The sequence below is a fragment of the Dipodomys spectabilis genome, unplaced genomic scaffold (assembly GCF_019054845.1).
Source record: "Dipodomys spectabilis isolate Male_0828 unplaced genomic scaffold, ASM1905484v1 ptg000373l, whole genome shotgun sequence".
Taxonomy (NCBI): Eukaryota; Metazoa; Chordata; class Mammalia; order Rodentia; family Heteromyidae; genus Dipodomys; species Dipodomys spectabilis.
In genome coordinates, this window is record NW_024871050.1 from 2180579 (window position 1) to 2460199 (window position 279621).

General features: G+C 40.0%; 2 protein-coding genes, 4 non-coding genes and 1 pseudogene across 10 annotated transcripts; all 7 read left to right on the forward strand.

The window, feature by feature from the left end:
- Positions 1 to 504: 504 nt before the first annotated feature.
- On the forward strand, positions 505 to 1230 carry LOC122096434 (annotated as a pseudogene).
- Positions 1231 to 2502: 1272 nt separating this feature from the next.
- Positions 2503 to 28367, forward strand: Nop58 (NOP58 ribonucleoprotein). 4 transcript variants are annotated; one of them, XM_042666986.1, is made up of 15 exons: positions 2503 to 2726; positions 4873 to 4949; positions 6718 to 6770; positions 14179 to 14300; positions 17179 to 17315; positions 18809 to 18873; positions 20042 to 20176; positions 20700 to 20845; positions 21691 to 21817; positions 22327 to 22490; positions 24772 to 24906; positions 25142 to 25203; positions 26817 to 26950; positions 27466 to 27596; positions 28109 to 28367. In XM_042666986.1, exons 1-15 carry the CDS (start codon positions 2682 to 2684, stop codon positions 28157 to 28159), a joined length of 1584 nt encoding a protein of 527 aa, XP_042522920.1. In that variant the 5' UTR covers positions 2503 to 2681; the 3' UTR covers positions 28160 to 28367. The 4 variants fall into 4 exon arrangements, with proteins under 4 accessions (XP_042522920.1, XP_042522919.1, XP_042522921.1 ...); XM_042666985.1 differs by having other exon boundaries at positions 2504 to 2726; positions 27460 to 27596; XM_042666987.1 differs by lacking the exon at positions 6718 to 6770 and having other exon boundaries at positions 2504 to 2726; positions 27460 to 27596.
- Positions 6074 to 6162, forward strand: LOC122096475. The gene has a single exon (XR_006145310.1). It is a non-coding gene; the product is annotated as a small nucleolar RNA SNORD70 (small nucleolar RNA).
- Positions 6873 to 6958, forward strand: LOC122096476. The gene has a single exon (XR_006145311.1). It is a non-coding gene; the product is annotated as a small nucleolar RNA SNORD70 (small nucleolar RNA).
- LOC122096472 lies at positions 20899 to 20981 on the forward strand. Its single transcript, XR_006145307.1, has one exon. It is a non-coding gene; the product is annotated as a small nucleolar RNA SNORD11B (small nucleolar RNA).
- LOC122096471 lies at positions 21905 to 21988 on the forward strand. Its single transcript, XR_006145306.1, has one exon. It is a non-coding gene; the product is annotated as a small nucleolar RNA SNORD11 (small nucleolar RNA).
- A 53575-nt stretch (positions 28368 to 81942) lies between the features above and the next one.
- On the forward strand, positions 81943 to 234128 carry Bmpr2 (bone morphogenetic protein receptor type 2). Of its 2 annotated transcripts, none has more exons than XM_042666941.1 (14): positions 81943 to 82589; positions 82620 to 82737; positions 151558 to 151728; positions 153306 to 153476; positions 197480 to 197590; positions 198211 to 198302; positions 200374 to 200604; positions 201802 to 201916; positions 208155 to 208315; positions 209381 to 209528; positions 215826 to 215962; positions 226847 to 227019; positions 227876 to 229155; positions 231311 to 234128. In XM_042666941.1, the coding sequence occupies exons 2-14, from the start codon at positions 82662 to 82664 to the stop codon at positions 231556 to 231558; spliced, it is 3114 nt and encodes a 1037-aa protein (XP_042522875.1). In that variant the 5' UTR covers positions 81943 to 82589; positions 82620 to 82661; the 3' UTR covers positions 231559 to 234128. The 2 variants fall into 2 exon arrangements, with proteins under 2 accessions (XP_042522875.1, XP_042522874.1); XM_042666940.1 differs by having other exon boundaries at positions 81945 to 82589; positions 231308 to 234128.
- Positions 234129 to 279621: the final 45493 nt, after the last annotated feature.

A 279621-nucleotide genomic window follows, 5' to 3' on the forward strand; every position in this document is an offset into this window, starting at 1 on the left:
CAATTTCATTTTGGGAAAACAATGCTAAACAACATGTAGGAAAATAATTTTACTTTCTGTAAGCATTCATTCACTTAAAGAATAACCAATGAGGTCTTCTTCCATAACCAGCATAACAGTGGCCTATATAAACACAAGTAAGTATATGATAAGATTTCACTCTAGCAAATGGCACTGTTATTGAGACTAGACAGAACAGTATTGGATTCATATACTAGTATATTTATAGTTCCTTCATCTCATTTTTCCATTCATGTCCCTCACCCAATCTGGTCTTTTTTTTGTTTGTTTTTGTTTCTGAGACTGTGATGGATTATGGATACAGCCAAACTGAAGCATGCTTCTAGATTCCCTTATCCCTTTTGCCAGTCCTGGGGCTTGAGTTTAGGGCCTACTATCCCTTAGCTCTTTTTGCTCAAGGCTAGTGGTCCACTTTTGATTTTGGAGCAGTTAATTGGAGATAAGAATCTCATGGGGGGCATCGAGCCAGAAGCAGCCACCAGGATGGATGTGTTCCTCATGATCCGGCGCCACAAGACCATCATCTTCACAGACGCCAAGGAGCGGCACCACAAGACCACCATCTTAACAGACGCCAAGGAGTAGAGCACCGTGTTCGAACTGAAGCGCATTGTCGAGGGCATCCTTCAAGCGGCCACCGGACGAGCAGCGGCTCTACAAGGACGACCAGCTTCTAGATTATGGGAAAACGCTGGGCGAGTGTGGCTTCACCTGCCAGACAGCACGGCCACAGGCCCCAGCCACAGTGGGCTTAGCCTTCCAGGCAGCTCAGGACAACCAGTACTGCATTAGTTTTCATTTCGAAGATGATGATGCTGAGGCAGTCCCATGGGCCTGGCTAGGCTTTGAAGTAGCTTCTGGAGCCAGACTGCATGGCTGTACAGTGCATTTCTGAGACCTGTACTGCGCCCATTTTTAGATAAGTTAAAGAATCTGAAGTGGTCTGGTTACTAGCTGGGACATTAACTCCGGAGTCATATCAACAAAGCTTGTGATCTAATCCATCCTGCCTCAGCCCTGCCCAAATCTTAGAAATTTGAAAGATGAAGCCTTTGAGGCCCTGCGCATCGAGCCCTTCTCCAGCCCACCAGAGCTTCCAGATGTGGTGAAGCCTCAGGATTCCGGAGGCAGTGCCAATGAACAAGCTGTGCAGTGAGGGCCCCAGGCATGCCCCCAGAGGCTCATTTCCCTCCTACCCCCAATAAAAGAAATTTGGGTGTATTAAAAAAAAAAAAAAGGATCTCATGGGGATTTTTCTGCCCAGGCTGACTTTTAACCTCGATCCTCTGATCTCAGTCTCCTGAGTAGCTAGGATTACAGGTGTGAGCCTCCAGTACCTAGCCAACTTCTGTCATTTTGGGCAGGTAATTAAGGTAAGAGTCTCATAGACTTTCCTACCTGGGCTGGCCTCAAACTTCAATCCTCAGATCTCAGCCTTCAGGGTGGCTAGGATTACAGGCTTGAACCAACAGTACAATCCCTAACCTTATCCCTTTCATCTTTTCTGTTACTCAACCCAGAATTTTCTTACCTCTTTATTCCAGGTTGTGTAGCAGCTGGAGAAAGTGAAATTCCATCATTTTTATGAGTTTGCAAATTAGTGTTTACAGGCAATTTGCAATAGAATAGGGGAAGTGAGGAAGACAAATTTTACTCCTAATGTAAATCCAACTAGTGAAATAATGGGAATATTTAAACCCAGTCACTAGCCGGCTCACTGGTGTCTCATGCCTGCCATCCTAGCTCTAGAAGTGGAGCAGTGGCTCCAAGTGGTAGAGCACCAGCTTTTTAGTGAAAAAAATATGAGCACACACAAAAGAAGAAACAGAAAGTTTGCAGAAAAGCACATTACCCTGGGCCAAAAGAGAAATTCACACTCTGAAGCCAATTTTAACAAATGCTGCAAAAACAGGAGAGGATTATATATAGGAGAAAGATGTGCTAATCAGTTTGGCCATGGAGAATTGAACTTTAAGGGTAGTCATGGTGTCATTCTGAGGTTTGAAAAGGAGGCAAGCTTTAGGAGCACTGATTAGCCGAAGCAGACAGGCACCGAGGTAGCCTTGAACTTCAAGATAAATGTATCTCGCAGGTAGCTCAGGCCTGTAATCCTAGCTACTCAGGAGGCAGCCAGGCTGGGCAGCACAGTCCGTGAGGCTCATCTCCCGTAAACTAATTATAAAAAGCCGGAAGTGGCGCTGTGCGTGTGTGTGTGTGTGTGTGTGTGTGTGTGTGTGTGTGTGTGTGTGTGTGTTCGTAGATGAAAGACAGCAAGCCGACCCTTTAGGGTTCTGGTCCAGGACCCACGCTCGCGCCAAAGTTCGGGCAGTCCCTCGTATATCTCGCGATATTTCCGCACCGCTCCAGACCCTCCTCCTCCCTCCACTTCTGGGCGGGCGGGAACACTCTTGGAAGTGACTGGCGCGCTCCGCGGTATTCGCCTGTCGGAAGTGACGTCAACACCCAGAATCCTCGCGGAGAGGCGCGCACTTGCGCTTCCTGCGCAGCCCAGTGTGGAACGCGTGGTATCGCACAGCGGTTGTCGGCGGGCCGGACAGCGTCGCTGCTCCCCGCGGGGGCCTGGCGGCGTTTTGCGGCTGGACGGTTGTGTTTTGAAAGGCCTCTGGTCGGGCCGCGCGGGGCCCTCGCCGACCCTCACCATGTTGGTGCTGTTTGAGACGTCCGTTGGCTACGCCATCTTTAAGGTAGGTGGGCTGTTGAGCCGCATTTGGAAGAACTCTGGTGCTGAGCAGGCGACGGGAGGTAAAGACACTGAGGAAGGGGCTCAAACGACTCTGGATCTTGTGGGTAGTTTTTAAAGCCTCCAAGGCTCGGAAAAGGAGTGAAAAGCCCGAGAGCTCGGTGAACACGTGGTCCCGCCATTTGGGGGGCCTACCCGTCCTGTTCCGAAGGCTTGATCGGGTTGAAGAGATGGGCAGGAGTCGTATTAAAGCGTTCCGCAGATGACGGTGTGGAGTGGGGGTTTTAGTTTGGCTTTTACGGTGCTGGTGCTGGAGCCCAGGCCCTGGCACGTGCTTGGCTTGTGCTGTCACTGAACGCCCCACGTGCCTAGGCGCAGATTTTAAATGTGAGTGTGCTTGGGAGTGAGCGGAAGCTGATATAATTTGTGCTCGTTACTGCACGGAGACTAGATTGCGAGAAGGCAAGAAAAGGATGTATTTGGCATGATGAGGTTGCTTGGATTCAAGTCGTGGAGGGAAACATGTTGAAAGTAGAAATGACTTGACTGCTGAAGGGTTAAATGAGCCTTTTTTTTTTTTTTTAGTTTTAAGGAACATGCTTAATGACGAAGGGTTTTGGGCACTCAGGGTTTCCAGTTTCTGCTGTGAGGCATGCTTCTAATGGTGTAGTGATGAAATTGAGTAAATCGGGTAGTTCATCGTTTTTAAGTTTTTGGGGGAAAGCTGCTGGTGTTAGGAAATTGGGGCAGGGTTTCTTTTTTTGTTGTTTATTTTAAAAAATTGTTATGGCCAGGCGCCGGTGCCTCACGCCTATAAACGTAGCTACTCAGGAGGCTGAGATCTGAGGATCCGGTTCAAAGCCAGCCCGGGCAGGAAAGTCTGAGACTCTTCAATTAACCACCAGAAAACCGGAAGTGGCGCTGTGGCTCAAGTGGTAGAGCGCTAGCCTTGAGCCGAAGAGCTCAGGACTGTGCCCAGAACCGAGTACAAGCCCCATAACAGACAAAAAAAAAAAACCCCAAACCTTTCTTTACCATGGGAATAAGGCTTAATGGTAGAGTGCTTGCCTACCATGTAGAAGCCCTGGGTTCCTTTTCCCCAGCGCCAAAAAGCTGAAAGTGGCGCAAGGGTTCAAGTGGTAAGCCTTGAGCAAAAGAAGCTCAGGGATAGTGCCCAGACTCTGAGTTCAAATCCCAGGCCTGGGAAAGAAAAATGTTAACAAAGGTGATATTCAGAGGGGTTGGGTAATAAGTACACTTATTTTTTCATGTCACCCCTTCCCTTGCACTCTCCCAGTTTGGGTTTTTTTGTTTGTTTTTGGTGGTGGTTGTGGGGCTTGAACTCTGGGCCTGGTCACTGTTTCAAGGCAAGTGCTCTACCACTTAAGCCAACAACACCACTTCCGGTTTTCTGGTGGTTTATTGGTGATAAGTCTCACAGACTTTCTTGCCCGGCCTGGCTTTGAACCAGGATCTTCAGTTTTCAGCCTCCTGCGTAGCTACCTTTACAGGCATGAGCCACCAGCACCAGGCTTCTCCCAGATTTTCCCTCCCATCCCCACACGAAAGTTGTTTAGTTCATTTCAGCATAATGCCTAGTGGGCACCACTGCTACAACTGTTCACCCATTTTTGTGCCCCCATTTAGGCTCCCAAAGACAGATAATTGTTTTTTTTTTGTTTTGTTTTGTCCATCATGGGACTTGAACTCTGGGCCTAGGTGCTGTCCCTCAGTTCTTCAGCTCAAGGCAAGCACTCTACCACTTGAGCCACAGCGCCACTTCTGGCTTTTTGGTGGTTAATTGGAGAAGCTAACAGATTTAACTGCTTGGGCTGGCTTCAAACCTCTATAGAGCTTAGCCTTCTGAGTAGCTAGGATTGACTATACTATTATGTGTCCAGTCAGGCGCTGGTGGCTCACACCTGTAACCCTTGCTACTCAGCAGGCTGAGATCTAAGGGCCTTGGTTCAAAGCCAGGCAGGAAAGTCTACTAGAAAACTGGAAGTGGTGCTGTAGCTGAGATTGTGGAAGAGCTTAGGTACAGTGCCCAGGCCTGGAGTTCAAGCCCCATGACTGACAAAAAAAAAAATGTAACCATGTATACCTAAAATATGTTTAGGGGGAAAAAAACTTAAAATATTTTCTTGTAGGTTCTGAATGAGAAGAAACTTCAGGAGGTTGATAGCTTGTGGAAAGAATTTGAAACTCCAGAGAAAGCAAATAAAATGTAAGTAATTTTCAAACTTAAGTTGTTTTTTTACTTTCCCCTCTGATTTGTGTATGCTATATTCTGGTTTTTGTTTTGAAATGTTTTGTTTTGAAACTTTTTTCTTTTTTTTTTTTCTTCAAGTAACATGGGCCATCTGAACTAACTTGTATTAGCGCAAACTAGAGAGGGCAGCTCCTTAAAATATTTTATAGAATATTTGAAATCACAATTGTGAATTAAGTATAAACTTAATGCAAACCATGGAAGTGTAATTGATTTATTGTTTAAATTATTTTATCGCATATTTTTGATACTCTACCTTCAGAGGTGGGTTTTGTGTGTGTGTGTGTGTGTGTTTAATATTGGTTGTGGGGCTTGAACTGCAGGCCTAAGCACTGTCCCTGAGCTTTTTACTCAGGGTTAACACTCTACCACTTTGAGCCACAGTACTGCTTGCAGATTTGTGATAGATAATTGGAGATGAGAGTGTCATGGACTTTCCTGCCTGCATTTGTTTTGTTTGGGGTTTTTTTTTTTAACTGTATGTTTTTGTCTTTTCTTTTTTGGTACTGGGGATCGAACCCAGGACGTTGCACTTTGCTAGGCAAGCGCTTTGCCACTGAGCTATATCCCAGCCCCCTGCATTTGTTTTGAACTTAGATCCTCAGATATAAGTCTCCTGAGTCAATAGGATTACAGGCATGAGCCACCAGCACCCAGCTTCACAGTACCTTTTTTTTTTTTGTCAGTCGTGGGGCTTGAACTCGGCTTGGGTGTTATCCCTGAGCTCTTCACCTCAAGGCTAGTGCTCTACTACTTGAGCCACAGCACCAGCTTTTTCTGTTTTATGTGGTGCTGAGGGATAGAACCTAGGGCCTCATGCACGCAAGGCAAGCACTCTACCACTTATTTTGGTGTCTGTGTTTATATGAATATTGGGAGACATAAGTAAATGTGACTTTAGAAATGTTGGCAGGGTAGGAAAGAACAAGATGAAATTGTTACTTTTTTCCTTAAATCTTTGGCAACTATACAGCATGTTTCCTTGCCCAGTGAAAGAATCTAGTTTAGACAACACTAGTTTAGGCAAATAGAGGACTACTGTTTCTTAAAGAGTTAAATGGTTTTCTGGATTAATCTGGTTAATTGTTGTCAATGATGTATTCCTGTTGGAACTGAATTTAAGTGATCTGACTCAAAAATTCGTCACTACCACTGAGACAACAATAAATTAACTATTTCTGCATTTCTTTTTTGGGGGGAGAGGGGTCTGGCCGTGGAGCCTGAACTCTGGGCCTGGGCACTGTCCCTCAGCTCTTCAGCTCAAGGCTAGTGCTCTACTACTTGAGCCACATCACCACTTCTGGCTTTTTTCTTTTTGCTTATGTGGTGCTGAGGAATCCAACCCAGGGCCTCATGCATGCAAGGCAAGCGCTCAACCACTGAGCCACCTTCCCAGGGGCACTGTCCTTCAGCTCAAGGCTAGCACTCTATCACTTGAGCTACAGTGCCACTTCCAGTTTTCTGGTGGTTTATTGGAGATAAGAGTTTCACAGACTTTCTTGCCTGGGCTGGCTTTGAACTGTGATCCTCAGATCTCAGCCTCCTGAGTAGCTAGGATTACAGGCATGAGCCACCAGCACCCAGCATGCACCCTGATTTTCAATTGCAGGCAGGTTTCTTTTATTAATATATAGTAGAAACACTCAACATTTCTTTACCAGCTGTGTAACTTTTGGAAGATCATTGTGCCATGCATAACAACTTTTCTTTTTTTACATTTTAGAGTAAAGCTAAAACATTTTGAGAAATTTCAGGATACAGCAGAAGCATTAGCAGGTAAAGTAACAGATTAGATGTGATGCTTTTTTTTTCTCTATTTTAAAATCTTGCTGATTTCTTTTCCTTATTTACAAACATAGTTGCCTGAGTTAACCTTACTCAATGTTGTCAATGATGCATTCTCATTAAAAACTGAATTTAAGTGATAACAACTCATTCGTCACTACCACTGAGACAACATTTGAGTTAGCTTTTTTCACCATAGGGCTGGTTCCCCCCACAATGTGATGAGAGGTGAGAAGTGATTAAGTTGATCTCCCTGTGGATACCAACAGCATAATGCTGAAGCACAGTTCAGTAAAAGCTGTCCTACAGAGGACCAAGGTAATGTGGTCAAGTACACAGCTCTGATAATTTTAGTCGAAGGGTAAGGTTGAGAATAGCCAGGATTCACAGTTGAAGAAATAATAACTAATATAAAGCTCTCTGGGAGTATAGTATACATTTTTAGTTCAGAAAAGCACATTAATATTACCAAAATGGAGGGCTGGGAAGGTGGCTCAGTGGTAGAGCGCTTGCCTTGCATGCCCGAGGCCCTGGGTTGGATTCCTCAGCACCACATAAGCAAAAAGAAAAAAGCCGGAAGTGGTGCTGTGGCTCAAGTAGTAGAGCACTAGCCTTGAGCTGAAGAGCTGAGGCACAGCGCCCAGGCCCAGAGTTCAGGCCCCATGACCGGACCCAAAAAAATAAATTACCAAAATGGTAGGAAAGCTAGTAGAAGAGTTTGGATTTTTTTTTTAAACACACAAACTAAGGGAGGGGCATAGGAGTTTTGTTTATATAAAGGAGCATCATCTTCACACACTTCAGTGATTTAGAGGAATAGATGATTTAAATATCCTTCAACTAGACTTCATGATAGGCCAACATAAAATTATAGGGTTTGCCAACAAGAAGTGACTTGAATATGCTTGATTATGTGTATATCAAAATGGGATGGGGAGATAAATTCTGTGTCACAAATCAGCCAGTCAGTTACGCAGGGCACTGGTGGCTCATGCCTGTAATCCTAGCTACTTAGGAGATTGAGAGCTGAGGATCACAGTTCAAAGCCAACCAGGGCAGGAAAGTCTTTGAGACACTTTTTTTGGGGGGGGGGGGGTCAGTCGTGGGGCTTGAAATCTGTGTGTCAGCGCTGTCCCTGTGCTTCAGCTCAAGACGAACACTCTACCACTTGAGCCACAGTGCCACTTCCAGCTTTTTTTTTTCTGCTTAGGTGGTGCTGGGGAGTCAAATCCAGGGCCTCATGCATGCAAGGCAAGCACTCTACCACTGAGCCACCTTCCCAGCCCTACAAATGATTTTTTTTGGGGGGGGGGTCAGTGGTGGGGCTTGAACTCGGGGCTTGGGCACTGTCCCTGCATTCTTCAGACCAAGGCAAACACTACCACTTGAGCCACAGTGCCACTTCCGGTTTTCTAGTGGTTTATTGGAGATAAGAGTCTCATGGACTCTCCTGCCAGGACTGGCTTTGAACCGAGATCCTCAGATCTCAGCCTCCTGAGTAGCTAGGTGCCTGGCTAACAAATGATTTTTGTTAATAAACTGTAGGGAGAATGTGCATGATGCTCAGTATGAAAACTGGGGATCCATTTAACTATGTTAGACTGGTATCCTTGCAGAGGATTAAGCAATGGGGCCAGCTTGTTTTTTTTTTTATTATAATTTTTTATTGAGATTAAGTGACTACATAAATTTCACAAGTTTCACAGTATTGTAGGATTGTGATACTTAAAGTCAGAAACACATTTTAACCTTCACAGGGCAAATTGTTATCTTGGTCTATAAAGTCTGTGAATTCTAGAAGCTTTGATAATACAACTATTTAGTCCATGTTGGGTGATACATACATTTCTTTCCTTTTGTGTAGTGTTTGCTGTTCCCTCCTTCCCTGTCTTCGCTTATTTTTTATTTTATTACTAAGTAGTTGTGCAAAATTTAGCATTCCCTAAGTTGGGTTATGAGTACAGTGCTTTTTAAAAATTATTTTATTGTTGTAAAGGTGAGGTACAGAGGGATTATAATTAATGCGTCAGGTGATGAGCACATTTTCTTTGTGCAGTATCTTTTGTTTCCTCACAATGCTTCTTGATCATTCTTGATCATTCTCCCATTTTTTTACCTCCCATCCCTACCCTCAAGTTACATACTTCAGTTTATACATAGTGTACTTGAATATAATGAATGTATTTGTACTCCTCCCCGTCCCAAATGTGTTTGATTTTTGGTATTTATTAGTTGCTTAGAGGAGTTACAGAGTATAACATTCTTTTGGGGGGCGGGGGTGTAGATCTTGAACTCTGGGCCTGGATGCTGTCCCTGAGCTCTTCAGTTCAAGGCTAGTGCTCTACCACTTGAGCTACAGTGCCATTTCAGTTTTCTGTGGTTAATTGGAAATGAGTCTTAGGGACTTTCCTACCCGGGATGGTCTTGAAGGGTGATCCTCAGATCTCAGCCTCCTGAGTAGCTAAGATTACAGGTGTGAGCCACACACACCCGGAAAATATATCATTCTTTAGTTTTGTGTATATTTGCGTAAAACTCTGTACATAATGTTCATAATTTAGAATCCAGCTTCCATATAGGAGAGAAAACATGTTCTGTATGTCTTTGTGGCTGACTTCATTTAACATAATTTTTCTAGGCCTACCCATTTTCCTGCAAATGACAGTATTATTCTTTTAATCAATGAGTAAAAGTCTGTTGTGTATATGTACCACTTTGATTGACCCACTCATACATTGTAGAGCTTCTGGCTGTTTCCTTCACTTGGCTCTTGTGAATAGTGAAGCAATGAACATGGATGTGCATGTATCTTTACCATATCCTAATTAGTAATGTTCTAGATAAATGTCCAAGAGTGAGTATTCCTGGATCAGAGGGTAGTTCTATATTGAGTTTATTTTATTTTATGTTGAGTTTTTTGAGGAATCTCCAACCTACCTTCCAAAGTAGCTGCACTAGTTTATATTCCCACCAACAGTGTAATAGGGTTCCCTCTTCCAGCTCCTCCAGCATTTGATGGCTAATCTTACTGGGGTGACATGGAATCACAATGTTTTGATTTGCATTTCCTCATGTGGAGTCTATTTAGCTCTTTTTCCATTTATTGGGGTATTAATTGGAGTAATTTCTTGGCTCCTTGAATATTCTGGATATTAGGCCCCTCTCATTTTGATATACATAATTATTTTCAAGGCTCTTGTTGGTAGAGCTAAAGATCTCTCATTCTGTAGGCTGCCTTTTTTAGCTTAGTAACTATCCTTTGCTATGCAGAAACTTGGGTTGAGTCTCATATTTGCCAAGCCCCTGGAACTATCCTCAGAAAGTTCCTGCCTATGACAATAAGTTTGAATGTTTTTCCTACTCTATAATAGTTTCAAGGTTTCAGGTCTGTTGTTGAGGTCTATGATCCATTTTTAATTGATCTTAGTACAAGGTGGCAGGGATCAGTTTGTCTTTTTTTTTTTTTTTTGGGTCCGGTTGTAGGGCCTGAACTCTGGGCCTGGGTGCTGTCCCTCAGCTCTTCAGCTCAAGACTAGCACTTTTACCTCTTGAGCCACAGCGCCACTTCCGGCTTTTTTCTTTTTGCTTATGTGGTGCTGGGGAATCAAACCCAGGGCCTCATGCATTGCAAGGCAAGCGCTCTACCACTGAGCTACCTTCCCAGCCCTCAGTTTCAGTCTTTACATATATGGATGTCCAGTTTTCCAACACTTATTTGTTGAAGAGGCTGTCTCATTTCCAACATGTATTTTTTTGCCAGTTTATTTTTATATAAATGGTAGGGCTCCTTCATCAACACATCCGTAAACAGCCTCTTAACTGCTATAAGCATAACTATAGTAATGTACAGGAGAATTATTTTGGATAAACTTGGTAAAATCTCATGCAAGACTGAATTAGCTCTCTTCCAACTCTAGGGGGCATTGTTGCCATAGATAGTGGTATAGCCAACTCCTGGATTTGTGAAGCATTGCTGCATTCCTTGCTCCAAGTAGCCTCTTCTGGACTGACTTTGTGCCAAAAAAAATGTGTCAGTAAATACTTGAGAAAAATCAACTTTAAAGAGGAAAGACATTTTGCGTCAAAATTTTGAAGATTCTATTTGTGTGGCTGCTCAACTTGGTTGGTTTTGGGACCTGTGGTAAAGCTAAACCTCATTGTAGAAAGTATGTGATAGAACCAGGGTGCTCAACTCATGCAGGAGAAGAAAAAGGTCAAGGGCCTAGTGTGCCCTTCAAGGTCACACTTCAGTGACTAAACTTCCCTCTACCAGGTCCATCTCCTGACAGTGTAACAGCTTTGGATGGAACTGTTCACAAATGAGGCTTTGGGGGATATTATGCTCCAAACTTTGATCAGTTCTTATTAAACATTAAATAGATAAGCCTGTTTGCCTGTGCACAAACCACATTTACTTATTTATTGCACATCCTTTATTGTGACTAAGTAATTACATAATTTCACAAATTTCACAGTATTGTGGGATAGTGATGCTTAAAGTCACAAACACATTCTAACTTTCATGGGGCAAATTGTCTAAGTTTATGAGTTCTATGAGCTTTGACAATACAGTTATTTCTCCCACATTTGGTAATATGTACATTTCTTTACTTTTGCATAGCATCAACTGTTTCCTCTTTCCCTCCCTCCCATCGCTGCCATTGAGTTGCTTAGTTCATTTTGATCAATGTCCAGTACAGCTGATGGGTCCCACTGTTATATGTTTTTCCCTGATTCCTTTTAGTTTTGTGCCCTCCTCCTAGTTTCCCTTTGGTGTGCACATATATACCATATATGTGATCAGCTGCATGGGGTTATTTAGTAGTGAATCGACCAGATGAGTAGGGGTCCTTTGTTTCTCAAGTCTTGTTAACTGTCGTATCACCTTATGTTTTTGGATTTAACATCCACTTATCAGGGAGACCATGCGTCATCTGTCTCCTTGCTCTTGCCTTACTTCATTCAACATGATTTTTTCTAGTTCCATGTATTTTCCTGCAAATGCCATTATTTTGTCCTTTCTAATGGCTGCATAATATTCCATTGAAAACACATTTATTTTTAATTTTTGTTGGTTGTAGTTCTTGAATTCAGGGCCTGGGCTCTGTTCCTGAGCTCTTTTGCTCAAGTCTAGCACTTTCCTACACAGTGCCACTTCTGGTTTTTGGTGATTAATTAGAGATAAGAGTCTCACAGCCTTTTCTGTCTGGGCTGGCTTTGAACCAGTATCTGGCTACAAAACACATTTTTAATATTAATAGCTGATGGATCGATCACACAGTGGTACTCAGAATTATTCTTTTTAAAAATGGTTACTTAATCTTTTGATACAGTTATGAGGTAGGTTTTTATTTTTATTCCTTTTTTTTTTTTTCTGTTTATCTGGTATTCGGTCTTGAACTCAGCTTCAATTCTTGCTTTGCTTTTTCTATGAAAGCTGGTGTAAGACGGGCCTTAGTGGCTCACACCCAGGAGGCTGAGATCTGAGGATAGTGGTTCATGGCCAGCCCAGACAGAAATTAAAACCACCTGCGTGAGTGCCTTGAGCAAAAAGCCCAGAGGGGTGGCGTAGCGTAGCTAGTGCTCTACTATTTAAGCTATGCCTCCAGTCCAGCATTTTATTAGTTACTTGGAGATGATATGCCTAAGCTGGCTTCAGATCTCAGCCTCCGTCTCCAGATTTCAGCTAACTTTCAGTGCTGCTACAAGCATGAGCTATCTGTTTTTGGTGCCAGTCCTGGTGCTTGAACTAGGGCCTGGAGTCAGCGCTTTATCTTTTTCACTCAAGGCTAGAGCTACTGCTCCACTTCTAGATTTTTGGTGCTTAATTAGAGATAAGAGTCACAGACATTCCTGCCTGGACTGTCTTCAAACTGTGATCCTCAGATTTTCAGCTTCCTGAGTAGCTAGAATTATAGTGTGAGCTCCCAGTGCCTGGGTAGGCAATTGTTTGTAATGGAGGAATTTTTTTGTTTTTTGTTTAAATTAATTTTATTTTATTTGAGAACATACTGTACAGAGGAGTTACAATTACATGGGCAGGATAATGCATACATTTCTTACCAAGCATTGCAGCCTCCTCCTTTGTTTACCCTTCACCTCCCTTCCCAGCCTCCCCCCTCCCCCTCACCCAATCCTTCCCCCCCCCCCCCCCCCCACCGACATTGTAAAGCTCGTTTTTGACAATGACATTTTGTGCTTCTCATTGTTGCAACAGGTCCACCTGAATCCTTAAACGACTTGTTTGTCCCCATCTCCTCCACAAGTTATACTGACATCAAATATAGTGAAAGCGGGGGTTACACTGTGGGGGAGAATTTTTTTGTTTTTATTTTTATTTCTTTTGGTGCTAGAGATCAGACTCCGAACTTAGCATATTGTAGGCAAACCTACCATTGAGTTAGGTTTCTTAGCCTAGAGCTTTAAAACTCTGAAAAGGGAGCTGGGAAGGTGGCTCAGTGGTAGAGTGCTTGCCTTGCATGCATGAAACCCTGGGTTTGATTCCTCAGCACCACATAAGCAAAAAGAAAAAAGAAGTGGTGCTGTGGCTCAAGTGGTAGAGCACTAGCCTTGAGCTGAAGAGCTGAGGGACAGCGCCCAGGCCCAGAGTTCAGGCCCCATGACTGGACCCCCCCCTCCCCCCCCCCCCCCCCCCAAAAAAAAAAAGGAAGACTGTTGTAAGGAATCAATATATTAAATGTTAAGAGTTTAGAACTGAATATCTGGGCATAGTGATACACCTATAATTTCAGCAAAGAGGATTGCAAATTCCAGGTCAGCAAGACCCTCTGCTAGGAAGGAAGAAACAACATAGCAAAAGTAACATGAATCCTAGCAGCTTATATATGTAGATACTTGCAAGAGTTGTGTTATAGCCAGATGCCTCTGCCCTCACGTTTAATGTTCCCAGGTAACATAGAGTAAACTTGTAATTCAAGTGGCTAGAACTGGGATTAGGAGCCAGAGTCAGTACCTGGATCATATTGCAACGTGTTTTAATATAGAATAGTGACAAACCTCCTGCCATGGATATTTAACCTCATGCAAGTGCAGGGAGGCATTAGTTCTATTTGAGTTTTGAAAACAAGCAAGTTTTTCATTGCAAAGTGTTTATATCAAAGGCTGGTGGATTCAATATTAGTAGAGAAAATGTCATATATTGTAGCCGTCTTCAGATCTCAGCTTCCTTAGTAGCTAGGACTCTTTAATTGAGTGCCCAGTTGTGCTATCAGTTTTGATGTGATTGTTACATACACTGAGCATTTTGTTTCAGAAGAGATGTTCAATTGAAGCCTTTGAAAGGAAATACTTGTCTTACTGTAAATTTTAAATAAGATAAGCTCTTAGTTAAAATTAAGTTGGTGAGTAAATCTTTTATCTTTTCCTTCTTCCTAAAAAGCATTCACAGCCCTCATGGAGGGCAAAATGAATAAGCAGCTGAAGAAAGTTTTGAAGAAAATTGTAAAAGAAGCCCATGAACCTCTGGCAGTGGCTGATGCTAAACTGGGAGGGGTTATAAAGGTAAAATCTGGGGCTGTGGAAATTCAGTGGTAAAAGTTAATTCATTTATTATTATATGCTTATTAGTAAGATCTCATACAGCAAAGTAACTACAAATCTCAACCTTTACAATTTGTCTAAAGTCCTCACTTATACTTGGTCTTTGTTCGACTAAGCCATTAATAATCAATTCACACCAGAATTGGCAGAACCAAGCACATACAGATGTGTGTAGAAAATACAGATGAACAAAGACATAAACATTATTACCTTTAACCCTGTTCCTTATATAATCTGCTAATACTGTGTATTTTCTGCCATAATTTTAGCCATATTTTTCTTTTAGTAAAGATGTATTTATAGAGTGTATAATATTACATATATATTTGGGACTATTTAAGGAATACTAATATTTTTTTCTTTTGTTTTTGTTTTTTTGTTTTTTTGGGTCCGGTCATGGGGCTTGAACTCTGGGCCTGGGCACTGTCCCTCAGCTCTTCAGCTTAAGGCTAGCGCTCTACCACTTGAGGCACAGCGCCACTTCTGGCTTTTTTCTTTTTGCTTATGTGGTGCTGAGGAATCGAACCCAGGGCCTCAGGCATGCAAGGCAAGCGCTCTATCACTGAGCCACCTTCCCAGCTCCGGAATACTAATATTTATGGCCTCATGGATTGGGACTTTTTTGGGGGGGGGGGGTCCGGTCGTGGGGCCTGAACTCTGGGCCTGGGCGCTGTCCCTCAGCTCTTCAGCTCAAGGCTAGCGCTCTACCACTTGAGCCACAGTGCCACTTCCGGCTTTTTTCTTTTTGCTTATGTGGTGCTGAGGAATTGAACCCAGGGCCTCAGGCATGCAAGGCAAGCGCTCTACCACTGAGCCACCTTCCCAGCCCCTGGATTGGGACTTTTGAGTAAGTCTTTTAGTGTGTTAAATTACCCTTAGTTACAATATTATATAATGTGACGTAGCAGAAGCCCCTCTCAGTCCAGCTCACAGAAGTAAAACTAGGTGAAATTTGGTATTCATGTTGTTTTTTGCTTCTAGGAAGGTTTCAGATTTGACTTACAGCAACAATGTACCTAAATTTTTTTTGTTTTTTGTTGTTGTTGTTTTTCTATTGATTCTTTTGTGTGTGTGCTGGTGTTAGGACTTGAATTCAGGATCTGGACACTGCCCTTGAGCTTCTTTTTTGTTCGAGGCTAGCACTCTACCACTTGAGCTACAATGCCACTTCCAGCCTTTTCTGTTTATGTAGTACTAAGGAATCGAACCCAGGGCTTCATGTGTGCCAGGCAAGCACTCAACCACTAAACCACATTCCCATCCCCTGAGCTTCTTTTGCTCAAGGCTAGCACTCTAACACTTGAGCCATAGCTCTACTTCTGGATTTTTTGTGCTATTAACTGGAGATATGACTCACAGACTTTTCCTGCCTGGCCTGGCTTTGACCTGAGATTTTAAGATCTCAGCTTCCACCTGGTGCTTGTGGCTCACCCTCTATAATCCTAGCTACTCAGAAGACTTGAGATCTGAGGATCACAGTTCAAAGCCAGCCCGGGCAGGAAAGTCCGTGAGACTCTTATCCAATAAACGACTAGCAAACTGGAAGTAGCATTGTGACTCAAGTGGTAGAACACTTGCCTTATCTGAAAAACTGAGGGAGAGCTCCCAGGCCCAGAAGTTCATGCCCCACTACCATCAACAACAAAAAAAATCTCAACCTCTTGAGTAGCTAGGATTATAGGCATGCCAGACTTATTTAAGTTTTATTTTATTTTATTTTTTATTTTTTTAAAAACGTGTGCAGCTCCACAGGAGCTTCATTCAAACTTGCCGCCAAGGCTCCGCCCCTGGCGCGGAGCTACGCATGGGGACATCCCCAGCAAGGCCTCTAAGTTTTATTTTTTACTTTCGTTTATTTACTTATTTTTTTGTTGGTCATTTTTCGTTTATTGGAGACTTTTATCTCCAATAAACCACTAGAAAACCAGAAGTGGTGCTGTGGCTCAAGTGGTAGAGTACTCTTCCTTGAGCTGAAGATTACATGGACAGCGCCCAAGCCGAGTTCAAGCCCACGACCGCGCCCCCCTTCCCCCCCCCCCCCCAAAAAAAAAAAAAAAAGTCTTATAGACTCCTGCCGGGGCTGGCTTTAAACCATGATCCTCAGCTTTCAGTCTCCTGAGTTGCTAGGATTACAGGCGTGAGCCACTGGCACGGGCCTCTTAAGTTTTTTGTTTTTTTTTAATTCACATTTAAGTAGTTGTACAAAGAAGTTTCACATGTCAGGTTATGAGTACAGTGCAGCTTGATCAGTGGCACTCATTCTATCATTCTTCCCCGTATTCCTCTCCTATCCCTATCCTTGTTGCATAGTTCAGTTTCTAAGTGTTCTTTATTTTATTTTATTTTTTTTGTGGGGGGGGGACCCGGTCGTGGGGCCTGAACTCTGGGCCTGTGTGCTATCCCTCAGCTGTTCAGCTCAAGGCTAGTGCTCTACCACTTGAGCCACAGCGCCACTTCCAGGGCCTCAGGCATGCAAGGCAAGCGCTCTACCACTGATCCATCTTCCCAGCCCTCTAAGTGTTCTTTAAAAGACAGTAGAGGGCTGAGTAGGTGGCTTAGTGGCCGAGCGCTTGTCTTGCATGCCTGAGGCCCTGGGTTTGATTCCTTAGCACCACATAAGCAGAAAAGGCCAAAAGTGGCTCTGTAGCTCAAGTGGTAGAACGCTAGCCTTGAGCTGAAGACCTGAGAGACAGTGCCTACTGAGGCCCAGAGTTCAGGCCCCACGACTAACAAAAAAAAAATAAGATAATAGAAATTTATAGTTTGAGAAGTATCAATATTTTAATATGCAAAATAATTTTAAGAAAACCATTTTTCATTTAATAAAAATGTTTTGTAGGAAAAGCTGAATCTGAGTTGTATCCATAGTCCTGTTGTTAATGAACTTATGAGAGGAATCCGATCACAAATGGATGGATTAATCCCAGGGGTAGAGCCACGAGAAATGTCAGCCATGTGTCTTGGATTGGCCCACAGGTGAGAAAATCAAGTTTTTTTTAATAGCTTGTATAATAATGCTATGAAGATGATCATATTGTTATGCAGAAACTGGTGCTGAAGATGAATTGTTTCACTCTGGTTTTTAGTAAACATTTAGAATTAGGCTAAAATTGTCTGGCACTAGTGGCTCACACTTACAGTCCTAGCTACTCACAAGGCTGAGATCAGAGGTTTGAGGTTTGAGCCAGCTGTGGCAAGAAAGTCTTAGGGCACACACTCCTCTTCCAATTAGTCATCAGACTTGCCATATTGAAAGTGTGGCTCAAAGGGATAGTGCGCCAGCCATTAGTAGAAAAATCTAAATGAGTACTAGCAAGAAAGAGGAGTGCAAAATGAAGTATATTAAACCTAATGTGTTTATCAAGAGTTTCCTTAAACGTGCTATGCTATGGGCAGAGGACTGACATTCTGTGGAATTACACTAAAAATTGCATTTTGTAAAGACAGTAGAAGTATTATGGTTAGACTACTTAGTACCCTAAGCAACTCTGTAACCAAGAGCACTATTAAAAATAACAAAAAATGGTTCTAATTAACACAGTTTGAGCTAGGTATGCCTCTAATCTAGCAATCAGGAAGCCAATGCAAGATTTCCTAGTTTCTTAAACTAGGGTAAAAGTGCCATTGTTTCCTAAAATTAAAGAGCAAGCATACATTGGTTAACTACAGTAAACAAAAGTCTGCATGTCTAAAGGTGAGTACAAGGTAATTAAATACTGACACTGTTGAGTGACAGAAAAGAAAGCAAAATATTCTAGGTTAATAAGAAGTCTTTTTTTTTTTTTTTTTTTTTGCACAGTTGTACGGCTTGAAACCATGGCCTAGATACTGCTCTGAGCATTTTTTAAACCACAGCTCTACTTCTGATTTTTAGGTGATGAATTAGAGATAAAGAGCCTCAGGTACTTTTCCTGCCTGGACTAGCTTTGAACTTGAGTCCTCAGATCTCACCCCCCCAGAATAGCTAGGATTACAGGTGTGAGCCACCATCACCTGGCTGTCAGAGTTTTGTTGTTTTTGCCAGTCCTAGGGCCTGAATGAACTCAGGATTGCCCTTGTCCCTTTGTGCTCAAGGCTACTGTTGCACCACTTGAGCCACTGCTCTACTTCCTGTGGGTATGTGTGGATGTGGCGGGGGGTGACTTAAGTCTCACAGACTTTCCTGCGTGGGTTGGGCTCAAACCACAAGGCTTGGGGCTACCACTTATGGTTTTTTCTTATTGGAGATGAGAGTCATGGATTTTCCTGCCTGGGCTGGCTTCAAACCATGATGTGATCCTCATCTAGCCTCCTGAGTAGCTAGAATTAAAGGCTGGCTTAAGAGTCATATTTTAGCTGTCAGAACAGGGAGGGATAAATTTAATATCAATTAGATAGGCCCAGAGTTCAAGCCCCAGAACCAACCAAAAAAAGAAACCTTTTGTTTTGGATGCTATGGTGCTAATTTTATTCTACCTTTTTCTCTCCAGCCTGTCTCGATACCGACTGAAATTTAGTGCTGATAAAGTAGACACGATGATTGTTCAAGCAATTTGTAAGTATAGTATATGACAAAATCTGATGTTTCTTGTTTTTTGATTTGCTACTATTGAGACTTGTTATTCTTCTTAATAAAAGAGAAAGATGAACTAGAACTTTAATAAGTGTAGAAGAGGGCTGGGAAAGTGCCTCAGTGGTAGAGTGCTTGCCTTGCATGCATGAGGCCCTGGAAGTGTAGAAGAAAACAGGGAAACTACCCATAAGTTGACTTGTTGGAATAATGTGAATCACATTATTAGTAATTTGGCTTTTTAATTTTTTTCTTTTTTGGTTGGTTGTGGGGCTTGAACTCTGGGCCAGAACACTGTCCCTCAGCTCTTCAGCTCAAGGCTAGTGCTCTAGTACTTGAGCCCCAGTGCGATTTCCAGTTTTCTAGTGGTTTATTGGAGATAAAAGTCTTACCGACTTTCCTGCCTGGGCTGGCTTTGAACCGTGATCCTCAGATCTCAGTCTCCTGAGCAGCTAGGATTACAGGCGTGAGCCACTGATGCCCCGTGGCTTTTTAATTTTTATCCCATGTCAAAGCATCACACTTTCACCATTATAATGTACTCAAAAGACTTGAAACTAGCATTCAGTCTCTTGTGCTACTATAGCCACACTCATAACAGTATCATGTACAGTAGCCAAAGATGGCAGAAAAAGTAATATTCATCAGTGTATGAATATATAAGCAAAAGCTTTGATTGTATCATAATAAAGTTTGCTAGGCAGACATTCATTGAAATGAAATTCTCATGCATACTACAATGTGGATAAACTTTGAAACAAACCAAACTGGGCCAGGCACAGCAGCTCTTTCCTATAATCTTATCTACTTAGGAAGCTGAGATCTGAGGAGTTAGGTCTGAAGTCAGCCCAGGCAGGAAAGTCTGTGAGACTCTTAGGTCCACTTAAAGCACCAAAAAAGCTGGAAGACCAGTGACTTCAAGTGCTAACCTTGAGCACTAAAGCTCAGGGACAGTGTCCGGGCCTGGAGTTCAGTCCCCAGAACTGGCAACAGAAAACCCAAGCTTATAACAAATGAAATATTCCTCTTCTGTGAGGAGGTACATAGATAGAATATGCAAATCTACATAGAGTAAAGGCAAATCTGTTAAATCTTAAATAATAAAACACATTTTCTTAATATACTTTTATTTCTGTTTTTTAATCTACTCTAGCCTTATTGGATGACTTGGATAAAGAACTGAACAACTACATTATGCGATGTAGAGAGTGGTATGGTTGGCATTTCCCTGAATTAGGAAAAATTATTTCAGATAATTTGACATACTGCAAGTGTTTACAAAAAGTTGGTAAGTATTTATTCTTCATAATTGGTTATAGCCCAAAACATGAATAATAGTAATTATTTCTCTGAGATTCTCAGGCACTCTGCCAATTGAAATACACCTCTAGTACAGCTAGTTAACTGAAGATAGAAAGTTTATATAGGTTTGGGAAATAAATCCATGTATGTCAAATGCATTTTAATTTTGGTTTTGATGACCTATCCAATAGGGAGCAAAGTTACCTAGTTTTCTTTTTCTTGCTTGGTTGGCTTTTGCTCATGGCTAGTTGCCATGGCTTGAGCCATCTTCCACATCCAACTTTTTGTTGATTTATTAGAATTAAGAATCTCATGGGTTTGTCTGTTGGATTTGTCTTATCTAATATACAACCTTCACATAAGGAAAACTAGTGGATTTATCTTGTTCACTTTGTTTTGTTTAGGCATCTTTTCATTGGCTCATGCTTCTTTTTCTTTTGACTATTTGATGGGTTTTATATTATTTGTTGAAGAATGATTCTCCCTCATCCTCTGCAAACATTGCATAGGTGATAGGAGGAACTATGCTTCTGCCACACTTTCTGAATTACTGCCGGAGGAAGTAGAAGCTGAAGTGAAAGCTGCTGCAGAGATATCTATGGGAACGGAGGTTTCTGAAGAAGATATTTGCAACATTCTGCATCTTTGCACACAGGTAAACTACACCTGTATAGAATTTGTTGTCTTTCCAGCTCTGTTATAATTGTCTGATGGCAATGATGATTTTTATGCTCTGTTCACCTGAAAGCAAATATGAGGGTATTCAGTCACTACCTCATCTGATGCCATCTTATGTGTCTGTGTAGTTGTGGGGGAATACAAAAGTTGAGTAATTTGTATGATTAGCATTATTGTCTGAATAGTGACCTAATAAAATTTACAGAACTATAAAAGCTAGCTATTCAAGGAGGCTGAGATTGGAGAATCCATCTTCAAAGCCAACCTCAGCAGACAAATCAGACTCCTCCATTTAACTACCAAAAAACAGAAGTGTGGCTCACGGTAGGGCCCCAAGCTTGAGCAGAGAAGCTTGGGAAACCATATGGCCCAGAGTTGAAGCCCCAGTAACGGCACCAAAAGGTAACATTTAAAAGTGTGACACGTTTGAATTTTATATTTATAGGCCATGATCTTTTATCTCAAAATTTAAAGATGTAGTTATCTAGTAATCCTAGAGAAGAGGAAAAAATAGAATTGTATGACTAACATACTATCTGTAGAAAATACTGTAAATGATTGTATACACTATCCTAATAAAATCCTCAGGATATTTTATAGGAAACAAACACCAAACAACTGTTTTCAAGTTGTTTTTATTGAAATAGGATCTCACTGTGTGCCTAGGCTGGCTTGAACATCTTAAGTTTAAATGATCCTCTGTCTGAGCCTTCTGAATAACTGGGACTGTAAGTTATGGCACCTAGTTGAGCTATTAGAATAATCCAGTGTTTTATTAGAGTTGAATTCTACACTGATTTTTAATTTTATTCCTTATATTAGGTGATTGAAATCTCTGAATATAGAACCCAGCTGTATGAATATTTGCAAAATCGAATGATGGCCATTGCACCTAATGTTACAGTTATGGTTGGAGAATTAGTTGGAGCACGACTTATTGCTCATGCAGGTAACAGTTTTGATGTAATATACAAGTGAATATTTGAAGTTTGGTGTTTTTAATCTTTCACTGTCCTTACTAAAGACTAAGGACCAAGTGTTCAATGATGATGTTTATTTGTTTGCCTGATTTCCCTTTGGATAATGAAGGCATCTTTAGTCACTACCTCTTCTGAGACACTTGTGCTCCACTGTCAAAATGGTAAAATTAGCTTTTTTTTTTTTTTTGGCTTGGATTGACTTCAAACCACAATTCTCAGTTCTCAGCCTCTTGAGTAGCTAGGATTAATATAATCAGCTTAACTTTTATTTTGTCATAGACATCTACCACACATACCTTTTGTTGTGTGAAGAGCCCCAAAGCACTTGGATTTTCAGGGTATTCAATACAAGATTCCTGTTATTGAGGCTATAGTATTATACTATATCTAATATTTATATGTTATCTAATATTTATACACAGCATTTTGAAATTAGGTAACCTGGACGTGTAATCTTTGTAACTGTTTTCTTTTGTAGGTTCTCTTTTGAATTTAGCTAAACATGCAGCTTCTACAGTTCAGATTCTTGGAGCAGAAAAGGCACTGTTTAGGGCCCTCAAGTCTAGGCGAGATACCCCTAAATATGGTCTCATCTATCATGCCTCACTAGTAGGCCAGACAAGTCCCAAAAACAAAGGAAAGGTGAGTTTTTCTGAAGTTGGGCTTCTTCTTTTTATATTAAAAAACCTTCACTTTGTTTTTATTCTGTAGTTAATTGAATATCTTACCTTTTTGTTGTCTGTTTTGGATTAGAAGATGAAAAAGGTTTTTTTTTTTTGCACCCTCAAATTTAGAAGAAATGGTTTGTCTTTCTACAAGCATGTGTCTGTGTTGTGTGTGTACATACCAGTATTGGGGCTTGAATGCAGGATCTAGGCACTCTCCTTTAGCATTTTCGCTCAAGGCTGGTGCTCTTTCACAGTAGTCACAGCTCCATTTCCAGCTTTTGCCTGAGCTGGCTTCCAACTGCAATCCTTAGATCTCAGCCTCTTGAGTGGCTACGGTTATACAAATGAGCCACCAGCACCATTTTCTTTTTCTTTTTTCTTTTTTTTTAATTTAATTTAATTTTATTTGAGAACATACTGTACAGAGGGGTTACAATTACATGGGCAGGATATTGCATACATTTCTTACCAAGCATTGCAGCCTCCTCCTTTGTTTACCCTTCACCTCCCTTCCCACCCTCCCCCCTCCACCCCACCCAATCATACCCCCCTCCCCTCCCACTCTGACATTGTAAAGCTGGTTTTGACATGACATTTTGTACTTCTCATTGTTGCAACAGGTCCACCTGAATCTTTAAACGACTTGTTTGTCCCCGTCTCCTCCACATGTTATACTGACATCAAATATAGTGAAAGCGGGGGTTACACTGTGGGGGAGGGACATACAAAGCAACAAAGAAATAATCTTATGAATTCGTTAGAAACACATGCATGAAAGAAACAAAAACATTAACCAGCACCATTTTCATAGTAGTTTATGGATGGTAAATGGTGTGTGTGTTTGAACTAAGGACCTACTAGACATACATTCTCAATTATTGGAATTGAATTACTTTCTAGTACTTAACCTGTGGCTGGTACACCTAATATTATATATAATAAAGATAATCTACTAACCACTTACCAGTTATCAAATAATAGCATCTACACTGGGCCAAATGCATAAGTAGACTTCACTGAATCCTTTAATAACTAGATGTAGAGATCTATTTTGTTAGTGGCAAAAGTGAGGTTTAGACAAATACAGATTCTGAAATTAAATAGATTTTAGTTCTTTCGTTTTCTTTGCTGGTCCCAGGGCTTGAAGTCAGGGCCTGGGTGCTATCTGCTAGCCTCGTTTTGTTCTAGGCTAGTGTTCTGCTACTTGAGCCCCAGGGCTACTTCTGGTTTTCTGGTTGTTAATTGGAGATAAGATTTTCAGACTTTTCTGCCCAAGCTGTCTTCAAACCATGATCCTCAAGTCAGCTTTCTGAGTAGCTAGGATTATAGGTTTGTGGCATTGGTGCCGAGCTTGGATTTCAGTTTTGTAAGATACATAAACTAATGGTTAAACAAAATTCATGGCATAGTACTGGAAATAAAATGAAACCAAAAGGGGCTGGATAGGTGGCTCAGTGGTAGAGTGCTTGCCTTGCATGCACTTGATTCCTCAGCACCACATAAGCAGAAAAAGCGCTAACCTTGAGCTGCTGAAGGGCTGGGGGACAGTGCCAGGCTTTGGGCACTGAAACCAAAAATATTTTAAGACTTACACTTAAACTCTGGACAACCTTGAGATAGAAAAATGAATACTAAGCCAGGCGCTGGTGGCTCACGCCTGTAATCCTAGCTACTCAGGAGGCTGAGATCTGAGGATCTTGGTTCAAAGCCAGCCTGGGCAGGAGAGACCGTGAGACTCCTATCTCCAATAAACCACCAGAAAACCGGAAGTGGCGCTGTAAGCTCAAGTGGTAGAGCGCTTGCCTTCAGCTGAAGAGCTGAGGGACAGCGCCCAGGCCGAGAGTTCAAGCCCCACGACCGACAAAAAGAAAGAAAGAAAGAAAATAAAAATGAATACTAAAACATGCTGGGCGCCGGTGGCTCACTCCTGTAAGCCTAATTACTCAGGAGGCTGAGATTTGAGGATTGCGGTTCAAAGCCAGCCCAGGCAAGAAAGTCTGTGAGACTCTTATTTCCAATAAACTACTAGAAAACAGGAAGTGACACTGTGGCTCAAGTGGTAGAGTGCTTGCCTTGAGTTTAAGAGTATAGGAATAGCACCCAGGCCCAGAGTTCAAGCTCCAGGACCAACCAAAAAAAAAAATCCTGATTTTAATGTCCTCAATAAGTCTTGATATGGTGATTATAGCTGCTGTATTGAGAGACTTTTCCAAATATAAAGGTTTGACTGCCTCGGAATTGATGCTTCCTGTTAGATTTCTCGGATGCTGGCAGCCAAAACCGCTTTGGCTATTCGTTATGATGCTTTTGGTGAAGATTCCAGTTCTGCTATGGGAGTTGAGAACAGAGCCAAATTAGAGGCCAGATTGAGAAGTTTGGAGGACAGAGGGGTAAGACCACATCCTGCTTATTACAGATTACTTGTCAAAAGGTCTTAAATGTGAGTAGTTTCATGAAGGTAGTAGCATAGTTTATTACTTTGTGGAAAACATTTTGTTATGTGTAATACATATTTTTGTACATTGTTAACAGCTTCTCTCATATTTAAAGTATGTTAAAATGTTTTGACATTAAGATATAACTATAGAGTAACAATTAAGTATTAGTAATTGTCATTCTTTTTAGATAAGAAAAATAAGTGGATCAGGAAAGGCGTTAGCAAGAGCAGAAAAATATGAACACAAAAGGTAAGTAAGTACATTTTAGAGAGCATGAACAGGTTTTCATTTGAATATTAATTACTGAGAGATTTTTATCAAAAAATACACAACTCTGTCTCATACTGGTAGTGGTAGCTCATGCCTATAATCCTGGCTACCAAGAAGGGCAAGATATAAAGCCAGATTCAAAGACAGCCTGGGTAGGAAAGTCTGTGAGACTCTTCTTTTTTTGGTCGGTCATGGAGCCTGAACGATGGGCTTGGGTGCTATCTCTCAGCTCTTTAGCTCAAGGCTAGCACCCTACCACTTGAGTCACAGATCCACTTCTGGCTTTTCCTATGATTGATTGAGATACATGGCTAGGATTATATGTGTGAGCCATCACCTCCTGGCTTATGACACTCATGCCCAATTAAACAGCAGAAAACCAGAATTAGCAATATGGCTCAACACTGTAGAGCACTAGCCTTGAGCAAAAAAGGCTCAGGGACAGCACCCAGGGCTTGAGTTCAGGTCCTACAACCAACCATAAAAAGCCAGAATTACAAATATGGTCCAGATGGAAGTGTGCCAGGCATAAACATAACAAAATTCTGAAACATTGAGTTCGTTTCAGTACTATCACACATAAAGACATATCCTTTACTGTCACAAAAGATTTGTGTGTATTAAAGTGCTGTGGTTTTAGTTTAGTAATGCTTGATTAATACTAGTGAAGGTTTAGGAGATGGAAATAGAGTGATTTGATTATAACTTGGGCTTTATCTCTACTGAGGCTTGCCTTCTGCGTGGGATATATCTGATCTGCATATTTTAGGTTTCCTATTGTAGCTAGTGACAGGAATCAAAACATGCCCAGTTTCCATTTGCATAAAGGAATTCCATGGTCTTTCAACCTAGGCTGACTTGGAATGATGATCCTCCCAAATTCAGTTTGCTAAGCAGCTTAACTTTTTATTCTGGTTACCTGGGTCTGATTCAGGGCCCCAAGTGGCACCCCTTCCATTTGAGTCTTGTGTGTTTCCTCTTCTGCTGTGTCCGGCTCTGAATGACCATCTTTCTGGAGTAATAAGGATTAGAGGCTTGAGTCCCTGACCTTCAACTAACTTTTGTTTGATTTTTTTATTTTTAATTTTATTTTTTATTTTTGTCAATTATGGGGCTTGAACTCTTACTCTGTCCCTCAGCTCTTCAGCTCAAGGCTAGCACTCTACCACTTGAGCCACAGCTCCACTTCTGGTTTTCTGGTGGTTCATTGGAGATAGAGTTTCACAAAGGCTTTTCCTGCCTCGGATGGCTTTCAACCACGATCCTCAGATTTCAACCTCTTGAGTAGATAGGATTATAGACATGAGCCACTGGCGCCTTTTACTTTTTATATTTTACATATTTTCAAGTTTCACCATAGACAAATATTACATTTTTCTTTTTGTATATTTATTTGACAAATGTGGATCTATCTTTGTTCTTTAAGTCAAATGATGGTAGCCTGTAAATGTTATAGGGTATAGACTGAAGTTACTTACAGGTCTGCTTAGAAAACATGGCTTACCTTTATTTGTATGTATGAAACAACAATTTTTGAGTTTTTTCAGTTACAGATGATTTTAGGGATTTTCTATGATCTTTGGCTCTTTCAGTGAAGTGAAGACTTATGATCCTTCTGGTGATTCTACGCTTCCAACCTGTTCTAAAAAACGCAAAATAGAAGAGGTAGATAAAGAAGATGAAGTAATTGAGAGGAAAGCAAAAAAATCTAAGATTAAAGTTAAAGGTTAGTATGCATTAAGAACTGAGGTTTTGGGGGGGTTTTTTGTTTGTTTGTTTTTTTGTCGGTCGTGGGGCCCGAACTCTGGGCCTGAGCTCTGTCCCTCAGCTCTTCAGCTGTAGGCTAGCGCTCTACCACTTGAGCCTCAGCCCCACTTCCGGCTTTTTCTGCTTATGTGGTGCTGAGGAATCAAACCGAGGGCCTCATGTACTTGCAAGGCAAGTACTTTACCACTGAGCCACCTTCCGAGCCCCGAACTTAGTATTTTTTGAGACATATCCTCCATTGCATTCCATTGCATTCGTGCAGAGTTAATGAGCTAATGGTATAAGTATGTACAGTCAAACATTTCAGTACGAGTACAGAGATTGCAATTTCTAATATGTGAGCTGTTTGGTAGTTAGACAAAAAGGAGTGAGAGTGATGGTTCACACCTAAATTCCCAGTTAAACTAGGGCTTGGGAGGAGGTCTGATAAAATCTGATCGTTGTATCTTTACATTTTTCTCTACTTAGCTGAAGAAGAGGAAGAAAATGTACTCATAGTAGAGGAGGAAACACCTGTAAAGAAGAAGAAGAAGAAAGATAAAAAGAAACACATTAAGGAAGAACCACTCTCTGAGGAGGAACCTTGCACCAGCACAGCAATTTCTGTATGGTTTTTGTTTGTTTGTTTTGGGGTCCATCATGGGAGCCTGAACTCTGGGCCTGGGCGCTGTCCCTCAGCTCTTTAGCTGAAAGCTAGCATTCTCTACCACTTGAGGCACAGCACCACTTCTGGCTTTTTTCTGCTTATATGGTGTTGAGGAATCGAACCCAGGGCCTCATACATGCAAGGCAAGCACTCTACCACTGAGCCACCTTCCCAGCCCCCCATATGTTGTTTTTAATATGAGTATTATGTGTTTGGTCAGGGTCTCAGTGGTTTACTCCACCAGAAATGAGCAGATCTTTGAATAAAGGGCTTTCTTTCATAGAGAAGTAAAATATAAAACTATGAATTATAAGGGCAATTTCCAAATTTTTCTACCTGAAAATGTGTTTGGTTTGAGGAAGAAAATATGATCTGTTAAAGCTCACTATCTTGGCATTGTTTTCTGCATTTTATTAGGGAAAGTTACACAATTACAGTTTTTTTCAAAAGCGTTCTTCTGATTGTTTACAGACTCCAGAGAAAAAGAAGAAAAAGAAAAAAAAGAGAGACACTGAGGACTAATGAAGGGAACCATAAATCTGTCACCTGGACACTACATGTTCATGACTCACTGAGAATATACCAGAAGTGCTCTCCAAATACAGGAGTAGGCTGAATGAAAGTGATTAATCACCCATAGATTTTCAGACCTTTACATCTTGACATCAACTCAGTTAACTTTACCATGTCATTAATTCTTAGATGTGAAAATAAAAGTATATTCTTTGTATATAAAGCAGTTCTGTGATCTCTTTACATTTTAGGTAGAGAATCTTGAGCCTGTAAATTTTGTTTGGCATTTGACGATTGTTTTCTGATCATCATTGCTAAAATGTGACTTCTTAGTGTTTAGTTTGAAGCTTCTCTTTGGAAGGTGGTGATCCGTGGGACCAAGTTGAGGACATTGTTGTTGTGTTTTTACTGCCTTTTTTTGACTTTCCTTTCTTTCTGTTTAATCTTTCTGCTTATTTAAATAAAAATATGATTTTTGTTCAAATTTTAAAAGAAGATGTGCAGAAATTTTGGTATCCTTTCACAAAGAAAGAAAATACTGTCCTGTAACTTTAGTGCTCACTGTTCTTAAAAACTTGGCAAAATCTTGGCAGGGATACTATTTTTGTTTTCATGAAAGGCCTTAAAGTTGGTTGACAGGTATTCTACCCTGGAGTTCTGTTCTCATTCCAAGTAAAATCTTGTGATTTTGATTAGGCCACACTGAACCACTGTCCTGTGCAAGCATCCATGCCCAGCTTTTTATTAGTTGAAATGATCTCTTAAGTTTTCATGTGAACTGTCCTTGAACCACAATCTTCCTGGTCTTCTTAAATAGCTGAGAATGTAGACATAAGCCTTTGTAACTGCCTGCAACAGAATAATTCTTAATTTATGTCTTTATTATTTGGAGGGGGAGGGTTCGCTCATGGGCTTGAACTGTGGGCTTAGGCACTCTCCTTGAGCCCTTCAGTTCACGGCAAGCACTCTTGAGCCACAATGTACCGTGGTTAGTTGGAGATAAGAGTCTCAGGAGTTTTCCTTCCTTGGCTGGCTTTGAACCATAATCCTCAGATCTCAGCCTCCTAAGTAGCTAGGATTATAGGCTGAGCCTCCGGCGCCTGGCTTTTATTCTTTTAACTTAGAATTTGTGGTGCTGAGACTCAAACTCACTGCCTTGTATTGTGCCCCTAACTCAAATCACTTTATTTGTTTGTTTATTTGCCAGACCTGGGGCTTGAACGGCTCAAGGCTAGCACTCTACCACTTGAGACACAGCCACAGTGCCACTTCCAGCTTTTTCTGCTTATGTGGTACAGAGGAGTAGAACCCAGGGCTTCATGCATGCTAGGCAAGCCACATTCTCAGTGTGCAGCACTCTCCTCCCCCCCCCCCCTTTTAATTGTGAAAGTATGGTACAGAGGGGTTACAAATACATGGGCAAGGTAATGAGTACATTTCTTATCAAGCATTGTTGCCTTCTCCTTTGTTCCCCCCACCCCTTGTACATCTCATTGTTGCAATGGGTCCACCTGTATCCCTATTTAATAATTTGTTTTTTTCCTTCCCTTCCACAAATTATACCAACATTAAATACAATAACGGGTTATACCCTGGGGGAGGGACATACAAAGCAACAAAAATAATCTTATGTTAGAAACAATCACAAGAAAGAAAAAGAGACATTTGAATCCTTAACTTGGGGTTCATTTTGCTTAACATCAACTTATCTGACAATTTCTGCTTGTCTCAGACATAGTCACTGCAAATAAGGAAAACCATGGGACCTGTGTTTCTTTGGGCCTGGCTTACTTAATATAATTTTTTCCAAGTCTTTCTGTTTTCCTGACAAATGGGGCAATGTCATTTTTCTGTTGGAGGCATAAGATTACACTGTATACCACATTTTCTTGATCTATTCATCTACTGAGGGCATTTGGGTTGGTTCCATATCTTAGCTATGGTAAATAATGCTGCAATAAACATAGTTGTGCTGGCAGCTTGTATGGCCTTGTTTGTGATCATTTGGGTAAATGCTCAAAAGTGGGATTGCTGGGTCATAGGGGAGCTCTATGGAGTATTTTGAGGAACCTCCATACTTTCCAAAGTGGTTGAACAAGTTTATACTCCCACCAACAATGTAGTAAGGTTCCCTTCTATACATCCCCTCCAGCATCTGTTGTGTTAGAGTTCTTGATTATAGCCACCCCCTCCTGTTTTTATTGGTTTATTTTTGGTGGCAGTACTGGGACTTGAGCCCAGGTTCTAGTGTTTTTGCTCAAGACTGGCGTTCTACTACTTAAACCACAGCTCTACTTACAGGCTTTTGGTGGTTAAATGGAGATAAATTTTCTGCCCAGGGAAACTTTGAATTTTGCTCCTCAGATCTCAGCTTCCTGAGTAGCTATGATTATATCAGCATGAGGCACCAGTATCTGGGTCCTGACTTTTTTTTTGGGGGGGGGGGGTTCCGGTCATGGGGTTTGAACTCTGGGCCTGGGCACTGTCCCTCAGCTCTTCAGCTTAAGGCTAGAACTCTACCACTTGAGCCACAGCACCACTTCCGGCTTTTTTTTTTCTGCTTATGTGGCGCTGAGGAATCGAACCCAGGGCCTCATGCATGTAAGGCAAGCGCTCTACCACTGAGCCACCTTCCCAACCCCCTGGGTCCTGATTATTTTTAAATTATAAAGTAGCCTTCTCAAGGGAATGCAGAATGCATTTGAGGCAATCTGGGATTAAACCTAAATCTTTGAGCATTGTATTCTAAGCTTTATTCCTAGTCCACTTAACGTTTTTAAGGTAGACAATGCCACCTGGTTAAAAGGAAAAGAAGAGCAAAAACTGTCAGTAGGAATTTGGTATGAGTTGAAACAATAAATTACCAGATTGGTTATATGATTGGTTTTGAAAAGCAGTGCTTAACATGCAAAGAGAAACCTTTCTGACTACTCTTGCTTACATCTGTAAGCATTGTCATGGTCATTCTGCTGATGGCTAATTTGGCAAATGAATTTGTTCAGTGGAAGAGGCTAAAAAGTAACTCCAGTTTCACTTCATTTACATGACCCCGGCAAGTTAACATTCCCAACTTGTTTACCCCCTTTTGCAAATCACACTAGTAATTAGCTTTAATATCTTGCTTAGCTTGAGTAAATTTTTAAAAATTTTTCTAGGGTTACCATTAAGATAATAGTTATACAAGTAAGGTAGAGTACATTTACTTTTGAAAAATGTCACCCCTTCTATTGCTCTCTCCTAGAGGCTTAAATTTTGGTTGCATTTGGTGTATATATGTTCTGGTTCTGGTGCTTGAAGTGCAGGCCTGGGTGCTGTCCCAGAGCTGCATTTGCTCAAGGCTAGATCTCTACCACTTAAGTCACAGCTCTAATTCCGGCCTTCGGGGGAGTCATTTATTGAAAAGTAAGAGTCTTAGAGAGTTTCCTACTCAGATGGCTTCAAACAGTGATCCTCAGAGCTCACTCAACCTCCTAAATAGCTAGCATTCATTATAGGTGTAAGTTACTGGTGCCTGGCAAGTGTGTGTGTATACACATGCTGATACTAGAGATTGAACTTGGACTTCCTTGACTTTTTCTCTCAAGGCTGGTGCTCTGCCACTTCTAGGAGTCCAGGCATGAGCCGTGGGCACCTTACTCTAACATTTGCAGATAGTAGGAGGGCCAAGGGGATGATGTAGTCAATAGCTTTACATCTACCAGGCACAGTTCAAAGCCAGCCTAAGCAGCAGAAAAGGCCAGGAGATGTTTACCTTCAATTAACTACCAAAAAGCCAGAAGTGAAGCTGTGGCTCAAGTGTTAAGAACGTTCACCTTGAATGCAAAAAACTGGTGGAGAGTGCCCAGGCCCCTAAGTTCAATCCCTGAGATCTACATACTCACACCCATAATCTACTTTCTCAGGAGGCTGAGATCTCTGGATTGCAGTTGAAAGCCATCCCCTGCAGGAAACTGAGACTTAAATATTTATAAGGCCTTGACATAATTGGGGTCTTGTGAACTCTTGCTCGGCTTTTTCATTCATGATTGACAATACTTGAGCCACACTTACTTTCTGTCAGTTGAGCTCTGAGCCTGGGCGCTGCTCCGAGCTCTTGCTAAAGGATAGCTCTCAACCACTTTGAGCCATAGTGCCACTCCCCATTTTTGAATAGTTAAATTAGAGATAAGTCTCACATACTTTTGATCTTCAACCCACTATCTCAGCCTCCTGAGTATCTAGGATTACAGACATGAGCCACTGGCCCCAGCATTGAGCCAGACTTCTAATTTGGCATTTTGCTGGTTAATTGGAGATGGAGTCTGTAGACTTCTACCTGGACTTGCTTCAAACCACAATCCACTAGTTCTCTGCCTCCTGATTAGGTAGGATTACAAGCCTAAACCATCCAGCAAGACCAAGCTTGTACTTTGTCCCAAGTGTCCTACTTTGAATTAGGACTATTGCCAAGTCTTAAGGGGGTTTTGTTTGTTTGTTTTTGTTCATACGTAGGAATCACCTAAAAATGTTTATAAAATGTAAATAGGTTTCTTGTCCAGATTGAGTGAGACCAGTGATTCCACATTTTTTAGCATGCTTCAGGTAGCATGAGATGATCAGGGCAGCAAGAGCCGGAAGTGGCGCTGTGGCTCAAGTGGTAGAGCGCTAGCCTTGAGCTGAAGAGCTGAGGGATAGCACCTAGGCCCACAGTTCAGGCCCCACAACCGACAAAAAAAATAACTAAATAAATTACATTCAGAATCTGCTTATCCCTAAGTCGGTTGTTCTGAACGCTAATACTCCTGAAGAGGTTTCTTTTGAGGTTTTTGCTGTTTTCCCTGATATGTTCATTCCTGAATAGTGAACCTATGCTCTCTTTCTCTCTCTCTCTTTTTTTTGTCAGTAATTGTTCCCTGCATATAATAGGCCTTAATATTCAGTGGTGAGTATTAAAAGTCAACATTGATTTATTTTTAAATACAAGTAATGTCAGACTCATTTTCAGTAGTTTTTGTTCGTTTTGTTTTTACAGTGCTGGTGATTGGAGCCAGGACTTTGTGTATGCTGAGATGCATTCTACCTCTTATCCCCTTTCAGTAATCTTGTGTTATTCCAATCATTTCATTTAGCAAATGGTTGATTTTTCTGGGCTTACTACAATTTTGTTGATTGGTTTTGATTTAAAGAGAAACTGGAAATAATATCTAAGAATGGGGTGATGCACCAGTGGTCACAACAGCAGTTTGAAATGAACCTGGGCAGAAAAGTTCAAAAAGCTATCTGCACTTAAACTACCAAAAAATACCAGACTTGAAGCATGTTCAAGTGGTAAAACACCAACCATGAGCAACAAATTGAGAATTAGAGGCAGAGTTCAAGCCCCATAACAGCCAAAAGAAAAAGAATCATTTTCAAAACTGTAGTATGAATCAGCAGTTCCTGCAGGTGTGCATGCATGCACACCAGGGATTGAACCCAGGCTTTACACGTGTTAAACATAAACCTTAACCATGGAGCTGGAGCTACATCCCCAGCCCTGGGAGGCCGTATAAAAAGGTAAGCTTCTAATTTACTAAGTCTAGGTTAGGACCCAAGAATGTATTGTTTGGCAGATTGTCATTTTTTTTTTATGGTGGTTAGGGGTGACCAACTTGACAGTTTACCAGGATTCCTTTCTGTTGTTTTAGCCACAGGAGTTTTTCAACTAGAACTTAATTGGCCAAGATATCAGGAGGCCTGTGCATTTTGGTAAAAGGAGCACCAGAATACCAGCTGGTTACAACTGTGCTATTTGGCCAAAGGTAATTGAGCCCCTCGGAGGTATCTATACCTACGGAGATAAGGAAAAATTGAGGTTATCATTGTTTACTGTATATAAGAACTTGCTTTTAGGCTGGGCACCTGTGGCTTAGCCTGTTCTAGCTACTCAGGAGGCTAAGATCTGAAAATGGTGGTTCAAAGCCAGCCTGGGCAGAAAAGAAAGATGCTCATCTGCAGTTAACTACCGAAAAACCAGAAGTGGAACTGTGGCTCAAGTTGTAGAGCACTAGCTTTGAGTAAAAGAAGCTCAGAGACAGCACTCAGGTCCTGATTCAAGCACCAGGATCAGGAAAAAAAAAAATTGAGGAATGAATTTGTTGATTCTGCATGTATGTTTATTTAGTATAAAAAGGGAAAACAGTTATGTTTACAGTACTAAGTTTGTGAGAACATTTAAAGCAGCACATAAATTCATGAAAAACATATGAGCAGTGTTGAGACATCTAAAAGAAACTGATGAGATGATACATTTATGGATGTGCCCCAGACAGTGTGCAAATGGCTAAGCATTTCCTGGTCATACCATGATTGGCTATAAACTTAATGATGGGAGCTAAATGATTGTTTATACCGGCCTCAACTTTCATAACCAAATAGCCTCTCTATTTATTTTTCAACCCCGAAGCACAGCAAATGCCAATCTATTTACCTTCATCTACTGGATTTATTTATTTATTTTTTGGGTCCGGTTGTGGGGCCTGAACTCTGGGCCTGGGCGCTGTCCCTCAGCTCTTCAGCTCAAAGCTAGCGCTCTATTACTTGAGCCACAGCGCCACTTCCGGCTTTTTTCTTTTTGCTTATGTGGTGCTGAGGAATCGAACCTAGGGCCTCATGCATGCAAGGCAAGCACTCTACCACTGAGCCACCTTCTCAGCCCTATCTACTGGATTTAAGTGGAATATATTTCTACATGCAGAATTACCATGGTGGAGGACATAGGTTTAAAATAGTGCCATATGCTGGTGGCTCACGCCTATACTCCTACCTACTCAGGAGGCTAGGATCTGAGGATCTTTGTTTGAAGTGTGCCAGGGCAGAAAAGTCTGTGAGACTCTGATCTCCAGTTAACTACCAGAAAACAGGAAGCAGTGCTGTGGCTCAAAGTGGTAGAGTGCTAGTCTTGAGCAAAAGAGATCAAGGGCGGGGCTGGGAAGGTGGCTCAGTGGTAGAGCGCTTGCTCAGTGGTAAAGTGCTTGCCTTGCATTCATGAGGCCCTGGGTTCAATTCCTCAACACCGCATAAGCAGAAAAAGCCGGAAGTGGCGCTGTGGCTCAAGTGGTAAATTCTAGCCTTGAGCTGAAGAGCTGAGGGACAGTGCCCAGGCCCCACAACCAACCAAAAAAAAGTATCACAGGGACTTTTCTGCCCTGGCTGGCATTGACTTCCTTGAGTAGCTAAGATTACAGATGTGAGCCACAGGTGCCCAGCCTAAGGATTTTTCTTAATTCACAACTATCTCTAACAAGTACTGTTAATTTATCTGCTTTATACATGCGGAAACATGCATTGAAAGGTTAATAACATGATCAATATCATTTAAATAATCGCAGGATTTGAAATGAGGCAGAATACCTCTAACACTAATGCTCTATGATACTGGGAAGGGCAAATTACTCTATGTGGAAACATTTGCTTAGTAGCCATAAGACAATAGGAATCTTTTCATTTAAAAATATATATATGTGGCAGGGCTGGGGAGGTAGTTCAGTGGTAGAGTGCTTGCCTTGCATGCATGAGGCCCTGGGTTCGATTCCTCAGCACCACATAAACAAAAAAAGCCAGAAGTGGCATTGTGGCTCAAGTGGTAGACCACTAGCCTTGAGCTGAAGATCTGAGGGACAGTGCCCAGGCCCAGAGTTCAAGCTTCACAACCAACAGAAATAAAAACAAAAAAACATAGCCCCTATTGAGTCCCGGTAGCTCCACCTGTAATCTCCTAGCTACTGAGGAGGCTGAGATTTGAGGATTGCGGCTCAAAGCCAGCCCAGGCAAGAAAGTCTATGAGATTCTTTTCCAATTAACCATCAGAAAACTGGAAGTGGTGCTGTGGCTCAAGTGGTAGACTGCTCTGCCTTGAGCTGAAGAGCTTTTAAAAGTCTTTTTTTTTTTTCCAGTCCTGGGGCTTGAACTCAGGGCCTGGCACTGAGCTTCTTTTGCTTAGGTTTCTTTACCACTTGAGCCACTGGCCTTTTCTGTTTATATGGTATGGAGGAATTGAAGTCTGGGCATGCTAAGCAAGCACTCTACCACTAAGCCACATTCCCAGCCCAAGTCTTTTTTTTTTTTTTTTTTCAAGAATATAAACATGTGCCAGGTGCCAGTAGCTCACGCTTGTAATCCTAGCTACTCAGGAGGCTGAGATATGAGGATTGCAGTTCAAAGCCAGCCTGGGCAGGAAAGTCCATGAGACTCTTATCTACAATAAACTACTAGAAAACCAGAAGTGATTCTGTGGCTCAAATGGTAGAGTGCACACCTTGAGCTGAAGAGCTGAGGGACAGCACTCAGGCCCGGAGTTCAAGTTCCAGGACCAACAAAAATAAACAAACAAACAAATAAAATATATAAACATATGGCCAGGTGCTGATGGCTCACACCTGTAATCCTAGCTACTCAGGAGCCTAACATCTGAGGATCATGGTTTGAAGTCAGGAAAGTCCATGAAACTCTTTTTTTTTTTTTGGGTCCGGTCGTGGGGCCTAAACTCTGGGCCTGGGCGCTGTCCCTCAGCTCTTCAGCTCAAGGCTAGCACTCTACCACTTGAGCCACAGCACCACTTCCGGCTTTTTTCTTTTTGTTTATGTGGTGCTGAGGAATCGAACCCAGGGCCTCATGCATGCAAAGCAAGCACTCTACCACTGAGCCACCTTCCCAGCCCCTCCATGAAACTCTTATCTCCAATAAACTACTCAGAAAAAGCCAGAAGTGGGACTGTGGCTCAAGTAGTAGAGCAAAAGGAAGCTCAGGGATAGCACCTAAACCCTGAGTTCAAGTCCAGGATCAAGCCAAAATAAATAACTTTGTTATTTATTTGTTATTTATTTGCTTTAATTCCGAGTTGGTTAGATAAATTTTACATGATCTTTAAGAGATCCTTTAATTAATAGGTATTTGGGACACCCACTATGGACCAGGCATTTGCTGAATGGAAGGGAGAGTTCATGGAGTAGGAAATGTGGCAGCTGCTACCTTCAGAGTTAAGAAAATGAGCCTCAGATGTCAAAACTTCCTGATAAGCCAGCTGCCAGTAGCTCACACCTGTAATCATGGCTACTCAGGAGGCTGAGATAAGGATTGGAAGCCAGCCCAGGCAGGAAAATCGATGCGACTCTTACCTCTAATTAAACACCCAAAAGCCAGAAGTGGAGCTGTGACTTAAGTGGTAGAGCTCTAGCATTGAGCAAAAAAAGCTGTGAGGGCAGGGAAGATGGCTCAGTGGTAGAGCGCTTGCCTTGCATGCATGAGGCCCTGGGTTCAATTCCTCAGCATCACATAAGAAGAAAAAGCCAGAAGTGGTGCTGTGGTTCAAGGGGTAGAGCACTAGCCTTGAGCTGAAGAGCTCAGGAACAGCACCCAGGCCCAGAGTTCAGGCCCCACGACCGACAAAAAAAGCTATGAGTTCAGGCCTCAGGACTTGCACAGAAACCAATAAAACAGAACCCACAAGAAACACTTCTTTTTTTTTTTTTCATAGTGCTTGAACTCAGGGCCTGGGCACTGTCCCTGAGCTTTTTTGCTCAAGGGCAGCCCTCTACCACTTTAAGCCACAGCTCTACCTCCAGCTTTTTGGTGGTTAATTGAAGATAAGAGTCTCATAGGCTTTCCTGCCTGGGCTGGCTTTGAACTGCAATCCTGAGATCTCAGCCTCCTGAGCCAGCAGCCCTGGCTAGCACCCTTCTTGAGAAAGGCAGATTGCACTTATGTAGCTGATAGGGATCACAGGTGAAGATGAGAATTCCGGAAATTAGTAAGACAAAGCTGGGAAATGGAAATGAACAATCCTTTCTCCACTAGCCATAAGCTACTGGCTCATTTGAAGAAATTAGAAAGCAGAAGTAGCAGCAGAGACCCCACTCCTTGGCAGCTAATGGACTTGGAAGTCTAGCTGCATCCCAGTATAGTCTCAATACTCCAAAGCCTCCCTCCTTTGAAGAGTTACTCACCAAGAAAGCTGGTCTATCATAGAAGTGAAGGGAGCCAGGCACCTATAATCCTAACTAGAAAGCTGAGGATCAGCCGGGAGCCGGTGGCTCGCGCCTGTAATCCTAGCTACTCAGGAGGCTGAGATCTGAGGATTGCGGTTCAAAGCCAGCCCGGGCAGGAGAGACCGTGAGACTCCTATCTCCAATAAACCACCAGAAAACCAGAAGTGGCGCTGTAGCTCAAGTGGTATAGCGCTCGCCTTAAGCTGAAGAGCTGAGGGACAGCGCCCAGGCCCAGAGTTCAGGCCCCACGACCGACAAAAAAAAAAAAAAAAGGAAGAAAGGAAGGAAGGAAGGAAGGAAGAAAGAAAGAAAGGAAGGAAAAATGAGGATCCTGTTTTGAAGCCTGCCGAGGCAGAAAATAAACCACTCAAAAAAGCTAAAAGTGGTGCTGTGGTTCAAATACAAAGATGCTCAGGGGCCGCACCTAGGCCCTGAGTTCAAGTTCCAGGAGCCTGGGGGTGGGGGGTGGAGGAGGGGGAGGCAGGGGAGTGAACCAATCCTATGCATTCTTGGAACCTCATGACGCTGCCTTCTTAACCTGAGCCAAGCCAAAGGAAGGCTTTGGTTCCCAGCATTGGTAAAAATGTGCCTGACTCCAGGAAAAGAATCAGCCAGACAACAAATGCATCTATTTATATCCTCAAATATGCTAGGCTAGCAGCATGCTAATAACCAGCTAGGCATGATGAAGAGGCCACAGACCAGCTGTCAGAAAGGGAAAAAGCCCAGAAGCAGTGGTCAGAGAATATATGTAAAAGTGCTTCAGAGCTAAAAGGCACTATATGAAATATCCTTGCTGATTTTACCACCTCATAGGCTGTATCCTTAAACAAGCCAACTATTGTCTTTTTTTCTTTTTCTTTTTTTTGGTGGGGGGCAGTCCTAGGGCTCAAACTCAGGCCCTGGGCACTGTCCCTGAGCTTCTTTTTTCAAAACTAGTACTCTACCACTTGAGCCACAGCACCACTTCCAGCTTTTTCTGTTTATGTGGTACTGGGGAATTGAAGCTAGAGCTTCATGCATGCTAGGCAAGCACTCTACCACCAAGTCACATTCCCAGCGCATTAACCTATTTAAGAGTAGCTACTCAGAAATCCCAGGTACTGGGATTCCAAGCCTATGCCCCCTGGTAATGAGGCTTATATTCAAGGTCTTGTACTTGCTCAGCTTTCTTGCTTGACTGGTAATCTACTACTTAAACCACGCCATGCCTCTTACCTAGCTTTTCGCCAGTGGAATCTTGAGGATATTTCTGCCTAGTCTGGCTTTGAATCTCAACCTTCCAGATCCTCCAGATCTCACTCTTGAGTAGCTAGGACTATAGTTGTGAGGTATTGCTTCATATATATGGATCTACATGTATATATACATGTAAATACATTCATATTCATAATAAATGAACTGATAGCCAAAGACTGATAGCTATCAGGCGCCTATAATCCTAACTATTTAGAAAGCTGAGGATCAGGGCTGGGAAGGTGGCTCAGTGGTAGAGTGCTTGCCTTGCATGCCTGAGGCCCTGGGTTCGATTCCTCAGCACCACATAAGCAAAAAGAAAAAATCCGGAAGTGGCGCTGTGGCTCAAGTGGTAGAGTGCTAGCCTTGAGCTGAAGAGCTGAGGGACAGCGCCCAGGCCCAGAGTTCAGCCCCCACGACCAACCCCCCCCAAAAAAAAAAGAAAGAAAAAAGAAAGCTGAGGATCAGCCGGGAGCCGGTGGCTCACACCTATAATCCTAGCTACTCAGGAGGCAGAGATCTGAGGATCATGGTTCAAAATCAGCCCAGGCAGAAAAGTCCATGAGACTCTGATCTCCAATAAACCACTTGAAAACCGGAAGTGGCACAGGGACAGTGCCCAAGCCCAGAGTATATATATATATAGCCAAAGGTATATTTGATATAGCCAAAGGTATATTTGATATAAAACTGTGTCACTGGCTACTTGTTTCGTTGAGTAAAACCTCAACAAATAATTGTTGGTTGGTTGGTTGGTTGGTTTCTGATAGAGATTATGAGGCCTAAGCTGTTTTTGGATGCCTGGGATCAAGTACTTCTGCGTTAGCCTCTTAAATAGCTGGGACTACAGGTGTATACCACCACACCCAGCTATGAGGCATATGTTTGATATTAGTTTTGTAGTTTCTACATTATCATCAGCATGGCTTTTCCAAGAAGGAATGAAGTGGGAAGCATAAAGTATGATGAATAGATTGAGACTTTGTTTCCTGCGCATGGCTCTCCCAAAGTCCCCTGTGATTACATTTCAGGCTGAGAAATTGCCCCATGGTTTTGAAGTTAGTCAGATCTCATCCTCATTCGGTACTAGAAGAACTAGAATCGCAGAAGAGTTATGATGACAGAATTAGAAGCTTCTACCGGTTTAATACATTGTGAAAATGCTACATAATGAAATTATCCCATTTGGTCTTAAATGATCTATAGTGAGTGATGGGAAAGAAAGCCAGATTGGTTTTAATGAATTTGCTACTCCTTCTCTACTTCCAGATGTGTTTTTCTCTTTCTCATCGTCTCCCTTAGAGTTTGTCTTAATCTCTCATCAGTTCTTGGGATTGAGTTTTCTTTCCTCTTCCCAAATCACAGATGTTTTCCCACCCTGTGGAACCTAGGGACTGGCTGGCCAGAGCATTACTGTAATTGTGTTCTGGAGGAAATCCTTTCTTTTACTGCCAGGAATTTCAGGCTCCAAACTTGGGGGGAAGGCGGGAGACTTGGGCATACTGCCAGGTAATGGCCTTCTTCTTTTTTCCTTTGGCCATCTGTAGGCTACTGGCTGGAGCCCCAGGGCAAACCACGGTGTCCAGGCCTGCAGAGACAGACTTTGCAGGATCCTTGCATCAAGCCCAGTCATTCCTCTACCGTACAAACACTATCTGTTCAAAATCACAACCAAACCAGACTCTAATGTCTTCCAAAAGGGAACTCGTAGAAACTCTGCTAATTGAGGATGTCCAGTGTCAAAAAATCCCCCCATGAAACATTCTCCTTCATCTGAACTAAAAGGACTAGAGATATCTCTTATGGTAGAGCACTGGCCTAGCATGGCCCCAAACCCTGGGTTTTGTCCCGAGCACTATAAAAACAAACAAACAAACTATAACACAAGCCAAGAATTGGTGAACTTTTTACGAAGGAGCAGTAAACATTTTTGGCTTCACATCTGTTGATTTAGATTAAGACATGAGACATTATGCCCTGCTAAATTATGATTAAAAAAAATGTTTTTGTGCTTATGCTGGAACATGAACTCAGGACCTAGGGACTGCTGAAGGCCAGCACTCTACCACTGTAGAGCTATAGCTCCACTTCCAGCTTTTTGTTTTGTTTTGTTTTGTTTTTGTTGGTAGTCAATTGGAGATAAAAGTCTCATGGACTTGGACTTTTTTTTTTTTTTTTTTTTGGGGTCCAGTCATGGGGCCTGAGCTCTGGGCCTGGGCGCTGTCCCTCAGCTCTTCAGCTCAAGGCTAGCGCTCTACCACTTGAGCCACAGCACCACTTCTGGCTTTTCTCTTTTTGCTTATGTGGTGCTGAGGAATCAAACGCAGGGCCTCATGCATGCAAGGCAAGCGCTCTACCACTGAGCCACCTTCCCAGCCCCTGACTGTTTGTTTGTTTGTTTGCCAGTCCTACAGCTTTGAACTCAGGGCCTGGGCACTATCCTTAAGCTTCTTTGGCTCAAAGCTAGCACTCTACCACTTGAGCCACAGTGCCACTTCTGGCTTTTTCTGTTTATGTGGTACTGAGGAATTGAACTCAGGGCTTCATGCATGATAGCAAGCACTTTACCACTAAGCCATATTCCTAACCAAGAATGATTATTTTCTTTTGTCGGGTGTGGGGCCTGAACTCTGGGCTTGAACGCTGTCCCTCAGCTCTTCAGCTCAAGACTAGTGCTCTACCCCTGGAGCCACAGCGCCACTTTTTTTCTTCTTATGTGGTGCTGAGGAATTGAACACAGGGCCTCGTGCATACAAGGCAAACACTCTACCACTGAGCAACCTTCCCAGCCCCATGATTTTTTTTAATGCCCAAGATTAGATCTTGAACTTGGTACCTGATGCTTTCAATAATTGGTTAGTGCTCTACTAATTGAGCCATACCTCTTCCAATTCCTAAAATATATTTTTGTTGTTGTATGTGGTGGTGGTCATGGGGTTTGAACTCAGCCTGGTCATAGTCCCTAAGGTCTTCTGCTCAAGACAAGCACTCTACCACATTGAGCTACAGTTCTACTTCTGGTGGTTTATTGGAGATAAGAGTCTCACGGACTTTTCTGCCCCGGCTGGCTTTGAACCATTATCCTCATATCTCAGCCTCCTGAGTAGCTAAGGTTACAGGCGTGAGCCATCAGCGCCTGGTGCAAGTATTCATAAGTGACCATAAAATATGTATTTTAAAAGAGGGTCTTCTAAGAAATAGTCCTTAATATTTACAAAGCTAAATGCCCCTAAAGAAGAGAGCCCAATGTCTTTGCCAGCCACTTGCTGGACACATGGAAGTTGTCATCAAGACCAGCTTTTATTTGTTCTTTGGAAGTCAGATGTCTACCCAGAGGCCTCTAGATGGGCTTCACTCCAAATGAGCTAGTTACAGAGGTGTCAAAATATAATGATACTGAATAAGCTTGGTAATTCAAAACCTAAGGTATATTGTCAAAGCTCACAGAATTCACAAACTTTATAGACCCTGATAATGACAATTTGCCTTGTGAAGGTTAAAATGTGTTTGTGACTTTAACTAAGAATCACTATTCCACAATACTGTGAAATGTGTGAAATTTATGTAATCACCTAATCTCAATTAAAACAACAACTAAGGGAAGAGTATTTGGAGGTGGGCAATTAGTGTCAAATAACCTTTGCCATGTTCCTTTTTAGAGTTTGAGGAGACAGGAGGCCTTCAGAGGGTAGGCACATTGCACTCTGCTATGTGTATTAACGCGACCTTTGTTGAGCACTTACTGAGTTCTTTTATGCTTCACATTACCATTGTAAATGAAACATGGAAAAGAAGGGGAAAAAATGCAGATCAATTGGGCCTCACCAATACTTTTTTGCTTTGAGAGATACTGTGAAACCAGCGTTGTGGCACATGTCTATAATCTTAGCACTTAGAAGCAAGAAGCAGAGGCCTAAAAGTTTGAGTACCGCCTGAGCTACACTGAGACCTTGTGTCAAACATCCAAGAGACTTGGATGCCCATGGCTCATCTGTGAATCCTAGCTCTTCAGGAGGTTGAGATCTGAGGATACAGTTGTTTGTTTCTTCTCGTACCCCATTCACACACATTTCTTATTCGCATCAATTAGACACACAAAGAAGTTACATTTTAACATGTCCAAATTGTATGTAACATACCTTGATCAGATTTGCCCACTCCATCACTTTCCCTGATCAGCCCCTACCCCAGGATTGTCTTGAACTAGTGATTCTCCCCCCTCAGACTTTGAGTGATGGGATTACAGGTGTGGACTACACTTGTGTCCTACCACTTGCTCCTATGTACCAATAAAGAGAGATGGTGAGAAAGAAGATTTAATTATATGGCAGCACTTCAGTACATCCTTAGTCATTTCCGGTACAGATGTGAGAGCTATAGGCTAAATAGACAAAGAACTGGGGAAAGGGAGAGAGAGCTAAGCATAAAGGGTTCAGTCACAGACGTATGTTCCAATGGATAGAGGTGTCTGCAGGTGGTGTATGGCTCATTGTCTCTGGGTTGGTCATGGAGGGCCTTTTTACAGAAAGAGTCTTTGACAAGTGGCATTTGGTCAGCTCATTGCTAGATTCCACAATGGCTACAAAGTGAATGCTGAAGAAAATAGCTCAGGGCAAAGCACATAGATACAACACAGAGACAGGGATGGCTAGTATTTATCCTGCCTTTAGTTCATTAATGGGCCCAAGTAGAGAGTTCTTTTTGCTCTCCAGCAAAAGCAGTTTAAGCACATTTTCCAGCAGCAGGTCCTTGAAGGATCAATGAAGAAAGTAAAAATGAAGCATGGGACCATGTGCTGCATAGGAGAAAGAGACTTCTTTCTATTGCTTCCTTATTTTCCTCCCTTCTTAGGAAGCTAGAAAAGAATCTGCCAGGAATTCTGCTCATCTTGGAAACAATTAAAATTGCATCAAATTCCTTGTGGCTTTCCTAGAATATAAAGCTGGGAAACAGCCCAGGGGACTAAAAAAAACCTGCCTGAGTCATAAATGTGTTTGAAGGAAAGAAAGGAGGGAAAGAAAAGAAAGAAATTGTTTTTATGGCCTAGCCATAGTCAGAAATCTTTTTGACTTCCATTGATTTGGTATTATGAAGGCTTTTATCTCTTGAACTTTGTACTCATGCTGCCAATGGGAGGACAGGAAAATCAGACAGAAAGCTCTGTGCATAATCAGACAAAGCTCTGTGTGTCTGTAGGCCCTCCCGGAACCTAGAGCTCAGGGCCTGGTCCTGATAAGCCCCAGGCTAGCAGAAGTCAGTGGGAAAATGTTCTTTTATGTCAAATTCCAGTATGTATCAGGAAACAAGGACAGACGAATAAAGCCACAGGCAAGGACAGGCAGGCCCTTCTAGTACCTATGTGAACATTTAGATCATTCTTTTGTTGTTGTTGTTGTGGGTTGTGGGACTAGGACTCCGGGCCTGGGCACTGTTCCTAAGCTCCTTTGCTCAAGGCTAGTTCTCTACTCTGTAGAGTCACGATGGTACTTCCTGTTTTCTGGAGGCTAATTGGAGATAAGAATCTCACATAATTTCTTATCAGGGCTGGCTTTGAACCATGATCCTCAGATCTTAGCTCCCTGAGTAGCTAGGATCACAGGCGCCCAGCACATGCCCCCATTTTTATAATTCTACATAGGACTGGCAGAGTGGCTCAAGTGGTAGAGTATCTGCCTACTGAGAGTCACTGAGTTCAAATCCAAGGACCACCACTAATAATAATGTTAATCAAAAAATAAAATTCCTGGGGATGGGAAGGTGGCTCAGTGATAAAGTGCTTGCCTTGCATGCATGAGGCCCTGGGTTCGATTCCTCAGCACCACATAAGCAAAAATAAAAAAGCCGGAAGTGGTGCTGTGGCTCAAGTGGTAGAGAGCTAGCCTTGAGCTGAAGAGCTGAGGGACAGCACCCAGGCCCAGAGTTCAGGCCCCACGACCGGATCCCCCCCCCCAAAATAAATAAAATAAAAATAAAATTCCTAAAATATATAAATGAAAAATAATCACTCAACTTCAGAGGCACTTTTAGTGTTACTCTTATTCTCACTCTCTGTCTTAGAAAGAGTCTTGCTATGTAGTTCATGCTGGCCATAGCATTTTATTCTTAGCATTACATATTTGCACTATGCAATCCCTCAATGACTATGAAGGAGATGATGCCAATTTAAAAGGGAATGTTTTTCTTTTTTCTTTTCTTTCTTTTTTTTTTTTTGTCAGTCGTGAACTCTGGGCCTGGGCACCGTCCCTCAGCTCTTCAGCTAAAGGCTAGCACTCTACCACTTGAGCCACAGAGCCACTTCTGGTTTTCTGGTGGTTAATTGGAGATAAGAGTCTCACAGACTTCCCTGCCTGGGTTGGCTTTGAACCATGATCCTCATATCTCAGCCTCCTGAGTAGCTAGGATTACAGGCATGAGCCACCGGTGCCCGGCTTAAAAGGTAATGTTTTTCTAATTGATCTTATAATAATTTATGGCTTGCCTGTAACAAATTTATAAATTTAATTAGTTTTCTATCCCCTCCTCTTCTTTCTCCTCCTCCTTTTTTTTTTTTTTTTTGTGGTAGTCTTGGTGCCTGGATGCAAGGCCTGGGCAGTGTCCCTAAACTCTTTTGTTCAAAGCTAGTGTTCTACCACTTGAGCCACAACACCACTTCCGGTTTTTGAGTGGTTAATTGGAGATAGAGTCTCAACGGGAGCTTTCTGCTAGGGCTGGCTTCAAACTATATAATTAAGTATAACAGAGTATAGTATATAATGTATAAAGGCTGAAAAATTCCGAAGGAAAAAGATATTATCTGACTTAACTAATATTTGTGTTATATGATTTATTTTATTTTTGTGCCACTATTGGTGTTGGGGCTGTTCTTGAGCTTTTTCACACAAGGCTAGCACTCTACCGCTTCAGCCACAGCTCCACTTTCATCTTTTTGGTGGTTAATTGGACATAAGAGTCTTACAGACTTCTGCCTGGCTGGCTTCAAACATGAACCTAGACCTCAGGCTCCTGAGTAGCTAGGATTACAGATTGGAGACTGGTACCAGGCTTACAAGTCTGTTAGCGTTCATGAATGATTGTGTTTTTCTTTTTCTCTCTCTCTCTTTTCTGGTGCACAACGAGTCCATTTTCCAGCCTCCAAAGCAGTTAGGTGTAGCCATATGACTGCTGTGGTCACAGAATATGAGCAGGAATGTGTGAGTGTTCATATAAACCTCTCAAACACAATTGTCAATTTTTGCCTTCTTTTCTTCTATTGAACGGAGAGGATAAAGGAAAGGGAAGACACAGATGAGAAGCCTGGGCCCTCAGTGATTATGTGGCGCAGAGCTCCTTTGACCACTTCTTTCTTCTGTCTTTTCCTCTCTTACTTCTTTCCTTCACTCTTCTTCCTCTCTTTCTACCCTTTCTCTTACCCACATTGAACTTGAACCATAGAAATAAACTTTATTATGTTAAAGTACTGAAATTTCAGGACTTATTTATTTATCTTTATCTTTTGACCGTCCTGAGGCTTGAACTAGGCCTGGGTGCTGTCCCTGAGCTGCTTTTTGCTCAGGGTTAGTGCTCTACTACCTGAGCTATAGCGCCATTTCTGCCTCTTTCTGAGTAGGTTAGTGGAGCTAAGAGGCTGATGAACTTCCCTGCCTGGACTGGCTTCAAGCCATGATTCTCAGCTACTCAGATCTCCTGAGTAGCTAGGATTATAGGCTTGAGCCACCTGTACCCAGCTCAGGGCCTATTTATTACTGAGTCACTTACCCACATAACAAGCAATGGAATATACTTTTGGAGCAGTTTATTTCCTTCACTGAGATGTTCTTCTCCTTTGAGGACATTTTGTCTTCTTCACAAAAGGAAGTGAGTAAGCCGGGCGCTGGTGGCTCACGCCTGTAATCCTAGCTACTCAGGAGGCTGAGATCTGAGGATCGCGGTTCAAAGCCAGCCCAGGCAGGAGAGACTGTGAGACTCCTATCTCCAATAAACCACCAGAAAACCGGAAGTGGCGCTGTAGCTCAAGTGGTAGAGCGCACGCCTTGAGCTGAAGAGCTGAGAGACAGCGCCCAGGCCCAGAGTTCAAGCCCCATGGCCGACCAAAAAATAAACAAAACAAAAGGAAGTGAGGAAGCTGAGATCTGAAGATTGTGGTTTAAAATCCACCTTGGGTAAATAATTTTGCCCAGCAAAAAGTTAGACACGGAGTTGTGGCTCAAGTGGTAGAGCAAGGATTTAAGGCCCTGAGTTCAAGACCCAGAAACAGCATTAAAAAAAATTAACTGTCTGGGAAGGTGGCTCAGTGGTAGAGCACTTGCCTTGCATGCATGAGGCCCTGGGTTTGATTCCTCAGCACCACATAAGCAAAAACAAAAAAAAAAAGCCTGAAGTGGCGCTGTGGCTCAAGAGGTAGAGCACTAGCCTTGAGCTGAAGAGCTGAGGGACAGCGCCCAGGCCCAGAGTTCAGGCCCCACCACTGGACCCCCCCCCAAAAAAAAATTAGCTTACCTTAGGCTGGGGTTGTAGTTCAAGTCAAAGAGTGCTTGCTTAACAAGCATGAGGGCCTGAGTTCAATGGCCAGTACCACAAAAAGGCAAAACAGAAAGATAACTTTACTTAAAAGGAAGTCGGTGTCCCTCTGTTCTCAGCAAATGGGAGGGCCAGTGCCCTGACTGGGAGAGGAGTGTTTTTCTATCTAAGGCTTTGTCCACTGGACAGTCCAACAATATGATTTAGAACAAAAGGCCATACCACTTCTAGTCTCTGGAAGGCTAATGGTTGGCCTGACCTCTAGGAGATGGAGAGACTGAATGTCAGTCACAAAGCAGTATATTATCAAGCCCCAGTAAAGACTTTGGATGCCAAGACTCCATAAGCGTGCCTGTGTGGCAATAAATATATTGTGAATCTTATCACGTGGTGACCAGGATGAGTAATGGCATCCATGACTGCACAGGGAAAAAGAAGGTAACCAGATCCCAGGCTCTCCCCTAGGGGCCTCTTCCTCTGCTTAATTTTAATTTCCATCCTTCCCTGTAATAAACAGAAACTGTGAATATAAAAGTTCTGTGTGATTTCGGTGACTCTGTTGGCAGAATGATCAACTGTGGGGTATTTTGGGGAACCCCTCAAAGTTATAATTGATGTCAAAATTGAGAGCAGTCTGACCTAATCCTGAGTAGAGACCTCCATTGATTCATTCAGTGTTACCCTCTGCCTTGGTGGCCATAGCTAATTGGATCAGATATGAGTAAACACCTGACCCAAGATGAACCAGTCAGATTTCTTCTTCTGAAAATGTAGACAAAGATCTACTTTGTTTCTGTTAGGTGCTTAAACCAGAATATCAGGTAACGAAAATGGATCTGGTGGTCCTTTCTCATTAAGAACACAGAAAGGCTGGGGATGTGGCTTAGTAGACTGCTTGCCTTAGCATGCATGAAGCTTGGGGTTTGATTCCTCAGTAGTACATAAACAGAAAAAGCAGGAAGTGGCACTGTGGCTTAAGTGGTAGAGTGCTAGAATTGAGCAAAAGTAGCTCAGGGACAGGCCCAGGGCCTGAGTTCAAGCCCCAGGACTGGCAAAAAAGAAAAAAAGAAGAAGAAAAAAACAACACAGAGAGGCTGGTGCCTGTGGCTCACATCTGTAATCCTAGCTACTCAGGAGGTTGAGATCTGAGGATCCTGGTTCAAAGCTGGACTCTTATCTCCAATCAACTACTCAGAAAAAGCCAGAAGTGGCACTGTGGTTCACATGGTAGAGCACTAGTCTTGAGCATAAAGAGGATCAGGGGCAGCACCCAGGCCTTGAGTTTAAGTCCCCTACATGAAAAAGAAAAAGAAAAAAGAATACAGAGAGGCAGAGGAAGCGACAGGAACAGAGAAATTAAACAGATTCAAGACCACATGGCTCCAGAGATACAGAGAGACTTTGATGGATGAAATAGCTGTGTCATTCCGGTTCCCTCCTGAGGCCTGACTACATCTTGACATTGCATCTTGATAATAAATTACCTGCTGGAATGCTTTCTCCTGCTTGCAATAAAAAGAGCCTTAATAAAGGTGCCCTGCATCTTTGAAATACTTTGTATATAATATGAGGCAATGGAATATAGAGAGGGAACGCACCGAGCTGCCAGGCCTGGCTTCTGTCTCTCCATGGCTACTTCCATGTCCGCAAGCTTTCAGCCTCAGTGTCATCATCTGTAAAATGCAATGTGGGGTATCTAAAGGGCCTTGGAAATTCGAACATTCTTGTCTTTCATGTTATGTATTCACCCTTGAACCATGTAAAGTAGGCAGAGCCAAGTATCATTTCTCTCTTTTATATATCTTTTAACTGAGTTCTCAGAGACTGATTTGTTCCCATGGGAATAAGACCTAATAGAATGTTGGAGGTGAGGGGTGCATGGTGGAACAGTATAGGAAATGTCATGCTGTTCCTGTGAGTGTGAGTGTGTGTGTGTGTGAGTGTGTGTGTGTGCCCCTCCTGAAGTGTGAATTCAGGGCCTAAGCACCGTCTCTGAGCTTTTTGTTCAAGGTTAGTGCTCTACCACTTGAGCCACAGCTCTACTTTCAGCTTAAACATTTTTAAAATGTTTTTTATTATGAAAATACTGTACAGAAGGGTTAAAAAATTTATCAGAGAGAAGATTCTTGTGGGTTTTCCTGTCTAGACTGGCCTTGGAACCACAAACCTCAGATCTCAGTGTCTATAGTAGTTAGGATTATAAGTGTGAGCCTCTAGCCTCTGGCTTAAAGTTGTTTTAAGTTTACTTTTTCAAGAAGTGGTGCTGTGGCTCAAGTGGTAGAGTGCTCGCCTTGAGCTGAAGAGCGCAGAGACAGCGCCCAAGCCCAGAGTTCAAGCCCCATGACCAACCAAAAAAAAAAAAAAAAAAGAGTTTAGTTTTTCAGAAAAATAAAATGAAACTCAAAAGAGAGACCACATCTTGTTTTTTAAAAAAGGCAAGGGGGGGGGTTGGGAAGGTGGCTAAGTGGTAGAGCACTTGCCTTGTATGCCTGAGGCCCTGGGTTCGATTCCTCAGCACCACATAAGCAGAAAGAAAAAAGCCGGAAGTGGTGCTGTGGTTCTAGTGGTAGAGCGCTAGCCTTGAGCTGAAGAGCTGAGGGACAGTGCCCAGGCCCAGAGTTCAGGCCCCATGACTGGACAAAAAAATAAATAAATAAAAAATAAAAAAGGCAAGGGGAGCCGGGCGCTGGTGGCTCACGCCTGTAATCCTAGCTACTCAGGAGGCTGAGATCTGAGGATCACGGTTCAAAGCCAGCCCGGGCAGGAGAGACCGTGAGACTCCTATCTCCAATAAACCACCAGAAAACCGGAAGTGGCGCTGTAGCTCAAGTGGTAGAGCGCTGGCCTTGAGCTGAAAAGCTGAGGGACAGCGCCCAGGCCCAGAGTTCAAGCCCCACGACCGACAAAAAAAAAAAAGGCAAGGGGAGCTTTTTGTCCTCTCCAAACACATACAAAATGATTCTATGACTGGTTTTTTTGTTTGTTTGTCTTTGTCTTTGTTTTGTCTTGTTTTTTAGTACTGGGGTTTAAACTCTGGGCCTTGGGTTTGGTAAGCAGATGATCTACCATTGAAGTACATTGTTGGCTGAATGACCACTCTTAATTGATAAAAAGCTCTAGAGCCATATAATTATTACATAATGCACTTTTTCAAAACAAACAAAATAAGGGGCTGGGACTGTGGCTTAGTGGTAGAGTGCTTGCCTTGCATGAATGAAGTCCTGGGTTCAATTCCTCAGTACCACATAAACAAAAAAAGCCAGAAGTGGCACTGTGGCTTGGTAGCCTTGAGCAAAAACAGCTCAGGGACAGTGCCCAGACCCTGAGTTCAAGCCCCAGGACTGGCAAACAAACAAACACGCAAACAAAATTATAGAAAGCTTGTTTTACTTTCCATGCTCTTTCTTTTTTTATATTTGATCATTCAGATCTGTAAATAAACAGTTGGAAAATGTCCTGTTGAATATTGCACATGCTTACTAAATGTTTCCCTTAGCTATGATTTGATGTCTAGTGAGAACGTGTCAAACTAGCGACATTCAGTGTTATTTTCCTTCAGTGATAACTCTGCTGTCTTTGTTAAGACATACTTTGCCACGGGTCCTGACATCATTGAACTCTTGCTGTGTGCCAAGCTATGCAGCTCAGCAGTCTCTTGATAAAAAAAACAGTTGAGTTGAAATGTATTTATTTTGGCTGTACTGAGGTTTGAACTCAAGGTCTTGCTGGCCAGGCACTTCACCACTTGAGCCACACTTCCAGTGAAAATCAACATCTGTCAGAGCAGTTTTTATAGCTAGTCCCACAGATAATGATGCAGGTCAAGGTGACTACAATGACTAACTGTAAAGGTGCATACCCAGAGTGTGAAATTGACTTGTCTGTTGCTTATAACAATGTTTGCTATGGTGTTTAAAAAATGCTGAGCCCAGCAGGTCCCTGGTCACTCACGCCTGTAATCCTAGCTACTCAGGAGGCTGATATATGAGGACTTCAGTTAAAAGCCAGACCAGGTAGAAAAGTTCATTCCTCCCTCCCTCCCTCTCTTCTCTCTCTCTCTCTCTCTCTCTCTCTCTCTCTCTCTCCCTCTCTCCCTCTCTCCCTCTCTCTTTCTCTCTCACTTCCCCATTTCTAGGGCTCAAACTCTGGGCTTGGCACTCTCCTTTTGCTTAAGGCTAGTACTTTATCACTTTGAGCCACAGCTCCACTTCTGGTTTTCTGGTGGTTAACTGGGGATAAGAGTCTCACAGATTTTCCTGCCTGGGCTCAGACCTCCTTCCTGAGTAGCTAGGATAACGGGCATGAGCAACCAGTACACAACTCGGTGAGACTCATCTCTGATTGAACACATATGTACATACATACATACATACATACATACTTACATTCCAGAAGCGGCTCAAGTGGTAGAATACTAGACTTGAGTATAAAAACTTGGGGACAGCACCCAGGCTCTGAGTTCAAGTCCCAGGAACAGCACACACTCACACACACACACTCACACACACACACACACACACACACACACACACACACACATGCTGAGCCTTGTCTCAGGGGTCCTCTCCTGTCATGCAGCCCACTGCAGGTACAGGTGTCATCTGGTCTTATCACATTTCCCCACTGGAACTCGTAGGCAAGAGGTATCACTGCAAATATGCCAATGATCATGCTACTGGCCATGCCAAGAGTGATGAGCTCCTCTGCATCTGACTGTAGGGATTCTTCTCTACTGCGAGAATCATGAAAGCACACAGAATAACGTATTAACTTGCAAGTAGTCCCCATAGTTCCAGTGCCCACATCTTCACTTTTTCACCTATGCTGTCATCTTCCAATCTCTGATTCTCTTACAGGAGGTTATTTGATTCTTGTAATATGCTGAGAAACTAAGGCTGATAAGGATGTCACAGCTCTGCAATCCTTCGTCCACGATTCACTCCGTAAGTATTTACTGAGGACCCTGCCAGTTCTGCACAACAACAAAATCAACTGAGTGCATTTACTTATGAAGAGTACATTCTAGTGGAAAAGACAAATCCCAGAACAAATACATAATTTTCTTTAGTGATAAATGATTTGAAAAAAAAATAATCAGAGTAAACGAACTGAGCTCTTTTTCATAGGGTAGTCAGAGAAGGTAATGGCATTTCAGCAGAGACTAAAGAAAGTGAAGAGATTAAGACATTGGAAGGAGACAAAGCTTTCCAGGCACAGGGAATGGCAGGTGAGAGTTGAGGTGAGAGTTGAGAGTGTGTCTGCTATAATGCAAGAAGAGAAAAGGGGGTGATAGAGCTATCCGCCAGGCACCAGTGGCTGATGCCTGTATTCCTTGCTACTCTGTGACCTAAGGATCAGGGTTCAAAGCCAGCCCAGGCAGGAAAATCTGTGAAACTTTTATCTGCAATTAACCACCAGAAAACTGGAAGTGGAGCTATGGCTCAAAGTGATAGAGCACTAGACTTGAGCAAAAAAAGCTCAGGGAAACAAAGGAGGAGGCTGCAATGCTTGGTAAGAAATGTATGCATTATCCTACCCATGTAATTGTAACCCCTCTGTACAGTATGTTCTCAAATAAAATAAAATAAAATTAAAAAAAAAAAAAGCTCAGGGACTGTGACCTGGCCATGGGTTCAAACCCCATGATAAGAAAATAAAACAAACAAACAAATAAACAAAATAAACAGCCCGGTGCCAGTGGCTCACACCTTAATCCTAGCTACTGTGGAGACTAAGATCTGAGGATCATGGTTCAAGCCAGCCCAGGCAGAAAAGCCCTTGGATTCTTATTCTTTCTTATCTCCAATTAACCACCAGAAAAACAGAAGTGGAGCTTTGGCTCAAGTGGTAGAGCACTAGCCTTGAGCAGAAGAGCTCAGGCTCAGAGTTCAAACTCCAAGACCAACAAAAGCAAAAACAGGGCTGGGAAGGTGGCTCAGTGGTAGAGCGCTTGCCTTGCATGCCTGAGGCCCTGGGTTCGATTCCTCAGCAAAAAGAAAAAAGCCAGAAGTGGCACTGGGGCTCAAGTGGTAGAGTGCTAGCCTTGAGCTGAAGAGCTGAGGGACAGCGCCCAGGCCCAGAGTTCAGGCCCCACGACTGGGACCCCAAAGCAAACAAACAAACAAACAAACAAAAAACTAAGCCAACTTTGATAAATAACAAGACTAAAGCACAAAGAGTTATAGGGATCATAGGAAGCAACAGAAACTCTTAGAGAGTCTAGAATGGTCTTAGTGGAAAGCCTGTAGGAGTGCTGAGATTTGAAGGAGGGAGATAGGTCAGCCCAGTTAACAAAGAGAAAGACTTTGGGGTTAAGGTGGCTCAAGTAGTAGAGCTCTTGTTTAGAAAGTACAATGCCCTGAGTTCAAACCTGAGTACCACCAAATGATAAAAAAAGTATTTTCTAGGTGGCAGAAATAATACAAAATATATTGTATTTTATTATAAATTATAAGCATATACATATAAAGTATAAACATAAATTATAATAATATAAATATGTATCAATTATAAAATGTTTCTTTTGAAATAAAAATAGCCTCTCCTGCCCCGCCCCCCCAAAAGCCAGTGCTGGTGGTACTCAGCACCCAGGCCCTGAGTTCAAGCCCCATGCCTGACAAAAAACAAAAATAAAAATAGCCCAAACATCAGTATCTTTGTATAGATTGGTTCATTATACAGACTGATTAAAGATAGAAGGCTAATATAAAAATTCCAGGTTCCTGGGAAAATAGGAAAGAAAGGTACCAGTAGATGTGGCAAAGATAACTTGGCTTTTTTCAAGATAAATAAGGTGCAGGACATTGGTGGCTCATGCCTGTAATCCTAGCTACTCAGGAGGCTGAGATGTGAGGATCATGGTTCAAGGCCAGCCAGGGCAGGAAAGTCTAGGAGACTCTTATCTCCAATTAATCATCAGAAAACTGGATGTGGTGCTGTGGCTCAAGTGGTAGAGTTCTTGCCTTGAGCTAAAGAGCTGAGGGGCAGCGCCCAGGCTCAGAGTTCAAGCCCCACTACTGACCAAAAAAAAAAAAAAAAAGGAAAGAAAGAAAGAAAAAAAGAGAAAAGAAAAAAATAAGGCTTACCATGTACCATTCTTGACAATAGTGAACCTGAGACTGATATTAATCTAAGGGTAAAAAATGGGTCAGTAGCTCTGGAGATTGATTTAATAATGGTAATTCTAGAGTAAAAGAGTAATCATAGTATTTTAGTTTGATGTAAAGCATCTTGGAATGGGTCTACAACCTTTAATTTGACCCTGAGTGAAATAATAAGGACATTAACAAAAATCTTGCTCACTAGCCCAAGAATTATTCTCTTGCCCTCCAGAGCTAGACTAGAACTCACACATCTTGAGTAGGTCTCTCTCTCTCTCTCTCTCTCTCTCTCTCTTTTTGCCAGTCCTGGGCCTTGAACTCAGAGCCTGGGCACTGTCCCTGAGCTTCTTTTGCTCTAGGCGAGTGCTCTACCACTTGAGCCACTGCACCACTTCTGGCCTTTTCTGTGTATGTGGCACTGAGGAATCAAACCCAGGGCTTCATGCATGCTAGGCAAGCACTCTACCACTAAGCCACATTCCTAGTCCCTCTAATATTTGTTTAATTGTACTTCTGGAACAAATCTGACCTTCAGGAAGACAGGATGAGAGACTGTCAAAAGAATCCTCTGGAAGGCAGGACCTACAAACAGAAAGTTCAAGGAAAAGATTGTGAAAAATGATTACCATGTTCTGAAAAACAAAGGCCCAGATCCTGTACTGCTTGAGATTTTGAATTCCCTTGATTTCATATCAAGTTGAGTCCTGCAGACCGTAGGGCTCTCCCTTTGTTTATTACTTGGCTTCATTCACCACCTGCAGTTGATTATGTAGCTGTGTTATGCAGTCCAAGCACCTGAGGGCTGATTTCTTCCCACCTCTGCTTTAAGATGAAAATTTCTCAAGAGAGTGGATCTTATTTGCCAGGAGAGAGCTCCACTTAAAAAAGGCCTCAATGGGAGCAAGGAATCCTTGTTGCTTTTTCTCAAATAATGTTTAAAGAAATAGGGAAAAGAAGTTGAAAAAAAATTTAATTAAAACTCATTTGGATTAAACTCTATATTTCGGTTTTTTTTTCTTCCTTTCCTTTTATTTTATTGTAGGGTTGAATGCTAGGCAACTATTCGGTGCTCAGCTACATCTCTGGCTCACATTATAGCTTTTCTTTTCCTTTTCTTTTCTTTCTTTTTTTTTTTCGTCAGTTGTGGGGCTTGAACTCTGGGCCTGGGTGCTGTTCCTTTAGCTCTTCAGCTCAAGGCAAGTGCTTAAGCCACAGTGCCACTTCTGGTTTTCTGGTTGTTAATTGGAGATAAGAGTCTCATGGATTTTCCTGCCCAGGCTGGCTTTGACCCGTGATCCTCACATCTCAGCCTTTTGATTAGCTAAGGTTACTGGCGTGAGCCACCAGCGCCCAGCATTATAGCTTTTCTTATAAACCATTCTTAAAGTTAAATTATTTGGATCTTTTATGCAAAGATACAGAAGATAAGAGCCCATAAATTTTGTAATTTGATGATCCTGTTAACTAGATCAGAAAGCTAAAGACAGTAAATATGGAATTTGTTTGTTTTTGTTTTTGTTTTGGGGGGGGTCCGGTCATGGGGCCTGAACTCTGGGCCTGGGTGCTGTCCCTCAGCTCTTCAGCTCAAGGCTAGCGCTCTACCACTTGAGCCACAGCGCCACTTCCGGCTTTTTTCTTTTTGCTTATGTGGTGCTGAGGAATCGAACCCAGGGCCTCATGCATGCAAGGCAAGCGCTCTACCACTGAGCCACCTTCCCAGTCCCTAAATATGGAATTTGTTGTTAATACTGGCATAGTAAATGTCCTGAAAGAAATAATGAGTAATATCTAACAGTGAAATTTGAATAGGGGGCTGGGAAAGTGGCTCAGTGGTAGAGCGCTTGCCTTGCATGCATGAGGCCCTGGGTTCCATTCCTCAGCACCACATAAGCAAAAAGAAAAAAGCAGGAAGTGGCGCTGTGGCTCAAGTGGTAGAGCGCTAGCCTTGAGCTGAAGAGCTGAGGGACAGCGCCCAGGCCCAGAGTTCAGGCCCCACAACCGGACCCCCAAAAAAAGAAATTTGAATAGGAGCAATTCTGGATAGTTTGCTGTTGTTGTTATGATACAGGATCTTGCTATGTAGCTCAGACTGTCCTCAAATGCTGCCTCAGCTTCCCAAGTACTGCGATTATGGGCATGAACCCCAATGCCTAGTCCAGGTGCCTTATTTATAGTAACTGGTAAATTAATCTTGAATTTCATATGGAAAGGAAAGAGACTTAGTAAAGCCAAAATAATCTTGGAAAAGAGTAAAATAGGTAGGATTCATACTTTCTGAATTCAAAACTTGAATACAAAATGACAATAATAAAAATGGTGTCACATTACCATAGTTTTGTTTTGTTTGTTTATTGTGCTGGACTGGGGCTTGCGCTCAGGGCCTGGGGCTATCCCATAGGTGTTGTGCTCAAGGCTGGCACTCTGCTACTTGAACCATAGCTCTACTTTCAACTTTTTGGTGGTTAATTGGAGAAAAAATTCTCGTAGACTTTTCTGCCCAGGCTGACTTGAACATAATCTTCGGATCTCAACCTCCTAAAAAGCTAGGCTTATAGGAGTGAGCCACTGGTGCCCAGCTCAATTTAATTTAATTAATTAATTAATTGATTAATTTATGTATTTATTTTGGGTCGGGTCATGGGGCCTGAACTCTGGGCCTGGGCACTGTCTCTCAGCTCTTCAGCTCAAGGCTAGCGCTCTACCACTTGAGCCATAGTGCCACTTCCGGCTTTTTTCTTTTTGCTATGTGGTGATGAGGAATCGAACCCAGGGTCTCAGGCATGCAAGGCAAGCGCTCTACCACTAGCCACCTTCCCAGCCCTATTTATTTATTTATTTATTTAATTTTGTTGGTCGTGAGGCTTGAACTAAGGGCTTGGGTGCTGTCCCTGAGCTCTGCAGCTCAAGGGGGGCTCTCTACCACTTGAGCCACAGTGCCACTTCTGATTTTCTGGTAGTTTATTAGAGATAAAGTCTCAGCACTGGTGCCGGCAATTAAATTTACTTTTAACTGATACATACAAACATAAAAAATTGTACATACTAATATGCAGGTGATCAGGGACAATGAATTTTTTTTTCTTTGCCTGTCCTGGGGCTTGAACTCAGGACCATCCCTGAGCTTCTTTTGTTCAAGGCTAGCACCCTACTACTTGAGCCACAGCACCACTTCTGGCTTTTTCTGTGGTACTAAGGAATTAAATCCAGGGCTTCATGCATACTAGGCAGGCACTTTACCACTAAGCCACATTCCCAGCCCAGGACCAATGAATTTTTGACAGTGACATCAAGATAATTCAATAAGAAATGAATAGTGCTGGGCTGGAAAGGTGAGTTCAAGCCCTAGGACCAAGACTCTCTCTTTCTTTTTCTCTTTCTCTTTCTTTCTCTTTTTTTTTCTCTCTCTCTCATACACACACATATACACACAAACAGAATAAACACAGATAAATTGGATTTTATCATCTATAATTACACTCAGGAGACAGAAATAGAAGGACTGAGAATTTGAGGTCAATCTGAACTATTGCTTATGCAATACCTATTTCAAAAGTATAGGTTTGATATGAGATAGTCTATTAGAAGTATTATATTAAGATACATTAGTATAGTCATAGTTAAAGTATAAATGATATATTTATTCTGGTTTTAAGTATCTATTTTGTTCTACTTATAGTGAAATGTCAAATGTTTTAGAACATACAATTTTTCTTAAAAAATGAAATAATATTCCCGTAAACATATATATACATATATATTATATGTATATATATACATATGTATGTGTATATATATGTGTGTGCATATATATATACACATATATATATATGTGTATATATATATCGGATTGAGGGCTGGGAAGGTGGCTCAGTGGTAGAGTGCTTGCCTTGCATGCATGAGGCCCTGGGTTTGACTCCTGAGCACCACATAAGCACAAAAAGCCAGAAGTGGCGCCATGGCTCAAGTGGTAGAGCACTAGTCTTGAGCTGACAAGCTGAAGGACAGTGCCCAGGCCCAGAGTTCAGGCCCCACGACCGACAAAAAGAAACAAACAAAAAAAACCAAAAATACAGGATTGAGGCCAGGTGCCAGTGGCTCAGGCCTGTAATCCTAACTACTCAGGAAGCTGAGATCTAAGGATTGCAGTTCAAAGCCAACCTGGGCAGAAAAGTCCATGAAACTCTCATCTCCAATAAATCACCAGAAAACTGGAAGTGGAACTGTGGCTCAAGTAATAGAGCACTCACTTTGAGCTGAAGAGCTGAGGGACAGCGCCCAGGCCCAGGGTTGAAGCCCCACAACCGACAAAAATAAAGTAAAATTAAATGGGAAAAAAATATGAAAGAATCTCTAGTATCTCAAATACCAATATAAATTAATCCCACAGTAGCAATAAAAATGAGCAAAGAACCTGAATAGACATTTCTCCAGAGAAGATATGCAAACACCCACTAAGCATATGAAATGATGTTTGTTATCATTAGCCACTAGGAAAATGTAACTCAAACCACAATGAGATATCACTTCATACTCATTAAGATGTCTGAGATATAAATAACAATTATCAAATAAATATTATATGTAATTGGGTTAGATGGCACATATGAATTTATACAATATATACTGGTTATGTTATATTCATTTGTTATTTTATTTTATTTTGTTTTATTTTTTTGCCTGTCCTAAGGCTTGAACTCTGGGCCTGGGTGCTATCCTTGAGCTCCTGTTGCTCAAGGCTGGCGCTCTACCACTTCAGCCATAGCTTAAGAATCTCACAAACTTCTTTCCTGTCAGGGCTGGCTTCAAACTGAGATCCTCAGAGCTCAGCTTCCGGAGTAGATAGGATTACAGTGCAAGCTATCAGCACCCAGCTACATTAGTTATTTTAAATATGTGTTTATGTGTGTGTGGTGTATATACATAGTATACGTGCATATTAATTAAAGAAAAAAATGGAAAAACACTAAACTGGCAGTTGTTTTTCTGGGATATATTCAATATTTCTGAAATCTCATATTAAAAAAACTATTAACAATTGCATTTTTTGGTTACATAAAGGGCATGAAAAAAATATCAGTGCCACACAAAGGGTCTGCTGGCTATATATGTTTGAATACTGAATTAAGCATTGTGTATGGGTGGTTGGTGCTACATATATAGAGTAAGGAGTGAAATAATGAAAAAAGAGAATATTATATGCTTTTGAAATATGTATTTTTAACGTTGTGTAACAGCATTCCCTCTGCTAAATTACATTTGCCAAGCCCAAATTCAAGTCCCACAGCAAGAGGCAATTTTAGTTGCCAGATGACCAATGTCTTCTCATATATGTCTTATCTAGATCTCCTAGACAGATTGGCCTTCCTTGCCTATGGGAATTTCTAAGAAGTTTAAAGATGTTAATTAGTTCTCATAACAGCTCTGTAAAGTGGGTACATTTTATTGTGTTTATTTTCTACGTCAGAAGACTGACAGGCTGAATGATTTCTTAGCATTTCTTACTTCATGATTGTTAGCAAAACTAAGAAGACTCTTCTTTATTGGCCTTATTGTATGTTTGTGTATGCTAGTACTGGGGCTTGAACACACGACCTGAGCACTGTCGCTTACCTTTTTTGATCAAGATGGTATCCTGCCACTTGAGTCACAGCTCCGCTTCTGGATTTTTGGTGGTTAATTAGAGATAAGAGTCTCATGGACTTTCCTACTCATGCTTGCTTTGAACTGGAATCCTCAGATTTCAGCCTTCACAGTAGCTAGGACTGCAGTGAGCCACGGGTGCTTGGTTATTTTCCTTTTTGAAAGATGATGATAAGGCAATTGTTAGATGAACAAGAAAACTAAAATAATTACTCACATGTTACAGATTTTTTTGGGGGGGAGGGGTCCGGTTGTGGGGCTTGAACTCTGGGCCTGGGTGCTGTCCCTCAGCTCTTCAGCTCAAGGCTAGCGCTCTACCACTTGAGCCACAGCGCCACTTCCGGATTTTTTCTTTTTGCTTATGTGGTGCTGAGGAACCCAGGGCCATTTTTTCAGTTAAAAGAAATGTAATGGCTGGGCGTAAAGCTCAGAGATAGAGCAATTGTCTGCATGTGTGAGGCTTTGGATTTGATCCCCAATACCACCACTACCAACAACAACAAAAAACTCTTTTAGGCCGAGTGCTGGTGGTTCATGCCTGTAATCCTAACTACTCAGGAGGCTGAGATTTGAGGATCACAGATCAAAGCCAGTCCGGGCAGGAAAGGCTAGAAGACCCTTATCTCCAATAAACCACTAGAAAACCAGAAGAGTGCTCAAGCCGTAGAGCGCTTGCTTTGAGCTGAACTGCTGAGGGACAGCGCCCAAGCCCAGAGTTCAAGCCCTACAACCAACCAACCAAAAAAAAAACTCTTTAAAAAAAAAAGGATTAAAAAAAAAGGATAAGATGGAGTTACTGATGAAGTATGTGTTATAGTGAGCAGATTTATTTTTAGAATAAATGTCCTGACACATTGTAAGACTAAGATAGATGTTTAAAAAAAGCAAGATTAAAATGCCCTTCACTTGGGCTATACAGTTTGTATGTATTATTTCACTTAATCTATAATATGATAAGATAGCTCAAACCATCATAACTCTCATTTTGTTTAACTGGGAATGCAATAATGAGACTTATTTAACACTAAGTAGGAGTTAAGAATCCAGCAAGATTCTAACCATGTGCTCAATCAGACCATTTTGTGGCTGTTTTCACTCCCTTGTTATTTCTTTCAACACTTGGCCATTCTGTTGTTGTTTTTGTTTTGTGGTACTATGGGTAGACTTCAGTGCCTTGAACATCTAGTGAAGTGCATTGCTACCAAGCTGTATTTTCAGCCCCTGTCAATTTGTGTTCTGTATTTTATAACCAATAGTGTTTCATTTTGTTCATTTGTTTTTGTTTTTTGTTTTTACCAGTCCTGGGGCTTGAACTCAGGGCCTAGGCACTGTCCCTGAGCTTCTTTTGCTTTGAGCACACAGTGCCACTCCACCCCAGGGTTTCATGCATGCTAGGCAAGCGCTCTACCACTAAGCCACATTCCCAGCCCTGTCCATTTGTTTTTAAGACACAATCTTGTTAGGTAGCTCAGGCTGGCATCAAATTTGAAATCTGTCTGCCTTCACCTCTCTAGAGATGTGATTATAGGCATGAGCCTTTATACTTGCCTAACCAATTTTTTTTTTTTTGTCGGTCGTGGGGCTTGAACTCTGGGCCTGGGCGCTGTCCCTCAGCTCTTCAGCTCAAGGTGAGCGCTCTACCACTTGAGCTACAGCGCCACTTCTGGTTTTCTGGTGGTTTATTGGAGATAGGAGTCTCACGGTCTCTCCTGCCCGGGCTGGCTTTGAACCACGATCCTCAGATCTCAGCCTCCTGAGTAGCTAGGATTACAGACGTGAGCCACCAGCGCCCGGCTTTGCCTAACCAATTTAAAAATTCTTCTTCTTCTTCTTCCTCTTCTCCTTCTCCTTCTTCTTCTTCTTCTCCTTCTTCTTCTTCTGCCAATCCTGGGGCTTAAACTAAAGACCTGGGTGCTGTTCCTGAACCTCTTTGTGCTCAAGGTGAGGGCTCTACTACTTCAGTACACTCTGGCCTTTTCTGAGTAGTTTTTTTTTTTTTTGTCGGTCGTGGGGCTTGAACTCTGGGCCTGGGCGCTGTCCCTCAGCTCTTCAGCTCAAGGCGAGCGCTCTACCACTTGAGCTACAGCGCCACTTCTGGTTTTCTGGTGGTTTATTGGAGATAGGAGTCTCACGGTCTCTCCTGCCCGGGCTGGCTTTGAACCTGATCCTCAGATCTCAGCCTCCTGAGTAACTAGGATTATAGGCATGAGCTACCAGCGCCTGGCTGGTCATTTCTTACAACAGTGGTGTTGAGACATGTGGGGAAGAGACATGTTCTAGAGCACTCACGGAGGCTCCCATACAAAGATAGGTATGCCAGGGGCTGGGAAGGTGGCTCAGTGGTAGAGCGCTTGCCTTGCATGCCTGAGGCCCTGGGTTCGATTCCTCAGCACCACATAAGCAAAAAGAAAAAAGCCGGAAGTGGAGCTGTTGTTCAAGTGGTAGAGTGCTAGCCTTGAGCTGAAGAGCTGAGGGACAGCGCCCAGGCCCAGAGTATAGGCCCCACGACTGGACCCCCCCCCCAAAAAAAAAATCAACAATTAAAATGAATTTCACCTTATACTGATTGTTAAAAACAGTTCTACAAATCCATTTTCCTTGAATAGAAAGCAAGCACCTTTCTGCTCCTGCTGTGAAGTTATTTGCAAAATGCTTGCTGATTTTCTAAGTATATCCTGGTGAGCAGTGACGTCACTCGCAGCTCTCAGCTCACTTCCTGTCTGTTTTCCATTCTGACCTTATTAATTTTCCTTTCTCCAGCCCTGAGAAGCTCAGTGATGGAGAGCCCAGCTTGGGCATTCTAAAGAGTTCTTCCCACTCACCACAGTTTCATCATCTTGGTTGTTGTAATGGTTGCATGTGAGCAAACACTAGCATGACTGGCTAGTGTTTTAGTTTTTGAGGAAAACTACAAGCCTGTCAACAAAAGGATTACAACTCAGCAGGGGTACAGATGCACTGTTATCATAGGAAATGCTCTCCACATCTCTTCTCTCTTTTCTCTCTCTCTGTCTCTCTCTCTCTCTCTCAATATGCCACGAAAAGAGTTTTAAAGGAGTAGAAAGGCACTGGCACTCTAAGCAGTTTGTAACAATTTCACTATATGCTTTGAGACCTAAAATTACTGGTTAGGTTATGTTTTTACGTTTTTGTTCCCTTTATATGTTCTCAAACAGCTAAAGAACTTTTCTTTTTTTGTTGGTCATGGGGCTTGAACTCTGGGCTTGGGCGTTGTCCCTCAGCTCTTCAGCTCAAGGTGGGCGCTCTACTGCTTGAGCCACAGTGTCACTTCCAGTTTTCTAGTGGTTTATTGGAAATAAGAGTTTCAAAGGCCGGGCGCTGGTGGGTCTCACACCTGTAATCCTAGCTACTCAGGAGGCTGAGATCTGAGGATCACGGTTCAAAGCCAGCCCGGGCAAGAAAGTCTGTGAAACTCTTACCTTCAATAAACCACCAGAAAACTAGAAGTGGCGTTGTAGCTCAAGTGGTAGAGCACTAGCCTTGAGCTGAGGAGCTGAGGGACAGCGCTCAGGCCCAGAGTTTAAGCTCCACGACAGACAAAAAAAAAAAAAAAAAAAGAATTTCACGGACTTTCCTGACCGGGCTGGCTTTGAGCTGTGATCCTCAGATCTCAGCCTCCTGAGTAGCTAGGATTACAGGCATGAGCCACCAGTGCCTGGCTTTCTAGCGTTGTTTTCAACAACCCAAATTGTTTATAAATATGCTGATAATCATGGGAGAGAAGTAATCCAGTTTTATCATTTTGACATTGTCCTGCTTCCAAGGTTATTATAGGAAGTCAGTTTTTTTTTTCCTTAGAATCTGCTGCTTTTCAAGACCATGGCTCTTAGCAATTTAACAGTTATTGATGAATATACTTTCCAGTTACTCTGTGTGTGTGTGTGTGTGTGTGTGTGTGTGCCCGCGCGCGCATGCATGCCAGTACTGGAGCTTGAATTCAGGGCCTCATGCTTTCCCTTAGCTTTATCTCTAAGGCTGGCACTTATTATTTGAGCTATACCTCCAGTTCTGCTAGACAACTAGAACTAAGAGTCTGTTGGATTTGTCTGCCCAAGCTGGCTTTGAATCTTTATCCTCAGATCTCAGCCTCCCAAATAGCTAGGGTTACAGGCATGAGACACCAGTGCCCAGATAAGTCACTTCTTTTTATTTTTTGGTCGTGGGGTTTGAACCCTGGGCCCAGGCACTGTCCCTCAGCTCAAGTCCAGCACTCTGTCACTGATGGTGGTTAATTGTAGATAAGAATCTCACTGACTTTGCTGCCTGGGCTGGCTTTGAACAAAGATCCTCAGATCTTAGCCTCAGGCTTTAGTCACTTTTTGTTGTTGTTGTTGTTGTTGTTGTTGGTTGTGGGGCCTGAACTCTGGACCTGGGCCTGAGCGCTGTCCCTCAGCTCTTCAGCTCATGACTAGCACTCTACCACAGCGCCCAAGCCCAGAGTCAAGCCCTATGACTGAAAAAAAAAAAAAAGGTTAGTGTATTCATAGTTTTACAACCATCACCACAATCAATATTAGAACATTTTCATCATCCCCAAAAGAAACTCAGACCAAATCCAGGACCATGCACATGTCAGGCAAGCATTCTACCACTGACCTACATCTCTAGCTTTTGTTTTTTGAGACAGCATCTTATTGTACAGCCCAGGCTGGCCTCAAACCTGAGATCCTTCTAGCCTTAGTCTCTAGGATGCTGAGCATATAATATACTATGCATAACAAGAAACTCTTAGCTGGGCTGGGAATGAATGTGGCTTAGTGGTAGAGTGTTTGCCTAGCATGCATGAAGCCTTGGGTTGCATTCTTCAGTACCACATAAACAGAAAAAAAGCTGGAAGTGGCACGAGGGCTCAAGTGGTAGAGTGCTAGCCTTGAGCAAATGAAGCTCAGGGACAGTTAAGCAGGCCCTGAGTTCAAGCCCCAGGACTAGGCACGAAAGAAAAAAAAGAAAAAGAAACTCTTACCTACTAACAGTTGCTCCCATTTTCTCCCAACTCTCTTCCAGTGATTTTCAACTAGACAAACACTGTTTTGCCCCCTCTCAGGTTCTAGGAGAGAATCTGGTCATCTAAGCTAACAATAGAGAGGTTAACATACACGCCTGTGTGCCCAGAGTAAAGTGAGGCCCAATTAGCCCATGAGAAGTAGACATTAATAAGTCCTCTTCATAGAGGAGAGGAAAGTGGGAAATGCAAGCAATTTTAGAAAAAGAAAAACAGAGAGGAGGTTTAGTTCTGGGTATGGTATCAAGTTTCATTTTCCTTCCTGTAATATACATTTATCTTCTTGGCTGTTGAGATAATCTTGTGAAGGTATTTACAACAATTGACTATAACCAGATGTGGTGGTACATGCCTGTAATCACAGCATGTGAAAAGTTACAGCAGGATAATCAGGAGTTGAAGGCCAATGTGGAGTATATAGCAATACTACCTCAAAAACAAAAACAAAAAACTGGGGGGGGGGGGGAGGAGAGGTGAGGGGGGAGGATGGGATGGGAAGGGGAAACAAAGGAGGAGGCTTGATAAGAAATGTACTCGTTATCTTGCCCATGTAATTGTAACCCCTCTGTACTGTATTTTCACAAAAAAAAAAAAGAAACAAAAAAAAACTTCCCAAACAAATATATGCCCTCCCCACCCCATGACTGTACCATGGAAGATCATAGAAAAAGTTCAGAGAAAGCATTTCCTTATATTTACTGCTCCTTTGAGTTCTCCCAAATAGAAGTCTTAAGTAATGTATTTTGGGATAACATGTTCTGAGTTCCAACAACTTTCCATCTCTAGATTTACCTATTCAGGTCATTTCATGTAACGCTAGTTCCTGAATTATGAAGCTTTGGCTTAAAAACCTTCAACTTTATGATGGCACAAAGCATAGCCACTGGTCTGAATCTCAGTGGTAGAGTTTTTGCTTAGCATTCAAGAGACTCTGGATTCACCTGAGGTTTTCAGCAAATTATATAAGATACTCTCTACTCTACGAAAAATTTGCCCAGCTGTAAGCCAATGTAAGTAGGCTAGGCTAAGCTGTGATGTCATGTCTGTTAGATTTATTACATTCATTTTGTCTTTTGTGACTGTCTTCTTTTACTCAGCATAATGTGTTCAAAGTTTTCTGCATGTCACATATAGACTGTAGTTCTTTCCTTCTTCCTTCGTTCCTTCGTTCCTTTGTTCCTTCCTTCCCTCCCTCCCTTTCTTTCTCTCCCTCCCTCCCTCCCTCCCTCCCTCCCTCCCTCCCTTCCTCCCTCCCTCCCTCCCTTCCTTCCTTTCCTTCCTTCCTTCCTTCCTTCCTTCCTTCCTTTCTTCCTTCCTTCCTCCTTCCCTCCCTCCCTCCCTCCCTCCCTCTCTCTCTCTCTCTTTTTGTTGTGGGGCTTGAACTCAGGGCCTGGATGCTGTCCCTGAGCTCCTTTGTTCATGGCTAGTGCTCTACCACTTTAAGCCACAGCTCCACTTTTAGTTTTGAATGGTTAATTGGAAATAAGAGTCTCAGGAGGACTTTTCTGCCAGGGCTGGCTTTGAACCGAGAACCTCAGATCTCAATCTCCTGAGTAGCTAGGATTACAGGCTTGAGACACTTTCACCTGGCTAGAGATTTTCACTTTTAGTTCAAGAAATAGTTATCAAGTCCTTTGAGAAATTTTCCCAATGCTCCTTGGCTGCTTCTAAGGCATTCTGTATATTCAGTCATTTCTTTCTTCATTCAAATAAATACTGTATTTGTTCAGGACTAATATATGTCAGATTTATGCTAAATCTTGACACTAAATCCCAGACCTTAAGGGATTCACAGCCCCTTCTCCTAAGAGGATAATTGGCAACACTATGCTAGAAAGGCTATTGTATATCTCACCATGGGAGATTAAATTGGTTCAACAGTAAAGCCTCTGCAGGGATATAGCCAAGAAAGGTTTTTTAACTAGTGTTGCAGAGAGCAAATATAACGGTGTTTTCTTGTGAATAGAAAAAAAAATCAAAGTATTACAAATTATTTCTTTTCTAAATCCATGGAGTATAGAAAACACGGATCACAGCAAACATGAAGACGGAAGAGTGAGAGACTTGCACCTTGAGGGTTTTGCAGGCTGAGCCAACACAGGGGAGCTGCGTCCTTGAACAGTCTGCAAAGCACTGGCCAGGCCCCCTCCAGGAGACAATTATCTGTTAAGAAAGTATCACATTTTCGTTTTGTTTTTCCTTATGTGCATGGGGATTGCAGCCCAGAGCTTCAGGCATGCTAGGCAAGTGCTCTACCCCAGACTGCCTCTCCTCACTGTTTTAGCTCTGCCTCAGACGTCACTTGCAAACTAGTCAGACTCTCATATATAGGAACCATTCTTGGAGTATACATGAAAATGAATTAAGCTACATGGCTGGTCATTTACGCCTGTAATCTTAGCTACTCACGATGCTGAGATTTGAAGATTGTGGTTCAAAGCCAGCCTAGATAGGGAAGTCTAAGAGACTCATCTACAATTAAGCACCAAAAACAAAACAAACAAACAAACAAAAAACCCAGAAGTAGAGTTGTGGGCTCAGGTGGAAAAACATGGCTGCCTTGAGCTAAAAGCTCAAGGATAATGTTCAAGGTCCTTGAACTCAAGGACCAGAGTTCAAGTCCCAGGACTGGCATACTAACAACAACAACAAAATGAATGAAAAATAAAAAAAACATGATTCAGTTGTGTATGGCTAAGGAATTTCACCATTTTTGTAAAATGAAAAGAAAGTAGAACTCATTACCGGAACCATCTATGGATCACCTAGAGTCTGGGACATAGAGACATGTTCAAATGAGGGATTTACTACTTAGGCATTTTTGCTGTTTTCAGGAAGGATTCTCCTGTGAGCTACCCAGGTGGATCTGCTGGAACCTACCAGAAACAGTCAGAATTTTAGTACCTGGAGTAGCTAATTTCTATTCCACCAAAGGCTTCAGGATACTTACCAGACTCAGACAATATAATAAAGTGACAATATCATCTAATATTGTTATGTCAGCCTGGGAGAACAGTGTCCTCCCTGTTTTCTCTTCACCTGCCTGAAGCCAGTAATCACCTGACTGCCGATCACCTGACTGAGTCAGCCAAAGTCAAAAGGTTCTCCAGGCTCTGAGGTCTTCCATGTCTGCTGTGGTCACACTTCCTACTTTTCCCTATATAATCCCACTCACCCATAGTCCCCTCCCTCTGCTCTTTTCTCTCCACAAGCCTCCATCTGCTTTCTCTACAATAAACTATTTTCTGCCTGAACCCCATGGAGGTCTCCTTTTGGTGAACCTTACAAATATAATATAGTAATATATTCTGTGGGGTCTGTGTGTGTGTGCTGGTACCAGGGCTTGAACTCAGCACAGTGTGCTCTCATTTGGATTTTTTCCCCTTCATAACTGTCACTCTACCATATCAGCCACACTTCCAGGGCTGACTTCAAAGCAAGATTCTTAGATCTAACACTCCTGTGTGACTAGGATTATAGGCATGAGCCCACCAGCACCTGACTTAACTATATATATATTTACAGTTGCAAATCAGAGTACTATAGTATATATATATATATATATATATATATATATATATACACACAATATCTGTATACCATATCTATATTATATATACATAAAGTTGCAGGTCAGTACTAAATAGAATATTAATATACCTAGAGGAATAAATATTAAGATATAGTGTTGATAACAGTCACCTAATAAGTAATTTGGTTTTGGACAATAAACACACTTTACATTAATTTTTTAAAACTTTTTTTATTGTGAAAATACTGTACAGAGGGGTTACAATTACATGGGCAAGATAATGAGTACATTTCTTATCAAGCATTGTAGCCTCCTCCTTTGTTTTCCCTTCCCAGCCCTTCCCATCCTCCCCTCCTCTCCCCCCCTCCACAAAGTTGTAAAGTTTGTTTTTCAACATAATGATTTGTACATCTCATTGTTGCAATGGGTCCTCCTGTATCCCTGTTTTAATGATTTGTTTTTTCCCTTCCCCTTCACATATACCAACATCAAATACAGTGAAAGCAGGGGTTATACTATGGGGAAGGGACATACAAAGCAACAAAGACATAACCTTATAAATATGTTAGAAACAATTGCGTGAAAGATCTCTTTTTTTTTTTGTCAGTCGTGGGGCTTGAGCTCTAGGCCTGGGAGCTGTCCCTGAGCAATTCAGCTCAAGGCTCATGCTCTACCATTTGAGCCATAGCGCCACTTCTAGTTTTCTGTGTTTTTTTTTTTTTAATTGTGATTGATTACATAATTTCCCAAATTTCACAGTATTGTGGGATAGTGATGCTCATTTAAAGTCACAAACTCATTCTATCTTTCCTGGAACAAATTGTCTATCACGGTCTATAACATATCATGGTGTACACATACACACCATACATGTGATCAGCAGCATGGGTTATTTAGTAGTGGTTCGACCAGATGAGTGGAAGTTCTTTGTTTCTTAAGTCCTGTTAATTTTGTCCTATCACCTAACATTTTGGATTTAGCATCCACTTATCAGGGAGACCATGTACCGTTTGTCTCTTTGCTCTTGGTGTACCTCACTCAACATGATTTCTTCTAGCTCCATCCATTTCCCTGCAAATGTCATTATTTTGTCATTTCTAATGGCTGCATAATATTCCATTGTGTATAGATATCACAATTTTTGGATCCATTCATCTGTGGTGGGGCATCTGGGTTGTTTTCATATCCTAACTATTGTGAACAGTGCTGCAATAAACATGGAGGTACATGTGTCCTTGTATATTGGTTCCTGTTTTTCAGGGTAGATGCCTAGAAGTGGTATGACTGGGTCATAAGGGAGGTCCATATTTAGCTTTCTGAGGACCTCCAGACTGCTTTCCAAAGTGGTTGTATAAGTGTACATTCCCACCAGCAGTGTAATAGGGTTCCTCTTTCTCCGCATCCCCTCCAGCATTTGTCGTTGGCTGATTTGTGGATGTGGGCCATTCTGATTGGGGTAAGGTGGTATCTCAGGATTGCCTTTATTTGCATTTCCTTCACAACCAGGGATGGTTTTGGACAATGAACACACTTTACATTAATTTTTTTGCATTTCTTTATATTGTGCAAAACTATTTTCATTTTCTTTGTTCTGAACTATTTTGAAATAACACTTAAAGTTAAAAAATACATGTAGGAGCCAGGTGCTGGTGGCTCACATCTGTAATCCTAGCTACTCAGAAAAATCCATGAGACTCTTAGCGCCAGCAAATAGCCACATATGGAGATACGGCTCATGTGGTAGAGAACCTGCCTTTAGCAAAACAGTAAGAAAGATTGCAAGGCTCTGACTTTTATCCCCATTACTAGTGGCACCAAACAAAACAAAATTGTAGGAAGTTAAAATATATAAGAAGAAAATATAAAAAGAAAAATATAAAGAAGATAATAAAAATGACCTGTATTCCTTTTTCACTCAAATAAAGCTAGGAACAATAAAAATAGAAGAGGAATGTCACTGAACAAATCTCTTTGCAAACAGAGAGAACAAGGCAAGTAGTGCTGACTGAGGAACTGGAGATTACTTAACCTGGAAGCTGACAGTTATGCTGGCTTTTGAAAACAGAGTAGATTGCCTAGAAAAGAGGAAAGAGAAGATGTTTATAGTAGAAGAAATAATCTCTAGAAAATAGTACAGCTACTCTACCTCTTTGTCTTTAATAGAAGGAAGGTAACATACAGACCAGGTATCACTTTCTGAGTAGTACTAGATACTCAGTCAACTGAGGCAGGAAGGTTGCTCCGGCCCATGAATTCAAAGATACCTTGCATAACGTAGGGAGATCCTGCCTAAAATAAATAAATAAAGTAAGGAAGACGAGGGTAAATTTGGGGGAAAGGACTTGGTATATTCAGAAATATATGAATCAGTATGGATTCTGAAGGTGTAAGGGAAAAGACTGTGAACATAGCTCTTTGTTCTTAAATCTAAAAACTCAGAAGGCTGAGATCTGAGGATCATGGTCTGAAGCCTGCCAATAAAGTTTGTGAAACTCTTATCTCCAATAAACTATCAAAAAGCTAGAGATGGAGCTTTATGGCTCAAGAGGTAGAATGCTAGCCTTAAGCAAAAGCAGCTCAGATATAGTAACTAGGCCCTGATTTCAAACCTAGGCCACACACACACACACACACACACACACACACACACACACACACACACACACACACACACACACACACACACACACACACAGAATTTGTCAGTCTTATCACTTTACCAGACTTCCAGACTTTCCTCTGCTTCCCTTTTTTATTTTTAGTTATGGGGCTTGAACTCAAGGCTTAGACACTGTTTCTGAGCTCTTTTGCTAAAGGCTAGTGCTATACCACTTTGAGCCACAGCTCCACATCTAGTTTGGTGATTAATTGAAAATAAATGTCTCAGGGACTTTTCTTCCTGGTCTGGCTTTGAACCATGATTCTCAAATCTCAGTCTCCTGAGTAGCAAGGATTACAGGCATGAGTCACCAGTGCCTGCCTCCCTATTTATTCTATTGCTAAAGTTTTGAAAGAGTAGTGGGGATCCTTATAGGAAAACATAGGAAGGCAAGATAATAGCAAGTAAGATTTCTTACAGATGTTTTACATAAAAGCTTGGCAAACAGAATGCTTATGAGTAATCCTTAGCTCTGAAGTCATTCTAGTGAGAGTTTGTGTTTGGTGCATTTTCCTCAACTGATTTATTTTTGGTATATAAAAAGATTATTCTGCAATATGTGAAAAAGGGGGTAAAAAGAAGCCACAAGTTCTGCTAGTTCTATTTTTACTCTGTACTTTAGAAAGAGCAAATGTATAGAGGATATTTTGAATAGTAGCAGATGTGCACTGAAAAGTGATTAATATGAGAATTATATACTTGAAAATAATCCATCCAGGGCTGGGAAGGTGGCTCAGTGGTAGAGCACTTACCTTGCATGCATGAGGCCCTGGGTTCGATTCCTTAGCACCACATAAGCAAAAAAAAAAAAGCCAGAAGTAGCGCTGTTGCTCAAGTGGTAGAGCACTAGCCTTGAGCTGAAGAGCTGAGGGACAGTGCCCAGGCCCAGAGTTCAGGCCCCACAACTGGACCAAAAAAAAAAAAAAAAAAATCCATCCAAGAGGAATGAGTCAGGCAGTAGGAGGCACTGATGGTTTGAAAACAAAAGAATATCAAAAATGCCAGATATATGTAAGCCTCGTGCTGGATAAAAATAGGGATATTCCTAGGATGTCTAAAAGAAGGCTCATGATCAGCTTTCACTGTTATTTTTAATAATTGAAATCTGTAGTTCTGAGCCCTACCTCCACCTGTACAGCCACTGTCTGTACACCACGATCAACCTCCCATGTGACAACATGTGCTTGGTGCTGCTGACTGGAACCAGAATTGGAAGGAGGAGGTGGCCACCTGGCCCTGGTTTCAAGGCCAGCTTAAGGCCTTCTGTCTCTACAAGCAACTGCCCAATTTCCAGGACTGAGACTACTCTGTCCCAATCCAATGCCATCCCTGTGCTACTCCTTGGGGACTACTTCACCCCTTCTATGGGAAGGCCCAGTGGGACCGCGGCTGGAAATCTGCCACCCTCATGTTCTGTGAGGCAGCTGTGAGGCAGCAAGGATGACTGTCTGAAGGAAGGCAGTGTCCATGCACTTGAATGAAGCTTTTGGAGATGCTGATGTCTCAGAATTAGGGGGATAGAACTGACGGTGTGTGGCTCAAATAGTAGAGTGTGAACCTTTAGTGAAAAAGCCAAGTAAGAGCTCAAGCCTTGAGCTCAAGCCCTAGGACCGGCATGCATGCACATACACACATACACACCACCACCACCACCACCACCACCACCACCACCACCACCACCACCACCACCACCACCACCACCACCACCACGAACAACAACTACCTCTCAACCAGGGGCCAGTCTTTTCATGGTGGGCAATTATGTCTCCTGTGTTGAATTCAACTTGCTAAACTTGTTGATCCTCCAGATCCTGTCCTAGCTGCCTGAATGTCTTCAGTTTTCTCCCTGCTTTCTGCCTAAGTGGCTCACTTCAGTGGCCAGCCAAAATTGAAGGCTGTTCTGAACTTTCCTGATCATAACTGTCCTATCAATGGCAGCAGCGAGTGAGGGCTCATGGATTCCTCAGATGAGGCAGGGTCTTCTCGATTCCCTGTTCCGACCAGTAAATTCCCAAAGCAGGAAACAAACCCATTTGTATTTCTCTTCATAAAAATAAATCAGAGGTCATTTTACTTTAAAAAAACATTTTTTGATATAAAACAACCAAAAGTTTCATCCTAAATCTGTTGTATAGTTTTCCTACCACAAAAGAGACTTTTAGAATATTTCATTTAGGAAAAAAAAAACATTAAAACAGAAGAAGTTAAAATTTTTTGTGTGTTTGGAAAATAAAAACATCACATTCACATTCAGCTCTAAATACCTAATTTTTTTTTGTTGTTGTTGTTGGTCATGGGGCTTGAACTCTGGTCCTGGGTGCTGTCCCTCAGCTCTTCAGATAAAGGCTAGTGCTCTACCACTTGAGCCACAGTGGCACTTCTGGTTTTCTGAGTGGTTTATTGGAGATAAGAGTCTCACAGACTTTCCTGCCCAGGCTGGCTTTGAACCTCGATCCTCAGATCTCAGCCTCCTGAGTAGCTACGATTACAGGCATGAGCCACCAGCACCTGGCTTAAATATCTAAATTTTAACTCAGTAAATTTTAGATTAAGAAAGAAATAACTAAGTGTTTTGAGGGCCTCTGAGGAAGGATGCGTATGTACTGATATTACTCAGGGTGAAGGTTGATAGTGTGGGTATTACAGTAGCTTCATTATTACACAAATACTGCTTTTGAAATTATTTGTGTAATTTCTGCAAGCAGATAGTCAAGTGAAGTTATTTGGAGGTCATTATGAAAGGCCAGATAAATATTTATCAAAAGCCAGAAAAAACTAGAATGCAAGGCCATGAGAAGGTCTTTTTTTTTTTTTTTTTCAAATGCTATGTAACTTGCCTTAGCCTCTAAGTGAGAAAAATGTAGACATGCTGAATATCTGAAGAAAGCACTGGAACATCACACATCTGTAGAATATGCAATAAATAAAACATTCATTATGATTTCTTTCCTAATCAAGATACAAATAAGCCTACACAGAATCAAATATTTGTCTTGTTTTGTCCCCAGTTGGCTGCCTTTACACTTCGGTGACTATTGACTGTTTTCTGGGTATGTAATGGCATGAGATTCAGTCATTGCCCGTGGATATTAGAAATCTTTCTTGGGAAGTCAGATTTTTCACACATTAAGTAATTATATTGAAATAATTAGAGAAACACCTTATACTTTTTTATCACATTAACAACATTCAGATGATTATGTTAGCTCATAATACTGCAATACAGAGCTTTTGAAGACTAATATTGTCAAGATGCAGTGTATTCATAAACTGACATATTGAATGGTAACCTTTTTGTACAACTACTTAGTGATAATAAAACTATAATCAAAGAAGATTAATATTGATGTAGAATTTTTATGAGGTTATATACCAGAAGGGATTTGATAAATATTTGTTTATTGATAAACAACATACATATATATGTGCATATACATTTATATACATACATATATGTATATATATATATTACTAAAAAGTAAGAGTGTGTGATTCAGACATTTTGGAGCATTATAAAGGCAAATTCTATATTCTGATCACATATTAGGACCCATAAGTGAAAAAGATTATCTGTGCTCTAGGCATGAGCAGTAGAAATCATGGCACATTAAATTGCAATGTAAAAAAATATTTTTTTTGTAAGAATGTTCAACTCTAGACTTAAAATTATACAAATCTCCAATAATTTCAAGAAATAATTAAACTAAGAATTACTGCATTTATACTTATACAAAGCAGTATACTGTTAAAGATTTTTTTACATTTTACCTTTAAGATAAAACCCAAAATTGCCCTTATATACAATTGTTTTTCTTTCTCTCTCCTTTTTCTTTTTTCTTGTTCAGTATTGGGACTTGAATTCAGGGCCTTTAGCTTTTGGCTTAGCTTTTTCCACTGAAGGCCTGAGCTCTATCACTTGAGTCATAGCTCCATTTTCAGCTTTTTGGAGATGATAGAGATAAGACTTTTTTGAATTTGTCTGCCCAGACTGGCTTGAAACTAGGATTCCTAGATCTTAGTCTCCTTAGTAGCTAGTATTATGGACAATGAACTCTACTACAGTTTTCTATTTCCTTCTCCTTCCCTTTCCCCTCCCATCCCCTTCCCTTCCCTTCCCTTTCTTTCTCTGATCCTGAGGTTTGAACTCAGAGCCTGGGCACTATCTCTGAGTTTTTTTCTCTTTTTTGCTCAAGGCTAGTGCTCTACCACTTGAGCCACAGCTCCACTTCTGGCTTTTTTTGTGTGATTAATTGATGATAAAGAGTCTCATGGACTTACCTGCTCTAGCTGGCTCCTAACTATCCTCAGATCTCATGCTGAATAACTAAATTACAAGTGTAAGCCACTGGTGTCTGGCTTATAATTTTCTTAATAAAAAAAGCAGTATATAAATAAGGAATAAAGTTTTTTTAAGTAAGTTTTTTTATTGTGAAACTACTGTACAGAGGGGTTATGATCACATGAACAAGGTAATGAGTACATTTCTTACCAAGCATTGTTGCCTCCTCCTTTGTTTTTTCCCTACCATCCCTTCCCTTCCATCTCCACTACTACATTCAGGAATAAAGTTTTAAAGCTGGAAGAAATAGAGATAGCTGATCCAAATTTGTTTTACAAATTAATTCAGGTATAGAAAAGTGATTTCTTCAAAATGAGTTTCCTCTGTGTGTGTGTGTGTGTTGGGGGGGTTGTTTTTTGTTTTTTTCCTGCCAGTAATGGGACTTGAACTCTGGGCCTGGGCACTGTCCCTCAGCTCTTCAGTTCTCACTCTACCAATTGAGCTACAATGCCACCTTTTCTATTTATGTGGTGCTGAGGAATCAAACCCAGGGCCTCATGCATGTGAGGTAAGCACTCTACCACTGAGCCACCTTCCAGCCCGATGTTTGTTTTTTTATACCCCCATACCAAATTCTTTCCCTTAATCACAAGCTGAAGAGATTTAGATTTACTAAAAAAAAATACTGTTGATTCATTGACTTGATATAATTCTCTTAATATGAAATAATCAAAACCCGAAGTTGAAAAACAACTCGAGTTCCATATTCAAATTCTCTGATTCCCACATTGACTTTTTAAACTATTACAGTACGACAGCTTCAGATAATTTTCTTTTTTCAAAGTATGAATTTTTCATTTTTATTATAAAGGTGATGTACAGAGGGGTTACAGTTACATAAGTCAGGTAATGAGTACTTTTTTTTTTTTTTTTGCCAGTCCTGGGGCTTGAACTCAGAGCCTGGACACTTTCTCTGAGCCTCTTTTGCTAAAGGCTAGTACTCTACCACTTGAGCCACAGCACAACTTTCAGCCTTTTCTGTTTATGTGGTACTGAGGAATCACACTGAGAGCTGCATGCATGCTAGACAACCACTCTATACATTCACAACCTAAATACATTTCTTTTTGAAGTGTCACCTCTTCTCTCATTTTCTCCCAGTTTCAGATATTTTTCTCCAGAACTTTATAGCAAGTGTTTTTTTTTTAAAAAAAACTTTATAGCCCTTGTAGGTTTTTTGTTATTATTTTGGTGCTGGTGATTGAACTCAAGAGGACAAATGCTTGTTTAATCCCTGAGCTTTATCCCCAGCCATTGTAATGGAATATCCAGAAGTTCAAATTGTCCTACAATTGGCAATTTTCAAAAAGTTACATATTCTTCTTCATAAACCTCATTAGTAAGGACTCCATTTTGTTCAAGTGTACTATGACAATGGCATAGTCTTATACCGAGGTTGAGGGTTATTTGGTTCTTCATTAAAGGTAACACCATGCTATATGGTTTACAAAGGTGAGCATTTGCTCACTTGTAATCTGCTTTCATTTCTATAGCTTAATAGAAAGTTTTCTTTTTCACTCAAGACATGCATCCAGTGTTGAGTCAGTGAGGAGGTTCTTTCTGCTCAGTCATCTAGGACCCAAGTTTTATGGCTTCTGTATTATCTAGCTGTACTATCTGAGCATGTGGCTTTCTTGGTTGTTGTGACAGGGAAAAGACAGAGGGTATACTGGCTCTTCTGTGCTTTGGCCTGGAAATGACTCACATCACTTTTATTGCAGCTCATTAACCAGAACTAATGACAAAAGAGGTAGAAACACCAGAGATCAAATGATATGTCTGTTGAGCACCAATATCTCAGCCACATGTGTCAAAGTAGTTAAACTTCCCAGAGGACAGCTGGCTACATCTTCCCCAAAATTTACTTTGTCTCCTCCTTTCCCACCCCCAAGTCTTCTGAAAAACCAACCATTATCAGGAAGAGATTATATAGCTATAGTTCTCGGGCTTGGCATTTTCAATTTTAAATTCTTTTTTTTGGGGGGGGGGCCTGGTTGTGGGGCCTGAACTCTGGGCCTGGGCGCTGTCCCTCAGCTCTTCAGCTCAAGGCTAGCGTTCTACCACTTGAGCCACAGCGCCACTTCCAGCTTTTTTTCTTTTTTGCTTATGTGGTGCTGAGGAATCGAACCCAGGGCCTCAGGCATGCAAGGCAAGCGCTCTACCACTGAACCACCTTCCCAGCCCCAAGGTTACTTCTTGTTGGTGTAGCCTACATTTAGTAACTGGTTGGTGTGAAAGACTTGGCACCTTGAGTTAATTTAGAAAAATGTAGAAGACCATCACACCTTTAGAACTCCATGCAGAACTGGCTTACGTACTGTGGTTCAACTTCTCCCTGTGTTCAATCTTGCTTCCCTTGGTGTTAACAGAAATTGCTGGAAACTTACCAAATAACCTGCAGCCAAGTCGCAGAGTTTTAGGGTCTGTTTCATGGTGAGTCCTACTTACAATAGGCTCTTTGATGACTTCTATCAAACATATAAAGTGTGAGAAATAAGCATAAGCTGTAGAGATTCGTAATTACCTAGCCCGTCCTATTATAAATACTAGACCTCACTTGCTCTACCAATTCATTGCTCTCACCTGAGCTTGACTTGTACTGTTTTGTGCAAGTGGGTAAGTCACTGCCAAGTTCTAATTTTTCCTTGAAGTTTTCTCTGTATGAGTGAACAGCCACAATCCAATTGCAATAGAAATACTGAGGACAATAAAAAAGGAAGGTTGCATATCTAGTCGTCTGCTAAAGTATTCCTACAAAATTAGTGGCATGTATTTTTTTTTGGGGGTCCGGTCGTGGGGCCTGAACTCTGGGCCTGGGCGCTGTCCCTCAGCTCTTCAGCTCAAGGCTAGTGCTCTACCACTTGAGCCACAGCGCCACTTCCGGCTTTTTTTCTTTTTGCTTATGTGGTGCTGAGGAATCGAACCCAGGGCCTCAGGCATGCAAGGCAAGCGCTCTACCACTGAGCCACCTTTCCAGCCCGGTGGCATGTATTTTTTAATATGAATTTTTTTTTTTGGTCCAGTAGTGGGGCCTGAACTCTGGGCCTGGGTGCTGTCCCTCAGCTCTTCAGCTCAAGGCTAGCACTCTACCACTTGAGCCACAGCGCCACTTCTGGCTTTTTTCTTTTTGTTTATGTGGTGCTGAGGAATCTAACCCAGGGCCTCATGCATGCAAGGCAAGCGCTCTACCACTGACCCACCTTCCCAACCCTAATATGAATTTTCTAGTAGCTTTTCTTTTTCTACATAATTACTTGATGTTTCTTAGAAAAATTATGCAAATTAAACACTGAATAATCATGTACTCGATTTTAATTTGAGGAAGAAAAACAATATATTACCAATTAATAAACTTTTTGCCCCCCTCCATCATACTGAAATCTCTTTCTCTCTTCAGTGCAAGATCCCATTTGGCTTTTAAAAGCCAAATATTAAAATGATACTATTTTTAGGCTTCTGAAGCAAAACAAAATACAGTAATAAACAAATGAACCAAAGCATATGGTTCTTTCTTTTTCAAAAGGGATTTTACTATATAGAAACATTACTCTGCCTGAAGTATAAACAGTATAAAAATATTTCAGCTGAAAAGTCTTAGAATCCTAGGCAGGTATTGCCACAACCCGTAATTATAGCAGATATTTAGTATGATAACAGAAACCAGTTTAAGGAATGTAGAGATTTATTACCCCTAGTTCAGATAAAGAGATAAAAAGAGACTTGAATAAGCAAGCAGAGTATGACTTTAGAAGTGTATTCATGAATATATCTTTGGAACTGCCCTTAGCCACAAGGAAAGACCGGCAAAACCAGCCTTCAGCGTAAGCCTTCTGCAGCGTGGAGAAGGGAGGGCTGGACTTCACCTCTCGATCGCCCTCCCACACGATTTTTTCACCTCTCAGCTAAGAATTAAATACAGACTTCCGTTCATGGCGCCCTGCACGTCACCTTCTCGCCTCTCTCCAAGGAAAATCCCACCAAGTCTGTTGGCCTGCAGGGGCGTAGGTGGAGGGACGGCTGGAGGAACTGCACCCCCCATCTTGCTGGCTAGCTTCAACCAGATTTGCAAATAGGGGGAAAAAAAAGGGTCAAAACAGATTCTAGAAAAATGCAGTTACCAGAGGGATCTTCTCAGTTCCTAGGGCTGCAATGGCTGGATTCCCGAGGCAACAACTCTCTACTGTAATTTTCCTCCCCAGAAGCCCTAAGCGACCCCCTGGGCCCCCGCAGCCCCTCAGGGCCCGCAGCCTTTGTGAATGAAGACCTCCCTCGGGGAGGCGAAACCGCGCTGCCCGCACCGTGCCGGTCCGGCCGGTTAAAGGACACAGAGTTTGGAGTGTGGGTTGCACGGCCGCCAAGGTTTCAGGCCGGCTAGGAAGGCCGGGGGCGGGGGGTGGATGGGAGAGGAGAGCGGGAGCGCGGCGGGGGCGGCCCGACGCCGCTCCGAGCCCGCACCGCGGGGCACCCGTGGGTGGGTGGTCTTTCCAATCTCGGCTTTTGTCTGCAGCGGCGAGGGCGAGCCCGAGGCCAGGGTCTCCACTGGGGCGACAGGCAGGTCCATCCGGATCCCTGGCGCTGTGGAGGCGGCTCCGACCGCAAGACAAGTGGGGGCAGGCCTCCGCTCGAGGCTCTCCTTCGAGCCTCGGGGAGACCCCGACGCCCCGGCCCGGCTACACCTTGGGTGGGGGAAGCTCGCAAGAGTCGATCGAACGCTAGACAAAAGATGTGGTCGCTTACCCCCCCCAGCCCCCCGCAACCATCCACCTACGGAAGGTAGGCAAGGCAGCACCAAAGGGCCTCCGCGGCCCCCCGCGGCCCCCCGCGGCTGGCCGGCCCCGCCCTGCCCGCGGCAGTTCGTGAGAGACACGCGGGCTGCGCCAGCGCCGCCGGAGCCCAGCCAGTTCCCCCCCACTCTCCGCCCCCGAGCGATGGGCGGGGCCGGGAGGGGTAGGGAGCGCGCAGGCGCAGTGCGGCTCGTTCGCGCCGCCGCTGCTGCTGCCGCCGCCGCCGCCGCCACCGCCGCCGTGACGCTGCTGCTGCTGCTGCTGCCGCCGCCGCCGCCGCCGCCGCCGCCGCCGCCGCCGCCGCACCACAGGCCCGAGACAGACTGGGCCGGGAAGAGCCGGAGACTGAGGAGGCGGCGGCGGAGGCGGGGCGACTCCGGTGACCGGGAGCGCCGCAGACTGGCAGCTGAGGCGACTCCCCCCTTTGTGTCTGGTCTGCTCAGAGTCGCTGGAGTGCTTCCCAGAGGGGCGCGGGGTGTCTGGCAGGCTCGGCTGCCCACCCCACCCCCCTTTTCCCGGGCCATCTACATCCGCCCTCCCGCCGCCCCCCGCCTTCGGCCTGCGCCGCCCGAGCTCCGCCCGGAGCCCTGAGCTGCGGGAGAACCAGGCGGCGGCGGCGGCGGCGGTGGCGGCGGCGGCGGCGGCTTCCCCGCGGGGAAAGTGGGGGGACTGCGATTCGCTCACCGGAGCCACTGACGAGAGAGGACGAGGATTTCACGGTGGGATTTATCTCGAGCAGAATCGAGCGGCCGGACTAACCGAGCGCGAGGCGGCCGCCGCAGCGAAGTCGGGAGAGCGAGGCGCGGCGGCCCCGCACCTCCCGTCTTGGGGGCTCGGGGCCCGGGGCCTGTCCGCCGACCCCCTCGCCCCACCCCTCCCGTCCCCCGCCGCCCCGTGGCCCGGCCGGCCGGACCCTGGCGTGATTGTTCCACGGAGGCGTGAGGCTGTGCGCTCGCCCATGGAGCCAGGCACCTTTCCGCGTCCAGTCGAAGGAGAGCATTTGTGGATGTCGAATTCGGAGTGAAGGGCGCCCCGAAACGGAACTTTAAAAGGAATCCTGCGCTCCCCGTGCCGCGGGCGATGCGCCTCCGACCGCCGGGCGCCGCCGCCGCCAGCCCGGCTTCACCCTTCCCGGCAGTCGGGAATTTGTTCTGATCCTCGCCAGTCCCTCCCTCCATCTCCCCCTCTTCCTTCCCACGCCTCCCCAATCGAATCCTCGCCGCTCACCCCCCACCCCCGCCACCACTGCACCTTGGATATGTTTTCTCCCAGACCTGGATATTTTTTTGATATCGTGAAACTCCGAGGAAATAAGTGCAGGGATTTCGTGTGAGCTCCCTTGCTTCTCCCCCTCTCCACCCCCCACGGACATGCCTTCACTTCACAGAACGGGGGGCCGAGGCACCCTATCCTAGGCGAATGAACCCCTCCAGCCGCGAGGGAACGCAATGAAGGGAATGTCTGCTGCGGAATGAGAGCTCTGCAGCTAGGTCCTCTCATCTGCCATTTGTCCTTCCAAACTGCATTGTAATACGGGCAGGATAAATCAGACGAAAGGGAAGAGCAGCCTCCTGGCTGGATTTCTCCGCCCGTATTTACTTTTCACATATTATATATATATATATATATATTTTTTTTTTTCTTCATTCGTCGTCGTGCTTCTTGGCTGGCCTAGGGATGACTTCCTCGCTGCAGCGGCCTTGGCCGGTGCCCTGGCTACTATGGGCCGTCCTGATGGTCAGCGCCGTGACTGGTGAGTAGCCCCGGGTGGCGAGGCCCAGGCGCTGTCCCAGTGGGTGGCGAGGGAGGGGAGCCCGCAAAGGCCCAGGCCTGCGCTCGTCCTTCGCGACGGTCCCCTCGGATCGCCCTGGAGCGGATCCCTGACCTAGGACTTGCCAGCAAAATCACCTTTAGTGTTTTTGGGTAGTTTCATAGACCCTACCCCACCCCTCTCCATTGAGGGGGAGAAAAAGACATATTGGGTGTGGTATCTTGACATTTTTAGCTGTGAGGTAATGCAAGGAATAAAAATAATATTTTAACGCCATCGAACAGAGTCTATTAGATCTTTGGAACCAGATCTGTGTGTGTATTTATTCAGATCTGTGTGTGTATTTATTTTTAAATATAAAAGAAGCGGATTGGGCTTACAGTAAAAAGAACATCAACTCTACACACACTTAGACCTTATTTTTAGATGTAGATAGCTCTTTGGGAATCCATGTTACTTTCATTATTCAGAAACGTTACCGAATGATTAGATTAAATGTTGAGGAGGACAGACTAGGTTCTTGATACAGTGTGTAATATTGTTTATTACTATTATCAGCAGTGTTTTAGCAATTACATATTTAGCTTTTCAACCTGGACCTTCTGTGCTTTTGGAATTACGGTTGGCATAGAAATATTTTGACAACTTTAGTCATCTGGCATCTGTTGGCTTTCCTGTCATTAAGACAACTTTGACCTCACATCAGACTTCTGGATTTGATTCTTGAAAGTTCTTAGGCATTTTATCAAAGTGTAAAGGAGGTAGTAGTCATCCTTTCCTTTGGATATTGCCTTTCTAAGATGCCTTAGGGAAACACCTCAGGTTCCCATTGTAGTTGTCTTCAATTGTCTTGGTGATTTGCTTCAGAAAATTTCAGGAGTGATTTGTAGACATAATTCTTAAATTTGGCTTAGGATAGCCACTTGGATTATATATTTAAAAGTGAATAAAGGACGAAGTTCTGACTTTCTAATAATTTTTTTTTCTAATTGCAATTTTCACCTTCAATGGATTTCTCCTTGCGATGTTAGACATGGGTTACTTGATTAATTTCTATTTTAAAAGTCTGCATTGGAAAATGATGAAAGAGGATTTGAAAATTTTGTGCTTTTGATACTATTGAATATACCTGTTGGTGATCAATGTCTGTTATTTTTATAATAAATCTATGTAATGTTAAAATCTCTTGAACTTACGAATTGTCTATATATTTTAATATTTTAAATCATTTTGATTCTTTTTTTGGAGCAAAAGTGAACATAATTTCTCTAAATTTCTTTATGTTTGCTGTTTAAATTCTCTAGCAGTAAGTCATGTGGTTCTTGTAAAATATAAAGAGAGTAAAAGGGCCTAAAATCCCAGATAATTTTTGTTCTTTGTTATTCTTGACTTTTTTAGAATGTGGATTCTCACTTACAGTGATGTACTCATCATCTTGTGATTGGAACTGAAAGAAATAAATTTTAAAAAATTGGTTTAAAAATAAATTCGATTTGGTAAATAAAATATTCTTAGAGTACTGTCCATTTTAAAAAGGAAATAGATGAACAGAATCACTGTATAAAGTGACTAGTTTTTTTTTTTCTTTAATATTATGTAGTACCAGATGATGGAGATTGTGAAGCTTTAGTTCAGTGCTGTAAGAATAATGAAGCTACTATTTGTTGAGCACTTCGAATGCATTAGCAAATATTCTGATAGCTTTGGTATATTTCTCCTTTGATCCTCATAGCAGTGCAGTTCTGTACTGTAGATTGTTATTTTTCCCCTTTTACAGAAGAAAGAAAAGTTAGTACAGTGAAGTTAGTAACTCATTACGCAGTCAGTAAATTATGGAGCAAGGATTATAGTCTTCACCTTACCTACCACATTAATGCTAACAATAGCAGTAGAGGCAGAAACTTCTCCACTCTAAATGGGAACATGAGATAGAGTAATGGCTTCACCATTAAGCTTGGACACTTAAAGATGTACAGGCACTAATCAGTGCAAATGTCATGGTGTTGACTATGTAAAACTTGGCTTGATATTGGAATAGCCAGTGCCATTTTACTAAGTAAGGGCCAGGTGACTAAAGCGATTAAAGATGATCCGTGTATATTTGGGATTTACCAATGCAGTTAGGTGCAATAATGCAGCTGATCCGGAAACAATATTGTAAGACTTAGTGATAGATAACACACCCTTCTTTGGGGTCCTGGATAAAACATTTCTTTTGAATCCCTTCTTTCCACTTACTCTGGTCTTAGACTCCTTAATTCTAAGAAGAATTGGTATGAAAAAAATTGGAACTTATGGGGGAAAAAAAGATGTATTTGTTGGGTACAAGTGTGTGTGTGTGTGTGTGTGTGTGTGTGTGTGTGTGTGTGTGTGTGTGTGTGTGTGTATGCATGCATGCATGCGCTGTCCCTTAGCTTTTTTGCTCAAGGCTAGTGCTGTATCAGTTGAGTGTGTGTGTGTGTGTGTGTGTGTGTGTGTGTGTGTGTGTGTGTGTGTGTGTGTATGCATGCGCTGTCCCTTAGCTTTTTTGCTCAAGGCTAGTGCTGTATCAGTTGAGCCGGAGCTCTCCTAGCTTTTTGGTGGTTATTTGAACGTATCATCTCAAAGACTTTATAGCCCAGGATGACTTTGAACAGTGATTCTCAGATTTCAGCCTTCCAAGTAGCTAGGATTACAAGCAGGAGCCACTGGTATCCAGCTCTGTATTCTCTCTCTCTTTTTCCCCCCTTCGGTCATGGGGCTTGAACTCAGGGCCTAGGTGCTTCCTGAGCTCTTTATGCCCCATGCTAGTGCTCTAACACTTTGAGCCACACTCCACTTTGGGGTGGTTAATTGTCTCATAGACTTTCCTGCCTGGGCTGGCTTTGAACTGCAATCCTCAGCTCTCAGCCTCTTGAGTACTATGATTACATGTGTGAGACACCAGCACCTGGCTTCATATATTATATTTCTGTGCGTTAAATTAGAATTATATTCTGATTTAATCCATATCTGCTGGGGAAAAATATGGATGCTGTGATATCTAAAAATTCATGCATTTTGATCATATTTTATAACACTTAACAGGTAGGGCTCTCATATTACTAAATGGTTTTCTCTTTTTAGTCTTAGTTCTTTTTTTTTTTTTTGGTCCGGTCGTGGGGCCTGAACTCTGGGTCTAGGCACTGTCCCTCAGCTCTTCAGCTCAAGGCTAGCGCTCTACCACTTGAGCCACAACGCCACTTCCGGCTTTTTCCTTTTTGCTTATGTGGTACTTAGGAATCGAACCTAGGGCCTCGGGAATGCAAGGCAAGCACTCTACCACTGAGCCACCTTCCCAGCCCCTTTAGTCTTAGTTCTTTCCAGAAGCAGTTTAATTTTGATTATAATAGATTTGAGATTAAAAATATTACTTATTGTCTGTGGGTTGGATATAAAAATACATAATACTTTTTTTTTTGGGTCCGGTCGTGGGGCCTGAACTCTGGGCCTGAGCGCTGTCCCTCAGCTCTTCAGCTCAAGGCTAGCGCTCTACCACTTGAGCCACAGCGCCACTTCCAGCTTTTTTCTTTTTGCTTATGTGGTGCTGAGGAATCGAACCCAGGGCCTCAGGCATGCAAGGCAAGCGCTCTACCACTGAGCTATCTTCCCAGCCCAAAAATACATATACTTTCTATATAGTGTGTGTGAGGTTAGAAATAAGCCTGTAATAAATGACAAGGGCACTTTAGAATGCATGGTCTTGCCAAAATAACATGTAGTGGTTGGTCTTCGTTACAGTTAATACACTGTCTCACAAGAAGTCTTTTTGCTTTTATACAGTTTCTATTCACATATGTACCTACAGGAGTAGCCAGAAGGGTCAGGGAGCATTAAGAATATATATATATGCATATATATAAGCATAATTATAAACACATATGTGTGTGTATATGCAAACATGTGGAAGGAGAACCAAAGTATCTAGTTAGCAAATATTTACTATGTTAGAGATCTGTATGATTCTTTTCTAAAGGCTGATACAAAGAAAAATAATAGCTGTTCTCCTCCTGCTCAACCATTTCATGTCATAATCGTGAAATGGAACTTAGGTTTCATACTCTTTGAAGCAGTAGTAGGTATTTTGCAAACTTTTAGCATTATTTTATTTCTTCCCTCTGCCTATCCTTTGGAATGCCCTTGCACGTCTTCTTCCTTATCTCTATACTAATTGTGAATGTTTCTTGTCTATTAGCCCTCTTCAGAGAGGTAAAAATTTCTTGACTTTTTTTTGTGTGTGAAAATACTGTACAGAGGGGTTACAATTACATGGGCAAGATAAGGCAAGATAATGAGTACATTTCTTTTTTCTTTTTTTTTGGTTGGTTGTGGGGCCTGAGCTCTGGGCCTGGGCGCTGTCTCTCAGCTCTTCAGCTCAAGGCTAGCGCTCTTCCACTTGAGCCACAGCACCATTTCCGACTTTTTCTGCTTATGTGGTGCTGAGGAATCGAACCCAGGGCTTCATGCATGGAAGGCAAGTACTCTACTACTGAGCCACCTTCCCAGCCCCATGAGTACATTTCTTATCAAGCATTGTAGCCTCCTCCTTTGTTCCCCTTCCCATCCCTTCCCATCCTCCCCCTACTTCCCCACCCAGTCCTCTTCCCCCCCCCCCCCCCCCAGTGGTAAAGTTCGTTTTCAACATAAGAACTTGTACATCTCATTGTTGCAATGGGTCCACCTGTATCCCTCTTTAAACTATTTGTTTTTTCCCTTCCCTTCCACAAATTATACTGACATCAAATACAGTGAAAGCAGGGGTTGTACTGTGGGGGAGAATTTCTTGACTTCTGTATCTTGAACTCCTTGCATCTCTGTTCCCACAATGTATATTAGATTATAATGACTTTCTAATGGCCAAATCCAGTCATTTGCTGAGTAATTTTTCTGCTAAACTTGAAAATTTGGTAATCCCCTCCTTGAAACTTTCCTCTTCTGAGTTTAGTGACTTCGCAGTTTTTTGGTTCTGTATTTTCTTTAGCTCTTCTCCTAAAAACTTGTTTTTCTCCATCTGGGTTGTCTTGAGAACATTTTTTGTTCTTATTACTATCTCTCTTGTTGCTTCTCCTCGCTACTCCTCTCCTAGGCTTTATCTTTGAAAATAAGTGATTTCTAGGTGAAACAAGCAACCAGAATTAGAAGCTAGAAGCCTGAGTTCTTGTTTAGGTTAATGTTTTCAATTTATTTGGGGCAAATACTCTCTTTTGGTGTCTGTATAAAGTAGACTGGAGTAACAAAGTACTTATATAGTATTTTTTTTGTTTCTCATAGGAGAAAAGCTAGAACTTTTGATACATTGTCACCTAATTTTGTTACTAATTTTATACTTTTTTGTTTTTAGATACAGTATTTCACTAATTAGCTTAGGCTATCTTTGATCTCATGATTGTCTTGTCTCAGCCTTCTGAGCTCTGGGATTATAGGCAATGCATACTATTAGTGATTTGTATTGATTAAATATTTCTATTCTGAAAAGCTGAGAAAATAATTACTTAAAATTTACTTTATTGAGCATATGTTGTTGAAGAGAATTTTGATTGACACTATGATTTAACTTTTCATTAAGCCTGCCAGAGTAGCCTAAAACTTTTTTTTTTTGGGGGGGGGCAGTCCTGGGGCTTGAACTCAGGGCCTGGGTGCTGTCCCTGAGCCTCTTTGGGCTCAAGGCTAGCACTCTACCACTTGAGGCACAATGCTACTTCCAGCTTTTTTTTGAGTAGTTTATTGGAGGTAAGAGAAGAGTCTCACAGACTTTCCTGACCTGGCTAGCTCGGAATCATGATCCTAAAAATCTCAAGTCTCCTGAGTAGCTAGGATTACAGGTGTGAGCCACACTGGCACTCAGCTTAAAAGTGTGTGTGTGTGTGTGTGTGTGTGTGTGTGTGTGTGTGTGTGTGTGTGTTTAAACGGTTATTTTATTTCTTCCTTAGTGAGGTAAACTAAAATAACTTTGGTTGGGGAACATGTAAAATTAATTTTTACTAATGAACCAGTCTTAAGTAAACCATTAAAAATAGATTGGGATTTTGTTGTTGTTGGTGGATGTAGGGCTTGAACTCAGGGAGAGTCTCACAGGGACTTTTTTTTGCCAAGGCTGGCTGAACTGTCTCCTCTGAACTCAGCCTCCTGAATAGCTAGGATTACAGGTGTAACCGACTGTCACCTGGCTAGATTGGGAATTTCTACTGTCCTCTTGCAGCTAAAGTTTGGAGGGGATTTGATATTGGTCACCCGTGTATATGTATGTGTATGCATGGGCATGCATATGTATGTGTATGTATATGTATGTGTATGTGTGTACTGGGGCTTGAATTCAGGATCTCCAGCCTTCACTTGGTTTATTTGATCACAGTTGAGCTACACCTTTAGTTCTGGCTTTTTGCTGGCTTATTAGAGGTAAGAGTTGATATTGTCTGCCAGACTGGCACCAAACCTTGATCCTCAGATCTCAGCTTCCTATGTAGCTAGGATTATAAGTGTGAACAACTGTATCAGCCTGTTACCTACATTTTTAGTAAATCATGAGCTTCTTTTCTTTTCTTTTTCTTTTTTCTTTTTGGTCCAGTCATGGGGCCTGAACTCTGGGCCTGGGCACTGTCCCTCAGCTCTTCAGCTCAAGGCTAGCGCTCTACCACTTGAGCCACAGTGCCACTTCCGGCTTTTTTCTTTTTGCTTATGTGGTGCTGAGGAATTGAACCCAGGGCCTCATGCATGCAAGGCAAGCGCTCTACCACTGAGCCACCTTCCCAGCCCATGAGCTTATTTTCTGTGTTATAATTTTCTGTTTCATAGTAGTATAGTTGATAGGATTAAACAATCTTAAACAATCTTGAATGTTTTTCTTTCTTTTTTTTTTTCTGCTTATGTGGTGCTGAGGAATCGAACCCAGGGCCTCAAACATGCAAGGCAAGCACTCTACCACTGAGCCACCTTCCTAGCCCATTGAATGTTTTTCTTTAATGAACAAAGGGTTTTAAAATGTCTAAGAAAAAATTATAGGCTGGGGATAGGTGGCTCATGCCTGCAATCCTAGCTAACTCAGGAGGCTGAGATCTGAGGATTGAGATTTAAAGCCAGCTCAAACAGAAAAGTGCATGAGACTCTTATCTCCAATAAACCACCAGAAAACTGGAAGTGACACTGTGGCTTAAGTGGTAATGTTCTCCTTGAACTGAAATGCTGAGGGACAGTACCCAGGCCCAGAGTTCAAGCCCCATGACCAAAAAATAAAAGGAAAAAAATTATATTAGTTTTTGAAATACCATATCTATGGAGAGCATTTCTGATTAGAAATCTGTTGATAAAAATGCAGATAAATTTATTATTCTTAAAACTTTGAGGGCTGGGAAGGTGGCCCAGTGGTAGAGTGCTTGCCTTGCATGCATGAGGCCCTGGGTTCAATTCCTCAGCACCACATAAACAGATAAAGCCAGAAGTGGCACTGTGCTCAAGTGGTAGAGTGCTCGCCTTGAGCTGAAGAGCTCAGGGGCAGTGCCCAGGCCCAGAGTTCAAGCCCAGAACTGGCAAAAAAAAAAACCACAACTACTTTGATACATTAGCCTGGTGCTGGTGGCTCACACTAGAATGCTAGCTACTCAGGAGGCTGAGATTTGAGGATCCAGGTTGAAGCCAGCCCAGGCAGGAAAAGATTCTTACCTCCAGTTTCATCACAAAAGTTGGAAGTGGAGCTTTTTTTTGTGCTCAAATTTGAGAACAAAAGCTTAGGAACAGTGCCAGGCCCTGAGTTCAAGCTCTAGGACTAGTACTAAAAAAAACAAAGTAGGGACTGGGAAGGTGGCTCAGTGGTAGAGCGCTTGCCTTGCATGCCTGAGGCCCTGGGTTTAATTCCTCAACACCACATAAGCAAAAAGAAAAAAAGCCGGAAGTGGTGCTGTGGCTCAAGTGGTAGAGCATTAGCCTTGAGCTGAAGTGAAGGACAGCGCCCAGGCCCAGAGTTCAGGCCCCACGACTGAACCCAAACAAACAAACAAAGCAACAATAACAACAAAAAACCTTACTTTTTTTTAACATAATTTTCCTCACCTACTCTTATAAATTTAGTTTATCTTGTATTAGTCTTTCCTCTTTTTTTTTTTTTAATCCAGTCATGGGGCCTGAACTCTGGGCCTGGGCGCTGTACCTCGGCTCTTCAGCTCAAGGCTAGCACTCTACCTCTTGAGCCACAGTGCCACTTCCGGCTTTTTTCTTTTTGCTTATGTGGTGCTGAGGAATCGAACCCAGGGCCTCATGCATGCAAGGCAAAGTGCTCTACCACTGAGCCACCTTCCCAGCCCTACTCTTTCCTCTTATATGTTTATGTTTCTAATTTTTGTTTTTTTTGGTCGGTCATGGGGCTTGAACGCTGGGCTTGGGCGCTGACCCTGTGCTCTTTAGCTCAAGGCTAGCGCTCTACCACTTGAGCCACAGCGCCACTTCTGGTTTTCTAGTGATTTATTGGAGATAAGAGTCTCAAGGACTTTCCTGCCCAGGCTGGCTTTGAACAGAGATCCTCAGATTTCAGCCTCCTGAGTAGCTAGGATTACAGGCGTGATCCACCGGTGCCCAGCATGTTTATAATTTTATTTTTATGTTTACAGGATTATTATGCTTATTACTTATATAGTTTTATTATTCTTTGATTTTCCTATTGTTTTAGATATAAATTATACATATATATTTACATTAAAACATACAAGATGCTCTTTTTTTTGGTCCTGGGGCTTGAACTCTGGTCCTGGATGATGTCCCTGAGCTCTTCAGCTCAAGGCTAGCACTTACCTCTTGAGCCACAGTGCCATTTCTGGTTGTCTGGTAGTTTATTGGAGATATGGATTTTCCTGCCAGGGCTGGCTTTGATCCGATATCCTCAGATCTCAGCCTCCGGAGTAGGATTACAGGTGTGAGCCACTGGTACCCAGTGATACAGGATGTTCTTTTAGCAGTATATCTAATGGACCCAGAAGGAATTTCATTAGCTACTGAATTACAGGGTGTTGCCAATGATTTCCATCACTAAAGAATAATACCTTGAAAGATGATAGGTAAACCTGTGATTACTTACCATCCTTTTTGAAAGGTGATAATTTTGCAACTTGTCCTATGGAGCACTAACACAGGTACAATATATTACACTTCTAGTATGATGAAATGTGAAATATATGGGACTATAAAAGTCATTTATGGAATTATCAGAGAAAATTTCCTTTTTTTAGGCAGCTTTCAGCTGTCATTGTTGTACTGCACATACTATGATTTCTTCCCTTCCTTCATTTTGACATAAAAGAATCTGTATCAGATAAGATGAACTGCTGTGAATTTTCTGTTTGATCAGTTTTCTGTGCCTTGTTTGAACATATTCTGCATTTACCTGAATTAGTAAGCTTTTATCGATAATGATAATGATGATTTTTTTGTTGTTGTTTTTTGATTGGCTGTGGGGCCTCGACTCTGGGCCTGGCACTGTCCCTCAGCCCTTCAGCTCAAGGCTAGTGCTCTACCACTTGAGTCACGGTGTTTTTTTCTGCTTATGTGGTGCTGAGGAATCGAACCCAGGTCCTCATGCATGCAAGGCAAGCGCTCTACCACTGAGCCACCTTCCCAGCCCAATGATGATCTTTTTTTTTTCTTTCCCCAAATGATGATGTTTGACATAGCATTACTTACTGCTTTTTTTAACCATTATACATTTTGTTTATTTTATTTATTTTTTGGGTCCGGTCGTGGGGCCTGAACTCTGGGCCTGGGTGCTGTCCCTTAGCTCTCCAGCTCAAGGCTAGCGCTTTACCACTTGAGCCACAGCACCACTTCCGGCTTTTTTCTTTTTGCTTATGTGGTGCTGAGGAATCCAACCCAGAGCCTCATGCATGCAAGGCAAGCGCTCTACCACTGAGCCACCTTCCCAGCCCCTGTTTATTTTGTTTTTATGGAAATATATTTGTTGACTATTTGGGCTGAGGGAAATATCCATAGAAAGTAGGAAAAATGAATAAAATATTTTAGTGGGCATGTAGTTATATGTGAAAATACAGCAACAAATGAAATAAAGATGAAAGACATTGAAGGTATAGAAAATAAGGCCAGGTGTGGTGGCTTATGTCTACTATTCAAGAGACATAGGTGGGAGTTTTGTCATCTGTGCTGGTCCTTGGCAAAAAAGATGAGACCCTATCTGAAAAATAACTAGAGCACAAATGGCCAGAGATGTGGCTCAAGTGATAAGAGTGCTTGCTACAAGTACAAGGTCCTGAGTTCAATCCTCAGTACTACTAAAGAAAAAAAATTGCTGTTAGTTCCTCTTGTCTGGGTTACTTACCTACATAATTCACACTGGAATATACATTTGGGGGGTACATTGATGTCCTACTACTTTGAGGACATTTTCTCTTCTGTAGAAAAGGATGTGATTCTGTATAATAAAAAAATAAAGCTGAGCTGAGGGCTGGTGGTTCACAGCCTGCAATTCAGATCTGAGACACTTCAAAGCCAGGCTAGGCAGGAAAGTCTGTGAGACTTTTACCCCTGGTGAGAAAACTGAAAGTGGTGTGAAGTGGTAGAGTACTAGTCATGAGCAAAAGGGTTCAGGGACAGCACCCAGACTCAGAGTTCAAGCCCCATGACTGATAAAAAATAAACAAATAAAGCTGGGCACTGGTGGCTCATATCTATACCCTAGTTATTCAGAAGGTTGAGAGCTGAGGATCTCAGTTCAGACAATTTCTTGAGAATTTTTTTCCCTTTTCTTGTCTTTTCTTTTTTTCTTCTTTTTCTCCCTCCCTCCCTCCTTCCCTCCCTCCCTTCCTCCCTTCCTTCCCTCCTTTCTCCCTCTCTCCCTCTCTCCCTCTTCTGAACATTGAATCCAGGTCCTCAACCATGCTAGACAACTGCTGTGCCACTGAACCACATTCCTAGTCTGTTACTAATTTTTTTTTTTTAATTTACTTTGCAGATGAGTTAACTGACTAATAATTGCGAGATCTAGGGTTCAAGTTTAGGATTCCTTGGTTCCAAATAAATACAGCATTAGACTGAAGATAGAGCCTAAGACTAAACATTTACACATTCAAGAATAATTGCTCAGACTGAACTGTGTCTTAGTTACAGTCTCTTATTTTACTTTAATGATAGTAGATATTTTAGGTTTTCATTTTGTGTGTTGCAGTCATACATTGGTGATAAACAAAACATTTCATTTAAAGCTTCACTTTTAGAAAACAGTACCAGTTAGATTAGGAGAGTAATGATGACATATTTAATTAAGGATAAGGTTTTAATGTTTCTATGTGTTGTTAGTGATTAGAATCCCTAAGGACTCCTCTAGTGTGAAGAGTAACTTTTTATATTCAGTTTCTACACAAAGGGCCATATTGTGATTAGAAAACAAGCACTTGCCCAGCATGTGTGAGGTCTTCAATTCAGTCCTAGTACCAAAAGATAAGAAAGGCATGATTTTAAAAGGTCAAATGATACCAAGATATGAATTTGCTCATGTTACTTTTGGAAAGAGTTTTATGTAGGATATAACTTTTTTTCCCTTTGGCTAAAACCCATTGCTAGCTTGATGAAATGGTATAAATAATGTTTATCTATTCAGTTTAACTTTTAAGCATCAACCTTTTCCATTTATGTAGCTGTTCTCTAGGAATCTTGTTTTGTTCATTTACTTACATTTATGAGAATTTTAGTTGTACAAATTCTTTGCTGCTAAGTCTCTCTTTTAAAAGGAAGATATTGAATTGGGGATGTAGCTCACTGCTAAAGTGCTTGCCTAGCATGTAGAAGGCCTTGGATCTGATTCCTAGCATAGAAGAAAACAACTCCTTCCCCCCAAAAGCATTTTAGTATTAAACTTGTACTATTTCTAAGCATCTAGTAGGTTTTTTATTTGGTAATACCGTATCACCCTATTAATGAAATAGATTATATCTAGGGTTTTTTTCCAATTAAAAAAAACACTATGTTAAGATATGGATTATAGAACAGTAGCAAATGTGTAGGATAGGTTATTCTAAAACAATATTGGTTTTGCCTACACTAGTTATTGAAGGTTAGCAGGGGTATTCTGTTTGAACAATCATTCAGGGATCTGGATTAATGAAAATGCCATTGCTTTAAAACTTGCTGATTGTTGTTCCAGAGGTAAAAGAGAATATAAGAAAGTCTTTTATGAGGGCTGGGAAGGTGGCTCAGTGGTAGAGTGCTTGCCTTGCATGCATTGAGGCCCTGAGTTCAATTCCTTAGCACCACAAAAGCAGAAAAAGCCAGAAGTGGCGCTGTGGCTTTGGGAAAATATCTGGACACTTAGAAAAACTGTATTTCTTAGAGGTTGGTAAAGACCAATATATTGAACATAATAGGCAATAGGTAAAAGTAATGTAAATTCTAGGGAAAAGTGTGTAATTGCCTATAAAAGACTTTTTTTTTCTTTTTTTTTCTTTTTTGTCAGTCGTGGGGCCTGAACTCTGGGCCTGGGCGCTGTCTCTCAGCTCTTCAGCTCAAGGCAAATGCTCTACCATTTGAGCCACATTGCCACGTCAGGTGTTCTGGTGGTTAATTGGAGATAAGGGTCTCACAGATTTTCCTGCCTGGGCTGGCTTTGAACCGCTGTCCTCAGATCTCAGCCTCCTGAGTAGCTAGGATTACAGGTGTGAACCACCAGCGCCTGGTTTCCTTTAATTTTTTTAGCCCCTAAAATTATAATACAAAATTATTTATTATTATTATTATTATTTTGCCAGTCATGGTGCCTGAACTCTGGGCCTGGGCACTGTCCCTCAGCTCCTCAGCTCAAGGCTAGTGCTCTACCACTTGAGCCACAGCCACTTCCAGCTTTTTCTGCTTATGTGGTGCTGAGGAATCAAACCCAGGGCCTCATGCATGCAAGGCAACCACTCTACCACTGAGCTACCTTCCCAGCCCCATAATACAAAATTATGAAAAAAATTTAATTTGAAATTAATTAATGTTTTGGTGCTAGTACTAGGGCTTTTAACTCAGGATCTTGCATTCTTATTCAGTTTTCTTGCTGGTGCTGTTCCACTCGAGTCACAACTACAGTTCAGCATTTTGTTGGTTGAGTAGTGATAGTCTTGTGGACTTTATTACCTAGGTCTCAGACTTCTGAGTCATTAGGACTACAGGCATGAGCCACTGGTATCGGGCTTCATTTTAAAAATTGTTATTTTGGGGCTGGGAAGGTGGCTCAGTGGTAGAGTGCTTGCCTTGCATGCATGAGGCCCTGGGTTCGATTCCTCAGCACCACATAAGCAGAAAAAGCCAGAAGTGGCGCTGTGGCTCAAGTGGTAGAGGGCTAGCCTTGAACTGAAGAGCTGAGGGACAGTGCCCAGGCCCAGAGTTCAGGCCCCACGACTGACAAAAAAAAAAAAAAAATTGTTATTTTATTACCTAGTGCAGCTTGGTCTGGAACTCCTTCTGCCTCAACCTTTTTTTTGTTGTTGTTGGTTGTGGGACTTGAACTCTGGACTTGTGTGCTGTCCCTCAGCTCTTCAGCTCAAGGTGAGCGCTCTACCGCTTAAACCACAGCACCACTTCGGTTTTCTAGTGGTTTATTAGAGATAAAAGTCTCACAGACTTTCCTGTCCGTGCTGGCTTTGAATCTCGATCCTTAGATCTCAGCCTCCTGAGTAGCTAGGATTACAGGTGTAAGCCACCAGTGTCCAGCTCAACTTTTTTTTTTTTTTAAATTATTATTATTATTTTTTTTTTTTGTCGGTCGTGGGGCTTGAACTCTGGGCCTGGGCGCTGTCCCTCAGCTCTTCAGCTCAAGGCGAGCGCTCTACCACTTGAGCTACAGCGCCACTTCCGGTTTTCCGGTGGTTTATTGGAGATAGGAGTCTCATGGTCTCTCCTGCCCGGGCTGGCTTTGAACCGCGATCCTCAGATCTCAGCCTCCTGAGTAGCTAGGATTACAGGCGTGAGCCACCAGCGCCCGGCTTTTTTTAATTATTTTATTGTAAAGATGCTGTACAGAGGGGTTATATAGTTACATGAATAAGGGACTGCCTCAGCCTTCTAAAAGCTGGTATTACAAGTATATTCCACTAGACCTAATTTGGGGCTATTACTTAAAGCAAACAATTATATTTGAAAGGGAACTCTGAGCAATGAAATAGGTAAGAGTATCAAAAGGAAACTAACTATCAGGAATACTTAAATTGCTAAAAGAATGTATACTATGGGCACATTGCTTTGTAATTTAAATACTCTTATTTCCTGAAATTTTTCCAATATATTTTACTTTTTAGGTCACTAATTATAGAATTTGTTGTTTAGAAGATGGCATTTAGGTAAGGTGTTGAGAGAGAAAGAGTCTCCTGAGATTTACCTGAGTCATGTTCTCTGTAATTGTCTTGAGAACTGTGTTAGAAGAGCAGTAACGAATGAATAATTCACTGTTTAAATAAACCTGTTGTAACTTGGCACGGTGGATTATACCTGTAAACCAACTGTTGGGGATGCAGAGATTGGGTAGATTTCAGTTTGAGGACAGCCCAGGCAAAAAGTTAGCAATATCTATGGCAAAATATGAGCCAGATAGTAAGTAGTAGAGCACATCTATTATCCCATATATTTGTTAGGTGTGGGTAGGAGGATTACTGAGCAAAGACAGACCTGGGCACAATTGTGAGGATCTATCCAAAAAATAAATTAGAGAGAGAGATGAAGAGAGATGGAGAGAGAGATGTAGAGAGAGAGAGAGAAAGAAAGAAAGAAAGGTATGGCTCAGGTAATAGGGTACTACTAATTAAGAGTAAGGCACTGAGTTACCAAAACCAACAAAAAACTACACCAACCTGGGACCAGTGCCTTATGCCTGTAATCCTAGCCTCTCAGGAGGCTGAGATCTGAGGATTGTGGTTCAAAGCCAGCCCAGGTAGAAAAGTCCTTGTCAGACTTATCTCCAATTAACCACTCAAGAACTGGAAGAGGAGCTGTGGCTCAAAGTGGTAGAATGCTAGCCTTGAGCAAACGCTGTCCCTTGAGTACAGGAACAGTGTCCAGGCCTTGAGTTCAGGCCTCACAACCAACAAAATAGAACAAAAATTAACTGGGTGCTGGTGACTCATGCCTGTAATCCTACTCAGGAGGCTGAGATCTGAGAATCTAGGTTCAAAGCCAGCCCAGGCAGGAATGTTTGTGAGATTCTTACCTCCAGTTAACCACCAGAAAATGAGAAGTGGCACTGTGTCTCAAGTAGTAAGTGCGCTCTCCTTGAACTGAAGAGCTCAGGGACAGCACCCAGGCTCAGAGTTCAAGCCCCATGACCACCAACAAGAAAAAAATAAAAAAAATAAAACAAAACTCCACAAACTCTACCTTAGATGCTACTGAGAGTAACAAATGAAATAATTAGTTTAATAATAGAAAGAATTTTAAAATAAAAAAAATTTCCTGGGGTTAGAGCCATAGTTCAGATGGTACAGTGCTAGCCAATGAGCGAAATCAGCAGATACTGAGTTTGAGTCCTGGTCTTTGATCTTAAAGAAAAAGAAATGAAATGATACAGTTTCCGTCTGTATAAGTGCCTGCTGTATATGCCAAGTATAATGCAGACTGTTTTTACATACATTTTTCTCTGATTGTCAGAATAGCTAAAGGGTAGGTATTTTCCTTTTTTTTTTTTTTTTTAAGAGTTAGGGAAACAGATTAATAGAATAAGTATTTTATTTAATGGTAAAATTTTCTTCAGTGCACTGTGCAGATAAAGCTGGGCCTCACACATGCTAGATGAGCATTCTTACTACTGATCTATTACCCTCCTCCTCCTTCAAGTATGGTATATATTTTACAACCCTCCCTCTCCCCACTATTCCAGTTCACTTGGGATTGAACCCAGTTTTGAACCCAGTAACTTACATTAGGTAACCACTTTACCACTGAGCTACATCCCCAGCCTCATTTTACCTTTATTATTATTTTTAAAATTTTAATAAATTTACTTTCTTAGTGTTCTGGGGTTTGAACTCAAGGCCTAGTGCTTGCTAGGCAGGCACTCTATTACTTGAGCTATAATTCCTGCCTTCTAGCCTGTAAATTTTATTTTGAGATAGGTTCTAAATTGCCTACTTTGGCCTTGAATTTACAGTCTTCCTCCTGTAGCAAGTAGCTAGGATTATGAGTGTGTACCACAATGCCTCATTGACTGGTATGTACTTTTAACAATAATTATTTAACTAAGTTATTTATTGAATACCTTCTTGTAATATGCATTATGCTAAGTGTTTTATTTCATATTCAGGTATTTGCTGTAGATAATATGTTTTTCATAGATAAGGATATTGAAGCACAGAGAGGTTAAATAAATTTACCTAATTGCTACTAAATGGTAGAATTGTATTTCAGGCCAAGATCTTATTATTTTTTTTTTACTCTTTAATATTTTTTATTTTATTTTATTTTATTTTATTTTTTACCAGTTCTGGTGCTTGAACTCAGGGCCTGGTCACTGTCCCTGAGCTTCTTTTGCTCAAGGCTAGCACTCTACCACTTGAGCCACAGCGCCACTTTCGGCTTTTTCTGTTTATATGATACTGAGGAATTGAACTCAGGGCTTCATGCATGGTAGGCAAGCCACATTTTTATTTTTTTGTTTTTTTGTTTTTTTTTTTTGGTCAGCCGTGGGGCTTGAACTCTGGGTGTGGGCGCTGTCCCTCAGCTCTTCAGCTCAACGCGAGTGTTCTACGGCTTGAGCCACAGCACCACTTCCAGTTTTCTAGTGGTTTATTGGAGATAAAGAGGCTAATGGACTTTCCTGCCCAGGCTGGCTTTGAACCATGATCCTCAGATCTCAGCCTCCTGAGTAGCTAGGATTACAGGTGTGAGCCACCGGCGCCTGACTTCCCAGCCTTTATTTTTTATTTTCTAAAATTATATTGTAAAGATGATGTACAAGAGTGGTTATAGTTACATAAGTCAGGTAATGAGTTTGTTTCCTTTTAACAGTGTCATTTACTTCCTCATTCTCTCCCAGTTTTTGCCCTACGTCTTCCCTCCCCTGTAAGTGGTATAGTTTATGTCCAATATAGTGTCTAGTGAATACCACTGCTGAATTGACAGGATCTTTTTTTTTTTTTTTTTGGACGGTTGTGGGCCTTGAACTCTGGGTCTGGGTGCTGTCCTGAGCTCTTCAGACCAAGGCTAGCACTCTACCACTTGAACCACAGTGCCACGTCTGGTTTTCTGGTGGTTAATTGGAGATAAGAGTCTCACAGACTTTCCTGCCCCGGCTGACTTTGAACTTTGATCCTCAGATCTCAGCCTCCTGAGTAGCTAGGATTACAGGTGTGAGCCACCAGCACCCGGCGACACAATCTTCTTGATAGATCTAAAAGTCTATTTTTTTTTCTTAGTGATGAGGATATAACTCAGAGTTCCTTGTGCATGCTAGGCAAATGCTGCCCTATCATGGAGCTATACTTATAGTCCCTGTGTCTATTTTTAACTGTATTTCCTCTCAAGATCTTTTCATGTTGTAAGGGAGAATTGATCATTTAAACTTGGAAATTCTGTTAAGAAATTAAGCAAGTTAGGATAAATTGATTAATTAGAATATTTGGCCAGGCTCCAGTGGTTCACACCTGTAATACTAGCTATCCAAGAGGCTGAGATGTGAAGATTGATGTTCAAAGCTAGCCTCAGCAAAAAATCTCAGTGAGACTCCAATTAACCACTCAAAAACCTTAAGTGGCACTATGGTTCAAAGTGATACAGTGCTAGCCTTGAGCAAAAGAGCTCAGAGACAGTGTCCAGGTCCTGAGTTCAAGCCCCAGGACAAACAACAGCAACAACAAATAATGTAAATATGATGGTGATTGTTCAAGCGCTAAATTCATATTTGGCCCTCTGTGGTGGCACATACCTATACTCCTAGCTTCTCAGGAAGCTGGAAGGAAGGATTCAGTCAGAGCAACATAAAAATAAATAAATTAAAAGCCAAATTTGAAGTAAGATATACAGAATGTCTACAAGCAGTAACAACAGAGGAAATATTAATAATTTGGGCACTGAACAAGTTATGTGGCTGTACAGACAAGGTTAAAGCTTATAATTCCTTTGAGTTTGGCAAAGGGAATTAGTCTGATTATCGTGTTCTTTGGAAGAGCAGCCAACTGACCAAGGCACAGTGAAAATATGTGGCAAATACAGTGAGCCAATCCAATCCAGAAGCTGAGAGGCCCAGTCAAGATGGCTAATGTACAAGAAAATGGGAGGGAGAAATTTAGTAACCCAAGAAATCATCTGTTATCCTTAGGGCCACTGAGTTTATGGTCTGATTGACACTGAGCTTCTGGATGAGCTGGGGGTAGTGAGAAAGGCTGTGGTTATTTGGTATATTTATTGTGCCATACTATTGGCTCAGCGGTGTACTTAGCTCTGAAGATTTGAGATCTGGTTAATAGGGTATTATACTCTTTAGAAAGGCTATCAGTAATTAAGGAGATAGCATTAGAAGAAGTATAGGATAATAGAGATATGAAAAGATTAAAAAAAAATAGAGGTATGCCTGTAAAGTCTCACTTGATAATGTTTAAGGTTGTATTTATCAACCATATTCCCTTTACTACTTTTTATTTTTTTTGCTTGTTCTTGGGGCTTGAACTCTGGGCCTAGGCGCTGTCCTTGAGCTCTTCAGCACTTGAGCCACAGCACCACTTCTAGTTTTCTGGTGACTAATTGGAGATAAGAGTCTCATGGATATTCCTGCCCGACCTGGCTTTGAATCACGATCCTCAAATCTCAGCCTCCTGAGTAGCTAGGATTTCAGGTGTGAGCCACCAGTGCCGGGCTCTCTCTACTACATTTATTTGTGATAGTTTTGGGGTCAGTTAGCTGTATTTAATTTGTGTGAACACAAAATTAGTTAGGTAAAATGAAACACTTGAAAAGCAAAAATAAGGAAGAGAACAATTTAATGACATGTAAGGAAAGAAGTTCCGTTTATTGGTAGCAGCTAATGTCTTACATATTGAGATACTAGTATTTTTAGAATTTTACTGATGCAGTGATAGTGCCAGTAGTCCCTGATGCTCTGGAAAGTAAAGTGGGAGGGTCATTTGAGCTTAGTAGTTCTAGGACCCCATGAGCATCATAACAAGACTCACATTTCAAAACAAAGAAACAACCAAAAAGAAAAAAATAAAACAACAAAATCCAGATGTAGCAATAATGTTTTGTTGCTATGAATGTTTTCTTTCTTTCTTCCTTACTTATTTATTTTTGCTAGTCTGGAGCTTGAACTCAGGTCCTGCTCACTGTCCCTGAGCTGCTTGTGCTCAAGGCTAGTACTATTACTTGAGCCACAGCACCACTTCTGGACTTTTTTGTTTATGTGGTACTGAGGAATTGAACCCAGGGCTTCATGCATGCTAGGCAATCACTCTACCACTAAGCCAGGATTTTAGCCTATATGAATGTTTTCTTTCTTTCTTTTTTTCTTTCTTTCTTTCTTTTTCTTTCCTTCCTTCCTTTCTTCCTTTCTTCCTTTCTTCCTTTCTTCCTTTCTTCCTTTCTTTCTTTCTTTCTTTCTTTCTTCCTTTCTTTCTTTCTTTCTTTCTTTCTTTCTTTCTTTCTTTCTTTCTTTCTTTCTTTCTTTCTTTCTTTCTTTCTTTCTTTCTCTCTCTCTCTCTCTCTCTCTCTCTCTCTTTCTCTCTTTCTCTCTTTCGTTGGTCATAGGGCTTAAACTCAGGGCCTGAGCACTGTCCCTCAGCTCTTTTGCTCAAGGCTAGCACCCTACCACTTTGAGCCACAGCTCTACTTCCGGTTTTTGAGTGGTTAATTGGAGAAAAGAGTCTCTCGGGGACTTTTCTGCCCAGGCTGGCTTTGAACCATGCTACTCAGATCTCAGCCTCTTGAGTAGCTAGGATTAAGACTTGAGCCACTGGTGCCCCTTTGAATGTTAATTTTTAAATTGGGCTCATTATTCTTAGATGGCTTATTGTAGTGTCACTGATTTTTTTTTTTACTACGTTAGTCTAATAGTAAAATTCTATGCTATTGGTTTCAATAGGGAGAATTAAGTACTTAAACTCCTTGTCTTTTTTGCCATAATATTGATTAGCTAGTTAGCATTTCTTTTCATAATAGCTCCCTTTTATTTTTCTACTACTCTGGCTCTGACTCCAATTATTGTCATCCCATGTAAAGACTGAATATATCATTTATCTGTTTGGGGAAGGAAGACATAATAAATTTTGATTGTACAGGAATTTGAAAGAAAACTGAATGAGAAGAGTTAACTATTTTGATTTTTTGAAGGTGTGAAACAAAAATCAGAAAAAGATAGAACTAAATAGAAGGAAATAAAACCTATTTTTAAAATGTTCCTTATCTTCAACATTCCTAGAGATCCATGCTTAGATAGACTTTAGAGGGAGGGCTGGGGACATGGCTCAAATGGTACAACACCTGCCTAGCAAGCACAATGCTTGTTAAAACCACTGTATCTCTAAGTTCAAACTAGAGGACCAACAAACAATTGTAATGGGACTTTTGAGGAAAGCAAGAGTGGGAGTGAAGATGACACAAGAAATAGTTACCAAAGCCAGGCTCCCATGGCTCACAGCTGTAATCCTGCACATGAGGCTGAGATCTGAGGACAGAGATTTCCAGCTAGCATGAGCAGACAAATCTAATTGATTCTATCTCCAATTAACTAGCAAAAAGCCAGAAGTGTGGATGCCAATGGCTCACACCTGTAACCTTACTCAGGAGGCTGAGACCTGAGGATCACGGTTAAAAGCCAGCCAGGGCAAGAAAGTCCACGAGAGTATTATTTCCAGTTAATCACACACACACAAAAGCCAGAAGTGGAGCTGTAGCTCAAGTGCTAGTCTTGAGCTGAAAAAGCACTAGGAAAATCCCCAGACCTAAGTTCAAGCACAGGACTGACAAAAAACAAAAAGCAAAAACAAAAAATCCTTCAAAAACAAAGCACCAACAAAACCAAGCAGACTAAGACTCAAAGATATGACAAATGATTAAACCTGAAGACTTGTTTGAATTTGAACACAATCAGATATCTTGCATTGGTCTCTGAAGGTATATATATGTACTGCATATACACTAAACATAGTACATGACTTAGTTTCAAGTGACCTGGTTTCAAAGGTAGGATTATAGAAGTGAGTGCTAAATTACAAAGAGTTAATACATTTAATAGTAGCAAGTACCTGTGTCTCAGGCCTGTAATCTTAGCTGCTCAGGAAGCTGAGATCTGATGATCATAGCTTGAAGCTAGCACATGAAGGAAAGTCTGTGAGACTCTTTATCTCCAATTAATCAGCAAAAATGTAGACGTGGAGGTGTGTTTAAAGTGGTAGAGTGCCAATCTTGAGTGATAAAGCTCAGTGCCTAGGCCCTAACTGGCACACATACAAAAAAAATTACTTTAAAAAAATTCTGTTTTCTCTATAAGTACCTATATGTATTTTTCTTCTTCTGAAGTATTAAAAGTAATTTACTGGGGCTGGGAAGTTGGCTCAGTGGTAGAGCGCTTGCCTTGCATGCCAGAGGCCCTGGGTTCGATTCCTCAGCACCACATAAGCAAAAAGAAAAAAGCCGGAAGTGGCGCTGTGGCTCAAGTGGTAGAGCACTAGCCTTGAGCTGAAGAGCTGAGGGACAGCGCCCAGGCCCAGAGTTCAGGCCCCATGACCGGACCCAAAAAAAAAAGTAATTTACTGATATAGTGTTGTTTTCCCTAAATTCTTCAGTGTATTTTCTAGAAAGCACAATATATTTTTTTTAATATAACCACAACATAATGATCTAAAGAAATTCACACTGATGAAATACTATTTGCCAATTTACAGGTCTTCAAATGTCATTAACTAGCCTAATAATGTCCTTTATACTAAAATAATTTTTTTCATTATCTTTATTTATTTTTCTTGGTTGGTCATGGGGCTTGAACTCGGGCCTGGGTGCTGTCCCTGAGCTCTTCAGCTCACTGCTAGCACTCTACCACTTAAGCCACAATGCCACTTCCCCCAGATAATTTTTTTTTCTGGTCCAGGAGATCAGTCCAGGAGTATGTGTTGGATTTAATTATGTCTTTCTATTTAATTTCTCTCTCTTTATCATGACCTTGATATTTTGATCTTGACATTTTGAGTTCTAATCAATTGTTTAGTTTGGTTTTATCTGAAGTTTTTGCATGATTTGATTCAGTCTAATGCTTTGTTTTCCTTGGTTGGTTGTGGGATTTGAACTCTTGGCTTGGGTGCTGTCCCTGTGCTCTTCAGCTCAAGGCGAGCACTCTACCGCTTGAGCCACAGCGCCACTTCGGTTTTCTGGTGGTTAATTGGAGATAAGAGTGTCACGGACTTTAATGCCTGGGCTGGCATTGAACCACGATCCTCAGATCTCAGTCTCCCGGGTAGCTAGGATTACAAGCGTGAGTCACTGGTGTCCGGCTTCTAATGTATATTTTTAAAAGTAGAAATACTGTCATGAGCTCTAATTCAGAAATATATTATGTCTTTTTACAATGCCAAAATTTATGGAATAACAAATTTACAAGGGTACTTCAATTTTCTTGGTATTAATTTGTCAGGTACAACTAAAGTCACTTGATAGCCTAGGTCTTTGACAACACAGATTTGTGTGTGTGTGTGTGTGTGTGTGTGTGTGTGTGTGTGTGTGTGTGTGTGTCTGTCTGTCTGTCTGTCTGTCTGTCTGTCTGTCTGTTTGTTCTGAGGCTTGAACTCTGGGTCTGGGTACTGTCTTTGAGCTTTTGTGCTCAAGGCTAATGCTCTACCACTTTGAGCCACAGTACCATTTCTGGCTTTTGGGTAGTTAATTGGACTTAAGAGTCTCATTGACTTTACTGCCTGGGGATGGCTTTGAACATCAGTCCTCAGATTTCAGCCTCCAGAGTAGTTAGGATTGCAGGTGAGAGCCACTGGTGCCTGACTTTTTTTTTTTTTTTTGGTACTGGATCTCTGAGCTTTTTCACTCAAGGCTAGTGCTCTGCCACTTGAGCCACAGCTTCACTTCAAGCTTTTTGGTAGTTAATTGGAATCCCACGGGCTTTCTTGTCCTGGCCAGCTTCAAACCTGGCTCTTCAGGTCTCAGCTTCCTGATATGTAGGATTACAGGCATGAGCCACTAGCATTTAGACTATAAATTGTTTCAATCTTAATTACTAATACTAACTTTCAGATGACACATTACGTTTAACAATATGGAAACTAAAGAGGATGGATAAGAAAAGGTTAAAGTATCAGTTTACAGAGTTCAATGAGGCCTTAACCAGGGAAGAGGAATACCACTGCAAAGAGAGAGAGTCACTGCAGGTGGTCAGATAAGATACTAGTTAGAACTTTGTCACAGAGCTGTTGAGGCAGGTTGGTTCCTAAATACAGACCCACTCCTCTATACAATGCAGGTTCAGGGTGTAGAGTTGGTAAAGTTGATTTCAGGCTTACTGAGTGGGTTGTGTCAAGTATAGGGGGATTAGTCAAGCTGAGGACCCTTGACTCATTTACTCTATATGACAGTAGGGTGTGTGTTACCTACCCCAGTGTTAGGTATCCCTTCTTTAACAGGATTCAATTGAGGGAGCTGTGTCAAATGTTGGTCTATTGTGTTTGATGGTAAGTTCATGGCCTTTTTTTTTTTTGTCAGTCGTGGGCCTGAACTCTGGGCCTGGGCACTGTCCCTCAGCCCTTCAGCTCAAGGCTAGCACTCTACCACTTGAGCCACAGCACCATTTCTGGCTTTTGCTGCTTATGTGGTGTTGAGGAATTGAACCCAAGGCCTCAGACATACAAGGCACACACTCTACCACTGAGCCACCTTCCTAGCCCCTTCATGGACTTTTTTAAAAAATGAATTTACAAACTCACATGTCTATGTATTCTTTCTTGATTTATTTTATAATTATAATAATTATATAATTATAATAATTGATTTATTTATAATTATTTGCATAATTATCGGTTTGTCCAGATGGTAATGGTTTACTTTCATAAACAAGATATAGAATCATTCTGTTTTGTACTAAAGTTAAAATTATAGCTTTGTAAAATGGAGTAAATCGAGACTAGCCTAGTCAGTTCTTCAAATTCCACAAAAGTTGGGCTGGGAAGGTAGCTCAGTGGTAGAGCGCTTGCCTTGCATGCATGAGGCCCTGGGTTCGATTCCTCAGCACCACATAAGCAAAATGAAAAAAGCCAGAAGTGGTGCTGTGACTCAAGTGGTAGAGTGCTAGCCTTGAGCTGAAGAGCTGAGGGACAGCGCCCAGGCCCAGAGTTCAGGCCCCATGACCCGACCCCCCCAAAAAAAACCAACAACAAAAACCAAAACAAATTCCACAAAAGTTTTCTTTACTTACATTGGCTTCTCAGTGCATCACAAATATCAACCAGCCTTACTACTGGTAATGTTGTTAACAGGTAAAGTAACTATTGTAACTAATTTTTCCCTTTGAGGCTAAAGCGACTTATGAAGAGATATTTGAACTCTTGTGAATACCCTATTTCTCATTAGCCTCATTTCAGCATCCACTGATGCTTCTTGCCAAATGACAACCTTTCTAAACCAAGTATTAGTTTTATTTTTATTGTCATTGTACTCTAAGGGAAAACTTCCCTTTCTCATTTATTTTGTTTGTTATCAGTTTAAAATTTTTATTTTAAGTGGATTTAGTTATACTTACTTTCTTTTTTTTTTTTTTGGTCCTGGAGTTTGAACTCAGGGCCTGGGAGCTGTCCCTGAGCTATTTGTGCTCAAGGTTAGCACTCTACCACTTGAACCACAGCTCCACTTCCAGTTTTCTGGTGGTTAATTGGAGATAAGTCTCACAGACTTTCTTGCCCAGGCTGGCTTCCAGCCACAATCTCAGATCTCAGCCTCCTGAGTAGCTAGGATTACAGGCATGAGCCACCAGTACCTGGCTTTTGTGCTTGATTTTCTTTTTTCTTTTTCTTTTTCTTTTTTTTTGTTGGTCATGGGGACTGAACTCTGGGCCTGGGCTCTGTCCCTCAGCTTTTCAACTGTAAACTAGTGCTCTACCACTTGAGCCTCACCCCCACTTCCAGCTTTTTCTGCTTATGTGGTGCTGAGGAATCAAACCGAGGGCCTCATGCATGCAAGGCATTCACTCTACCACTGAGCCACCTTCCCAGCCTGTGCATGATTTTCTTTTAACTCTATTAAGCACACAATTCTCAAGGTATTACAATAGAACCAATTACATGTGAGGATGCTAATCAAATACTAGTTTTTTAAAAATTCTGAATGAAATTAAAAAATTTCAAACAGCATCAACAGTATTTCATTAGCTTTCACTTTTAAGATTTTATTTAGTAGGTAGAACCCAATCTGGACTGAGACAAGGCAATTTACAGTTTCTAATCTAAGTGCAAGTATTCATACTTTTTTTTTTTTTCCTTTTTATCAGTTGTAGGACTTGAACTCACAGCTTAAGCCACATTTCCACTTCTGGTTTACTGGTGGTTGATTGGGGATAAGAGTCTTATGGACTTTCTTGCCTCAGTTGGCTTTGAACTGTGATCCTCAGATCTCAGCCTCTTGAATAGCTAGGATTATATGTATGAGTCACCAGTGTTCAGCTATTCAGACTTTTTGTCTCCTTTCATAGAACTTACTGAGAATGTTGTGTAATGTGTGATATGAACACATGATCTTTTCCTAAAATCAGAAAAGATTCATAACCTATAACATGTTTGGTTATAAGGATTTAATAAAAAGTATAAGGTATAAAGTATTATATATACACATTTTGTGTGTTTATAAATAAATATATATATATATATATTTTTTTTTTTTTTGGTCGGTTGTGGGGTCTGAACTCTGGGCCTGGGTGCTGCTGTCCCTCAGCTCTTCAGCTCAAGGCTGGCATTCTACCACTTGAGCCACAGCACCACTTCTGGCTTTTTCTGCTTATGTGGTAGGAATCAAACCCAGGGCCTCATGCATGCAAGGCAAGCACTCTACCACTGAGCCACCTTCCCAGCCCCTATAAGCATATTTTATAGTGTGCATCACTAATTGGTAAAATTGATGTTGATAATTATAAACCATGACTATCACACAATCACCTTTTTGTTTTTTATTTTTTTATTGGTCATGGTGCTTGAACTCTAGGCTTGGGCACTATCCCTCAGCTCTAGGCCACCTCTCTACTCCTTGAACCACAGCACCACTTCCGGTTTTCTAGTGGTTTATTGGAGTCTCACAGACTTTCCTGCCTAGGCTGGCTTTGAACCGTGATTCTCGGATCTCAGCCCCCTGAGTAGCTAGGATTACAGTTGTGAGCCACCGGCACCTGGCTACAATCAACTTTTTCATTTTTTTTTTTTTTTGGGTCCTGTCGTGGGGCCTGAACTCTGGGCCTGGGCACTGTCCCTCAGCTCTTCAACTCAAGGCTAGCGCTCTACCACTTGAGCCGTAGCGCCACTTCCGGCTTTTTTCTTTTTACTTATGTGGTGCTGAAGAATCGAACCCAGGGCCTCGAGCATGCAAGGCAAGCGCTCTACCACTGAGCCACCTTCCCAGCCCCTATAATCAACTTTTTCATAAAGAACAAAGAAGAGAAACCTCAGCACTTCCTTTGCTGTCGGTAGACTTTCTTAGCTGTTTTAAATATGATTATGGTGATCAAATTACCCTGTGCTTTTCTCACTGTTACTCCTGAGCCTGCTACTCTTCATATGCATAATGTCTTTGTTTCTATTTTCTGCTTACTTAGGCAGGTTCACAGGATATCTCAGTGCAACTCTAGAATATTAAATATCCTTTCTGTCTTCAACTGGCCAGTGTATTTAGCTAGTTTAATGTAGCATTCTTAGACTCAGAATTAGATTCACATCCAATGATACAATTTTTAATTATGCTTTGACTGAAAAGTAAATTCTTTTTAGAATCCTGGCAAATGACAGTTCTTAAATTTTAGAAGATAACAATAATACTGCTATCTTTTCATAGTTGGTAAACATAAAGATTCTATTGTATCTTGTGAGAATTTTTAATTTTGTGAGTGGTTTTATCTACCCGGTAATTTCATAACATAATAGTTATGCTCAAGCACAAAAATAAAAAAATCTTAGAACATAGTCTTAAAATCGTTAACTTGAGCACTAGAAAATCATTTAATTTTTACTGAAACTTATTTTTAATTACTATTTTGTGTTCTGTTATTTGTGTAAATCAATTTGAACACTTTGATATTCAAAGTAATTTCTACAGTCTTGTCTTTATATCCTATAGTCTTTTCTTATACTGCATTTTGAACTTCCCTAATTATACTTAATTTAGATAAAATAATTTCAAGGTAATAAATATAAAAATACAATTATTTCAAACTAATGTAAACCCATGACAAAATAATTGAAGTTGTATGAAAGGACATAGAATGAAATGAGCATGCTATAACATTCTTATTATCTAAGCCAAGCAAAGGTTGGCAGTTTTTTTTCAGTTACGTGTCATTCAACTTATCCAGTATGCAAATGTCTTTTGTTTGCATGCCACCCAACTCAGTACTAGTGAGTGAAGGAGAAGGATGAAGATTGCTAATAGCCTTTCACATCTCATCTTTCTTCCTATAGAGTCACAACTGGTTGGCTTGCTGGTAATAGAAAGAAGCATAATTTCTAAGAGTGAATTAAAGTTTTTTTCCAGTTGTAGATATTTTTTTATTCCAAAAGGCACAAATTTTGGTGGGAGATGCAGTGTACTAGGAACATTGTGGAAGCATTTTAAGGTAAAAATATTGTAGAATGAGAACAGAAATAATAAATTTTGGCCATTTTAATTTACTACATGTACTGTAAACCTATACAATAAATGCTATAAAACATTTTTAAAAATTTAATTGTCAAGGATGTATATATGTTTATAATACAATGGTACATGTTCACATTTTATTTCAAATTGGTTTTTCTCTCATTTCAAACCATTAATGGTGAAATTTTATTTTTGTATAATTAAAATTATATATTTGCATTTTTAACAATGAATAATTTCAACAAATAAGAACTTACCAAATACTAGTATTCAAAAAATGAGCTTTTACAGGAATGATTACATAAAATATAGCAGCCAATTTCAGTTTACTTTGTTCTGTGACATTGTACCTATATACTTGAATAGGAATCTAGCCTTTGCTTGTTTTGGGAAAGATACAAAAGACTCTCTCTCTCTCTCTCTCTCTCTCTCCCCCTCCCTTCCTCCTCCTCCTTCTTTCCCCCTTCCCCCTCCTGCTCTGTCTCTTTCTCTCCTGAATGGGGCTTGAACTCGTAGTCTGGGACCTGTCCTTAAGCTCTTATACTCAAGCCTAGCTCTCTACTACTTGAGCTACAGCTCCACTTATGGCTTTTTTTTTCTTCTTTTTTTGATAGCTAATTGGAGATAAAAGTAGCTAGGGTTATAGCCATGAGGCCCCTGCCCCCAATCCAGTTTCCAGTTCCAGCAATTACCCTTTCCTTTTCCCTCCCTCCCTCCCTCTCTCCCTCCCTCCCTCCCTCCCTCCCTCCCTCCCTTCCTTCCTTTCTTCCTCCCCCTCCCCCCCTTTCTTTATTGTGTTTTAGAAATCTTTTTTTTTTGGTCAGTCATGGGGCTTACACTCTGGGCCTGGGCCCTATCCCTCAGCCCTTCAGCTCAAGGCTAGCAATCTACCACTTGAGCCACTGCACCACTTCCAGTTTTCTGGAGTAAGAGTTTCACAGACTTTCCTGCCAGGGCTGGCTTTGAACTGCAATCCTCAGATCTCAGCCTCCTGAGTAGCTAGGATTACAGGCGTGAGCCACCAGCGCCCGGCTTTTTAGAAGTCTTTTGAATTCTTGAGTCCAAGAGTTTAGGTAATGGGTGCAGACAAGTTTATTTACAATTTCACTCTCTCTCTCTAATTTTATTGTTATTATTAAGGAGTTGTATAGAAGGGTTACAATTTCATGTCAGGTACTGAGTACAGTTCTTTTTGGGCAATGTCACTCCTTCCTTTGTTTTCCCCCAATTTGACCCTCCTGTCCCTGTCCACAGTTCCTTAGTCCATTTTCCACATGGTATATACTGAATACCGTGATTGCATTGTTCAACTTTCCTCTTCATTTACAACTTATTATTTGAATAGAGTTGTAAATTCTATAACATTGCACATGATGAAGAGAGACATTTTCAGCCTATATCAAAATCAAAAGAAAATGCAAACATTCAAATCATTTGTGATGAGGATCTTTTACAAATAATCTTCCAGGAATACAAGAGTTAAAATGTATTTGTGTCTGTACTAGCTGGAAATGTATAAAGCAGTTAGGTGGAAGGACATTGAATATTGCTAGTCTGTTCATTCAGTACCATATGCATGTTAATGAGTTTTGTAAAATGTTTAGTAGGGACAGATTGACCAACCTTCATGTGTCAATGAAAATGGCTTTGTCTTTTCTGTAGATGCTAATGTATTATGTATTATGTCTTTAGTGTAAGTCAACAAGATGATTTCTTCAATATATACTGTATTAACTTGGTATAAATGAGTAATATTGTTAGAGTTTTATTTTCAAAATAAAAAAAAATAAGCCAATATATTAGCCTTTAACAAATATAGTAGACAAAAAAATTACTGAGTTCAGATTATAGAATCATGTAAGAAGTCAATATATTAACCCATCTTCTTAAGCATATGTAGATAGTTTAAATTTTATTCTTGAAATATTTCAAGACTACATTTTCTTTTTGGGATAACCTATGTTTATGATGCAGTAAATGTTGGTAATAACAATGGTTGCTTGAAGTGAATGTGTAGCTAAAGGGTTCAAGAGTGCTTTTTTGTAAAGAACTCTATTGTTAGCTCAACTTTGCCTGTGGGTCTGTCTCTTTCAGAAGTCTGTAATGCCTAACAGTCCTGTTGCCAGGACTTCATTAAGCTAATGTTGGATTGTAGCCAGATATTCAGATGGTCAAGCCCTCAAACTTCCCTGAGATCCAAGGGGAACAGTTAAGATGTGGTAGGAAGGGGAGGTAGTGGGAGGGCTGATAGGCATTTTTACATAGTAACTTACACATTTTCTGTGTCAAGTGGGTTTAGTAGACTTAGAATTAATTTAAGCCCTTAAAGCTTTATTTTTCTATAGAAGCATTGCTATTATTTTTTTTTTTTGTTAACAAGAAACTGTACTGATAACAAGACTTGGATTTTTCCTATATTATTTTAAACAAAGCAATGCTTATTTTAAAATTTAAATTAGAGATCTAATTAGAAATTACCTCTAGAAAGTTAATGTTTGACTCATTTTATGAAAGTAAGAATAGAACTAGGAACAGTAACTAAAATGGTAACCACAAGACCCTAGGTTCAAATCTCAGTACTGCCAAAAGAAAGTAAAAACATAGCAGGATAATCTAACTTGTTTAGATTCCTTAGATTTTAGACTTAATTCAAGGCCAGCATGAGCTTACATAGCAAGATCCTAACAAGAGTTTTGAGCCAGCTGCTCATTTTACTTATTATATGTGTGTGTGTGTGTGTGCGTGCGTGCGTGCGTGCGTGTGCTTACATAAGAGTAAGATATTAAGGACTTTTATACATATATATATATTTATTTATTTTTATTTATTTATTTTGGGTCCGGTCATGGGGCCTGAACTCTGGGCCTGGGCGCTGTCCCTCAGCTCAAGACTAGCACTCTACCACTTGAGCCACAGCGCCACTTCCAGCTTTTTTCTTTTTGCTTATGTGGTGCTGAGGAATCAAACCCAGGGCCTCATGCATGCAAGGCAAGCGCTCTACCACTGAGCCACCTTCCCAGCCTTATATTTTATATTTCTGTGATAAATGTTCGTTTTGCCAAATTTCTCTTTCTGTTTGTGTCTGTGATATTGAGAATTGAACCCAGAGCTTTTCTCATGGTAGGGAAGTCGTCTACCAGTTGAACCACACTCTGTCCTTCTTGTTTGTATTTTGGTTTTAAGGTAGACTATAATTAAACTTTGCCTGGGCTGGCCTTGAACTCCAGATCCTCCTTCCCTTGCTGCTCAGGTTGCTGCGATTACAGGTATCAACTACTATACTTAGCTTGTGTGTGTTTGTGTGTGTGTGTGTCACTGTGTGTGTCTGTGTCTGTGTGTCTGTACTGGAGCTTGAACTCAGGGCTTTGAGCTTTCTATCATTCAGCTTTCTTGCGATGGACTCCCTTCTACCACTTTTACCACACTACCAGCTTGACCTTTTTTCTGGTTAATTAAACATGTCTCCCAGACTTTTCTGCCTGGATTTACTTCAAACTGTGATCCTCCAGGTTTGAGTAGATAGGATTGCCATTGGTGCCTACTGTCATATACATTTTGAAAATAAACACTCCTAAAGCTGGACGCCTGTAATCCTAGCTACTCAGGGGGCTGAGATCTGAAGATCTTGGTTCAAAGCCAGCTAGGCAGGAAAGTCCAATGAGACTTTTATTTATTTATTTATTTATTTTTTTGTCGGTCGTGGGGCCTGAACTCTGGGCCTGGGCACTGTCCCTCAGCTCTTCAGCTCAAGGCTAGCACTCTACCACTTGAACCATAGTGCCACTTCCGGCTTTTTCTGCTTATGTGGTGCTGAGGAATTGAACCCAGGGCCTCCTGCATGCAAGGCAAGTACTCTACCACTGAGCCACCTTTCCAGCCCTCTAGTGAGACTTTTATCTCCAATTAACAATCAGAAAACAAAAAGTGGTGCTGTGGCTTAACTGGTAGAGCACTAGCCTTGAGCACAAGAAGCTCAGGGACAGCAGCCAGGCCCTGAATTCAAGCCTCCAAACCAACCAAAACAAAAAACATACTCCTCTTGAAAACTCTTAAAAATTTGTAATATTCATATTTTATGCCAAGATGACAACTAGGGGAAGTAGTACACAGTTGTATGGGTATGGTCTTTGAATATGGAAATGCATATGAATGCCCTTTTAGGAGTTTGTGCTTTAGTAGTAAAGTCTGACACAAAATTATAATGGGGGGGGCAGGAGGGGGTGAAATGTTATGTCAACTAGGAGCTATGTTTTCCTTTTATTTTCTTAGCGTAGTTTAGTTGTATAATGGTGGTTTCATTTGGCATTCCATTCGTATGTACAATTTATCCTGATTGAATTCATTCCCTCTATCACTCTTCCCTACCCTCTCCCGCTCAACAGGTTTCATTCTTCTCTTTTCATTCATACCAATAAACAAACTACTTCCAGCATATTTATCCTCATTAGCTCTGATTTCCACCAGACCCACTCTGACAGAGCCTATTTCATTTTCCTGTCATTCATTTTTGTTTTAGTATATTAATTGTACAAAGGAATTTCACCATGGTGTTGCAGATGTGCATGTATTACCTTTTAATCAGAAAAACCTCTATTGATTCCTCATTCCTCACCTCCTCAACCCCCTATTGATTTAGCACCTTTCATTGAAATCTTCAGGTAGATGCGAATAGTGGTACGACAGAGGTTTAAGGTAAATTTATATTTATTTTTATTTTTTCTGGTCAGTCGTGGGGCTTGAACACTTGGCTTGGGCACTGTCCCTGCACTCTTCAGCTCAAGGCTAGCGCTCTACTGCTTGAGCTACAGCGCCACTTCTGGTTTTTCAGTGGTTTATTGGAGATAAGAGTCTTACAGACTTTCCTGCCCAGGCTGGCTTTGAATCGTGATCCTCAGATCTCAGACTCCTGAGTTTAGGATTACAGGCGTGAACCACCGGTGCCTGGTTTATTTTTAGTTTTTTAAAGGAACCTCTGTACTGCTTTTCATAGTAATACTTGTACTTGTTTACATTCCCAAGAGCAGTGTATGAGGGTTCTTTTTTTTCTTCTGAATTCTTGCCAACATTTGTTATTTTTTCTTTTTTTTGGGGGGGGGGGGTGTCCTGTCGTGGGGCCTGAACTCTAGGCCTGGGCGCTGTCCCTCAGCTCTTTAGCTCAAGGCTAATGCTCTACCACTTGAGCCACAGTGCCACTTCTGGCTTTTTTCTTTTTGCTTATGTGGTGCTGAGGAATCGAATCCAGGGCCTCAAGCAAACGCTCTACCACTGAGCCACCTTCCCAGCCCCTGTTTTCTTTTTTTTAAAGTGGGGATTAAACTATAATCAGTTTATTGTACAGCAGTTAAAAGGGGGATTTTCAGTATGACATTTTCATGCACGTACAGATGTATCCCAGTCAACCTTGCCTTCAACCCTCCCTTCCTCCCCACTTAGAATATTTTTATTCCTTTTGTGCTGGTACCAGGGCTTGAACTTAAGGCCTGAAACTCTTTTTTTTTTAATTGAATTTTATTTGAGAACATACTGTACAGAGGGGTTACAATTACATGGGCAGGATAATGCATACATTTCTTACCAAGCATTGCAGCCTCCTCCTTTGTTTACCCTTCACCTCCCTTCCCAGCCTCCCCCCTCCCCCCCACCCAATCCTTCCCCCCCTCCCCTCCCCCCACACCGACATTGTAAAGCTAGTTTTTGACATGACATTTTGTACTTCTCATTGTTGCAACAGGTCCACCTGAATCCTTAAACGACTTGTTTGTCCCCATCTCCTCCACAAGTTATACTGACATCAAATATAGTGAAAGCGGGGGTTACACTGTGGGGGAGGGACATACAAAGCAACAAAGAAATAATCTTATAAATGCGTTAGAAACACATGCATGAAAGAAAAAAAACATTAAAATACATATTTAAGGGTTCGTTTTCCTAACATCACATTATCTGACCTTTTCCGCTTGACTCAGACATATACTAGTTATTTTATTGCAAATAAGGGAAACCATGGGACCTATGTTTCTTTGGGCCTGGCTTACTTCACTTAATATAATTTTTTCCAAGCCTTTCCATTTCCTAACAAATGGGGAAATGTCATTCTTTCTGATGGAGGCATAGAATTCCATTGTGTATATATACCACATTTTCTTGATCCATTCATCTACTGAGGGGCATCTGGGTTGGTTCCATATCTTAGCTATGGTAAATAATGCTGCAATAAACATAGCTGTGCTGGTAGCTTTAGTGTGGTCTTGTTTGTAAACATTTGGGTAAATGCCCAAAAGTGGGATTGCTGGGTCATAGGGGAGTTCTATGTGAAGTCTTTTGAGGAACCTCCATACTGCTTTCCAAAGTGGTTGAACAAGTTTACATTCCCACCAACAATGAAGTAAGGTTCCTTTCTGTCCACATCCCCTCCAGCATCTGTTGTTGTTAGAGTTCTTGATTTTTGCCATTCTAACTGGAGTGAGGTGATATCTCAATGTTGTTTTGATTTGCATTTCTTTTATGGCTAGGGATGTTGAACATTTTTTCATGTGTCTATTGGCCATCCTTCTTTCTTCTTCAGAGAAGTTTCTCTTTAAGTCTTTTGCCCACTTATTTATTGGGCAGTTGTTTCTTTGAGGATTTGTTGTTGGGCGGTTTAATTTTTTGAGTTCCAAGCATATTTTAGATATGAGACCCTTGTCCGTTGTATGGCTAGTAAAGATCTTCTCCCAATCCGTGGGCTTTCTATTGATCTTGCTAGCAAGGCCTGAAACTCTTGCTCCCTTTTTATTAGTCCAGCGTCTTCTTGTAGATACTCTCCCCTCAACAGAGACTGTTTTAGTTCTTTGTCATTCGTTTTTTATATTGGTATACTAAAATTACACCCAGAGGTTTCGCCATGCATGGTATTTCTGATGTGCCTATATTGCATTTTGCTGAGAATAACCTTTTTTTATTGCTTTATCTTTTTCAGCAATGCCAATCTCCTATTGATCAACAGTTACATATTTATCTTCATATGTAGTTGCAATGCATTTCAAAATTGTTCACCTTCTTACTTTTTCCCTATCATAAATAGTTTCATGGTTAGAATTATGTTCTATGTGTATATAAATCTATGCATATGGCTGCATATACATTTTTTTTTTGGGTCCGATCGTGGGGCCTGAACTCTGGGCCTGGGCGCTGTCCCTCAGCTCTTCAGCTCAAGGCTAGCGCTCTATCACTTGAGCCACAGCGCCACTTCTGGCTTTTTTCTTTCTGCTATGTGGTGCTGAGAAATCAAACCCAGGGCCTCATGCATGCAAGGCAAGCGCTCTACCACTGAGCCACCTTCCCAGCCTCTGCATATACATTTGTATATATATGTACATGAATCTGAATCTTTTGGGTCCAGCTTCTACATATGAGGAAAAGCACAGACTATTTGGCTTTATGAGCTTGGGATGGCTCAGCATGGCTCATTGTTATGTTGTCTAACTCCCTCCATTTTTCTGCAAAGAACATGATTTAATTTTTCTTTATGGTTGTGTAACAGTTTGTGGTATTTGTGTACCATCTCTCTCTCTCTTTCCCTCCCTCCCTCCCTCCCTCCCTCCCTCCCTCCCTCCCTCCCTCCCTCCCTCCCTCTTTCCTTCCCTCCCTTCCTTCCTTCCTTCCTTCCTTCCTTCCTTCCTTCCTTTCTCTCTCTCTCTCTCTTTCTCTCTTTCTTTCTTTTTTCTTTTGTTTTCCTTTCCTTTCCGTTCCTTTTTTGCCTGGCCTGGGGCTTGAACTCAGAGCCTGTGCCCTGACCCTCAGCTTTTTTTGCTAAACTCTTGTGCACTACCACTTGAGCTACATACCTCTACTTTTAGTTTTTTGGTGGTTAATTGGAGATAAGAGCCTCACATTTTTTCCTGCCCAGACTGGCTTCAAACTGTGATCCTTGGATCTCAGCCCACTTAGTAGCTAGGATTACAGGTATGATCCTTCAGCACTGGGCACATTTTCTTAATCCATGTTATTTATTGTTGAGTACCCTGGCTGATTGTATCTTTTGGCTTTTGTGAACAGTGCCACAATAACAATGGGTAGGTAGGTAATTTTCTTCTATATTGACTTATACTCCCTCGGATATATGGTGAGGTCATAAAGTTGGTCTATTTTTAGTTTTTTAAGGAACCTCCGTACTGGTTATACTAGTTTACATTCCTACCAACAATGTATGATAATTCCTTCTCCTCTGTCCCCACATCTTGCAAGTATTTGTTGTTATTTGTTTTCTTGAGGATTATCATTCTGACTGGGGTAAGATGAAATCTTGGTGTTGTTTTGATTCGCATTTCCTTTATGGCTATGAATATTGAACATTCCTTCATGTATATATTGGCCATTTGTATTTCTTCTTCTGAGAACTGTCTAGTCCTGTTTCCCACTAATTAATAAATTTATTTGTTCTTTGACTATATTTTTTAGTTATATATTCTACATATGAATCCTTTATCTTTGAATAGGTGGTGATGATTTTCTTCCATCCAGTGGATTGTTTCTTGGTTTTAGTATCTGTGCAGAAACTTAAAAAAAATGATGTATTTCTAATTATCAATTCTTATTCTTATTTTCAGAGCAGTTGCTGTCCTGTTCACAAAATAATTACTTGTGCCTGTAACTTTCAGAGTTTTCCTTTTATTTTACTGTAGTAGACTTAAAGTTTCAGATTTTAAACAAATTTGGATTTATCTTTATTAGCTTACATTAATTATACTGGGGGATTTCATTATTATATTTCCACACTGTTTTCAATGGTCAGTCTCATTTTCTTTTCCCTACTTCTCAAAACACTCTCAACAAGTTTCATTGTTCTGTTTTAAGTTTCAGAAAATAATCTATTTTGATGGTATTTATCCTCTTTCATACTCCTTGTTAGCCCAACTCTTTCCCGCTAATAGTCTTCCCCTTGCCCCAGCCAGCCTATTTCTCTTTCCCTGTCCTTTCATCCCCCTATTTTCATATATTCTTGCAACCTATTATTGTACAACCTATTATTGTACAATTATTCCTCTTTGTTTTTCCCTATCCCCTCTCCTAAATAGTCTCTTAGCTAGATTCATGTTATGTGGTTAGCCATATATGTGTATGTGTGTGTGTATGAATATGTATGCCTTTTATGTCTAACCATATATGAGCTAAAACAAATGATACATGTTTTTTTCTTTTTTTCTTTTTCTTTTTGTCAGTCGTGGGGCTTGAACTCTGGGCTTCGGCGCTGTCCCTGCGCTCTTCAGCTCAAGGCGAGTGCTCTACCTCTTGAGCCACAGCACCACTTCCAGTTTTCTAGTGGTTTATTGACGATAAGAGTCTCATAGACTTTCCTGCCTGGGCTGGCTTTGAATCGTGATCCTCAGATTTCAGCCTCCTGAGTAGCTAGGATTACAGACGTGAGCCATTGGCAGCCGGCTTGATACATGTTTTTCTTTTGAGCTTGCTCACTAGGATGTCCCCCAGTTTCATCCATTTTCCTGAAAACAACCTGACAATTCTTTATAGTTGTGAAATGTTCCGTAGTGTATGTGTGCATATATATAATATATACCTACATATACACATGTATACACAGTATGGAATATACTCCCTCCCTTATGAAATTACATAATCATATCCTTGTATGTGTAGTTTGTTCTTTACTGGAAAAAAACTGTATAAAACTGACTTTTTTTTTTCTAGGTTAAGGATGTGACTCAAGCTAGAGCACTTGCCTAACATTTCCAAGGCACTAGTTCAATACCAAGTGTCACAAAAACAAATCCACACAACAAAAGCAGTCATGTGAGTGTGTGTGTGTGTATTCTGCCAGCATTCTGCCTTGCCCTTATTGGTGAGTAAGAAAGGACTGAGAGAAGGAATTCTGGGTTTCCCTGTCTTCACCTTTCATTGTCATCATAGTGTTGGCTAATATAGGTAAATAATGGGAACAAGGAAGGGTTGTGATGATGCACTCCTGTTATCTCAGCGCTGCAGAGGCAGAGGCAGGCAGATAGAGTTGAAGGCTAGTCTATGATACATGGTGAGACTGACTCAAAAGCAAAACAAAGAAAACAAAATGCAAGTAAGAAAGACATTACTAGGGGTCTTAAGTTCTTCATGTTTCATAGAATACCATTACTACCTGTGTAAATTCTAAGCACATAGTAGCCTTTTAGGGCTGAGAATATATTAAAAAGATATATAACTTTTAAAAATATGCTGGGGAAGAGACTGTTGCTCTTCTGAGGACTCTTGCTAGACCTTTTGTAGATGATGCTTGTCCAAAGGACCCAGGCTGTAACCTGGGCTTAAGGAAGTTGATTAAGTGCTGTTAAACATTTGCATAGTAACGAATGACCTAGTAGGACTTTAAGATCCAAGCTACAACAGCAGCCCCACTGTTCTGTTTCCTGGGAGGTGTATAAGGATGGAATATGTATGGAATATGTCTAGCAAATTAAACTTGAGCAATTTTAGATAAGTTATAGGTACTTACAGACATAGGTAATTTATCCACTCTGAAAATTGAGCATTAATGAATAAATAAGCCTCCATGCCAGAGATTAGCAGACACTTTGCATTATGGCATAATTTAAGGTTAGTGCTATAGAGATTGTAATTTTGTTTTTAAAGTGTTTGAGTTTATCAATGTTGTGCCTTGGTTTATATGCCTTCATTGTCATGCAGGGACAGCAAGAATGATCTGGGAGGAAGTAGAGCTGTGGCTCCAGTGGTAGAGTGCCAGCCTTGAGTGAAAAAGCCAAATAGGAATGCAAAAACTTTTGAGTTCAAGCCCCAGTACTGAAAAAAATAAAAGAATGATCTAGTAAACCTAAAGCTGTGGTGGTGCTGTAAATGATATTAGTAGTGGTTGAGATCTGGGTTAGTATATGTACTTAAGCAGTCTTATTCACACATTATACTACATGATTATACTTGTTTTGTCCATTGAGCTACTCTGTTGGTTATTGGCCATGGCCATGTTGGTGTAGTCCGTCTAGTTCAAGTACTTCTTAGTAGAGTTTCCACAATGTATTCTGCATAAATTCTTTTTTTTTTTTTTTTGGTCCGGTCGTGGGGCCTAAACTCTGGGCCTGGGTGTTGTCCCTCAGCTCTTCAGCTCAAGGCTAGCGCTCTACCACTTGAGCCACAGTGCCACTTCCGGCTTTTTTCTTATGTGGTGCTGAGAAATTGAACCCAGGGTCTCAGGCATGCAAGGCAAGCGCTCTACCACTGAGCCACCTTCCCAGCCCCTCTGCATAAATTCTTTTTAAATCAGTATTTTATACAGGAAATAGTTGACTGAAAAAAAGTCAATTTATTGTTTAAAAATAATATATAGTTCTGGGGCTGGGAAAGTGGCTTAGTGGTAGAGTGCTTACTTTGCATGCATGAGACCCTGAGCTCGATTCCTCAGCACCACGTAAGCAGAAGAAGCTGGAAGTAGCGCTGTGGCTCAACTGGTAGAGCACTAGCCTTGAGCTGAAGAGCTGAGGGACAGTGCTTAGGCCCAGAGTTCAGGCCCTACAACTGACCACCCCCCCAAAAAAGTGTGTATGTGTGTATAGTTCTGAGTAAAATTCTAAAAGGCCCCACTTCCTTCCACCTTTGCACTTTTAGGTGACAAAATTTCTTCACAGAAATTATATTTCCATGGTTTATTTTTAGCTCTTACTAATATCCATCTAACTATACCAGTAGGTTAAATTACATCTCATAAAAGATTAGCTTTAGCTTGGCACTGGTGGCTCACACCTGTAATCCTAGCTACTCAGGAGGCTGAGATCTGAGGATCGTGGTTCAAAGCCAGCCCAGACAGGAAGGTCTGTGAAACTTAGCTCCAATAAACCACCAGAAAACTGGAAGTGGTGCTGTAGGTCAAGTGGTAGAGCGCTAGCCTTGAGCTGAAGAGCTGAGGGACAGCGTTCAAGTCCAAGTTCAAGCCCCACGACCGACCAAAAAAAAAAAAATTAGCCTTGACAAATTTTTGCTGTTAGCTTTTTATTATCACCAGATGTTGACTATACCATATACTGGCATAATGGTATATAAAATCCAGGCAGGAAACAAACCAATGTGAATCATAACAGAGTTAATGTGTTTATTTCCAGAGCTTTCATTCAGTTAGACATGTATTATAAAACACTTAGCACTACTGTGCCTGGTATTCAGGATACATGCAACAAGTATTTTAAAATAAATAAGATTTCAGGTTCTTATTAGAATCAGTAATAGTTACATGAAGGGTTTCTAGGCACTGTAATCAGTCTTCTATCTTTGAGATTTGAAAGAAGCAGGAAATAGGGCGTAGGACCTAAAAGGAAACAGGAAGATTACCCATGTTTTTATTTCACATTCCATTGGAACTATCTTGGAAACACAGGGAAAATATAAAACAATAGTTGTATAAGTATTTGTATGTGTTCTTGTTTTTAATCTATGTCTTTATCTTATTTGTATTGTATTACCATTTTAGGACACTGGGAATGAAGTGTCCAATACTAGAAAGGAATATCTTGAATTGATTGATTAAGATCAGGAACTTTGTGAGTCCTTGTCAAAGAGGTTTCTACCAATTTTTAATTCATAAACAAAGAAACAAGTCACCTTCTGCATTAAAATAGGGATTTGAGTGGGGCACCAGTGGCACATGCCTATAATCAGCTACTTAGAAGGTTAAGATATGAGGATTGCTGTTCGAAGCCAGGCCTGGCAGGAAAGTTCATGATACTCTTATCTCCAGTTAACCACAAAAAGAGCCAGAGAAAGAGCACAGCTCAAGTGATAGAGTGCTAGCTTTGAACACAAAAGCTCAGGGACAGTGCCAAAGTCTGGAGTTCAAGTCCCAGGACTGGCACACAAAACAAACAAACAAAAAACAGGAATTTGATTTGAGAATAAATAATCATGCAGATTAACTAAGGTGTAAGGAGAACCCAGAATCTGGCATAAGCAGTAACAAATGAACTTAATTATATTACGAAGGGATAACATAATCCTACTGAAAGAGTTAGGGAAGAAAAGCACTAGCCTAAGTTATTTTGGAAAACCAAAGGTAAAGACAAGAAAAATGATATACAAACATCGTACTGTAGTTAATTTCTTTCTCATAGGAGCATGAGTTAGCAATTGTAAATTGTTCTCGGCAATTCTACTTTAAATGTAGAATTTTATGTATTTAATACTTATTAATTTATTTCATATTTATCTACTTAATACTTTAATATTGAACAAATAAGTAAAAATATGATGAGACCTGATTCCTAGTGCATAACTAAGGGTCCGAGAAGTTGTGACACCCACAGTACTGTTAGAACGTGATTTCAAATAAAATTCTCTAAATAACCCCAATAACAGCAGCAGCAGCAACAACAAAATCCCTGCAGAACAACAACAACAAACCCCTGGAGGAATAGTTCATTCTGGTACTAGGACAAAAAAAAAAACAAAGACAAAACAAAATCTTCAGCATTTAATTTAGGAAGGTATTTAGGAAGTACTAAAAAAAGAGATAGGAATATATTTGGATGTAGCCAGCTTAAAGAGGTATATCTGTGGACAAAAGCTGGGACAAAGTAATTATAGTTTTGGGTCAGCATCCGTAAAGCAAAAAAAATGTCTAAGGAGGACCATACTAAAGAAAGACCATATTAACATAAAGGACAAGGGATGGCTTCTCTTTTTAAAAATTGAAATAATAAAATTTATTTTCTAGATTAGTTTTATGTTCATAGTAAAATTGAAGGATTCTTCTTCTTCTTTTTTTTTTTTTTTTAACTTGAAAATGCTAGAATTTCCAGAAGGAAACATGTTCTTTGTCTGATTTATGTAATTGTAGCCCCTCTGTTTTTAGGATTATTCTTTTATATAGTAGAATCTCAGCTTTAAAAACATAAGAATAATAGAAATAGAAAATTATTGTGCAAATAACCAGTGAACAGGTGCTAGAATTAATTTTTTTAAGGTATTTGGGCAATTCAAAGAATCTTCCCCTCAAGATACTTACTAATTACATTCTGGAGAAACCTAGAGACATCACACTGATCATGTCTCTTACTGATATCTATGAGAAAGTAGTTTAAAAAATGGAGTTTTAGAGGCTGGGAGTGTGGCTTAGTGGTTGAGTGCTTGTCTAGCATGCATGAAGCCCTGGGCTTGATTGCTCAGTACACCACATACACAGAAAAAGCTGGAAGTGGCACTGTGGCTCAAGTTGTAGAGCACTAGCTTTGAGCAAAAGAAGCTCAGGGCCAGGACTGGCAAAAAAAAAAAAAAAAAAAAAAGGACAAAAAAATTGAGTTTAAAATTGTGATTAACCTTTATTAATTATTCATGAATCAGACAGCATTCTGTCTAAACATTTCTTTTTAGCATGCTATCGTGCTAGCTCTTTCTAATTGGTTGCTGTGAATCTCCTGTTGGGGAAAACAAGACGTTTTAAAAATTCAGTTTGTAGCGGGGCGCTGGTGGCTCATGCCTGTTATCCTAGCTACTGAGGAGGCTGAGATTTAAGGATCTCGGTTCAAAGCCAGCCCGGGCAGGAAACTCTGTGGGACTCTTATCTCCAATTAAACACTAGAAAACCATTAGTGGTGCTGTGGCTCAAGCAGTAGAACGCTCGCCTTGAGCTGAAGAGCGCAGGGAAAGCGCCCAGGCGCAGAGTTTGTGCCACAATCGACCCCCCCCCCCCCAAAAAAAAAAATCAGTTTGTTTATGTGGCATGTAGCAACAAGTGTCTCCATTCTGGTTTAGTTTGGTCTGGTCTGTAAGGGACTGGTTCAGAAGCTGAGTACAAAACAATAGTCTTTTATAAATTTTGTTTAACACATTTCAGATGCCTCCAATGATACAAGGCATTGAGACATAACACCACTTCTGTGGGTGGTGTTTTTACTAGAAAAGCATAAGCTCAATCTAATCAGGAGTAAACAGAGACCAGAAAAGAATTTTAGAGAATAGCTTACTAGTTGTTTTAAAAGATCTCAGTCATGAAAAGCAAAGAAAAACTGAGCAATTATCATTTGAAGAGGCTAAATAGATATAGCACTTTGTAAGATTCTGGATTGAATCCTGGTCAGATAAAGTTATTAGGAAAATTGATGAAACTCAGTAAGATTGGTAGATTATTTGATGTATGAGTGTAAATTTCTGGTTTGTATAATTGTACTGTGATTATACAAAATGTTAATGGGGTAATTGGATGAAGCTAAAACTTGAATCCAGTTTTGGTGACTTAGAAATATATTCAAAATAAGAAGTTGACAAAGATAGGAATGCTTCCCTTAAAATTCCACAAAGTGTGGAAGTAGTGTTGTGGCTTAAGTGGTAGGAGCACTGGTCTTGAGCACAAAACCCCTTGAGTTCAAGCCCCAGGACCAGTTTAAAAAAAAAATCTAAAGAATATTTAAGATGAGAGAGGAGTTATTGATAAAGAAGAAAGTGATGAAGTCACTAAAATTTATGACTAGGTTTTAGGGAACTCTTTAGGCAGGCAGAATCTTATTCTTAACAAATTTTTAGTACAAAACAGTCATGAGGGCAGGGAATGTGGCTTAGTGGTAGAGTGCTTGCCCAGCAAGTATGAAGCCCTGGGGTTCAATTTCTAAGTACTACATCAGCAAAACTAAATAAAATTAATAAAAATTATTAAAAAAAACTATCATGTAAGGTGTTCTTCCCTCTACAAGATTATTATAAATACTGCATTCTCATTTTATTTCATTTTCTGTTTTATCTTTTGTACTTGGGCTTAATTTCAGTCCAGTTTGAACCCTTTGATTGAGGTTCAACAGTTATATATTGAAAACATAGGGGACTGGGAAGTTGGCTCAGAGGTAGAGTGCTTGCCTTGCATGCCTGAGGCCCTGGGTTCGATTCCGTAGCCCCATATAAGCAAAAAGAAAAAAGCCGGAAGTGATGCTGTGGCTCAAGTGGTAGAGTGCTAGCCTTGAGCTGAAGAGCTGAGGGACAGCGCCCAGGCCCAGAGTTCAGGCCCCACGACTGGACCCCCCCCCGAAAAAAAAAAAAACAAAACAGAACTTAACTCTATTCTTTACCTTAAAATATGGAACCTAAGATAGATAATCAATATAATTTCATAATTTATCTTATTTAATGTTAGTCTATTGCTCTAAAATTGTCCAGGGTTGACATCTTGTCCAACTCCTTGGACTCTAGTTTTGAAGAGTAGAATTTTATTGGAAAAGAATTATTTTATGAAATTTTTTTTTGGTCATGGGGCTTGAACTCTGGGCTTGGGTGTTGTCCCTGCGCTCTTCAGCTCAAGGCCAGTGCTCCACCACTTGAGCCACAGCTCCACTTCCGGTTTTCTAGTGGTTTATTGGAGATAAGAGTCTCACAGACCTTCCTGCCAAGGCTGGCTTTGAACCGTGATCCTCAGAACTCAGCCTCCTGAATAGCTAGGATAACAGGCAGGAGCCACCAGCGTCTGGCTTTTCTGAATATTTTCTATAGTGAATGAACGTGTCTTATTCGCTAAGATCTTAAGTATCTAGGAAATTGACCATAGCATATGAGCTAAGCTTATTTTGAAATGGCAGTTTTGTTACAGTGCTACTGGGCTACAGGCTTTGAGCAACATGGGATGGGTTTTCTTTACCAAAAATGTGTCTCCAGTTTGTTACTATTTTATTTGAAGTCATATGAAGAAATACACTTGAAGAAATATAATTTGAAATACTGGGAAGTTAGAAATTTCAGAAATACTAAGCACAGTTACAAATTTAAACTTGAATATCCTTGCTAAATAAGATAGCACAATTAATTAAAATAATTCAAAGAATTCAGTACATTTTATTGCTTTATGTACGTATACACAATGTATGTATGTATGTATGTATGTATGTATGTATGTATGTATGTATGTGTTCATTAATACTCCTTTCCAACACTGCTTCTAGTTCAGGCTTCTAAATGTAGGTTGTAGTTATAGAGCCTGCAATCCCACTCCTGGTTATTACCCAAATGATCACAAACAAGGCCAAAGTAAAGCTACCAGCACAATTATGTTCATTGTAGTATTATTTACCATAGCTAAGGAAATGGAAAGACTTGGAAAAAAATCATATTAAGTTAAGTAAGCCAGACCCTAAGAAACATAGGCTGCTTAGCTTATGTCTAGGATAGTCCTAGCAGAGGATCACAATAGCTCAATAGCTATATACATATGACCATCCTAGTTCTTAAACCATTTTTTGTACTCTTTAAGTCAAATGACCTTTAAGTGTCTTTATGTGTTGGTATTGGGGCTTGAACACAGGCCTGGATACTGACTGAGCTTTTTTGCCCAAGGCTAGTGGTCTAACATTTGAGCCACAGCTCTACTTTAGGCTGTTTTTAATAGTTAATTGGAGATAAAGAGTTTCAAGGGAGCCAGGTACCTGCCGCCCAAGCCTGTAATCCTAGCTACTCTGGAGACAGTTCTGAGAATCACATTTCAAAGCCAGCTGGAGAGTTTGTGAGATTCTTATCTCCAATTAACCACTCTAAAACCAGAAGTGGAGCTGTGGTTCAAAGTAGTAGAGCACTAGCCTTGAGCAAAAGAGCTCTGGGTCAGTACCCAGGTCCTGAGTTCAAACTCCACAACTGACCAAAACGCAAAGTTTTAAGGGCTTTCCTGCCCAGGTTGGCAGATCTTCAGATCTCAGCTACCCGAGTAGCTAGGATTACAGGCATGAGCTACGGGTGCCTGGATTCTTTTTTGTTTTTTCCTTTCTTACTCTTGTTCTTGTTGTACAAGTGCTCTTCAGAGAGGCTAATGAACTTGTATAAATACAAATGTTGAATTTTTTTATGGACTTAAAGCCTGTACTGGTGCTATTTAGACCATAAATATCTCTCTAATTCATTCCCTTTCTGTTTCTATTCTGTTCATACTTTCATCAGTTCGTACCCCTGAATGGTTGCAGAAGCTTTCTAAAGCCCTTCTTTCTAAAACTCCTCAAATTTCTTTTTCATATCTTGCCACAAAACATTTCTAAATACAAATTATTCATTTTATTCTCTTGTTTAAAACTCATCAACTGTTTCTTTGGCTTACAAGAAGAAAGCCAAACTTCTTACCATGGATTCTTGTTTATCTGGTTCCTAATTACATTTTCAGCACCTTTTTCTACTGCTCTCCCTCTTTCCCTCTCCATTTTAGCGACACTGAACTGTTTATGGTTACTGAAACTTAACATAGATACTCCAGACTCTCACTTATGATATTCTTCTTGCTTGGAATTTCTTTTTTTTTTATTCTATTCTATTTTATGAATTCCTACTTAGGTATTACAATTTAGCTTAAGTCACAGTTGCTGTTATGACATTTGTAATATATTTGATGTTTTCTAGAGGAATGTGGCAATGTTAGGCTTGTCAAAGTTTTTTTCCCTGACTTTGACTAGAGACCTCCCACCTTGTGTTTTGTTTCGTCTATTAGTTGGGTTCTGAAGGGCAAAATTTAAAAAGTCATGATGAGCTTTAACTCTGACCCCCTAGTGTAGTGTACAATAATACAGTAACTATTATTATTCTGCTTGGGCTGTCATAAACAAAAATATTATAGGAGGAGAGATGGACTAGACGACAGACACCTATTTTCTCACAATTTTGAAGGCTGGAAGTCAAGGACAGGGTGCCAGAAGGTCAGGTTCTGGTCAGTGCTCTCTTCCTGTCTTAAAGTTGGCAACCATTTGGCTGCCATATCACCATGGCATTTCCTCAGTGTATGAGAAAGGGTAGTGATAGTGATCTCCTTCCTATTTATAGAACTATCAGTAGGCAGGTAATTAATTATAGGTAATTAAGGTTAAATGTGGTCATAGAGATGTCTCAGTTTCCTAACCTGTAAAATGATAAAGATGTATTATAGTTAGGTTTATTTAAGTGCCTTTTAAAAATGAACATATAAAATAGCCATTTATTTTTAAGTTTCAGTAGCACAAAAAGATACATAATGGAGAGTCTTTGCATGTGTATATGGGAGATTTTGTTGTTAAAAACAATAAACTAAGCTGGGTGCTGGTGGCTCACGCCTGTAATCCTAGCTACTCAGGAGGCTGAGATCCTAGGATTGCAGTTCAAAGCCAGCCCAGGCAGGAAAGTTCATGAGACTCCTATCTCCAATAAACCGTTAGAAAACCAGAAGTGATGCTGTGGCTCAAGGGGTAGAGTGCTCGCCTTGAGCTGAAGAGCACAAGGACAGCGCCGAAGCCCAGAGTTCAAGCCCCACGACTGACAAAAATAAATAAATAAATAAATAAATAAAATAAAAATAAACTAAGGGCTGGGAAGGTGGCTCAGTGGTAGAGCGCTTGCCTTGCATGCAAGAGGCCTTGGGTTTGATTCCTCAGCACCACATAAGCAGAAAAAGCCAGAAGTGGCGCTGTGGCTCAATTTGTAGAGCGCTAGCCTTGAGCTGAAGAACTGAGGGACAGTGCCCAGGCCCAGAGTTCAGGCCCCACAACTGACAAACAAACAAAAATAAACTATATAAAAGAGCTAGTATAATGCAGTTGTTTTCTTCTTTCCTTACTTTTTGTGAAGAAAGAGATCTTTCTTTTAAATTGGTCGATTGTAGGGCCTGAACTCTGGGTCTGGGTGTTGTTCCTCAGCTCTTCAGCTCAAGGCTAGTGCTCTACCACTTGAGCCACAGTACCACTTCCAGTTTTCTAGTGGTTTATTGGAGAAAAGAGTCTCACAGACTTTCTTGCCCGGGCTTGCTTTGAACAGTGATCCTCAGATCTCAGCCTCCTGAGTAGCTAGGATTATAGGCATGAGCCAGCTGCTCCTGGAGAGATAATTTTTTTTTTAAGGGCTCATGCGGTGAGAAAATTCTATTAGGATTTATTTTCTCTTTGTAGTTTAAAATACTGTATGGGCTGGGAAGGTGGCTTAGTGGTAGAGCGCTTGCCTTGCATGCTCAAGGCCCTGGGTTTGATTCTTCAGCACTATATAAGCAAAAATAAAAAAAGCCGGAAGTGGCGCTGTAGCTCAAGTGCTAGCCTTGAGCTGAAGAGCTGAGGGACAGCGCCCAGGCCCAGAGTTCAGGCCCCACGACCGGACCTCCAAAAATAAAATAAAATAAAATAAAATACTGTATACTTTCAGATCACAAGATTGCTTATGTTCACATGTAAGTAGAAAAGTAAAAAAAAAATCTACTCTAATGATTTATTTCTTCTATGTTACTTGAAGTCATTCCATGATCATAATGGTCTTAACCAAAGGCAATTTTGCATCCAAACAAGTTAAAAATATGTGGAGACATTTTTTCATGGTAACAACTAGAGGTTGCTATTAGTGTTTACTAGCTAGAAATTAGAGATGCTGCTAAACACCCTAGGATTACAGATGAGCTACTAGCACCTGGGAGGTTATTTTCTTATTCTGATAGTACAAGTGAGACATTCAGAGTTTAATGAAATCGTGAAAATACAAATGTTGTATTTGTACTTCACAACAGAGACTTGATTTGGCCTCATGTGGAATGCTAAGGTTATAAAACCTTGGATTACCATAAATAATATAGAGTCATGGTTTATTTCACTACTTTTTTTGGTGGGGCCCGGTTGTGGGGTCTGAACTCTGGGCCCGGGAGCTGTCCCTCAGCTCTTCGGCTCAAGGCTAGCGTTGTACCACTTGAGCCACAGCGCCACTTCTGGCTTTTTTCTTTTTGCTTATGTGGTGCTGAGGAATCGAACCCAGGGTCTCAGGCATGCAAGGCAAGCGCTCTACCACTGAGCCACCTTCCCAGCACCTATTTCACTACTTTTTTTAATTCAGACAGATATAATTTATGCTGAGATAAACGACTATGGTGGTTTAAGGAAGTTTTACAGATTGAGCTTCTGATTTGATTTACGGGCAATAAAAGTGTTCAAGCAAGCAAGGAAACAAACAGAAAAGTATAGAAAACACCATTATATTCTACATTGTTTCATGGAATTTTATCTTCCATTTATATGTATTATTAAGTCCTCTCTCTCTCTCTCTCTCTCTCTATCTCTCTCTCTCTCTCTCTCGCTTTCTCTCTGGCTGATTAATTGAAAATAGTTTCTTGGACATTGGCTTGAACTGACTTTGAACTTCAATTCTTAGATCTCGGCCTTCTGAATAGCTAAAATTATAGGCATGCATCTCTGGATCTGCCTACTCATTTTCTTCAAAGCCTTGTGAATTGAAATAACCCATCATCTATCTTTTGAATAAAACTTCTCTTCAGAGTGGGAAGTTTGTCGGGCGCCTGTGGCTCATTCTTGTAGTCCTAGCTACTTAGGAGGCTGTGATCTAAGGATCAAAGTTCAAAGCTGGCCCAGGCAGGAAAGTGTGAAACTCTTATCTCCAATAAGCCACCAGAAAACCAGAAGTAGCACTGTAGCTCAAGTGGTAGAGCGCTTGCCTTGAGCTGAAGAGCTGAGGGACAGCGGTCAGGGCCAGAGTTCAAGCTCCCTGACCGACAAAAAACAAAAAAACAAACAAAAAAAAAACAAAACAGAGTGGGAAGTTTAATTAGATCATATTAAACATGTAACATGTAGATGAATTTTTGGTTTTTCATTGAAAATCTGAGTTTTCCATTTCTCTACAAATTTTAGATAGATAGATAGTTGTGGGACCTGAACTATGGGCCTGGGCACTGCCCCTCAGCTCTTCAGCTCAAGGCTAGCACTCTACCACTTGAGCCACAGCACCACTTTGGCTTTTTCTGCTTATGTGGTGCTGAGGAATCAAACCTAGGGCCTCATGCATGCAAGGCAAGCACTGTACCACTGAGCTACCTTCCCAGTTCTACAAATAATATCTTACAATTCATGTTTTTGTTGTTATTTTCCAGTATAGGGTTTGAACGTAGGGCTTTGCTCTTGCTAAGCAAGAACTTTACCACTTGAGCCTTGCCACCAGCATTATTTGTAATTGTAACTTATTTATGCATGTTCCTAGAAAGCGGTGCATCCTTTTTTATAGTCCCTCCAATACAGTTCCTCAGTCCAATTTGGCTTTGTTGGACTTACAAGTTTTGCAATAAACAGGGCTTAAGAATTTATTACTGAGTCTTTGAATATATTTTGCCTTGCATTTGTACTTATGCAACTGAGATTGCTTTTCTCTCCCTTATTTCTTCACTTTCTCATATTATCCAAATGAAAAGATCTTTTTTTGTCAATTACAATCTGTTTGATGTCTTTTTTTTTTTTGTCAGTCTTGGGGCTTGAACTCGGGACTGAGCACTGTCCCTGATCTTCTTTTGCTCAAAGCTAGCGATCTACCACTTGCGCCACAGCGCTGCTTCTGGCTTTTTTTGTGTATGTGGTACTGAGGAATCAAACCCAGGGCTTCATGAATGCTAGGCAAGCACTCTACCACTAAGCCACATTTCCAGCCTTCGGTGTCCCTTTTTAAAACCTTAGATGTATCTCTTTGAGGAATTTCAACCTGATTGTATATATTACTTATTTAATTGATGCAAATATGCAAATAACTATAACTTCTTATATTATTTTAAAGAAAGACTTTTGGTGGTGGTGGCGTTATATGCCAGTTCTGGCAGGTCCTGGATGCTGTTCCTGAACTTTGTGCTTAAGACTAGAGCTCTATCACTTTGAGCCATAGCTTCACTTCTGGCTTTTGGTGGTCAGTTGGAGATAAGAGCCTCACAGACTTTCCTGACCAGACTGGTTTCAAATTGCTATCCTCAGATTACAGCCTCCTAAATAGTTAGGATTACAGGCATGACCCAGCAATATTCAGCTTGAAGTATTTTTATTCATGTGTCCATATTCTTTTCTGTAATAGCTCTATTGAGATATAATCTGTATACTACATATAATTTACTCAAAGTACAGAATTTAATTTTTTTTCTCATGCTAGTCCTGGGCATTGTCCCTCAGATTATTTTGCTCAAAGCTAGTGCCCTACCGCTTGAGACACAGCTCCATTTCTTGATTTCTGGGCTGGCTTCAAACTGGGATCCTCGGATCTTAGCCTCCTGAGTAGCTAGGATTAGAGGTGTAAACCGCTGGCCTTTTGCTTTATTTAGAGTTTTTACAACCATTACCATAATCAATTTTAGCATAATTGATGAAGTATACCTTTTCTATTTTTCCTTTTGTTGCCATAGTTAGAACACTGTTGTCTAATCTAAATTCACAAAAATGTACACTTATGCTTTTTATGAGAATTTTATATTTTAGCTATTATATTTATAGTCTTTGATCCATTTTTCAATTCGTTTTTACATATGATATGAGATAGGGGATTCAGCTTCATTCTTTTTCTTTTTTGGGGGGGTCCGGTCGTGGGGCCTGAACTCTGGGCCTGGGTGCTGTCCCTCAGCTCTTTAGCCCAAGGCTAGCGCTCTACCACTTGAGCCACAGCACCACTTCCGGCTTTTTTGTTTTTGCTTATATGGTGCTGAAGAATCGAACCCAGGGTCTCAGGCATGCAAGGCAAGCGCTCTACCACTGAGCAGCCCTCAGCTTCATTCTTTTGCATGTAAATATCTAGTTGTCACAGTAACATTTGTTGTAAAGGCTAATTTTCCCCCATTGAATTGTCTGGCAACCTTGTCAAAAATCAACTCACTACACATATTTATTTCTAAACTCTCAAATTCGATTCTAATGATGTATGTAAGGTTTTTTTCCCCATACTATATTGTTCTAATTGCGGTTTAAAATATGGAAATCTGAGTCTTCCGGCTTTGTTCTCTTCTTTCCTTTCTCTCCCCTCCTCCTTCTGCTCCAACTTAGAGCGTAGCATTTGCTAGACAGGTGCTCTACCAGTTGACTCCCACCTCCTTTTCCCTCAGTAAATTTTTAGGTCTTGTATTTTCTCCTGGGACTGCCTCTGACTACATCCTCCTACTTCTGTTTCCTGCATAGCTTGGACTGCAGTGTGTACTCCATACCTATTGGTTTGTTAAGGTAGGGTCTTGCTGACTTTTTTTTTTCTTCTTTTTTGGGGGGGGTCCAGTCGTGGGGCCTGAACTCTGGCCTGAGCGCTTTCCTCAGCTCTTCAGCTCAAGGCTAGCGCTCTACCACTTGAGCCACAGTGCCACTTCTGGCTTTTTTCTTTTTGCTTATGTGGTGCTGAGGAATCGAATCCAGGGCCTCAGGAATGCAAGGCAAGCACTCTACCACTGAGCCACCTTCCCAGCCCCCTTGCTGACTTTTTATTCATGATCCTTCCCATCTTGGCTTCTTAAGTAGCCAGGATTACATGCATGTTCTACCATATATGGCCTGTGTATATATTTTTATATGGGCTTTTGTTTTTCAATTTTCCTGGGTAAGTATTTAGGAGAGTAATTGCCTCAACATGATAATTCTATTAGCTTTTGAGGAGCTTCTAAACTGTTTACAAAGTGGTTGCACCAGTTTGTATTACCAGCAGCAATATCAAGGTTTCTAGTTTTTAACATCTCAGTCAACACTTGGTATTTGTTTCATCTAACACGCCTATTGAAATTACCTGAAATATTTTTCAAAATTTGATACAAAAAAAAAGATACCTTTGGGTTTACTCTTATTCCAATTTTACTATTGACATATCTTTGCCTACTATTATTGAAGATATATTACATTATAATTACCATCAGAGCAAGGTTTTCTTATTTTAGCACTATCTACATCTTATTCTAGATTTTTGTTTTTGTTTTTTCAGTCATGGGGCTTGAACTCTGGGCTTGAGTACTGTCTGTCAGCTCTTCAGCTCAAGGCTAATGCTCTACCACTTGAGCCACAGTGGCACTTCTGGTTTTCTAGTGGTTAACTGGAGATAAGAGTCTCATGGAAGTTCCTGCCCGGGCTGGCTTTGAACCTCGATCCTCAGATCTCAGCCTCCTGAGTAGCTAGGGTTACAGGTGTGAGCCACTGGTACCTGGCATTAGATGTATTTTTCAGTATAGAGATGTATGTACATTGTAAGATTTTTATCAGTATACCTGGCCTTTACCCAGAAATGTAGGTGGCATCATATCCTACAGTTGCAATAACTAAAAATGTCTGTAGACATTGTTACATTTCCTGGGGAGCAGAGCTGCTTTTGTTGAGAACTTCACTGACTTACAGAAAGAAATACAGTTTTATTCTTTGCTTATATTCTTTTGTAGACTAAATTTTACTGTTTTTGTCACTTAACAATAATTAATTAGGTTCAGCAAAATTTTAATCTATCAAATAGGAAAAACTATTGCTTTGAATTCCTAAAAGGAAAAATTATAAGCTAGGCACCTGTGGCTCATACCTGTATGCTCATTCTATTTAGGAGGCTGAGATCTGAAGAATGCATCTTTTTTTTTTTTTTTTTTTAATTGTGAGAATACCATACAGAAGAGTTACAGTTACGGGCAAGGTAATGAGTACATTTCTTATCAAGCATTGTTGCCTTCTCTTTGTTTACCCTTCCCATCCCTTCCTATACTCCTGCCCTCCCTCCATCCGATCCTCCCCCCATCCCCTACCAAAGTTGTAAAGTTCATTTTTCGACATAACGACTGTACATCTCGTTGTTGCAATGGATCCACCTGTATCCCTAGTTAAATGATTTGTTTTTTCCCTTCCCCTCTACAAATTATACCAACATCAAATACAGTGAAAGCATGGGTTATACTGTGGGGGAGGGACATACAAAGCAACAAAGAAATAATCTTATAAATGTGTTAGAAACAATCGCATGAAAGTAAAAAACATTTGAATACATATCTTAACATCAACTTATCTGACCTTTTCTGCTTGACTCAGACATATACTAGTTATTTTATTGCAAATAAGGGAAACCATGGGACCTATGTTTTTTTGGGCCTGGCTTACTTCACTTAATATAATTTTTTCCAAGTCTTTCCATTTCCTAACAAATGGGGCAATGTCATTCTTTCTGATGGAGGCATAGAATTCCATTGTGCATATATACCACATTTTCTTGATCCATTCATCTACTGAGGGGCATCTGGGTTGGTTCCATATCTTAGCTATGGTTGAAGATTGCATCTTAAAGCCAGCCCCAGCTGGTGCGAGCGTATCTCTCTCTCTCTCTCTCTCTCTCTCCCTCCCTCTCCTCTCCCCCTTTCCCCCCTCTCGCTCTTGTGAGCTCTCTCTCTCTCTCTCTCTCACACACACACACACATACACACACTACATTTTTGCTAAACAATTCTCAGTGGAGGGGTTTCTTCAGTAAATTTAAACTTAGAAGATCTATTTCTTTAATATCTTCTATTTATTTTTTCTTAGAAAGTTTATCTTCTTGCAATAAAGATTTTTTGGGGTGCACATGTAAAGAAAAAAATTGAAATATATAACCTAAGATGTTGAGTTAGATGAGACAGTAACAAAATTTTAACTTAATAATTTTTTGCTTTTTAGGTCAAAGCCTAAAAAAACTCTATATTTATTTCAAGTAAGCTTGTAACCTGATTAATGACAGAGGTATTACTAGTTTCTTTGGTGTGGAAAGAGGTCTTGCTGCTTTTTTTTGTTTTTGTTTTATGGTGTTGCTTCCCCTGCGCGCCCCCCCCCCCCCCATTTTGGGTTTTAAACTTAATGCCTCATACTTGATAGGTTGGCGTTCTATTACTGGAGCTATGCCTCCAGTATTTTGTTTTGTTTTTGTTTAATAGTGAGGGTAAATTTACTTACTGCCTACAGATGAAAAGATGATTTATTCTCTCATTTCAAATTATAGACATTAATGACAGATGAATTATAATGACTAATAGAAAAAAGAAAAAGGGGCACACATATAATCAAGATGCAGATTGAGTTCAATGTCAGCCTAAGCTACATAATGAGCTCATCTCAAAAACCTAAGCTTGGATGTAGCTCAGCAATAGATATCTGAAACACCTAAGATCATGGATGTAGCTTGGTGGTAGATTGCTTGCTTAGCATGGGAAATGTCCTAGGCTTCATTCCCAGCACCTGAACAACAATGACAAAACATCATGTAATGTGAAAATAAAGTGAAATAGAAAGTGAAGAACAGGCTGGGCGCCGGTGGCTCATGCCTGTAATCCTAGCTACTCAGGAGGCTGAGATCTGAGGATCACAGTTCAAAGCCAGCCCGGGCAGGAAAGTCCATGAGACTCTTATTTCCAATAAAACACTAGAAAACTGGAAGTGACGCTGTGACTCAAGCAGTGGAGTGCTCGCCTTGAGCTGAAGAGTGCAAGGACAGCGCCTAAGCCCAGAGTTCAAGCCCCACGACCGACAATAAATAAAATAAAATAAAACAAAGTGAAGACCAAATCTCTGCAAGGCAGTGTCTTTCTATATTCAGTGTGATTGGAAAATAAACTAAAAAGGAAATTTTGATAGATTGGCAGTATTAAAGTTAGGTTCTATACAATTTAACAAAACAAAATTTCTGTTTCATTATGTCATTTAGAATAGTTCTTTGGATTCTCAGTTTAGTGCTTTCTATATTGTGTGATGTAAAGAACCAATATGACCCACCCCTAAATTGGTTTATTTTATTTCTTCCTCCCCCCGCTTTTTATTTTTTTTGTCAGTCATGGGGCTTGAACTCTGGACCTGAGCACTGTCCCTCAGCTCTTCAGCTCAAGGCTAGCGCTCTACCACTTCAGCCACAGCACCACTTCCGGTTTTCTGATAGTTTATTGGAGATAAGAGTTTTGCTGCTTTTCCTGCCCAGGCTGGCTTTGAACATATCTCAGCCTCTTGAGTCGCTAGGATTACAGGCATGAGCCACTGGTGCTGGGCTCCGCACCCCCCCCCCCTTTGTTTTTGCCCATCCTAGGGCTTGAACTCAGGGCTTGGGCACTGTCCCTGAGCTTTTTTGATCAAGGATAATGTTCTACCACTTAAGCCACAGCACCACTTCTAGCTTTTTTGAGTAGTTTATTGGAGATAAGAACCTCATGGGGATTTGTCTGCCAGGGCTGGCTTCAAACTGTGACCCTCAGATCTCAGCCTCCTGGATATCTAGGATTACAGGCATGAGCCACTAGTGTCTGGGTATACTATTCTGTTGATGTGAACTGTGTTGTGAAAGAAGATATAGTTGCATCTATAAGTAAGTATCTAGTTGGAATCTATATATCTGACATAGGGCTCTGTGTGTGTGTGTGTGTGTGTGTGTGTGTGTGTGTGTGTGTGTGTGTGTGTGTGTGTGTGTGTGTGTGTGTATATGTATACTGGTGTTTGAACTAAGTCTTATTTACTAAGCAGACACTTTTTCCACTTGAGCCATTGCCCTCAGCCTCAGAGCTTACTTTTAAGATTAGACATCTGGGAACATGAATATGGATATATTTGTGTGTTTTTGTGAGAGTTGTAGGTATTCCCATTATTACAAATTTGGCCAGGTAGCATGTATGTGAGTGAGTTGTCTATCCCTTTTCTTCCATATGTGTTTGTTATATTGCCATGCTAGAGATGAAACCCAGGACCTCATGAACAATGGGCAGGCACTTTACCACTGAGTCTACCTACACCCATAACCCTAGATAGCATTTTTTTTTTTTTTTTCTCGGTGTTGGGACTGAACTCTGGGCCTGGGCGCTGTCCCTCCACTCTTAGTCAAGGCTAGCACCCTACCACTTGAGCCACAGCTCCACTTCTGGCTTTTTCTGCTTGTGGTGCTGAGGAATCGAACCCAGGGCCTCATGCATGCAAGGCAAGCTCTCTTACCACTGAGCCACCTTCCCAGCCCCGCATTTTTTAAAGTTAAATTTATGTAAAAGAAGATTTACCTTTTTTAGCAGGCACTGGTGGCTCACACTGATAATTCAAGCTACTTAGGATGTTGAAGCCTGAAAGGCCTAAATTCAAGACCAGTTCAAACAGAAAAGTTCACTAGACTATCTCCACAATAATTAGCAAAAAGCAGGCTGGAGGTGAGGCTTAAGTGGTAGAATACCAGCTGAGTAAGCAAACCAAACAAATGTGAGGATCTGAGTTCCAACCTTAGTATTTTCTTCTTTCTTTTTTGGTCGGTCGTGGGGCTTGAACTGTGGGCTTGGGCACTGTCCCTGCACTCTTCAGCTCAAGGCTAGTGCTCTACCGCTTGAGCTACAGCACCACTTCTGGTTTTCTAGTGGTTTATTGGAGATAAGAGTCTCATGGACTTTCCTGCCCGGGCTGGCTTTGAACCGAGATCCTCAGATCTCAGCCTCCTGAGTAGCTAGGATTACAGGCGTGAGCCACCAGCACCAGCCCAACCCTAGTATTTTCTAAAGAAAAAAAAATTTACCCTTTTGAGTGTTCTGATCATTATGTTTTAGCAAATTTATATAGTTATATAACCACAACTATCTTCATTAGGAACATTTTCATCAGGGAGAAAAGTGGGGCCAAGGGTATATCTTAGAAGGGATAAACTTGTTCAAAGCACACTGCTTGCATCTATAGAATTATCACAATGAAATCTCCGTTCATTAATAATGTGTACTAATAAAACTATGGTTAAGAGACAAAGGGTGAACAAATGCAGCAGTGATACTCACTGGGTGCTACGTTGAAAATGAGCTATACAACTTGTGTAGGGGGTAAACTGGGAGAAAGTGAGGGAAGGAGTGACACCATTCAAAAAGAAATGTACTCATTACTTGACGTATATAATTGTAACCCTTCTGCACATCACCTTTATGATAAGAATTTAAAAAAAACTCCAATTATAAAGAACATTTTCATCTTCCTCCCATTTCCCTCGTCTGTTTGTCATTGCTACTGTTTCCAACTCTAACTCAAAACTGTCCATGTATTTTTTCTCTAGTTTTGTCTTTAGAATTTAATAAATACAAAATAAATTTATTAATTATGTTAATGAATATAGAATAAACTCTTCATTTACAAAGTATCTTATGCTTTTTTTCTCTTAAAAACAAATGACTTTTCTAATGAATAATACATTTTACATTTGTCTCTGGTATTTCATGTGTGTATGATATTATATATAATGTAATCCTTTCTTGTTTTAAATGGCATCTTATTATGTTGTCTAGGCTATCTTGAACTCCTGTTGCTCAAGTGATCCTAATGAAGTTAGGTTTTGCCAGTGTTTAATATGTCTTTTCTATTTAAAAATAGTGTAGGGGCTGGGAAGGTGGCTCAGTGGTAGAGCGCTTGCCTTGCATGCTCGAGGCCCTGGGTTCGATTCCTCAGCACCACATAAGCAAAAAGAAAAAAGCCGGAAGTGGCGCTGTGGCTTAAGTGGTAGAGCGCTAGCCTTGAGCTGAAGAGCTGAGGGACAGCGCCCAGGCCCAGAGTTCAGGCCCCACGACCGGACCCAAAAAAAAAAAAAAAATTAAAAATAGTGTAATTTCTCCCCATCCAAATCAGCAAAGAAAATTTTTATGCCCAATAGTGGTTTTATTTTTTTAGATGAACTATGATTTTGATAACCTAAATGTTTATCAGTTTAAAAAAATGCCAATTTTTACTTCCAGAAGGAAGTAAAGGAATTTTGCTCCAGTAAGGAATTTTATATATTTGTTTTTATATTGTTTTTATTAGTATGACATTTAGAAAGGTAATTTAGGATCTTAAGAATCTATATTAAAGTTTATATTTTATATTGTTTCAGGACATTTATAATAAATTATATGTAAAGAATATTTCTAGCACATTCTAAAATTTAATCCTCTTTCAAGAGTAATTTTTTTTCTTTTTTTCTTTCTTTTGCCAGTCCTGGGGTTTGAACTTGACCTGGGTGCTGTCCCTGAGCTTCGTTTGCTCAAGGCTAGTGTTCTACCATTTGAGCCACAGCGCCACTTCCAGCTTTTTCTGTTATGTGGCAGTGAGGAATCAAACCCAAGGCTTTGTGCATGCTAGGCAAGCACTCTACCACTGAGCCACATTCCCAGCCCTCAAGAATAAATTTTTGTGTGTGTGTGTCGGTCATGGGGCCTAAACTCTGGGCCTGGGTGCTGTCCCTCAGCTTTTCAGCTCAAGGCTAGCACCCTACCACTTGAGCCACAGTAACACTTCGGGCTTTTTCTGTTTATGTGGTGCTGAGGAATCGAACCCAGGGCCTCATGCATGCAAGGCAAGCACTGTACCACTGAGCCAACTTCCCAGCCTCAAGAGTAAATTTTTAATGACAACTTATTTCATTGTAACATTGGTAAGAAACAAGCCATCCCAATCCTTTCTATGAAATTCTTATTTATTGGTTTATACAGTTGTGACATGTCTGTTTCCATTAGTAGAATATAAGATCTGAGGAAATCATTTTTGTTTTCCTACCATATCTACAGATTTAGAGCACTGCCTGGCATATAACAAGTATGTAAATATTTTACCAGTTAAATGGCTAATTGTTAGGTAGACCCAAGGATGTATAAACTCCTAAAGGTGTAGGTTCATCTTGTCCGCTTTTGTGAAATTTACCTTTTGCTTTGAACTAGAGGAGAACAAATATTTTTTTATTTTTTATTTTTTTATTGTGAAAATACTGTACAGGGGTTACAATTACATGGGAAAGATAATGAGTACATTTCTTATCAAGCATTGTAGCCTCCTTCTTTGTTTCCTCTTCCCATCCTCTCCCTGCCCCCCCCACCCAATCCTCCCCCCCCCCCCCCCCCCACCAAAGTTGTAAAGTTTGTTTTTGAGAACAAATATTTTATTGCTGTCTAAGAGAGCTAGGATTAATTGACAGGTATACGTGTGCATGTGCACACACTTTTGTTAAACAGCTTTTCACTGCTTTAGGCATCGATACAGAAAAGAGTTAAAATAGCAGGCCTTAGACTACTATCTTTGGAAAGGCCTGCTTTCAGGGTTGGCCCTTGGCTGGCAACTGGGAATTTAGATTTTGGTAGTGTTCCCATCGTTGCCTCACTGATAAGTGTAGTTTACTGTACCTAAATTGTTTGTGCAAACAATATGGTGTATGTTTAACCTCTCCTTTTCTTCTGGAAATCTGGAGTTTTGGTACGTGCTAGGCTGAGGATGCCTACGTGACCAACTTTGGACACTGAGTCTCTAAGCTTCCTTTGTTCTACATATTTTGTTACAATTCAGTCCTGGAGGTATTAAGTACATCTTGTGTGACTCCATGGGAGAAGAGTTTTTAAGGCTTGCACCTTGTTTCCTATAGACATTCTTTTAGGACTTTTCCCTTTGCTGACTTGAGTTTGGTTTGTATTATTTAGCTGGAAAAAATTATAGCCTTGAATATGAGGATGGTCTGAGTTCTATGAGTCTCAAGAAACCCCAACATAACATCAAGTTCAGGAAAATGCCAGAGAAGCATCTTTTTACCAGTGCCTTTTCTTTTCTTTGCTATAGTGATAATTTAATCTGTTGTAGTCTGGATGTAGACATATATAAGTTAAGGGCTAGATATGTACCTCAGTGATAGCACGCATATAATCCTGAATTCACAACACTGAAAAAATGAGGAAGGATAGGGGCTGGGAAGGTGGCTCAGTGGTAGAGTGCTTGCCTTGCATTCATGAGGCCCTGGGTTTGATTCCTCAGCACCACATAAGCAGAAAAAGCTGGAAGTGGCACTGTGGCTCAAGTGGTAGAGCGCTAGCCTTGAGCTGAAGAGCTGAGGGACAGCGCCCAGGCCCAGAGGTCAGGCCCTACAACCAACCAAAAAAAAAAAAAGAGGAAGGATAATTATTTCATTTTTGAAAGAAGTTATTTCCTCTAAAAAAGATTAACCATAATATGGAAAAGTTAGGGACGTATTTATTATAATTGAATTAAAAAATTTGTTTATTTCAAATTTTACAGCGATATTTTTATTAAGTTGATACTTTTTCCTTCATCTATTTCATAATACAAATGTAGTGAGATTCTGAAACCCCAGTTGAGTTTGTCCTGAGAAGTTTGTGTTCTGGGAAAAGAATATTGTTGCTTCAGTTATTCAGTTATTTGCCCTATCTCTGCAAGGTTCTTGTGTTGTTTATTTTAGATAGTTCATTTTGACACTTAGATAAACAGAAGCCAAACACACAAGCATATCCAGAATTAGTCCCTGAACTTTGTTCCAGGGTAGAGATAAGACATTTAGACTTCTCTAGTACAGATAAAAATATTACAGCTACTAGAAAATAAGTGTTATGTGACTTTTAGATTGCGTAGACATAGAACATAATGATAGTCTTTTTTATTTTTTTATTTTTTGTCGGTTGTGGGGGCTTAAACTCTGGGTTTGGCTGCTGTCCCTGAGCTCTTTAGCTCAAGGCTTGCGCCCTACCACTTGAGCCACAGCATCACTTCTGCTTAGCCTGTTTATGTGGTGCTGAGGAATCGAACCTAGGGCCTCATGCATGTGAGGTGAGCACTCTACCACTGAGCCACCTTCCCAGCCCCATAATGGTAGTCTTATAAAAAAATTCTTGCCAGGAAAATTTTTATTCATCCATAGAACCTCCTTTTAAGAGGATTATAGACTAGGGACAAGATACTGTCATTCAATAAAACACCTCTTCTTTCTGTATTTCTGAATTTAGCATATGTTCAGAGCATATGATAATCACATATTTCTTTATTTTATTAAAAATATTGGTTTCATCTTATTTGATACATATTTTTTGTACTCTCCCAACCATTTTTTACTAATCTGATTTTTCAATTTGTATCTGCCAGTAAGTAAAGATTTATTTATAATTGTAATTCATGTTTGTGCTTGCCAAAACCTTTCAGGATATAAATTGGCTATCACTAGGTTATAAATATTTCTTTATAGAATTTGTTTGAAAAATCTATTTGCCTTAATTATGTATAATTCCAGATTTTTAGATTTCTGAATCTAGCTTACATGCTGTATCTTAAAGACATAAAAAGTGTAGGCTTATCCAGGTGCCCGTGGCACATGCCTGTAATCCTAGCTACTTAGTAGGCTGAGATCTGAGGATCACAGTTCAAAGCCAGCCCAGGCAGAAAAGTCCGTGAGACTCTTATCTCCAATTAACCACCAGAAACCTGGAAGTAGCACTGTGGCTCAAGTGGTAGAGTGCTCACCTTGAGTTGAAGAATTGTGGGACAGCACCCAGGCCGAGAATTCAAGACCCACGATGGACAAAAAAAATGTAGGCTGAGTGGGGCCCTTGTTGGTGGCTTAAACCTATAATCCTTGCTACTCAGGAGGTTGAGATCTCAGGATCATGGTTCAAAGCCATCCTTGAGCACAAAGAGGCTCAGGAACAGTGCCCAGGTCCTGAGTTCAAACCCCAGGACTGGCCAAAAAAAAAAAAAATGTATAGGCTGCTCTCAAAATGTTAGAGTGAGGGCTGGGAAGGTGGCTCAGTAGTAGTGTACTTGCCTTGCATGTATGAGGCGCTGTGTTCAATTCCTCAGCACCACATAAGCAGAAAAAGCCAGAAGTGGTTCTGTGGCTTGAGTGGTAGAGCACTAGCTTTGAGCAGAAGAGCTGAGGGACAGCACCCAGGCTCAGAGTTCAGGCCCCACAACTGACCAAAAAAACAAACAAACAAAAAAAAAACTGTTAGAGTGAATAAATAAAATGTCCTACTGCCAACCAAATACAAAGTTGTATTCATATTGTCTCTTTGCTAAAATCCTCCTCTTCCTTTCCTATAAACTAGGCTGTCTTCATTGTCTTTTCTTAACTTACAGTTTTTTGGATACCTTTCATCAATCTTTTTTTCCTGGTACCTCTTAAAACTCATTTTTATAATCTACACTTTTCTCCTTTTGCCCATTTTAATTATTTGGCAAACTTATGTATATGTAACTTGGCAAACACAATTAGACTTCCTAGAAGTTTGATTCTGTATTGGAGAATTAATTGAAATTAAGCAAACAAAAAACTCCCAATATTTACACATTTGACTTTTGACATAAGAAGTCTGGAAGAACATTTTGAGAAACTCGAAGCTGAGGAACAGTTGAAATTGATAGAAGACTGTGTTGAGTTTTTTTGTCGGTTGTGGGGCTTGAACTCCAGGCCTGGGCACTGTCCCTCCTCAGCTCTTCAGCTCAAGGCTAGCACTCTACTACTTCTGATTTTCTGGTGGCTTATTGGAGATTAGTGTCTCACAGACTTTCCTGCCCAGACTGGCTTTGAACTGCGATCCTCAGATCCCAGTCTCTTGAGTAGCTACGATTATAGGTGTGAACCACTGGTGCCCAGCTTGTGTTGAGTTTTTGAGTTGTGAATCTACAATGTAGTTGTACCATTTTCTAAAACAGAGATTTAAAAAACACATACAAGAATTTTCAAAGCACAATGTTATTTTCCTCAAAGAGATCTAACTCTTGGGGCTGGGAAGGTGGCTCAGAGGTAGAGCGCTTGCCTTGCATGCCTGAGGCCCTGGGTTCCATTCCTCAGCACCACATAAGCAAAAAAGAAAAAAAGCTGGAAGTGGCGCTGTGGCTCAAGTGGTAGAGCTGAAGAGCTGAGGGACAGTGCCCAGGCCCAGAGTTCAGGCCCCACGACCGGACCCCCCCCCCCCCAAAAAAAAAAAAAAAAAAAAAAAAAAGATCTAACTCTTCATACTGAAAAAAAAATACTAAAATGAGCCTTGGTTGTAGGGCTTGAACTCTGGTCCTTTTTTTTTTTTTTTAAATCAGTTGTGGAGCTTGAACTTGGGGCCTGGGCACTGTCCCTGAGCTGTTTGCTCAGGGCTAGCACTCCACCACTTTGAGCTCCACTATAGTTTTCTGGTAGTTTATTGGAGATAAGAGTCTCAGACTTTTCCTACCCAAGCAGGCTTTGAACCATAATCCTCAAATCTCAACCTCCTGATTAGCTAGGATTACAGGCATGAGCCGCTGGTGGGCAGTGTGAGTCTCCAATTTATACTGCCTATTGGAGCTGGGATGACAAGCATGTGTCACCACACCCAGGTTTTTCTGTTGAGATGAGATCTCTTGAAAGTTTTTGCCCAAATTGGATTCAAACTTCAATTCTTCTGATCTCTGTCTCACTAGTAACTAGAATTATAGATGTGAGCCACTAGCATTCAGTTAAACTTAATTTAAAAATTTGCTTAATTTTTTAATTTTGATTATATTTTTATAATTTCTAAATAAATGGACAAAGGAGTTTTACAATTAAAGCAGTTTATGAATACAATGCATCATAATCAATGTCACCTCATTCATCCTTCTCCCTCATCCTTCCCAACCCTACTTCTTTGCTTAATTTTGTAGGATTTACATCGAATTTTATGACTGCATTTCCCCACCCCCTTACTCACTTCATTTATCTACCCTCCTCCTCTTGGCCTTACCCCCTACCTTTTAATTACTTGGTTCTTGGTGTTTTGTTGGACTGTAAATTAGCCTTTCTAAAGAATTACACCATTTAAATTCTCCCCTAAGTATTCCATATCATGACCAATACATTTGTGTACATTTGCATGCCACAATGAAGTGTTCACTTACACATTTATAAATTTAATTCTGCTTCCACATATGAGAGAAAACATGCATTCTTTGTCACTTTTGGCCTGACTTCACTCAACCTAATTTCCCTCCATTTCTTTGCAGATGACACAATATCATTCTTTCTTATGGATGAGTAAAATTCCATTATGTATATTTACCACATGTTCTTGATCCATTTGTTAACTGAAGGGCATCTGGGATCATTCCATACTTTGTCTATGGTGAATAGTGTTTCATTTGTTTTGTTTTTTGGGTCTGGACATGGGATCTGAACTCTGGGCCTGAGCACTGTCCCTCAGTTCTTCAGCTCAAGGCTAGCAGTCTACCACTTGAGCCACAGCACCACTTCCGGCTTTGTTCTTTTGCTTATGTGGTGCTGAGGAATCGAACCCAGAGCCTCAGGCATGCAAGGCAAGCGTTCTACCTCTGAGCCACCTTCCCAGCCCATGAATAGTGTTTCAATGAACATGGTTGTGCTGATGACTTTATTATATCCTAATTTATAATCTTTTGATTAAATGCCTAAGAATAGAAAACTGCTAGATCATAGGGTAGTTATCTGTTTCGTATTTTGAAGAACCTCCATACTGCTTTCTAGAGTGGTTGAGTAAGTTGACATTTCCACCAATAGTGTACTAGGGTTTCTTGTTGTCCACAGCTATGTCAGCATCTGTTACTGTTTGTATTCTTAATTATGGCCATTTAGAGTAATTTCTTTTCTATCAGGCATGGGGCTTGAACTCTGGGCCTGAGCACTGTCCCTCAGCTCTTCAGCTCAAGGCTAGCGCTCTTCTCACTTGAGCCACAGCACCACTTCTGGTTTTCCGATGGTTTATTGGAGATAATAGTTTCACAGACTTTCTTGCCCGGGCTGGCTTTGAACCATGATCCTCAGATCTCAGCCTCCTGAGTAGCTAGGATTACAGGCATGAGCCACCAGCGCCTGGCTAGAGTAACTTCTTTACCCAGTATTTTATCATGTAATTCTATTCCCTCATACTTTTTGGTAAATGTAGAAAGTTGTGTAATCATTACCAAAAATCTAGTTTTGGAATACACACACACACACACACACACACCCTATTCCAAAAATAAACCATGAACTAATTTTTCACACACACACACCCACACACACACACACACACACACACCCTATTCCAAAAAGAGACCATGAACTAATTTTTAGTTCTCTATATCCTTAGTTTATCATGTCTAATATATAACTGACTGTAAAATATAAAAATGAATACTGTAGAATTTTCCAAAATTGTTTGACTTTTAGGTTGGTTAGTGTTTAAAAGTTAGTTACAGCTTATAAGCTCACACTTATAGTCTTAGCTATTCAGGAAGTTAAGATCTGAGGACTGTGGTCAGCCTACGCAGGAAAGTCCATGAGACTCTTATCTCCAGTTAACCATCAGAAAACCAGAAGTGGCCGTGTGGCTTAAAGTGGTAGAGTGAGCAAAAGAACTCAGGGACAGTGCCCAGGCTCTGAGTTCAAACCCCACAACTGACAATAAACAAATAAATAATAGTTGATAGCATGACAGTACCATGTGCATATGTACACACATATGATGAAAGTGTGGTGTATACAGGGGAAGATTCCTGTAAGTTAGTTGTTTGAAAGAATGACTTGTTTGGCCGGGTGCCTATAATCCTACCTACTCAGGAGGCTGAGATCTGAGGATCACAGTTAAAAGCCAGCCTGGGCAGGGAAAGCCGAGAAACTCTTTATCTCCAATAAACCACCAGAAAACCTGAAATGGCATTTGGTTCAAGTGGCCTTGAGTGGAAGAGCTGAGGGACGGTGCTCAGGCCCAACTTCAAGCCCTATAACTGACAAAAAAAAAAAAAAAAGAAAAAAAGAAAAAAAAAAGATGACTTGTTTGAACAACTAACTTACAGTTCAACAAAAAAAATGAATACCAGGAAATCCAAATGTTATTAGGAATTGGGGAGGTCAAGTGGAGAAAGTTCAGATGAATGGGGAGAGGAAGGGTAGGCAAATATAGTCATAATTTTCAAGGTATAGGGCTGGGAAGGTGACTCAGTGGTAGAGTGCTTGCTTTGCATGCCTGAGGCCCTGGGTTCGATTCCTCAGGACCACATAAGCAAAAGAAAAAAGCTGGAAGTGGCGCTGTGGCTCAAGTGGTAGAGCGCTAGCCTTGAGCTGAAGAGCTGAGGGACAGCGCCCAGGCCCAGAGTTCAGGCCCCACGACCAGACCCCCCCCCCAAAAAAAAATAATTTTCAAGGTATAAATATGAAAATGGAATCAGGTAACTTGAGCACCAGGAGAAATGGGGGAGAATGATAGACTCCATCTCAACATTGACCAAGGTGCATTGTACTCATAAATTGACATACTGAATTAAAACCTCTTTGTACAAGTACTTAAAGATAAAAAGTAAATGTTGATAGCTTAGATATTTTCTTTTTTAATGCATGTATATATTATTGTTACTGTAAAGGTGATGTACATAGAAAAGGTTACAGTTACATAAGTCAGGTCATGAGTACAGTGTCACCCCTTCTCCTTACTCTTTCCTAGTTTCCCCTCCTCTCCCTACCCACAAGTTATACAGTTCATTTTCAAATTAGTGTCTAGTGAGTATCACTGCTGCATTATCCTTTGTCCTACTCTTTCTGTGTCCCCCCTTTACCATCCCAAAGACAGATAAACTAACAAGACAAAAGGTATGGGAAACCAAAACAGCAACAAAGGAAAAAAGCCTCTTGTTTACATTTCTTGGAGTTCATTTTGATCAATAGTATTTTTTTTTTTTGGTCCGGTCGTGGGGCCTGAACTCTGGGCCTGGGCACTGTCCCTCAGCTCTTCAGCTCAAGGCTAGTGCTCTACCACTTGAGCCACAGCGCCACTTCTGGCTTTTTTCTTTTTGCTTATGTGGTGCTGAGGAATCGAACCCAGGGCCTTGAGCATGCAAGGCAAGCGCTCTACCACTGAGCCACCTTCCCAGCCCATTGATCAATAGTGTGTTCACTTATAGATATATAGGCACATGGTATTTTTGGGTCTGGCTTACTTGGCTTAATATAATTTTTTCCATGTCTTCTGCCTGATTTGGCTTCCAGCTGTGATCCTCAGATCTCAGCCTCCTAAGTAGCTAGGATTACAGACATAAGCACTGCTGCCCAGCCCAAGTGTAATTTTTTTGGCTTTTACTCTCCACTGGGTTTACTGGATTACTTGTAGATCTATAGGCACATTCTAGTTACCACAGATTAGGGAAACTATTGCAACCTATGTTTATTTGAGTCTGGCTTACTTTACGTAGTATAAGTTTTTCCAAGTCTTTCCATTTCCTTACAAATGGAACAATGTCATTTTTTTTTCTGATGGAAACATAGAATTCCATTGTGTATATACACCCCATTTTCTTGATCCATTTGTCCACTGAGGGTCATCTGGGTTGATTCCATATCCTAGCTATGGTAAACAATGCTGCAGTGAACATGGTTGTGCTTGTGACTTTAGTGTGGCTTGGTTTGTGGTCAATTGGATAAATGCCCGGGAGTGGGATTGCTGGGTCATATGGAAGCTCTATGTTTAGTCTTTTGAGGAACCTCCTTACTGTTTTCCAGAGTGGTTGAACAAGTTTATGTTCCCATCAGCAGGGTAGTAGCATTTGAAAGGATCCATCACATCCATCCCAGGGGACCACTTGGAGGCAGGCAGGCACAGGAGAAAGACTATTAAAAGGTTTATTAGAAGAGCCATATTTCCACCAAGAGAGACCACATGGCGACCTTCAGGTAGCAACAGGGTCTGGGGGTTAGGAAGTGAGGTAGATGGGAGCTCAGGTGGGTCTGGGTGGGGAGAGAGAGGGGCCAGCTGTAGGGTGGGAACTCCAGGATAGGTAGGAGCTCAGGTCTGGGTGGAGCTGAGGACCAAAGGCGAGCATAATGCTTGCAGCATTCCCTTTTGGCCACATCCCTGTCAGATTCTGTTATTGTTACTTTTCTTAATAATGGCATTCAAACTGTGGTGAGGTAGAATCTCAATGTTGTTTGATTTGCTTTTTTTTTTTTTTTTAATGGCCAGAGATATTGACCATTTCTTTATGTGTCTATGAGGGCCATTCTTCTGAGAAGTCGCTCTTTAAGTCTACCCATTTGTTAATTGCATTTTTGTTTCTTTGAGGGTTTATTTTTGGGGTGTTTACATTTTTGAGCTCGTATATTTTAGATGTGAGGCCCTTGTCTGATGAATAGCTGATAAAAATCTTCTCCCATTCTGTGGAATTTCTATTTATCCTTCTAGCTATGTCCTTAGCCACACAGAAACTCTTTAGTTTGATACAATCCTATTTATCCTGATTGACTCTGGGTCTTCACTTAAGAGGTTTCAACCTGTGCCTAGTGTTTCCCCTAATCCTTCCTGTAATACTTTAATGGTATCTAGTTTGGATATTTTCTTCGGTGATACTTCTTCTTTGAACACAAACATGTTTCATAAGGTGAGGAGTGGTGAGAATTTTGAGTAAAAAGGGAGTGCTTTAGGAGATGTTTTAAAATTTGCTTCTGCTTAGATGTTACAAACTAATGAGTAGAAGAAAGTTGTTGAATAAATGGAAAGTTATAAATTACTCAGTAATTTGAATTTGAAGGATTAATTAGAAAAATTTATATTATCATGCAAGTAAGATGGTTTTATAAAATATTCTTTCTTTATTTTAGCTTCCCAGAATCAAGAACGGCTATGTGCATTCAAAGACCCTTACCAACAAGACCTTGGAATAGGTGAGAGTCGAATCTCTCATGAAAATGGAACAATATTGTGCTCAAAAGGTAGCACTTGCTATGGCCTGTGGGAGAAATCCAAAGGAGACATCAATCTTGTAAAGCAAGGCAAGTAATACTATTTTTGTAAATGTTTTTGTGTTTCATGTAGATAAAAACCCATTACAGACAAATGGTAAATTTTTAAAATATACATGTACATAATTATACACATGTGTATTTATGCACCTGTAAGTCTCAAATTTGTAAAGGAAAACTTATTTTTTAGCTTTAAAACATTTTTCTTATTATGTTAATATACACTGAAATGAAGCTTGACAAATACAGAAAACTATAAAGAAAAGCAAAAGCTTATTCCATACTCTTAAAAATATTTTTACAATCCAGGCCTAGTGGTCATGCATGTAAATACTTAGGGGAGTCAACCTGGGCAGAACAGTTTACAAGTCTCCTTAACTGATAGCCAGGTGTGATTGTGCATGCCTGTCATCCTAGCTTAGTGATTCAGGCTTGTACTGGGTAGGAAATAAGACCGTATTTCAAAAATAAAAGTCTAGAAATGTGCTAGCAAGTTTGAGACTCTGAATTCAAACCCAGTATTGAAGGAAAACTCTTAATTATAATAAAGATTTTTTTTTTGCTGTCATAGTTTATCCCTTAATGTATTATTTCTATACCTTTATGTTTACATATGCATGTATTTTCAAACTTCATTCTGTACAGTTTCATATCCTTTTTTCAAATTCTAATGAAGAAAAAAAGATATGAAAAAAGGTATGAAATTATAGAATTACCATAATTTATCTAGTCTGAAAATATAATGTCTGCAGTGTTTCCCTGTATACCTTTATCACATTTTACTTATATATTATGGACATTATGCTTTTTCAGTCTTGGACTATAGTGTATAGTGCTTTCGTGAATAACTTTGAACATCTATCTTTCATTGTATCTGTTTATTTCCTTGAACTAGATTGGTTGATATAGAACTATTAGATTATAAAATAAGAGAATGTTAAAGCTCTGCATAAAAAAATTCATGGGGGACTGGGAAGGTGGCTCAGTGGTAGAGCGCTTGCCTTGCATGCTTGATGCCCTGGGTTTGATTCCTCAGCACCACATAAGCAAAAAGAAAAAAGCTGGAAGTGGCGCTGTGGCTCAGGTGGTAGAGCGCTAGCCTTGAGCTGAAGAGCTGAGGGACAGTGCCCAGGCCCAGAGTTCAGGCCCACTACAGGACCCCCCAAAAAAAAAAATTCATGGGGCTTTCCAAAAATACCATCTTTTTACATTCAGTTCATCATTGTATGAATTGTGTCTTCTCAGTCCTTGTTATGATTGTACATTTTATATTTAAAATCAAGAACAATTTAATTAAATTTGAAATGGTTAATTGCTTTAATAATTCTTAGTACAATGGTACAGTTAAGCCCTTCTGTTTGTTTGTTTTTTAAATTTCTTTCCTTTTTCTTTCTTTTTTTTTTTGTAGTCATGGGGTTTGAACTCAAGTTAAACCTTTGTTGGTACCTTTTTTCTCATGATGTATCTGTTGTATCCCTTGCCATTTTTAAAAATTGGTTTAGAGGATTATAACTTAGGTACACTTGTTTTTTCATATCTACTACAATTTGTTTTTTATTTTTCTTTATCATATTGTTCTAACTTGTTTATACTAATACTGTTTATAGGATGTTGGTCTCACATTGGAGATCCCCAAGAATGTCACTATGAAGAATGTGTAGTAACTACCACCCCTCCCTCAATTCAGAATGGAACGTACCGTTTTTGCTGCTGTAGCACAGATTTATGTAATGTCAACTTTACTGAGAATTTCCCACCTCCTGACACAACACCACTCAGTAAGTAACTTTTCTTTGTAATTCCTTTCTCCAGAGATTTTGAAAATACAAAACAAATAAGTAAGGCTGAAAGGTATGAGAGGGAGAGTTCTAGCATTGTACAGTTATGATTAGCTAACACTCAAAATCCAAGAAATATACCAGGACTGGCAAGATAATCAGCATAGTACAAGATACATTTGAATCAAAATATAATACTCTGGCTGGGAATGTAGAGTGCTTGCCTAGCATGCATGAAGTCCCAGGTTCAATTCCTCAGTACCACATAAACAGAAAAAGCTGGAAGTGGCACTGTGGCTCAAGTGGTCGAGTGCTAGCCTTGAGCAAAAGAAGCTCAAGGACAGTACCCAGGCCCTGAATTCAAGCCCTAGGACTGGCAAAAAAAGAAAAAGAAAAAGGAAATACGTGTCTGGGCTTGGTTGCAAGTGCCTATAGTCCTGCATATTCAGGAGGCTGAGTATGTTGCCAGCCTCAGCAACATAAACCCTATCTTAAAAAACAGAAAAAGCCAGGTGCCTGTGGCTCACACCTGTAATCCTAGCTACTCAGGAGGCTGAGATCTGAGGATCACGATTCAAAGCCAACACGAGTAGGAAAGTCTGTGAGACTCTTTCTCCAATTAACCATCGGAAAACTGGAAGTGGTGCTGTGGTTCAAAGTGGTAGAGTGCTCACCTTGAGCTGAAGAGCTTAGGGATAGCACCCAGGCCCAGAGTTCAAGCCCCACAACCAAGAACAACAACTGAAATAGAAAAGTGCATATGTACTTTAGTCTTCCCCTTACATCCACATTTGTAAGAATTTATCTGGAAGATACATCTTCAATAGTATGAAAATATACATATGGAGTTAATCATTGTATTATCACTTGTAACCACGTAATATTGGAAACTATATGTCCAAGAATAGGCAATTAGTTTAAATGTGCTATTATACATATATAGAAGATTTTTCTTTTTTCCATTCCTTGGGCTTGAACTTAGAGGCTGGGCACTGTCCCTAAGCTTCTTTTGTTCAGGCTAGCACTCTGTCACTTGAACCATAGCACCACTTCTGGTGTTTTCTGTTTATGTGGTACTGAGAAATTGAAGCCAGGGCTTTATGCTTGCTAGACTACCACTAAGCCACATTCCCAGCCCCATAAATAGAAGTATTGACTACATTGCTACAAAAAAATAAGCAAGAAGCCAGATGCCGGTGGCTCACACCCGTAATCCTAGCTACTCAGGAGGCTGAGATCTGAGGATCATGGTTGAAAGCCAGCTGGGGCAGGAAAGTCAGTGACTCTTATCTTCAATAAACTACCAGAAAACCAAAAGTGGCGCTGTGGCTTAAGTGGTAGAGCACTTGCTTTCAGCTGAAGAGCACAGGGACAGCACCCAGGCCCAGAGTTTAAGACCCACAACCGACCAAAAAAACCCAAAACAAAACAAATCCCCCCAAACAAGATCTTTATGAAATGACCTCGAGTACTTTTGCATAAGACAGAAAGGAAATAAGAAAGCGTATCTACTTGCTTATCTTTACAAAAGGAAACAAACAAAGGATATACCAGAAAATAATGTAGTTGGGCAGATAGGATTTTGAATCCAGTTAACAGTTCTCTAAATATAGCTTTCAGTATGCAGTTTTTGATTTTGTTATCATGTCACTAGCCACGATTCTACATACACAAAAAATAAAATGAAATTATTAAGAATGGGAAGACTCATCATCAGGATGCAGAAGCCAGCTGAAGGAACTTACTTATACTGACTAATTCTGGGTCAGTTTGATCAAGTAGAACTCAAAATAGTTTAATTCCTTAGAAAGGCAAAATCAAAGTTCAGCAACATGAAATGCCAGAAGGAGTGGGGATGAGGTCAAGGGCAAAGAGTTAGAAGAATGAAGAGAACAAAGAGATTATAGCCAATGTATATCCTACAAAATTAAGAAGAGCGAGAGAAGGCATGTGTGGAGAAGGATGAGGGAGAATGTAAGGATGACATTGATGAGGATATATTATGTCCATAAACAGCTTTGTTAAATGGCAAAAAAATAATGGAATGGTAATTAATTGTAAGAAGAAGGAAGAATATGAATTCATGAGTAGAATGTCAAGGGCTAAATGGTAAATGTAAGTGTGGTATAGTCAACAAGTCAGAATTCTGCAATCACCATACAAACACAGGCAAAAATTATCAATGGATCCTAAATTGGAGGGCAGTTTCAATGAGAAACTATGATATTTGTGTGGTTTTAAGCTATCTCCAATATAATTACATGGGGAAATTAATAATTATAAATCAGAGAATTTGGACAGCATCTTGACCAGGTTATCAAAATTTAATACCATTAATGAAAGACATTATACTCGGAGGATATATCACTACATTATAGTACTGTATTCCAGTTAAGAACGCATAGCCTATAGTCATGAGAGATCACCAGACTCATCCTAACATTGTTCTTTTGCAAAAAGGGGTTGCATTATGTAGTCTTCAAAACTGTCAGTAGCTACTCAGGAGGCTGAGATCTGAGGAGTGTGGTTCAAAGCCAGCCTGGGCAGTCCATGAGACTCTTACCTCTGATTAATCACAGAAAAATACAGAAGTAGAGCTATGGCTCAAGTGGTAGAGCGCTAACCTTGAGCAAAATGGAGCTCAAGAACAGTGCCCAAACCTAGAGTTTGAGCCCCAGGACCAGCAAAAAACAAAAACAAAAAACAAAAAACTCCTTGAACATAGATCTAGATTAATGGAGTCTAAAAAATATTTGACAGCTAAGTCATACCTAATTGTCCTATATGATAAAGTAAAAATGTGATCACTGGACATCATGCAGTCAATTGATAAAATAGATGTTCAGGGTTTCTCTATGTAGTTTCTACCTACTTAAGGCCATCAACTTTTATTAGGAAATAGGTACATTATTTTTCCTTAAACAAAAAAACCAAGCTTGCTATTATTCACTTCTAGATCCAGTTAGATGGAAGATGAGAAGTGAGTTTGTGTATGTTTTAGCCTTAAAGATCTTCATAAGCTGCATTATTTTCAGGTTGTTACTTGTGTTTTGGTTTGCTGTAATCTTTTGATACAAAAATAAGAGTATAACCAACTAATGCTATGCTAATAAAAAGGGAAAATATTTAAGTAAAGCATTGTAATTTAGGGACATTTATACAATATATTTTGTTTTTCAAACAAAAATATTGAGCCAAATTTAATTTAGCAAACAAAATGAATACTGAATTTTGCATTACTCTCAAGAAAAATAACTCTAAAAACAACTAAACTTACCCTGTAACTGCTAAATGTTTAACCAAAATAAGAAAAGTTTAAATGTTGAGTCTAAAGAAATGAAATATATAGGAACTTTGTTCATGGCCTTATAATATGTAGAAAGTTTGGTGGTGATGATTTTTTCCTCCTTTGAAAAAATTGTAGCCAAGCGCTGGTGGCTCATGTCTATTATCCTAGCTACTCAGGAGGCTGAGATCTGAGGATCACAGTGCAGAGCCAGCCTATGCAGGCATGTCCATGAGACTCTTATCTCCAATTAACCACCAGAAAACTGGAAATGGCACTGTGGCTCAAGTGGTAGAGTGCTCGTCTTGAGCTGGAGGGCTGAGGGACAGTGCCCAGGCCCAGAATTTAAGTCCCATGACCGACCCCCCAAAAAAAATTACATAAACTTACCACAAATATAATGTAAGTTAACTCTGGGAAAGGTTGCATAATATTTCTGTATTTTTGAAAAAGTAGGCATATATTTACTTGTGTAATTAAAGAAATGACTACTTATCCCTTTGAAAAAAGTAGAAATACAGTGTAAGTTGGGCATAAAAGCTGGTGGCTACTTAGTGCTAGCTGGTCAAGCAGCTGAGGTGAGAGGATCTCTTGAGTTCAGAAGTTGGGACAAATTGCAAGATCTTATCTCCAAATAAGAAAAAGGAAAATGACATAAGTAGGAAAGAGAAAAATAATATGCAAACTCTATACTCATGTGCAATGATTGCTAATTTTGAATTTTTTTCTAGTACTTCTAATTTTGTGCAGTTTTATTAGTAATAATACATGTTTTTATCTTTTTTGGTTTAATGTAACATAGTATTTTCAAGATTATTATACATTTTTTTTTGGGTCCGGTTGTGGGGCCTGAACTCTGGGCCTGGGTGCTGTCCCTCAGCTCTTCAGCTCAAGGCTAGCGCTCTACCACTTGAGCCACAGCGCCACTTCCGGCTTTTTTCTTTTTGCTTATGTGGTGCTGAGGAATCGAACCCAGGGCCTCAGGCATGCAAGGCAAGCACTCTACTACTGAGCCAATTTCCCAGCCCTATACATTTTTTAATACCTTTTTTGGGGGATCGGTTGTGGAGCTTCACCTCAGGGCGTAGGCATGTACCTGAGATTTTTTTTGCCTAAGGCTAGCACTCTGCACTTTGAGCTACAGCTCTACTTCTAGTTTTTATTTTTTTTTTTTTTTTTTTTTTTTTTTTTTGTTTTGTTTTGTTTTTAATTTAATTTAATTTTATTTGTGAACATACTGTACAGAGGAGTTACAGTTACATGGGCAGGATAATGTGTACATTTCTTACCAAGCATTGCAGCCTCCTCCTTTGTTTATCCTTCACATCCCTTCCCAGCCTCCCCCCTCCCCCCCTAATCCCAATCCTTCTCCTTCCTCCCTCCCCCCAGCCCCCCCCCCCCCACCAACATTGTAAAGTTCGTTTTGGACATGACAACTTGTACTTCTCATTGTTGCAACAGGTCCACCTGTATCCTTAAACAACTGGTTTTTCCCCATCTCCTCCACAAGTTATACTGACATCAAATATAGTGAAAGCAAGGGTTATACTGTGGGGGAGGGACATACAAAGCAACAAAGAGATAATCTTATAAATGTGTTAGAAACACATGCATGAAAGAAAAAAACATTAAAATACACATCTAAGGGTTCATTTTCCTGACATCACATTATCTGACCTTTTCCGCTTGACTCATACATATACTAGATATTACAAATAAGGGAAACCATGGGACCTACGTTTCTTTGGGCCTGGCTTACTTCACTTAATATAATTTTTTCCAAGTTTTTCCATTTCCTAACAAATGGGGCAATGTCATTCTTTCTGATGGAGGCATAGAATTCCATTGTGTATATATACCACATTTTCTTGATCCATTCATCTACTGAGGGGCATCTGGGTTGGTTCCATATCTTAGCTATGGTAAATAATGCTGCAATAAACATAGTTGTGCTGGTAGCTTTAGTGTGGTCTTGTTTGTAAACATTAGGGTAAATGCCCAAAAGTGGGATTGCTGGGTCATAGGGGAGCTCTATGTGGAGTCTTTTGAGGAACCTCCATACTGCTTTCCAAAGTGGTTGAACAAGTTTACATTCCCACCAACAATGAATTAAGGTTCCTTTCTGTCCACATCCCCTCCAGCATCTGTTGTTGTTAGAGTTCTTGATTTTTGCCGTTCTCACTGGAGTGAGGTGATATCTCAATGTTGTTTTGATTTGCATTTCTTTTATGGCTAGGGATGTTGAACATTTCTTCATGTGTCTATTGGCCATCCTTCTTTCTTCTTCAGAGAAGTTTCTCTTTAAGTCTTTCGCCCACTTATTTATTGGGCAGTTGTTTCTTTGAGGATTTGTTGTTGGGGGGTTTAATTTTTTGAGTTCCAAGTATATTTTAGATATGAGACCCTTGTCCGTTGTATGGCTAGCAAAGTAGCAGGTTATAAAATTAACCCCCAAAAATCAATGGCTTTTCTGTATGCCAACAATGAGAAAAGTGTGGCTGAAATTAGGAAAGCAACTCCATTTGTAATAGCCCCACAAAAAATAAAATACCTAGGAATTAACTTAACTAAAGAAGTGAAGGACCTCTATGATGAAAACTTTAAAATCTTGAAAAAGGAAATCAACACAGAACTTAAAAAATGGCAAAACCTCCCATGCTCCTGGATTGGAAAGATTAACATCGTGAAAATGGCAATACTTCCCAAGGCTATCTACAAATTCAACGCAATACCTATCAAAATTCCACCCTCATTCTTCAAGGAAATAGAAGAGGCAATCCAAAAATTCATATGGAACAACAAAAGACCCCGAATAGCAAAAACGCTCCTGAATGGAAAGAACACTGCTGGAGGAATATCAATACCAAACTTCAAACTCTACTATAAAGCCATAGTAATCAAAACAGCTTGGTATTGGCATAAGAACAGACCTCAGGACCAATGGAATAGAATTGAAAACCCAGAAATGAACCCACAGACCTATAGCCATCTAATCTTCGATAAGGGAGCTAAAACAATAGAATGGAAGAAAGACAACCTCTTCAGTAAATGGTGCTGGCAAAATTGGTTAACTACATGTAGAAAACTTAAGCTAGATCCTTATATATCACCCTGCACCAGAATCAACTCCAAATGGATCAAAGACCTTGAACTCAAAGCAGACACTCTGAAAACATTACAGGATGGAATAGGAGAAACCCTAGGTCTCCTTGGCTCAGGCCGAAATTTTCTGAATAGAGACCTGGAAACACAACAAATCAAAGAAAGGTTGGACAAATGGGATTGTATAAAGTTGCAGAGCTTCTGCAGGGCAAATGACATAGCTAGCAAGATCAATAGAAAGCCCACGGATTGGGAGAAGATCTTTACTAGCCATACTTCTAGTTTTTAGATGGTTAATTGGAGATGAGTCTCATGCTTTTGCTGGTTTTGGACTGTGATTCACATATCTCAGCCTCCTAAGTCACTAGAATTACAGGCATGAGCTACTGTTGCCTGGCTATAGTTGTTACTCTTAATAGCTATGTGTATTTCACATTAACTAGGTATTGTCCTCGTTTGTTCCCATGTTTTTGGACATTGAGACTATTTCCAGATTTTTTATTTTGGTCCAGTCATGTGGCCTGAACTCTGGGCCTGGGCGCTGTCCCTCAGCTCTTCAGCTCAAGGCTAGGGCTCTACCACTTGAGTCACAACGCCACTTCTGGCTCTTTTTCTTTTTGCTTATGTGGTGCTGAGGAATCGAACCCAGGGCTTCAGACATGCAAGGCAAGTGCTCTACCACTGAGCCACCTTCCCAGCCCCTATTTCCAGATTTTTTTAAATTACAGTGTACATCTGTGTTGATATGTAGTTATGGAAAATCCTGTGATTCCTAGAATTAGAATTTCCATTTCCAGTAGTAATAATATTAAACTTCCTTAGCTATTATGAAATCTTATTTGAAATGGTTGAAACTGTTCACACTTTTATCAATGATGTATGCAAGTACATGTTTTATCGTATCTTTAAAAGAGTAATTGTAGTAGTAATAGTAGTTGGAGTAGTAGTCAAATAAAGCTTTACTGGATGATTTTGAAAAGTGATTTTCAGAGTTTGTTTTTTGTTGCTGATAATAGGATTGGAAATCAGGGACATACACTTTCTAGGCATGCATATGACCACTTGAGTCACTCTGCTAGTTCTTATTTTATGCATGCGTTGGCCTGGATTTCCATCCTCCTATTTGTACTTCCTCAAAACACTGAGGCGATAGGTGCCTGCTACTGTGCCTAGCCAGTGATTGAGATGGAATGTTGTGAATGTTTTTGCCCTGGTTGGCCTGAAATCACATTCCTCTGATTGCTGCTTCCCAAGTGTTAGTATTACAGGTTTGAGCCACAGTGCCTGGCTTGTTTTTTAGTCTCTTATTAGTGAGATTGCATGCTTTTGTTCTCTATTTTATTTTTATTTATTTATTTTTTTGTCAGTCATGGGGCCAGAACTCTGGGCCTGAGCACTGTCCCTCAGCTCTTCAGCTCAAGGCTAGCGCCCTACCATTTGAGCAAAGCGCCACTTCCAGCCTTTTCTGCTTATGTGGTGCTGAGGAATCGAACCCACGGCCTCATGCATGCAAGGCAAGCACTCTACCACTGAGCCACTTTCCCAGCCCCTGTTCTCTGTTTTTAATTTTTTAAATATTCCTTCCATTTATAATGATTGTTTCTTTTTAAGTTCTCAATATTTTTTTAGATTATACATATTTATGGAGTATCAAGTGATGTTTTGGTGCATTTATTCTTTGTATAATGTTTAAAACAAATTGAGCACACCTATTTCTTTACTGAATACTTTTGAATAATGAAGTGAACAAGCTTTGAGAAAAATGATTAATAAAAGTAATTTCAATTCTTCCTAGAAAATTTCTGTTGATACAATTGGAAATGTATACTAGTAATCTAGTATGCATTATGTTTATTGCAAAATTTTTGAACCTCAGCTCTTCCTAATGACTACCCTTAATATTTTTCAATAATGTTTAATGCTCATTTTATGATATGAAGATTATATTTTAAAGTGTTAAAATGATTATTACTTAAATCTTCTGAGGATAGTATTAATTGAAACATTAGCTTCATACTTTACATATCATTTTATGATAGCTGATAAAGCCTTGTTTTTACAAACTATTTTACATTTTCAGGGTCCTATAACACGTACAAAGATATCTTAATATGTCACCTTGATTTTAAGGTATTTTTTTAAAATAAATACATAAACCTGGGCTGGGAAGGTGGCTCAGTGGTAGAGTGCTTGCCTTGCATGCATGAGGCCCTGGGTTCCTCAGCACCACATCAGCAGAAAAAAAAAGCCAGAAGTGGCGCTGTGGCTCAAGTGGTAGAGTGCTAACCTTGAGCTGAAGAGCTGAGGGACAGTGCCTAGGCCCAGAGTTCAGGCCTCATGACCGGACCCAATAAATAAATAAACCTCTGTCCTAACGAGTAGCCAGGCTGCTCAATAGGAAGTGGTATCTTTCTCTATTCAAGTTCACTTACAGTTTAAATAGCTACTTTTAACTTCTTGACTATTATATATTGATAGACATAAGTGTCCATGACTAGACTTCGAACAAATACTTTTAAAAAATCTTTAAGCTGAGTGTTGGTGGTTGACACCTGTAATCCTAGCTATGCAGGAGGCTGAAATCTGAGGATCACAGACAGGAAATCTGGACAGTCGAGTCCCGGACTTTCCAGTCAGTAAAGTCTGTGAAACTCTGATCTCCAATAAACTACTTATAAAAAGCCTGAAGCAGCACTCTGGCTCAAGTAGTAGAGCACTAGCCTTAAGGGAAAGAAGCCCGGAGCCCAGGCCCAGAGTTCAAGCCCCAAAACTGGGGAGGAAAAAAAAACCCCAAACCCCTTTTAAATTTTAAATGATTTGGGGCTGTGAAGGTGGCTTAGTGGTAGAGTGCTTACCTTGCATTCATGAGGCCCTGGGTTCGAGTCCTCAGTACCACATAGGCAGAAAAAGCCAGAAATGGTGCTGTGGTTCAAGTAGTAGAGTGCTAGCCTTGAGCTGAAGAGCTGAGGGACAGCACCCAGGCCCAGAGTTTAGGTGCCACGACCAATCAAAAAAAAATTCTTAATGATTTCAAAAATTTAAAATGTTGCAAAAATTATAGGGAACTATCCTTTATCTAAATTTGCCAATTATTAGCATATTGCTATGTGCTCTACTATTTTTCAACCATATATATATTTGCAAATAAGTTGCAGGCATACATATATATATATATATGTGTATGTATATGTATATGTATATATTTGCTGGTCTTGGGGCTTGAACTCGGGGCCTGGGCTCTGTCTCTGAGCCTCTGTCCTCAAGGCTAGTACTCTACTACTTGAGCCACAGCACCACTTCCAGCTTTTTCTGTTTAGATGGTACTGAGGAATTGAACCCAGGGCTTCACGCATGCTAGGCAGGCATTCTACCACTGAGCCACATTCCCAGCCATACCTATATTTTTATATATTTTGTAATTGTCTGTCTGCCTTTCTCTTCTATTGAACTCTGAGATCCTCAGTAATGAGGAATTATTATTATTATTATTATTATTAGTAGTAGTAGTATTTTGAGGCAAAGTCTCGCTATGTAGTCCAACTGTTTTCAAACAGAGATTCTCCTGTTTTTGCTCCCTGAATATTGGGAGTAGATTACAGATATAATACCATAACTGACTTGGGATTTACAAAAGATGCTTTTTTTGTCTCCACAGTGACCAGGGTAGTGTTAGACATATAGTGGGTAGGCAATTAATATTTGTTTAATAGACAAATGATCCAGAATACAGGGCTCACACTTGATGAAGGCCAACCTAGTGGGAAAAATTCTCAATGCCCCATCTCAGAAAAAAATTTGACAATACGTGACCGACAAAAAAAAAAAGAAAAAAACTTGAATATGATGACATACACCTGCTATACTAGTGATGAAGGAATTGTAGTTAAGAGTACAGTCCAGATTAGTGCAGGTAAAAAATCAGGCCTTATTAGAAAAATAACAAAAAGAAAAGTGACTTGAAGTGTGGTTCAAGTGGTAGGGTGTTTGACTAGAATGAATGAATGAACAAATGGGGTAGTACTTTATGTAAATTCTGAAATATTGCCACATGCTTAAAAAGAATATTTTGGCTGGGTGCCAGTGGCTCATGTCTATAATCCAAGCTGCTCAGGAAGCTGAGATCTGAGGATCACCATTAGAAGCCAACCTAGCCAGAAAAGTCCACGAGACTCTTAACCCCAATAAACTAAGCAGAAAAAGCCAGAACTAGTGCTTTGGCTCAAGTGGTAGAGTGATAGCCTTGAACACAAATAGGCTCAGGAACAGCACCAAGGCCCCAGGTTTAAGCCCCAGGACCAGTTTAAAAAAAGAATATTTTGCTTTTAATCTGGTAAAATGAATTTAATAGGTTCATGTTATGGAAAAATATTTATTAAAAGGTGATTACTACTTTCAGTGAAAGGGACAAAAGCAGCAAATAGTTTATGGGATAACTAGTACAAATAAAAACAGAATTGGGCCAGGCATGTGGTTCATGCTTACAGTCCCTGCTACTTGCAAAGTGAAAGAATTAGGATTGTGAGTTAGAGGATAGTGAAGTCAAAAGCAAAATAAAGACAACAAGCTGAGGAGGACATAGCTCAAGTGGTAGAACACTTATCTAGCAAGTGTATGAGGTGGCAGAAAAAGATTTAGCTGGATAGCAGTGACTTATGGCTGTAATCCTAGCTTTTCAGAGGCTGAGATCTGAGGATACAGGTTCAAAGCCAACCTGGGAAGAAAAATCTGGAAGACCCATCTCCAGTGAATCAGCTAAAAGCTGGAAGTAGATATATGGCTCAAGTGGTAGAACATCAGTTTTGAGTGAAAAAAATTAAGTGAAAGTACAAGACCCTTAGTTTAAGATAACAATTTTAGCCATCGCGCACGTGCGCACGCGTACACATACACACCAAAACAAAATAACTTATTTATTTTAGACTCACATGATTAAAAGTACAAAAAAAAACCTTCATTTTTTTCTTTTTCTCCATGCCTAAAAACAAAGCATCAGATTATAGTTTTTAAAATAGTACTGAAATCTAGAAATCTATTTCTTCGTAAGTGTACATAATATCATTTTCAAACAAACTTGCTTGAAAAGTTCAGTTGTAGCTTCTTTTAATACTGGTAAAGAAAATGGTTATAACTTTAATGGATACATACTAAGTTTATGTTCTAGGGGATACCCAAGGATACTTAATGTTTTCTTTAATGTTAATCCCAATAATTTCTCTTTGACATTGTTTTCAGCCAAAAATGTATTCTCTGACATCATACTATTTATTGTCATTGGAATGATTTCTTTCTTATCCTGTATGCATTTATCCAATTACCACAACACATTTACTTGCTTTCTTTATATACCCTATACATTGTGTAGGGTCAGCCCTAACAATAATGAAAGTGTATATATAGCTTACAGTATAACAAGATAGAGAGAGATAGTTTTTTAGGCTGAAAACTCTTCTTTTAGCTGGGCGCCGGTGGCTCATGCCTGTAATCGTAGCTACTCAGGAGGCTGAGATCTGAGGATCACAATTCAAAGCCAGCCCATGCAGGAAAGTCCTTGAGACTCTTATCTCCAATTAAACACTAGAAAACTAGAAGTGGCACTTTGGTTCAGGCGGTAGAGTGCTTGCCTTGAGCTGAAGAGTGCAGGGACAGCGCCCAAGCCCAGAGTTCAAGCCCCACGACCGACCAAAAATAAATAAATAAATAAAAAATAATCTCAGAGAGGTGTGTGAGGTCTGCTTAGTAATAAAAACTAAAGCATATATAGCAGTAGACACTTTTTTGGAAGGATAGTAGTTGGATTTGAATTAGGGGTTTCTCACAGGCAGGCACTATGCCCCCTGCCCTTTTTTTGTTGTTGTTGGTGGTGGTTGTGGGGCTTGAACTCTGGTCCTGAGCACTGTCAGCTCTTCAGCTCAAGGCTAGTTCTCTACCACTTGAGCCATAGTGCTACTTTCAGTTTTCTGGTAGTTTATTGGAGATAACAGTTTCACAGCTTTTCCTGCCTAGGCTGACTTTGAACCATGATCCTCAGATCTCAGCCTCCTGAATAGCTAGGATTACCAGTGTGAGCCACTGGCGCCTGGCCACCTGCCCTTTTTTGCTAAGAGCCATTCTTGGACAATGTTCTTTCTACCTATGCCTTTGGCATAGCTAGAATTGCTGGCTTATGTCACTGCTGCCTGACTTACTTGTTGAGTTGGGGGGTCTTGCTAAACTTTTTTTCTTTTTTTAAAAATAAGTATTTTATGGGGCTGGGAAGGTGGCTCAGTGGTAGAGCGCTTGTCTTGCATGCCTGAGGCCCTGGGTTCAATTCCTCAGCACCACATAAGCAAAAAGAAAAAAGCCAGAAGTGGCGCTGTGGCTAAAGTGGTAGAGCACTAGCCTTAAGCTGAGGAGCTGAGGGACAGTGTCCAGGCCCAGAGTTCAGGCCCCATGACCGGACCCAAAAAAAAAAAAAAAGTATTTTATTGTGAAAATACTGTACAGAGGGGTTACAATTACATGGGCAAGGTAATGAGTGCATTTCTTAGCAAGCATTGTTGCCTCCTCCTTTGTTTCCCCTTCCCTTCCCTTCCCATCTCCTCTTCCCCCCACCCCCCTCACCACTTGCTAACCTTTTCCTTGGACTTTCCTTGAATGTCAATCCTCTCCATCTCTACTTTACAAGTAGATAGGATTACAGGTGTAGAGTGCACCTTTTAAAAAAATGGAGGTGCTGGGCACTACCAGCTCACACCTGTAATCCTAGCTACTCAAAAGGTAGTTGGAGAATACTGTTCAAAACCATCTGAGTAAAAATGTTTGTTGCTGGAGTTGTGGCTCAAGTGCTATAGCACCAGCCTAGTAAGTGGAATTCCTGAGTTCAAACCTGAGTACTGTTTAAAAAAAAAAAAGTGGTGGGGCTGGGAAGGTGGCTCAGTGGTAGAGCGCTTGCCTTGAATGCATGAGGCCCTGGGTTTGATTCCTCAGCACCACATAAACAAAAAGAAAAAAAAAAAGGATTTACTTTGAGGTAAAGTTAGGGGGCTTAAAAAAGGATATCTTATTCCTAGTTCATTAAAAACTTCACTATATACTTTTTAGAGGCTTCAATGAAATCTGTACACTAGTTCTTTCTTTTTTTTTTTTTTTTTTTTTTGGGTCCGGTCGTGGGGCCTGAACTCTGGGCCTGGGCGCTGTCCCTCAGCTCTTCAGCTCAAGGCTTCGAGCTCTACCACTTGAGCCACAGCGCCTACACTAGTATTTCACCTGTTTTTAAAGGTGCTTAAAACTTTTTGCAGAATGAGAAGTCTACTAATGGTGTGTGTGTATGTGTGTGTGTGTGTGTGTGTGTGTGTGTGTGTACACGTGTGCCAATCCTCGGACTTAAGCTCAGGACCTGGGCACTGTCTCCAGGTTTTTTTTTTTGGTTAAGGTTAGTGCTCTTCCACTTGAGCCACAGTACTATTTTTAGTTTTTTTGGGGGGGGGGGCGGGGGGGAGGGAGTTCAGTCATAGGACTTGAACTCTGGGCCTGGGCACTGTCCCTCAGTTCTTCAGCTCAAGGCTAGCCCTCTACTACTTGAGTTACAGCGCCACTTCCAGTTTTCTGGTGGTTTATTGGAGATAAGAGTCTCATGGGCTTTCCGGCCCTGGCTGGCTTTGAACCTTGATCAGCCTCCAGAGTAGGCAGGATTACAGGTGTGAGTCACCAGCTCCCAGCTATTTTCAGCTTTTTGATGACTAATTGGAGATAAAGAGTCTCAGCCTGGGCTTTCCTGCCCAGGCTGGCTTTGAACTGTGATCTTTAGATAGCAGCCTTCCCGGTGTCAGATAGCAGCCTTCTAAGTATCTAGGAGTATAAGAGTAAGTTGCCAGTGCTAGACTGTTAATTTTTTCTTTTTCTTTTTTTTTTTTTTTTGGGTCCGTCGTGGGGCCTGAACTCTGTGCCTGGGCGCTGTCCCTCAGCTCTTCAGCTCAAGGCTAGCGCTCTACCACTTGAGCCACAGCGCCACTTCCAGCTTTTTTCTTTTTGCTTATGTGGTGCTTTGGAATCGAACCCAGGGCAGGCATGCAAGGCAAGCGCTCTACCACTGAGCCACCTTCCCAGCCCTGTTTTTTTTTTTTTGTCCCGTCGTGCGGCCTGAACTCTGGGCCTAGGTGCTGTCCCTCAGCTCTTCAGGTCAAGGCTAGCGCTCTACCACTTGAGTCACAGCGCCACTTCCGGCTTTTTTCTTTTTGCTTATGTGGTGCTGAGGATGAGGAATCGAACCCAAGGCCTCATGCATGCAAAGCAAGCATTCTACCACTGAGCCACCTTCCCAGCCCCTGACTGTTAATTTTTTTAAAGGAATTAATTCAGTGTGTTTTAAAATAGTTGCCAGTAATTTGTTTATGTTGGGAAGATGTGAACATTGTTATACCCTACTTAGAACATAGGTTCTATTCAGATTATATGTTACCTATGACTAATGGCTGGTAAGGATACTACCTGTCTATTCACAAAAAAGAAAAGAAAAGAAACACCTTCTTTTCTCAGTTTCAGCAACTTCATTGTATTTTGCAGATTATATTATTCCATGGAGACTGTTACATTTTTAAAAAACCTGAAATTTATGTCAGTTATTTTGCTGTAACCCTTAAGCAGTTCCAATATGAGATTACCATCAGAGTCCTAAAGTATATGTTTAATCAATAAATATCTGAAAACTTTTCAAGACAAAACTGGCTAGAGCTTTAGAGGGTTTGTAACTCCTACTTTATGGTGTACACCATTATTAATTTTTGGAGATTTTTCTTTTTCTGGTCTTTAAAGGGAATAAGCATCATATTTGACTGCTTTTGTCACATAGGAACCTAAAAAAATACAGTGAATATTCTGTATTTCCTTAGTACATAATTATAAGTAGATCTGTCTCTAGACAGTGGAAACCTAGCTCTAGACAGGTGTGGAATTAAGGAAGGTTAGGTTCTTTTCTTCCCTTGAGGTCTTATTTTCTGAGCTTCTCACACACACCCTTTTACAACAATCTACCTATGGTCTGAACAGCATTCCACTCTGAATCTGCTGCCTTTCCTAGTTCTGTCCTCCTTTTCTCCTTTAACATAACCTGCTCTTCATCTTGTTTCTGGTTGTCCTTAAGATATTACTGGTGGAGGGGCTGGGAAGGTGGCTCAGTGGTAGAGCGCTTGCCTTGCATGCCGAAGGCCCTGGGTTCGATTCCTCAGCACCACATGAGCAAAAAGAAAAAAGCCGGAAGTGGCGCTGTGGCTCAAGTGGTAGAGCACTAGCCTTGTGCTGAAGAGCTGAGGGACATGTATTCTATGAATAAAGACTCATTAAAAAGTTATCCACCAGTAATAACTTTTTTTTATTTTGGGTCCGGTCGTGGGGCCTGAACTCTGGGCCTGGGCGCTGTCCCTCAGCTCTTCAGCTCAAGGCTAGCACTCTACCACTTGAGCCACTTCCGGCTTTTTTCTTTTTGCTTATGTGGTGCTGAGGAATCGAACCCAGGGCCTCAGGCATGCAAGGCAAGTGCTCTACCACTGAGCCACCTTCCCAGCCCGCATTAAACATTTTTTAAGACTCACTATGTGCCAGATTAGTGCCCTATATGTATTTAACTCTTATAGAAACATAACATTTTACATTGAGGACAGGTCTGTAAAAGTAATTTATCTACTGGGTTCCAGTGGCTCAACCCGTAACTCAAGGCTAGCACTCCAACACCTTGAGCTACAGCTCCACTTCTGGTTTTCTGGTGGTTAATTGATGATAAGAGACTCATGGATTTTCCTGCCTTGACTGGCTTTGAACTGTGATCTTCAGATCTCATCCTCCTGGAGTAGCTAGGATTACAGGTGTGAGCCACTAGCATCTTGAGACTTTTATCTTCAATAAACTACTCAGAAAAATCTGGAAGTGGCACTGTGACACAAGTGCCTACTAGCCTACTACTAGCCTACTAGCCTTGAGCCAAAAGAACCTCAGGGACAGTGTCTTGTCCCAGAGTTCAAGCTCCAGGATTGGGGGGAAAATAGTAATTTATCTGATGTTACATAGTAAGTACCTGCTACAGTCAGGATTCAACCAGGTATTTTGGCTCTAATGTATATATTACTAACCATTATTCTCTAAATAGTCACAAATGGCGTGTGTGTGTGTGTGTGTGTGTGTGTGTCTGGTGATGGGAACCTTCTGAACATACTCAAATTTCTTAAAATTTAAGACCACCATATCTGTATATCACTGGGTACACAAATCTTTGTCTTTATATGACATATTACTGTATTCTAAGTATTTTCTTCAAATCATTTATTTAATTATTTATTGTTTGATTAATTGATTTATTTATATTTAGACAGGATTTCAACCTGTAATCCAAGCTGAGCTTACCACTTTTTTTTTTGTTTTGTTTTGTTTTTGGTTTTTGGTCGGTCATGAGGTTTGAACTCTGGGCTTGGTCGCTATTCCTCAGCTCTTAAGCTCAAGGCAAGCACTATTCCACTTGAGCCAGAGTGTCAATTCTGATTTTCTAGTGGTTCATTGGAGATAAGAGTCTCACGGACTTTCCTGCCTGGGCTGGCTTTGAACTGAGATCCTCAGATCTCAGCCTCCTCAGTAGCTAGGATAACAGACATGAGCCACTGGCATCTGGTTTACACACTTGTTATAATAGTCCAAACTGACCTCATTCTCATATCTTCCTGTCTGAGCCCCTTAAGTGCTGGGTTTTATAAGTGTGAGCCACTATGCCTGGTTAAAAATGCGTATGGATTCTAAAGAGAAATTTTCTATCATTGCTATAAATGGAAAACCAGTGTTATAAATAGAAAGTAACTTTAAATTTTATTTTGAAATAAAAAAGGTGAAAACAGAGTTGTATATATTAACTAGCTAGATATTGATGCTTGCTAAAATTTCTGAAGCATGAAGTAGACCTTTTTTGTTTTTTTGGTTTTTTTTTTTGGGTCCGGTCATGGGGCCTGAACTCTGGGCCTGGGCGCTGTCCCTCAGCTCTTCAGCTCAAGGCTAGTGCTCTACCACTTGAGCCACAGCGCCACTTCTGGCTTTTTTCTTATGTGGTGCTGAGGAATCGAACCCAGGGCCTTGAGCATGCAAGGCAAGCGCTCTACCACTGAGCCACCTCCCCAGCCCGACTTTTTTTGTTTAAGAGGGAATATTAAATGTTTGAGAAACGATAAGGATAAACTATAGCATGTTGAGACTTTCTTTATCAAATAGGAAGGTGAACTGGATTATTTTGAGGTCTCTTCTAAACCCTATTTTAAAAAGAAAATCAGTCTAAGTAAATTAATTTTGTGTGTCTGCCTGGAGGCAGAAATTAGGGTCTGGGTGCTTTCCTTGAGCTTTTTTTGCTCAGGGCTAGTGCTCTGCCACTTGGGCCACAACTCCACTTCTGGCTTCTTGGTGGTTAATTGGAGGTAAAAATTTCTCAGACTGGGCTGGGAAGTTGGCTCAGTGGTAGAGCGCTTGCCTTGTATGCCTGAGGCCCTGGGTTCGATTCCTCAGCACCTCATAAGCAAAAAGAAAAAAGCCGGAGGTGGCGCTGTGGCTCAAGTGGTAGCCTTGAGCTGAAGAGCTGAAGGACAGCGCTCAGGCCCAGAGTTCAGGCCCCACGACTGGACCCAAAAAAAAAAAAATTTCTCAGACTTTCCACCCCAGACTGGCTTCCAGTAGCAATCAGATCTCAGCCTCCTGAGTAGCTAGGATTACAGGCATGAGCTGCTGGTGCCCAGCTTAAGTAAATTAATTTATATCTGTAGTATACTTTTATTTTGTTATATATTTGAGAAACTTTTATGTGTTCTCAATTCCTGGAATTTGAAGGAAGTATATAATTAACATTTACAAAGTTATTATTAGGACAGTTTCATAAGATATCTAGAATGGTTATAATTAACCTCCCTAACTATAAACAAGATAATTAAGTCAGTAGAAAGCAGGCAAGAATTTGTGTGTTGGGGGTGGGGGGGTGAGTGTGGGGGGAGGTGTGGGTGTGGGGGGGTGTATTTAATTAAACCTAAACCCTTCTTTCTATCTAGTGTTGGAAAATCTTGTCAAAGTCAGGATGCAAGTATAGAATGCTTTTATTTGTGTTGTTCATTAAGTTCATGGTTGGTCAAGTTATAAGAAAGATTGAAGTGGATCTAAACTAGGTTTAAGAAATAACATTCTAGGGCTGGGAAGTTGGCTCAGTGGTAGAGCCCTTGCCTTCATGCTCAAGGCCCTGGGTTCGATTCCTCAGTACCACATAAGCAAAAAGAAAAAAGCCGGAAGTGGCGCTGTGGTTCAAGTGGTAGAGCGCTCACCTTGAGCTGAAGAGCTGAGGGACAGTGCCCAGGCCCAGAGTTCAGGCCCCACGACCGGACCCAAAAAAAAAAAAGAAATAACATTCTAATTCATTTTATGCTGTGAAGATTTCAAATTCTAATTTCTAGGGCCTGACAACAAAAGTCTTTATCGTGCATCAGAAAACCTACTTTTAGAGAAGTTAATGGTGACGTAGGGCAGTACATCAGTATGTATTTGGCTATTATGACTTTATAGCCCAGTAGACCTTTGATGTCCTTGGGTATTGAGGAACAACCATGAATGCTCAGGAGTTCAATAACTGTGTACTTATGTACAGCACAGCTAAGTATATGTAACTTGAAACTGTATGGAGTAGGTTACATTACTGTTACAAAAATCTCTTTCATATACATCAATTCTGCTTACCCAAACCTAGATCTTATTTCACACTCTTCATCTAATATACTGCAGATACTTAATTCATTTTTCTCATAATGCTGCTCAAACTTCTGCTAAAGATATTTGATATTTTAACAAATCTAAAATTTTTATTCACCACTTAAGCATATTATGTACCCTTTTTGACTTGGAAGGATTACCATAACTTTTCCTCTGCTTTATTGGCACTATTTGCTTTTGGGGTAGCTTACTTCACAAAGTTAAGGGCAAGGAAATCATAAAATTTAAGCTTAATTGACTATAATGGGGGTATTAAGAGCTGCTCTGTTCAACTAACAGTAAGATTATGTTTGTGAGGGAATTAAATTATTTTTTATTAAAAATAATCTTGGGGGCTGGGAAGGTGGCTCAGTGGTATAGTGCTTGCCTCGCATGCATGAAGCCCTGGGTTCAATTCCTCAGGACCACACAAACAGAAAAAGCCGGAAGTGGCACTGTGGCTCAAGTTGGAAAGTGCTAGCCTTGAGCAAAGGGAGCTCAGGGAAAGCTCCCAGGACCAACAACAGAAAAAGAAACGAAGGGAGGAAGGGAGGAAGGAAGGAAGGAAGGAAGGAAGGGAGGGAGGGAGGGAGGGAAGGAGGGATGGAGGAAGAAAAGAAGAAAGGAAGGAAAGAGAAGGAAAAGAATGAAAACAAAAACTATTGTTTTTTTGCCCATGCTTTGTCAAAACCATGTATAATAAATCTGTGAATAAGGTGGGCCTGTTATAATTTTGTAGTTTTTACTATTTCTGTGATAGCATTAATTGAGTAGAAACATAATGGGAATTGAGGTGGCTGAAATACTAATTACTTGAAAAAGCAAAACAAAATATGTTTTTACATTTAATTATTAGCAGTGATCATGGTGGTCAAAACTTGTAATCTAGAACTTGGGAATCAGAAGGAGGACAATCGGCAAGGTCAGCTTAGGCTCCATAGTAAGTTCTAGTGCAGCCTAGGATACATAAGAAGACCCTTTGTCAAAAACAAGACATAAAGCAACAAAAAACTATTCACATGGAAGGAATAAAACAAATGAAATAAAAAAGAATATATAGAAAAAGAAATAAGAAAGTTATATGTCCTCTAAGAAAGTATTCTTTTTTTTTTTTGTCGGTTATGGGGCTTGAACTCGGCATGGGTGCTGTCCCTGCACCCTTCAGTTCAAGGTGAGCACGCTGCTGCTTGAGCCACAGCCCCACTTCCGTTTTTCTATTGGTTTATTGGAGATAAGAGTCTTAAGGACTTTCCTGCTAGGGCTGGCTTTAAACCATAATCCTCAGATCTCAGCCTCCAGAGTAGCTAGGATTACAGGCACGAGCCACCAGTGCCTGTCTAGAAAGTATTTATTCTTTAATACAGTAATACATCAAGATCCTAGCCTAATGTACTGACATATACCTCCAATTCTAGCACTCTGGAGCCTAGGGCAGGAGGATCGTAAGTTTGAGGGCACTTATTATTATCACTTAAGCCATTTGAAAGTATAGCACTTAGTAGAACTATTGACACATCATTTTTCAAATCTAAGAAGTTTGACAATAATACTTGTTGTCAGCTAACATCCAGGCTTCACCCATAAGGACTTTTTTTTATAAAATAGGATCTAATTAATTATATTCCATTCACATAATTCATTTGCTTATGTCTTTTTTTCTATTGAAAAATAATTTATTTTTAAATTTTATTTTCTACAAAATTGACTTCTAAGGAGTCCAATTTGTCAGGTTTTTTTTTTTTTGTTTGTTTGTTTTAAAATTTTGTACCTATACTAGGACTGGAACTCAAGGTTTGGCACTCTTGTGTGACTTTTTGCTCACCATTGGCACTCAATGAGTTGTGCCACCACTCCACTTCTGATATTTTGCTGGTTAATTTGAGATAAGATTCTCTCAGATTTATCTATCTGGACTGACTTCAGACTACAGTTTTCAGATCTCAGCTTCCTTGAATAGCTTACATCCAGCCATCATTTTCATTCTTATTGTTCATTCCTTGAAGTTTCTATATCTAAAGACTTGTTTTATATGGTTAAGTGTTTTTGGCAAGAATACTTATGGATGGGAAGTGGAGGTGTGGCTCTCTGATAGTAGAACACCAGCCTTGTGTGAGAAATCCAAGCAAGAGCCAGAGGCCCTTATTCATGCTCACTGTGGACACCAAGAAACAGACAAACAAAAAAACAACATACTTACAAATGATGCCATACAGATCATATTGTATCACAGCCAGGAGACACATGTCAGTGTCAGTGAAGGTAGGGAGTATTCAATCTCTCCATTGGAAAAGTGCATTTTCCTTTTGCAATTAGCAAACCATCTTTGGTTGGTTAAGTACGTTAGCATATAAGTAATTTAACAGCCTATTAGCCTCTGTAGGCATTAGTAACCCTTTCTTGAACCTATTAATTATATGGGTTATAAAATTGTTGATTTAAAGAATTTTGTTATTTCTTCTAGTTTATTAATTGACATTCTTATATTAAAAAAAGAAAAAATGAACCTTTCTGTTTTTTCTCACTTTGAGTATTACTCTGATTTGTGGATCTTTATCTTAATACTAAAATTACTCTGAATCTCATTAATGACACCCGTGTAAGCCCGGTGCCTGTGGCTACCCCTATAATCCTATTTACTCAGGGAGCTAAGACGTGGAGGATTGATGTTCTACCCCAAAGTAGGCAGAAAAAATCTACAAGACTCCATCTCCAATTCACTAGCATAATACTGGGCTGGAGGTATGCTCAAGTGGTAAATACCAGCCTGAACAAACAAGCCAAACAAGGGCAAGGCCTTGAGTTCAAACTCTGACAGCAGGAGAAAAAAAGTAAATAAGTGTTTATCTTTGGATTGTATTATATCTTATTTGAAAACACAGCTGAAGTACTTTGTTTTAAATAAATTAATGCAATTAGATTTTGTGATGTTAAAATTTTGTTCTGTAACTAATAGTGGGTTTCTAGGCTTTACTTTTAGGCTCCTTTTCATTCTGAAGTATAGGGTAAATGCTCTGACTGGGAGTCCCAACAGGCTATGTTCCAGTAAGCCAATTAAAGAGAGGAGGAGGAGGGAGGAGTGGAGGAGGGAAAGAGAAAGGATATTTACTTAACACAGCCATAGGAGGAGGGAAAGTAAGCATTTTGGCCAATCTTTGGAAAACTGACATGATCTTTAGGCTTAAATAGAGGAAGAGTTGGGAGGAGAGGCAAGAGTTATGCATAATTAGTAATCTTACTTATGCAACCCAAATATGGTTTGATTGATCACTGTCTCAGGCTTGGTGAGGCTAGAGTCCTGTCACAATAGTGCAGTCTGGGCAGTAGATTTGACTCTTGTCAGTAGATGTTTTATCGATCAGTCCTGTCCTTCTAGAATTCAAGGTGAAACACAGGAGAAAAAATTTGAAGAGTCAGAAAGAGACAAAACGGAGTTAGGCCAGTGACCTGATGCCTTCCTTCACTTTTTTGAACGTTAATATGCCTATGATTGTGAGAAAATCACCAGCAGGACAAAAATAATGTATTCTAAGATGCCTGCTTTTAGAGCACTGAAAATTAAATATACTTATATATATATACTGTGTCAGATTTTACATGGTTAGTAGTGGATAAACTTTTGTATTTATCCTGTATTTATTTGCTAATAAAACTGTAAACAAGCCAGTCCTGAGCTCAGTGGCTTAAGCAGTAAATGTGTGTTTTCATGTTCATAGATCTGTAGGTCAGCTGGAATTTGGATGATCTAGGCTGGACCTAGCTCAATGTTATAAAGTAGTTCAAATATTCTCTGTCTGGGGCTCAGGCAAGAAATAGCCCAGCTACCCAAACATGTTTTATGATCCATTACATGCTCACATATTATTTGGCAACTAATGTTAGTCTCATTAAGGCATGCGGCCAAATCAAAGTAAAGGGGCAGGGTTGTATATACTCCATGTATCATGAGACCATGGCAAGAATGTGGGTATATTTTCATTATAGGGAGGAATTCTAGAAAGCAAAAAGTTACCTTCTAAACTTAAAAGGTATATACATGCACACAATTTGGGAGCATTAAATACAGAGGAATTGACAGGTTTTTTAGTAACTATATATTAACTTTTTTTTTGTATTATAAATTTCTCACTTTTTTTTAGAAAATAAAATCTGTGATATATAAGATTCACCATCTAAAATATACCCACAGTAGTATAAATCAAAAATATTTCTCACTGTGTTGTCTTTTTACTATAAATATTTTAGTTTTATATAATTTTTGTTTGTCCTTATATAGCTTTAAAGAGTTGGACCAAAAATAAAATTTCCTGCATATGGCAGAATTTATATAGTGCTTCTAAATAGGACATGTGGGGGCCTTTGAGACAGGCTTACAGACATATATATATATATATATATATATATGGAGAAAGAAGAGAACATGAAAGAGAAGAAAGAGTGAAAAAGAGAGGGACTTAAAAAATGTCTGTGTTAAAGAATAAGAAAGTAGCAGCAGTAATTACTCTAAATTTGCCTTGACTTCATCAATACCTTGGGTATTCTTTCATTCTTCCTGCCTTCTTTTTATTATTATTATTTTTTTTTATTGTGAACATACTGTACAGAGGGGTTACAATTACATGGGCAAGATAATGAGTACATTTCCTATCAAGCATTGTAGCCTCCTCCTTTGTTTCCCCTTCCCATCCCTTCCCAGCCTCCCCCCTGCCCCCCCCAATCCTCCCCCCCCCCACCAAAGTTGTAAAGTTCATTTTCGACATGACAACTTGTACTTCTCATTGTCTTCCTGCCTTCTTTATGGAATGTTGTTTCTAGAAACTGAGCTAATACTTAGTTTTGGAGATAATAGTCAATACTGATTTCATAGAGACATAAGTTTATTTGAATACCTTTTCAATTCGTATTTGGTAGGACCCTTTCAAAAAATTATCGTATAATGTACAATAGTTGTTTTAGGTATAAGGGGAAAAATGTGGGGATTGTAGAAAACAGATTAAGGATGGTTTTCTGAAGTGTTTATTTCCTAAAACCTTTCCTAATTTATGCTTAAAGCATATTTTTCTTCATTTTCTTTTAATTTTCAAACTTTCCTGTTTGCTTTGTTCCTACCATAAGTTCATCTCGTTAAAAACAAAATACAACATAAAGCGATCTTTGACCTTTGTTTCTGACTACTGATTTTTGCTGCTAGAACATTAGAACCAGCAAGTGTATAAGCCTTATCTGTTTATTTGACACTTTTACAAGAAACAGCAAGAATATGTACTGTCTGTCTGATTTTCTGTTGCCAATAGCATTGGCTACCTTAAATTACTAAATATATCTGATACGCCAAATGTCTACTTTTGTGAAATGTAATAGAGATTATGTATACAATGGTTATTTAAATTGTCAGAAATCACCAGGTTCATTATAGGGAAAAGTAACTATTTGTTCTATAGAAAAAGAAACTCTGAATGAATTTCTGCCACATACAACAGTGTGATTAAATATTCAAAACATTGAACCAAAGAAGTAAGGCAAGCCGGGCGCCGGTGGCTCACGCCTGTAATCCTAGCTACTCAGGAGACTGAGATCTGAGGATCGTGGTTCAAAACCATCCAGGGCAGGAAAGTCTGAGACTTTTTTTTTTTAATTTCTTAAAGCCTTTACTTTTGAGACATAATGGATTAAAACCTTACACACATGGAAAAAGACAGACATGATCACAGTTGAACAGAGTCTAGTCAGAAACATTTTAATGACTGCCAGCTGATGGTAAAGCTGAAGTTCTGGGAGCATGGCATGCTTCAGGGTCAAATGAATGAGTGATTAGTACTTCTCTCCTTCAACAGAATCCACACCAACCTCCTTATAATCCTTCTCTAGGGCAGCCATGTCCTGATGGGCCTCAGAAAACTGTCCTTCCTCCATCCCCTCACCCACATACCAGTGGACAAAGGTACACTTGGCATACATCAGGTCAAACTTGTGGTCCAGGAGAACCCAGGCCTCAGCAATGGCTGTGGTGTTGCTCAGTATGCACACCGCACATTGCACCTTGGCCAGGTCTCCACTAGGAGCCACAGTGGGAGGCTGGTAATTGATGCCAACCTTGAAACCAGTGGGACACCAATCCACAAACTGGATGCTGTGCTTGGTCTTGATGGTGGCGATGGCAGCATTGACATCTATGGGAACCACATCACCGTGGTACAACAGGCAGCAGACCATGTATTTACCATGGTGAGGGTCACGTTTGTGAGACTCTTATCTCCAGTAAACAACTCAGAAAACCAGAAGTGGTAAAGTGGCTCAGGTGGTAGAGTGCTAGCCTTGAGCTGAAGAGCCGAGGGACAGTGTTCTGGCCCAGAGTTCAACCTCCATGACCGACAAAAAAAGTAAGGCATAAAAATTCATGTATAGGGCTGGGAAGGTGGCTCAGTGGTAGAGCGCTTGCCTTGCATGCCTGAGGCCCTGGGTTCGATTCCTCAGCACCACATAAGAAAAAAGCCAGAAGTGGCACTGTGACTCAAGTGGTAGAGCCTTGAGCTGAAGAGCCGAGGGACAGCGCCCAGGCCCAGAGTTCAGGCCCCATGACCAGACCCAAAAAAAAAAAAAAATTCATGTATATAAAATTTGGAAGCAGTTTTTAAAAGGCTTAGAAGGAGGAGCAGTCATAAAATATGGGAAAACTAGAGCAAGGGGAAAATAGCCCAAAGAAACAGACTAGCAAAAATTTAACATACCCTAAAACCATTCCTCACCATAATCCTTTATCTCCAAATATGTGACTTGGTCTTTCTATCAGAGTGACAAAAATTTTGCTATCGTAACTAAAAAACATAAAGTGCATGGGAAGATATAACTATACTTTTTATAGTGAAATTATTCCATGGGCATTTTCTGAAAACAAATGTCTTCATTATGAATTCTGGATTTAAAGGTATCATTGTAAGTGGGAGCCATAATTTGTAGGCTCACACCTGTAATCCTAACTACTTGGGAGGCTGAGATCCTAAAGATCATAGTTTGAAACCAGCTGGGCAAAAAAGTTACCAGCAAAAAACCAAATTGGAAATGTGGCTCAGGTGGTAGAATGCCAGTTGAGCTAGCAAACCAAGAAAGTGAGAGACCTTGAATTCAAACCCCAGTGCTGGAAAAGTAAATAAGAAAATTGAAATAATGTTTGTAGATTGAGCAGGAAAATTGACTAAGGATTTTTGAGTGACCCAAACTTTTTTTTTTTTAATAAGTTTTGTGGAATTTTTAGTAGTGAATTTTTGCCTTTAATTTTATTTTTTCCCTATTCCTCTTTTTATAGCTTGTTTTGCTTAGTACTTTAAAAACCACATAAAATATCTTGAATTTTACAATCAGTTGTCCAAGAAAGAGTAACTGCGAGGCATTACTAAGGGTCTAAATGAAATTATGTGTACTAGCTATTACAAACAGTAGACACTGACTTGTATAATGTATGACCTTATTATTGAAAACTTATCTCAACCAGGGTCTTCCAAACAAACTGCCAGCTCACACCAGTATTATTTAGGTAGAAATATACATTGGAGTAACTGCGTTCTTTAGAAATTTAACTTAGAACTCAAAAACTATCCAAATTTCAATCTAGGTCTTTGGGAAGTGAGAAGGTTGTACTAAGTAACTGTGCTACATATCTGCTGCATTATAATTTTGTACAATTCCTCAGTAAAAATGTGTGTAGGGTGCAAACAGGAAAGCATGCCAGCCAGTTAAGGTTTTGACAATGAAGTGTCTTTATTCTTGTGCTCTAAAAACTTACATAGAGAAAATAATTAAGCCAAAGAAAGTAATAAAATTTATAGGTCTCAGGGGTTTAAAATGAAAAAGAACAAAATTGGGTACCAGCTAGTATGCTCAGACATTGCAGACTTAGTGGTCCTGTATCAAAAATCAAGAATGGTTTCTAAAAGGATGGGGAAAACATCCACTACTCTTTACACATTTAAAGAGGGCAGCAGACGTGCTTTATACCCCAAACTATGTAGCAGTCAGTCTAAAGGTGATCAAGGTAAACATAGAATGGAGATGTTCTAAACACAGCTAGGATTCAGCAAATCTTAACACACTAAAATCATGATTACATTTTGAAAGAAAATAGACAAAAACCAAATAGGGATTTTGAGGATAATTTTTTTATTTGAAAGTAATACTAATCACAAATATGCTAACTTAAATACCCAATTCTGTGCATCTAAAACACACAATGCACACATACAAGTATCTATTCTTTCTATATGTCAACGCTCATGTCATGATTTGGAAATGAGAACAGGTTCCCCTTAAGCTGCAAGACAGTAGGTATTCTTTGCAGTTAATTTTAGCGTGAAATTCATACAAAATAGTAATTAACAATGACCTTTATTTGTTAACTTACAAAGAAATACCTTCAAAACTGCATTTTGTTAAAGTTTCTTTTTTTTGGGGAGGGGGGTGGTCCGGTCGTGGGGCCTGACTTCTAGGCTTGGGCACTGTCCCTCAGCTCAAGGCTAGCGCTCTACCACTTGAGCCAAGTGCCACTTCCGGCTTTTTTCTTTTTGCTTATGTGGTGCTGAGGAATCGAACCCAGGGCCTCAGGCATGCAAGGCAAGCACTCTACCACTGAGCCACCTTCCCAGCCCCTTTCTGTTATTCTTAAAACCTTCTGCTATAATATCTACCACCTCCACCACCAAATCCATTACTACCACCATGTGGATTGTCATAGCTTCTTCCAACAAAACTGCTGCTCTTCTTGAGTCCGTAATTTGATTGCTGTTGTCCACTGTAATTTTCAAAATCATTATAGTTTCTACCACCACCATAGTTACTGCCACCCAAATTTCCTCCTTCATTGTAACCATCACATCGTCCTCCACCACCATCACCATATCTACCAGCTTGGTTTCTGGTTTACCACCACCGTAGGCTCCTCTAATACTATAACCAGGACCATCACCATAGTTGCCACCATCATCTCCTCCATAACTACCTCTGTTATCACCACCTCCACCATAGCATTCTCTTCCACCAAAGTTTACGCCACATCCAAAATTTTCTCAAAACCCATAAAGTTGCCATATCCACTTCTTTTTTTTTTTTTTCTGGTCGGTCGTGGGGCTTGAATTCTGGGCTTGGACGCTGTCCCTCAGCTTTTCAGCTCAAGGCGAGTGCTCTGCTGCTTGAGCCACAGAGCCACTTCCGGTTTTCCAGTGGTTTATTGGAGATAAGAATCTCAGGGACTTTCCTGCCGGGGCTGGCTTTGAACCATGATCCTCAGATCTAAGCCTCCTGAGTAGCTAGGATTACAGGTGTGAGCCACCGACACCCGGAGCCATATCCACTTCTGATCTCTTTGTGATCCAGCAAGGCTGCACCTCTTGTTTAGAAAGGGCCCTTTTCTTTCATTTCACAGTTATGCCCGTTAATAGTGTGTTATTTCTGAACAACAGTCTTATCGACTGTATCATGATCATCAAAACTTACAAAAGCAAATCCTCTGTTTCCATTCTGCCTGTCTTCTATAACATACGGTTTCAATCTTGACATAGTTTTCAAAATAGTCTCTCAAATTATTCTGTATCTTCCTTAATTCCACCAACAAAAATTTTCCTCACTGTTAGGTGGGCACCTGACTTTTCAGAATCCGCTCTAGAAACTACTCTCTTAGGTTCTGCAATACACCCATCAATCTTACGGGATCTAGCATGCATTGCTGTTTCCACTTCTCCAACATAAGAGTAAGTCACAAAACTGAAGCACCTGGAATGCTTTGAGGATCTCTCATTACCACACAATCTGTGAGTGTGCTCTCCGTCTCTGCCTCTGTCTCTCTGTCCCTGTCTCTGTCCCTGCGTCTGTCTCTGTCTTTGTCTCTCTCTGTCTCTCTCTCTCTCTCTGTCTCTCTCTCTCTCTCTGTCTCTCTCTCTCTCTCTGTCTCTCTCTCTCTCTCTCTCTCTCTCTCTCTCTCTCTCTCGTTGATCATGTGGGGCTTGAACTCAGGGCCTGGACACAGTCCCTGAGCCACTCTCGGCTTTTTCACTCTAGGCTAGTGCTCTACCACTTTGAGCCACAGCACAACCTCCAGTTTTCTGTTGGTTAATTGAAGATAAGAGTCTCAAAGACTTTTCCTGCCCAGACTGACTTTGAACCTATTTCTCAGTCTCTTGAGTAGCTAGGATTATAGGCATGAGCCCCAGCGCCTGGCTTCTCAATGAGTTTTAAACTGTCATCTGTAGCTTCAAAACTCAGACCACCAGTGAACAGCTTCCTCAGTTGCTCTAGTTCCTTTACATCATGGTCCCCTTCTCCTTTCCTGTCCTCCTCCCTCTGTAATAGCAGTGACCTTGGAGCTGGGCTGGGGCTGCCTGGCAGTCCTTTGACCTCCATTTCGAGACTCGACTCTTGTATTTTAAATGATGAATATTGTAGTAATTCAGTTTTCTTTTGATTTAGGCTTAAATTAGCTTTGCTTAATTAAGTTATTGATGCTTTCTGAAAAGTATTAAATAATTATTTTCAAAACTTTTAGTAGGAAGTAACAAACTCTTTGATCTTATCTGAAAAATAAAAATGAACAGAACAGGTTCAGTTAAGACATTAAATTGTACCAGTACTATTTTAGGAGCATATTTATTTGTTTATTTATTTTTGTTGCTTCTGTTTTTAACACTTCAGTGATTTTTTTTTTAAAAGCAGGAGTTTACTGATTAATTTTTTTTTTGGGGGGGGGTTCCGGTCCTGGGGCCTAAACTCTGGGCCTGGGTGCTGTCCCTTAGCTCTTCAGCTCAAGGCTAGTGCTCTACCACTTGAGCTACAACTCCACTTCCAGCTTTTCATGGTTAATTGGAGATAGGACTCTCACACAAATGTTTCCTGCCTGGGCTGGCTTTGAATCATGATCCTCAGATCTCAGCCTCCTAAGAAGTTCGCAGGCATGAACCACTGGCACCTAGCCTTATTGAAATTCACCCATACATAGGATTTATTTGTTTTCTATGGTACTGGATTTTAAACTTGGACTCTTGCTCTTGCTAGGCAAACCCTCTACCACTTGAGCAATAACACCAGTCCTTTTTGCTTTAGCTTATTTTTAATATAGGGTCTTACGGGTTTTTACCAGGGCTGGCCTTGGAATACAATTCTCTTATCTATGCCTCCTGTATAGCTGGCACTACAGATGCATTCTACCAAATTAGCTGTTTGTTGAGAGATGGAGTTTTGGTAACTGTCTGTCATGAGTTTACTTTGAACCACAAAACTCCTGATCTCTGACTCCTTCATAGCAGATGACAGACATGAATATTGCAGCAATCAATTTTTCAATAATATTAACTTTTCCTGATTTTACAAAGAAGATGTTGAAATTTAATCTCTCCTAATCACAAAACAGCTATTTTGAATAAATTCTAAAGAATTAAAATCACACGGGGTTGGGGGGGTACGGGGGGGGGGGGGAAGATAGGAAGTGATGGTAAGGGGAAACAAAGGAAGAGGCAACAATGCTTGATAAGAAATGTACTCATTACCTTGTTCATGTAATTGTAACCCCTCTGTACAGTATTTTCACAAAAAAAAAAGAATTGAAATCACAGCTACTTGAAGCTGAAAGTTAAGAAGGATAAACATTGAATACCTTTTTTTTTTCTTTCATAACTTTTGTTTTGTTTTAACTTCAAACTCGCTTTCCTGTAGTTTTTGGCTCTTTTATAAATCAGACAAAAACTGCTTGATTCAGCTGGCAAAAGTATGATTTGAGTTCGTTTATTGTTGTTATTTGTTTTGTATAATCTAAGAACTATTCAGAATGCGTAATGAGACAAGTTAAACTAGTCTTAAATATTCAGTATTAAATATTTGGGAAAAAATCTGTTCCCTCTTGATTTATTTTTAGTACACTAAACATAAACATAAATCTGGTTATGATTATAGTATAGTTACCATTCCAAACACACTGATTCAATCAACATTTTAAAATTCCTTATAAAACATTTGTTCAAAACATTGAGCTATACAATATATCATAGTATACAAATGATATTTTACCAATATGGATTATTTTGCTAAGGAATTCACTGAACTCTGTTTTGACTGTTTAGACATTTTTAAATGTTTTTCTCTGCTTTTATGAAAAGTACTTTGTTTAAAAAAAGTATAATCCCTAACTTGCCTCTCTACACAGAGTTGTAAAAGATTAAAAAACTGACATAACCACTAGTGTGTTTTATTTAAATTTCCCTTTGAAGCACACTGCACATGTAACAATGTTGTTCTTTCTTTGACACAGCACCAGACAAAGACTAAGTGTAGTAAGGAAGCAGACAGTTGGCCTCCAGTAGTGGTCCCTGCCTGGCTCCAGGATTTGTAAACAGAAACATCCCAGGCTCCAATGAGGCAGACAGCAGTTCCCTGTCTGTTCTGCATTCAGGAAGTGCTTGCTTGTACAAGCCCAGCTATTGCATACAGGCACACATAGCAGTGTTTATGTTTGGCCAAGTATTTAACTGAGGAATCTAATGGGGATGGAAACGAAAGTTTATGAGAGCTATGGGAACAAGATAGTTCACGTATATTCACCTATAGCGCATATATATATATATATATATATATATATATATATATATGACATAAAAAGAAACAAAACTTGGGACTTTTCTAGTTAAAGGCATCTTTTATTGCACACACATGTGAATACACAAATTAAAATATTTTTCCTGGCAGTTTTTCAGGGATCTCAAACTGAGAATACATGACATACTTGGAAAGTTTCTAATTTGAAATGTTAATCATTTGTATGGTATGTAACATGTTTAAAAATATATTTAAACATATATTTCAGTGCTTTTTCATCTCTATTTTGAGCTAATGAATTTAATGTAAAAGTTATGTCATACTTTCTTTTATAAATTTGAGAATAAAATTAGCAAAGGATGCTGAACCTTCCAAAAAAAAGCCCCATTAATCAATTCAGAGAATTTAGAAATTGGAAAGACCATAGGTCACCTAAGGTAACAACATTATCTTTTGCTCAGTTTAATTCATTTTAGTAGCAAACTTAAAAGAAGAGTAGGAGCCGGGCACCAGTGGCTCACACCTGTAATCCTAGCTACTCAGGAGGATCTAAAGATCGTGGTTCAAAGCCAGCCCGGCCAAGAAAGTCCATGAGATTCTTATCTCCAGTAAACCACTAGAAAACCGGAAGTGGTTCTATGGCACAAATGGTAGGAGGGTACTAGCCTTGAGCTGAAGAGCTGAGGGACAGCACCCAGGCCCAGAATTCAAGCCCCATAACCTACCCCCCCCCCCAAAAAAATACTAGCAGGAAAAAATTAAACATTAATGATATATACTTACTTGTAGGATAGCTAAGGAACTTACAGTAAGTGAATAGATCGAATCTGCTGTGGGATTAGAAATGCTGCAATCACCACTTACTTGTTGTGGATAATAAAACTTTTTTAAAGTCCAACTGTTGGTATTGTCCAGGAATTTTGAATAGGCATATTTGTAGTTGTTATGAAGTTGAACTGTTGAACCTTTTTGCTAAAATGTTTGACTTGAAGTCATTTTTTCTATCTCCACACTTATATTGAAAAATCACAATAAAAGCCAAAATGGAAAGACTGCCACTATCTAACTTCTGCTCCTGTTTTCTTTTTGTATTTATATATTTAAGTACCCATGACCATGTGGGGGAAATGAGTAATATTCAGAACTACAAATAATAGGAAGAGAATTTCTTCCAGTATTAGAGCTAGTTGATTGCTTTACTACCAAGCTATGCTCCTAGGAATTACTTTTGAAAATAAAATGCATCTTAGTGGATTCTTGGCTTGTGCCAGTTCTGGGACTTGAACTCAGGGCCTGGGTGCCATCCGTGAGCTTTTTTGTTCAGGGCTAGTGCTCTACCATAGACTTTCCTGCCCAGACTGGCTTTAAACAGTGATTCTCAGTTTTCAGCTTTCTGATTAGCTAGGCTTACAAGCATGAATGACCAGTGCCCAGGAAATTATCTTTTAAAGAAAAATTTTTAGTGTACAAAATAATGGGGCATTTTTATACATAATTGTGGATTCTGAAGCATATCTCCAAATATGCTTTGCTAGCTGGATGTCTTTTAGCATAATTTATTATGTGTTTGGAATGGGTAGTGTATAGATTGGAGTTTTTCAACAGGTCACTAAGGTTGATTGCTTACCCACATTTGTTCAGAGAACATACATATCTGTTTTGAAGTCCTGAACAGTTTTGTACAGCAGACATTGGGAATTTACAAATCAGAAATTCAGTGGCTTATAATTGCACAATGTGCCACAGTACCAGGCCTGTTTTTTGTGGGGGTTTTTTTTGTGTTTTTTTTTTTTTTTTTTTGTCAGTTGTGGGGCTTGAACTATGGGCCTGGGCGCTGTCCCTGAGCTCTTAAACTCAAGACTAATCCTTTACCACTTGAGCCACTGCGCCACTTCCAGTTTTCTGTTGGTTAATTGGAGATAAGAGTCTCACAGACATTCCTTACTTTACAGAGTAGGATTACAGGGATAAGCCACAGGCTCTGGGTGAGGCCTGTTTTTGATTCAGTTTTTTTGTTGTTGTTGTTGCTGCTGCTGTTTTTTTATGGGTCCTCTGAAGAATTCTCTTTTCAAGCAGTTTTTGTAGCCAGTTGTTTACTGAGTGCTTTACCTTCTGCTAACCTGCAGGTATTTTGCTTTGTATGAATCATGAGATAAAGGAGCACCTTACTTTCTCACCTTCTTTTAGATTGAGAACTTGGTCTTTTAGATTGAGAACTTGGAAACTAGAAGTGGTGTTGGCATTCTGTCAATCACATCACTTTCTGGATAAAAAAAGTCAAGTTCCAAACTATGCATGGTGGTGCATGCCTGTAGTTATAGTAACTTGAGGCTAAGGCTAAGTATTACTTGAGTCCAGGAGTTTGAGACTATACTATTCATATCTAGACCCCAACTCATCTAAGAGAGGGGAGTGAATGGGAGATGGGATTAGAGAAGAGAAAAGGTAAGGGCACAGAAAGTTACATGATTTTTCTGTGGAGCTAAAGTAAGAATAAAACTTAACAGTTCAAAACTGGGTGCTGGTGGCTCATGCCTGTAATCCTAGCTATTCAGGAGGCTAAGATTTGAGGATCACAGTCCGCAAAACAGCTTTAGGCAGGAAAGTCAGTAGTAAGACTCTTATCTCTAGTTGACTAACAGAAAGCTAGAAGTTGAACTGTGGCTCAACTGGCAGAGCATTAGCTTTGAGCAAAAAACACTCAGGGACAGTATCTAGGTAGTGCAAGGCCTAGGAGTAGCACAAAACAAAAGAAAGAACACTTTAGGAGTTCTTCTACTAAGCCACTTTACCACTATTATCTGTAGTATTTGGTGAGTGTGCTATTACGAAAAATAGAATATTTATTTTCTGACATCTGTTTATGATAAATATAACCTGTAGTTAAATTTCAAAGTTCATTCACTGTTCATCATAGTTGGTATTTGCGATATACTGTTTTAGTACTAATTTTCCTACCTGAGTATTTTAACCAGTTAGAGTGTTTGTAGCAGAATACCATAGACTAGGTGGCTTAATTCTGGAGGTTGGGAAGTCCAGCTGAAGGTGCTTGCAGATCTGTGTCTGGTGAGAGCTTACTTCCTGATCTTCAGATGACCCATCTTCTCATTATTTCTTTACATGGCACAGAGCAGAGGCAGAGGTACATTTCCTAATTCTTCATAAACATGATTATTTCTCAAAGGCGTTATTTCAAAATAATATTGCACTGTAAATTTAGGCTTCAGCATAGGAATTTGTGGGGAACACATACTAGATACAAAGTTTGGGTCACTCTCTAGTCTTGGTTTTATAGTACCACATAATTCTTTTAAAATAGATGTATTTTCTCCAAACCTTCTATTTTAAATGGAAACAAGTATGTCACTAAGGTTTCTAATATGGGTGACAGAGGTTTGAGGAATAAGAAGATACACACAGTAATGGGTTATGTGTTTGGTACATACCTGGGAACCAGAGAATGCTCTAAAATCCCTGTGAGCACCAAGATAGATGTTACAAAATTGTTCCACAATTGTTTATAGGAAAGTCCTTTAGGTTTTTTTTTTCCCCTTTTTTTTTTATTGTGAAAATACTGTTCAGAGGGGTTACAATTACATGGGCAAGATAATGAGTACATTTCTTATCAATCATTGTAGCCTCCTCCTTTGTTTTCCCTTCCCATCCCTTCCCATCCTGCCCCCTGACTTCCCACCCAATCCTCCCCCCCCCCCCACCAAAGTTGTAAAGTTCGTTTTTCCACATAACGACTTGTTCATCTCATTGTTGCAATGGATCCAACTGTATCCCTATTTAAACTATTTGTTTTTTTCCCTTCCCCTCCACAAATTATACCAACCTCAAATACAGTGAGATTTTAGGTTTTTAAGGCTTTTTTTTTCACACTTTACATTGATTTTTAATAAGGTAAGTGGGTTTTGTTTTGTTTTGTTTTTGCTGGTCCTGTGGTTTGAACTCTGGCCTGGTCTGTTTCTGAACTTCTTTTGCTCAAGGCAAGTACTCTACCACTTGAGCCACAACAAGTGGCTAACAAGTCCAAAACATAGGATTCCTATAAGAAAACACTGGAATTCATCTTCAGGACTGAATTTGGCTATGAACTTTTAGATGTGAAACCAAAAGTTCAAGCAACAAAACAAAAATTCTTAGTTGTAATGCCAGACTATAGTCAGCCTACTCAGCCTTTAAAATTTGTTGTGTGAGTCAGGCATCAGTGGCTCATACCTATAATCCTAGCTAGTCGGGAAGTCATCGGAAGATTGTAGTGTAAAACTAGCCTGGGCAGGAAAGTCCGTGAGACTTCAACAAACCAGCAAAAAGCTAGAAGTGGCTTTTTTGAGTAGTTTATTGGAGATAACAGTCTCGCAGACTTTCCTGCCCAGGCTGGCTTTAAACTGAGATCCTTAGGTATCAGCCTCCTGAGTAGCTAGGATTATAGGCGTGAGCCACCAGTGCCCTGCTGATGAGCTGTATATTTTTAAAGACCATACTAGATTATAAAACAAGGCAAGCACATTGACAATATTGAAAAGACATAACAAGGATTGAGATGGGGATATTGGACCCAATCTGAAAATCTCTAATAGACCCAGAGAGAATCAGTGAGACTAATTTATATCCAAAGTAATGACTTAACAGTCTTATAGATAATTACTCCAATATATTTAGTTTAAGGAAGCAAGAAAAATGTGCAATATTTTAATGAGTATTTATCATGAAAAATAGTTGAAGTTTAAACTTGTTTTAATTGCTAGGTACTTGTTTGCTTTGTCTCCAAAATTTTTTGCTTTTATGCACTAATCATTTTTCATTGGTACTGATAGGAACTGGTTAGTTTGGGATGAGTAAAGAGATGAATTGTTTGGATAACTTTAAAATATTCAATGAGAAATACAAAGCTTATTTGTTAAAGAAATTGTACCTATATTAATTACATAATACAGTTCTCTAATTTGCCTTTTTCAAAAATCCAGCTGGTATAGCCCAATATCTAAAGAAATTTTCCTGGTATACATGTTTTTTCTTGTCCAGCTCAGCAGTTAAGTCAAGTTGAAGGCAGAGACTTCACATCCCTATTCAACACTTGTAAGTGGTAGCTCCTCATTTTTGTTTTAAAAATTTATATAGAATGTAGTGTCCACAGTTATATACCAGTAATATTTCTTACAGTTTATTTATATTTGACATGGACAGGAACAGATACTATTCAAAGTTACTTGTCTCATATGCTAGAGAAAATCATCATTTATCTTCTTTTGAAACATATCAGTTACACTTTTTACAACCTTTACCTACTTACTGCTCAACTACTGTTTTTTTGTTGTTGTTGTTGGTCGTGGGGCTTGAACTCTGGGCCTGGGCGCTGTCCCTCAGTTCTTCAGCTCAAGGCGAGCGCTCTACCACTTGAGCTACAGCGCCACTTCCGGTTTTCTGGTGGTTTATTGGAGATAGGAGTCTCACGGTCTCTCCTGCCCGGGCTGGCTTTGAACCGTGATCCTCAGATCTCAGCCTCCTGAGTAGCTAGGATTACAGGCGTGAGCCACCAGTGCCTGGCCCTCAACTACTATTTTTATTTTTATTTTTGAGTCAGTTGTGGGGCTTGAACTCAGGGGTTGGATACTGCCCCTGAGCTTTTTCACTTAAGGCTACCACTTTGAACCGCAGCACCACTTCTGGTTTTCTGGTGGTAATTGGAGATAAGAGTCTTATGGACTTTCTTACCTGAGCTGGCTTCAAACTGTGATCCATATATCTCAGCCTCCTGAATAGCTAGTATTATAGGTGTGAGTCACCTGCACCCAGTATTCAACTAGTATTCTTAAGATTGGCAATTGTCATCTTAGGTATTTTGAGTTTCCTTCCTGGTAAACATATAGTGGCCACAAAATTTATTAAATTCTACTTCAGATTAGATGGCTTTTTATTTAAATTGTCAGCTTTTGTTTTTTTAACTCCCATAGATACTGTCCAGGAAGACTCTGGCTGCATTTATATTAGAGATAGTGCCATGGTTTATTGACTTACACAATAAAATTTTGATTTTTTTTTTTGTAGAAGAAAATCTAAATGGTTGTATATTTTTGTGCTGATTAATCTAGAGACATCATTAACAGTCATTAATATATTAGATAATGATGAATATGCCGCTTTTTGAATACACATTGCTGTATTTGACTTACAACTGTATTTATTCTTTATAGAACCTGTATAGAGTTTTCTTTTTTTGCTGGTATTGGGTTTGAACTCAGAGCCTTAGTTGCTAGGCAAGTGCTTTCAGCCCTTTCACACTGTTGTTGTTTTTAATTAGTTATAGGGCTTGAACTCAGGGCCTGGGAGCTGTCCCTGAGCTTTTCTGCTCAAGGCTAGTACTCTACCATTTTGAGCCACAGGGCCACTTATGGTTTTCTGGTGGTTAATTGGAAGAAAAAGTCTCACAGACTTTCCTGCCTGGGCTGGCTTTGAACTGCGATCCTCAGATCTCAGCCTCCTGAGTGGCTAGGAATGCAGGTGTGAGCCAGAAGCACCCTGCTGCACTGGTTATTTTTGAGACAGGTTTTTTTGCCTGGGCATACCTGCAATTTATCTATTTTTTGCTTCCTGCCATATGTAGGATGACGAGCACATTCCACCATGTACATATTGTTTTATGGGATGAACTCTTGAGGACTTTTCTACCTGGGCTGTCCTGGAATTACAGTCTTCCCAATCAATTAGGATGTCCAACTGTTGGTTGAGAAGGGGTTATGAGTGTATACACAGGCTGGCTTCAGCCTCCCAAATATCTAGGATATAGGTGTGAGCCACTGGTGCCAAAATGTGTTTGCAGTTTTCTTGTTAACTTCAGTATTAACCCTAAGCTTCTGCTCATAAAGTGTATCCCAGACATTTTGATTTCATTTCAGGCTCATCTGTGTGTCTGTATTGCTTTTCAGTAACCTGCACTATATAAAAGAGTTTAATTGTTCTTTTTTTTTTGTCGGTCGTGGGGCTTGGGCTTTGGACTTGGCTCTTCCAATAGCACCAGTTCTGGCTTTTTCTGCGTATGTGGTGCTGAGGAATTGAACCCAGGGTCTCATGTATGCAAGGCAAGCACTCTACCACTGGTTTTTTAGAATATCTATTAAACAATTTATTACCCTTCCCTTCTGTATTTCTTCAGTTCACTCTAAGGAAATCATTTGATTATCCTGATGTTGATGATTTAATAGATTTGAGTTATTATGTGCCCATTTTATTAATCGTATTTCTTAATATTTGGAAATAAGGAACAGAGAACACTAGCTTATCTTTTTCATAAGCTGCTTAGTCATTTAATGAAAACTGGAATTCTAAAGGGACAATATGAAAGAATTGTGCAGTTGGTCAGATGTCTGGGCTATATTTAGATTTTGTAGATGAAGGAAAATAGGTTATTATTTATTTTGTTTGATAAGAAGTTTAAGTAGAAATTTTGTTTCTGACATAGCAAGTCTTCTGTATCTAATACCAACATTTCTATACTGTCAGACTCTGAGAATGATGAAACAGCAAAAATTTGCAGCTGAAATAAATTGTAAAGGACACAGATCATATATGAAAACTGGTACTACGTTGCTTATTCCTAGAAGCCAACAAGTTCTTTTATATATAAAAAATAATGTACATTTGTTTTAGAAAATTTAGGTTAACATGTATAATGGAAGTCATAAAAACTTGCCAATGTTTCAGTGTATTTCCTTATAGTTTTTTCTTTTTCTTTTTACCAGTTCTGGAGTTTGAACTCAGGGCCTGAGCACTCACTGTCCCTGAGCTTCTTTTGCTCAAGGCTAGCATTCTTTCACTTGAGCCACAGTTCCACTTTCAGCTTTTTCTGTTTATGTGGAACTGAGGAATTAAACCTAGGGCTTCATGCATGCTAGGCAAGTACTTTACCACTAAGCCACATTCCAAACCTAGTTTTTTTCTTCTGTGAGAAGCAATTTTAATAAAACATGTAAAACATAGACACGGGTTATGAGTATAATTCAGTGCTAGAGTATGTGATTATGGCTTCAGTCCCAGAAAAACACACACACACACACACACACACACACACACACACACACACACACACACACACACACACACACAGTATGTGATTATGGCTTCAGTCCCAGAAACACACACACACACACACACACACGCACACACACACACACACACACACACACACACACGGGTACCTGGCTATAATTAATCTAACTCCTGTCATCCTAGCTCCTTGAGAGGTAGAAATCAGGAGCCTCACTTCTCAAGGATAGCCTAGGCAAAAAGATAGTGGGACTTGCATCCCAAGAAGTTAAAGGCTGGACCTGGTGGCTCACATCTGTCTGTGCAGCTGTGTTGGAAGCATAAATAATGGGACTGAGGTTCAATCTGATCCAGGCAAATAAACAGTGTGACTTTATTCAAAATATAATGAAAATACAAAGGACTGGGGATGTGGCTGAGGCCCTGAGTTCGTTTAATCCTTGGTACCAACAAAAACAAAGATTGTTTGGACTAAATTAAAAATATTCAAAAGAAGTGCTAAGAATGATAAGTTTAGTCAAATGAAGTAACTAACAAGTCCAAAACAGAATTCTTAAAAGAAAACACTAGAATTCTCATCTTCAGGACTGAATTTGGCCATGAACTTTTAGATAGGAAACCAAAAGTTCAAGCAACAAAACAAAAATTCTTAGTCATAATGCCAGACTATAGTCTGCAGTCAGTCTATATTCAGCCTTTAAAATTCATTTATGTGAGGGCTGGGAAGGTGGCTCAGTGGTAGAGTGCTTGCCTTGCATGCCTGAGGCCCTGGGTTCGATTCCTCAGCACCACATAAGCAGAAAAAGCTGGAAGTGGCGCTGTGGCTCAAGTGTAGAGCGCTAGCCTTGAGCTGAAGAGCTGAGGGACAGCGCCCAGGCCCAGAGTTCAGGCCCCACGACTGGACCTCTCCCCCCAAAAAATAAATTCATTATGTGAATCAATGGCTCACACCTATAATCCTAACTAGTTGGAAGGTCATCTGAGGATTGTAGTTAAAAGCTAGCCTGGGCAGGAAAGTCAGTGAGACTCCAACATACCAGCAAAAAACTAGAAGTGGAAGTGTGGCTCAAGTGGTAGAATGCTAGCTTTGAACACAAAAGCTCAGGACCTGCACAAGAAAAGAATTTGTTATGAGATAAACAAATGCAAAAAGTTCTAGTGGAAAAAATTCTGTAGCTAAGAACCAAAGAATTTGTTATGTGCAATTGATTCCCAATCACATGTATGTCCTAAAGAAAAAAAAAAGTATATATATGTATATATATATATACTTGAAAAATGTTACTATGAAAATGCATAATGTTTACATATAAACTTTGTATGCCATCCCATATACTTCTAAGTTATACTTACTACTTAACACGTTGTAAATGCTGTATGAATGTTATGCCATGTTATTTAGGAAATGATGACAAGAAAAGGGTCCTCATAAGTTCAGTGCAGACACAATTACAATAAGTCCAAATATGTAGTACACAAACAAGACTCAAAGTAAACCAAAACAAAAAAAAAAGGCTGAAGAAAGGAAGAGCAAATGCAGAAGGCTACAGTAAGGTATGCCTTACAGTTTAGCATTGTTTGTGGATTCATTGCATGGCAAATTGACTTTTGCTTTTTGGAGCTTTCTGGATTTTTTTCCCCAAATACTTTCAACCTGTAGCTGGTTTAAGTCTACAGATATGTAACCCACAAATAAGGAGAACCAACTATATAGCATTTGGTGCCATAAGTGGTTTCAGGTATCTACTAGGACCCTTATAATGTATTACCCTGGGTAAAGGGAGAATGCTGTATTTGACTGTCAGTTTTGACTATAAGAACACATGATAAGTAAGCATATAAAATACTTAGTGTCTTTTATTAAAGATCCATAAATTATTTAATTGTGTGTGTTAAAAATAAAATTTCTCTTTTGGGTTTAGCAAATTCTGAAATGAGTTTTTGTGGATTTTTTAAAATAAAATTTGTATAACAGAATTAGCCATGATAAAATGTTCCATTCAGTGCATTCACAACGTTGAGCAACCATTATCTCTAGGTAGTTCCAAAACACATTCGTTACTCCACAAGGGAAACCTTGCATCTAATAAGCAATTCACTACCATTTCCCTCTTTCCCCATCCCTAGCAACTGCTAATCTGCTTTTTGTCTCTAAAGACTTGCCTGTTCTGAATATTTCATATAAATAGAATCATAGAATATGAAACCTTTTTGTGGAAATATTACATCTTACTTTAATATTTGTTATTGCATTAATATTTCTGTTGTTTCTACTTTTAGCTGTTAAGCATAGTGATGCTATGAATGTTGGTACAAATGATTTGTTTGAACACTTTTACAGTTCTTTTGGGAATATGACTATGGAAATTCTGATTATATCTTTGAAGATCCGTTCACAAATTGATTTCCACTGCATCTATATCATTTTATATCCTCCCCAACAATGTATGGAAGTTCTAGTTTCTCCACAATCTGCCAACACTTTGTGTGTGTGTTGTGCATGTGCTTGTGCGTGTGCATGTACATTCACCAGTTTTGGGGCTTGCATTCAGGGAGTTGTCCTTGAGCTTTTTTGCTCAAAGCTAGTGCTTTGCCACTTGAGCCACACTTCTATTTCTGGCTTTTCTGGTAGTTAATTGGAGGTAAGAGTCTCACAGACTTTCTTGTCTTGGCAGGCCTCAAACCACAATCTAAAAATCTTAGCCTCCTGAGTGGCTAGCATTACAGGCTACCAGTTGAGTGCCTGGCTTTGCCAACACTTATTCTCTTGTTTTAAATGGTGGCCATGCTAGTATCTCAATGTAGAAAAATGAATTTTGGTCTTGTTTTGTATTTTCTTTCCTTTTTTTTATTTTTTATTTTTTGGTGATGTTGAGGACTAAACCCAGGGCCTACCATGCTATGCAGACACTTCACAGCTAAGCTATATTCTTAGCTTAATTTGGCTAAGAATTCATTTAAAAAAGGAACCCCAGAAACTCTTAACTTTCACATTGAGTGTTGTAGTTTGAATACAACATGTAATTATAATGTCCAAAATAAGAAAATTTTAAAATACAGTATAGTTGATTTTAATTTGAGTATAAAGAATAATTAAATAAAGATATTAGCAGTAATCAAGCTCAGTGTTTGATCAGTATTACCAAACATTTAATAATACCCAGTAGAATTATAAATAGCTATGTCACAGAGTAATTCATTCCATTTTAGACAGTTCTGTTTGTAGGCCTTAAATTGTATTAAATGTACTAAAAATTGTTGTTTTGAATATACACTATTGAAACTAGTTACTTCCTGTAGCTACTCAAAACAATTCCATTTTTCTCCATAGAGAAAGCTGTATGTTCTCCAAGTTTTCTCTTTTTCTACATCAGATGCTTTGAATTCTTTCTGCTTATCACAATTGAGAGTTATTGTATCTTAACCTACTGTTTTATGAATATGTTGTAATTTATAGCTAGCCATCCTAAATGATATCTTCTTTGATAAGATATGATCGAAGCCAGCCTGGTAGTTGCATGCCAGTAATTTTAACACTGAGGCAAACTGAAGCAGGACATTTATAAGTTTGAGGCCAACGGTGGGCTATCTCAACAAAACAACACCAACAACAAATCTGACCCATAGAATAGAACATAAAATGTTCATATGTTTATAATAACAGTGTAATTTAGATATGCAAATGAGTAAACAGACTCAGACAGGAAGAAATTTTCCCATGGTCATGTTAACAAGTGAACAAACTAAGCTTCAAGAAGCCAATTTAGATATAATTGCCTTCAAAGCTATGTTTTTTTCCATAATATTGACATCAGCATCAAAGAATGTCATTTATGTAGCTACTATATGCTTTCCATTGTACATGCTTTCCATTGGAATTCCCATCTGTGTCTCACAACTGACTTGTGAGGTGCAGAGTCCCATTTTTCAAATGAGAAAATTGAAGCATAGAAAGTGAGATGATTTGCTGAAGTCCACTCAACAAGTAGTTCAGAGCTAGAATTTAGAACTAAATGTGATTCTAAAGAATATGCTGTCTATGCTGTTGATAGTCCAGCAATTAGGGGCACACTTTACAGGGTTTCAGTATTTGAAGTCTATATAAGGTAATCTATATGATTAAAATACCTAATTTTGAAATGGTCACAATTTATTTCTCAGAAAACATTATTAATTTGAATAGAGCCTTTCTAAAAGACACTTTGCCTATATTTAACATAATGCTTTTGAAAAGCAAAAGGATAACAGTGTTTTTAAACTTGTTTTCTTTTAGGTCCACCTCATTCATTTAACCGAGATGAGACAATAATCATTGCCTTGGCATCAGTCTCTGTATTAGCTGTTCTGGTAGTTGCCTTATGCTTCGGATACCGAATGTTGACAGGTAAAACAAAACAACCAACACCACTTGTGTCCCATCATTTTTACCAAATTATTTCCCCTACTTTTTACCAAAAGTTACAAACTTACATAAAATACCCGTAACCCAACTCCGACTGATATTACCCATGTGTGATAACAGTTGGAGTTATTTCTCTGCATTCCCACTCAGTGCCTCTTTTCATGCCACTGAGTTATTTTGTATAACATAGATCCATAAATACTTAATATAAGGACTTAAAAATACATAACCATAATGCTATTTTTACATCTAAAAAAGGTAATAAGTCCTCAGCAAATGTCTATAATCAGTTCTAATTAAATGTTAGGTTTGATGACATTTAGGGTATAAGCATCCATTTATTCTGTTAAGTGATTCTAATGTAATCTTGAAATTTTTGCAATGTCTTTTAGGATTTCAAACTCACTGTTGATAGAAGCAATTCACAGAATTCAGCTTTCACACTGTTTATTATGTATCTTAATTTATCCATGATTCCTAGTTTAATAAATACTTTGTTTCCCTTCTGATTCTCTTCTTTTAAACTCTAGTATTTTAAAATGTGATAAAGGTTGTTGTATTAGGGAAACCACATGTAGTCACTGCTTTGTCTTGTTGTATAGGAGACCGCAAACAAGGTCTGCACAGTATGAACATGATGGAGGCAGCAGCATCAGAGCCCTCTCTTGACCTAGATAATTTGAAACTGTTGGAGGTAAGGCTGTTCTCATACTATGGGCTACTTATCACCAACTACTCAGACACTATTTTAGAAGTCTTATTAATCCTGAGTTTTTAATGCTTTTTATTACAAATTACTTGATAAGGATAACTCCAAATCAGGGATTATTCCATATGAATGATTTGTCTAAATCATTTTTAAAACCTTTTATTTTGGAAGAAAAACATAAAAACAAAGTTAAAAGGTCAATTTTTTTTTTAAAGTTCAAAATAGAAGGAAAGAATTGATAAACAACTGGTGTAAGGTAATATGAATGAAACAATAAAAATAGACAAAAGAGGGTTGAGTGCTGGTTGGCTCATACCTGTAATCCTAGCTACTCAGGAGGCTGAGATCTGAGGAGTGTGGTTTGAAGCCAAACTGGAAAGTCTGTTAAACTTTCACCTCCAATTAACCTCTAAAAAACTGAAAGTGGAGCTGTGGCTCAAACGGTAAAGTGCCATTCTTGAGCAAAAAACCTCAGGGATAGTGCCCAGGACCAGTACCAAAAATAATTGAAATAAAATAACATATATAAGTATTATATAAATATGTTCTATATATAATATAAATTTTGTTAATTATATATGTGTATACTATATCGTATATAAATACGTATAATATGTATTATATTATGAATATATAAAAATTATATATACAATATAGAGAGTACCTGAAAATTCACAAAAGAAGATGGCTAATAAATGAGCAATAAAATACCAAATTACTAGATGAAAGAAATAGCAATTAAAACATGGAATATTATGCAAGATTTGTTTGTAATATGTTTTGATATACCTTTTAAAATCGTAGTCCGCTTTAACTTTTTGTCTAGAAATAATTATATAAGCTAGATGCCAGTGGCTCCTGCCTGTCTATAATCCTAGCTACTCAGGAGGCTGAGATCTGAAGATTGCAGTTTGAAGCCAGCCCAGGCAGGAGAGTCCGTGAGAATCTTATCTGTAATAAATTACTAAAAATGCTAAAAGTAGAGCTGTGGTTCAGTTGGTAGAGTGCTAGCCTTGAGCAATAAAACTCAGGGACAACTACCCAGGCCCTGAGTTCAAGCCCCAGGACAGGCAAAAAAAAAAAAGAAAGGAAGAAAGAAAAATGCAGAGCAAATATTCTTAAATAAATAATAGTTAATCCAAAACCAGTTTTAGTAAAAAAAAAAAAAAAATCCCCAGAGGTCGAAGATTAAGAGCATAGGTTACATTTTTTCTGGTTTGTTGAGTACTGAGTGATTTTTTTATTGTCTCTTAGATGTTGTGATTGTTATATTGTGAAAACCCTGATATTATTCCATCATGTACTAATTTTTGTTGTATTAGTAAGCTATTAACTGGACATAAACTATAAACTTGTCTCTTGAACAGAAGCTTGACTCACAATTTTATTCCTAGTGTCTGTCTCATGCATTTATTGGGTGGTCCTGTCCTGTTCTGTCCCGTCCCGTTCTCCTTCATGGCTTTCTGCTTTTAGGATTTCCCCTCACTTTCCAACAGCTCTAGTTGCTTTAGATTGTATCCACTTTTTCCTCGGGCCAAAAAAGAGAGTTTTCCTCTCACTGTTTTAGTTTCATTGAGTACATATGATTTCAACCTTCCTTCAAACTAAAAATCTATAAAAATGGGCAGTTCAATGCATACCATTCCTTTCTTTTCACCTTTGATAACTCCTAGAATCTGTCTGCTTTTGTTTATTCTCCAAGACTTTAAGATATTTTTTTGGTTTTTGTTTTTAATTTTATCCATAGTTTATACTTGTTACCTTGGAAAAGACTAGAGTAGGTATCAGCATCCTCAGTTATATCACATAGAGACTTTAGTAGTTTCTTTTTTGGTTTTCTTGTGGTGCTCAAGATTGAACCCAAGGCTTTGTGCATGTTTGGCAAATGCTCTACCACTGAGCTACATTCTCAGCTCACTAGTTTCTTGATAATGCTATAAACTATAACCAATAGAGAGCTGTGGCATTACCATATTGATTTGTATTATAGTAAGATTTAAGTGTTCACTTTCAATATGAATTAATACCTTGCCTTTTTTTAAAAACAAACTTACAGCTGATTGGACGGGGTCGATATGGAGCAGTATATAAAGGTTCCTTGGATGAGCGTCCAGTTGCTGTAAAAGTGTTTTCTTTTGCAAACCGTCAGAATTTTATAAACGAAAAAAACATTTACAGAGTGCCTTTGATGGAACATGACAACATTGCTCGCTTTATAGTTGGAGATGAGAGAGTCACTGCAGATGGACGTATGGAATATTTGCTTGTGATGGAGTATTATCCCAATGTAAGTTTTTCATAAAAAATAAATTCTTAATAATAATAATTGTCAATAAGATTTTGAAGAAGACCTCTGTAACATAGAGCATTGGTGGTTTTTCATGCTAGTTATTATGTTCTACAGTGAGGTTATGATTTCATGCCAGAATTTGACTCAGACATACCACTTAGCTGGGTGTGATGACACACATCTATAGTCCCAGCACTGGGGAGTGGAAGCAGGAATATGGAACATGTTCAAGGCAACCTGGGCTACATAGTAGATCCTATATTTAAAAAAAATATAGTGCTTATTCAGCTCTCTCCCACTTCCTTTTTATTTTTTTTTTTCTCAGTGAAGGAAGCATTACTTTGACATTCATCTTAGCAGAAATTTTTGAATAGCACAGATAGATGGATGCAGTCATCTAATAGCATTAGACAATTGGCTCTAGGACTATCTTTTTGCTCCAACAGATGTTGGTCTCTTAAATAAAAATAGCCAGTAGTGTTATATATAACCCATGAATAATCAATCTCTTGATTTATATTGTAAATACTGTGTTAATAGTTGTTTTACTATATTGTTATATTAAATAGAAATTTTTGATTTTTTTTCTTTTTTTCTTTTGTCTTTTTGGTGTGTTAGGGATGGAATCTGTGCATGATAGGCAAGAACTATACCCTATACACTCAGTTCCATCCCCAGCCCCTGAGCAATATTTTTTTTTTTGTCATGGGGCTTGAACTCTGGGCCTTGGTGCTGTCTCTCAGCTCTTAAGCACAAGGCTAATGCTCTACCACTTTGAGCCACAGTGCCACTTCCGGTTTTCTGGTGGTTTATTGGAGATAAGAGTCTCACGGACTTTCCTGCCCAGGCTGGCTTTGAACCGTTATCCTTAGATCTCAGCCTCTTAAGTAGCTAGGATTACAGTCAGAGCCACTGGTGCCCAGCAGAAACTGTTTACTAACTTTGCTTAATATTGATTCATGGAAGTGGTGCTGTAGCTCAAGCCGTAGAGTGCTAGCCTTGAGCAAACTAGCTCAGGGACAGCACCCAGGCCCAGAGTTCAATCCCCGTGACTGACAAAAAAAGCAAAATTGATTCATTAGATCTTCATGGAATTCTAGCCTATGCAAATTACTTGTAAGATTATTAACTTACTGCTTCATGTTAAAATAAATTAATTTTCCTTTTTTATATACTTTTTTCCCCACTGTATAGGGATCTCTTTGCAAGTATTTGAGCCTCCATACAAGTGACTGGGTAAGCTCTTGCCGATTGGCTCATTCTGTGACTCGAGGACTGGCTTATCTTCACACAGAATTGCCACGAGGAGGTAAGATAGTGAATAAATGAATGACCCTCATATGAGTTCAAAATTCACAGAGTTTTTAATTATATCTTCAAAGTAAACATATAATTTGTATTATTAGAGATTTGTTGTGAGCCAGTTGCTTAAAAGAGCCAGCATGAGGAAACATATTTGAAACGTAATGGGTAGAATGAGAAAAAGAACTTTTAAGACTCTAGAAAGAGTATGAATCCCATTAAGAATTTGATTAAAAGCTGGGTGCTGGTGGCTCAGACCTATAATCCTAGCTATTCAGAAAGCTAAGTTCTGAAGCTCATAGTTCAAAGCCAGTCTAGGCAGGAAAGTCTGTGAGATTCTTATCTCCAATAAACTACTCAGAAAAAGCTGGAAGTGGTTTTGTGACTCAAGTGGGAGAGCACTAGCACATGTAGGCTTAATTTTGAAAAAAAAAAAATGTTTTTTGTGCTAGGGGATATAGCTCAGTGGTAGAGTGCTTGCCTAACATATACAAGGCCCTGGGTTTTGTTCTCTACTCATAAAAAAAATCAAAAAGAAAATTTTAGGGGGTCTTTCGACTCTTTAAGTCTACTTATGGACATTAGGTTAAAAATGCCTTAGTTAGGCTATATTTTCTTTGCACTTATTTATTTTATAAACTACAATGTATAATCACTTGTTTGAGTATCACATGTATCTTTAGTCTATTATGTTGGCTTTTAGATAAAACCCAAATATATAATTACTTCTTAAATGTATAAGTATTATCTAGAACGAGGTTTGTCCAGATCTTTAGGGGAGAGGATGGCAATGATAGTAACTTCATTAAGATTTTTTTTTTGGGGGGGGGGGGGGGTCAGTCGTGGGACCTGAACTCTGGGCCTGGGTGCTGTACCTCAGCTCTTCAGCTCAAGGCTAGTGCTCTACCACTTGAGCCACAGCGCCACTTCCGGCTTTTTTCTTTTTGCTTATGTGGTGCTGAGGAATCGAACTCAGGGCCTCATGCAACACTGAGCCACCTTTTCAGCCCTAAGATTTTTTTTTTAAGCTAGATGTTGCTGACTCCAACCTGTAATCCTAGCTACTCAGTACTGAGACCCAGAGGATCCCTCTTCATAGCCAGTCCAGGCATAAAGTCCATGTGACTCCATCTCTAAAATCACTAGTAAAAAGCTAGACTAGAAGTGTACTTCAAGTGCTAGAGCTCCAGCTAAGCAAGCAAGTTACAGGCTTGAGGCCCTGGGTTCAAACTCCAGGCTGGGCAAAATAAGACAATCCTAGCTACTCAGGAGGCTGTAAGATCTGAGGATCACAGTTCAAAACCAGCCCGTGAGACTCTCATCTCCAATAAACCACTCAGAAAACTGGAAGTAGCCTATGAGTGAGTGCTTGCCTTGAGCTGAACAGTTGAGGGATAGAGCTTAGGCCCAGAGTTCAAGCCCCATGACTGACAAAAAAAACAAAAACAAAAGAACAATTTTTTCTTTCTAAGAATCAAAAGAGAGTGCTTGGGGTATAATTTAGTGATGGGGCACTGGTCTAGCATGCATGAAGCCATAGGATCAATCCCTGATACAAGGAAAAGTGGGAAAATGAAGAAGAAAAGAAAGGAAAAAAGGCAAGGGAACTTGAATGGGTCTAAAGAGAAGAGGGAGAGAGGGAGGGAGGGAAGAAAAGAAGTAGGAGAGGCCCAAAGCTCCTGTATTTCTTCTCCACCATCTTTATATGTGTCTTTCATTTTCAGAGGTACCTTTACATTCATGCTCTATTCTATACAACAAAAGTAAAAGGAGGGGTGTCCCCTTCTACCCAAGAAGCCCCTTTTTATGCTTATGTTTTATTTCCCAGGATGAATCCACACTTACCTGCAAAAGAAACTGGGAATATAATATTTGTTTTCCTATGTTGCTCTGTATACTGGTGCCTCAGATAGTTTTGGGCTTAGTTACTAAGTAGGAAAGACAATGTTTAGTAGGGAGTCAATCTTTGCCACTACTTTATCAGAACTATGTTGTATTCCTTGTCACTACCATGGTTCCTCAGCTTTCATGCAGTTTTGCTAGCTGGTCAAAGCATCTCTTTTTTAAAACATTTGCTTTCTCACTTTGTTTCAATTTGCTCTCACATCACAAGCACCCTGAATTAGCCTGGCTGTGATAATCCTGTGCCTGTGCTTTCTGAAGCTTTTATCCCTTACCACGTTTTCTTACTGTAATCCTGTAGCCATGACATTGTCTTTTCAGTTTCCCTGACCTCTTTAGTGAAGAGGATTTTAATGTATCAGTTTCTTAGATCTTTGTTCCGTTACATAATAGAATGGATCATCTTTTCTAGCTGATGCTTCATATATAAATAATTTCTCCTGAATAATTTATCAGCTCATTTATCTTGACATCTTGCTCTTCCTGAGTACAGGAAGTTACTGCCTATATCAGCAACTTGATGCACTTACTTAGTGCATCAGCATATTAGCTATTGGAATGTATTCCCTTGCTCTTAAATATTATAGTTCCTTTTAAAATCTGGCTTAGTACAGAATTTAAAATACCATCCTTAATCCCCTTTTAAGGATTGCATGATTCAGCAAGGTTTCAAGACAAACATTGGCTAAAATTTTTATTTAAATAGAGCTCTTTACTCTCAAACATTTAACTAATGAAAAGCCTAGTTACCCCTTTGGGTGCTTCGTTTTTTGTTTGTTTAGTTTTAGCAGTACTGAGGGTTGAACTCAGGGCCTTGCTCTTGCTAGGCAAGTTCTCTGCTATTTAAACCATGATCCCAATTTTATATTACACTATTTTTAAAATAATTTTTATTGTGATTGATTACATAAATTTCACAGTATTGTGAGATAGTGATAGTTAAAGTCACAAACACATTTTAACCTTCATGAGGCAAATTGTTATTATCGTGGTCTATAAAGTTTGTGACAATACAACTATTTCTTCCAAATCGGCTGATATGTACATTTCTTTCTTTTTGTTTAGTATATTACACTATTTTAAAACATTTCAAGCTGGCCAAGTGCCAGTAGCTCATGCCTAGATACTCAGGAGACTGAGATTTGAGGATCACAGTTTGAAGTCGACCAAGGCAGGAAAGTCTGTGAGATTCTTCTCTCCAATTAACCATTAAAAATCTGGAAATAGAGCTGTGGCTCACTAGCCTTGGGCAAAGAAGCTCACAGACAGTATTCAGGCCCTGAGTTCCCAGGCCCAGGGCCAGCACACTCCACCACTCTCCACCCCAACAACAACAACAAAAAAAACAACCCTCAGACATTTAAAGAATCCCTTTAGAAAATTCAGGGCTTGGAAGCTGTCCCTGAGGGGTTTTTTGCCCAAAGGTAGTGCTCCACCATTTGAGCCACAGCTCCACTTTGATCTTTTTGATGGTTAGAAATAAGATCCCATAGACTTTCCTGCCTATACTGGCTTTGAACTATGATTCTCAGATCTCAGCCTCCTGATATAGCTAGGATCACAGGGGTAAGCCACCAACACCCAGCTGAGAGACTAATTTTTGAATTGGTTTAAATAATGTAACTGAAGCTAGGTGCTGGTAGCTAATGGCTGTAATTCTAGCTACTCAGGAGGCTGTGATCTGAGGGTCACAGTTCAAAGCCAGCCTGAGCAAGAAAGTCCGTAAGACTCTTATCTCCAATAAACCACCAGAAAACCAGAAGTGATGCAGTGGCTCAAGTGGTAGAGTGCTAGACTTGAGCTGAAGAACTCAAGGACAGCACTCAGGCCCAGAGTTCAAGCCCCACAACCGGAAAAAAAAATATGTAACTGAAATCATACCGTATCATGATTTCCTTTGAGATATTTGCCTAGTAAGGTGCTGTTTCTAGGGAAAGATAATACTGTGTTCTACCCATTGCCTCATACACGTAAAAAAATTAAAATAGGTACTTAGGGAACTTATAAGGAAAAAGTCATGTCAGAGGAGTAGTCTGATAATGTTACCTTTTCTCTTTACCTCACTGCTTTCTTCCTCTAGTCTGTTTCTTCCTATCTTTCCTATCTTTTTTTGTTTTCATCTCTTTTCTTTTTTCTTTTTAGGAAGAGTAGGAAATAGACTTTTTCATTCTGGTTGCCTACCAACTTGTTGCATACTTTCCCTATCATTAGTTTTCCCTGAAGTATAGATACTTTAGTTTATAGATTGATTTTATTATAGATTGTGAACAGTTTCCAACTTTACTATAAAAATTTTTATATGAATATCTGAGTTCACGATTGTACCATAGTATTTATATCCACAATTTTTTTTTTTGGATCCAGTCGTGGGGCTTGTAATCTGGGTCTGGGCGCTGTACCTCAGCTCTTCAGCTCAAGGCTTTTTTTCTTTTTGCTTATGTGGTGCTGAGGAATCGAACCCAGGGCCTCAGGCATGCAAGCCAAGTGCTCTACCACCGAGCCACCTTCCCAGCCCTGTACCATAGTATTTATGTTGTAATATGGTATAGTATGTTTTTGCTCAGAACAAGTGATATAGCTGTTATAGGAATTTCATTGAAGCTAAGTTAAACACAAGTTTGGGATGATTGAAACAGTTAGTAGAAGATGGTAAAAAGAGACAGAAGTCAACTCAGTTAAAGAAACTTATTAGCTCCTGTTTTTTCTTCCAACTCTTCTGTTTTTGTTTTTGTTTTTGTTTTTTTTAATGTCTGTATTGGGGTTTGAACTCTTGCTATTGCTTTAGCTTTGTTGCGCAAGTCTGTCACTCTATGGGGCTGGGAAGGTGGCTCAGTGGTAGAGTGCTTGCCTTGCATGCATGAGGCCCTGGATTCGATTCCTCAGCACCACATAAGCAGGAAAAAAAGCCAGAAGTGGCGCTATGGCTCAAGTGGTAGAGTGGTAGCTGAAGAGCTGAGGAACAGCGCCCAGGCCCAGAGTTCAGGCCCCACGACCGGACCCCCCCAAAAAAAAAAAAAATCTGGAAATCTACTACTTCAGCCACACGTTTACTTCCTTGAATGCTTATTAATATATTAATAACAAATACATCTAACTATTGAGTGTACTTATACCTATATGCAAATATTCAATAAATTTACTGACTTTATTCCCATTGCTCAATTTCTTTGTATGAGGAAATGATTTATATTTCAAAAACTTATAGAACTTTTTCTCATTTCGACAGCTGTGGTTTTATTTGAGGCCTAAATAAGGGTTCTTTATATATGTAGAAAAATAATGTAATGTTTCAGATGAGGGCCCCAGGTAGATCCATTCTTTGTAGTCAGAAAATATTGTATATATATTCTTGCAGTGAGGATTTTGTAGCCTGGTGATGAGGGTAATCAAGAATAGAATGAGCATAACACTGCTTTGCTTCCATAAAATCAGAGAATAAATTTTCATATCTTGCTGGGAGATCCCAGCTCCTCCACTTGTTCTCCCAATTCATTATAAATTATTTCTGGTTAAAGAGTTAAAGTGGGGGGGCTGGGAAGGTGGCTCAGTGGAAGAGTGCTTGCCTTGCATGCCTGAGGCCCTGGGTTCGATTCCTCAGCACCACATAAGCAAAAAGAAAAACGCCAGAAGTGGCATTGCGGCTCAAGTGGTAGATTGCTAGCCTTGAGCTGAAGAGCTGAGGGACAGCACCCAGGCCCAGAGTTCAGGTCCCACGACCGGACCCCCCTCTCCCCCCAAAAAAAAGAGTTAAAGTGGGCTTAGGTTAGAGACTTGACTAAACCTAAGGCAGAACTGGGATGTGTTGTTACCCATTTGATTTAATAAAAATATAGGAAAACTAGTATTCATACAAAAATTTAGAGCCACAGTAGCTTTTCATTAATAACTGACAAGCTGACTCCTGTGTGTGGAGTGTGTGTGTGTGTGTGTGTGTGTGTGTGTGTGTGTGTGTTGATGTTCATACCAAATATTTCTTTATGTGCTACAGAAATGTGTGTGTCAGTGAACATACCAAATATTTCTTTATGTGCTTCAGAAATTAAGAGAAAACAGTTGTGTTAAGAGTTGTAAGCAACATATTTGCTATTGGTTTCAGCTAAATGGTTAAATGCTTTATTAACTACACATGTAATAGTTACAGAGCAAAATGCATTGGAAAGCAGTGATTTTTATTTTTCCTTTTTTTTGTGGGGTTTTGCTTTTGTTTTGCATTACTAGGGTTTGAACTCAGGGCCAAGCACTTGCTACCTGAACCTCTTGAGCTATTTTGTTTGTCTATATGTTCATTTCATCCCTAATAGTTCTATTTAAGCATTAGTAAATATTTTAAATTATCCAAACAGATCATTATAAACCTGCAATTTCCCATCGAGATTTAAACAGCAGAAATGTCCTGGTAAAAAATGATGGAACCTGTGTCATTAGTGACTTTGGGCTGTCCATGAGGCTGACTGGAAATAGACTGGTGCGTCCAGGAGAAGAAGATAATGCAGCCATAAGTGAGGTGAGTAACACAAAATACTGACATGCTTTGAAATGTTTATATACTGCCAGTTATAGAATACTAAAAATTACAAAGGTATGATGTACCAAATGTATAAAGGCCTTTGTGAAGTTCATCTTGAAAATCATTGTCATTCTGCCTCACTTTGAACACAGATATTAGGAATAAATAAGTATGAATTGATTTTATTTGATTGTTTTTCTATGTTTGTTTTAGTTTTTTTTGAGGTAAAGTCTTGCTATACAGCCTACACTGGCCTTGACCTCAACACCCTTCTGCTTCCCCCTCCTGAATGCTAAATTTATAGGCATACACCTCTACACCTAGCTAGGAATTTGTTACAAAGCAAGAGTAAAGTTACTGAGTTCATAAAATGACTATCGACCATCTGATAATCTCCGTTACAGTGTCAGACATATCCTTTTTGACCTTTCTGCTGTGTGTATGTGTGTGTGTGTGTGTGTGTGTGTATGCACGCACGTGCTCCTGTACACAAGAGTGCTTATACATACATATGTATGTACATATAGTTGTTAATTTAAAAATACTAAATGATGGGCTGGGAAGGTGGGTCAGCAGTAGAGCGCTTGCCTTGCATGCTTGGCCCTGGGTTTGATTCCTCAGCACCTATGCAAAAAGAAAAAAGCTGGAAGTGGCGCTGTGGCTCAAGTGATAGAGCGCTAGCCTTGAACTGAAGAGCTGAGGGACAGTGCTCAGGCCCAGAGTTCAGGCCCCACGACCGGACCCTAAATAAATAAATATACTAAATTCTGTATAAATTGTTTAGCAATTTTCTCATGATTGTGTCTTACAGCACATAAAGTTGATACATATAGGGACATCTAGTCCATTTTATTGATTGATAAATTTACTAAATTTACCACTATTTAGTTGGGAAGGATATTGTAGAAATTAAAAAATAAGTTGTTTAAAGGTTCAGTAACATGCTTAGAGTCAAATAATATTAATATGACCACAGTATGCATATCACTGTTGATCTAATGTCTACCCTTCAAAATATGCTATATTCTGTTTCTAAAAAAATGTATCTCCAATTTCAATCAGGTTGGCACAATTAGATATATGGCACCAGAAGTGCTAGAAGGAGCTGTGAACCTGAGAGACTGCGAATCAGCTTTGAAACAAGTAGACATGTATGCACTTGGGCTAATCTATTGGGAGATATTTATGAGATGTACAGACCTTTTCCCAGGTAAGAACTGCTATCAAAAGTTGATATACCAGGCCCTGATGGCTCACACTTATAATCCTAACTATTCAGGAGGCTTAGATCTGAGGATTGTGGCTCAAAGCCAGCTCTGGTAGGAAAGTCTGTGAGATTCTTATCTTCAGTTAACCACCAGAAAACTGGAAATGGTGCTGTGGCCCCAAGTGGTAGAGCACTAGCCTTGAGCAGATAGAACTTAGGGACAGTGCCCAGGCCCCAAGTTCAAGCCACATCACTGACAAACAATAACTTGGTATGTATTTTGAGCTGATATAAAATTATACCTTACTTACATTAAATTTTCATATAATGAATCTTTTTACTTTCATTTAAACCTTTAGTTCATTGCCATCTAATGTTCGGAAACATTAGCAGAATATGTAAACTGGGAAACATGGTTAAAAAGACTTCAGGTTTCCATCTGAGTACAATTTAATTAATTGCCAGTAGTAGCTTTTCTGTTTAGTCTCTGATTGCTTTAGCAATCATTTTCCTAATGTACCCTCTGATCATTTGAGACATGTTTGTTCCTTCCTTCCTTCCATTAATTTTTGTTTCTTGTTTTGACTATGTAAGGACTTAGTAGAAGCAATTCATTATTTATGAATATGTATTCCTTTTTCATAGCCCTTTTCCTTTGCCTTTCTTTCTTCCCTTCTTTTCTTTTTTCCTTTCTTCCGTCTTTCCTCCCTCCCTCATTCCCTTCCTAGTTTTCTCTCTACTTTTCTTCCTCTCTTCCTCTTTCCTTTTAATGAAAGAATGATTATTTAATGTGATTGCTTGTTTGAGGCTTACTAGAAATAGTCAAGTGGACTAATAGTTTTTCTCCCTTTGTTGGGATTACATCAAACTTTAACTACTAATCTATGTACTTCATTTTTCTAGATGATATATAAAAAAGTTTGATATATGTGTTCTCTCTCTAATAGGAATAGACCCATTAAAAGAATAGAAAAGGGAAGCAGCATGAACAATCGATGAAACAGAGCTATTTAATAAAGCTAGATTAATAGGAGATTGAATTGTTTTTGCTTTCAAGATACTAATTAAAAATTTATAATTCTAAAACAATGAAATTAATTAAAGATTATTTACATTGTAGGTCAATTAGTTTGCAGTAGAGCATATTTTCTAGTTAGTTGGAAGTACAGAGTCATTGAGATATTTTTCCAAAAATAACGTAAGTTAGTATCACAAGTACTCCATTATTAAAATTTTTTTTTCTTTTTTTGGGTCCGGTCGTGGGGCCTGGACTCTGGGCCTGCACACTGTCCCTCAGCTCTTCAGCTCAAGGCTTAGCGCTGTACTGCTTGAGCCACAACACCACTTCCGGCTTTTTTCTTTTTGCTTATGTGGTGCTGAGGAATCGAACCCAGGGCCTCAGGCATGCAAGGCAAGCACTCTACCACTGAGCCACCTTCCCAGCCCCTCCATTATTAAAATTTTATCACAAAATTTTTTATTGTTTTTGTTTTCTTGACATTCTAATCCAGAGTTTGAGTAATAGAAAAATGTCTAATTAAAATTATTTTTTCATCAGCATTTTCTACACACTGTCACTATATTTTTAAAAACTACTATATTCAAAGATTCATTATTCCTTCTGATGTTATCAATAAAAAGAGCATCCAGGCACTAGTAGCTCATGCCTGTAATCCTAGCTACTCAGGAGGCTGAGATCTGAGGATTGTGGTAGGAAAATCTGTGAGACTCTTATCTTCAAATAACCACAGAAAACTGGGAGTGGTGCTGTGGCTCAAAGTAGTAGAGCACTAACCTTGAGCAAAAAGAGCTCAGGGACAGCACCCAGCACCCCAGCCGACATAAAGAATAGTAAATAAAAATAAAAAGAGCACTATTAGGGACTAGGGGTATAGCTCACTGATAGAGCATTGCCTACCATGTACAAGAATATGGGTTCATTTCCCGGTGAGAGATAAGAATAGAGGAGAAAGAAATACTGTTTGTTTGATTAGGGAATTATAATTAAGCCTTGTTTGCAGAATTTTTGCAGATATGTAAGATGAATTAAAATAGAAAAGACTAAAATGTTGAAATTAAAAAGAAATGGAGAGTTCTTATTTAATAAGGACAGTTTTCATTTGCAGATAATGGAAAAAACATTCTAGTCATAGTTAGTGGTAATGGTTGCACAACAGTATGAAGGTACTGAGTGCCACATACCTGCATAGTCAAAAATGGATAAAATGCTATTTCTTATTCATATAAAAGAATAAAAACAGAATTATATTGGTAATCTATAATGTTAACATGAGGAAGAAGAGGCACATCTAAGACAAAATTCAAAGCAGCTTTTGGATCTGGTTCTGAACTGTGGGGGATTGCTCTCCCCTAGTAGAACAAATGAAGAGAATTGGTCATTGAACACCAGATTTTGGGGATGTTTCCTCTTCCAGATAGATTAATTAGGAAGACAAGATAAATGATCATAAAAGTAGTGAGAAAACTTAGATATTAGAGTATCTTGGAGGTCACTTAGAAATGTAAAAGTGAAAGAAGGGATGGGTTAGGAGTGATGGGTGACAATGTCAGACACCTTGTATTCATATACTGTTTTGTAGAATGGGAACTTTGTGCAACTACTTAAAGATGATAATAATAAAAAAAGATTTTTAAAAAGAACCAAAATTTGGTGGAACATGCCTACATTCCTAGCTCATAGAAGGCTTAAGTAGAAGGCTCCCTACTTGGAGGCAAGTCTAGCCTATATAGGGAGACCCTGTATCCAACTCATACCCCAAGTCAAACAAACAAAAAACAACAATGACAAAATTTATGAAAGCAGATGCAGTTGAAAGATCAAGAAGAATTAGAATTGAGGAATTATTCTTGAACCAGGGTAGGAGGAGCCTCTCAGTATTCTTAAGGGAGTTTCTAATAGAGAAGGAAAATTATACTACAGAAAATGTAAGAAGAAAAGTGTTAATAGCTGGGCGCAGGTGGCTCATGCCTGTAATCTAGCTACTCAAGAGGCTGAGTTCTGAGGATCGTGGTTCAAAGCCAGCCCAGGCAGAAAAGTCCGTGAGACTCTTATCTCTAATAAACCACTCAAAAACCGGAAGTGGCGCTGTGGCTCAAGTGGTAGAGCGCTCCCCTTGAGCTGAAGAGCTGAGGGACAGCGCCCAAGCCCAGAGTTCAAGCCCCACAACCAACAAAAGAAAAAACAAAGAAAGAAAGAAAAGTATTAAGAAAGGACAGAACACTTAAAATTTTTTAACAATGAAATGGGGGTAGAAGTGGGAAAAATGCATCACAAATAAAAACACTAAGAAAGGAATGAGGTAGTGCAGGGGAGGGGAAGGGAAGGGAAGGAGAGAGATGAAGGGGAGGACAAAAGGGAGGGGAATGAGGTAAGGGAAGGGGAGGGGGAAGGGGAAGGGAAGGGGGAAGGAAAAATATCTCACATGATGATGGGTTTGTCATTAACATTCATCCTTTGTATCCCCAGTGCTAGCGCTTAGTTAGCTCTAAACAAGTATCTATTGAGCAACTACATTTAGAATCATAGAAATTTAGTGAAATTTCACTTGATAATTCTTTTTTCACTACTTATTTCCATTTATTTCTGCTGCATTTTCTACTATTTTTTTAATTTTAATTTTATTGTCAAGGTGATGTACATAGAAGTTATAGTTACATAAATAAAAGTAGTGAGTATACTTCTTGTCGAACTTGTTACCCCCTCCCTCATTTTTCTCCCATTTTCACTTCTCCCAATCGCCCTTCCCCCAAGTTGTATAGATCATTTCCAGCATATTATCTTGTGAGTCATCTCATAATTTTTAATGTCATTGCATTCACACTGCATCAGTTTCTTTTAGGAAGTTTTCTGGTTATTAAAAGTAAATAAGTAAAATTGTGAATTTTTAATTATTCTACTAAACCAAGGAATGATACTTGGCAAGTATGAATATATATAGTATTTCTGTGTGAGACAGATCATATATGCAAACGTAGTGAATTATCTTACAGTTCACTGCTGGTTAATATGAGATATCAAGGAAGAAAGTAATATGCTAGCTAGCATAAACTCCTTTAACTTTATCTGTCAAGTTTAATGTTGGTGGTTATTGATTAAAACTAAGCATCTGCTTAAATGCTTACAGTGTATGAAAATATCACTTGTATTTATAGGTAGCACAATATTCTAATAACTTGGGCTCTGCTGCAAATTATGGACTTAGTCTTTGTAAATCTTTGTAAATCATTTAAATTATTGGAGAAAAAGAATTTATGGAACTTTTTGAATAATTAAATAGAAGCCCAAAATTTGTATGGCATGTTTTGTAATGTTTTTTCCATATGTATTGTCTTCATGAATGAGATAGTGAAGGCAGACATTGCCATTTTGCTAACAGGAAATCTGAAATGCAAAGAAGTGAAATGCCTTTCCAAGGTAGAGATAAAGCTCTAACTCTTATCCTGGTATTTTTTCTAATTTATACTGTCATTTTATTTATTTATTTATTTGGTCAGTCGTGGGGCTTGAACTCTGGGCCTGAGCGCTATCCCTCAGCTCTTCAGCTCAAGGCTAGCACTCTACCACTTGAGCTACAGCGTCACTTCCAGTTTTCTGATGGTTTATTGGAGATAAGAGTTTCACGGCTTTGAACCGTGATCCTCAAATCTCAGCCTCCTGAGTAGCTAGGATTACAGGCAATAGCCACCAGGTCCCGGCTAGACTGTCATTTTAATAGGATGAGAGAGGGGTAAGAAGACAAGAAAAGTCTAGTTATCCTGTGTTTTTTTAATGAGATTTCTACTAGATCATTCATTTTCTATGTTATGTCCAAAGAGTCTTCTGTATAGTTCAGTATGTTTATTAATAAATTTAATGTTATCAATGTTAGACCATTGGTTTTCTGTTGGTCCCAGGGTCTTCTTTATGGCTTAGGGCATTTATTAACATACTTAACTTTTTAATGTTGTATTTTGCAAAATTCAAAAGCCTGTCATTGGAGACAGTTGATGGTGCTTATTGGTAATGAATGTTATTAAACACTTGTAGAATAATTAATGATGATTTAAAGTCTTGATCTAAATACTGCTTGTTGAAGAATTTAAAAAATTAGTATTTTTTGGGCTGGGAAGGTGGCTTAGTGGTAGAGTGCTTGCTTTGCATGCATGAGGCCCTGGGTTCGATTCCTCAGTACCACATAAGCAAAAAGAAAAAAGCCGGAAGTGGCGCTGTGGCTCAAGTGGTAGAGCGCTAGCCTTGAGCTGAAGAGCTAAGGGACAGTGCCCAGGCCCAGAGTTCAGGCCCCACGACTGGAGCCCCCCCCCCCAAAAAAAAATCAGTATTTTTTTGTCATATGGTTATTGTCATACAAATTTCTGTGACATTCACTAATCTGGCTAACCTATAATAGAGCCAGTGATCTAATGAAACATAGTGATGATTTACCTACCCACTTATATTTGGATTTTATAGATGTGTTTGTTGTAGTAAGTCTTGGATTTTCTCTTCATCTTCATGTATGGGATCAGAGGTCACACATATTTTTTATTATTATTATTATTATTTTGGTTCGGTCATGGGGCCTGAACTCTGGGCCTGGGCACTGTCCCTCAGCTCTTTAGCTCAAGGCTAGCGCTCTACCACTTGAGCCATAGCGCCACTTCCGGCTTTTTTCTTTTTGCTTATGTGGGTGCTGAGGAATCGAACCCAGGGCCTCAGGCATGCAAGGCAAGCGCTCTACCACTGAGCCACCTTCCCAGCCCTGTCACACATATTTTTAAGTATATCTTATACATTATGAACATATTTTCCTCCTAAATGTAGTATTGTTTAGTGGTAGAGTACATGCGTAAGCATGTGCAAGGCCCCAGGTTCAATTCTCTATACCACAAATATTTTTTAAGTATCTGTCCATCATTGAAACTATCATTTGACTTATCAAAAAATATTTAATACTATTCTTAGTAAAATATTTAAATAGTTATATATTAAAACGACAGACTCTTCCAGATATATTTGAAAGGGTTTAATATGCACAATTTCCTTGTTTACCTGATATAAGAAATACTTCTGAGCTGGGCGCTGGTGGCTCACACCTGTAATCCTAGCTATTCAGGAGGCTGAGATCTGAGGGTTGCAGTTTGAAATTAACCTGGGCAAATCGTCAAGACTTACCTCCAACAAAAATGCCAGACTAGAGATGTGGCTCGTGGTAGAGCGCCATCCCTAAGAAAAAGGCTGAGTTTAAGCCCCAGTACCAGAAATACTTTTGCTAGTCTGCCATTTTTTCTACACATACACAGGTGAATCTGTACCAGAATACCAGATGGCTTTTCAGACAGAAGTTGGAAATCATCCCACTTTTGAGGATATGCAGGTACTTGTGTCCAGAGAAAAACAGAGACCCAAGTTCCCAGAAGCCTGGAAAGAAAATAGCCTGGTAAGAAAAAAAAAACAACCTTAACTTACTAAGTAGAGGACTACTACTTGATATGTTTTAATAACCTTTGAACAGAAAATAAGCTGATGATGTAAGTTTTTAGCATTGTCTAGTACCAGAACTCCAACTAATTTTATTTTTATCATGATTTTTTTTTATTAAACTCTCTTTTTTGTTGAATTTCAGTTTTTTTCCAATACTGTGGCCACGGTAATAAATAGAGTAATTGGCATGTTAATATTTTATTTTATTGTAAAGATGCTGTACAGGAGAGTCACAGTTACATGAGGTAGGAAATGGATACATTTCTTGTCAAACCTTGTTTAATGACTCCTCCCTTCAGGCCAGTATGGGTAAGTCAGCCATAAAGACTCTGGAGCTAGAAAGACTTGGGTTATTCCCTAGTTTCATACTGAAGTTTGCTTTTTTTTGGGGGGTCCGGCCGTGGGGCCTGAACTCTGGGTCTGGGCACTGTCCCTCAGCTCTTCAGCTCAAGGCAAGTGCTCTGAGCCACCTTCCCAGCCCCATACTGAAGTTATTTAACTCACTGAACCCCATTTCCTCTTTTTTTTCGTGGTCTATAAAGTTTATGAGTTTATGAACTTTGACAATACAGTTATTTCTTCCATACTGGATGATATGAACATTTCTTTCATTTTGCTTAGTGTCAGCTGTTCCCTTTTTCCCACTTATTTCCTCCCTCTCAACGCTGCCATTGAGTTGCTTAGCTCATTTTAATCAATGACCAGTGCAGCTGATGGGTCTCACTGTTGTATGTTTTCCCGTTTCCCTCTGTTTCTGTGTCCTCTTCCTAGTTTCCCTCCAGTGTACACAAGTACCATATATGTGGTCAGCAGCATGGGGTCATTTAGTAATGATTCAACCAGATGAATGGAGGTCCTTTATTTCTCGAGTCTTGTTTACTTTGTCGTATCTCCTTACATTTTGGATTTAACATCCACTTATCAGGGAGACCACGTGCCATTTGTCTCTTTGCTCTTGGCTTACCTCACTCAACATGGTTTTTCTAGTTCCATCCATTTCCCTGTGAATGCCAATATTTTGTCCTTTCTAATGGCTGCATAATATTCCATTGTATATAGGTACCACAATTTTTGGATCCATTCATTTGTAGTGGGGCATCTGGGTTGTTTCCATATCCTGGCTATTGTAAACAGTGCTGCAATAAACATGGAGGTGCATGTGTCCTTGTATTCTGGTTCCTGTTGTTCAGGATAGATGCCTAGGAGTGGTATGGCTGGGTCATAGGGGAGGTCTACATTTAGCTTTCTGAGGACCCTCCAGACTGCTTTCCGAATTGGTTATATTAGTGTACATTCCCACCAGCAGTGCAATAGGGTTCCTCTTTCTCTGCATCCCCACTAGCATTTGTTGTTGGGATTTTAATGGGAATTGCATTGAACTTGTATATCAATTTTGGCAGTATGGCCATTTTCACTATACGCCTATCCAAGAACATGGAAGGTCTTTCCATTTCCTGCTGTCCTCTTATAATTTCTTTCTATAAGTTTTTATAGTTTTCATTAAGTAGTTCTTTTTACACCTTTGGTTAGGTTAATTCCTAAATATTTTATTTTTTTGAGGTTATTGTAAATGGGTTGTTTCCTTGATTTCCCTTTCTGCTTGTAATTGTTGTTGTACAGAAAGGCAACTGATTTTTGTTGGTTGATTTTGTATCCTGCTACTTTGCCAAAGTAGTTTATAAGTTCTAAGAGTTTGGGGGTAGAGTGTTTGGGATCATGGGGATATAGTTTCATGTCATCTGCAAAAAGGGATAGCTTAACTTCTTCCTTCCCTATGTGGATCCCTTTAATGTCTTTTTCTTGCCGTATTGTCTGGTAAGAATTCCAGAGGTGGGGCTGGGAAGGTGGCTCAGTGGTAGAGCGCTTGCCTTGCATGCCTGAGGCCCTGGGTTCGATTCCTCAGCACCACATAAGCAAAAAGAAAAAAGCCGGAAGTAGTGCTGTGGCTCAAGTGGTAGAGTGCTAGCCTTGAGCTGAAGAGCTGAAGGACAGTGCTCAGGCCCAGAGTTCAGGCCCCACGACTGGACCCTTACCCCCCGCCCCCAAAAAAAAAAAAAAAAAGAATTCCAGAAGTATATTGAAGAGGAGTGGTTAAAGTGGGCATCCTTTTCCCATTAAGTATAATAATTGGCTATTGGTCTGTTATATATGGCTTTTCTTATTTTAAGGAATGTTCCTTCTACTCCTATTTCCTCCAGAGCTTTTAACGGGTATGAATGTTGTATCTTATCAAAAGTCTTTTCTGCATCAATGGAGATAATCATGTGGTTCTTGACCTTGGATTTGTTGATTTGATGGATTACATTTATTGACTTAATGTATGTTAAACCATCCCTGCATCTCTGGGATGAAGCCTACTTGGACTTCTAGTGATATCTGTCTGATGTGGATCCCTGTTCTTGATTGTGTTTTTCAGGTTGTGTTCCCCCTCTTAGTAGTCTTTGATTCTTTTTTTTGGCTATTCGTGGGGCCTGAACTCTGGGCCTGGGCGCTGTCCCTCAGCTCTTCAGCTCAAGGCTAGCACCACTTCTGGCTTTTTTTTCTGCTTATGTGGTGCTGAGGAATCAAGCACTCTACCACTGAGCCACCTTCCCAGCCCTTAGTAGTCTTTGTAATGCTGGCTTATTGTTTATGAATTCATTTAGTTTTTCTTTACTATTAGAAATTTTTGTTTCTCCATGGAATGTGAATGCTAGCTTTGCCGGGTGTATCTGGGCTGGCAGTTATTGCTTCTCAGGGCTCAGATTGTACTTTATCAGGCTTTCCTTGCATTCAGTGCCTGTGTGGAGAGATCTGCAGTGAGTCTGATTTTTTTTTCCATTATAGTATAGCTCATTCTTTGTTTTTGCTGCATGCAAGATTGTTTCTTCATCATTCAGATCTATCATTTTTACTATAATGTGCCTAGAAGTGTTTCTTCTGGGATCCTGCTTGTTAGGTATTCTATATGCTTCTGTTATTGTAGGTAAGATGTTCTCTTTTAAGATGGGGGAAATTTCCATTGATAATCTTACTGAATAGGTGTTGCATTCCCTTGCTCTGATATTCCTCACCTTTGTCCACTCCAATTATACGAAGGTTAAATTGCTTGGCACTGCTTGCTCTTGGATTTAACTTTGACATAATTTAAGTGATTTTTCCCTATCTGTGACTTTTTTTTTCCAGTTGTTGTGTTTTGTCTCCCGTATCTGATATTCTATTTTCCATTTCGTTCACTCTGTTACCTATGGCTTCCATTATGGTTTGCATGGAGGAAATTGAACCATTTATGGTTTCTATGTTGGTTCTCAGAATATTAATCTCATCTCTTAGTGAGGTTTGTACTGCATCCATTTTTGCATGCATCCTCTGTTTGAAATCCTGTACCTCTTTTGACATTTCGTTTCTGTGTTCTTTAAATTTTGGATCTAATTCTTGCTTTAATTCTTGAGTCATTGCCTCCAGCATCTCTTAGATGTAGTGCAGTTTTTCTTTGTGATTTTCACATGGGGATTCAGGGATTATTGGAGACGAATCTGAAACTCTGTTTTGGTCAATAGGTGGCTGTCTTTGCTTGGTTCTGGGTTGGTTCCTGGATCAATTGATGAAGCTCACTCTCGGCCCTGGGTTGGCTGAGAGAGTCTATACCTGGTCTGTATTCTGTTGGGGGAGAGGCCGACCTCCAGCTGCTAGTCTGACCCACATAGGGCTCTCAGGTGTCTTCTGGAGATCACAGGCAGTTCCCGCCTTTAGCCAAGGACTGAGCAGCCCCAGACTGCTTACTCCTATGGGTGCTCTTGGCAAGAATGGGTGTGCTGGATCTACTCTCCCAGTTGCTGGAGTCTGCTATGAGTTCCAGATTATAATCATGTGCTGGCGGCCTGAGGTGTACAATCCCTAGCCTGGGCTATATAGGTCAGGTTCTGGTGGGGTTTGGGCTTCTGGTTCTCCCACCCTGGACACCTAGGTCTTTTGGTATCATGGGTGTGGTTCCCAGGGGGTGCAGTTCCCTGCTTTCCCCCCTCTGCTGAGGCGTGTGCTCAGCTTCTGACTTCAATCAGGACTGGTAGATTGTGTAACTGATCCCAAGGCCTGGCCCTGGCTCCCAGTCCCCCACCTGGGGCACACCAACTGGATCTGTGCTGCTGGGTATTCCACCCAGGGTACGCAGCCTGGGGTACACAGTTTGTATTTCTTCTGCTGCTGACTGCTGTGGCCCACAGGTGCTGTTTCTGGTTTGGGCATTCACGCTCCCTCCCAGGGGTGATCTTGATCAAGCCTGGTGGGCTGGATGTGTTCCACACGCTGGTGGGGTGCTTGCACAGTTCCCAATTTTGAGGACCTGTAGTCCAGGTGGTGGTGCGGGGGGTCTAGGTCAAGCTAGCACTGGTCTCCCTTGGCTAGGATGCTGTCCCCTGCAGGGTACTCACCCTGGAGCTAGTTGGGAACTCTCCAGCGGTGCTGTGGCAGATTGCTGTTTTCTGTGCAATGTAGGTTGCTGGTTGCCACTGCGTTCTGCGTTCGGTTGAGATGCTTGTGGGCTGGGTAGGTGGTGGCCACTCTGGATCTGTTTCTCCCCGTCTCTGCCTCTGCGATGCTGTCCAGGTTGGCACTGCGGGCATTTTTTGCGCTGGCAGCCGGCTGAGGGGGAAGGGTCTTCACACAGGTTCTGAGCTCCAGGGTTCTGTCTGTTTGCACTCTCCGGGTCTGCACTGGCACCCTGGGAGTCTTCTGCACTGGTGTCCTGCGGATGGATCCCTGTAGTCCTGGGGCCCCCCTTGGCCGTAAGGACAAGTGGCTTTGGCAGGACAGGGCTGCGCCGCTCCGGTGAGGGATGGGGGAAGGGTCTTTGTGCAGGTTCCAAGCTCCGAGGTTTCTCAGTGTGCAATCAGCGGGTCTGGCACCGGCACCTTGGGCGCTTCTGCGCTGGTGTTCTCCAGACAACCCACTGTGGCACTGGGGTCTCTGGCAGCCCCTGCCAGGCCTGGCCAGCCGCGGTTTGGCGCATTGCTTTGTAGCCAGCAAAGGATGGGAGAAGGGCTTTCACGCTTTTCCATTCTAACTTTCTTCCTTTTCTTTCTTTTTTTCACCTCCTGTTTTTCTCTGGGTGTTCATCTTTTTACAGTTGTTGGTCTCTGGGGGAAATTAAGCGTTGGAACTTCAACTCTATTTGATTGGATAGAGCTGTGGTGTTTCCCTACTGTCCTGTTGCCATCATGGCCCCACCTCCACGTTAATATTTTAGATATTATTGAAATTTTATCTTATGTTCATGAAAATACCAAAAATGTTAACCAGGTAGTACAAACCTACATTTTGAATGGCTAATAAAAATTTAAGTTAGAACTAAAAGAAATGAAAGTACAGGCTATGAATTATGCTTATTAAAAATGACTACCTATGGCTTACACTTGTAATCCTAGCTACTCAATCTGAGATTGTGCTTCAAAGCCAGGTCAAACAGAAAATAAAATTTGTGAGACTCTTTAATCACCAAAAAGTCATAAGTAGAATGATATCCTTGAGTAACAAATAGCTCAAGGACAGTGCGCAGTCCCAGAGTTCAAGCACCAGTACTGGTACATACACACACACACACACACACACACACACACACACACTCATAATTCACAGGCCAGTATGGTGGCATATACTTGTAATCCCAGATACTTGAGAGGTAGAGGTCAGAGGATACAGTTGGGGTTGAACCTGAACAAACTTAGGGAGACTCCTAGATAAAAACAAGTTGAACATAGGAACACTCATTTATGGTTCTAGCTACTCAAGAGGTAGAGGTTGGCAAAGTTAGCTTGATTCTGAAAAATAAATGAAGCAAAAGGTCTTAGGTATGGCGCGTATGCTTGCCTATGAAACATGAGACACTAAATTCAATACCCACCATGAACTGTGTCTTTTTTAAAGGCTTCTGTAATTTGATAAATAGTTGTAATACTTAAAAACATCTAACATTAACATTTATACATATACATACATATATACACACATACACAGAGCATTCATAAGACAGGATTGAGTAGGATTAACTATCAACTGTCATTTCTGAAGATTATTTTTTACTTATAAATAATTTCCTTGTGTGCTGATACCAGAACTTGAACTCAGAGCTTTGCTTGCACTTTTGCTTAGATTTTTTTGCTCATAGCCAGAGCTCTACCCTTGAGCCATCCCTCCATTCCAGTGTTTTCTGGTTAATTGGAGATTAGAATCTCAGATTTTTCTATCTAGGCTGATTTTGAAACTCAGTGCACCCAAAAAAAAAATTTTGTGGATACAATCAAAAGTAATTTTTGGAGCCTTCTGAATTATTTTTCTTTTCCAGAAATTATCATTATAAGTGAAAATACTTTAAATACTATTTCTATTCTTATTCTTTTCTTTTTGGGTCCGGTCGTGGGGCCTGAACTCTGAGCCTGGGTGCTGTCCCTCAGCTCTTCAGCTCAAGGCTAGCGCTCTACCACTTGAGCCACAGCGCCACTTCTGGCATTTTTTTTCTTTTTGCTTATGTGATGCTGAGGAATCGAACCCAGGGCCTCAGGCATGCAAGGCAAGCGCTCTACCACTGAGCCACCTTCCCAGCCCCTATTCTTTTATTTTTGTTCTGGAAGTTTTGGGGGTTTAGGGCCTTATGCGCTACCACTTGAGCCATACACTCAAGCCTTTAGTTATTTTTCAGATAGGATCTTATATTTTTACCTGGGACTTCAATAATCCTACTTAGCCCCTATAGCTGACATGGGGTCTCAAGACCTGGGCTGGTCTTGAACAATGATCTTCCTGTTCTCTACCTCTTTAAAGTCATGGGCCACCACACCCAGCCTTCTTATTTCTTGGGTTCTTATTTATTCTCTGTTTCATAATATTTATCAATTATTAGGTGGTGACATACTTTATAGCCGAATCTAAAACGTTAAATAAAGTAAAAATACCACTTTTTAAAATGTAAGCATTTACATGTAAGCATTTACATAAATGAAGTATTAAGCTTGGATTCATAACAAATAAATATACCAAATTAGTTCCTACAAGCCCCTGCCATTTGTGCGAGACTGTTAAAAGTCATCATCTTTGATTTCTCATCATCGTTGCTTTTCCTTGTTTCTAGGTGCTACTTAGAAATAACCCTTTAAAAAAATATTGTCATCATCTTTCTTGTAGCTAATTATTTCATGAATTTTAATAATATATGGTAGTGTGTGTATTAGAAGGTAAACATTATAAGTCCTGGTGTGCTCAAAAACATTTCTGTCTTGCCCTCATACAACTAATAATTTAGCTGAGTAATGGTTTCAAAATCAAAACCATCTTTACAACTATGAAACCACTGGACTACATTGTCCTCTGTCCTCCAGGCTTGAGAATTCTGATATAAGCTAGTCTTATCCATTGATTTTTATCTTCTTGTTTTATATTTTCCATAAGCTTTGAAGACTTTGAAATTGTATTGTTCATCTAGGTTTTATGTTTGCGTATCTTTCCACACATTTTCCTTGGTACTATCTAGGTTTGTAGTTTAAAAATCCAAAATCTTTCTTCCGTCAGAATAGCTTTCTAGAGTTAGTTTCAATATTATTTCTTCCATTCAATTACTTTCCTCTGAAATTCCCACTAGACAAATACTGGACCATCTGACATTTGAAGACTCATTTTTTTTTTTTCATCTGATTAGATGTTGTTGTTCTGCATTGCTCAAGATTTACTCAGTTTTTTTCTTTCACATCATTTATTTTTCACTGTTACCATAGTATCACTTACTCAACCATATTCTTTTTTCCTTTTTTTTTTTGTTGGTCGTGGGGCTTGAACTCTGGACTTGGGCGCTGTCCCTATGCTCTTCAGCTCAAAGCGAGCACTCTACTGCTTGAGCCACAGCACCACTTCCAGTTTTCTAGTGGTTTATTGGAGATAAGAGTCTTACAGACTTTCCTGCCTGGGCTGGCTTTGAACTGTGATCCTCAGATCTCAGCCTCCTGAGTAGCTAGGATTACAGGCGTGAGCCACCGGCGCCCGACCATATTCTTATTTCTAGAAATTCTTATTGCTTCTATTCTTTGGCAGTCTCTTTTTAAGGACTATTAGTAATTTTGTTACGTTGAGGATGTTAATTATATTTTTAAACTATACAGTAAAAAATTAATAATTTAAATTATTTTTGCCATACAGTTTCATGTTTCAATTTTAGATTGCCTTGTTAAGATTAGGGTATTTCATTATGCCATGTCCCAGAAAGGCTATAAAGACCGAATGTATTTTCCATACAGATTTAAATAGTGTCTTTATTAATCATCTTTGTCACTAGATATCATAAAGCTAGCTTCTGTTTCAAATGAGATTGGAACCTGTAAGTATGTAGCAATTGAAGATAGGGTGTTGTTAAACACATATGCCTAAGTACCTCTAGTCTGTACTCTGCTCTCAAAACTGAGGCTGATCTTTTAGGAGGTCCCTGACAGCAGGTGAGAGGGCATATACTTTTCCCAGGATCATCAAAACACCAGCTTCACAATAGAATGTTTGTAAAAGAAAAATTGGTTTGTGAAATTTTAGTCTAGTAAAATCCAAGTTCTTTTTTTGTTTTTTCCTCTTGGTCATGGGGCTTGAACTCTGGGCCTGGACGCTGTCCCTGAGCTCTTCATTCCAAGGCTAGCGCTCTACCACTTGAGCAACAGCACCACTTCTGGTTTTCTGTTGGTTGATTGGAGATAAGATACTCATGGACTTCCCTGCTTGGGCTGGCTTTGAACCGCAAGCCTCAGAACTCAGCCTCCTGAGTAGGATTACAGGTGTGAACCACTGGCGCTGGCTAGTAAAATCCAACTTTATCTTCCTTAATTTTTCTTTGGCACCACAACAAACAAGGTCTGTCCTTTTGTAGTATCTCTTGGCAACTCTTCAATTATAGGATATGCATTATGTGCATATTTACCTGAAAACTTTTTTCATCCAGTTTAGACTAGGTTGCTAAGTAAGGGATTTGTAATACTTGGTTGACTTCCAACAAATCCATTTAAACCTAAATGCTACAGTCAATAAACTGTTTCTCTGCAATGACAGTCCAGTTCTAGAGTTGTGCAATGAGTATAGTTTATAAAGAGAAAGCTGGGCAAAGTGGCACATGCCTCTTAATTCCAGCTACTCAGAAGATGCAGGCAGAAGGATTTAGTTGAAGGCCAGACCAGGAAAATGATAGGACACTTGTTTAGCATATGCAAACCTAGGGCCTGTCCCCAATGGGGTGAGGTGAAGAGACTATTGCATATTTTTATTTGATTTTTTGATATCCTAGTAAGTACAATACTCATTTAAAATATGCCATCTTTGTATCATTCCAATTTTAGTATATGTGCTGCTGAAGCGATCGCTGTTGCCTATTTTTAAATTGGTTATTTACTCCTTATTTAAGTCTAAGGTTCTTTTTGTATTTTTTTTTTTTTTTTTTTTTTTGGTCCAGTCATGGGGCCTGAACTCTGGGCCTGGGCACTGTCCCTCAGCTCTTCAACTCCACCACTTGAGCCATAGTGCCACTTCTGGCTTTTTTCTTTTTGCTTATGTGGTGCTGAGGAATCGAACCCAGGGCCTCATGCATGCAAGGCAAGCGCTCTACCACTGAGCCACCTTCCCAGCCCCTCTTTTTGTATTGTTGACACAAGTCCTTTATCGAAACACAGGATTTGCAAATGTTTCTTACTAGGCTATGGTTTGTCTTGTTATTCTTTCAACAGTGTCTTTGCAAGGGCAGAGGGTTTTTCCTTGGCTGAACTTGAATTTATCTTTTTTTTTCTCTTACAAATTCTGTTTTTGTTGGCATGTTTAAGAGACCTTATGCCTGCTATAATGTAGAACAGATATTATTGGGAAACATTTAAAATGCTGACGGATTGCTAACAAAATTTTAGCTCAAAAAAATAGACTTCAGATAAAATAGCCAGATTAAATATTGTACCATCCTCACAGTTTAGTATATACATATTCTAAAATGTTCCTTCTTATTTGAAATTTAAGTTTAAGCTGATATCCTACATTTTTATTGCAAAATCTCTCAACCCTAGTGTACAACTGTTTTTTAATGTGTTTCAAAGACACAGGAAATGTTAATATCAGAGCAGATGAAAAGAGCAAGGCTTTATAAAAAAAAAAAAACTGCAGAGAAACAAATCTGAAGAGATTCTTAACAATGGAGTAAAAAGAAAAAGATCACCTGGAAACAAGAGCTATCCAAATGGAAAAATTCCATCAAACCCAAAACTTACTTCTGATATGGGATTAGTGCTGTTGATGAAAATAACAGGGATATGGGGCCATGAACCTGTGCCTTGAAGAAACATCTGCAGCACACTCCACCTGCTTAGGCTAGTTGACCATTCTTCAAGGAGTTAAGTTAAAGTTCACTTGCCTCTTCCTCAGCTTCAGAGAATCCCTCAAATTTTTCCCTTTTTAAGAAACATCTTGTTGGTGACTGGTGGCTCATGCCTGTAATCCTAGCTTCACAGGAGGCTGAGGTCTGAGGATCACAGTTTGAAGCTAGCTTGGGCAGAAAAAGTCCATAAGACTCTTTAACTCCAACAAATTACTCAGAAAAAGCCAAAAGTGGCTCTGTGGCTCAAGTGGTAGAGCACTAGCCCTGACAGTGACGGTGTCAAGCCATGAGTTCAAGCCCCAGGACAGATTTTAAAAAAAAAAAAAAAAGAACACCTTTACAAATCTTTGAAGTCTAGAGTATTTGGTTATAGTTTTGTAAAATATTGATTCAGAAAATCTTAATTTTCTTTTACCTTATATTGTAAACTAAAGATAAGTACATTTCTTTAAAGACACACTCTTTGACATATACTTTGTATTATAGGCAGTGAGGTCACTCAAGGAGACAATTGAGGATTGTTGGGACCAGGATGCAGAGGCTCGGCTTACTGCACAGTGTGCTGAGGAGAGGATGGCTGAACTAATGATGATATGGGAAAGAAACAAATCTGTAAGCCCAACAGTTAATCCAATGTCTACTGCTATGCAGAATGAACGGTAAGACCCTGACAGTAAGAAGGAACCTACTTTTTTAACATCTTAAAGGTATTTTTCTCTTAATAAGCAATGTAAAATATTTCCAGAGTTCCAAAAAATTTGCAAGTACTTCTACATATATTGTCCAATAAATCTTTTGTTACTGTTTCTTCCTCTCCTGCTTTTCCTTTTCTTTTTCTTTGGTTTTTAAGTAAATGGAACTACTTGACTATGTATCCAATTACTGTTTCACTGAACACTTGCTTACTCTTGCTTTTAAATTAAGACAACTCAAAAGACCTTCCATTCCATTATGAACATTGTTTTTAATGAGACATTTCCTTCATTATAACTATAATTTGAAAAAGAACTAAAGCTGAAAAGAGCTGGGTGGATGGCTGAAATGATAGAATAATATCTTAGTAAGCATGAGACCCTAGTACTGCAAAGGAAAAAAAAATCTTAGTTTGTAGCATTGTTATACAAACTATGGGTCTGGAGTTATGAATGTAGAAAAGAAGGATGTCAGTTCCTTTTCTCACAAGACCTAATGTCTAACTGTGCTAGTATGCAGTTCACAAGGTTATATTTGGTGATGTTATAAAATTATACAGGAGATTTTTTAAACTAAACTTTGCAAACCAAAATAACAAAAATCATATTTGGATCCACATACATTTTCAATAGACAATTAATGTAAGATTTGCTTTTAGCAACTTATTAACCACTCCTTTGGACTTTTAAAATAACATCTAAAATGCAAATTTTAAGATCTGAATAGAAAGCCACTTGGAGTTTAAAATCAGTGGTTTATAATGATAAGACAATTTGTTTTAAATGTACATTCTCATCGTTTCATTTTCTTTCTTTCTTTAAGCAACCTGTCACATAATAGGCGTGTGCCAAAAATTGGCCCTTACCCAGATTACTCTTCTTCTTCATACATTGAAGATTCTATTCATCACACTGACAGCATTGTGAAGAATATTTCCACAGAGCATTCAATGTCCACCACACCTTTGACTATAGGGGAAAAGAATCGAAACTCAATTAATTATGAACGACAGCAAGCACAAGCTCGAATCCCCAGCCCTGAAACAAGCGTCACCAGCCTGTCCACCAATACAACAACCACAAACACTACTGGCCTCACTCCAAGTACTGGCATGACTACTATATCTGAGTTGCCATACCCAGATGAAACAAATCTTCATGCCACAAATGTTGCACAGTCTATTGGGCCAACCCCGGTATGCTTACAACTGACAGAAGAAGACTTGGAGACCAACAAGCTAGACCCAAAAGAAGTTGATAAGAACCTCAAGGAAAGCTCTGATGAGAATCTCATGGAGCATTCTCTTAAACAGTTCAGTGGACCAGACCCACTGAGCAGTACCAGTTCTAGCTTGCTTTACCCACTCATAAAGCTTGCAGTGGAAGTGACTGGGCAGCAGGACTTCACACAGGTTGCAAATGGCCAAGCATGTCTAATTCCTGATGTTCCATCTGTTCAGATCTATCCTCTCCCCAAGCAACAGAACCTTCCTAAGAGACCTACTAGTTTGCCTTTGAATACTAAAAATTCAACTAAGGAGCCCCGGCTAAAATTTGGCAGCAAGCACAAATCAAACTTGAAACAAATAGAAACTGGAGTTGCCAAGATGAATACAATCAATGCAGCAGAACCTCATGTGGTGACAGTCACTATGAATGGTGTGGCTGGTAGAAACCACAGTGCTAACTCCCATGCTGCCACAACCCAGTATGTCAATGGGGCAGTACCTTCTGGCCAGACAGCCAATATAGTGGCACATAGGGCCCAAGAAATGCTGCAGAATCAATTTACTGGTGAAGACACCCGGTTGAATATTAATTCCAGTCCTGATGAGCATGAACCTTTACTGAGACGAGAACAACAAGCTAGCCATGATGAAGGTGTGCTGGATCGTCTTGTGGACAGGAGAGAACGGCCACTAGAAGGTGGCCGAACTAATTCCAATAACAACAACAGCAATCCATGTTCAGAACAAGGTGTACTTACACAGGGTGTTTCAAGCACAGCAGCTGATCCTGGGCCATCGAAGCCCAGAAGAGCACAGAGGCCTAATTCTCTGGACCTTTCTGCCACCAATGTCCTGGATGGCAACAGTCTACAGAGTAAGTAGAAGGATAGTATAATCTCTTCTGTTTGTCCTTGGAACTATTTAAGTAACTACATAGAAGCAAACTGTGTTTTAACTCTTTAGTATTCACCTGTATCACTTTGAGAAATAAAATAAGCCATTTAGTTGGACCTCAAAAGTAACTAAGAAAAAAATTTTTTTCATAAAAAGTCAGTGCCTCAATAATCAGAAAAATTCCCAGTTTAGTATGTGCTTTATATGGTGGTTGCTTTATAATATAGCTTCCATGAACAAATCAGATTAATTAAATACTCACCAGTTTAAGAACACCGAATAATATTATTGCAGTATAATGTCTGAAATATTTTGTTGTGAATTTTAATGTCTGTTATATCTACATTTAGTTTTTAACCATATATTTTAAGTCCAGAGAAATTTTAGAAAGCTACATAAAGTTGTTCTTAGTTTTTATAGTGTCATCTTTTCTAAGAGTTAAGCATTGAGCTCTCTAATGCAATCTATTGTGCTGGGGGGTCATAGCAACTTAAACTAATAAGTTGATGCTCAGTTTCTTGCCCTAAAAATATTACTACACAAGACAGGAGAGCTTACTAAAATCTCTAACAGTCATCATTATGTTCTTTCTTAGACTGACAGCACTATAGAGGGAAAAAAATAAAGTTTAAGAAAAAGTAAAATAAAGTCAAGATTTATGATTGTCACAAATTAGAAAATGGAAGAAAGGATACAGCCAATAAAATCTAATCCTTTGTCTGAGGATGAAGCTAGATGGTAGAGTGCACAAGGCATGCACAAGGCCCTGGATTCTATCTCCAGACTAAAGAAAACAAAAGCCCTTTGCTCTTGTATTATAAATCAGTTGACACACTGATACTGTTCTACATTTGTAAAATATCTTGTCAGGTATAAGAACAGGGAATTAATAGATAATTATACTCCAATGATTCTGTCATTCCTGTATTAGATGTTAGAGGCCTTTAAAAGCTGATCCAAGTTCAGCACTGGTGGATCATGCCTGTAATCCTTGCTTACTTAGGAAGCTGAGATCTAGGAGCATGGTTGGAAGCCAGCCCAGGAAGTAAAGACCATGATACTCTTTTTTTTTTTTTTTTTTGGGGGGGGGGGGGTCCAGTCGTGGGGCCTGAACTCTGAGCCTGGGCACTGTCCCTCAGCTCTTCAGCTCAAGGCTAGCGCTCTACCACTTGAGCCACAGCGCCACTTACGGCTTTTTTCTTTTTGCTTATATGGTGCTGAGGAATTGAACCCAGGGCCTCATGCATGCAAGGCAAGCGCTCTACCACTGAGCCACCTTCCCAGCCCAAGACCATGATACTCTTATCTCCAAGTAATCACACACAAAAAAAATGCCTGAAATAGAGCTGTGGCTCAAGAGGTAGAGCATTAGCCATGAGCAAACAAACCTCAAGGACAGTGCCCAAACCCTAAATTCAAGCCACAGGATAGGCATGCAGACATACACACATATATCTGATCCACTTTGAGCACAGCTCCACTTTGGCTTTTTGCTGGTTAATTGTAGATCACAGTCTTGCATACTTACCTGCCCAGGCTAGCTTCAAACTGAGATCATCAGATCTCAACCCCCTGAGTAGCTAGGATTATAGACATGAGCCACTGGTACCTGGTCACTTTGAACATTTTAATTTTGTGTTTTAGTTTTTGCTTTTGAGACAGGGCCTCAGTGCAATGAGTAACTCACAATACCTGAACTCACTTTGTAACCCAGGCTGGCTTCAAACTTAGGATCCTACTGCCCCAGGTCTTCTGAGTGTTAGGATTATGGGCGTATACTACCATGCTAGGTTTACTTTGAATATAATTGGAATGATTAAGTATATTTTACTAAATTAGGATCTCTACCAGAGGATTTGAGAACTAAGAATTAAGAGCTAAGAACTTCGAATTTCTCCATGTCTGTAGGGGTTTTTTTTTAAAGTGTTTTCTTCCTTAACCTGTAGTATAATTCAGTCATTTATAAAAATATTTGGTGTAAAGAGTCTCAAAATATGAATTGATTAAAATTGCTTTTGTCTAGGAAAACATTGCCTGGCATCTGCCTTCTCCAGATACTAGTTTGACCTTTTCTTGAAATTCAGCCCTAGCCCTTTATAGATGCAGTTCATTTTCTGTACTTTCGTTTTCAGTAGGTGAGTCAACACAAGATGGCAAATCAGGATCAGGAGACAAGATCAAAAAACGTGTGAAAACTCCATATTCTCTTAAGCGGTGGCGTCCCTCCACTTGGGTCATCTCCACGGAGCCACTGGACTGTGAGGTCAACAACAATGGTGGTGACAGAGCAGTTCACTCCAAATCCAGCACCGCCGTTTACCTTGCAGAAGGAGGCACTGCCACCACCATGGTGTCTAAAGATATGGGAATGAATTGTCTGTGAAATGTTTTCAAGTTTATGGAGTGAAATTATTTTTTTGCATTATTTAAACATGCAGAGGACATTTTTAAAAAACTGCTTTATCTTCCTGTCAGCACCCCTTTCCACCCCTGCAACAAGACTTGCTTTAAATAGATTTCAGCTATGCAGAAAAGTTTAGCTTATGCTTCCATATTTTTTAATTTTTTTTAAGTTTTGCACTTTTGTTTAGTCTTGCTAAAGTTGTATTTGTTATGACCACAGAAATATATGTGTGTGTATCAAAAGTGGTCTCAAAATATTTTTTTAAGAAAAAAAAACAAAAACAATGTATTGCTGATAATCAGTTTGGACCATCTTCTAAAGGTCATTAAATCAGAAGCAAATTAAGACAGGTTTGACTGCAGTGGTATCTGGTATCCATGTTTTATTTTGGGGCACAAGCTAGTTTATGTTGACATGTTCTTAAAACATTATCTGTTGGACATTCTTTTCTTCTGTATTTTGTTTGAATGTGCAATAGTCTTTAGACCACACAAAAAAGAAACTTTTTTATAAGCTATCTTCCTAGCAGGGCACACATTCTTCCATAATATGAACATGCCCCCTCCATTCTTCCATTATATGAACAGTTTTTTTCTCTGTCTCTCATATTTTTCATAGGTCAGTTTTATGACAGTGAATTTTGCACAGGAGAAAGCCACCTGATTTCTTGCTTTCTCTCTCCTCATGGAGAATGCAGAAACATTGTCTTAAAGGGCTCTAAACAAGGAACTACCAAAACCTATTTTGAAATGCCATTTCTTTTAACCTTCCAAATCCTAAATGTTTCCTTCCAGGCATTTTAATAAGCATATTTGATTTTGGTTTTGGACGTTCAGAAGAGCATAGAACAAAATATAAGACATCATATATTAGCCCTTTTCAATTTTTATTTTATTTTCTATATATGTGTATGTTCCATATTCATTTATTTATGAAGTACTTTTTTATCATAAAACCTACAGAACTAAACTTACATGGAATTTTTAATTAAGTAGATAGTTGATACAATATAGTATTATAGGCCATCTTTCACTCAAACAAAATTACATTTCCTGTTTATGACAACTCTGAAATTAATTCATAGTTTGCAACCTGTAGTATCTTCAGTCTGTTCCAGCAAAGCCTAGTGACTTTATCTAAAAATGATTTCTCTTCCCATGACCTAAAACACTGTGTGAAAAATCATTCAACTAGCACGCCAAACCCTTGTGGAGGGAAGGATTGCTGCCAAACTTAATGTTTTTTGCAGACTGAGATTGACCCTCTTCAAATTGGATTTCTTCACTCAGTCTATTCTCACTTGATCTTTGATATGTGAGCAGCATTTATTGTATTGAGTATACCTTTTAGTGATAATGTGCCCTTGAAATCTTATTTTTAAAGCTTCCCCCCTTTTTGTTACTAATTTCTGAAACAGCGGCCTCTGTATCTTTTTTTACATAAAGCACTTTCACCAAATAAGGGAATTTTTCTCTAAACAAATTATTTTCTATCAATTTGCAAATAATGATTATTTTTTCAAATTCTCAGAGTACTTAATAGACATTATCTAAGTTCTAAGGAGATAAAAACAATTACAAAGAAAATCCCTAAGTTCCTCACTTAGGTTCTTATCTCCAGAACAATATTTTCTCACAGCTCACATTTCCCATGTTGCTGTTCAAAATATTTGTGATTCAACTTGTGTATAAGTGTTCTCTTATTTGCCATCTGCTGTGATCTCATGAATTAGGAGTTACAAGATTGACTGTTTATCCAGCTGGAACTTGATTCTCAATTCTTTGAATTAACATTACTTACTTGTACCAAGACTTTTGCCTTTTTTGTTTTATTGACCCTTTTTTTTTTTTAATTCAAAGCAGACCCTTAATATAGGTTTTAGTTGATGGACATAGAAATGTTTTCACATAGTTATTATCTTTCATCTATGTAACAAATTAATGTTGTGTCTTCCCCAGTAAATCTTTCACTCTATCTCCTATCTGTAAATGTGTTTCAAAGACATCTTAGCATATTGTTTCAAATATTTATGGGAAATTTTGAATAAAAGTAAATTAGTAGTCCATCTCTACTTGAGGGTCAGTGGTCATTTGAGGTCCAGCTGATTTTTTCCAGTCAGAAAAAGAGTTATCTTACATTCTAATATACTTTGTATCAGTTGATTATAAGTTTTCAACATTTTTAAGTACTTCCTAATATTATATGCTTTTTAAAATGAACATACCATATTAAAAATGTTGTAATTTCCCATTTCATGCAAGCCTGCTTAAGACAAATAATTTCCTTTCTCTCATTTTTCTTTCCCTGGTTTCTCATTAAAAAGTAGGAAAAGTAAAAAGTATAAATCATTTTAGTAAATTTTAAATTGTACATGAGACTTAAAAAATCTATAATATACAAAGCAAACATGTCAATTTAAATGATTTAATGTTTAACTTTATTCATCTGATAGTAAAATTTTTAAGTTAATATCTTAACTGCTGTTAACATTTTGCAAGTAGAAAAGAATTTGGGACCTTTTGAATAAAAGGCCATTCAACTTAAAAATATGAAGAGCATTTCAGTGGATACCAGTATAACCTTATAATAATCATCATAATAGGTAATTAGAGTCTAATATTGGTTCCCTTAATAAAACCCTGATCATATATAAAAATTAAGTCATTGAAGGAACATAATTTAAGTTATACTTAAACCAAAATGATTTACATATAAAATTTAAAAACCTAAATGCATTATAGGGGAGATATTTATAGAAAGTTATGAGAAGGTACATAGTGAATGCTGGGGTAGAAATACACTATTTTCACATCACAACAACCATATGCCCATTATAATTAACACTTTCACTTTACAAATGAGGAAATGAAAGTTAAAAGAAGCTAGGTACTTTCTCTAAGGTTCATATGTAGTAACAGGCTAACCAGGTATTAGTCTGATTCTTCTGGTTCATGTCTTATACCACACTGCCCACATGCTAAATGGCAGGATGTATAATGTTCTGACATTTGTAAGGAATTCAGCACCATTGTGCTTTCTATATAAGCCAAACCAGATACCTTAATCATTTTAATAGGCAAATATAAGATATATAAATGTGTCTATGACCATTATTACTTAAGAAATAATTAAAGACAAAATTCAGTCTGCATCTTCCATCATGATCTTAAAATCAATTGACTGAACTCCTACTGTTCTTACGTGGCAGATCTAAAGGTCAAGTAAATTTGATGAGTGGTGTGCAAAGCAATAGGAACAGAGATTTTTCCTAAACTGATTCCATATTAGATTTAGAGAAATTAATTTAACAGAGAGTTGCAGTCTCCTCAACTCTTTATTCCATCTTCAAAATTTCTGCACTTAGCAATGTTAGACCAGTTGTTAATCCAGAGAAGAACCAACAGAGTAAGTTGTAGGAAGGATACAAGGGTAATGTCTGTATTATAAAACAATTTAGTATAGCTTCCTCACATATAGCTCTGTGTTCCAGAAAACATATGCTAGTCCTGAATCTGAAATAATTAGGGAGGAAAGAACACAGAACACTCAAGCATGTGTTTCACAGGGAACTATGATAAAATTTGGCAAATATTTTAATTTTGAATACGTTCAAGTTTGCTAAGTTAAATGGAATACCTCATAGGCTACAGTTTTCTTACTCATCTTCCAACTCTCTATGAATCTCTCCCTTCAAAATCATTTAAATAAAAAATATTTCAATAAAATTTTTGATTTGTTCTTTAGATTAATGGATATGAATGTCTCATTAGAGGCTGTTAACTCCTAGAACTTGGGAGTATGTTGTATTTCTGTGCCACATTTTATAAATTTATTTTTAACTTACTATTGGTTATATGAATGTTATTACAAACTATTCACTGATATTTATTACTTTATCATCTCAACTAACCCTTAAAAGTTAGAAACTACACAAGCCCAATCACCCTAGAGATTGTAACACCCTCACATACAGGAGTCTCACTGAATGATTGGGTAGTATCATGCCTTTGACTGACAATGTCGTTGGCTTTTTGTTTGTTTGTTTTTTTCTTTTTTAGCAGATCAAGTTGCATTTTAACTTTTAGATTGTGAGCTATGCAAACTTTGCCCCAAACTACCTTACAGAATCTCCTTCTGACTAATACTCATTGTTTAGGTAAATCTGACAAATACTGTTTGAGCTAATTACACAGAAGTCATTATTAAAAGAAGACTTTTCAGCCGGGCGCTGGTGGCTCACGCCTGTAATCCTAGCTACTCAGGAGGCTGAGATCTGAGGATCGCGGTTCAAAGCCAGCCCGGGCAGGAGAGACCGTGAGACTCCTATCTCCAATAAATCACCAGAAAACCGGAAGTGGCGCTGTAGCTCAAGTGGTAGAGCGCTCACCTTGAGCTGAAGAGCTGAGGGACAGCGCCCAGGCCCAGAGTTCAAGCCCCACGACCGACAAAAAATAAATAAATAAAAGAAGACTTTTTTCACAGGGCACCGTAAAGGTGGTAGTACTTACAAATTGTGCCTCTTCTATTAGTTCATAGTTTATGTTTGACTTATTCTATCCCTCTGCTGATTTATGGTCTTACGTGTCAAGAAAGTTTTCTGATTAATTATTCTCCCTCAATTCAGTTTAAATGTTTTTCTTACCAGTAGGAGAGAACAGTTGGTCATCTTTCTCAACATTGTTACTGTGTAATATATTTCAGGCTTCTCAATTAACTTCTAAATCTGTTTATTAGAAAATCTTTCAGATCCTTTACCTTTTCTTCTTAGTCCTATTTTAATGACTCTATTTGTATTTAAGAGCACATAAAATTATATTCTATGTTATATTCAAATTGCACCAGTTAAGTAGGAGTTCAATAGTTGGGTAGAATTAAGATGGTACCACTTGACATTGGATTCAGCCATCAGCACTTAATTTTTGTATTATCTAACATTTTCTATTAAATTGTGGAGTTTTATGATTTTATATCTTCATTAGTTAAAACTAAAAAAAACATGTATACCTGATTATTTCACCATTAAAACTTTTAACATGCAGCAAGCTTAGTGCTATGATTGAGCCACAATGTTTTACATATTTCTTTGTATCAAATATCGTATTAAACATTTAATGCAAATTTAACTTTCAAAAGCAAACCCTACAAAAATCAAGTATTATCTATGAACATTTTTGTAGACCACTTTTGAAATGCTTACTATTGTTTTTCAACATAGACTGGACTAAATTTCATTTAACTTTTAAGTGATTAAAGTTGGGTATTTGCATATAAAGAAAAATCTAAAAATTCATCTCAAGGTAGATACATTTGAAAGTAAGTACTTCAGAGTTTATGCTGTGTATTAAAATTATGCCCCAAATAAACCTGTTATGTCTTTAAAATTCCAGTTCTGTTATTACTGTGATGTTTGTAGTGTTACTAATGAATATTGTGAACATACATATTCATTTTTAAAACAACTTGAAACCCACATTAGAATCTGGGTCAGAGAGAATAATTGTTTAGAATTATATTACTTCACTAGGGTGTCCAGTTTGTGATTAAATTTTTAAGAAAATTAGTGTATTTGGAATTTACAACTTGGCTTCAGTTTTAAAACAACACTTTCCATTTTATTTATACTTTTAAATTTCAGAAACATCTTTATGCTTTAGACTCACTAGACATAATATTACTTAAAAACTCAGGGTCCTTTTCATCCCTTGTACACTGAAGGCATTCAATTGGTACCAAATAGGCAGTTAGATCCAGTTGAGTATTTAAAGTGGTTGTTGCACCATTTATCTAGAGTTTCATCTTATTATAAGATTTAGTTAAAATCGACATAATATCTGACTTCATCAATCAAAAAAACTTGCCCAGTTCTGTAATTACTCAAAAGAAAGAATGACTCAAACTACTTGACTACGTTACAGCAAATTTAAGCCTTAAAGTTGAAGCACAGGCTTAAAACCTTCCTGTTCTTTGGTTAAATGACTTCATGATGGGAAGAAGTGTTTCATTTGGTTTTGTTTTTTCAATAACAGACTGAATAAAGTAAAGTCTTCCAAGAGAATTTTTGAGAGGTAATTTAACATTGTAAAACATCTTTTTCTAAAAGTAAACTAATGAGTTTAATCCTTTGTAACAGCTTGGGTGGTTTTGAGAAGGTAATCTGTGGCAACCTCCCTATCACATCATCAATGCGAGCAGTGGTTCTTGGAATAGATAGTTCAGTCCCTAAATCAGTATGCTGTGTATTTAAATCTTAGTGGTAAAGATATTTGTAATCAGTCTCAGGCTCTGCACCTTGTTACCAATCCTCTTAACCATATTTTAAACACACACACACACACACACACACACACACACTTTTAAAAAAAAAAGTTTAACAGAAAACTAAAAGATGCAATTCAAAGATAGGATTTGGTTTAACTTTGAATTGCTTGACTTCCGTGACTTTTTTTCTGATCACATTTATTTATTTAAGCAATTTTTGTATGCCTTGTTATTTTGTTTCCATAGAAATTATATTGTGTAAATGTTTGTGTAAGCTGGAATCATCCTGAGTTTTTGGTTGATGATTTTCCAGTGAAAATACATTAATAATTGTAAAATACACTATTAGGGTGTTGTAGCTGAAACATGGAGATGTGTAGCTGCTGTGCTTTTTCTAAATGGGCAGGAGAAACATAAGCTACAAAGTATTCATTTCTGAGGATGGTTTTCTGGAAAATAGCTGAAAAATATTAGCACTTCCTCAGAACCTTCTTTCTTGTTAACGGGTATCTTTTGTTGGTGTGTTTTCCTCTCACCTTACAGACAAAAAATCATATATGAATTTATGAATAATTACTTTTAGTTACTTTGCTTTTGTATAAGCTGTCTGAGACCTTGCTATGCTGTATAAGTTGTGTTTGATGGATCAGTGTGAGTATGAAATAAAGCAGATCTTTTTTCTTTTGTATTATCTATGGATGCCACTATGAAAGCTGACATTAAGCCACTAAAGAGTTTTCTATGAATAAGTGTAAGTAAATGCTTTGATATATATAAACCTAAATAAAAAGATTGTATTAAGACAGAGTCATTGAAGAAGGAGATTTTAAGGCAGTTCTTTAGGTTTAAAAGGCTTGCTGTAAAATGGTGCATTATTCCATTTATTAAAGATCATATTAATGACAACAGCAGTTGTAGTTTTTTTTATTTCATGAGCTCTCCAGAACTCGTTATTGCCAGCATGATATGTTAGGAAATTTACACTAGAATAAAACATGTTCTGTCTAATAAAACTTTTATAGCTTAGTATAATACATCAAAAAAATCAGAAGAATTGCTACGTTCTGGCCATCTTCAATATACTAGGCACTGTTAGTTATTTCATATACATACTTAATAACTTTCACAACAACCCTACAAAATATGTATTATTATCTTCCATTTATAAACAAAGAAATAAAAGGTCAGAAAAAAATACGCTGTCCAATGCCACAGCTGGAGTAATGAGACCTTAGTGCACTCTCCATTTTGCTTTAAACTACAGCTTTCAAGCTTTGTTTGTGACAAGAAAAAATAAAAAATACAAGTGGCTTAGTAGTTAGAGTACTTAGAAACATGTATGAAGTAACTTCAGGGTGCCCAAAAGAGTACTCAACTATTTTCTGTCTTTTGTTCCTTTTTTCTTTCCTTCCTTCTTTCTTTTTCCTTTGTGCCACTACTGAATCTTGAACTCAGCCACTCCTGTAGCTTTTTCTTTTTTTTTTCTTTTTTTTTTGGGGGGGGGTGGTCCAGTCATGAGGCCTGAACTCTGGGCCTGGGCGCTGTCCCTCAGCTCTTCAGCTCAAGGCTAGCGCTCTACCACTTGAGCCACAGCGCCACTTCCGGCTTTTTTCTTTTTGCTCATGTGGTGCTGAGGAATCGAACCCAGGGCCTCAGGCATGCAAGGCAAGCGCTCTACCACTGAGCCACCTTCCCAGCCCCTCCTGCAGCTTTTTCACTCAAGTCCCGCACTCTTGTTATTTGAGCCACAGCTCTAATTCTAGCTTTTTGGTAGTTCATTGGAGAGAAGAGTCTGGTGAAGTTTCCTGCATGGTCTGGCTTTGAACTGCAATCCTCAGATCTCAGCCTCCTGAGTAGCTAGGATTACAGGCTCAACCATTTCTCTTGCCTAACATGGCTGTGCTTTGCATTTTTAATCTTTTGAGTTATATCTTAATATTTTTAGTTTTCCTCTCTCCTTCCCAGTCTCTCTCCAACTTGGGGTGTCGTATATTACACAGCTAGCTGAAGTACTGTCCTCAAAACAACCTTGCTGCCTCCCAAATAGTTGGAGCTGAAGTATGTATGCACAGCTATACCAACTAGAATGCTTCTTAAAATGGAGTGGAGCATGAGTTTTTGAGGCAGCACATTGTTTTTGATTCTAGGTTAATTCCATGCATTGGCTAAGTGTTCTGCAGTGAGATCCTGACATTCTACAGGACAAGCATGCTTCAGGTACTGGGACAGCTTTACCTGGTAACCAGGGGAATTCTTGCTGGAGAATAAAAAAATGTGCCCTACTTCCATAGGCTCTGTCATCACCTTAATACTTTAGGAAGAATAGATTTGAGATATGTTTTTACTTTGGACTTGCATACCTAACCTTAAAATCTGGTACAGTATTACAGGGCACCATTGCAATTCTCAATAGACGCCACTGTGTAGTACTCAACTGTATGCCCTTAGAGGAAATATGGTGACTTGCAAAAACATGTAGTAATCCTTTATTATTTTTTAGTTGTTAAAGTAATGTACAAAGGGATTACAATTACATTAAGTAAAGTAAAAAGTACTTTTCTTTTTGGACTCCTTCCTTGCTCCTTCCCAGTTTTTCCCTCCTGTCCCTACCCACAAGTTGTATAGTTCATTTTTAACATAGTGTCCAGTGAGTAATACTGCCACATTCGTTCACATATAGTAATCTTTTACTAATGATTTGCCACAAGTTAAATATCCTCGTACTAATACCTACATCCCTCTTACCATTTCCCCAATTTACATTCTTCTATACAAAGGACTATCCTTAGCTAGTGAGTGTTCTCCCTCTTCATTCTCTAGTGCTGTTTTTTGTTGGTGTTCTATAGATTAAAGGCCATATTGCAACTTTGATTTTATTGGTATTACCTCTGCAAAACTGCATAATTATTTCTGAACTGAGAGATATCAAAAAGTATGACTTCTGCCCTCCAGAAACTTAAACCATCTTGTCGAGATGAAATCTACACAGGAAATAGTTACAAGATGATACGTAAGAGTCCAGATAAATGGTAAACTATATGTACATTTTGTATTTGAAAAACCAGTGGAGACGAGCTAAGAAAATGAGTAGTGATCAGAGTCTTGAAAGTGTCTTGAAAGGATGATGGGTAGGATTTCAACTGGAAATGCAAAGGAAGAATATGTTAAGTAGCAGAGGCAAAGAGAAGAAAGAACATAGATTGGAAATGAAGCAGACTAAACAGATTGGGACTTCTGAAAGCAAGATCCAGGTGTTTAGACCTGTTGTTGAAAATAGGAGGATTGAGGTCTCTAAGGTAGAATGAGTTAAGAAGACTAGTATTGCACTAGTGAGAGATGAGAGCCTCACCTACTGTCAGTGATAGTAGGAAAGAAGCAGCAGCTTGAGTCTAGAGAATAATAAATAAAAAGAAATAAAAAATTTTTAAGAGAACTTGAAACATCTTTGTAAGTTTCATTTTTTTCTTTTTTTTTTTGTCAGGCATGGGTCGAACTCTGGGCCTGGACTGTCCCTCAGGACTGGGCGCTGTCCCTCACGTCTTCAGCTCAAGGTAAGTGCTTTACCACTTGAGCCACAGGGCCACTTTTGGTTTTCTGGTGGTTTATTGGAAATACGGGTTTCAAGGCGTCAGGCACGGGTGGCTCACACCTGTAATCCTAGCTACTCAGGAGGCTGAGAGGATCGAGGTTCAAAGCCAGCCCAGGCAGAAAGTCCATAAGACTCTTATCTTGAATAAACCACTAGAAAACCAAAAGTGGCACTGTGGCTCAAGCAGTAGAGCACTCGCCTTGAGCTGAAGAGCCCAGGGACAGCCCCCAGGCCCAGAGTCAAACCCCACGACTGACAAAAAAAAAAAAAAAATGAGTCTCAAGGACTTTCCTGCCCGGGATGGCTTTGAACTTCGACCTCAGATCCCAGCTGTCTGAGTAGCTAGGATTACAGAGGTGAGCCACCAGTGCCCAGCAGTTAGTTTCTTTCTTCCTTTCTCCTTTCTTTCTTTTTTCTTTTCTTTCTTTCTTTCACTCTTTCTCCTTTCATTCTTTCTTCCTTTTCTTCCTTTCTCTCTCCCTCTCTCTTTCTGTCTTTTCTTTCTAATAGAGATGTTTTGATATAGCCTATCCTGTTATTACATCATATGTTCAATTTTTTGGTTCCAAAATAATCAGACACCTTTCACATATTTCTGTAAAAAAAATTTTTAACAGAGCCTATCCTGGGTAAAGCCACACAGTAAGATAATTTGATCTTTGCATGTGAATACTTTATTAGATCAGCTTGTTGCACATACTATTGTACTGAAACATTTTTGAGTGCCCTTGTCCCTGCCCCGTAAAAAAAAAATATTAAGAACAGCCTTAAATTAGCCAGGCACCAGTGGCTCATGCCTATATACTCAGAAAGCTGAGATCTGAGGATTATAGTTCAAAGCCAGCCTGGACAGGAAAGTCCATGAGACTCTTATCCCTAGTTAACCACTAGAAAACAGAAGTGGCCATGTAGCTCAAAATGGTAGAGCTCTAGCCTTGAGCTTAAAAGCTCAAGGAGAGTGTCCAGGTCCTGAATTCAAGCCCCACTGACAACAACAAAAACAACAAAATAGCCTTAAAAAGGATATGTGCTCTATAGCATGTGCTAGCATGTAGAGCAACATGCAATAGCTTCTGGGTTCTCTCTCAAAGGGAAGGGCACACAACAACCAAAAACATGCCCTAAAGTGGAAAATGCTGGAAAGATGGCAAGGAGGTATTCATTGTCCATTGCATAAAAAACTACCTTTCCTTTGGTCTTAGTTTCCTTCTCTGTTTAATTAGGAAGGGGCAGAACCCCATTCAAGAAAGCAAGTATCCTGCAGGGGGTTTAACATCTGTCTTACCAAAGAAAACTCAAACATGCTGATGATGCAACTAGTCACAGTCAATGTCAAAACTACTGTGACTGCTCAAGAAAAGTCAGGTTTTAGTCCCCAAAGGGTTGATATGCTAAGAGGTTTTTCCCTGGTGCTATAGGCAGAATAAGATTAAGGTGACGTCTGGGAATGTGGCTTAGTGGTGGAGTGCTTGCCTAGCATGCATGAAGCCCTGGGCTCTCCATTCCTTAGTGCCACGTACACAGAAAAAGCCGGAAGTGGCGCTGTGGTTCAAGTGGTAGAGTGCTGGCCTTGACTAAAGAAGCCCAGGGACAGTGTCCAGCCCCAGGACTGGCCAAAAAAAAAAAAAAAAAGATTAAGGTGAGACTTTCCTGGGGAAAATGCCAAGTGGAATAAAGATGTTTATAGTTCTTCAAATATTGCCCCAAATGGCAGAAATGTTTGTTACATACATAGATATTATTAAAAATAAATTTTCATGTTTTGTTATATAAACTAAAAAAAACATTTTATCTGTATATTTTATTTTTAAAACTGACAAAGGTAACAGATAAAAGTCTAGTTTTCCCTGGTTTACCAACTTTGCCGATGGTGATTACAACTCATCAATCATTTATATAAGACATTCATGGGAAATATGCTTAATTTCCTAAGGGAAAAGTATTTAAGGAAACAGTATTCACTTTAGATTCCAGGAAGAACTTCAGAACTACCTGGATTAAGAAGTAAATGTTTTGTTTTAGGTAAATAAGTTTATTAAAGTGGCTTACCTATAGCAATTGGTGATGCCCTCTGAAAATCCTATCTGCTCTCCTTTAGAAAAAATATGAAAAGACAAAAGTAAAGCCAGGCATTTGTTGCACACACATAGTTCCAGCTTCTTGGGATGCTGAGACAACATAGTTCAGGGTTAGACCGGGCAATGTTAGGAAGATAGAATTGGAGCTGGCTGTCAGTGGCTCACTGGAATCCTAGCTAATCAGAAGGCTGAAATCTGAGGATCATAGTTGAAGCCAGCCCTGGCAAGAAAGTCCATGAGACTGATCTCTAATTAACCACCAAAAAGCCAGAAGTGAAGCTGTGACACAAGTGGTTGAGTACCTACGCCCTGAGTTCCAGCCCCGGAACTGGCACGAGAGATAGAAGAAAGAAAGAAAGAAAGAGAAAGAAAGAAAGAGGAACGGAGGGAGGGAGGGAGGGAGGAAGGATAAAAGGGAGGGAGGGAGGGAAAGAGAAAGGAAAGAGGGAGGAAGGAAGGAAAGAAAGAAAGAAGGAAGGAAAAGAAAGAAGAAAGGAAAGAAAGAAGTAGGAGAAGAAGGAAAGAAATAAGGAAGGATGGGAAGGGAAGGAAGGGAAAGAGGGAAGAGAAGGAGAGAATGAGGGAAGGAGGGAAAAAGGAAGAAAAGAAAGGTCTGGAATGTAACTCAATGAAAGAGTACTTATGGGGGGGCGGGGGGGGGGAAGGTGGCTCAGTGGTAGAGCGATTGCCTTGCATGCATGAGGCCCTGGGTTCGATTCCTCAGCACCATATAAACAGAAAAAAAAGCAGGAAGTGGTGCTGTGGCTCAAGTGGTAGAGTGCTAGCCTTGAGCTGAACAGCTGGGGGACAGCGCCCAGGCCCAGAGGTCAGGCTCTGTGACCCGACCCCCCCCCCATGTGTGTGAGGCCCTGAATTCACTCCTCAATATCACACACACAGAGAGAAAAAAAAATTAAAATCTATTAAATCTCTGTTTAACTTTCACTGTCTCCTTTTAGTTGAGTATCAAAACACTCCTGTGAGCTGTTGTGATAGGTGGTTGATCTTTCTTTTTCAGTTCTCTCCACTCCAAAAAAATAAGTCCCCCCCCCCCCCTCCATCTCTCTCTCTCTACTGTTGATCTCAGTCAACAGTCAGTTCATCAGGTTCAAACTCCTCAACCTGGAATTCCGTTATCTACCTACATATCCACGCTGCATACTTTTCCATTCTTACCTTCCTCTGTCTTTACCATATATTTAACCTCCTCACTCGATTGTCATCAATTTCCCTTGTATCTGTAGTACTAATGTTTAATTGATCGGTAGGCTGTAATCATCTTTTTAAATTTTTGCTTTTAAAATACATTCTCATTTAATTCCTAAGGCCACACTTGGTTACTCTATTGTACTTGAAAATAATGTAACTGCAGGCCATTACGTTTTTTTTGGAGGGGGGAGGCTAGAAATCTAGGCCTGGGCACTGTCCCTGAACAATTCAGCTCAAGGCTAGCACTCTACCACTTTAGCCACAGTGCCACTCTGGCTTATGTGATACTAAGGAATCAAACTCAGGGCCTCATGCTTGGAAGGCAAGCATTCTACCACTGAGCCACCTTCCTAGCCCAGGTCATTCATTAAGTATGAGAGTTTGTTGCACATCTTTGGGGTTAAATATTAGATACAACTATCAACTTGGAGGGCATGTGTTGTGTATATGGTTGGTTATATTTAGAAAGAGTTTGGAAAATTGGTCCTATTGCAAAATGTTTTTATCTTTCGCTGTGTGTGTGTGTGTGTGTGTGTGTGTGTGTGTGTGTGTGTGTGTTCCAGTTCTGGGGCTTGAACGCAGGGCCTGAGTACTATCTCTAAGCTTTTTTGCTTGAGACTAACACTGTACCACTTGAGTCACAGCTCTGCTTCTAGTTTTTTGTTGGTTAATTGGAGATAAGAGTCTCATGGACATTTCTGCCTGGGCTGGCTTCAAATCACAGCCTTCAGATCTCAGCCTTCAGAGTAACTAGGCTTACAACTGTGAGCCACCATGCCTGTTTATCGTGTGTGTGTGTGTGTGTGTGTGTGTGTGTTTACTGCAGTATTTTTGCTGTTTTTCAGTCATATAAAAACTTACCATGCCTAGCAACAAATCAGTGCACCACATTGACCACTAGGTGGCTCTGCCATTGCATGTTCTAATAGCTGGAAGGCCTCCCTATTCCTTTCAAAGACTAAGTAACCTCTGTTCTCAAATATAGTTCCCATTGGTTTCCTCTTGATTATGAACACTCAGAAGAATAGGCTGTGTGAATCATATTTATATTTAAAGGGATCAGTGTTTTCCACAGGCTGAGGTTTGACCTAGACAAAAATCCTATTCCCCTCCAGAATATGTAGTAAAGTCAAGCCTTAAATTGAGTCTCATTACTCTGTGACTTTTTACTTCCATGAAATACAATTTACAATTTCTGAGACATTGGTAGAGTCATACTCATAGTTCTTTTGCTTGTAGCTTGCTTTTCATATAGGGTCTCTAGATTTTTCTTGAACTGGTCTTTAACATCAATCCTCCTTTTCTGTCCCTTGAATCTGGTAGTACAAGTAAGTACCACTATGCCTGGCCTCAATATTTAATTTTTTTTGGGGGGGGGGGTCCAGTTGTGGGGCCTGAACTCTGGGCCTGGGCGCTGTCCCTCAGCTCTTCAGCTCAAGGCTAGCACTCTACCACTTGAGCCACAGCGCCACTTCCGGCTTTTTTTTTTCTTATGTGGTGCTGAGGAATCGAACCCAGGGCCTCAAGCATGCAAGGCAAGTGCTTACCACTGAGCCACCTTCCCAGCCCCGATATTTAATTTTTTGAGAAAACAAAATTATTTTTAATTATTTTCTGTTCTCTGCTACTTCCTATCTTAAAATTTCATTCTTGCCAACATTAAGAATCATTAAACAGCCTGGCGCCAGTGGCTCATGCCTGTAATCCTCTAGCTACTCAGGAGGCTAAGATCTGAGGATCATAGTTCAAAGCCAGCCTAGGCAGGAAAGTTCATGAGACTCTTATCTCCAATAAACACTAGAAAACCGGAAGTGGCACTGTGGCTAGCCTTGAGCTGAAGAGCTGAGGGACGTTCCCATGCCCCACAACCAAAAATAAATAAAATAAAAATTTTAAAAATAATTAAACAGGCCTGGTAAGGTGGCTCAGTGGTAGAGCACTTGCCTTGCATGCACGAGGCCCTGGGTTCGATTCCTCAGCACCATATAAGCAGGAAAAAAAGCCAGAAGTGGCACTGTGGCTCAAGTGGTAGAGTGCTAGCCTTGAGCTGAACAGCTGAGGGACAGTGCCTAGGCCCAGAGTTCAGGCCCCATGACCGGATCCACCATCCCCTCCCCCCCAAAAAAAAACAATCATTAAACAGTAGTCAGCAATCTGATACTACAACAAAATGTCTGATACAGTTAACCTACAGAGAGAAAAGGGTTCATTTGACTCACATGTCAGGAGGTTCCAGTCCCATTTCTTAAGGTTCTAATGAAATCAGCACATCCTGCAGGAGTGCATAGTGGAGTACACCATTTACCTTTCAAGCTAGGAAGCAGAGGAAACTCTCCTTCAAGAGCTTGTACACAAGGATTTCTTTAGGGCCTACCTGCCCAAGGCTCCCCCACCTCCCAGTAGCTCCGCTCTGGAGACAAACTGTTCAATACACAGACCTGTCGGGAACATTCATCCAAATTATATCAGTCTACAGATTTCCTCTGTCAACTGTCATAATAGGGGAAAACATGTCATTTTACTATGACTGTAATGAAAACTTTTGTCTTATTTTGTTGTTGTTATTGGTCATGGGGCTTGAATTCAGGGCCTGGACACTGTCCCTGAGCTTTTTCTGCTTGAGGCTAGTGCTCTACTACTTTGAGCCACAGCACCACTTCCAGTTTTCTGGTGGCTAATTGGAGATAAGAGTCTCATGGAGGAGCTGGGAAGGTGGCTCAGTGGTAGAGCACTTGCCTGGCATGCCTGAGGCCCTGGGTTCTATTCCTCAGCTCCACATAAGCAAAAAGTAAAAAGCCAGAAGTGGCACTGTGGCTCAAGTGGTAGAGCTCTAGGCTTGAGCTGAATCGCTGAGGGACAGTGCCCAGGCCCAGAGTTCAGGCCCCACAACCGGACCCAAAATAAAATTAAATTAAAAAAAAAAAAAAGAGTCTCATGGACTTTCCTACCCAGGCTGACTTCGAACTGTGATCCTCAGATCTCAGCTTCCTGAGTAGCTAGGATTATAGGCCTGAGCCATTGGCACCCAAGCTTTTATGTCTTTAGGATTCCATTAAGATCTTTCCACACATAGAAAGACAAACAGATCTGGGCTGGGAAGGTGGCTCAGTGGTAGAGCGCTTGCCTTGCATGCCTGAGGCCCTGGGTTCGATTCCTCAGCACCACATAAGCAAAAAGAAAAAAGCTGGAAGTGGCGCTGTGGCTCAAGTGGTAGAGTGCTATCCTTGAGCTGAAGAGCTGAGGGACAGCGCTCAGGCCGAGTTCAGGCCCCACGACCGGACCCAAAAAAAAAAAGAAAGACAAACAGATCTCCACTTAGAACTTACTTAGAAGTTTTAAATAATAAATGCAGCTACTGGTATCTGCTTTACAAAAAATGAAAATAAAAAAGCCAGCAAAGAGAGAGACATCACTATATCTATCCTGATAAAATCAAAATACCTTACATGGTCAGGTATTGATATTTATCACAGCTCTGACTTAGCAATTGACTTTCAACTTGTGAAGGGAAAAAAAATCTCCAATCTCTCAAAGAAATGCTCATATTTCTTTAACCTATGCAAATGTTTTATATGTTATATTTTATATTAAAGAAAAATATTTTATATTCCCCAGCCCAAAGCAGGTTTGAAGAATTACAACAAGAACCCCAAACCAAGATTCTTCAACCCACAGTTTGACTAAACTAAGGTATGCAGAATTTTGGTAAAGCATGTTTTATATAGACCTTGCCCCCAGTTGATTTTGATTTTCTGTGTTATTTGCATATCTGACATAAAAGAGAAAAATCCTTGCAGTCTCTATTCTCTAGATAAATAGTGTAATGAACATAGGACTGAACTTGCCAGCCAGCTATTATGTTTGGCCTGCAGAATATTTGGAACTTGTTTTATGTGAATGCATTTCAGGTAAGATCTGGTCTTTCCCCAAACACAGCAACTGTTTAATACTCCCTAGACTTAACCATTTATATTAAACTTCCAAATCTCTATGAGCTCTTGGTTTGTTCCTGTTCCCAGAACTTTCATCTTAGACATAAAATGAGTCTAGGGGAATTGCTAGGTATTTGGGAATAAACTTGAGAGGAAACCAAGCCTACTTCAAAAAAAAAAATTTTTTTTTTTGGGTCCAGTCGTGGGGCCTGAACTCTGGGCCTGGGTGCTGTCCCTCAGCTCTTCAGCTCAAGGCTAGCGCTCTACCACTAGAGCCACAGTGCCACTTCTGGCTTTTTTCTTTTTGCTCATGTGGTGCTGAGGAATCGAACCCAGGGCCTCATGCATACAAGGCAAGTGCTCTACCACTGAGCCACCTTCCCAGCCCCCCTACTTCAAAATTTGAAGTAAGGCAACTCACTCCATTGTTGAGAGTGTCTTTTTTTTTTTTTTTTTGGCAGGTCATGGGGCTTGAACTCTGGGCCGGGTGCTACCCCTGAGCCACAGAGCCACTTTCTGGTGGTTAATTGGAGATAAGAGTCTCATGGACTTTGCTGCCCCAGCTGGCTTTGAACCGAGGTCCCCAGATCTCAGCCTTCTGAGTAGCTGGGATTACAGGCGTGAGCCACCGGCGCCTGGCTGAGAGTGTCTCTTCTTCAATAGCCAGTTGGCAACTAACTTCATCATCTATTCTTTTATGTTCTCCCTTTGAAACCTGCACATAAATAGTGTATGATACTCATTTGTGAGTTAAATGACTACTTTAAAAAATGACTGTATTATCCTGCCCCAATATGGCTTACCTTAAACCAAAAATAAATCTTCTGGGACTAGAGGCGTAGCTCAGTAGTTGGGTTTGATTCTCAGAACTTCGAATAAACCCCACCATTCGTTATATAACATCACCAAACAAATGGGGTTCTCTTCTTGGTTGTTTTAATAGAACTTCTCTTCAAGCATTACAAAAGGAGGTGGGGGATGGGATTGGAAAAGCAATCAGGAAAAAAATAGAAGAAGAAAGCCGCTTTGAAAAAGGAAAAGGGATAAAAAGGAGTTCAAGTGAAACTTTTAGAATGGCAGGACTAGAGAGGAGACATTCAGAAATTCATTTTCCCTTTATGGTAAACTGAACTATAGCAGTATGGAGCTGTATGTAAATAACTGGCTGAGAAGCTCACCAGTGCCCTGTGACTCCACAATGAACACCTACTGGTACTTTCCTAACTCTTAACCATGTATTATTTTATTTATTTATTCAGTTCCAGTTCTGGGGCTTGAACTAAGAGCCTGGAGACTGCCCCTGACCTTTTGTGCTCAAGACTAGCATTCTACCACCTGAGTCATGGCTCTACTTCTGGATATTTTGTGATTAATTGGATCTGAGTCTCACAGACATTCTTGCCTGGACTGGCTTTGAACTGAAATCTTGAGATCTCAGCCTCCTGAGTAGCTAGGATTACAGATTTGAGCCACTGGCATCCAGCTCAGCCGTGCATTCTTTTAGTTGCTTCTGTTCAAGAAAACAGCCGATGCTATAACTTTTATCTAAAATTCTAAAAAAAAAAATCTTAATTTTTTTTTCTCCAAACTATGAAATCTCCTCCCGACCCTTTAGCAAGCTTCTCATATCTCTTACATCATACACTTTCCCATTTAGTGCTAAATTTTTCTCTCATATGTCTTCACCTGAATCATGGAGGTCTACATATGACTTTTTTTTTCTTTTTTTTGTCAGTTGTGGGGCTTGAACTCTGGGCCTGGGCGCTGTCCCTCAGCTCTTCAGCTCAAAGCTAATGCTGTACCACTTGAGCCACAGAGCCACTTTCCAGTTTTCTGGTGGTTAATTGGAGATAAGAGTCTCACGGACTTTTCTGCTCAGGCTGGCTTATCCTCCTAAATAGCTAGGATTACAGGGGTGGGCCACCAGCACCTGGCTTACATATGACTTTTAATATGTCCAACTTCAGTACACCATGGAGAGCTTACATCTCCACATTGGGGAAAGTTATTTATGTGGTCACTCTTGTTACACTGGATTTTCTGGACCAAACATGAGTGTCAAGCTAGAATTAAGAGTGTATATTCCATTATATAGCATACAGGCATGCTTCTCACTAAATAAATATGTTTGCTTTATATCACAGGAAATGGCTTCTTCAATTAAAAGGAAAAACTAGTACTTTAGCTAGCCTCTCTTCAAATACTGTCTTTTCAGTAACACATTTATCATGCAGACTACTATGCACTCCTATCATCTGAGAGGGGGAAGAAATCTATGTGCAAATTGGAGCTACATAACTATCTGGCAAATCATTCTTCTCTGCCCTTTCCTGAGCTTTCCTAAATAAGTTTCCACCCAAGAGTGAAACGTAAGCAATTTCATGTATGTTCCTATCTAGGCTCAATAAATTCCTCCTCCAGATAGTGGTAAACAGAAAGAAAATTAACTCCCCAATTTAAAAAAAGGGGAAAGTATACATTATTAATATCATGTTCTCTTTAAGTTTCAAAACAATTTAAACTATTTGGACTCTAAACTCATTCACTTTTAAAAGATTTGTGTGTGTGTGTGTGTGTAAGAGGGAGACAGAGACTAAGATAGAGACAGCAATAAAGATAGAGACAGAGAAGCCAGATCCCCTTTGATCTTACAACAGTGGAAAGTCCATTTCACATGCTTTTGCCCAGAAGTTGTAAGTGGCAAAACATAGGGAACTTATTTCCACAGCAACAGCAGGCTAAAGGTTAAAGGAGTGGGGAAATGGCACTGAGCAGCCTGCCCACTCTTTTTTTTTTTTTCCTTAGAAAACAGAAACCTCCCTACATTTTTCCCCCAGGGATTCACTGAAGGGCTTTAGAGCTCAGCTCCCTTCTGTGTTCACCAGTTTTATACCTTTGTCTGAGAAGCTAAGGAGTCTGTATTTCTGAAGTAAGTGGCTTCCTTCTTATCATGTACAGGTCTTTTAGTGGTGCTGGTGGTCAGTGCTAGGATTCCAACATGTTGGCAAGTGCTCTATCACTCCGCCACATCTTCACTCCTGCCCTGGACCTCTTGAGCCAAATACCTAGCCCCAAATCCTTTCTAAATCTGCTAATTCCTACATTCGACATATATTTCAACATATATTTCTTGAGCATTCACCTTTAAATCTAACATATGGGGAAACCTAGAAAGGATGGTCTTTAGCTCTTCTCCTCTACATAATTAATGCTCAGAGAGCATTTTCAGCATGCACAAAGCCCTGGGTTCAATCCCCAGAATAGGGTACTGGGTGGGTGAAAGGTGAAGAATAAGAATATAAATTCAGTGAAATAAGCAGTTGTAGCGCACCCTGTATTCTCAGCACTTGGGAGGCTAAAGTAGGAGTGTGAGTATAAGGCTAGCCTAGGCTAAAATCCTGAGAACTTACTTCAAAACAAGATGAGATGAAATAAATACTATTTTTTTACTCCTATGGCTATTAGCAAGACGTGCAATTGCTATGTGTGAGTGTGTTAATGTAGAAGGGAGCACTGAAGTGGCTGTACCATGCCCACTGGCAGTGAAAGAATGGCTGTTGTGCCACTTTTTTACCAGCGTTTGGTGTGTTTTGGATCTTAGTTCTTTGGATTTTTGCACCTGAATCTCAGGTTTTAATTTACAGTTATCTAATAACTTACATTGTTGAACATCTTTTCATATTGCCATGACATATTATACATCTGTATGTTTGTATGTCTTCTTTGGTGAGGAGTCTGTTTAGGTCCTTTTGCTCATCATTAAGTCATATTGCATTTTCAGAATTATTTGATATTTTGGATAACAATCTTTTATCAGATGTCTTCAAATGTTTCCTTCTAGTCTATGGATTGTCTTCTCATACCTTTGATGACTTTTCAGTTTAGTTTCTTCAAAGTACTGTTTCACCTGCCATTTTAATTTTTTTAAATTATTGTGTTAAAATGCATGTAACAATTAAGCTTAAGGTTTCAACTGTTTTGTTTTGTGAGGGTGTGTTTCTATGTTACCCCAATGGCTAAAAGTGATTCTCTTTCCGCAGCCTCCCAAATAGCTGTTACTACTTACAGGCATGCACCACCATGCCCTAGTTAGACCTTACTTAACCTTTTGTTTTGTTTTGTTTTGTTTTGACATGCTGAAGAACAAACTCAAGACTTCATGAATGCTAGGCAGGTTCTCCCCCTGAGCCACCACAGATCTTAATCATTTTAAGAATACAGTTCAGTGGTGTTAAATACCTTCATAATATTGTGTAATCATCATGATTATTCATCTCTATAATTCTTTTCATGTTGCAAAACTGAAACCCTACAACAATTCATTTAATTCATTAGAACATGGGATCTTTTATGTTATAGAAGGCTCTTTTTTCCTTCACAAATTACTAAATCTGTTATAAAAGTAACATGTGTTCCTAGTGGAAAACAATTAGGAAATAGAGGAAGAAAAAAACATGAAAAATATATACCCCCAGAAAAACCAGCAGCCTTGGGAGTTTCTGGAAACTATTTTCTTGGCCTGGACAATTCAACAAAACATAGCAGCAGAAGCCTAAAAGAAATATTCGCCCTTTGACCCAACAAGCCTTGTTAAAAATGTAATCTAAAAAAATAATTGGAAGTGTGCCCAGAGTCAAATACTAAGATGTTCCGGTTGGGAAAAGTTTGAAATGGTCTGTTCAGTATTCATTTTCTAGTCCAGCCCTAATAAAGCATCACAGACAGTGTGGTTTAAACAACAGAAACTGATTTTTCCTACTTCTAAAGGCTAGATGTCAGCAGGATTTATTTCTTTGAAGTCTCTCTCCTTAACTTATAGCCATGCCCTGGGTCTTCATATGGTCTTCCCTCTGTAAATTTCTCTGTCTACATTTTCTCTTCTTATCACACCAGTCTTATTAGATTAGAGCCCACTAATAAATTCATTTTAATTTAATTATCGCTTTAAAATCCTATCACAAAATACAGTCACAAACTAAGTTACTTGGCTCTAAGCACATCAACATGCCAGTTTGAGGCCAAATACAGTTCATCCATCATGCAGCCGAGCACAAGAATTAGGATTCGTTAGGTAAAGCATGATGAATTCACATCAGGTTTAATCATATATTTTAGTTTGGGTACAAATTGTGTGTGTGTGTGTGTGTGTGTGTGTGTGTGTGTGTGTGTGTGTGTGGTCTTGGGACTTGAACTCTGGGCCTGAGTACTGTCCTTGAACTTTTGTGCTTAATTAGCACTCTACCACTTGAGCCACAGCTCCACGTCCAGCTTTTCTGCTAGTTAATTGGAGTTAAGAGTCTCACTACTAGCTTTACTACCCAGGCAGGCTTCAAATGGAGATCCTCAGATCCCAGCCTCCTGAGTAGATAGGGTTACAGGTGTGAGCCACCGGCGCTCAGCAGGCAGAAATTTTAAATATAGTTATATCTCAAAAATAACCAGTAGAAAGCCGGGTGCTGGTGACTCACGCCTGTAATCCTAGCTACTCAGGAGGCTGAGATCTGAGGATCGCGGTTCAAAGCCAGCTCGGGCAGGAGAGACCGTGAGCCTCCTATCTCCAATAAACCACCAGAAAACCGGAAGTGGCGCTGTAGCTCAAGTGGTAGAGCGCTCGCCTTGAGCTGAAGAGCTGAGGGACAGCGCCCAGGCCCAGAGTTCAAGCCCCACGACAGACAAAAAAAAAATAATAATGGGTTAGCAGTAGAGTGTTTGTAGAGGCAAAAAGAGTTAGATCCTATCTGAAAAATAACCACAACAGAAAGGACTGAAACTGTGACTCAAGTGGTAGATTGCCTGCCTAGAGTGTGCAGAGCTTTGAGTTCAAATTCCAGTATCACCAAAAAAATAAAAAGGCTTTAGAAATACACATTCACACATATAATTTCATGATATATGTGTTCAGTGAAAAGAGCAGGCTTCTAAATAATATGGATAGCTTGATTATTTCACTTTTATTTTCTGGTGGTCCTGAGGAGCAAACCTAGGGCCTTCTACGTGCTAGCCAAGCAATCTACCATTGAGTTACATTCCCCAGCCTATGATTCTTTCTCTTTCTGTTTGTGAAATACTTACATTAATGCACAGAAATGGCTTAAAGTTTATATTTGGGGATGATATGGATGATTTTCCTTTTCTTTTTCTTTTTGTCGGTCATGGGGCTTGAACTCTGAGCCTGGGCGCTGTCCCTCAGCTCTTCAGATCAAGGCTAGCGCTCTACCACTTGAGCCACAGTGCCACATCCAGTTTTCTGGTGGTTAATTGGAGATAAGAATCTCATGGACTTTCCTGCTCAGGCTGGTATTGAACTGTAATCCTCAGATCTCAGCCTACTGAGTAGCTAGGATTACTAGCACCACCGGTGCCCAGCTTTTTCCTTTGTTTTTCTATCTAGTTTTAAATGTATTGCTAGTTGTTCATCTTACTCCCACTAAATCTGTATATGAAGAGCCTGCCGGTGCATGCATGCAGAGGGATGGAGGAAGGGGGAGAGAGAAAGAAAGAGAGAGAGAAAGAGAGAGAATCTATCCCATGCCTAAAGTATGTTTAGAAAGTTCTCTAGTCATGTAGTGCTCCATTAGCCATTTCTGCTTTCTGGTAACCAGATGAGTGTCAGTGGGATCGGAAGACTTGCTCACTATCCTTTAGTGCCTCCGTTTTGTCCCTACATGGCAATGGCTATTCATGTCCTGTACAATGAAGTGCTCAGTATACTTTCATTCCTTTCTGGAAGATGTTTGGGTTTTTGCTTAATCACAACACCTCACTAAGGCTAGTGATATTATGACTGAATGATTAATCATAGCCTTAAAGCTTATGATGAGAATGTTCTGAACTCTGTTTTCAAATTTAGAAAATTAAAAAATAGGGGCTGGGAAGGTGGCTCAGTGGTAGAGCGCTTGCCTTGCATGCATGAGGCCCTGGGTTCCATTCCCCAGCACCATATAAGCAAAAAGAAAAAAAGCTGAAAGTGGCGCTGTGGCTCAAGTGGTAGAGCACTAGCCTTGAGCTGAAGAGCTGAGGGACAGTGCCCAGAGTTCAGGCCCCACGACTGGGCCCCCCCCCCAAAAAAAAAGAAAAAGAAAAGAAAAGAAAATTAAGAAATAGAATGGGGGGTCTCCCAAAGAAAAGAAAGTGACAGAGCTCTGATAGCTGTGATTTCTAGCTTTAATGGCAGGTTTGCCTCTTTCTTTTTCTTTTTTGGAAGTACTAAGTAATAGAGATACTAGAGTTTGAACTTAGGACCTGTAGTTCCTAAGCAGGTGCTTACCACTTCAGCCACACATCCAACCTTTTTTTTTTTTTTGCTTTAGTTTTTCAGGTAAGGTCTCACATTTTTGCACAGGACTAACTTCAAACTGTGATCCTTTTATCTTTGTTCTTACCTATAGCTGGAATCACAGGTGCAAACCATCATGCCTGGTTTTAGTTTACATAATATACCTTCATGGCCAGTGGAGCTTTTTTAGCGAACTGAAATGCATTCATTCCTCTAGTATTTACATGGAATGGTGAAATAGTTAGCCTTACTACCATGTATACGTAGTACTGGACCACAATTAGCAGAACTTGAAATTTTAAGTTTTTGATAGAAGGGATAGCTTGTATTAAGCGCCTTGCTTATACCACTGACAAGTCTTGAGATTGTCCTCAGAACTAAAATTCTTTTGCAGAAGTGGAAGGGCTTAAACTCTGGGAATATTCCTGAGAGAGGGTTGTATATAATGAGGCCTGAGAAAAAGGTCAAAGACAACAGTTAGAAAGTTAGCAAAGGGCTGGGAAGGTGGCTCAGTGGTAGAGTGCTTGCCTTGCATGCTTGAGGCCCTGGGTTGGATTCCTCAGCACCACATAAGCAGAAGGGAAACAAAAGCCAGAGGTGGCGCTGTGGCTCAAGTGGTAGAGCACTAGCCTTGAGCTGAAGAGCTGAGGGGCAGTGCCCAGACTCAGAGTTCAGGCCCCATGACCGGACCCGCCCCCCCCCCCAAAAAAAAAAGAAAGTCAGCAAAGAAGACATAATAGGAATGGGAGGAAAGACAGAATAGGAACTAGGATCAGGCTAGAAACATTTAGCAAGTGAAGACATCATTCCCCAAAAGAATGGAAGGGATCTTGCCTAGCATGTATGAGACACTGAGTTCAATCTCCAGCACTGCAAAACAACAATAGGCCGGGCGCTGGTGGCTCACACCTGTAATCCTAGCTACTCAGGAGGCTGAGATCTGAGGATCGCGGTTCAAAGCCAGCGCGGGCAGGAAAGACCGTGAGACTCCTATCTCCAATAAACCACCAGAAAACCGGAAGTGGCGCTGTAGCTCAAGTGGTAGAGCGCTAGCCTTGAGCTGAAGAGCTGAGGGACAGCGCCCAGGCCCAGACCGACAAAAAAAAAACCAATAGGACAGTAGCAACATAGGCCTCCAAGAGAGGTAGAGGAAAAGTAGCTGTTTGGAAGCAAGATAGAAATGATGGAAAATAAAGGTTACTGGACAGAATAGAATTAGAGAAGGAAACTTTTTGGGAGCTTGTTAGTGACATGAAGGTAAAGGATAATGTGAGATATACAGCACTATTAACCTCAAGAATTCGAGTTCCCCTTAAAGATTTCCCAATTGATTCTCTTAATAATATATTAGTGGTCTATCCTTTTATTTTCTTTCTTTCCATATGATACAGATCATACTTCATAGGCTGTTGCTTGCTTTCAATTTCCCAAATAAGCAGATGTTTACATAGATGTGTTTACTTTCCAAGCAGAGCAATTAGCATGCACTCCAGAATCCTAGCCTTGTATTTTGATCCAGGATCACATTTGGGGTCATGTCTAATTTCTTCTACTATTTACAGTACTTTTGGTGAGTAGCATTGATAGCATACTGATTGACCTACTACACTTTTGCCAAAAAGCATGGACTAAGAATGTTCTTCAGACAGGTTCTAGCAGTGATCAGTCAGCCTTTATTACATTCTGGGGAGAGATAAAAGAAGGGAAAGGTAACCAAGACATTACCTGTCAAGGCTCTTCTTGGCAAAAGCTCTTCTAAAAGATTGGATCCTGTTTGATTTTGGGTATGACTTAGATGGTACTTAAAAATGACATTATCTTTGAATACAGAGAGAGTTATAACTCTAAACCAACTGCTCCTTGAGAGCATGAGCCATGGCTTCTTTATTTTATTTTATTTATTTAGTTTTGGTCATGGAGCTTGAACTCAGGGCCCGGGTGCTGTCCCTGAGCTCTTTTGCCCAAGGCTAGTGCTCTGCCACTTTGAGCCACAGCCCTACTTCAGTTTTTGTTTTTGTTTTTCTGGTGGTTAATTGGAGATAAAGAGTCTCACAGTCTTTCCTGCCAGGGCCTGGCTTTGAACTGCAACCCTCAGATACAGCCTCCCGAAGAGCTAGGATTGCAGGTGTGAGCCACCACCTCCATCTAGGTGTCTAACAAAGATGTACTTGAATGAAGTCATAACCAACCACCTTCTTGTTCACCATCCTCATTTTATATATAGCTTTCTGTTACTGAGAGAGGATAAAATTCTACTAGTGTCATGAGACTTGAATACTGCTTTAATATTATTCTAAAATAGGGGGGATTGGGTGGGGGGGCAGGGGGAGGCTGGGAAGGGATGTGAAGGGTAAACAAAGGAGGAGGCTGCAATGCTTGATAAGAAATGTACTCATTATCTTGTCCATGTAATTGTAACCCCTCTGTACAGTATGTTCACAAAAAATTAAAATTAAAATTAAAAAAATATTATTCTAAAATATTAGGAATAAAAGAGGCCTTAAAAATTATTTAACATCAAAGCCGGGTGCCAGTGGCTCATGCCTGTAATCTTTACACAGGAGGCTAAGATCTAAGGATCACAATTCAAAGCCAGCCCGGGCTGGAAAGTCCGTGAGACTCTTATCTCCAATAAACCAGTAGGAAACTGGAAATGGTGCCATGGCTCAAGTGGTAGAGCACTCACCTTGAGCTGAAGAGTGCAGGGACAGCGCCTAAGCCCAGAGTTCAAGCCCCATGACTGACAAAAAAATATATATATATTTAACATCGAGAGTGGCTTCATTTTGTAAATGGGAAAACAGGTCCAGACATGCAAAGTGACTTTTCAAAACTAGTTAGTGGTTATTAGAATCAAGAGAACCCCAGTTTTGTTTGCTATTCCTCTCTTTTCTCCCCCTCCCCCTCCACATCCTTCACTCCACATTTGGACATGGGATCAGCATGCAAATTATGAAACCCAAAACTTTTGAGAAAAGCCAGCCATACATGGAGCAGGTGGAGACATCAGAACTTTATTTCCACAGGCTTTAGCACCTTGCCCAGGCTTAGGTACCTTCTCCCCATTTCCCCCCTCCCCGGTCCTGGGGCTTGAGCTCTGGGCCTAGATACTGTCCCTGGGCTTCTTTTTGTTCAAGGCTAGCACTCACTCTACCACTTTAGCCACAGCACCCACTTTTGTTTTTGTTTTTTTTTTTTCTGAGTGGTTTATTTGAGGTAAAAGTCTCATAGACTTTCTTGTCTGGGCTGGCTTAGAAGTATAATCCTCAGATCTTAGCTTCCTGAGTAGCTAGGATTATAGGCGTGAGCCACCTGTGCTAGGCTCAAGCATTATTGTATCTTTTCAGCTTAGTTAATGTACTGGAAATTAAGGAGACTTGGGTTCTCTGTCACCATGCACATGGTTTTCAGAAAATTACCTTTTCTTTCCAGGACTTAAGTTATCCCATTTGTAAAATATAAATATTGGACTAAATGAGCTCCAAAATGGTTTTGGTTATAAAATCCTGTAATTCTATTTTGTGAATTATGAAAGATTTAAGTGAATGGGGCACCTAAGTTCTATGGAATTTGATCATCTGTACCCTTTTGTGTGAATGTTTTGTGTGAATGTTGACAGGCCTTTTATGCTTCGTTTAGCAAAACTGGAATGATTCAGATTTTATTGCAATGGTTTCAATTATTGTTTTACATTTGTCATTCTACCAAAGAAGTAATTGGCTTAATTGTTAAAGGTAATCTCTGACTCAGTTCCTTTGGGTCCCTTTTCAAGTGTTCCTTTGAAATTCTCTAGCTCTCTTCCCCTCAGTCTGTCATTCTTGCAAAGATACATGGTCACCATGGATCTGACCCTCTTTTGCTTCTTGTGGAATTGAGAGAGAGGTCATAGAATCCATCTCCTCAGCAATGGGGAACTGGGGAGATGTCTGGAAGAAGAAACATGCACTCTAAATAGAGGGAGGGGCAGCTGCTACGTTTCCAACTTCAATGCCCAAGATGAGGAATTAACTGCAATTGACTCCTCTCCCTACTGTGGCTTTGCACTGTATCAGCAAAGTCCCCTAGACATGTCATGGCAGCCTATCCTTTGTTTTCTTCTGTTGTACATGCCTACACACATAGGAATGGAGAATCAAGAAATCAGCTTTCTGGCTCCTGTTGAAAGGATGCCCTGCTTTATTCTGAAAATTACCCTAATGTGTGAAGCTGAAGAACACATTGTTACTTGTTACCTGAACTTGAAGGAACACAGGCCCAGCTTCCTATTACTTTGACTCTTAACAAGCCCTTCTCTCTGGCATTGACAATTTTACACCATCAGTTACTCAATCAGCATTTATGAAGAACTTGCCTTAAGCATGACAGAAAGGTTGAAAGCAGAACTACTAGGTTCTACACAAACTTCAAAAAAAAGGGGAAGAAGTACAAGTACACATTACCATAATGTAGACTGCTTACAGACATGTACAAGAGTATATCAGATTAATCAGCATGATCAGCTTGGTTAGATTTAATTCAACAGGATATTTTGGAAGAGCAGTCCAACAAATTATCTTGTAAATTGAATTGAATATATGAATATAGACTATTTTGTTGTTGTTGTTGATTGAACTCAGGGCCTGGGTGCTGTCCCTGGGCCTCTTCGTTCTCAAGGCTAGTGCTCTACCCATTGAGACACAGATCCACTTCCAGTTTTTGAGTGGTTAATTTTTGATTGGTTAATTGGAGATAAGAGTATCACAGGGATTTTTTTCTGCCCAAGCCAACTTCAAACCTCAATCCTCAGATCTCAGCCTCCTGAGTAGCTAGGATTACAGGCATGAGCCACCGGCGCTCAGCAAATATAGACTATTTTTTAATGCAGTACTGGATTTAGAACTCATGACCATGCTTCTGCTCTACCAACCCAGTACTGGGATTTGAACTCAGGGCCTCATATTTGTTAGGCGGGCGCTACTGTACATAAGGCAGATTCCCAGCCCTTTTTGCTTTAGTTATTTTTCAGATAGGATCTCAAATTTTTGTCCAGGCAATCTTCCTACCTATGGCTTTACATATCTGGGATTATAGCCATGAACCAAATCCAGTTTATTGATTGACATGGGAGAATCACTAATTTTTTGCCTCAACTGGCCTAGAACCATTATCCTTCTGATCTCCACTTCCTCTGAGGAGATGGAATTATATGTGTGAGCCAACATGCCATGCCCCAGGGGCAATTTTTAGAAGATGACTTAAGAAAACCACATAGTCTAGAAAAATAAAAGATGTATACCACAGGTTACATGGTAAGCATGTTAAAATTAGCATGAGTAGGAAATCTATAGAAACAAAATTGAATACCAAGCTAAGGAATCTGGATCTCATAAAATTAGTGATAAAGAACTCCTGGAGGTTCTTGAGCATGAAAATAAATCATGAAATTATCTGAGGAAGGTTCATCTTCCTGCTATGTATAAACTAATATGGAAAAGCCAGTGGTAGAGTGTAGGTCAGGGCTATCGATTATGGAAAGGAAATGAAGATGGATCAGAGAGCAGGGCTCAAAAGCGTAGCAGTAATAACAGGCAAGATTCACCGAGTGTTTGGTCCTACATGACAGTCATAGGACCAAGGACTTGTTGACAAAATTAATGAGTTTAAGCTCAACAGAACCATGCAAGGGAGGAGTTCAATAACTTGCTCTCTTTCTCATGCAGCTGGACTGATTTTTGGACTCACACACTCAGGCTTCAAAGTCACCTAGCTACTCTGCTAGATTGGCTCCTGAAGCCAAGGAGCAAGGAAGGAAAACAAACCAAGTACACTGTTGGGAGTGTGACTCCTACATTCAGACTCCTTGGAAGTTTGTCCTGTTTCTGACATTTGCTATACATTCCTGGATAATCTAGTTAAAATCCCACTTTTTTTTCTCTTCCCTGAAAGCAGTGATAATGGTAACTGTGTGGGATTAGTTTGGGATGGAAATGTAGCATATGTGTGCGGTGCTCAGCCAAGTGCCTCTGAGTGTTCAGTAGATGCTAATACAAATAATTACTTTCATCCTATGCCTTAGAACTGGAGTTCTTATAGGATAGTACTAAAATTGCCAGAATAAGAAGAGGAAGTTTTGTTTACCATTATAATCCAAAAATCCTGCACTTTTTGAGTTACAAAATAATTAAGGTTCAGTAAAATTACACTAAGAGAAGTGATAAGAAAAAAAAACTGGGAGAGTTCCTTAGATTAAATTTAATTACAAATGCCTATCTGATAGAGATTGATGAACTCTTATTATAAATAAAGGAAAGGAAAGGAAGTTAAGACTTCGGTTAGTGCAGACTCTTGGGTATGGGCAAGGAAGACTAGGATTGCCATTCACTAGTAGCTATATTAAGCATCATTCAGCTTCCCTTGTGGTTTCTTTGTTTTCATCATTGCTATTAATAGCTATGTATATTGTGAAGTAAACTATGCTGCACCTCTCCCTTGTATTAAAATTGAGTTAGCAGAGGTTTTAAAAGGATCCTGCTTTAAAAAATTTCAGAAAGTTAGGCCACAGTGACTCATGCAATTCTAATTACACTGCAGACTGAGATCCAGAGTATCACAGTTTGAAACCATGGTGGCAAAAATCATTAGACTCATCTCCAAAATAACCAGCAAAAAGCTGTGCTAGAGGCATGGATCAAGTAGCAGAGTACTAGCCAAGCAAGCAAGCTGAGTAAGTTTGAGGACCTCAATTCAAACTCCCATACTTGAGGTGGGGAGTAGGAAAGAAAAAGTAAAAACAAGCTGTGCCTATCCCAGCTACTGAAGAAGTAGAAGTAGGAGAATTCGGTGTTAAAGGCCAGCCCTAGCAGTTAGTGAGACTCCATTGCAAAAACAAAAAAATATATTAAAAAAGGGCTAGGAGGTTGGGAAGGTGGCTCAGTGGTAGAGCGCTTGCCTTGCAAGCATGAGACCCTGGGTTCGATTCCTCAGCACCACATAAATAGAAAAAAATAAAGAATGTTGCTCAAGTGGTAAAACACTTGCATAGCATGTGTGAGGCTCTAAGTTCAATTCTCCAGTACCATTAATAAGTAAATAATAAACAAACAAGCTAGCTGGACACCAGTGGCTAACACCTACAATCCTAGCTACTCAGAAGTTTGAGATCTGGAGGACTGAAGTTCAAGACCAGTCCAGGCTGGAGGCATGGCTCAAGTGGTAGTTAGCCAGTTAAGCAAGCAGAAGGCCCTCAGTCTGGATCTTGCTATCAGATAGATGATAGATAGATAGATAGATAGATAGATAGATAGATAGATAGATAGATAGATAGATAGATAGATAGATAGATAGATCGAATAGCCTAATGTGTGATAATGATCATTTAGAGGTAAAGGTGAGAGGGCTGCAAGTCCACTAATGCTCTTTTTCCCTAGAGAGATCATCAGTAGGGGTGTTTACACCCTGTGTTATCGCAACCATGTGTAATAACTACTTAAGACCTAAGTCAAACCAAGTGTTCAATTTGAGTTTTTAAAATTGCAAGTCTGAACATGCTTTTAACACATAGCAGGAGTCATGGCAGGGGCAAGTGGTTACATTCCCTTGCTTGTTAACTATCTAACTCATCCTACTGAGTCCCCTGGCTCAGCTAATGTTCTGAGCATAGATGGGGGTTAAGCTATACCCCACTATGTGCAACAGGAAGTAGGGATTTGGCACTCTGCTCTCTGAATTCCTGTTGTGTTCTGGAATGGAGAGCGATATCAAGAAAAGAGTATTAATCATTAGTGACATTAGTGACCTTAAAGTCATTTACTCACAAATATTTTTTGGCAGTGGTAGGTATCTGCAAGGAACACAATGTCTGGTCACAACAGAAGATCAAATGGTGGACTAAGAATCAGTCTTTGGACTGTCCATTTGTCCATATGTCAACTTTAATTGCCTTTTTTTTTTGTCGGTCATAGAGCCTGAACTCTGGCCGTGGGTGCTGTCCCTCAGCTTTTCAGCTCAAGTGCTCTACCACTTGAGCCATAGCACCACTTCTGGCTTTTTCTGCTTATGTGGTGTTGAGGAATTGAACCCAGGGCCTCATGCATGCAAGGCAAGCACTCTACCACTGAGCCATCTTCCCAGACTCATTTAATTGCTTTTCATTAAGCAAAATTCGACTGCATATACAGGGCAAAGGGACAAGAGAGGAGTGAATTAGGTGCAATGTGTTTCAGACATTTTTTTCTTTCTCCTGCTTCTCAGCTCCAGTTCAACAGTGGTAACGTGATTGCTTCTCCACAGCAAGAAATGGTATCTGTGAACTCATGTTGACTGGCTGTTCAGCATTGGAAAGGGCCAGGCATATTTTATAGACAACTCATCAACTATCTCCATCATGTTGTTTCCGTGGAGACAGAAAACTTCAAAACTTCATTACGATCATTTTGGAAAGGAAATATTTATTTCTGGCCAAGGGTTGACGTGTCTAGGGTAGAGTTTATAAGGAGTTTCATATGCTATGTAGTGAGGAATTTAGGACAAAATATGGAACAGCATAATGGGGTAAGATGATTGAAAGTTTTGAAAAAGGCAAAATCTGCTTAGACTAGCTAGCTGCTACAGATCAGTTATGGCCTAGATATAAGTGAGGTTCTCTAGAAGTTACTTATCTTCGTGCTTTGTGGCCTGCCTTTCCCACCAGTGTGATTGAATAGTTTCTCACCTTATTCTTGTAAATGCCCTGTGTTTACATCCTCCATAGGTAAACAGCTAAGTCATAAACTCAGATAGTAGTTGCCGAAGATCATGTGGTTCAAGCAATTGCTTTTTAGCTGCTAACCCCCTTTAGGTTCTTAACGGTAAGTAAGACTTCTTTGTAGGTTTCCAAGTTTTGCCTCTACTGCAATACCAATCAAATGGCTTCTTTAGAGAATCTAATTTTGCTTTCTAGAAAGATGAGAAATTTCGTTTTAGCACTAATTCTGAAGCTAAGTAGGATCCAGGGAAAAGCAGGATTTATCTTATTTTGTCTCTTGGAGCACTGATTTCATAAGGAAAGCACTTCATTAAATTCTGCTGACATTTAAAGTTTCTAAAATGGGTTTTCTTGGTTGTGTGTGTGTGTGTGTGTGTGTGTGTGTGTGTGTGTGTGTGCGTTGTCCTAGGGCTTGAACTCAGGACCTTGGCACTGTACTTGTTGCTGTTGTTTTTTTCTCAAAGCTAGCATTCTACCACTTACGCCATAGCTCCACTTCTGGTTGTTGTTGTGGTGGTGGTTGTTGTTGTTTTGTGTGTGGTTAATTGGAGATAAGAGCCTCACAGACTTTCCTGCCTCAGCTGGCTTCAAATCCTGATCCTAAGCTCTCAGTCTCCTGAGTAGCTAGGATTATAGGATGAGCAACCAGTACCTAGCTTGCTTGATTCTTTTACTTTTTTAATATAATGTTATTGTTATTATCAAGGTGTGGTTTAGAGTGGTTGCCATTTCCTAAGTCAGATAATGAGTATAATTCTTTTTGAACAATGTCACTTCTTCTTCACTTTTCCCCAGTTTCCTGTCCCATCTCTGCCCATAAACTGCATAGTTCGTTTTCCACACAGTGTAGACTGAATACCATGACTGCATCTGTTCACTCTTCTCCCTTCATTTCTGTGTCCACCCCTTCCCTCCCTCTAAAAAGACACAAAAAAAACTCCAAAGCAAAACAAACACCACCACCACCAACAGCAACAACAAAATTCGTGTTTACTTGGTTCTTTTTTGTGCTGGTCGTGGGGTTTGACCTCAGGGCCTGGACACTATCCTTGAGCTTCTGTAGGTAGAGTAGTGCTTTACCACTTGAGCTACATCTCCACACCCAGCTTTTTTGGTGCTTAATTGGATTAAGAGTCTCACAGATTTACCTGCTTTGGCTGATTTTGATCCGTGATTCTTGTATTTCAGCCTCCTGAGCAGTTTAGGATTATAGGCATGAGCCACCAGTGCCTGGCATTCTTTTTAATGACCAACTTTTTTCTTTGGATGCTTCCAAAATTGCATTGGAATCTGTAAGATTTTAAAGTACATACCCTTGGGAACCACAAGGAATTTCAGAAACTTTTTTCACAAAAATATTTCCATTAAACTAAAGTCTAAGCTGACCTTCAGGCACTTGAGCCTAATGCCTTCATGGGGGGGGGGGGGTACGTAAAGCTGGTAGCCCTTACTCAACAATTCCAAAGTGAAGGCACCAAAGGACAAGTCTTACTTGAGTATTCAAGCTGATAATAGACTATAATGTGACAGTTACTTGACATTTGAACAATGTCTCCATCATGGTGTCAGATATCAAAAGAAAGGAATTTGAGGAAAACAGGGACAGTACAAAAAGAGAAATCATCTGTGTGATACATGAACAAATAACAATGGAGCTGGATGTGTAGTGCACTCTCAGCACTTGGGAGACTGAAGAAGGAGGATCACAAACTCAAGGCCAGCCTGGGTTGCACAGCGAGGTCACAGTTCTAGACCAGTCTTAGCTCTCAGGAAAAAAAAGAAAAGAAGAAGGGAAGAAGGAAAGGAACAATGAAATGCCATAATAAAAATAATAATCATTGGACAAATGCTATGTGATATGAGGTACCTAGTGTAGTCAAAACCATAGAAAAAAATAGAATGGTAGTTGCCAGGATCTGAAGTGAGGGCAAATAAAGAGTTATTACTTAATGGATACACATTTTCAATGTTGCAAAATGAAGAGTTCAGGAAAGGTTGCACAATAAAAAATTTTTTTTCATTTCTTTTTCTTGTTTTGTTGATCATAGGCTTGAATTCATGGCCTGGGTGCTGTCCCTGAGCTTTTTCATTCAAGGCTAGTGCTCTACGACTTTGAGCCACAACACCACTTTGGGTTTTCTAGTGATTCATTGGAGATAAAAGTCTCATGGACTTTCCTGCCTGGTCCCTGTCTAGCTTTGAACTTAAGTCCTCAGATCTCAGCTTCCTGAGTAGCTAGGATTACAGGTGTGAGCAACCAACACCTGACTTATAAAAATATTTAATACCATTGAATTGTAGACTTAAAATTGGTTGACAATAAATAATATTTATGTATATGTATATAGTTTACCACAATAAAAAATAAAGAAAGAAATAATTGATGAATAAAGGGGGCTCATGGAAATGAAAAATATAATTGTTGAAATAAAAAATTCATAAAAGGTTTAGAATATGAAGTCAGGGAAATTTCTTAGAAAGTAGATTTAAGAGATGATGTGTACATGGGAAATGAAGACAAGGAGAATTAATTTAGGAAGTCTAGTATTGCTTTTTTTTTTGGGGGGGGTTCTGGTTGCGGGGCCTGAACTCTGGGCCTGGGCGCTGTCCCTCAGCTCTTCAGCTCAAGGCTAGCGCTCTACCACTTGAGCCACAGCACCACTTCCGGCTTTTTTCTTTTTGCTTATGTGGTGCTGAGGAATCAAACCCAGGGCCTCAGGCATGCAAGACAAGCATTCTACCACTGAGCCACCTTCCCAGCCCCAAGTCTGGTATTTCTTGAAAAATGGAGATATAAGAAAAGAGAGGAGGGGCTGGGAAGGTGGCTCAGTGGTAGAGTGCTTGCCTTGCATGCATGAGGCCCTGGGTTCGATTCCTCAGCACCACATAAAGCAGAAAAGGCCGGAACTGGCACTGTGGCTCAAGTGGTAGAACGATAGCCTTGAGCTAAAGAGCTGAGGGACAGCGCCCAGGTCTAGAGTTCAGGCCCCATAACCGACAAAAAAAAAAAAAGAAAAAGAGAGGAAAGGGGACAGGGGTGCTAGAGAGAAACAGATTAGTTCAGTCAGAGGCACAATAGCAAACTTTATGCACCTCACACAAGTATATAAGGTACTTCTTATAGAGTTGTGAGTAGACAGGATTAAGGGAACAAATACTGGGTAGAAGCTATTGTCCTTCCAGGGTGGAAGCGCCAGGGAAGAGGTGGTATAAGTGGAGTCATGTAAGAACTGGAGCTAAGGAACTAAAGCCTCCCAGTGAGAGATGGCTCCGGCAGGGACACGCAGGCAAGGAAGGGAATCCCTAAGAAGAAACTAGCTGGCTAAGTAGCGTGATATTATCTGTAATTCACAAAAGTTATTCTCATGGCCCGGCAGGGTCGGGTCAGTATGTGACAGGAAATAAATTACCAAAATAATACAATAACATTTTCCCATCAGAAAAACATCTGGTGTCCATACCTGGAAATTAAAAATTAAAAATAAAAATTTGGGAGTATGACTCAAATGATAGAGTACCTGCTTAACAAGCAAAAGACCCTGAGTTTGAACTCTAGTTGTGCACAAGAGAAAAGAAAAAAAAAAAGCCTTACATCCGGCATTGCATAATGAAATATCAGAAAACTTTCAACAGAGAAAAGATGGTAAGAAAAAAAGCTTCCAGAGAAGGAAGGACAGATCATGTATGAAAGATTAGAAATGGAAATGGCATTGGGTGGACCACAACACTGAATACTATATGGTAGAGGGACAATGGAACAATGTCTTCAAGTTTCTGAGAAAATACATTATTTCCAAGCCAAAACATCAATCAAGGATAATAGAGAGGAACAAAGATTTTTGCAAGAAATCAATGTCTCAAAACTTGTACCTTTTTCTGATGCTTTCTTAGGAGGCCATTCCAGAACAAAGCAAATAAGCAAGTAAACAACAGGAACGAAAAGAGGACTCTGGGTTGAGGAATACAGGCACAGGATACAGACACAGCCAAGAAGTGAAGGGAAATCCTAGGCAGACAGCTGTGCAGAACTAGAACATACCCAATTCAGACAGATGGGAAGGAAAGAAGGCTCCACTATTATGCCCTGAAGGGAAAAAACAAACCACTAATCATTTTCAGAGGTTCAGCAATTATTTTGAGGGCTTATGAAAACAAAGCAAATGTCTACTTAAAAAAAAAAACTTTGTTTTTTTTTTTTGTTTTGTTTTCTGAGGATAGTACTCAGAGCTTCAGATATGCTAGGCAAGCTCTTTACCACTGATCTATAACTTCAGCCTCAACTCAGCTTTCAAACAATATTTGGTTTCTGTGTGCATCTAGCTTTCTTTCTTTTTCTTTCTTTCTTTCTTTCTTTCTCTTTCTTTCCTTCCTTCCTTCTTTCTTTCTTTCTTTCTTCCTTTCTTCCTTTCTTTCTTAGGTCATGGGGCTTGAACTCTGGGCCTGAGTGCTGTCCCTGAGCTCTTCAGCTCAAGATGAATGCTCTACCTCTTGAGCCACAGCACCACTTCCAGTTTTCTGGTGGTTACTTGGAGATAAGAGTCTCACAGACTTTCCTGCCTGGGCTGGCTTTGAACTGCAGTCCTCAGATCTCAGCCTCCTAAGTAGCTAGGATTTTTTTAAAACAACATTCACATTTAAATTTGGGTGTGGGGTGGTGTGTACCTCTAGTCCCAGCATTTGGGAAGCTGAAGCTGAAACATTAGAAGTTCCAGATTAGCTTGGGTTACAAAATGAGAGACTATCAAAACAAACAAATGACCCACAAAAAAACTTTTAACATATTCATAATCTTACATACCATTGTGTGCAATATCAAAGAATGAAAGTAACCTAAGTAAGAGTTGGAAACTGATTGAATTCCAGTAGTGCCAAATGATAAGAGCACTTTGTGTTCCTTTCAAAGGAATGAGGTGGAATCTAGATGAATACTGAGTGAAAAGATGCCCCTGACATGCTCAAGGGAAATATTAGGTTGCAAACTTATCTCTATAAAGTGATCCTATTATATAGTGTGTATTGCTTTAACTATAGAAAAATGAAAGATAAAAAACTGGAATTTTCTTTCATTTTATTTTTTACAATTTTTACATTATATATATATTTGTTTACAAGGCAAGTTTCATTGTGACTTTTCCATATATACATACAATGTTGGATTTTTATTTCCTATTTTAAATTTTCTTGCCTTAGACTGTTTATAATGAGGAATTTGACTTTGTGTGCTCAGAAAAGTCAACATGGATGAATTTCTAAAAAAGAGTATTTGGGCCAGGTGCTGTTGGCTTACACAGTAATCCGAGCTACTTAGGAAGCTAAGATTTGAGGATCACAATTCAAAGCCAGTCCAGGCAGGAGAGTCCATTAGACTCATACTTCCAATTAACCACCAGAAAACTGCAAGTGGAGCTATGGCTCAAAGTAGCAGAGCTCTAGCCTTGAGCAAAAAGAGCTCAGGGACAGTGCCCAGCTCTGAGTTCAAGCACCATGATCAACAAACAAACAAACAAAAAAAAAGGAATAATAGTAATAATAATAATATTGGGGCTAGAAATTAAGTTTTCCATAGCTTTAGTTAACCATATTCATTCATCAAATTACTGTGATTGAAAATGGAGCAAAAGATAAATAAGATGTATTTCCTGACTTTTATTTTATCAAACTCTTAGTAAAAGAGTTAATGTTTGATCTGAATTTCATTTTCAAACAGAATTTTAAATACTTAAAACTTATAATTGAAATCAACAAATCTAACATAGTAAATTTTAACATGTTCTGATCCTCACTACTTAATATCTGCTGTTTGATTATTTATTTGTGTGTATATACAATGCTTTAGTTCATTAAAATTTTCCTGTTATTTTTTAGCATATGTTTGAATTTATTGTAAACATGTTATTACTTAGAAAGGTTGTAGCTTTACATTGACCTTTTAGAAATGTAGGTCTGCATAAGTCTGCTTAGGAAAAAACCAACAAATAACTATGCAATAGCTCCTTGTGTGCTTACTATAAAAAAAAATCCACATATATGGTGGATTCTTTCATGTGGTAGCAAATAAAGGTATAATCTGTTAGATAGGATTTTATATATCCTTAACTTTTAGAGCTCTATAAATTTTCAGGCTTGACTTCTATAATAAAGCCATCAGAAGATGTTGGCTATATTTTTTAAGCCAATTTTTTTAAAACATTTGATTATGGACACTTTGAATTGGATACAAAGTAAGAGAATATACTTTATGCTTTTCAACATTCTGCCATTCTTTTTTTTTTTGGTCCGGTCGTGGGGCCTGAACTCTGGGCCTGAGCGCTGTCCCTCAGCTCTTCAGCTCAAGGCTAGTGCTCTACCATTTGAGCCACAGCGCCACTTCCAGCTTTTTTCTTTTTTCTTATGTGGTGCTGAGGAATCGAACCCAGGGCCTCATGCATGCAAGGCAAGCGCTCTACCACTGAGCCACCTTCCCAGCCCCTATTGTGCCATTCTTGTAGGATGTTTCTTTATCCACCCTCAACTTATTGTTTTTCCCAGTAACAATTTGCTGTTACTTTTATTTGAAGATTCTGAATCTGCCTTGTTGCAGAACAGTTAAAAGAGCACCACTAGCCTGACACTGATAGCTTACACCTGTAATCCTAGCTGCTCAGGGGGCTGAGAACTGAGGATCGAGGTTTGAAGATAGTCTGGGAAGGAATGTTCATGAGACTTTAATATCCAATTAACCACCATAAAGTAGTTTATGTGGTCCACCGTGGCCCCAGTAGTAGAGTGCTAGCTTTGAACATAAAAGCTCAGGATCCCTGCTGCGCTCTGAGTTCAAAATAAAACAAAACAAACATTCTTATCCACCATACTTGCTTATCAAAGTTCAATGAAGTTTTCTTAATACTATCATTCTAAACAAAGTACAGAAATATTTTAGATATTGAAACATATATGACACAGTGCTCACTTGTAAATCTTAATTTTAGACTTTAATGTTCACCAAAGTAACTTTCATAATTTCTTTTCTTTCTTTTTTCTTTTTCTTTTTGGTGCCCATCCTGGGGCTTGAACGCAAGGCTTGGGCACTGTCCCTGAATTATTTTGCTCAAGGCTAGTGCTCTACCACTTGAGTCACAGCTCCACTTCCGGCTTTTAAAATATTTTTCTTTTTTGGTGGTTAATTGGAGATGAGAGTCTCAAAGACTTTTCTGCCTGGGAGATGATGGCTTTGAACCTTGATCCTCAGATCTCAGCCTCCTGAGTAGCTAGAATTATAGACATAAGCCACCATTGCCTGGCTCTGAGATAATATCTTAAACATTTCTTCTAAAGGGCTGGGCATGTGGCTTAGTGGTAGAGTGCTCACCTAACATGTATGAAGTCCTGGGTTTGATTCCTCAGTACCATATAAATAGAAAAAGCCAGAGTGGTGCTGTAGCTCACAGCTGGTACTCGGGATCTGGGTGCTATCCCTTAGGTTTTTCACTACCATCTCAGCCACACCTTTACTTCTGCATTTTTGCTGGTTAATTGGACATTAGAGTCTCTTGGATTTGTCTGCCTGAAATGGCTTCAAACCATATTCTTCAGATCAGAGCCTCTTGATTTGAGTAGTGAGATTTCAGGAGTGACCAGTGCTCCAGATAACCAAAGTCATAAGGAGAAAGGCCAAACACTATAGATAAGCTACCTTGTTCCAGTCAATGCCTTTGTTCATGTAACATACATTTTAATCTGTAGACCAGTTTCTGAAAAGATGAAAAAAGCTGTTGTGGCAATGGAAACTCCTCTCTAGCAGCGTGATGTCAAGGAACAAAGGGAGGAGGGAGCCCACATTTTGCTTCTGAGAACTAGAAAGGGCCTTATGATATTTGAATTGAATCATATGGAACAACTTGAATGGTAGAAAAGTTGGAAGTTGTAATCGATAATACAAACCTTCTTTGATTCCATTCTTACCCCCACCCCTACCTCTTCTTCATGGCATATGCTAGTTGATAAATAGGAAATACCAAAAGCAGCTGCTGTGCCGTTCATAGTCATCCTTACTAAAGTTTAAGGAAGCTATAATTTGAGTGAAAAGACCCGAGTTCTAATTTTAGTTGAGCCTTTTATGTGTGCTTATGGTGTTGGGGATGGAACACAGACCTACTCTTACCCTGAAGGAAACTCTCAGCTCATTTCCTCAGTTATATTATAAGAAAACCACAAACTTGTTTTTCTTGCCAGGTTTTTGCAATGATTTGCTTAACTAGAGTACCAACCTATATAGGTAAAAGCAAATTGGCATTGCAGTCTAAAAGTATTTTTTTCCTGCTAGGAATGTTATGGTTGCTCATTCATTTTTTTTACAGGAAATTATTGAGTACCTGCCATATGCCCGACTCTGCTAGGATAAGGATATAGGAGTGAACGGGACAGGAGTTTAAATGGTAATTTTTGGAGCACTTAGTGTGTACTGGGCACTGTGCTAGGAAGGTGTTAGTAAATCCCCAACTGCTCACACAGCTGCAATTAATGTCCATATGCTGAAGATGCCCAGATTTTTTTTTTTGGGGGGGGGGGTCCAGTCCTGGGGCCTGAACTCTGGGCCTGGGCACTGCCCCTCAGCTCTTCAGCTCAAGGCTAGCACTCTACCACTTGAGCCACAGTGCCACTTCTGGCTTTTTTCTTTTTGCTTATGTGGTGCTGAGGAATCGAACCCAGGGCCTCATGCATGCAAGGCAAGCGCTCTACCACTGAGCCACCTTCCCAGCCCCCACATTTTTACCTCTTGGCCTGACCTCTGTGACTTCCAGTATTGCATCCTTTTCTTTTCTTTTTTGGTTTGCTTGTGTGGGCTTGTGTGTGTTTCTGTTCTGGTGTTGGGGCTTAAATTCAGGACCTGGCCACTGCCCCTGAGCTTCCAGGTGTTATTCTTTTAAGTTTTTTTTGGTGGTGATTAATTGGAAGTAGTCTCACAGACTTTCCTGCCTGGGCAGGCTTCCATCCATGATCCTCAGATCTCAGCCTCCTGAGTAGTTAGGATTGCAAGCCTGAGCCATCTGTGTCCAGCTAATTTTTTCATGTTTACTGATATTCATGCAAAGAAATTTCCCTTTGGGCTTATTCAATAAATTTCAGCAAATATTAGATTGATTTTATTCTATGTTTGTGTCTGTTATTTCTTTTGAATTAGTCATTATGTTAATACAGGCAATGAAGGTCCAGCTTTAATGATAAACGATTGTACTTATGGTGAAATGGGACTCCCTTACTCTCTCCATCAGCTAGGTGCCAGTGGTTCATGCCTGTAATCCTAGCTACTCAAGAAGCTGAGGGCTAAGAATCACAGTTTGAAGCCGACCAGGCAAACTGTGTAAGATCCATATCCAGACAACATAAAAAGTCAGAATTGTAGGTATAGCTCAAATGGTAGAACACTACTCACTTGCATAGGAGCACGAGACCTTGGGTTCAAGCTCCAATACTGGAACTAGGCAGGGGAAACCTCTGTATCATACAGCTGCTTCTGGCTGGGAAGGTGGCTCAGTGGTAGAGTGCTTGCCTTGCATGCCTGAGGCCCTGGGTTCGATTCCTCAGCACCACATAAGCAAAAAGAAAAAAGCCGGAAGTGGCGCTGTGGCTCAAGTGGTAGAGTGCTAGCCTTGAGCTGAAGAGCTGAGGGACAGCGCCCAGGCCCAGAGTTCAGGCCCCATGGCTGGACCCCCCAAACAAAAACAAAAACATACAGCTGCTTCTTCGGTCTTTACCTTTGCTGACCTGGCTTTCCTTTGATTCTGCAAACACCCAACTTTTCCTAGCCTGGGCTCCAACATAGCAATACTATTTGGAGTGTTCTTTCCAGAATGGCTCAATATTTCAGGTGAAATGTTACCTCTTCATTGTTCTTTTTCATTTTCACTTTTTTTGTCCTGGGGCCTGAACTCTGGGCCTGGGCGCTGTCCTTGAGCTCTTTTGCTCAAGGCTAGCACTCTACCACTTTGAGCCACAGCATCACTTCTGTGTTTTTTGTTTTTTGTTTTTTTTCTGGTGGTTAATTGTAGATAAGAGTCTCACTGATTTCTCTGCCTAGGATGGCTTTCAACCACAATCCTCAGCTCTCAACCTCCAGAGTAGCTAGGATTACAGGAGTGAGCCACCAGGAGCAGGCTCCATCGTTCTCTTTCACGGCACTCTGTTTTTCTTTGCAGAACTTTGCAATGGGTAATTCATTCACACATGTAATTATGTGTGTACTTATATATGCATGTGTGGTTGGCTTGCTCATTGTCGCCAGTAACAACTCCATGAGGACAAGGTGGATTGGCGGATTTGGTCATGATTGTAGAATCATCAGAGTGGTTAACACATAGAAAGCCATCAATGAATATCTGGGAATGACAATACAAGCTTAATATAGAGAAACAACTACAGATATTCCCTATTATGACCACAATAGGGAACTATGGTGTTACTGTAAACCCAGAGAAGCTGACTTAAGAGGCTGGGAAGGTCGCTCAGTGGTAGAGTGCTCACCTTGCTTGTATGAGGTCCTGGGTTCGATTCCTCAGCACCACAAAAAGCAGAAAAAGCTGGAAGTGGCGCTGTGGCTCAAGTAGTAGCGCGCTAGCCTTGAGCTGAAGAGCTGAGGGACAGTGCCTAGACCTGGAGTTCAGGCCCCAGGACTGACAAAAACAAAACAAACAAAACAAAACACAAAAAAGTAGCTGACTTAACTGAAAAACAAGACACTTGCTAGTTTAAAAATGGACTGGAAGTTGCCCAAGTGACAAGAGTGAAGAGTGTTGTAAGCAGAGGAAATAGAGAGTATGGGGATTTGGGGAAATGAAACAATGGCAATATGGCTGGAGCCTAAACGGGAAGATGTAGGCAGAGGTGGTCCTATGGATGAATAGTGAGCTTCAGCATTCGGGTGCATCCAAAGAGGATGGAGAGATTTAGGTAGTGGAGTGAGGTAAGTTTGTGTTTGGGTGCTAGGAATCAAACCTGGGGTCTTGTAGATGCTAGGCAAGTATTTTGTCACTTAGCTACATACACCCTCAGCCCCAAGTCTGTAAGCTGTATTTTGTTAGTTTATTTATTAGTTAATTATTTATTTTTGACAGGGTCATGCTATGTTGCCAAGACTAACCTTGAACTCACAATCTTCCTGTCTCAGCTTCCTCAATGCTGGGATTATAGGCATATGATGGTTGGAGGGATTCTGGGCACAAATGCAGCTCCTGGTCTTGGGAGTGAGAAGCTTGGCTGGGGACCTGCGGTCCTCTATTTCAGGGCCAGAGTGAAGAGTCAGCTCTAGTGAGCAAGGCTGATCCCAGTGGTGAAGGGAGCGCAGGGATGTGCAGTGCAGTGCGCGCTTTGGGAAGCTTGAATGAAATGGCTGCAAGTGAAAGTCTTGGTAAGCTAGAATTTAAGTAAAAAAATAGCAGTTAGCAATTTAAGTTCTATCATTCTCTTTAGGATATCAGTTAGGTTTTCTTTTCTTTTTAACCTAGAAGATGCTACCTTAAAAATGAATACTCTATTTTCAGGTCAGTATTTTCCCTCTAGTGCCACACACACACACACACACACACACACACTTTTTTTGATAACTATAATAGTTAACTTTTCCATTTTGAAGGGGATAGAAACCATGGTTTCGCAATGGTCCTTTTAATGGCTGTATAATACTCCTTGCATTCGTAGTTTAGAGATTTATAAAAGAATATGGATGTTTCCATTAAAACCATAGGAGCAAACGGAGACTCCGATCTAGAGGATCAAGGTTTGAAACTAGTTTGGACAGGAAAGTCTGAGACTGTCTCAAAACAATAACCAGCAAAAAGGCAGTGCTACAGGTTTGGCTCAAGTGGTAGAGTGTCAGCTAAACAAGCAAGCTAAGCAAGCTTGAGACCCTGAGTTCAAACCCCATTACTGAAAAAAATAACACCCCCAAATTCCCCACAAACATTATGGGAACAAAACCAGATGTAGGTGGTTCAAGCCTATAATCCTATCTACTCAAGAAGCTGTGATCTGGAGAATGGAAGTTTGAAGTTAGCCCAGAAGAAACATCCATGGGTTTCCATCTCCAAACAATAGCAAGTAAAAAGCTGGGCTGGAGTGTGGCTCAAGTGGTGGATGGATCCATCACTTTCATATGGTCTTTTTGGCAGTTTTCTGGGTGACCCTATTTATTTAATAAGAAGTTGTTTCTTTCCTCACTCCAGCTGAAGAGAATGTAATGCAATGCAGGTCTATCTATATCATCAGCCAACTTGAGGTGGATTCCAGGGTGTGGCCCCTCTTTGTGAGAGGGAAAGAAGAAGAAGAGAAAGGAGAACAGGTTGTGAGGTGAGTTATGCGTACCTCTCAATTACAAGACTCTAGTTGAACATCTTCTACACACTAGTTGATCATTGAAATACTTGGTTAATAATCAAAACTCTATGAAGAACATGGTACTATTTTTTCAATACTTTTCTATTGTAAAAATACTGTACAGAGGGGTTAGTTAAACGAGTAAAGTAATGAGTACATTTCCTATCGAGCATTGTTACCTCCTCCTTTGTTTTCCCCCTACCATCCCTTCCTTCCCACCTCCCTAACTACTCCCCCGCACCCTCCCTCCAAAGTTGTAAAGTTCATTTTCAACGTAGTGTTATGTACATCTCGTTGTTACAATGGGTCAACCTGTATCCCTATTTAAGCATTTTGTTTTCCCCCTCCCCCAATTAGAAAAGTGTATATACAGATGCAGGGCACCAGAATCAAACAGAGTGAAAACAGGGGTTATACTGTGGGGGAGGAACATACTAAAGAAATGATAAAATCACATAGTACATTATAAGTATGTTAAAAACAATGGCAAGAAAGAAAAAACGACCTGTGTCCCTGTCTTGAAGTTCATTTCGCTTAACATCATCTTATATGGTCATATGTACATATATTTTGATCTTTTCTGCTTGTCCTAGACATATTCTAGTTATTGGAAAGAAGGGAAACCATGGGACCTATGTTTCTTTGGGCCTGGCTTACTTCACTTAATATAATTTTTTCCAAGTCTTTCCATTTCCTATTAAATGGGGCGATGTCATTCTTTCTGGTGGAGGCATAGAATTCCATTGTGTGTGTGTGTGTGTGTGTGTGTGTGTGTGTATACCACATTTTCTTTCTTTCTTTTTTTTTTTTTGGTCAGTCGTGGGGCCTGAACTCTGGGCCTGGGCGCTGTCCCTCAGCTCATCAGCTCAAGGCTAGCGCTCTACCACTTGAACCACAGTGCCACTTCCAGCTTTTTTCTTTTTGCTTATGTAGTGCTGAGGAATCGAACCCAGGACCTCATGCATGCAAGGCAAGCGCTCTACCACTGAACCACCTTCCCAGCCCTATGCCACATTTTCTTGATCCATTCATCTACTGAGGGGCATCTGGGTTGGTTCCATATCTTAGCTATTGTAAATAATGCTGCGATAAACATATTTGTGCTGGTAGCTTTAGTATACCCTTGTTTGTGATTGTTTGGGTAAATGCCCAAAAGTGGGATTGCTGGGTCATAGGGGAGCTTTATGTGGAGTCTTTTGAGGAACCTCCATACTGCTTTCCGAAGTGGTTGAACAAGTTTACACTCCCACCAACAATGCAATAGTATTCCCTTTTGTCCACATCCCCTCCAGCATCAGTTGTTATTAGATTTCTTGATTATAGCCATTCTAACTGGGGTGAGGTAGAATCTCAATGTTGTCTTGATTTGCATTTCTTTTTTGGCTAGAGAAGTTGGACATTTCTTCATTAGTCTATTGGCCATTCTTATTTCCTCTTTAGAGAAGTCTCTCTTTAAGTCTTTACCCCACTTATTTATCAGGCAGTTGTTTCTTTGAGGATTTGTTGTTGGGGGATTTAATTTTTTGAGTTCTACGTATGTTTTAGATATGAGACTCATGTTGGGTAATTGCATTCCACAGCTAAGGAAACCGGCTTAGTGATCTCCCCAGGGCCTCAGAGTACAGGGTGGATCTGGGATCTCAATCTCCTCTTTAGTTCTTCAAAGGCTTGCTTTCCACCACAGGTATTCAGTAAGATTTCAAGTAAAGAGCCAGTCATACTGTGCCCATCACTCTTAATGTCTTTACAATAGGAAGTCTGTGTATAACAAATATCTTATAAAGTAGTAAATGGAAAGGGTTTATGAAAATACACATGTAGGGTGTGGATCCACCATTAAAAATGAAATGTCCCTTGGGTCAGTTTAGAACGAGACTAAAATTTGGATGGCTGGTTCAGTTCTGTTTCCAATAGTGAGGCTAAAGTAAATGCCTCTGTAAACTGTAGCACTTTACAGATTTTTAAGGGAGCAGTTATCTTCAAAAACTATTAGAGAACGGTGCACTTGGGGCTGGGAAGGTGGCTCAGTGGTAGAGCGCTTGCCTCGCATGCATGAGGCCCTGGGTTCGATTCCTCAGCACCACATAAACAGTAAAAAAGGCTGGAAGTGGCACTGTGGCTCAAGTGGTAGCATGCTAGCCTTGAGTTTAAGAGTTCAGGGACAATAGAGTTCAAGCCCCACGACTGACCCCCTCCCCCCCCCCCCAAAAAAAAGAAAAAAAAACTGTGCACTAGCTGATTAAAACAATTTCTTGATTACTTGGGATACACAAGAGTAACAGCAGCATTTGGCAACTCCATTGATAACTATCTAAAATCGTATTTTAGCCTGCAATTTTAATCTTTCGGAGATGGGGCTCTTTGTTAGAGCTTTAAAAAAAAAGCATAAAAACAAGCAAGAAAAGAGGTGTGAAATGGCAGTGAGATTACATTTCTTCTAATTTCGAGTCCTGCTCATTAGTAGATGTAATTAGTATAGAATAAGAAGATTAAGCCCAAACCCAAAACCCAAACAAACAAAACCACCAGAAAAAAAGGAAAAGGGAAACCATGGGGGAGGAGGATATAAGGGTGACATTGATCAAGATGCATTGTACTCATAACCTGACATAGAATTGTCACCTTTCTGT

Coding starts and splice junctions, on each gene's coding strand:
- Nop58 (XM_042666985.1), top strand. CDS start 2,682: ATGTTGGTGCTGTTTGAGACGTCCGTTGGCTACGCCATCTTTAAG. Junction 14,301..17,178: donor AACTGGGAGGGGTTATAAAG/GTAAAATCTGGG, acceptor AATGTTTTGTAG/GAAAAGCTGAATCTGAGTTG. Junction 25,204..26,816: donor GAAAAATATGAACACAAAAG/GTAAGTAAGTAC, acceptor TGGCTCTTTCAG/TGAAGTGAAGACTTATGATC.
- Bmpr2 (XM_042666940.1), top strand. CDS start 82,662: ATGACTTCCTCGCTGCAGCGGCCTTGGCCGGTGCCCTGGCTACTATGG. Junction 208,316..209,380: donor ATAATGCAGCCATAAGTGAG/GTGAGTAACACA, acceptor AATTTCAATCAG/GTTGGCACAATTAGATATAT. Junction 227,020..227,875: donor ACTGCTATGCAGAATGAACG/GTAAGACCCTGA, acceptor TCTTTCTTTAAG/CAACCTGTCACATAATAGGC.